This window comes from Vidua chalybeata, chromosome 7 (genome assembly GCF_026979565.1).
Source record: "Vidua chalybeata isolate OUT-0048 chromosome 7, bVidCha1 merged haplotype, whole genome shotgun sequence".
Lineage (NCBI taxonomy): Eukaryota > Metazoa > Chordata > Aves > Passeriformes > Viduidae > Vidua > Vidua chalybeata.
In genome coordinates this window covers 7998957-8262209 of record NC_071536.1, presented here as the reverse complement: position 1 = coordinate 8262209, position 263253 = coordinate 7998957, and the positions used below count along the sequence as shown (strand labels likewise).

The 263253-nt window shown below is 38.2% G+C and overlaps 2 protein-coding genes across 3 annotated transcripts; one reads left to right on the top strand and one right to left on the bottom strand.

Annotated features, from left to right (window-relative positions):
* Nucleotides 1-21979: 21979 nt before the first annotated feature.
* On the top strand, nt 21980-120451 carry COL5A2 (collagen type V alpha 2 chain). 2 transcript variants are annotated; one of them, XM_053947652.1, is made up of 54 exons: nt 21980-22205; nt 71506-71730; nt 73181-73194; nt 74499-74531; nt 75144-75176; nt 75759-75812; nt 79371-79481; nt 81161-81238; nt 83170-83214; nt 83726-83779; nt 84388-84441; nt 85890-85943; nt 86733-86786; nt 87498-87551; nt 88520-88564; nt 89514-89567; nt 90442-90486; nt 92806-92859; nt 94627-94725; nt 95179-95223; nt 95327-95425; nt 96129-96182; nt 96692-96799; nt 97303-97356; nt 98068-98166; nt 98831-98884; nt 99388-99486; nt 99584-99637; nt 99736-99789; nt 100281-100334; nt 100901-100954; nt 101291-101335; nt 101762-101860; nt 102629-102736; nt 102865-102918; nt 104392-104445; nt 104567-104620; nt 105646-105699; nt 106462-106569; nt 106677-106730; nt 106933-106986; nt 108066-108227; nt 108328-108435; nt 109326-109433; nt 109581-109634; nt 109961-110068; nt 110168-110221; nt 111491-111598; nt 112438-112491; nt 113203-113310; nt 115209-115500; nt 115661-115848; nt 117646-117870; nt 118729-120451. In XM_053947652.1, exons 1-54 carry the CDS (start codon nt 22106-22108, stop codon nt 118873-118875), a joined length of 4488 nt encoding a protein of 1495 aa, XP_053803627.1. In that variant the 5' UTR covers nt 21980-22105; the 3' UTR covers nt 118876-120451. The 2 variants fall into 2 exon arrangements, with proteins under 2 accessions (XP_053803627.1, XP_053803626.1); XM_053947651.1 differs by having other exon boundaries at nt 21980-22208.
* Nucleotides 120452-128111: 7660 nt separating this feature from the next.
* Nucleotides 128112-177824, bottom strand: COL3A1 (collagen type III alpha 1 chain). The gene is made up of 51 exons (XM_053947843.1): nt 177657-177824; nt 159825-160030; nt 158208-158246; nt 157521-157637; nt 155795-155866; nt 152569-152634; nt 151938-151991; nt 151602-151655; nt 150808-150861; nt 150597-150650; nt 150201-150254; nt 149685-149729; nt 149450-149503; nt 148460-148504; nt 147690-147743; nt 147292-147390; nt 147134-147178; nt 146914-147012; nt 146078-146131; nt 145838-145945; nt 144611-144664; nt 144402-144500; nt 142902-142955; nt 142453-142551; nt 142247-142300; nt 142081-142134; nt 141527-141580; nt 141211-141264; nt 140954-140998; nt 140766-140864; nt 140571-140678; nt 140018-140071; nt 139014-139067; nt 138858-138911; nt 138205-138258; nt 137883-137990; nt 137664-137717; nt 137065-137118; nt 136286-136447; nt 136058-136165; nt 135115-135222; nt 134710-134763; nt 134430-134537; nt 133740-133793; nt 133522-133629; nt 132336-132389; nt 131997-132104; nt 131050-131332; nt 130353-130540; nt 129935-130177; nt 128112-129294 (listed from the first exon to the last, which is right to left on the bottom strand). Exons 1-51 carry the CDS (start codon nt 177733-177735, stop codon nt 129148-129150), a joined length of 4383 nt encoding a protein of 1460 aa, XP_053803818.1. The 5' UTR covers nt 177736-177824; the 3' UTR covers nt 128112-129147.
* Between the last annotated feature and the right edge of the window lie 85429 nt (nt 177825-263253).

The following is a 263253-nucleotide window of genomic DNA, read 5'->3' as shown; positions in this document are numbered from 1 at the left end:
GTAGCGTGAGTGAATTTTGTGAATGGAAAATTCTATTTTGCCAGCATATTAGGCAAAATGATTGGGAATTAAAGAGATTCTCTCAGGACAGTAAGGCCTCAGTTTGTGGTGGTTTTTTTTTTTTAGTTTTTTTTTTTTTTTAATTTAACTGGAAATAATACTTGTGAAATATGTCATGTTGATAATACTAAAAAATAAAATTTATCTTTTATGAGAACAGATTCAGTTTGAACAGGTATAGATCAAGCTGTTAATTTATTTACCCTAATTCAGAGAGACAACTTTAAAGCATGTTTCAGCCTCCAGGGCATCTTTTGATTGATAGTTATGACAGTTTATGTACTAACAACACTTGTTCACTAGAAAATAATTTTGAAACCACAGATCGCCTATGTAGTCATCCCACAATTTAACTTTCAGTCATTGTTGGAGTCAACTACAATTGAATCACAAGCCTACCAGGTGATTGGTGAAAATATTTGTTTCTCTATGAACCCTCTGGATCCTCTTGTCTCACCAGAATTACTTTATTTAGGCACCTAAATAAGCTGGTATTTATTTTAACACAATTAGGGTAAATAATATCGGTAACTTAGGAAATTGTAATCTTGGGCAGGGTTATGAGAGATGAAAGGAAAAGCTGTGTGTACAAGGTGGGTGGCTTTTACAAAATAGAGCAAATTCATTTAATAGCATACCTTTAAAAATTCATGACCTTCATTCATTTTGCTGGTGTCTCCTTAGCAATGTAGGTAAATAGGCTGCCTTTGACAGCTGCAGATACTATGATAGCATACAGGCTTCGTATTACAAAAGATTGAATAAAGTCTGCAATTCTCTGACACTTCTGCTACTCTTAATGCTGTCATAAGTGCCTCTTCCCTCTTGGCGGCTACAATGTTAATTTTTTACATTGGAAAAACTTGGCTGATGGTGAATCATCAGACCAGCAACTACTGGCCTTGTCTGTAATGGTGTAAGTGGTAGTCAGATGCATGTGAAGACAGTCATTATCTGAAGCAATGCTGAAATTACAATATTCTAGACAAAAAAAAAAAAAAAAAAAAATCAGATGCCACAGTAAAAAGATTGCATTGTGAGCAGGATACTTAGGTTACTTAGGGTACTCTGAAAATTACTACAGAATGATGGGTCATTTCTTGTTTGAAGAAGACAGGGTTGTTCATATGTAAGTCTCCTAAGGAACTTCTGAGGAACTCTAGACATGATGTGTCATATTTGCCCTATATTTTTAATATCATGTACTATATTACTGTGTAGCTGACTTTTAAGTTGCAGTCTTAGATGTGTTCTTGATGTGTTAAGTTTAGAGTCATCTATATTTAGCAAGTGCAATGGTTTTCAGGATAGCATTGCTCAACCATTTTTTGGCATATTACTCTGTCAAAATGCAGGGCTTGAAAGAGGTTTGTGCAGAATTCAGTGCTTGGTGCATGTAAGTTCATTCTTAGCACACTAAAATGGCAGCAGGTCCATGAGGACTGAAGATTCACAGCCTATATATTTTTAAACAATGGAGAACACTTTAAATGGGCCACATTTAAACATTTTACTGTCAGAGAGATACTATTAATACTTTAATTAAGATTTGTCCTTAGTCTGCTCCTCAAATGCCTTTTAGACTCAAACTAGAAACACAAAGTGCTTCAATGCACTGTTAAATGACTTACGCTTTCTGTTGAGTCACATCCTGCCCCTGTCTTAAAGGAAATGAACATTGGAGACATTAGATTTTATGCCAGCAATGTTTAATGTGAAACACTTGGCCCCAGCAGACCTCATTTTCTTGCTCATGCTGATTTTGCAGATCAGTAACTGCACTTATTTCAGTGACACTAGTGAGATTTCTTCTTGGAGAGCAAAGCTGTGTTCACAAAGGGTAAAATACAATCTTCAAAATGCATTAACAATGGCTTTGGGAAAAGCAAGAGTTTTTAATTTTCTACCCTACATGAAGATATCCATAATTTCTGCACTAAGCTCGTTATGCTAGCTGGGAAAGGCAATATGAATTCATTGCTGCCTGGACAGAGAAGGTTGTTCTCAAAAGAGAGCTTGAAACAAATAATTGTAGTGTAATTTTATTTTATTGACATTGGTAATTAAGCACAACAGTTGCTGTGAAGTTCTGTAGGTGCATTAGAGACAGAAATAAAATTAAATTATATATTTTCTGTGTCTCTGCAAATTATTCTGCAGAGATCTGTTTTTTAATGAGACAGAGCTAACAATTTTTCTGTCATTGACCAGACCAAAATGTCACTTTGCAAGATGAATTTTAGTTAAACTTCTGAATGGTTTCATGACTGCCTTGAGATTTCGATTAACTTTTTCTTTACACGGAGTACAATATTATTAATATCCAAGAGAACATTGAGCTAACATTGTAGCACAAATGCCTTGCTCAAATGGAGAATTAAAAATGGGACATATTTATGCTGCAGTGGTCTGTGAAGTGAGTTGCTTATGGTTGATCTGTGCTGATAAAAGTAGTCATCAAAAAAAAAAAAAAAAAGATGGGAGGGAGAGGTGCAGTTTGAGGGAATTTTATGACAGCTGCCTTGAAGGTGGAGAGATGCTCCCTTATTTTGGAGAAATTGTTGTAAGCAGCCAGAAAAGTCTGCTCCAGAAGCAGCACAGGAGAAACAGTCAGCAGAGCATGTCCAGTTTGTGGCAGCTGACAGGCAGGAGGTGACTGTGCTTTGCTTCCTTCTTGCAGTAGGACAAGGCTCTCCAGCTCCTCCAGAAAAAAAGGCTGTGCCCAGAAGTTTGTTCCAAACTTTTTTTTCTGGTCATAGTGCAGTATTTCTCTTTGAGTTCAGTTTTCAAACTTTTGAATGAATTTTTTAAAAGTGTTGAGGCTTTGGACATGTAACTTAGAGTTTATACCACCTTGCTTTTTAAAGATGCATATGAGCTTTGACCTCTTGCCCATGTTTGCTCAGCAAAGGTATTTTATTAATTAAGCAATGAAATATGATTGCCACACCTAGTTTAAAATTTTGTAGGTATTTTTAAAGTCAGGAGGTGTGCAGAAAAAAACCTATTCCAATTTCTTTTTTTCACAGAATCATAGAATGGTTTGGGTTGGAAGGGATCTTAATGTTATCTTGTTCCAACTCCTCTGCCATAGGCAGACACACCTTCCACTAGACCAGGTTGCTCCAAGCTCCAGCCAACCTGGCCTTGAACTCTTTCAGGCATGGGGCATCCACAGCTTCTCTGGGCAACCTGTGCCAGGGCCTCACCATGCTCACAGTAAAGAATTTCCTCCTAATATCTAAGCTAAACCTCTGCCCTCTTTCAGTTTGGATCCATCTCCCACTGTCCTATAACTAAATGCCTTGGTTTTTTCCTATACAAATGTGTAAACCATATTTATAAATCTTAGAAATTTACATTTCTAGAACAGCAGATTTCAAAAGGTACCATCTGCACTGTTTCTTGAAAACATATTGAAAAGGTAAGACAAATGAACTGTTTTTTTATAGAAAAATGGATATTTTAGAATGTCTGGGGCTGCACATATTCAAAATAAGATGGTTCTTTCCTCATCTTTTTCATTTCTTTCACTTGAACATAGTTGTGGAGAAGCTTAACCACTCTGGAATACCAGACTACTTTGGTAGGAACATAAATGATGACGGATGCAGCTATTTTGGGGACTTAGAGCTGCTAATCCATGTAATTGTAAAAACACATGAAACTTCATAATGGCTTTTTGGTACACTGAAATGAAGATGTCCACTTGCACTTGTCTTTGAGCTTAATTTTAAGAACTCAAGGCAGTCAGACTTCCCAAGAAATGGGGGTACCTCAAAAATAGAGTCAAAATTTTGGCAAGCCATCTAGCAGTAAGTGGAATACGCAGTTTGTGCTTTCCCTGGAGTGAAAATCCAGCTGTGATCCCTGAGGATGTCAGTAGGCAGGTTTGCACTGGCCCCAAGCTAGGTCTTAAATCGTTTAAGATCCACTGCATCACTGCAGTCAGAGGATCACCTACTACTGTCTGCTCTGAAATGCCAATATTTGATGATTTAGAGTCTCCTGTTAGATGGCACACAGCTGTTTCCTTTTATTATGCATGGCTGCACATGTGAAAAGGCATCTCTTCTATAAGCATAGGTTGGAAAAAATTCCATCAGAGAATCAAACTTGTCCAACCTGTGTAACTTGGACAAAGCTTTCTTTGGAAGCATAGATTCTTGACATAATCTGTCAGTGTTGGGTACAAATCAAATTCATTTGAAGATCAGAACTGTAGAAAAGCCAGTTGGCTTCCAGGTTAAAAATAAGGTGGATTGAAGTGACAATCTATTTCAGAACAATTAATAAGATGATTTACTGAAAAATATCTATAAAAATACAAATAATATAAAGGTAAATCTAAGTACTATATATTAGACATCCATTACAAAGATTTTCAAGAAAGAGAAATTATATGTTTTTATAGAATTATTTCATGTAGCAAACAACAGGACACAAATTCAGTGAAATATCAGTGTAGAAAACAGCATTGCACAATTGCTACATTTTGTATTTACATGACAGGCAGATAGATTTCTCTGCCTGGAAATTCCTTTCATAATTGCTGTTCCTGTTTGTGCCACTCAGGTGACATCTAGCAAAGGGACAAACATAAAAAGGAAGTGTCCATAGGGAAATTCTGCGCAGAAGTTGGGCTGATGGAAGAGCAGCCCACATTATATCCTATTATATGGTGGTGGCAGGGCTGCATTGTTCATCACTAGTTTTAAAAGGTAAGAGTATAATTAAATTGCATTTCTCCTTTGACACTAGGACACAGTGTGGTAAAACTGATGGCTGCCTGTAAAAGTTTTTTTTTTTACAATCAATTAGACTTGCAATGACTGAAAATCATTGAAATAGCAGGCAACTGAGTGGAAAGACTTCCAATGTAAAAAGTCAGTTGCTTGTTTTATACAGTTTCTCAACCTGTGTGTTCCCTGTTCACTTGAGATCATACACACATGCTTGGCAATGCAGGAAATGATGCATAAATCATTACTGCAAGGTCAGTAAATTCACTACTGGAAGTTAAAAGTTACTTGTGTTCAGAGAGAAGCAGTAAAACCTTTCAAATAGAGGCTGTAGAATTGAAATAAAATTTGAACAAACAGAGAAATATTCTAATATGGTATGTTTCTACTTTGCTTTAATAATGACTAATTTAAATTTTTGCATTTAAGGGAAACTGTATCTTTGGTTCTTTGGTCTTTTCTGGAAATGAGAAGTATCGCCATTAATGTGGAAACCACTTTTTTATGTTTTATGGGAAGCTTTTACTCTCTATATTTCTACAGAGTGATACTTCAGGTAAAGCTGTGACATTCTGTGTCTGAAACTTGACTGCTCTTCTACTTTTCTGCCAGCAGCTCACATGCTCCTGGCACTGTAGCTGCTCTCTGATTCTTAACCCCTTTCTTTCTGGCTGGATCTGGTATGTAGGCTCTTGGAGCAGGAAAGGTGCAATAGCAGCACAGAGGTCTCAGTGTTTCTGTACCCCCTACTTACATCCCTGTCAGACAGCTATGGTTGCCCACTCCTGTGGGAGTTGCCATCAGGGATGTAGCATATTCCTGTCAGGCTGAATAGGTATTTCACCATCAGGTATTCCCAGTGCTTTGGTGAAATGCATTGAGGCCCAATAAGCTTATTCAAGGAGTTTCATTTAATTCAAGTGCCCTTATTATCCCTCAGTTACCTGTTCCCATCGTGATGTTCATTTCATTTCTGTACGGCAGAGCTGCTAGGACATGGGCACAATCTTGGGTAAGAGCTAAAACATTGGCTCAGAGAAGGAATTAAGAATTTGCTTTTTCTTCAGCTTTCTGTGTAGGACACCTACAAATTGCAGCCTGCAGAGCTGGCACATTACAGCACTGTTCCCCTGCACACTGATGCACTCTGAGATCAACAATCTGATCATTCCTTCCAGCTCTGGGAGTATGAATATTATATGGACATGTGGATGCTTTTAGGCACAAAACCAAATTTCATCCTTTTCTTGTCTCTCTTCCCTGTAGTTATTTTGTACCTTTCTGCTTATTCTTTTACTTAACATTTCTCTCAGGTATCTTCCTTAGTGCCTATGGCCTTCATCTTATTTACCAAGGAATGGGGTTTAGGTGCTGAATCTTCTGGCTCCAAGTCCTCTTCCATCCCTAGCTCAAATAAAAGTGAATTGCTTCTACAAAAGTAAATGCAATAGAAGCACTAAACAGTATTGAGGACAAGAATGGTATGTGGGCAGGGGTAGTTTTCATATTTCAAGACACATAATCAATAGTGCTAGTTATCCTGAAATACTGTTTTTACATTTTGATCTTGCTCATTCAGGCATGATAATGCACCAAATGTAATGAATGGTCTTAGCTCCAGTTTCTCCTACTGCTGGCCTGTTCTTTTAATTTTGTCTTGTTGGGTAATTTTTTAGTGTAATGGTCTGTATTCACTTCTGGACCATCAACTTCATTTATCAGGCTAATTCAGTATTTCAAGTTTTCCCCACAGGCAAACTGATGAAACTCTCATCTCATCTGTTGACATTGGCAAGCTTCAGTCAAGGCATTGCTGATATTGCTTCTAGATCTGCATTTTGTGATCTGTCATGACATCCTATAATGTGGATTTTCCACTGGTTTCCAACATACCATATGCAACTTATGTGCAGTTGTTATTGCTGTCTTTCCCTTTGCTAATTTGTTAATTTCAGATTTTTCAACTTTATGTTATGCTAGGAACTATCTCCACATGGTAGCTAAATAAATTTTAAAAACTTGAGGATTGTTATGGACACTGACTCCATCTAAGTCAAACTTCATAGTGGCTATTAATATATGGTTATTGCTATTTTCAGCTGTGGGCAGAAAAACAAAAATCCATGCCCATTTTACTAGCTATCTACTTACTGATTTATCTGTGTGTGTGTGTGAAGTTGAAATACTTTTAGCCTGAACCCAAGGCACAGGTACTGAAGCATGAGAATAAAGGATGAAAGCAGTTAGGGAATAAACACCATGGCATGGAAAAATACCGTTGCATAGTGTTATGAAGCAAGTTATGGAATTGCCCCAAGGATGCAAATATTTTCTAATCTTCTTTTGAGTAGGTAAAATATACCATGCCCCAAGTTTTATTTTTCCCATTACCTGCTCAGCCCTCCTGAATTTGAAGACAAATAGGACCTCTTATAGCATCTATTTTTAAAGGATGGCAACCTAGCACAAGGAGTGTGCACATAAAACACATTGTGTTTTCTTTCAACTTAGGCATAACCTAAGTTATGCACATAATTGTACATAACCTTGTATTTAAGCAATGTAATCTTTGTGCCAAGACACTTTGGTTTAATGCTTGAAGTGCCCATGAGAATCTCTCAGATCACTGACAGCCTCTGTGTCATAGTTTTTGAGGTGACATGATGCATCTCAGAGTGACATGTTCATCTGGGTGCAGTTGAAGAATTTTTAAGTGAGATATCATTTTCCTCTACAAAAGTAAAAGTACAAGGCAACAGGTTTGTGATTACTTCAGTTGCTTTCAAAAATAATTATTTTTCTCTTATCTTTTGCATGTCATCCAAAGATGAATAAGCTTTAAAATCTCATTTTTAGCCATTATTAACACCTTGCATTTTAAATCATGTTGCATTACTGTAGAACCATCTCTTCACTGGGTGTTAATAAAAAGCAATTGCAAAAATGGAAAGCAGGCTGTAGTTTTCTCTCTAACTTTTTTGCTAATTCTCAGGTTTTCATTCTGTTTCACACCTTTTCTTTTAATATAACAGATATCTACCAGGTTAATTAAAAATAAGGTTACCTTTTATAAGCAAGTAGTAGACCATGTGTTACTTTTGAGAAATATTTTGGTCATCCTTTCACAAGACTTATTTCTGCAAATTAAAAAGGTTACCATTATTTCTTCAGAGCTTTCTTGGAGTCAGGAATACCTTAGCCATTGAGTCAGAACCTCTTCATTTTGCCTTTTGATAATTTTCCAGTTGCAATGGTTGTCTGTGTTGCTTTTTCTAAACCCTACATGTGTAAAAAAAAAAATTCTAAGTGAAAACAGACTGAAATGTGACTCATCCTGCTTGTCAGGGATTGATTTGCAGATGTAATTTTGCTTTCTATAGTCAAAACCTGAGAATAGTTATAACTAGTCTAACATGATATTATGTTTCTGTTCAACTAAATTAAATCTCAGTACTTTTAAAAAAAGTTTCAGTAAGAATTATTTTTGTTCAGCCCTCCTATTATTAAGTAAATTCGAGCACTCCCCAAATGAGTCCTGCACTCTGGCATGTCTTACTAGAACTTAAAAATCCAGCAGGGAATTTTTGAATAAAAGAGCAGCTTTTATGTTTCAGTAAGAGGGATTCCTGGTGGATGACTGCACAGCTGTAGTAACCTCGTTTTTCAGGGAAAAGTGAGGTATTCCTTAGCATAATGCTGAATTTCCAATCTCCCTCTGTATTTTCTGGGGAACTTTGCTCTGAGCCAAAAAAAAAACCCACACTTTTAACATTGCATTGCTACAGAAATACACAGGAAGTTAATTTGTGATACATTATAAATTCTTTGGTTTCAAAATGCTTTAGCTCACAATCTCTTTGCTTGCTTTATTATTTTATTATCCTGGCTGGGAAAAAAGACTTTTAAGTTCTTATGTGGGAGGAGGAGGGAGGAGCAAATAGATAAACATCTGAGAGAGAATTACAAAGCTGGGAAATAAAAATAGCTTTTGAGAAAGCACTATGAAATGAGTCAGACTTTTGGTTAGGGACTCAGATGGAGTAGGGCTGGCTGTGTAAAGGAGAGAGCCAGCTGCTGGGGGATGGCCTGGTAGGAGGATGCTTGGCCAGTTGATGGAAAGGGGAAATCTCAGGCACGTCTGTTGCTTGAAGAAGATAGGATTTTAAAGTCAGATGATTTATTTCATGTTTCTCAGCTCTCTTAATCTAGCCAGAATAGTGTTTCTTGGAATTTGCAGACCTTTGAATGTCCTCAGTTGGGCACTTGCATGAAGCTTACACAGAACTCTCTTTGAAGCAGTTTATGGCTTTTGAGCTGGTTTGAAACAGTTTTGGTTCTCTGTTTGGCTCTGCTGTAGCCCTGACCTGCTTTTAAAGCCCTAGCAGCTTTCATAGCAACTTAAAGGGATGTATTTTGAACCCTAGTGAGAGGTGGAAATGGGTCCTGAGGAAACAGGACCCTGCCAAACAAGGGATCAATTGTGTCCTATCCCCTGAGCTGCTGCGTGAGCCCTTCTGGAATTTCATCACTGGGTACAGACATCAGCAGCTCTCCTCATGCCCAGGTCTCTTTCTGAGGAGTGGGAAAGCTCGGAGAACAAGAGGCTGAGTCACATGGATGAGCCCTCCTTTGAACTGGCATGCATTGGGCAGCCAGGCTGAGTCCCTCGCTGTCCCCTGGCAGTGTGGGGACAATGGGAGGAGCTGTACTGCTGTGAGCCACAGCTGTCAGCAGCTGCAGATCCAGCATGCAGAGCTAAGACTAAGCTAACACAAAGCCAAAAAAGTTGATTAGTCTGTTGAAACATAGTATGGCTTTTGCAATTTCAAATTATGATCTGGCCTACAGTCATAAAAAGCCATGAAAATGAGCAGTCATTCAAAAGATCTGCAGCTGTAGGAGACTGTTTTGCCCTCAACAAATGTATAAAATGTCAGTTAAGTTTAATGAGACTGACACAGGTGCATTGATGACCTTGGGATTTCAAAGTATTTCATTTTTTGTTTGAGTACTAGTGACTGAATTTTCCTGCCTGGCACACAGCTGGCTTTCTTACAGAAATACTTATCTCCAGTTAGCCATTTAAAGCCCCCATTTCCACAATGGGAACAGAGGATTGCACAGATGAAGGACTGTGCTGATTTCACCTGATTTCCCCAAACAAGTTCTGTAATTACTCATTGAGTATACATATAATTATAAAACTGAATGTGACATTACACCCTTAGGGGGGTCATTCCACAGAAATTCTGTATTCATCAGTTCAAATGTGAAAAAGTAATATTTACATGAATTGTTTGCTAGCTCTTTACTTTAGAAGTACATTTGCTTTTAAAGGGATACTTTGTCACTCCTAAAGGATATGGAAAGAGTATTCATAGGGAACATTTTCCTAGATTGTTAAATCACAAACTACTGAAGTGCCTTAGACATAAATTTTCTTTCAGAGATGGAGGAAATAGGTGAATTTGTAGAATTCCAGGACCAAGAGAGATAATTTGGAGAAGGACCAAGTTCAATAGGCCTGGTGTAGATCATGCATGTTTCCTAAAGAAGCAGATCAAACTTCAGTTATGTCTGTCCTCAATAATATGGATAGATTCACTTTTGAATAAAAACAGGAAAAAAACATTTAGAGCATACTTGTCAGGATAAGTATTAGACACATATATGTTTAGAGAGGAGTACTGTAGACACGCCAAGCTATAGGATTAAAGCCTTCCAGTAACCCCTGTGTAAATGTGAGTTAATAACAGACAGAACTGGTTTTGGTATATCCTTCTTATTGATAGTGGAGAAGAATTTCCATGAAGGCTGGTAAATATTCAGAGAGCTAAGATTCAATGGCACTTAGAATAATTGTTTCTGCAGTTTCTTTGACTAATTTCTCACCATCATTAGAAAAACAGTATTTGGCTTTGGGTTTTCTGACACTGGCTGACCTCTGTGTTCAGGGCATTTAAAGCTGATTTGAATCTGACTGTGTAAATGTGACACTAAATAAAGCTTGAAAATAAACAATTGCAAACAGCCTTTAGATGAATTGAAGGATTTACTGAAGCATCCACTGTTGTAGAAACTAATGGTTCTCTGGGTACAACACGCAGAGCTTTAAAACCTTACAAGAACACTGAAGGGGTATGCTGTTGAAAAGGATCCAGCTTCATGAAAATGAATCATTCTATGATTATTTAGCTGTTCTTTTCTTTCCTATATAACTTTGAGTAGTGACTTTTTTTTTGGAGTTTGAATACTTTAGTTCCTGCAAAAAGTGCATGGTTGGACCATGTTCTTGTTTATAGAGACCTGTTCTCTGCCAAAGAAAATATTTGTCTGTGTACCACTCTAACTAAGTACTTCCTCTAGTCTATGTGTGTGTTAGGTTCAGCTTGGCCTTCTGATGGTTTGCTGGAACCCATATATGAGATTGTAGGCTTTTAAAATTCCTTGTTATAGGTCTAGCAGCAAACATTCAAATAGCCACTGCAAGATTGTCATAACAACATTGTGTTGAGGTCTGATGTTCACAGAGAGTGTAAAAGGTTTCACCTGCCTTGTTTGTTTTTTTCTACCAGAATCTGTATTTTGTCATTTTGCTGGTGACAGGCAAGCTGCTTTCCTTTGCCATGGTGGAAATCCTATTCCAGGACCTGCTTTAGCAGGTCAGTGGGCTAAGTTTCTTCTAGTACTGATACTGAAGCTGTAGTGCAATGAGCTCTTTGTGATCTGTTTGTCCCCCCACTATTGGAAATGGCTTTATTCTACAATTTGAGTGATTTTTCAGGGGCCTAAAAATTCTCCTTCATGACTATAAATAGTATTTTTAAAGATTTGTGGCACTGAGAAAGGGTCAGGAGTAACTTTTCTTCCTTCCCTTCTCTTTCTATTTTCTACACTTTAGAAACCTCACAAGATTATTCAGAAGGGCTGGTGTACAAGCCTCAATCTAAGATTTCAAAAATACTAATATAAAGAAAAAGAGAAGATATATTAAATAAACTGGGTCCTGAAGACTGTCTAAGCTCTAGGGATATTTGACTAAATGCTGATGACTTTTTAAGAGTTTGCTATATCCTTGAGTTAACATCTGCGTGGAGCCCTGTGGCTTCAGTGGGGCTTGTGAGACTTTTGACAATTCCCAAGGGAGTCTTGCAGGTAAGACTGGGATCATTGTCAAGTTCCTGACAGGACTTTACCTCTGACATGTGTTTGCTTTCTCTTCAGAGGGACATTGTCAGAGGCTTCGTGAATGCAAATAAATTAGGTCAAGATTTTATATTAGAACTTTCCCTATATTAGAAGAGTAGGACTAGAATTTCACACAAGTCTCTTATTCTTAGGTGTAGTTCTAAAAAGAGTTCCAAGACACAGATAAAAAAATCTGAAAATTCTTCCAGCTTCATTAAAATTGTATATGAATTGACATTTTCTATTGCAACCTTTGTCAGTAAAAATAAAAAATATTATATGAATTGATAATAGCAGGTAGTTAAAACTTGCATTCTAGCTGCAAAGGATAAGGTTTTTTAACACTAAGCAAAACCACACATTTTATCCTGCTTGAAATTATCCTTCATGTAGTTTAAACTTTGCTCTTCATAGGAGAATTAGTGCATTGCTGAATGTTGGAAGTATACACAAGAAATTGAACAAGCATTTTCACCTATGTTTTCTACCCAGTGTATGAGATGTTTAAGGATAAAAATATCCAATTACAATCAAACATTTAATTCCTAGTATCCTAAAATCTGTGGAACATCAAGTAATTTCTATTCAGGCCTCTCTTCTTCCTAAAGATGTAATTGGGAGTGTATTTAAGAGACAATATAATGGTCACATTAAATAAACAAAGCCAAACAATCCTTCCGAAAGTACCCTGAATGATTGGTAGGAATATCATGATCAAAATGATAACACAATATGAGATATCAATAAACCAGCCTGATTACAAGAAATACAAGTTGCAATTAACTCATACTTGGTTTTGTGGATGTGTTTGTGCCTGGATTAAGTAAAAAAAAAACTTAGTTTTGGAATATTTGTGACAATTAGAAATATAAAATAGTGGTCATGGAATGAAGTGGGCAGAGAATATAAAAAATCTGTCTTCCTACTGCCCATGTGCAGAGCATCCTGCAGTGCCAGGGCTGTGGCTCTGAGCAGCGGGAGGCTCAGCGTGTGGGGGCTGCACTGCTTGGGCACTTTTCTGCGTGGGTAATTTTCCACAAGACTGGGCTTGGTTAGGGGACCCACACAGAAAGCACCTTTGCTGATGGAAATAAGCCTGGTGAGAGAGATCTCTGGGGTTTGCTCACATTTTGTGTGGGGCTTTTTCACACATGGCTCAGTTTGTGTGGGCTTTGCTCAGTGTAGCAGTGGTCAGACTTGATTTGGCTGCTGAGGTAATGTGGGTGTAATTTAATGTCCCAGCAGATTTGAGGGAGAGTGTATGTGACATGGTCTGGTACTTCTGAAGTACCTGAATATAAATAATCTATGCAGACCCTTGCTTTCTAACAAGAACCCTCAATCTTTCCCAGATAGCAAACAGCCATTAACTGAGGGGAAAACGAGCAGTCCTGTTACCTGCTGTGGCTGTTACTTATCTCTGGGTTACATTTCAAACCACCCCATTGCTGGATGCAGGCTTACAAGGTGAGGTTGTGTTCATGTGCTGCAGTGCCACCAGGTTTAAGTATTTCTGCTGCTGCCACAAATGACATAACAAGAGGTATAAGAAATTTTTGCACAGAAGTTTTTGCCTGCAATGAGGATCTTAGGGTAGGGGGATTTTTGAGAAGCAAATAAGTTATGCTATTGTGGAAATGTACAACCATCTTTAAGCTTTAATAACTATTTTCTAAAATGACTGAGGCTCATCTAAGCTATTAATCTTTAAAAGGGTAAGAGACTGATTTCCTGAACTACATCATGAAAGCAATCAGTTGAGGCAAAATAAAGCATATCAGTGAGCATGGAGAGTAGATATTCTCTTGCACAATTTGCTTCGGTCCATTAACCAGATGAAAATCCACTTGGTGATGGGTCATAACTTTGAAAATAAGCCTACCTCATAAAGAGTTCTGCATTGAAATAAAAATTGCAAAAAGTTTTCTAAAAGGGCTCAGTTTGCACATTTTTTCACAGCAAAAATTAAATGTAAACTTGATGAATTGTTTCTGAGTAAACTATGTTTTCAATTAGCACTTAATGTTTAAAGGCAGTCCAAAATGTGCTCCACACATGCATTCACAGAATCTTAGTGCAATAAGGCTCATAAAAGCTATAAAATATTGGAAAGAAGACAGCATGGAAAGGAAATGGAAAAGTAAAGCAGGCAGAATAAACCTCTTTTGTATTCTCTATTTGAAGCTAGACACAGCTGTACTGACATTTATTTAATGCTCTGCGCTTAGAGCTCTAGTAGTGACACCAACATCCCCAGTGCTAGAATTATAACTCTGTTATAGAAATTTGTCTTTGTTTTAGCTTTGTGTGAATGTGATGCATAAATTCAAGTCTTATATCCCCAACTTACACAAATTCTGATTCCTTTTTTCCTCCTTTTTCTCTATTACTTCCTTCCACTGTTGTTGCTATTCCCCTTTCTTTTATTAATTATCAATAATTTTGTCCATGTTGGCACAGTTTTTCCCTGACAGCTTAAAAGAAAGAAATAGGGAATGTCCATGTCAACATGGAAAATACTAAAAATACAACAAGTTCTTTTTTCATGATTTTTAAAATTTCTTTTAAATTAGGTTTTATGAATGCCCTAGTTTTCCATTTATCAGATCTTACCACCTGATAGTGGTAAATCCTATTTTATAGAAGAGGACTCACTTTTAAGAGAGAATATAGCCCTTATATAAATTAAATTTTCTTGCTAGAAGAAAAATGCTGCTCAAAAGAATCAAAAAGGATCATCTTGACTATTCCAGACCTTTAAAGCAGATTAAAGTTTATGTATTAACAGAGTGATGAAAAGATGGGTAAAAAAGGGGTGGAAGCTTCCATGGCAAGAGAATTCAGCAGCTGAAATATTTCTGCTAACTTCAACAGGGGCAATCTTTCACCCTGTGTCTGCTGCTTTGAGTTGGTGTCAAAAATGTGTGCCCCAAAATTATTAAATCTGTTTCTTCTTACTACTTAAAGGTATTGAATAATGTATTTTAAGAAGGTTAGCTTATAGAAAGCTGAGCAATTCCAGTAAGGTGCTGAGCAAGCTAAGCTCCTTTTGTCAATGGAGCTGAGGCCTTTCCCAATTTTAAATAGTAAGTAAGTGGAATCAAAGTCACTTCAACTATCCAGGACAAAACCCGATATGTTTAAAACTGGGCTTTTTCTGGAAAATGTAAATTTAATATAGGGAATTATATCATAGAATATGTTGAGTTGGAAGGGACCCATCATAATCATCGAGTCCAGCTCATGGCCAAGCACAGCACACCCCAAGAATCCCACCATGTGCCTTAGAATGTTGTCCAAATGTGTCTATAGATACTGAACATTCACTAAACATCTGCTAAGGTTTTTTTACATGGGAAACAATATCCTGTGTAAATTGATCCCTTCAGTCTTATTTTATAATGTGTGTAAAGTCACAGGCACTTTGTTTCATATGGATGTAGTAATAAATGTGGGATTTTAGGGGGGAAAATATATTCCTTATTTTAGTGGCCCTTTCCCTGTGAGGGAAGACACTCCTTGGAACTGTCTCCCCTTTTGGCTTGCACAGTGCCCCATCTGCTCAGGACACTCCCTTCTGCAGGCCACCCAGCGTGGTTCTCCCATAGCTCCCTGCAGGCAGCAGGCTCAGGCCCAGAGCAACTGCTGACAAAGTCTCATTTTGAACTCACACACATTCCAGTATTTGGTTACCTTGGGGTTTATCTTACTTGGAAACTTAGTCTGTAGAGTTTGACCAGTAACTAACTTTCCTTCGAGCATTACGTATGTATTTTTTCCTAAGATTAATTTTAACATACGTGTTTTGTGACTGGCTTGGTGATTCCAAAGTCCCTCCTGGACCTGCTTTAGGCATTCTCCTGTCACATCTGTAGGCCAGCTCTGTTAATTGGCATGCAATGTGTACAGGCTTTTCAGCATTTTAGTTTGCTAGGAAATCAGATGTAACTTGGGAGCAATGTGGTTTGTAGGACTGCATTCTGAACTTCTTGCTCATTTTATGGTTGGTAAGAATGTTGCTACAAACTTAAATGTTTTATTCCCCAGGTTTCAAGTAGATGACTCCATCAGCTTTGGATGTTCTACAAATTCAGTTCTAGGGCTGAAGATAAATGCTTTAAAAATAACAGTGTAATGATAGGGAAAACAATTGGCTGGGGTATTTTCTATACTTTGGTCACAGCCTAATAGTGGCCAATGGGGTGTTAGTCCATGAGACCAAAATGGAAACAATAGGCTCTTTTCTTACCCAAGTTGGAAAAATTATAAAGACAGGAGAGCTGAACACAAGCCCGGGCAGCATGATGTGCTAATATGACTATTTTGCTTCAGGTAGCTGAGGACACACACTCTTAGATCTACACCTTGCACATAAATACTGGTGACTATGGGGGTTCCATCTGCATGTGACTTTAGATAAGAGTATGGGCAATGAGTATAACTGAGCTCCACATCATCTTCCTGTTCTTTCAGTGGGGTCATTGATGCTTCTGACATTTGTGAGAATAAATTATGTAATATTTCTGAATATGTGAAACCTGCAGCAATTTAAATTTTAAATTAAAATTCACATCCATTGAAATAAACAGCAACAGATAAAAAACTTCAACAACCATGGATGAAATCAATATATAAGATTTTAATAATGTCCTCAGTTTGCACAATTTAAACTCTTAAAGACAGATACAGTGTTTTTTTTTCCTTGAAGACATATTATGTTATACTAGGACATGATAACAAGTTACCAAAGGCTCATTTTGTGCTTGGGGCTGCACTGAGCATATTAAAGCACAGTTCAGTGGTCTGAAATCTGTGTTAAGACAAAATAGAAGAATGAAAATGAAATAATACTATTTTAAAACTGTGGATAAAGTTTAGTGGTGGTGATTAAGTAATCCTGAGCCTCAACACATCTTATAACAAGCCTATGCCCACAAGAGAATAGGGTTAAAAATAAACTTTCAGCCAAATTCTTTCTGTACAGTCCCATTGGTTTTAGTGATTCCCTAGATCAGAAAATTATTTCAGTTATAAATATGCTTGTTGGATAGGTCTTTAACTCCTTTTTCAGGGACTTTCAGTCAGTGAAAAGGAACAAAATAAGCTATCTAAAGGTCTTAAGGTAAATTAATTAAATATTAGGGAAAAAAAAAACCATACAGTGAAGGCCATCAGTTGGGACCCATTTGAATTACAGATTAGCATTTGCCCTTGCCACTTAAGTGGGTAGCTTGCTGTGATCCCTTTATATTCTCACTTAATCAGTTTAAGTTCTAAAAGCCAGCTTGACAATGAATTTGTAATAAAGAATAAAATAATGATGCTGTTTTTCCTGTTCTAGGTAAAGAATAATTATAATTTTCAGAGGACTTCATACAAGATTTTCCCTAATTATTTCCCTAATTAATTCCTTGACTTTTTTTTTTTTTTGCTTAGACTAATGTTGAGTTTAATTTAATTGAGACATTCTAAAGGAAAGGCTGCCAGTGCCAATAACTTATTGAACTTACTGGGTTTGGAGTTCCTCATAGCAAAAGCCTATTTATGGTGACTGATATAATCCGAGACTCCCCAATAGCAGTTTTAAAGGAAAGTATCATCCTATGTCCCAAAATTAAAAATAAATGGAAACAACATTGCAAAAGTTGAATGCAACCAAGAAAGATATCTTTCCTCTATTAGGACTTAAATTCATTTATTAAACCTTCCTACACATAGGTTGATGGGAATATTCTCCTACAGCTAGGCAGTAGAGTTACTGCTGTAGCATTGTTTAAATCTCTAGCTGATAGTAGTTTTTTTGGTGGATTTCTCTGCAGCAAGATTATGATTTTGAGGCTGTACAATTTAGAATCTAGTCCATTTAAAATATGATTGAAAAGTAGTATAATATTCCTCTGTTTTCATTATTGCCCTTTTCTGTAGTTTCCTATTACATTTTCTCATTTTAAATAGCAGAATTTTCTCTCTTTTTACTATGTGAAAAACTTGTATAAAATAGGGAAACTGATTCCTTATGCAGTAATGGTCTTAAAAGTGCAAAGTGAACACACTTCAAAGGTAGAACTATTTTCCTCTCATATATTATTTCAGTCATGTTCTTTTTAATGGTTAATTCCAAGAAAGGGCAAGCATTTTATGTGGACTATATTTTTGCAAGTTAAATGTATGGTGTGGAAATTTGCTGCTTTTTTTTTTTTTTTTTTTTTTTTTTAAGCTAAGTGTGTGATCGAAGAAGTTATACAAGGTGGAAATTTCAAACAGCACTTAGAGTGGATTTAACTGCCTACATAAAACTTGATGGCAACTCTCACATTGGTGTGAGCTCCCTTTGGTGAAACCGCACTGCTTTTGAAAATCTTGCTTGTCTTTGAACAGATGCCCTTTAAATTCAGCTACAGTTTATTTCCAGTTTCCACTGATTACATATTGATCTAAAACACTGGTCCAGGTTCCCATATGTAGTAGATAGCTTGCTCATTTATATGAAGATACTTTTTATCAGCTTGTTACAGATTAATTTAGAACTGGAGCACTGTCACACTGTATGTAACAGTGAAAGGTGTGAGAGGCCCTTAAATTCCATTGGAGAGACCCTCATGGAGATTGGATTTTAATTGCTCATACGTATGCATGCTCAGATGCATCTGAAGCTGCTAATTGGGTTTTTCTAGCCTGACTTGGAGATTTTGAAAGGTTTAAGTATGTGAATTATATTTTAATATATTTCTGCATCCTCACAATTACCTAAGAGCATTCCCTAGCCTCATCTATCACTCACAATGTTCTTTGACTTTTAAGTAATTTTTAATTTTACATGTGACTTTTAGGTCAGTTAACTTACAGTACTGACTTATTGGCTAAAAGTAGGTAATATCAGCAAACAAGATATTAGGGAGTATTTAGTTACATCTTTTTTTTAGAGTATTGTATCTTGACATTTCTAGGAGTGTCTTAGATTTGGGGACAGCTCTCATTTCACCAAGACTTTTTTAGAGCTTATCATTGAGCACACACTGCTTTTGTGTGAAGACTTTGCTATTGTGTTATTATTTCCCTTCCTGTTGTATAAAGATTCTTAAAAGATGAAAGTTGTTCTAATGTGAAGCATGAAACACCTCTTCTGTTAGGATAGGCTGGAGGAGTTGGGGTTGTTCAACATGGAGCAGGCTCTGGGGAGACCTTACAGTATCCTACCAGTACCCAAAGATGTCAGAAAGATGGGGACACACATTTTGACAGGCCCTGTTGTGATTGGACAAGGGATAATAGCTTTAAACGAAAATAATGTAGATTCAGACTAGGTATAAAGAAGGATTTTATGATGAGAGTGATGAAATACTGGAAAAGGGATCCTGGAGAGGTGGTGGATACCCCATGTCTGGAAACCTTCAAGGTCAGGCTGGACAGAGCTCTGAGAAACCTGATCTATTGGAAGCCCCTTGTTGCAGGGGGCTTGGACTAGATGACCTATAAAGGTCCTTTACAACCTTAATTATTCTGTGATTCTATTAGAAAGTGATTTTTAAATCATTTTTCATCTCCTGTGAGTAATCAGCCACAAATTGGTAGCTGAGGCAATCCTGAATTCAAAGTGTCCCCTGCTGGTGGAAAGAGCCTGGGTTTGTTTCCTACTTTTTCACACTTATTTTTCTGCTGAGATGGACTAGACAAAGAGGATTTAGTCCTACCACTTCTGCAGTGTCTCTGTCTACTAAATTTGGTGTGGTTATTCCTCAAAATGGGGTCATGGGTGTTGCACTGGGGGTCAGTGCCTTGCAGCCCCTTTGGCCCATGGCTCCTCTCAGTATGTTTCTTCAAACACATTTGCTGCCCATACTGTTAGCTGAATGTGTAACAATGAAGGTGGACTGGAAAAGAATCTGCTCCAGGAGTTGGGGCCCAGGATTCTCCTCCCAAGGAATTTTCTTCTTGTGTAAGTTTTCCTTGGCACAGAAGAAAAATGAGCTCCAAAAAAGGTTTTACTAGTGAATCCATGACCTTGGGCTAATTTGTGAAATTCCACATTCCTCTGTTCTTACAGAATCCTAAAATCTATGGAAAAAAAGTGAAAAAAACATTGGAGAGAAGTTGCTGCATAAATATACAATATCATTCTATGCAATGTTGGTTTCTTCCCTGTTGAGAGGAAGAGGGGAGAAGTGACACTGAGCATACTTGGAATTATTTATCTGCCCACTCTTAATTGCTTGGTCTGACTCTATTCACAGTGGTGCTACCTGAAGATTTTCTGTCACTCGTATCCAATGGAATGCTATCAAATAGCTTAGACCTGGAAGTGAATTTGTTTAAATGAAAAATGATAGACTTAATGATTCCATATGATGCTTGTAATAAAACTGAAACCATCTCTAGGTGCAGAACCATGCTTCCATGATAAAAGGAAGCATCTATAAATGCTTCCATGATAAAAGGAAGCATTTATAAGGAGTCATAAGGGGAATGGATTAAATTAGTATCCTTTTCTATTCTATTGCTCATCTCTTTTAGTTATGTGTCATAATTTGTTGGTGAGACCAAAGCAGAATTAGATATGAAGGGCAACTTTTAGATATCACTGTAGGAATCTCTCCTGGGAGTGAAATGGTAGAAGTTATCTTTGAATACCTCAGGAAAAAAAAGTGTCAAGACAGCTTGGTGCAAGAGAGTAGGGAACTTTGATGTTCTCTTTCAGTGTATTTTTATGTTCATCTCTGGTTTTGTTATTCAAGTAGATTTGATGTAGCATTGCAGTGCTGTGCCATTTTCTGGGTTACCTTTCTTCTTCTGGGCATTCTGGACCTTTGAAGAATCAGAATAAAACTTCACAGGCTTTAGGATTCTGCATCACTGAGAGGTGCTAAATCATCCTGTGATTAGCCAGAGAGTTTCCACTCTCTATGAATCCAGGTGAAGATGTTTACTTCAAATGGGATTGTTCTCGAGCTGAAATGGCTGAACACAGAAAACCTTCCAGCAGATGAATCTACATTTCCCTGCAGCAGGTATAGATGACCCCATTCTTAGCTAATGAGGGGATTAGTGACTGAGCTTCCTTTCAGCAGACCATAAACACTGTGGGAAGAAAGAAATTTAACATTCTACTCCCAGTTGCAAGTGATCCACAAAAGAGAGATTTGCTTAGTGCTCACGCTAGAATGCTAATTAAGGCACATTGTTAAGGGCTAAATACTAGGTTGGGGCTTAGGTCGGTTTGTCAGGGAACAGGGGCAGAGAGCCCTGAAGAAAAGCAGGTAATTGGATAGTTTGAACGGGCATTCTGGTATTAAAAGTGTAGAGCATCTTCCGGTGATTTTCAACAGTCTTCCCAACTGGTAGGATAGTAAATATCGAGCACGTAGGCATCTGAGGAAAGATTATTCAACAAAAAAATTAATTTGAGAATTATTATTTCCCTTTGGGTGAAGGAGGCTTATTTCCAAATTCCTGAAGCAAGCTGCCTTATTTTAGCTCCGTGAGTCCCTCTCAAGGGACTGGAGTCCCACTTGATAACACAGCGAGGCAGGGGGCAGTTATCAGAGGAGAGGAGGAAATCCTCTGGAGCGCTGGAAGTGATCGAGTTCCTAATAAGGGAATCGGCTCCAAATGGGGCTATACCCTCCATTTCCAGGAAGCGTGTGCCGGGTGTGGTAAAAGCAGAGCTTTCTTTTCCCGACAGCTTCTTAAAACTCTGCTTTTGATTGCTTAATAAATGGTCCTGAAAAAGCACATGCACTGCACAGCAGCAGGAAAGTATCCTGCAAGTATGCTTGTAAAGAGAAAAGTTCAAGGAAGAGTGAAGCCAGCTCTGATTCGGTTATTTACCATCAATCAGACTGTTGCTTGGCAGGGAGTGGATGGTTAGGAGCCTGAACGAGCTGAAAAGGGGCAGGAAGAAAGTGGAGGCAGCATTCTTCCTATTTAAAGCTGCATCCCCTGAAAGGAGTGTTTGCAGACTGCACTGGAGCTGGTGCTGAAAAGAGGGCTCGTAGACTTTGTCCTGGAACTGATGCGGAAAGGCAGAACGACTCCTCAGCTGGCTTCATGGTGCTAAAATAACCTTACGATTCTGCACTTTTTGCTGCCCAGGGAGGATACATGTCTAATATCTAGGCATGATGGCAGTCTTGGTACAAACGAGAACTTTTTTCATCCTCGCTGCTTTATTAGGCCGATTTGTAACCATAAAAGCGCAAGAAGTGGAAGAGTATGAAGGTGGTGAGTTTCTCTCTACCTCTAAAACAATTACCATAATCCCCCCTCTTTGCATGCAGTGTGTTTATTGTGTGATTTGGCTAATAAGTGGAGTGGAAAACCTCTGGGATACGAGAGTAAGACTTTTGCTTTCACATATTGAGAAGGGGGCAGAGAGGGGTTTGCTCTTTGGGTTTTTGAGCGGAAGAGCGAGGTTTGCGGCGCTCGCTGCGGGCACAGAGCGGGAGGGCCGGTCAAAGGCCAAGTGCTGCCGCGGGGCGCTCGGGCTGAGCCCCCCGTCTCGGCGGGGCTGTGGCCGCTGGGAAGTTCCCAACAAAAGAAAGGGCTTGGGACGCGGCTGGAGGACAGCTGGGCAAGCGAGCTGGGAGAGTAAACACCGAAGCCTCGCAGGGTGGAGTCGTTTGCGCTGAACTACATCTGCTTTCTCACATTCTTTGTTTTAGAGAAATACAGAAACGTGGGTTCTCCCTTTTTTCACCCCTCCCCCCTCCTCTTCTTTCCATTTTCCCTTCTTTCCTTCTCCGGCTCGTTTTCCCCCGGGCTCTTGCGGAGGGGCTGCCTGACGCCGAGGATGGCACAGAGCCTCCCCTCCGCCCGGGGGCTGGCGGAGCGAGGCAGCGGCGGTTCGGGGCAAGCTCCGTGCGGGCAGGAGCGCTGGCGAGCTGCGAGCCTCACCCGCCCGACCTGCGCTGTCTGCGGCTGCTTGGTAGCCGTTCGTGTTTAGTATCATTTCAGTGTCTGCGAGAGAGATACTGATGGTCAGGAGAAGGCGTAGTGACTGTACTCTTTCATCAGTCGGGATGAATGTCGTGATCTGTGCTGATTTCCTGAAATGTGAGCAGGCTGGTTGTGGGACAGTCTGGAGCTATTGTACTCCTGAGCGTACTTCCTAGGCTTCTTATATGTAACACTGGCTTCTTTTCCAAATTCGAGCACATTGTAGGATGTACCCTACAATGCAGTTTGCACTTACTTTATCGTGTATTTTTAAGAGTCTAATTTTTCTTGTAATTAAACTTCTCTGGTAATACGCTGGATTGCATAAGTGAGGAGGAGTCAAAGCTTGATGAATAAACCAGTGCAATATTTCTGAAACTTTTGTTCTACAAAGCAAAATGAGACTGTCCTGCCCGTGCACAGCTGTGTAAGAAGTCCCATAGAGGGGGCACTTTATATATTGTGAGTGTAATTCGTATACTTGCCATAAAGGGAGGCGTGTATTATGCATTTTTCAATTACATGTAATACCAAACAAAACAATTGTGAAAATACTGACTTCATTTTCTGGTATCCATTTAATAAAAAATATGGTTTTTTGCCTGTTAAAAAAAAAAAAGGGCAAAATTTATATGAGTTTTCTGTGAGGTTATTACATGTCATTTACTAGATTTTTGGAATTATGGAAATTATGGGATAAACCAGTAAACACGTTCTGGGGTAAATTTCCCATGTGCTGATGACTGAGGCAACTGAGAGGTATGTGGTAAGACAGAGAGCAAAATTTGTTGTAATAAATTAGTGACATCTGTTTACACTTACATCACTTACTCATCTTCCTGTTTGAGAAGTAATAGCTTTTGTCTACTATACAGACCCTTTTCCAATGTTCATTATATTAAAAGAAAACCAAACTCAAACCTATTTTAATATGATGTGAGGGTTGGTGCAGTGAAGATAAAAGTAGGGTGCATTCTACACATTGGTCTGATTTAATTGCACAAGAAAGGGATTTTACCTTTAATTTAGTTCCTGATTGAAGCCTACAAATGCTGTAGAGTGGACAGGTTTTACCCTTAGTTTGTCTTGAGTTTGGTATTTGTGTAGAGGTCTAACATCAGTCAACATTGTATTTTACTGCAGGTGACTTTGTCTGTAGAGCTGCTTTATTCTCTATATATACATTCGCTTACATTCACTACTACCAGATAAATAAATATTAGAGGTATCTGGGAAAGCAAGAAGGGCATTTCAGGAAGCGTAGATTAGAAGAAACTATCCGACTTTCAGAAATGACTGGTACAACACTGGTTTACATCCTTTTTTATGACAATCCTAGAAAAAATAAGGATTGGATGCTGCTTGTCAACTTTAGACACAGTGGCAGAAAGAAATAGCTTTTGTGGTAGTGTGTTACAGAATTTATCATAAGGGGGATTGATATAATAGATGAGTTGAATATAATAAAGCAGATAATATGGTTAAAAAACCTTAATGAAAGAACTGTAATACTACTTCAAACCAAACATACTGCTTAACTTTTTGTCACTTACCATTCCTGTACCTTTATGTAATGCCAGTTTCTTTATTATTTTTTTTTCCTCTTGAAACCCTTGCAGATTGATCTGTTCTGCTCAAAAGCACTTGGCTGGTAGTGCTACTTGGTGCACGTGCTTAAAATGCATCTAAAAATGTGGAAACCAGACACTTCCAAACGTATTACAGCAAAATTGGTCATTTTGATTCTGACTGTTTAAATGTGCCTATTTAAAAGTTATTTATCAATGAGGTCAGTGGTGCAAAATCCTAGAAGGACTGGAAGATCCTGGTTTTAATTTCTTTGTAGAGACTTGGTCTAGTTCAGAAATGCAACAGGATCAGAAAGTGCCCAGGAGGGGACTGAAATTTTGTGTTGTTTAACCGCTGAATACCTGAAAGCTCTGAATCTTTGGTAACAGGGTTTTCCACACAACTCTACAATCCTTCCTCTTTCCCTAGGGCTTGCGATAGAAGGAACTACTAGCAGAAGCAGGATGTGCTTCTAGGATCCTTTCCCATCCCCTTGGGAGTGTAAAAGTTTTTTAAAAGTAAATTAGAAACATGCCTTAAGTGGAAAATCAGTACATTTGAGTCGGATTTGAAATTGTGGGAATCACCTTGTTCAAGAAGAATTGTCTGTGCAAATTGCTTGTGACAAGGCAGTGATGGTTTATTACCACCATTTCCCATATTTCTCTTCAATCCTATACTTGCCTTTGGCTCTCATCAGTTTTTGCAATGTACCTTTGTCTGAATTATATTTTCCTGTCCACCCCTTGTGGTGTCAACCCTCCTTCAGTGCTCACCTCTTTCAGTGTGAGCACTGGTATTGATTTTAAAATATGTAATTTGATTGACAGTATGAACAAAGAAAAAAAAAAGGTCATTGTTCTGTTTAGATTAATGATCCTCTCTGCCTTTTTTTGAATTCTCAAGGTCTTTCATTTTGTCTGGGAGACATGGGAGAAAGGGAGATTGGACTGACTTTGGAGACACAAACAGCTCAGCTGCTGGAATGAGGCTGTTAAACTGTGTCCATTATCTTCTCACTGATACTATCTTTAGGGAGATAAGACTTTGTTACATTGCACAGTCCCCATAATGGGGCAAGTGCTGGGAATAAGATGACAAGTGAAAGTCCTCTGTAGCTATAAGAAAGTTATTGAGTATTTGTGCCAAATGCTTCTTTAGATTTTATGGGTCTTTAATCTATGTATCTGTGTAAAGGGTCCAGCTCCTAAGGAGAATGATATTGTATGATTCTATATGAAAGAGGAAAAACACCCCTTTTTTTACAATTGTCACAATTTTAGTGAGGATCTGATAATACTTAGAATTACAGAAGTATTGTTTAGGTTGGAAAAGACCCTTAAGATCATTGAATCCAACTGTTTGCATAGCTTCAGCAGATTGATACTCCAGCTCAGCTTGGTGTTGGCTGTGAACTTGCTGTGATCCCCTCATTCAGATCATTGGCAAAGATATTGAACAGGACTGGGCCCCATACTGAGCCCTGGGGAACACCACTGGTGACCAGATGCCAACTGGATTTAACTCCATCCACCACCAATCTTAGGGCTTGGCCATCTAGGCAGTTTTTTTACCCAGTGGACAGTGCACCCATCCAAGCCATGAGCAGCCAATTTCTCCAGAAGAATGCCATGGAAAACAGTGACCAAAGCTTTACTAAGTTCCAGGTAGACAACATCCCAGTCTTTTCCTCATCCCATAAGTGGGTCACCTTGTCATAAAAGAAGATCAGGTTGGTCAAGCAAGACCTGCTTTTCATAAACCCATGCTGGCTGGACCTGGTTATGTATGTAAATGTAAATGATATGGTTATGCTGTATTGATTCTCTTTTTTTTCCCCAAAAGTTCCAGATCCTCAGATTATGTTTGTACCTCTGCTCTCTTATGTCTGCACCTCTGCTTTTTTAGTGAGAAAACCTGCATATATGTGTGCATGCAAGTATATGTGTTTGGGGGCTTAAGCATAGTAAATAATTCAAAAATAGAAATTAATATAACTCTAAACAAGTAGCAAATGGGAATATAGTATCTATTAGACAAAGTCATAATTCTGTGGGGACTAACTCATTGAATTAGAGAACTTTCCTGACCGTAAAAGTGTGGGAAGGATATTCTACACAGAAATTTCTACAAGAAGACTCCTTGAGAGGATTCCTTCTGTTCAGCCTGAGCAAATCTTTGCTCAAAATTATGGAATACATAAAACTGAGGGTCATGTTGAACCATCTACATTAACTTGTAGTTTTTTTGGAAAATACATTTTGATTGAAGAATAATTGCATGCCGTGTTTGCTAGTGCAGGCCTTTTCCCCCCCTGATGTTTACAAATATGGATTATTGCCATAGAAACTGAATGGTCATTTCATGACTCATGTTTTAACATGCTCAGTCTTCATTTCTTGGTGAGGTCTTTTCATCCTTGCAATTTGTTTCAGTGTGATAACATTCTATCAGCTTGATTTGTTCATGCAGAACATGCAGGATTGGTCCTGTTTTTAACAATACTTAAATATAAATTGGTTAATAATACTTATTTTTGAACTTACTAATGCTTTAGAAGTTTTCAGAAAAAAAGAAATATCTACCAAATCCCTTGACTGGTGATAAATGCTCCTAGGAAACCCTGCTTAGGAACAACTCCTGGTGTTGACGTTGTGTTTACTATCTGGGTAAACTATAAGTTACGATTTTTCTGTGGTTAGAATTAAAAATGGTCAAGTGGCCACATAACTTGGTTTTTGGTGTTTTTTCAGAAAAGAAACACAGATTCTTGTGTGTATGTGCAGGGAAGCAGGAACTGCAAAGACAGATCTTCATGCAGCAATATAATCCTTAAAAAAAAACCGAGCAGATGTTCGTGGCCTGTATACAACTATTTTTCTGTATATAGAGGAAGGCAACAAACTCAGTGCCAAGAAATAACAAAGTAATGAAAAATAGTCGAAATTCCAGCTGGAGGCATGTGATCTATCCTTATATGTGCACTGTTTCACTTACGTTTGTCATTGTGACCCTGCACATTTTTGTGTGTAAAGTCCTGATGATATAATTTTCTCAGAAATTATTCTTAGAAAGAATAAATCAAAGTGTTAATCCAGTGGATTCTCAGTTGGGTCAGGGAAGAGAGACTGGACTTGCACTTCAGTTTATTGTGTAGACAAACCCCCCATTCTTTATATAACCAACAAGGCAAACCCAAGTGTCCTTTAATGTAAAATGAATAAATTAATCAGATTAACTTGGAATTTCAGTTTTTGACAAAGGCTTCTTGGAGTTTGAACTTTCAGAGCACGAGGAAGGATTGTTGCACTGCCTGAAATCTCAAGCTGCAACAGACCTACCTTGTTCCACCGTCCTTGAATGGCCTGGTGAGGCTGTCATGTGCAGAAGGTCAGGGATAATTTGAGCTGGAAAATAGGATGCATTAATTCCAAGTTTAATAAAGAAAATGCATTTATTTCCATGGTATAAAATGAAAAACCAGGTACTTTCAAGCAGGAGAAAAATGGCTCTTAACTATGATAGTCACGTAACGCTTAGAGGAACAGAGGTATCCCAAGGGGTTGCATAATGTATTATTTATGTCTTTTATGTAATCAGTGCATTCTGTATATACAAATAATACTGTTTCTCTAGGTACTTTTTTTTGGTCATGGATTGTTCTGTGATTCTGTGCTTTTCCTAGCTTAAATTTAGAGAAATTTGAAGAGTTAGTGCTGTTCCTGAACTACAAGAAGCGATAAACCAGTGCTACTGACTATAGGAAGTAACACAATTATTTTAATATAAATGGTTATTTTATAATTTGATTTGTAATTATAAAACTGTAACGTGCTGGAAGCTTTGAATGATGATAAAGCCTTGATGCCATGGTAATTAAAATATCCAAACCGTTGCTTACAATTATCTCTTCTTAGTAAGCAACATACATTTTTCATAGCCTGCTGTGCTGCCTTTTATTCTTGCAGTGAGAAACAATTCCATTATTCCACTATCCCACCCGCAATTGCTGCAGAAAGGTCGTGTGTTATATAAGCATGAAGACTAAGAATGATTGTCAGAGGGCCAGTGGTGGGATGCTCCCTGTCCAGGGAGCTTCTATTCATGCAGACCCTCAGAATTCTGTTTGTATCTGCTGCTGAAGATAGGTCTTGTCTTTGGAGAGCTGTCCTAAGGATGTTCCTTGGCCATGCTGCTGCCAGTTGAAACTTGATTGGAGCTTTGGAGGATTTGCATTTTTCTGCAGCTCTGTGTGAGCAGTACAGCTGGGAAAGTGATATAATTAAGTTGTTTTCATACTGAAAAGCTTTCATGGTCGTTTGTGTCTTCACTACTTCTCATTTATAGCCTTTGGACTATGCAGCAGTAGCATGGGAGGACTAAAGAATTAATTTGAATCTTTGTGCCCTTGTTCTTTGGATAATGTGGCTGAATAGAAACACAAACAGCGACTCTGATACTGCTGGCAGGAATTCAGAGCTTTGGACATGAACTCATTTAGAGTGAGAACAGAAGAGTAAACTGTCTCCCTGAGGTCTGCTCCCTGCTGAGCAGTAGATGTCTGGCAGAGAAGGTCCATACAATGTCTTCTCCAAATATTCTTTGGTCATTAAGTGCTTGCCAGCATCCTTCAGCAAGCTGACCACCTGAAGTACAGGATTATGGGCATAATGGCAGTGTAGCGTAGGAAGAGATTGAGGGAGAAAAAAGAAGAGTCATCACAGAACAGTTCGGGTTGGAAGGGGCCTTGAAGCCCATCCTGTTTTTCCACCTGCCATGGGCAGGGACACTTTCCACTACACCAGGTTATTCCAAGCCCCATCCAACCTGGTCTTGGACACTTCCATGGATGGGGCAGCCAACAGCTTCTCTGAGCAACCTGTTCCAGTGCTTCATCCAACACACAGGAGAGAATTTCTTTCTAGTATCTAATTTAAACCTGCCTTCTGCCAATTTGTGAGTTTGTCCTGGCCCAGTTGCTCCAAGATTATTGCTTCACATTAAAATGATAGTGAAAATACAGCTAAAAGCCAGCAGGAAACTGTTCTCCATTTGAGGAGAGCTGTCTGGGGCCAGCTGTATTATCATAGGTAACCTCAGAGGTTATGCTGAGGGAGCATTTTGTTTAAAGCAGTTGTCTGTCTTTCAGGAAATCATAGACAAGCTTGATTGAGATTAAATGACTTTCTAGTCTGAAATCTCATGTCTCCTTTCAGTAGATCAAGAAAAAGTATTTAAGGAAAAAATTAAAGAAGAAGCAGCAAACACTCAGCTTTTCACAAATACTTTCTTTACAGGGTTCTATCAGATCTTCAGATCTGATAAAAATGTGTTGAATTGCCATAGTGATTGCTATCCTATGACAGTTATTTATGATTCATTTTCTGTCTACTTCAAAGTAGGAGTTTTTTCCTTCAGCTGGAGTGTCTCATTTTCCAAATACTGAGGATGATTTAGTCATCTTTAAGCCATTCTATGCTATTTCAGAAAAATCAAGTTACCCTGAATTTAGTTCATCCAAATTATGAATTATAATTATAGTTAACAAGTAATATAATCAATAAATGAATATTTTTTTTAACCAAGTATGATTTATTTTTGGCTTTCTTGCTTATATCAGTGATGAGCCTTTTGGTAGGAAAGATACTATTGAGTAGCTGGGTTATTTCACTTCTCAAAGGCTCCTGCAGGCTTCCTGAAAATTCTTCTGAATAATCCTCAGTGTGACCAAAGCTCTGAGAATAGAAGAGGAAGGGAAGCAAGAGGCAGGAACTTCCAGAGGGGGGTTGGGAGTGTGATGGGGCTTGGACCTCTCGAGGAGCCCTCAGCTCCATTCAACCGAGGGGTCATTGTCCTGTTGTGACTTTGGGCTGTGGAAATAGCCTGCATTTTCCACTCCTTCAGAGGCACAGGCAAAAAGTGGTATCTCTTTTCCTCTGTATTAATTTTCCATTGGAGTAACTTCTTTTACCCTTAAAATTCCCAAACCAGCACATAATGCATGCATTGAAAACCTGTTGGTTTCTAATACTAAAAAGATTTCATGTGTGAGGAGGAGAACACAATCCTAAGAGTACATATCTGTACTTTAGAACTCTCTGGAATCAGGAGTGTTGTGATCTGTAAAGATCCCCAGTATATATGCTTACATATTTAAAGAAAATAACATGTTTGTAACTTGCTGCAAGGTAAAGATTAAAGTGGATTAATATATAGTGTGTTAGATTTTTGTAGGGCATTTTACATATGTATGTGAATGTGGTGTCTTCCTACTCTATGGGAACTACAGTGCAAGGCAGATGCACCTCACTGGTGAAAGTAATGGAGGATGATTTCCAGATGTTTAATGCTTGCTTTGGCAAGAGGCAGAAAGGACTGGAACATGCATTGGCGGCAACAAAGGAAGGGAAGAACCTGATGTCAAAGGCACTGAGCCTGGTGACAAACCGAGCAGAACATGGAAAATGGAGCCATGTGCAGAAGGAAGAGCCAACATGACAGTATGACTGCTGTCACCACACTGAATCTTGGAATTATAGTGGTGACTGGCAGAGTGCTGGGAGCCTACTTCATACTTCAAAAATTAGGAATGAGGTTAGACAAGTTATCCTTTACTCTTTTTTTTTTTTTTCTTTTTTTTTTTTTTTCCCCTCTCCCTGTAATGATAGAAAATTCCATCTAAACCTGGACACTGAGCATGAATAACTTTGGCATGCTTTGATTTTATATTTCCACTGTAAAGTACAGGGCCTTCCTATGAATTTGTGTGCAGTGCAGAGCACAAAGCATCCTTGATATCAAATGAAGCCTAAGGGTACTACTGTAATATACATACTGAGTCATTGTGCTAATAATACATTTCTGGAATGGCGTGGATTTTCATGTTGAATAGCTGGCTGGTTTCAGAAGTGGAATTGGCTCCTCAGCAAAGAAATCTCTGGCTAGTGAATCACCTGCTTGCTGTAAGGTTTCAGTAGGCACCTCTCTGGGGCTGGCTATCCTTTTTAGCGTACACGCCAACACTCTGCGGCTCTACCACATTTTATCAAAAACACTCATGCTTCTTGGTTTGGTTTGTTGTTTTTTGGAGAGCAAGGTGAGATGATGGCGAGAGAAGAGCTAAATCTCAATCCCCTTAGGCTGTGCATGTTTGTCCCTATGAAGTGTGCCAGGGCCAAACGGTGTGAACTTTAATGTTAGTGATATCATTCTCATGGTTTTTAAAATTAGGATATGGAGCACTTAGTTATTGGGGTTGGCTTTTTTTTTCTCCAGCTGTTCTCTGTTTCTTTGAGCCTTTCCTGGCTTCCTAGGAAACCTCTGCAGTATAGAATGTATCTATTTCGCAGGCAGTTTATTTTTTTGTGTTTGAAACATGGAAAGTAAATATTTGGTAATGAAATCTCCCTTTCAGGAGAGTACTTTAGAACCTAACTTGAGGCACATGAATAGTCTTATTTATTGTAATAAGACAACTTATACCTTTATTTTATTTTCTCCTTAATGAATGAAAAAATTAATTATTTCAGTTTTTCTTTTAAAAGAGGGTAACAAGCTTCAAGATCTTTAAAGCTGAAGGTTTGATTAGGTGAAATGATGCACCAGTGAGTTATCTTAAATAGAATAGCTATCTTAAATAACTTGTATCAGTTATACTGAAATTTTTGCACAAATTCACATGATTTGGCTTCCTGTCATCAGTAAACATCAGTACAGAAACACAGCCCAGCTTCTGGTTTCACTGGAAACCAAGGGAATCTCAGTGGTTTTGGTTTGAGTTTGCTTTATGCTCAAATCTGACATTAAAGGTTCTTGCATCATCTCAGATACACATGTACAGAAGAACATGGAAATCAAGGCTTTTGGGGTTCTCAAGATGATCTGTGTGCCTAATAATGCTTAATATAATAGATGACCTCCTGGTAAATTTTGCATGAAGCTACAAGAGATTCAGTAAAGGCTTAAATTTGGGACAGACTTCAGCATACCTTAGTCTGGAGAGTGACTTGGCATTTGGTGCTTCTATCGTCCTGATCTCTAGCTCTGTCTGGAAGAATGCTTTGGGACCCCTAGGCTGGAGTGATGATATCAGAAGGGAATGTGACTGCCTGGAAAGGGGATGCTCCTATGGTCCTGGTTTCTAACAGGATACAGCTGTGGCTTAGTCTGAGTCCTATAAATGTGAGTGAGTGTTGACTCAATGCCATGAGAAGAAACTTTGTGGTGTGACAGTACCCTGCCTTTCTTCTACTGGGACTAGAATCACACCTGAGCAATTCCTGACATGCATGCAATTTCAAAATGCCAGGGGAGAAAGCACGACTCTGCTGCTGCTCTTCATGACTGCATCCACATCCCTGCATTCAAAGCCCAAGTTACATCATTGGTACTGCTTGCCAAGTAGAGTTCTCTTGAGAAAAGGAGTAAGGCATTCTGCCTATGCTGCTTTTTTTTTTTTTAAGTCTACTTACCCCACTGGTTAAATGTTTAAACTTCTGAAAAGGAGTCTGCAAATATAGCTGAAATACAGCACTGCTTTTGAGCTAAAGCTGGTCTGTGGGCTGAAATATGAGTTGGAGTAAAAGCGTGTACTTTTAAATAGTATTTGTTACCCAGACTTAGTATGCACCAGTAGTCAAATTAACTGGGATGGTCTTAGGATGCAGGAGTATAGTTCCTGGAAATGTGTAGCTTCATCAAATAATGCCCTCAGGCTTTGCTCTTGGACACAGCTGGAAGACACTGTGCAGAACTTACTGTAGGGTATTACAGTAGACAGGCTGTGCTGAGCCCACGTTTAAAGACCTTTACCCAGTTTGCCCTTTGGTTTCCACCCTCACACAAGGGTCTGGCTTTAATGGATGCCTGTTATCTCCCAGTATAATCATATAAATCTGAGTCTGGTTAGGATTAATGGTGTGGTTCATCTTCTGACTTTCAGTTTACTTTGAAAGCACAGATCTGGGGCTGCTTTAGCAAAAGGATATGCTTCTACTAAAGTTAGTTTTTAGTTTGTCACAACTGCCATTTTATGCTTCTGGTCACCAAAATCAAAAAATCAGAATTTTTTTTTTACCCCAAAGTGGATTTTATTTCTTCATGAGATGGCTAAATAAGTCTTATTCTTGTGTGCATAGACTTTCTCTCTCTCTCTCTTTCTTTTTTTTTTTTTTTCTCCCTTAAATCTCCTCCCTTCCGGAGGCTGAGAGACTGAAATTCCTCCTTCAAGTTTGCATGACTTAGAAAATTCTAAGTAACTTGTTTATACAATGGAATGCAGCTCACAATGAGATGTAAATACCAGCACACTGATCCTCTGGCTTTTGCTTTTGTCTTGAACTATAACTATTTATTGAAATGACAGAGTGAGCTTTAGGACATTTTGTCAGAACCAGGCAAGACAAATCACTAATTATTATGACCCCTTTTGATATTTAACAAACTGTGAAGTTTGAAGCTAGATCTTGCTTTGGCTTGGTTCTTTTTGTATTTGTCTCAGGAGGCAAGATTTTTTCACTGGGTGATATAAGTTTGTTAGATTTTTTGGGGGGAATGGGCGTAGTTTTTTTTTCCTCCTTCCTCCTGGAGTTATTTAGCATAAGGAAGAATATATATTATAAGAATATAAGGAAGAATATATATGACAAGGGACTTCAGAGCTAATGCAGAAGAAGCTTCTCTTTCCCTTTGTGTGTCCTGTTAAAACAATGCTTCTTGTACTGCTTGCCTTGCTCTGAGAAGACATCAACAAATGGTATAGGATAAGCCTGGTTAAGGCAAGTTTAATAAAAAAAAATTGCAGGTAGTTCTGGCTGGCAGTTGCCTCCGTCACACTGAAAAACTTATCTTCAGTTTGATTAGGAATAGAATGACAATGTTTCAGGAATACAGATAGGAAAAAGAAAAAACGTCTGCTGTGTAACTTGTAGGTTATTACAGAGGCAGTTACAGCAATTATATTTTTGTGCAATGCAGCACAATATCTTCAGGCATCTAAAATGTTTCTTTCAAGTCTTAATGAACTAAACATAACACCTGACCCTGAGGTTGATGTAGGTGTGTGCCATTCTCTACTGTACGTTTTTTGTAGCCCAGTAGGAGATTTGAGGTTGCAAGAAATTGTAGATCTAAATATTATACCTAATGATAGATGTCCTAATAAAGAACACAAAGTATTTCCTCAGAATGCCTTTTTTGCTGTTCTAGCTTACACTACTTTTCTTGTTGGTTGTTTTTTTTTTCCCCCATCCTGTGAGAAACTTGTAGGAGGCTGCAACCAGACCGATCTGGTTTTGGAAATGAGATTGTCTTCATGCAAAGTGCCTGAAGGGTAATGTTCTTCTTTTAGTCCAACTAAATGCATAATGAGTTTTCCAGTACCTGTGTTAGCACTCTCCCAGTTCTACAAGGAAGAGTCTGACATGCTTGCAAAATGCAGCTTTTTGTAGCCTGTAAAATTTCTGGCATGTCATGTGTGACTAAAGCTCATGGCATGTGTTGCACCAGGGCTTTAGACTGCAGACTGTGTTTACTCAGAGAAACTTTCTGCAGAAAGAATGTGAATAGTATGGACTCTAATGTGGACTGTTTGGTCAGGGCATGAATATTCCTTTTCTAATAAAAAGGAAAAAATTGATGATGCCTTGAATAGGCTGGTCTGTATGTTATGCAGTCTGCATAAGAATATAAAAACAGAACAGAGAGCAGAAAAAAACTTAAAAATATTGCAGCTCTTTTTGATCCAGAACGAACTTTGCATTTCTGATTAAGGAATATTCTAAGTCATTGAGCATTTGAATTCTCCATTTTTGTAACATGTAAATAGTTCTGCAGTTACCTGAAATCAATCAGCTGCTGTGTAGGAAAGTTTCCCACTCAGCTTAAGGTGTTACCTACGTTCATAAGAAGTTAATATTAGGGAAGATGGTACCAGGACATCAGGTGCTTTTGAGGCCTGATTGAAAGGGAGTACGTTTGTAAGGCCAGTTCTGGAGCGTGTGTGAAGCATAGACTGGCTCCTGTGTGGTGCACTTCTGAGGCAGTATTATAAGCTCTCCTGGTCTCTCAGGCTTGACACTAAAATGGCAGGAATATTCAGTTGTGTAGCTCAATTGCAGGAGGATGTTTTGCAAAAGACTGTTGGACATTTTTGTGTGCTGTCCTGTTTGAAAGAAGATGCTTCTATAATCAGGTGGATGATTGACATCTATGCTATTCTATGCTTTCAGTGTTTATTTCCAGGTGTGCATCTGGGATTTGATTTATTGCCCTTGAGAGATTCTCAAAGGTAATTATGTTCTCAATAAAGCAGTCGCAGGTTTCGTACCTTACCAGTTGCCTCTTCTGTCTCTGTGCCTTTATCACTGGGCTCCTCAGAGTGGATTGTTTTCAGAGACAGCTTGCCTGTGATCAGTGAGGCCTTTTTCCATATTGACCTCAACCTGTTCTTAACTACATAAATCCAGGCAGCCACAGCGATGAAGTGCACACAGAAATTTTACTTCATGGAGGAATTTTATAGAGCTTACAGTGCAGTTAAGTTGAAATTACATAGCAGTTATGGGAAATGCATGGTTAGTTATGCCTTCCCTCATGCCGTGCCTTCCCTCAATTCTGTGCCATGAAAGAAACACATATCATTTACTCCAAATTTGTTTTAGTTGTAGATGAATTACTTTGAAGGTAAAAAGGGAGAGCTAGTTTCTTTAATATGTATCTATTCCCATTAGTGAAACAAACAGAAAATCAGTGCTTGACTGCTGATACTAATTATGATTCTGAGTTGATTCCTACATTGGAAAAACAGAATAAACATGTACACTTTCATTGTTTGCCTTTATAGATCAGCATGAAAGTAAGAAAAGTGATTAATTTCAAGTTAATGTTCTGAACAGTGAAGTTTTATTTTCACAACCAAGGTGATTGTGAAGTGGATATTTGATTCTGATATGCTTGGCACTGAACTACCAACCTCAGATATTTTACATGTAGTGAAAATACTATTCACTAAAATAGTTTGAAGGGGAGCTACCTGTGTAGATTTTCTGTATAACTGAGATGATAAACGCTTTATTTGAATGTGATATTTACAGGTTTATTTGTACAAAAAAAAATTTTGCCTGAGAAAATGATGAGTGAAACTTTTTTTTTTTTTAACCGTGCAGCTCCCAGATTTTATTTGTTCACATGTTTTTTATTGTTTCACATGTTTTATTTGTTTTTCCTCTGGTCTGCAGTATGTAGTGTAAATTCAGGGCTTGGTAAACAGTGCTCTTTGGAAAATTGCTTGGAAATTTCTCCCTTTCACCAGAAGAGGTTGGGCTTGATGTCAGTGCTGAGACCCAGGAGCAGTTACTGATCCTGAGGTGACATCCAGGCTGCCACTGTGTGTGATGAGCCTGCTCCCTTCTTGTAGGCTGGTACCTTTAAATGCCAAGCTAATTTTTATACTTCCCAAATTTGACACAGAACCAGTGAAATAAGGGCAAGCCACCATTTATTTACTTCAGTTTTCATGAAGGAGGCCTATCCCAGGCTCTAGGCAACCTGCCATCAATTATCCATACAATTCATAACAAAAAAGGCAAAAAAGCAGTAAACCATAGCCATGTTTGCCAACTGCCTTAGCTTAGGGGTAATGAAATCATCCAGCCCCTCACATTCCCTTAACCCTCTAACTCTGCTCCTACCAAACATTTGTTTCAGAGACAAGCTATGTCTCTGTTGGAGTTAAAAATGTACATTTTAATATATTCCAACAGATCATGCAATTTCCTAGTTTAGCAAGCTGGCTGTGCCAAGCTTTTCTGCTATAGACTATAATTTCCTTTCTGAAGAGAGAAGGAGCATCTGGACCTACTCAGTTGCCAGCACAGAGCTTGTCCACGTCAGCAAACTGGAGCTCCAGTGTGGCTGCCCAGGGTCAGCTGTGGGCTGCCTGGAATCTCCTTATTAAACAAGCCCAGAGTTTTGGATCTGCACCAAGCCCCTAGAACTGAACATGCTGGGACATTTGCAAAGTCCTGTTTCAATACCAGAACTCAGTTGCAAAGGGTCATTGATGCATGCTGCAGACATTTCCCTGTGTGCTCCAAGTCTCAGATTTCGAGTGCAAAATCTTATCCGAGCAGAACTATGCTTAAAAACCCAGTTAATGGTAGGGTCTGCTTTCATTCATTTCTCCAGTGGACTAGGAAATAGACTGTGTTTAACTTTCATGATCTTAAACTGTCAGTTTAAGATTGTCTTGGTTTCTTTAGAAAAATTTGTTTAGAACTTATATTCTTAGCCACTGACACTTGATAGAAATTTTCCAGCCATTAAACTTCTGTCAAAGGCCATACTTGAATTGTGGTAATGTAATATTATAATTTGGCATTAATGGTAGATTATTAATTGTGGGGAGGTGCTGGTGTGATATGTAATTTCGGTCCTGGTTCTGTCTCTATGGTTCTTTCTAGATGATTGTTCTGACTTCTCTAAGAGAAGATACACTAACATTATTTTTGGCACTAAACCCAAGGATTGTTGGCTACTGCCATGCTTGGGTAGATGGAGATATACAAATGGGATCCTCAGTACACATTAGTCAGGGAGATTGGAACAAGATGCTTCCATGGGACAGCAGTTGTCTCTTGACCTGATTGCCTTAAAAAACCCCAACCTCAAACCCCATGCTAAAAACCCAACACCCTTATCCCCCAAAGAAAATTCATTCACTGGGTTTTCTGGCTTTCAGGGTGCTGTGTTTGCAGCCAAGTCCCACTCAGGATGTCTCTGAAAGGTTTGGTTGAGGTGTGCTGAACCAAGGTCACATCTGCAGTGAATTCTCTGGGGTTGGTTTTCAACACCAAATCATTTTGCAGTATATTTTTCCTTTGATTGCAATTTCATACTTAGGTTACTAATGCATGAAAAAAATGTACTGTCAAGTCAGATCATTTGACTTACTCTCCTGACATTTCTGTTTGGAAGAGGCAGATCTTGGAGCAGGTCTTCTTCATCTGGTGTAAATTACAGTGCTACCATTATGTCAGTGGAATAATTTACATAAGCTAAAGGTCTGCAAGATAATCCAGAGACCAGGTGTGCCCCATGTTCTGTGTTTTACCCCATTGTCTGTAAAATTATAATGTAGTAATGACTGATGAGTTCCTACTGTGGTGTTTGTTGTGGTGTGTATAGCGAATGCTGATCATAGTTAGCAGTCATGCAATTAAATTCTTACCCTTACTTGCATGTAAAGGACATGCATAAATTTGGAAATATTTCCTAACCACCAGGCTGTAATTTGGGGTTAGGAGAAACTCCCACAAGGCACACACACTTCTAAACTGGAAAAACCGAAAATGTAACAAGCTGTTACTGGCTACTTTTTGGGTTCTCATCCAACACAGCCCTGAAAAAGTGGAATTAAGGTTTGGGTTAGGGCCTCATTTGGTTTGTTATGATGTTGTTACTGAGATTCACACTTCTTTTTCCTAATTGGAGAACATGAAAATAGCTTTTCTTCCCTCCTGGGTGAGAAGCTGGGTGCTGGTATGGCCCTGTATTAAGTGATCAGTGGATGCCATTTCAGGTATCATGTGATATTGCACAGGATGAGAGCTGAATTTCGATCCCTATGAAGTTTACATTAGCAAGGAGGAGTATGAGGAAGGAAACACAGGTTTCAGTGTGTTAATTCCTGCTCAGAAGTAGATTACTTAGTATTTTCACGGATACCATTGTAAATGTCTTAAAAGAGGAGCAGTTCTTTTTGCCTGGTCCCTCAGGAGATGGGCAAGTCCTTGTTAAGACTGCAAGTGTTGACTTAGATTCTGTGATTTTAGTAAAACTATTAGTAGTACTACCTAAAGCGTAACCGTAGGAGGCTTGTTTGTCTCCTCCTGACTGAAATGTTTTGTTATTTAAATAAAGCATTGGGATATCATCAAGCTTGTGGTCCACTGAGATGAATAAAATTAGGCAAATTATGTCCATATTGTTCTTTTCTCTATGTTAACTCAGGAAGAAAAACACCTGATAAGATTAATATCCAGATTAGTGAACATTCGAAGTTCTTGAGATCATGTAATCTCCTGGAAATATAGAAATGTCCTGGTTGCTACAGAGCTCTTTTTAATAGACTGGGGCAAATGCTGAAGCATGTGTAAACAAATCTATGTATGCATGTGTGGGGCAAAAGTAAGAAAAACATTGACTATGTTGATGAATGAATATCAGAGTGTATCACTTAAAAAAAAAAAGCAAAGCTTTGTGAATGTTGGCATAGTGAGATATTATTTTTTTTTCCCCCAATTTTTATGGAGATGTTTAGGAATAACTTATGTTTTAAAATTTCTTTCTCTTCTGGTCAAACTGTATTTCCAAAAAAGAGGCAGAAAATAGTATAAAACAAATTTAACTTGTTCTGAAAAATTAAGCTTTTTTAAGTCAGCAAATTGAATTACTAGACAAAAATGTACTCAGAAGTCAGGCTTTTTACCACAGGAGAATTTCTTAACTGGTGTCCCTGTACAAGTAGTCCTCAATACAGTGAGATAAGCACCCCCCCCATCTCTTCTGCAACATCTGTAACTGCTGTCCCTAGAGCCAGGAAGATCTCTTTCCTTGCTAGGGCACTACCATGGATGCTTCCAGTATGCTGACTTAATTCAAAAATTATGTAAACAAGAAAAATGGACATGGAGCCAAAGAATTCGCAAGCTGTGAAACTCAGGTGGGTGAAGAGTTGAGCCCCAGGTTGAGAGGAGACATTTGTTGTTTCACTGGTTCCTTTCTTTGCAGCATCACACGGCAGCACTGGATTGTTGGGGAGAACTGGGAGGAAACAAAGGGGGAAAAGGAAAGTATACCTCTTTCAGCCTTGTGCTAAGTCAGCACAGATTTCAATTAAAACTTAGGGATTTTCTGGTTTTCTAAGATCTTCAGTTTCTGTGCTACTTAGTGTTCTCTGGAATTGTCCCAGAGCTTAGTAAGCAATATGGTTGAATGTAAATCATTGTTTCATATTGTGTATTGGTTAATAATATACCTTGTGTTCCGGAATGAAAATAATCAAGAAAACATACATAAAAAAATTAATGGCTTGACATGCTTTTGTATTTAATGAGTAATTATAATGGGATGAGATATGTTTCTTTGTTTCTCTAAAAACTCTCTTCCCTCCTTTTTCCCCCCAGTTGATAAGCATAGTTTGGGAAAAGGGAAGTATGAAATATGACACTGACATCAGTGTCAGTCAATAAAATTCCATTCTGACAAACATTTTCTATACTTCCATTAGATAATGACAGAAGTGCAATCAAAATATTTTGTAGCCAGTGCAGAAAGGCAGGAAATACTGTTAATCTTTGTGGGCTGGGGTGTTTATTTTTATAGCTATGCATTAAAGCTCTCTTCTATAGTTGGCAGGAGAACTTTTTTGATAATGCTTAGTAACTTGGCATCACACTGGTTTCCATAATTGCCTTTCCATGTATTACACTTCAGCTGCTTCTTTTCCAGTGATCCACGTATTGCACTCTGAGGTACCTGAGATGAAACCCTTGCAATGTGTTAACAAGTATCACTCCTGTGGGTGTAATGGTGGCAAGGCCCTTTAAAAAATGACTTTCTGTATGTTTATAAATAAGGTAAAAGTGTAGCTCTTCATTTGGAAACATTTCTGACTGTAAGTATGTTTGTCACTCCAGTGGATGGAAAAAACACTGCAGGTTCTGGCTTGTATTTCTGGAGGGTCAACATAAATGCTTAATTAAAACAACAACAAAAGTTGTGTTATCCCATTTTAAGGGCTCTTTGGTTATGATGAAAGTAGTGTAAGTAACTGTGTGTAGCAGTTGATCCTCTTTTTGTGTGACAAATGTTTAATGTGGAGAAATCATATTTCTCTTAGTTATGGAGGGGACTAATGATAAAGTTTATAGAATAGGAAAAAAAACTAGAAGTTACTATGTAGTGTTTGAGAGTAAAATCTGTTCAAAAAATGCACCAAGAAAGTTTAAAAACTCACCTGGGGAGTGTCTGTGCATGAAAAGGGGGGTTTCCACCTAGAGTGAAATTCAGCACCCTTGTGGCAGCCAGAAGCCATTTTTTTCAATTAAAATAACCATGCCAGAGGATGGGATGTCCTTGCAAAAGTATTCCTGTGAGGAAAGATACCAAAACCATGGGAACTGGACAGCTTTATTTGTGTTTGATAATTGCTCATGATATGAAATCAGACTGAAGCAGTACCTTTGTTTGGCTGTTGTCTTCTGTCAGGGTCAAAATGTAGTCTGTTCAGGGTGACAAAATAGGACATGCAGTGTATTACAGAGACTTTTGGCTGTGAAGAGCAGGGGTTAATCACTTTCTAGTAAAACTGAAAAAAAACCCCAGATACTTGTGGAGCATCTCAGAAAAAAACAATTTTTCTTTTTCCAGTGGATGAAAGGTCTATGATTGCATGTGTCCTTTCAAAACCAGTGTTGTTAATGTTGCATGTGATGTAGCTGTATTTCTAAGAAAGAGATACCTCATTTAAAAAAGAAAATCTCTAAAATACTTAAAAAGAATTAGCAAAATATATTCAGCAAATTTAACTTCTTGTCCTTCAAAATCAGGTGAAATTAAGTGCAGTTCTCTTGACTACTTTTAAGACATGACCAGAGGCGCAGATAAAATACAATATTGCTCCTGTAAAATTCTGGGAACAAATTTCGTTCCAGGAAACAGAACTACATGACTTCTCACAGTGTGTGATTAGGCAAGCAATGGTGAAATGATTACAGAATCATAGAATATCTTGTGTTAGACAGGACCTGCCAGGACTGTGGAGTCCAACTCCCATCATAACATTAACAAAATTATTATTATTATTATTATTATTATTATTATTATTATTATTATTATTAAGAAGCAAGTAAACTGAGCAAAGCAATAGTTTTCAGTCTGATATAGAAAATGCTTTCAAATCTTATAAAAGCTATTAATTTGGACAAATCAGATGTTAAATAGACTCTAACTAAAAAGAAATTGAATTTATCTTTCCAGCTTAGTGCAGACTAAGGTCAAATTTCTGCAAAGTGACCTCTAGTTGGCCTGCCAAAAAAAAAAAAAAAAGGAGGAAGGAATGTACTTGATGAGTAGCTGTCCTCACAGTATCTCAGGGTGAATGGGCCTACTATTTTGGAGAGGTAAAGATTTCAGTGTTCTAAATTGGGAGACATGTAGGCCTGAATTTTTGAAAGAAGCAATTTATTTGCCCTTTTTACTTCAGGTCAAGTGGTGGTTATGCATCATTTCATTAGAAAACAACAATAAAAGAAGTCTTTCCAGCTGAACAACCACAAACAAGGGACAAATACTTTCAAATACTACACATTCCTCAACTATAATATAGGAACAAAGTAATATTATATAACCTAAGAGGGTTTTTTTTTTTAAACTTCCAAGTATTTAATATCCTTTTATGGAAATAATTATGTTTCAAAATATTTTATGTAAATTAAATGTCATCTTCAAATTGCTGTTTCATGGTACAATGGAAAAAGATACCCTTACATTATAAATTTATTAAATAATTTTCTTTAATATTAATAATAACTAAAAAGGTAGCATGCTCCAATCACATCTGTACATTTGAAATACTTTAGAATGTATACATAATAGATGCATGGTACAGAATTTTTTCAATACAAGTATAGGATCCTGATCTTAGGAGGAGATTGTACAGGATACTTCACAAAGTCTGTCTTTTCTGAATTCATTCAATGGACAGAAAAAGAAATCATCAGGAAAAAATAAATTTCAAAAGAGTTATCTGAAAATAATTAGCATTAGTCGTTTTTAGGCAGGGTGTGTGCAAATTGTGTCCCTGATTCCATTATTTGTCATGCTGCATCAAATGTTTTAAGAACTTCAGAATTAGCCCGAGATACTCTACCTTTTCTCTGGAAGGCACAACATACCAGCAAAATATTTCCAACTTCATTAAAATTTACAGCAAATGGTTCATGTTAATTATGCAAAATAAGTATCTGGTAAATGATCTTCATGTTCATAATACAAGTAAAAGCAAATTATGGTTTAAGGCTCTAAATAATTTTGCTACTGGAAGATTACTTAATGATTGTATTTGAATTCAAGCATCAGGTTTTTGCAAAGCCAGACATGTGCAAGCTGAAACTGGAGTTGAGTCAACCCAAAACATAGGTTATTCTACAAATACTAAAAACCTCCCAGCCCAGTGTGTAGGTTATTCAAAAGTAGCATGAAGCTTGCAAACCAGTGCCAGCTACAATCCTGAACATCCCAGCATGACCCAACCTGCTGGTGAAGCCTGCTGAATGCACACACAATTTTGCACACCTCAGAAAAGTAATATTTGTTATCTAGTCGGCCTACTTAGAGGTTGTCCACACCTTGGTATCCAAAATATCACTAGAGGACCCATATTTAAGCAACTGAATCAAGCCAAATACATTGATGAATGTGTGCTTGTGGAAGTTTTTCTTCTGCAGTGTTTAAATATTCAGACATTATTTTTGTCTAGTGCAAACCTTCAGTTGTTTTTTGGAGGGTAATTCATAGCCACATTTAAATTACTTATTCATGTAATGTAATATTTTAATCTATGAAATGCCAAGATTTTTTTTGAGTGAAACATATTTTACCTGTACTTTTGATCTGAGTGTAAAATTGGATAACTGATAACGATGATGTGACTGCAGAATAAAACCAGCACACACATTAATAGTCACCTGTGCAAAGTCTGTATCGAGGGGGTAACAGTGAACCAATTGAAAGGTGCAAAGCAGGTCATGAGAAATGCAGCCCACAGCAAGGTTCTCAGTGACAGACAGACATTGGGGGAAGTCAAGGATCAGGACAACTAAGTAAGGGAATCCAGAGCAGGAGCAGGAATGAGGGCTCAGGAATCCTGAGCTCAGCTGTAGGAGGATGTATGTCAAGCAGAAAGTAAACCAAATAACTTTCCCTTATATAAATAGCATAAATAAATATCTGATATGTCAGGATTTCAGTTTGAGGAAGATTGATTGTGAGCAGTGCAGACCTGCCAGAACCTGACACTAAACATGCGACCGGCAGCAGGCCAGGATTCATCATTAAACTTTTTCTGTTCTCATGACCTGGAAAGGATTTTACAGCAAAATACCTGAGCTCCATTTTATTTATAATTGAGTTGTTTTCTACAAGATGGGAAGGTAAACTAAGTTCAAAATGCAGAAAACCAGTGTCCCCTTCAGTGTTTTTGGATCAATGCATATGATGAATGCCTGATGCTCTGATGCTGACTAAATGGGGATTTATTAGCTGTGGGTTGCTTTACATTGTTTTGCGTGACTCTGCAGATGGTTTGTGGGAGGAGGACATAGGAGCAAAGGTAGGAGCTGGAAAACGATTAGATGCATCTGATATGTATATTGCTGATGTTAGGCTTTTCTTGAAAACTGGGGAAATGCATGTGCAATTAATTAAGACTTGGTTGCTAATAAAGCATTTTGAAATGGAAAGCTAGAACTAAATAAAAAGAAGGAACATTCCAATGCTGATAATAGTAGATGAGGTTAATGTTATGAAACTAAAATACAGATAATGCTGTGTCACTCATTAAGACCTTTAATTCTATGAAAAGTTAGCTGCTAAAAGTCTAAACCATGTCTGAACAGTACATTTGGTGCCAGAGATGACATTATTAAACTTGTATTTTTTTGTGTAAAAGACTGCAGCCTCTCAGAAACAATAGATTAAATGCAGCCAAAATGGGAGGATGTTTTCTGTTTATGTGCTAGGGAGATGAGCAGACAGATGTGTGTAGTTCTTGCACTGACTGCTGTGTATGAAATCTGTGTTTGAGTGTGACAGCAGCAGAGCAGGCCGGTGTGTCTGGTGTTCCCTGGGCCTTGTTCACACGTGCAGTCAGGTAACTGCAGTGTTCTGTGCAAGGGATGGGCACTGGGTGTCTCTTACCACCATGATCAGGTATGGAAGGGATTGGTTACTGTGGGCTTCATGCATTTTTTCATGCACAAAATGTGTCAGTGGGTTGGACTGCAGCTGTGGGAGCATAGCAAAGGTCTTTTTTTAGAAAGTTGAGACAAATAAACCAAAGAAGAGCCTTCCTGAGTGTTAAGAATTACAGAGTTAAGGGTACAGTTTTGACAAGGGACAACTTATAATTCAGAAACATCTTAATGTCATCTTAGCAGGACCTGTCTGTAATTTTGCCTGACATTTGTGAGATTGAAGTGACCTTTTTCTGGAATTCAGCTTTGGGTGGGACCCCACCGGATTTAAGGCAAAAGATGCAAGCGTATGCTTATCTGGGAAGAATTCCACTTCTATTTTTCCTTAATTTATTGATTTGTAGATTGATATTCTTCTCTGATTCTATGTGTCTAAAACAGAAAAATCAAAAATAAACCTGTGTGGTAGTGAGGCTGATTTTATAAATGTCTTCTGCCCATTTAGCTTCAGCTGCCTAAAACTGCAGTGCTTTAATGGTTAGCAGGTATATTGATAATTAAATAATTTAACATCATGTATATTGATAATCAACACCAAAGGTGCTTCTGGATTCATATCAGCCACCAAAATGAGAGTTTGTGCATTCTAAATGAATCTGTGAACTGTTTCAGTACTATCAGATGGAATACATTTGAAAACTGATTTAGTGCCAAAGTGAACAAAATGATAGCTTTGTCCTCAGTGCCAAGAAGATGTGTTTTCACCACTAGATAATTAATGTGCATTTACTCATGCCAGTGTGGAAAACCAGCCTGGATTTTGCTGTAAAGTAACTGTGTGAGATAGAGTTACTCCAGTGATGGTTGACCTTGTCTCCATTGGGATTTTACAGTGCACTTTCTAATGCTAGTTCTTCCACAGTGAAAAAAAAGTCCAACAAAAACAGCTATTTGACTCTCATTCTAAGAAAAAATTGTATTTATAAAGATTTTTTTTTTCATAATAATAGTTATCTTAAGCTATATTTATTCTTTTCCAACCAACTGCAGTCATACTAGGTAAGGAACATGAATGGGGCAGGACTGGTTTGAGACCTGGAAGCCCAGATAGAGAGGGAGAGAGTGCCAGATGTTTCTTTCCTTTCTGGAATGACAATAGAGAACTTTAGAGGATGGTGAAGGAATATTTTAGGGAATGAATGGAACTGAAATTTAAGGGACAGAACGTGCTGTGATTTGGTAAGAAAGGGGATGCAGTCCTGACTACACACTTCTAAAGGAATTGCTGGAACAGAAATGTGTCAGTATTTCCAATGCAAACCCTTATGAAATCATGAGTCATGTTAAAAAAAAATTAAAGTAGGATTAGCTTTTAGTTGTCTTCACCACTGTTTTAGGTTTTTAGTTGTCCCTCCATGCTTTTTTCCTTTTTTGAGTTACTTTGTGTTTTAAAGATTTCCTTTGCATGCTTGGGGCTAAAATTCTCTTTCTTTTCATGAAAGAATAAATCCTCATAAATAATATGACCCAGAACCTAGAGTTTTAAGAAAAGCACTGTGTATCTTCAATCTTATTATCAAATCAAGAGAGGAGATACAGTCATGCATCCACTGTACCTTACTCCTTGGTACTGACAGATGTGATTATGATTGGATGATATGTAAGGTGGAAATGGGTAGAATTCACATTAAAATGCAATTTAATAATGTAATAGTAACTATGCTTATAATAATCTTTATTTTACCATTGTGATAAATATGTTCTATTCATGGCCAGCACAGAAATAGATGCCTTCCTGTGTCATGGTGAAAACCATGTATGTTAGACTAGTCAGTGTACATAATTTATTGTCTCTCTGTAAATTAAATTTTATTTAAAATGAAGATTTAAAAACTTTTGCCTTTTATTTTTAATTTACAGACTTTTTTTTTTTTTGTCGTTTTGAATTATGCAGAGATAGATATTTACTCAAAAGAGAAAGGAATTAGAACATATAATGCAAGTATTTGATATACCTGGAAATATCTAAACAAACTAAAACTTGGTATTACACCATAAACATGGTGTAAAGTTTCTAAATGCTTTTTTGTACCATTGCTCTTAGAAATTTCCAAAGCTGTTCATTATCTATAAGAAAAGATGATACTGATCTGACTTTAGAGGTAAATGGCAGCTAGGAAATAAGGCTCAAGAGTTTAAAAACAACCAGTTGGAAAGACTCTCTGAAAAAGCTGTTTTGGGCTGCACTGTACCTTAATTTTTGTGTATGTGAGAAAGAAAGAGATGATCTAATGCATTTTTGTCTAACTAAACTCTAGGAAATTATTCTCAGGTGTGAGGCTCCTGTAAGTAAGCATTGGAACCATGATTTCTGAGAGTAATTGATAAAACCTGCCATCCTTTATGTAACAATTAAATCCACAGGTAAGTAGGGGTTTGATACCGATTTGCCTCAAAGTGCTTGGATGTTTTCAACTCAAGGGTTGAATGCTGTGGTTGGTGGTGTTTGTCTTCTTCAATGCTCTTCTGGGTCTGGTTATGTGAAATAATGTGTCATCAGAGGAGAAACTGTGTAGTGGTCTCTGAACCAGTATGAAGAGACACAGTTATTACATCCATCCCCTTTTATGTATCCAGCTCCTTTTGTTATCATTGCTATCAATATATTGATTTGTGCCTTAGTGCAAGCTATGTATAAATTCTACATTGGTTTTTAATATACATACATACATATATATACATAAGTCTTCTTGTTGTAAGCTGAAAAAATGGGAAGGAGCTGATGTGATCTTCAGTTGTGCTATTTCATCATCTCTGGAGGAAGAATTACTTGTATAGGAAAATGCTCTTCATAAAGACCTAGTGTGTTTGCAAGGGACCTTTTGTGGGAATTTTGCCATCATGGACCCATTGTTGTAAGTAAGCTCTGTGGCTAGTAACATGTATGATTCTGTGTCAGTGAGTGCCACATGTCAAAAAAGGTAGGCATTTTACATATGAGGAAATTTTTAGAAATGAAAACCTGAAGCAGTTGAAATTTAACAGACAGGAAACGGGGGCTTTGTTTTATTGAAAGGAAAAAGCTCCACAGGTGCCTGCTTTTCATTTCCCAGACACACTGTGTGGTGAACATGCAGTCACCACACTGAGCAAACACTGAGTGTACTTCATTAAAGGCTTGTTGGAGCTGCTGAGGTGTTCATACTCTAGCATTCCTACAGCTCTCTGGAATTCTTGTGCATTTACTACGGTGTTCTATTTGCTTTATAAAGTAGATATTGGTTAATGCCTTGCCATGAAAATGGTGTCCTCTCACCACCCAATTGATACTGCCTGCTGGCCATGAACTACATTCCCCATAAACTCCCCTTTGGTGATGTGTTTGAGACTAAAAAAAATCATTGCCAAGCAAGCAGCTGACTTAGGGCTCAGCCCAGTGGTGCATCTCTGCTGGATTATGCTTTTCTCTTGCCATGAATGGCACCATTTCAGGTGCTGTTGGCTAGACGAAGCTTTTCCTTTATTTTGAGTAAGCCAGGGTGATAGCCTGAAATAGAGAGGAAAAAATGCACAAGCAGTGATTTGTTGAGTGTAAATGGGAAGGGAAATAAACTCCGGCCAAGGGCTGAAAATGAATCTCATCAAGCTAACCTGGGCCTTCAGACTGATTTGTATTCCACATTTTCTGGATTTAATCTGCCTTGGGATTTAAGAGATATTTTTAAAAAATTGAATAGTTTTCTGAACTCTGGAAGACTGAAGCTATTTCCGTTTGAAATGGCCTTCCTGGCTATATCTCAGTTTCCCATATGTACTAAAATACTGGAAAATGTGCTTTAGTTCTTTTGTAGTATGGTGGGATGTAATCAGTCATAAAGACAGATGAAATGTCGATTTTTTTTTTTTTCCCATGCTTGGGTTAGTAATTATCACTGTCAGGAATTTTCCCTTATCACTCTTTCATATTTATCTAGTTCTCCAAGTACAAAATATGTGGGAACTGCAGGGGGCAGGGGTGCAGTGACTACAGGAAAGGAAACCCACAGATATTTGCTAAGAGCAGCTGATCCCTGGGATAATGGCTTTTCAGCAGTTTTTAATATGTGGGCCCTGAAAAATATTGGGAGTGCAGTATACTGCAGAGTGTTTTAAATCTGCAAAGAGCACATTGCCTTTTCCTCTGGCATTCTTTAAAGCAGGGGGCTAAGGTGCAACTCCTGAATCTAATATATATTCTTACTGTTTTATATGTAATTGAATGTGTATATTTAATATGCTCTGAGTTTGATAAACAAACAGTTGTATTTGCTTGTAGCTCACAGAGCTATATGAATGATTTTGTGAATTTAAGTTTGGTAGACACATTTACAAGACTGTAAAAGTTGCAATGGAAAAGTGATTGGAAAGAGATTTGCTTGATCATATTAAGAAATGTATTTGGATTGAATATTGTTAGAAATTGGTGGCCATGAGCAACACCATCCAAACCAGGAAAAAATAAGTTTTTTCTAGGAATCCCCCCCAATCTACTTTTATTGTCTTTCCTGTCGGAAAGTTTTCTGTCTTTGATGCCTCTTTGTATTGCTACACTTGGATAAATAGAAAATAGATAGGATAAAATAATTATTTATGATAATATAATACATTCCTAATACAAATATATTGATGTCTTCTCTCAAATTAGTTTGATTTTTTAAAAAAAATACAGCCCTACCATCCTGATTTGGTCCTGGCGTCCTATATTATTATGCTGACTCTTTTTTTTAACTGGTCAGAATATAACTAAATGTTAAATACAGTAAGCTGAATCTGGTACATTTTCAGACTGGCCTATTTGAAAGACAGAAGGAAATGTCATGCACATAAATCCATAAAAAATTCAGAATGAATGAAATCTCAAAGTGATCATGTCTGTTTTCCATTTATTGTATCTGCTATCCTGCACAGAGCAGGATATTATAAAATAATGTAATGCATAAGTCATGAACAAAAATTTTGTGAGGGATTTTAATTCATGTAAAGAAAAAGGAAAACTCTGGCTCACATTCCTCGAAGTCACAAACTCCTGAACAGAATCTTCACCTGAGGATTGCAATGTATATTGTAACCTTATTGTAAGGTGCTCCTTCAAGTGAACAAGTTTGTAGAAGAGATTCTGCACCATTTTTGTACCCTGCCATATATGTATATTTTGGTAAACAGTTAAATAATCCACTGTATCTGTAATTTATATTTTGTCTTGCCAACAGAAATTATTATTTTGGGTTTTTAAAAAATTCTGGTTTAGGCTCAAATCCGTAGTTTAAGAATTTTTTTGTAAATGTAAGATAATTCTTGCTTTAGTTTAAAATAGGAAGAGAAGAAGAAATCTAGTGTTATTTTATGCTGTTTACCATTATTGACAGATGTCTGAAAGTACTTTTTAAGAGCAGTTGAGGCCATTTCCTGACAAATAAAATAGATCCTGAGCAATATGCTTGTTAAGTGCAGGGGTGTATCTGATTCAGCTGCTTCAGGTTTCCAGACCATCCGGCAATGGAAAGGGATGCAATAGGGTCAAATCTCCTGTTCCCTGAAGTAGGATTGACTGAGTCCTAGGGATGAAATACCAGAATCACAGCCTGGCTGTGATTAGCAGCCAGTGCCAGAAGATAAGTAAATAGCAGCAGGACGTATTTCTCCTCACCATATGAGACAGAACACTTAAAAGGCAGAGCTGCTAGTAAGCACTGAATAGAAGAGTCTGGAAAATAAGTTCCTGCAGCATCGTTTTGATTTTCACTACATGTCTCAGAGCTTTGAAGTTGTTCTGGCAAGTGATGATTGGTTTGTTGTTGTTGGATATCTCAGCATGTATTCATTATGCTTACAACAGACATGAAGACAAATAAATTGAGTAAACCATTTAAAATATGCTATGTGCTGTAGACAGAGGAAATTTGAGGAATGTGTTTAAATTTTAAGCCCTCATCACTTGTTTGCAGTACGAAAAAAAGCTGATAGGTGCTGCCTCCTTTTTGACCCTCAGTTATGAGTAACTTCTGTGGAGCGATTCCTGTAATATAAAAGTTGCTTATGTCATGGGGTAAGTGTTTTTCAAAGTAAAAAGGTATTTCAAGCTCCTTCAAACACACACAGACACACACACAAAAAAAACAACCAAACAAACAAACAAACAAAACCACTAGTTGTTTGCTGTAGTCAACTTCTTAAATTTTACTCTAAATAATTTGTTAATAGTAGTAGAATTTTTCTAGATGTATTTATTACACTTAATGATGGGGCAACTGAAGCAATCTAAACTTACAGAGAGAGCAAGGAAAATGGACTAAAAATTGAAAGAGAGAAACTGAGCATCAGTAATGGTCTGCAGAGGGCAACTTGTGTTTTAAGGTGAAGAGCTGATGCAGAAAAGCGATGTGTACTGGAACTTCAGGTTGCAAAACTTTGATCAATTTTTTTTTTTTTAGATAAAGTTCTTTGATCTGTGTTAAACCAGAATTCCTTCTCTGGGTATTTTTGAAGTGTTCACCATAAGAAGCTACAATATGAGTGGGTGGATCTGGCAGGAAACTACCACTTTCAGCCTAGAAAAATGACCTCCTGTGGCATAAAAATAGATATAAAATGTGGCACAGAAGCTCTTTTGTCTCTTGAGTTTGGCAAGCTTTCTGTGAGGATGGAAACTTATGTGAAAGTGTTTATTGAAGGTATTGATAAGTGGTTTACCAGTCATCCACTGAAGGAAAATGAAAGAATTGCTGTACAGGTGGCTTTTGAACCACTTGGGATTTGAGAGCCAAGAAATGCAAATACAATAATTGAATAGAAGTCTAAAGGTGTTAATTGAGTTAATCTTACCTTAAACAAACACAATGATGGTAGTTTAAACTAGTTTAAGTCTAGTTACTTTTCAGAAATGCTTTATTAGAAGAATCAGTTTGAAAGCTTTTAGACCAGATCTTCATGAAGAATGAGAATCATTGAAGGATAATTAAGGCAGGTTTTAGGGTTTGATTTAGAAAGGGACTTGTCTGTTATTGCAGCACAGGCAATGGTGCATCAATTTCAAAGGACAATGTGCTTTGCTTGGTATTGAAGAAGTCATTAGTTACCTCTCATTCTTGTCAAGTTGCTTTTGGACTGTTTTGTGAGATCTGACATTCCCAGTGGGTCTTCATAGCCACAGGTCAATGTTTTGGTTTCTGCATTTTATGAAAGTAGATGTCAGTATTTCAGTTTTATTGACTCACGCTGTTGAGATGAAGGCATCCTGCAGAGCACATGTTGACAATCTAAAAAATGTCAGTTTTGTTGAAAATACCCAGTTTACATGTATGAAAGCTTTCACATGCCAAAGTGGCAATAAGCATCTCTAGCAGGGAAATCAGTCTGATTTAGTGGTTAGAGACTAGTTATTTCATAAAGCTTAGTATGCTGACTCTCCAAACTCTTCCATTGGCCTGGGCATCCAGGCAATTCCTGAGGAGCTGTTGGCTTGCTGCAGTCTGGGGCTCAGCATCCTGCTGGCTCTGTGCCATTCCAGTCTTGTTCTGCATCCGTGCTGGAACAGCCCCAGGCTTGAGCTCACCCTACAAGCAGAGTGCAGGTGTGTTTGGAGATGTCCATGGAGAAACTGCATCTGCCTGGGCATGCAGAATCTCCTCCAGAGATCTTAAATACCCCCCTGCTGCTCTCTAATTGACTCAGCAGGAGATGGAATTTATCACTTAGGGCTGCTTTGCTAGGCACTGCAAATTAGGCTCAGGTTGGGTATCCCATGCTGCCCTGTGTGCTAAGAAATTTGTAGAAATCACTGGTTATGAAAATGCTCAGGAATTACTCTTTTCAACATCCCTACACCTTACCTGGATTTCAAATCCTGGACCATTTATTTTCACAGGCCATTGTGATTAAGTGAGGAAGTTGTGCTTCCCTCTTTTATTATCTGAGGTGGCATCTTTGGCATTCAGCTAAAATAATTTCCTATTTGTGGAGATGGGAAAGTTTCCACCTGTTGAAAGGAGCATTATAACACAGATGTGTTAAGGCTGAGCCTCGTACTGTTTGAATAACTGCTTAGTGATTGTGCTATGTATTGTGACTTCAGGAAGGAACTGGAGTTTCAAAAGGCAAACATGGAAAAAACAGTTCTCAGTTCTAGAGATGGTAATATAGATAAAAAAATATGTATACATGCTCAGTGAATACAAAAGGTTGGGGATCCTTGTGTATTTACTACTTTTAAACATAAATGGGCAGTCAGTGCTGAAGAGGGAATTTCACCACTGTGAAGAAGGCAGTATGATGTTCATCTATAAGCCATGGGTTTCATCTCAAAACTTTTCTCCAGTATTTAAAGAAATATTCTTCCTAAGTACTTGAGTGAACTACTTATTCCATAGCACCAATAAAGGATCCTATAAAATTATATAGTTTGGAGTAAAAAGAAAGAAATCATGTTGTCCAAATATAAATATGGGTATGTATAAACCAGAAATTTCTGTAGTACTTTGTTAAATTTCCAAAAGATTATTCACTGGGTTCTTGCATTTGGAGGTGAAAGTGACTATTAGACCATCCATTATCTGAACCTTTTATCTCATACTTCATTTGCTTTCACCACTTTACCCTCGAGCTCATTATTCTTTGTTTTTATTATATTGAAAAGTGTAGTCTGCTTTTGAAAAATGCAGTGTGCTTCATTATCCTAGTTCTTCCAGAATTGTTAAAGGTTCCTTTTAGTTTTTTGGTGGCTCCTCACCTATTTAGCTGGAGAATGTGATCTCTCAAGGAGGTTCTTGTGGATACTTGGTACCCATCTGTGTTTCTGGATCGTGTCAGTGGGGTCTAGTATGTCTGGTGTGGTCTAATGTCACGTCTGTTTGCATGCTGGAAGTCTTGGGGTCTCAGAGATGCAGACTGAAGGGTCTTGTCTGGTATCCACACTCTCATTTCCCAACAGGACAGAATCTTTATTGTTCTTTAGTGCCTCAACACTAAAGCTCAGCAGTGATTTCTGTTACCTAGAGTTTGAAATTTTTACATTATAGCAATATTCACATCGACTAGAAATCTTGTCCTGTGATTGTTTGGGGTTTTTTGAAGGCTGACTACATTGTGGTTATGCCCTAATAGGGGCCAGGGATCACGGATCCCATTATAACTTGGGAGGTTGTGCTGCCTCTTACAGTGAGATTTAGTGGTTGAGCTTCAGTGATATTTACCTGGATCTGTGGAAAGGCCCCAGAGATCAGCTCTAGTACAAATAACTTCCTTTCCAGTTGTAAGAGTCCTGGAACTGCTGCTAAACCAAGCGTGATGAGACATGAGTCTCAAGTAAATTACGTTATGGATAATAAGAAAACACGCTAAGAAATTATACAGAATTTAAATTATTTTTGAGAGAAATGATTTATTATGTTCAGGATCCAGTTGGTATGCCAAGCTCTAATTGCATAACTAATATTTCTTTAAAAATGAGCAGCGACTGGCCTACTAACATAATAGTTAAGAAAAGATACAATTAGCAGCATAAATTGAAATATTGTTTGAATCAGATCTTGAAATGTAATTACCAAGTGCTATATAGTCATTATGGAGAATGTGGTTTCTGCAGATGTACCTGAGAGCATACAGAGGTGATCAATACCAAACCAAAGCTTTCAATTAATTTGACAGATTATATAATAGAATCAATAAATGGAGGTGTCTAAGAATTTTTTATGGTGAAATAATTTCAATTTGATCATTTGCAAGAATTATTATAAAATGATATTTTGTTTTATATTTAGAGGTTGTGTATTTTCTGATGATTTAATAGAAATTAACAAGTGCAGATATTTCTGGGTTTTATATTCAAATATAAAGAATACTAATACTTCTAGCCTGTTTCAATGGCCAGACAGCAGCTAGCCAAGGTTATTTCTTAGAATGGACATTTCTTATTTATGATTAGTCCTTTATTAATGCCACAACTGTATGTCACTCAGCAGTCACCTTTCTAATTCGTTGGCAAGATTCTATGAAGTACAACAAGCAGCCTGTGAGCTACATGCTTTTGTAAATTGTTATATTTGATTTATAGACTGTATGGAGTGTAAACTGCACTGCTCTGCTTAATATCAAGAGTATAAGGGGCCCTGAAACAACAAGGCTGTTTATATTCTTCAAGTGTTCATATCCAAGGAATGCCTCAGAGTGAAGTTTGCTTCGAACACAATGTATTTGTAACTTTGTTTGTTAAAATGCCACAGCCAAACATGTGGAACTTGGGATTATGTAACTTGTGTTGTTCTTCTAGTACGGTGAAAGGATATTTTGCATCCCAGAACCTTTTTGATGCAGCTCTGTCAAGTCACTATCTTGTAAAATATGACTGGATAATTCACAAAAATGAAGGAATAATTTGTAGTACCAAAAGAAGTCTATGTTTTGACATGACATATTACAAGAACTAAGTCAGACTGACATCTGGTATTTGCTCAAGATAGGGAAAAAAATCAGAAAAACAACAAATTACAGTGTTCTGGTTTTAAATTACTAGATTTCTAGATTGGTGAGTATTGTATTAAAACCAAATCAGAGTGATTTCTATGTAATATAACAGTTTATCAAGTGTGCACAGTGGGGTGTTTCTGATCTTGAAAGTAAGCTTCTCCCTGTTTGTCCTACAGTACCTCCACAGGGAAGATTCTCCATGCACCCTGAACCAAACACAAATTTATATCAATTTCTTGTGTTTGCATTTATGGATTCAGAGTTGCAGAGGAGGCTACATCCCTGCTGAAATGTCACAGAGCTCAGTACTCAGCTAAATTGGTCATTCATTCAAATTTTTTTCAAAAAAAACCCCAGCCAAACCCAGAAAAACAACACTCTTCAATTTTCTGAGAATTGCATTTTAGGGGAATTTCTCTATTAAAAACCCAGTGTATGCAACTTACATTATATATAATTTTATATATATGTATATAAAGCTATTACCTAGCTTTAGGTGGGTGCAGCCTTTGTTGCACTTTGTACATTTTCATGGTTTACATATGAGAGTAACTGCAATAGCTCATGGCATCTGATACAAATTTAATCTGTCATGTTGACAGTGTTTATTATTCATTTTCAGTGCCTTCTGCAACAGTAAGAAAACCAAATCAGCCCACCAACCGCAAATAAACCCCGTCAAAAATTCCCCTGTCAAGCAGTGAGCAAATTCCTTGTCAAGAAAGGGTTTGTGATCCAAATATAGGAGGAAATTCAAATACTCCAAAGTTTCTAGCAGAAGAACAGAGAGCTAGTCAATGTGAATTGTAAATGTACAGAGAGGAGCCTGATCCAAATTTATTGAAGCTAAAAAATGTTTTTGTAATTGTTAAATGAAGGGAGTGTAAACTATAACATTAAATTCTGGGTAGGATCTAGAATACAGTAGGAGGTACATTATTATATTTGTTTTTTACATATGTTTTAAAATCATTGATATAATAGATAAATAGATCATAGATAAAGTTAGTGAAAATACATTAAATTATCCCAGGTAATCATCAGTTCTAGATCAAAAGCAGTCAATGCTTTTGGACAAAGCTGAACTAACATTTTCCAAAACATATCTGAGTGTGACTTTTTAACTTGGGTTTTGTTTCAGCAGTAATGAAATCTGTGCTGGCTCATCCATTAGACAGAGATTTTTACTGGGATTTTTTTTAGGACTAACCCAAATGGCTGTCTTATCTGCATTATTTTAGGTTTGTAACAGGTTTTATCCTTGGTTGAGGACTGTTCTTAAAAATGTATATTGTATCTGCGTGTGTGGGCATAGATGGCACAGTGTTTGTGCTTCTTGGACAGGGCAGGGATGCCGTGGGTTGGGGCTCTGTGTCAGTCAGGTTAATGCAGCGGTGCCTGAACAGCCGCAGGAGCTGGCTGAGGTAGGATTGTGCACAGCCAGCCCTTTCTGTCAGCAGTACCATCACACCCTCTCCCAGGCTGCCCCCCAAAACACCTCCCCTCTCTCTTTTCCAATGCTAGCTCAAGGATTACTCTTCCCCTGTTTTTTCCAGGTTACTCCCGTGATTTTATCTTGCTCGTTAAGGTAGAAATGTTGCCTGCCAGCTGGAAACTGCTGGAAACAGGGAGGCCTTTTATGGAAATGCTGACACAACTTTATCTATAGCATAGCAGTGCAAACCATCTGTTTCCAATAAGGTGCTTATTATCTTTTCTTGTCAAACTTATCACTACAAAAATATTTTGCTCCATTCAATATAAAGGGGTGCAGTTATGGACATGATAAGGAGGAACTTTATGAAGGATGGTTTTCCCTTTTGATACTGATTTATGCCTGTTTATTTCATGGCCAGAGGCAAAAAGCCATATTCCTTTTATATTCTCCCAGTTCATCTGTTTTGGTAGTTCTTCAGGGATACAACACAGAGGACCACACTTAGACATGTGTCTTATTCTGTGGCTTTTAAAATTGCTGGAATTTATTGTTTAAAAACTGGTGCACAGGTGACTGTGCTGAAGAGCAGTGGTAAACAGTGGGAGAGTCTGTCAGCAAGAATGTTGATCCATTAACCTCAGTGCAACTCTAGCTCTTCACACAAATTCTGTGTATTTAGTCTGCGACAATTTGTCTGGTCCTCTGTTTTACTCACTTAATGCAGTCCTGTCTGTTGTTTTATCATGTCTAAAAGTAAGATTCATGACAACAGGTAGAGGTTAGGAGAGCACAGGCTTTGAAGGATTTTACTTTAAACATTGAATAAGGCCCTGGTGAATAGAAGTAGAGAAGAATTAATTCCTATGATGATACCAAGTCAGTGCTGAAGGCCTGCTGCTTGTGGGTGGTCTACGGGTATCAATTTGTTTTATTACATGCATCTAGTGTATGTTGCAACATTACTGAAAGCCTGAACTCTCACATGAAGTTTTGAAAGGAGCCAGGCAGAAAGCCCAGTCCCAAGGAGATGTTCATGGGTGTGTCAGCACATTTCCACCACTGCTCTCCTTAAGGTGGAAGTTACCTTGTACCACAAGGCTGGTGAAAAGCTGTTTTGGAGTACTGGCTTCACTGAGTATTTGGGAGGTCTGGGTGCAGCACTCAGGTGAGGCAGCTTTGCCTGGGATGAGATACAGAGCTTAGTCTCATTGCATGTACGATACAATCTGGCTCCTCGCTCATATCTTGCCTCGGTGTTCATGCAGATGAGTTGTGTCTCTCTCATGTGTTGTAGCTCCACTGTGGGACACTCCTCTCTCAGAGTGCTCTGTCTTGGGCACTGTTGTGCATCTTTAGTGGGCTGAAATTGTCACTTCTTAAACCCTGCAGAGCATTTTATTTGAGAAAATTTGTTTGATTATAACAACCCTTTAATGAATTTGATTCCAAGCCTACCAACCTGGTAGGATTAGTGATAATATAAAATAATATAGTGATGTCATGTTTAGCCTTATTTGCAGAAAAGATTGTTGGCAGTGGCTGCATGAACCTGTGTCAGGCTAGAGCACCAGTGGAGAAGGAGTTAGTGAGGCAGGGCATTGACAATATTGCATTTCTTCACTAGTGTAAATAAATCTAGCAATAGGACAATGCTTTCTGGAAATTGTCACAAACCTCTAGTGCACTTTGTGGATAGATGCCAGCTATTTCTAATCCTTTGGGAGTTGTCCAATAGGTAAGTATCTATGTGAGAAACAGCTCCTGATCAAGGGAGTGAAAGTCAAAATCTTTAGCTGGTGTTAACTGGAGCAGCCACAGATTTCTTAGAGCTGGCTCTTCAAATTAACTGTGAATGCATCATAATATTTCCAGCCTCTTTTTTTTTCAAGAAAAATGAGTAGTTCTGGTGGTGCCCTTGGTGATTCTAAAGTTCTGAAGGAGATAAAAGAGCAGATTTGTTTCAAATGCTCTGTTAAGTCTGAAGTATAACATCCCTGACTGACTAATTAATTGCAGTACCAGGTAGAAGAAAGCACATTAATTTGCAGAGATGTTCCAGTTTTGCTTTACAATAAAATGCAAGTAGTGACCCAGGCAATAAAGCCACCGCTTAAAGGACTTGAACATAAATATCTTATAGGCTTTGAAGAACCAAGATAATGGTCTCACTTCTGTCCTTTGATGATAACAAGCATTGGTTGTTACTGTTACCTAGAGTGTATTCCAACATGTTCAGTACTTTGCTGAACTGGATTCATATTTCTAAATTCCCAGTGCAATGCAATCAAATAATTGTCTATTTAAGGTGTTGTGGTTTACTTGCTTCAGAATTATCAATACCTAAAAAGTCTTGTCAAGCAGCTCTTGAATGGGGAATTGTAATGTTAAAGTGTCTTGGTGTAACACTCAGATGTGTAAGGTGGTGAGGTAAGGCAAATATATGGGTTTTCCTTAGGGAAAAGGTTTCAAAGAAAGAATATGGGGTTTGAATGGAAAAGTTGAAGTGGTTCAGAAAATGAAAATATGTAGGAACCTAAAAAGATAGGAAATTAGGGTACTTTTTGAGGAAAAATAAGACCTCTGAAGACTCTGATGAACTTGTGATAAGCTGGAGTTTATCTGAACCAAGCAAAATATTATTTGAACTTCCCCAGGGAGTGATTAAAAATATTGCAGAGATTTGGTGAAGAAACTTGCCTTACATTTGTATGCCAAACTGCTCTTTCAGTCACAGTATATTGTTTTAATGCAAAGCCAGCATAAATTCCCTGTGCAAACAGAGCCCACAGGGCCCTAAAGTGGGCTTTTATGTCCTTATGAAAGTCCTGAACTGTAAGGTTCAAACAAGTGATTGGGCTATTGTTATTTGTTGTTTGTATTGCAGTCTTAAATGCTGTGTGAAAGATGCAATTTGAGATGCATTTCTTGTGCCACAGATAATCACTTCTAAAGATCCCCTGCATTAGAGAAAATTAAGAAAAAAAAAACAAGCTATGCTGAAAGGTGTTTATAAGGAGTTGATGTGATGCATCATGAAATTTCAGTGCCTCTAAATGTAACACAATAATGCTTTACAGGGGGTTAAAACCCACTGACATTAATGTGTCTTTTGATACCATAGGCTCAGTCCCCAGAGGTTTATCATTTAATGGCAGTGAAGACTTAAGTAAAAAAACCCTGGTTTTCAGCTGGGTTTGTGCCAAAATCTTTCTTGAAACCTTTTCTCTAAGAAAAAAGCATATATTTGTTTTACTTATTATCATGTAAGTTTGGAGATGTCAAAACTAAGATACTTTTACTATTAAACTGTGTCAAATGTGTTGTGCAGGATTCCTGGCTTCCAGCTGGTGATTTCCACTTCAGAGCCCAATGTTTGGTCATGTTAGAGCCCAGCTTTATATCAGGATTCCCTGTACAGATTACACAGGTTACTGAGTGCAGTGAAGGCCAAGTTTTGATACCAGCAATGGGACACAGTCACAGTAGAGTGCCCACCTACCCTGGTTTGTTCCCTAGAAGTGATCTCGAGCCTAATGCTTGAGTTGCATCCCTTAAACATGGATGCTTCTCTCACCAACACACAGGTTTCCATCCTTTTATAGAAATGCTTTATTTTCTCTTTTGTATTTTATGAATTTACATGAACCTAATTTCAGGTCCTAGCTCTGCTTTTGGAGATAAGTGGTGCAACAAGATGTCAGTATTCAGAGTGCTTTGCTTTGGAAAAAAACTGTTGTTGTAACTTGGATGCTGCCTCCTTGGGCTTTTAAAGACGCATATCAAAGAAACAATAGTAGGGTAAAATTAAAAAGATCTGAAAAATGATGAAGTAGTTTTGAAAGGAGGAAGTAAGGGAAATACTAAATAGATTATGTTCAAAGCAAAGAGTAGCTGGAGGTGATGACGGCTGGTTTGTTTTAAACTAGTCATCCCTACTTGAATTTTAATTCATTCCAAACTTTTTAGTATGGATTATTTGCCTGACAAACTTCATAATGCTTCCTCCCTGATGAATGGAATGATATCCAATGATTAGGACCAGGGGAGCCTGCAGAAAAGTCTTTCATTTCCTCTGTCCCAGAAACCATAATCCTGCAGCAGAGCTAAGTAATAGCTGGTATGTATCCATTTATCACTGCTATGCATCTAAATGACAGGGTGGATAGTATGTCTTCTTTGCTGACCTTTTTCTTTTCTTTGTTTTTGCTTTTTTTAAACATTTGTATGGACCAAGGATTGGGACAGTACCAAAGAGAAGTTAAAAACTAAATGGAAATAAAAATATGTAGTTTTTATCCAGTGAATCATATTGTAACACATAGTCTCCAGGTGGCAAAGATGCCTGCAGTTCTTTCAAGGGATTTTTCTTACAAAGTTAACGTTGCCGTTTTCCACTGTTACATCAAGGAAAGATAAGAAAGTGATTTTTGCTTAAAATTCCTTCTTAAATGTAATGAAGTTATGCAGCATTCTGAAAATGGAATGAGGACGTTCTTCACCTCACCTAGCTGTGTTCGTCTTCCAGTGGGATTTAAAGTACATTGGTCTGCAAATATGAGTCTACCTGAAGTCATCTTTGTTGCATTGAACAACCACCAGCCTGTGCTAGAGGGGAAGCTGCTCTTAAGTAACTGAGTTTTCCCTTGCCAGCCTGGATGAGTTGGGACAACCTTGAAAAGGTCTTATGACTCAGAAATGATGAAAAAGATGGAATTGGGTCAGGTCAATGAAAACATTTTTCTGCAGCTTGACTTGGATTTTTTTACAAGACTTTTATTGGTGTGACGTTCCCTCTAGCAAATCCCAGTGGTTTTTTTTTGACTGAAATAGGTGATTTCAAACACCCTGAGAATGAAAGAAAAGGTTTTCAAGTTATGTAGCTAATAAAAGGACTGTCCTTGATATTTCAGTAATGAAATGCTTTCCAACAAAAAATACCTCAAAAAACCCACAACCCACATTGCAGAAAAAATCCTGAGCAATGCTAATTGTCTTAAGGAGTTTTTTTATCCCAAACTTTTCTTGAAATGAGCTGAGCCCTACTCACTTGTTACTTACTAACATTGTTCCTTTTAGACATTGAAAGGAGGAAACTGCTTATTGCTCCTATATCTGTAAGTAATAAATAAGTTTAACTCTCTCTTGGGCATGAGACACATCCAAATGCCTGTCTCTTCCTCATGTACATGTGTGTGATTACCTTCAGGATTACACTTGAAAGCTAGGCTGCTCCTTTAGAGCCTTCCTCCCTGATGCTGTGCAGAAAGCAGCCATGGTGCCCTGAGGGCTGCCAAGGTCTGTTCCATGTCAACTTGGAACCAGAAGTTGCTGACTGAGCTGTCTGAGCTGTGGTAAAGGTAATGGTGGCAGAAAAGAAACAAGAGGCTTTGTTCCTGAAATTTTTGCAGATTTTTTGCTTACCATTCTTCTTTTTTACTTTCTTAGAGGCCCAGAATTTCAGCAAATGAATGGCTTTGCTGTACAAACAGCATATTATGAGTACAGCTTTCCAGCAATACCTTCTTACTCCACCCAAACACTGGGTAGTTTTCACTTCAGTTTGAAATGCTGAGCCTGTTGGAATGCAAGGATTTTTAATTATGGAACTGAGTTTTCTTGCTAATTACAAATCTCTATTTTTAGTTGAAAAAGAGGGTGATATTAGCCAGCAAGGATGCATTTAGGGGATTACAGGAGTCCATTTTGCAAACCACAATGTAGAATAGCTTTGTGGAAAAGGCAGTGTGTAATGATAGGTTGCTATTGAACTTTGATGTGTATGGCTTCAAAGAATGAGGGTGTTTGGGCAGCAGCAAGTGTTTCTCTTAGATATAATAAAAAAGACATCCATAGGCATTTTGTGTGACTTCAAAAGAGCTAAATCCTGCAAAACAAGGAAGGCAAACCAGTTATTTTGCAATGCATTGCTCTTTTACCAGTTAGACTCTGAGTGTTAGAGCATATGTGAAACTGGAACAGTGGAACTTGCAAGATTTGGAATAGATGGGTACAGAGAAGAGCAGACAGAGTTAGGGGCTATTAATTTAATGCATTTCCCCCTTTCCATTGAATTGATTAAATCTCATTGCCTTCTATGAGATGATTGGCTTGGTGCACAAGTGGAGCTGCTGTTTACTTTTGGTTCAGCAACACTTCTGACACCATCTCCCTTAGCTCCCATAGAGAAATTGTGGAAGAACTCAGTATGGTATTGAACGGGTGGATAACAAGGAGAATGATGACCTGGTGGGACTGTTGAGTTCACACAGTAATGGCTGGCAATTCTGAGTCCAGCTGATGGCTAGATCATGGTGACATTCCTTAGGGATCAGTGCTGGGAACACCAAGAGATGGTTATTTTGGAACCTGGCTGACACAGTGCAACCTTACCCTGCATGGCTTGTTCCTTGTGCCATAGGTTTCTGGCTGACTGGACAGCCAGGGTTATTTCTTGTGAATTGTCCCTAGATCCCTACAGGATTCCAAATGGGCTGTGAATGAAAATTGTGTCTCACTGATAATGGCACAGGAAGTAGCTGGGAGAATTTTCTTCACAGCCAAAATGCATTATTTTTACTAAATCACAGCAGTCCAAGTCTGGCTTTTGGAAAGACCAAAATCAAACATTTATGGATTCCAGAAAGGGAGCCAAAATAGACCGTAGAATAATATTACATTTTTACTGTAATCTTGCTATTTTAGACTTAAGTTTAGAAATATAATGCGCAGTTCATTATGTCCTGATCACATTTGCTTAAATTTCCAGTAGCAGCAAGTTGGGTAGGATTTCCACTTTTGGGGTGTGTTTGCTTTCAGAAGGTTTCAACCTCTTACATTTTGGGAAATGTGCTAATTGCAGGTTTAGTTTTGTTGTAGTTTAAAGACAATGCCTGCATTGCTGAACTTGTGTGTGTTCAGCAGTGCCAAGCCCAGACCCTGCCTCCACTGCCTGAAATGTGTTTGCTGTGTGTTCTCTTTGTGAACTCCCCACCAAAAGAATCTGATATTTCTCTGGGACCAGCCTGTCTTCATGCAAATGAAGTGATTCCTCTTAAAAATGTCATCCCATAGTCAAGAATGTGCTCCAACATTTTGCTTATAAAATGGAATGATCTCTGTTGCCTCAAGCTTCTTTTGAGATAATAAAACATAATAATTGCCCATGATAAGCACTTTGTTTAGGCTTTTTCCACACTGAGTCAGCAATAGCTGAACTGACTTTAACTACCTTGCATGACAAAGTCCAAGCAGGGCATTTGTGGCCACGTGGGCTCCAGCAGAGACCAGGGACCCTGCTGCCAGCTTTGCCTTTTGACTGATCTGCTCCAACTGCTGAAATCTGCAGTAGTGTTTTCTCAGGCATGCCCTGAATGCCTCCCCGTGACAGTTTCTGTGCAGCCTTGGACATTTGGAAGTAATTTTATTTCCCACTGTATGCTGGAGGATTCAATGTGGTCATCTGAGTGTATTTGTATATGCACTGCTGGCATATCAGGCTCCTCAGCTCCCTCCTTCACCCTGTTCTCCTGCAGGCACGCAGCAATGTGTCCAGCCAGCCTACTTGTGAAGTAACAACAAAGAAGAAGAAAGTTAAACACATTTACATCTAACCTTGTTCAGGAGATAACTCTAATGAGTTAGTTTAACTGAGTGCTTTTGAAACAGACACGTCCAAGACTGGGATAACCAAAAGGAAAGGACCAATCTGACTAAACTTTGAGCAAGGTTGCTTCTGCACAGTTTCCTGCCTTGTCTGGAGTGTTGACTGAATAAGGGTTGAGTCTTGTTCAGCAGCTAAGGACCAGTGAGGTTAAGATGCAGATACAACACCATGATTTGCTTTTAGGGAATTGAATAGTACAATAAAAAAATGGATAGTGCTGTGGGACCAACGAGAGAAAGCCTTTTCACTGGAAGGGATCCCAGTATTTTCTGCCTTTGTATTCAGCATGTGTTGGATCTTGTAATAAAAACATTGGTTTTGATTGTTCTATGTTGGAAATGAAACTTATCCATAAAAAGGCAAGCAAAACTTCTCTTTGCCCTGATAGAGACATAAATTCATGAACCTGTGAGAAAAAGGGGAAATAGGGGGCACCCAACCAATTGTAGAGTAGTATTGATTCCATCAGAGTAAGTGTAGAAGCAGTTGCATGCTTCAGATATTGATTTACAACTAATTTGGAGGTTTTTAACTGTATCCTAAGCATAGTTTTTCCTATTCAGTTCCCCCCTTTCAGTCAAAATTGAAATCACAATTCTGAGTGGAAAACAGATTTATTTACTTATTTAGGCACAATTTTCTAGAAGAAACAAACCCCAGCTGCCAGGTCACACTAAGAGAACCCTTTACCTGAGACATTATTTTTTCTCCCAAGTATATTGTTTTGCTGTTGCTTTCTGCTTCTGGACTGCTGTTTAGAGCTTGGAGGCTTGGTTTTCTTGGTTGATGAATCTCAGCTGGTGAACTCCCTCCCAGCTAGAAGCAGCTGGCCAGATGAAGTGTATGGCTTTAGGAAGGCTTCATTGATGGTCACAGTAATTTCAACAATTAATTAAGTCTCTTCTTGGGAGCTTGCACCCTGATGCTTCACAGTATTTATTCATACGTAATGGTATTTATGGCCTCCGCAGGAAAATCAGTTGAGCTTCTAATTTTCCAGCTGAAAATACATGTTTTAAAATTATCTACATTCTTTAAGAGAATACCCTGGAACTTTTCTACTTCTGAAAGCTTGCAGCTCCTTGTCTAGAGAGCTGACCTCCTCAATCACATTGAAACTCACTTGGACTTTAAAGCATTCAACACCTTTTATTCTGTGGAATGCTGTTAAAAAGGCTTATTAATTGTCAACTTTGCAAATTATCCCCGAGGATTTTTTTTTTAAGCAGGAACTTTGGAGGATAGATTAACCCTCCCCCACCTTTTTCCTAAGAAAAAGTTCTGATGAAATCTGGTTTCCTACAGATTTGTGTTTTAAACTTTGTGCCTGTGTATATTCCCATAAGTATAATGCAAGGGATTTGTTCTTAACCACTTTTTTATAAGGAAGGTGGGGCAGTAACTTGGAACTCCCTTTTCTTCCTAAATGCTTATATGCACAAAATTGGCAAAATTGTGCATCAATCCAGTCCTTTATTAGTAAAGTATTCCAGGTTCATCCTTGTGGTATTCACATATACCACACATCATTATGGATGTAACTGTAAAGCTCTTTCATGAATTCTCTCTGTTAATCATTTTTAACAAGAATTGTTTCTGTGCAACAAATGCAAAATAGATTTTGTATTTGTCAGCACTCCTGAAAACTACCTGATTTTCAGCATAATTGGTGTTTAAATTATAATTTGCAAATCACAGTAATTATATATATTATATATATTAGTATTATAAAAGATAATACTTTATTACTACTCAGAAAAAAAAATTACAAAAATATGAACAAAACAGGCAGTCTGATTCTTATTGACGTGAATGAGAGGATTTTTCCAATTGATTTAATGGGATCTGGATCATGCCCTACATTACTGTTGCAGCAGGCTGACAGTCAAACTTTATCAAGCCCAAGCTCCCCCTGTCCCTGTCCTGGCAATCTGTACGCAGGCACAGCAGTACATCTGCAGAATGGCTGTTAGCACGTATCATCTTTCATGTTGATCTGCTTCTGCACCTCTGCTTTGTGAGTCAGCAGGATTACCTTCTGTAAGTCATATCTCGAAACTCAGCTTTTCATTTTCTAGCTTTTTAAACCTCAAAACCACTGTATCTGTGTAATCTTATATTTCCCTATACTTTTCACAAACTAGCATGAGGATGACAAAGAGAGGATCAGAAGACCCCTGTGCAAGCAGTTTTATTTCCAACTTTTTTTCATTAAATAACTGTGCCCCTTCTGTTCCAGTCTTTTTATGTTAAACAATGCAAAAGAATTGGGCTTTGGTTGCACTATGCACCAAGAAGCCCCTCCTGGCAGAAGAAAGCCTAAAACTGGCAGACTGCTTTCAGTACCAGTCATCATCTTTTTTGCTTTTGTTAGACTGTGTTCTCTACCACTGTAGGTCTGTCAGCCTCTAGACTCCCTTTAATTAGCACATTTGGTAGGACCAATAAAAATGCGATGAAATGGAGCTGCTTTGATGCCAAATCCTTTTCTTTTCCTTGTCATTTCATCTATGACTCAACGCTGTTCATGTCTGCAGAAAACACTCATATATGCAGGTTTTGCTTGGGCCATTTACTTTCTTCAAGTAGGTAATTGAAAGATGTATTCCTGTCCTTCATATACCTGTCATCACCTCAGCTGAAGTAGTGGTGGTTCACTGCTTCTACTTTTTATGGCGCACATTTTTGTGGCATCATTTTCCCTCTTTCTTTCTTTCTATTTGTTCTGCTTGGTTCCATATCCAGACCTTACTTTCTTTTTTCCATGTGTAAGATGGGAACAGGAATCAGTGAAAGAAATATGGGCACAATAATGGGAAGTAACTAACTTTCATCAATGAAGCAGTATTAAATTTTCAGGTGTTGCTTTCAAAATGATGTGGTGAAAAATTGAAATTATTTCATATGCTGTCTTTTAAAACCCTTATCCTGCTGTTGACTTGAGAATTAATCTTGAGAGAGATGTACCTGAAATGAAAATAAGCTCTGCACAAGCAGCCCAAAGCAGAGGACGCCTTACACACCTGATCTGTGCATGACCTTTGACACCTGCTCGTGATGACTGATGGACATTGACAGCCATCTAGTGGCTGGGATGGCACGTTGGGTCCCCTGTCCCCTTCCTCCCCTCCCACTAATTAGCACAGCTTCAGTGGTGACACCAAACTGGGTATGTCAGTGCCTGGTGTGATTTTACTTCCAAGCTGCTGATGCTAGTCTGTGTGTCTGAGGACCTGGTAAATTAGTTGTAGCAGATGGTTTGGCTGCTGATAAATTAATTCTTTAAAGTAAAACCATACTCCAACACATCAATATATGGCAGAAAAAAAAATGCATTTTACCTACGGTGCTTTGCATTGAAATCTTCTTTCTGAAGGTTGGTTGTTGTGTAAGCTCATGGATGAATGAGTCCTTAAATGTATCACTGGGTATCTCTCCTATCTTGCCTTTTATATTTGCAGACTGCTTTGAGACTTGGTGGGGTTGAATCCTGTCAGTTCTTTAGTCAGGTCCAATACCAACTAGAGTTGTACTTTTTTGTTGGTAAGAAAGGAATTGGTTAATGACCTAGCAGATCCTTTTGCCTCATTAAAAATTTCCAAAGCTGCTTCTCAAGCCACTCAGAACCTTATGTTACAGCTCTAGAGGTAGAAAGAACATGTGATATATAAGGAGTTTGTAACTTGGTCTCTGTGATTAAAACCTGCAAATTTCCAAGCCAGAGAGGAAATGGTAGAATGATTTCCTTTGCTGCCTTTGCTGCTCTGGGTGTAGCTGGATAACGTGCCTACAGTTCAGGCCTGGGAATAGAATGTCAAAATGTTCTTGTTAAATGAGCTGGCTTTGAAACAGCTGCCCTTTCCAGGTTACTCTTTTAGTGTAATGCAGTCAAAGCAGAAAACAACCCCTAGGAGCACTGAATTTAATCAAAAGATATATCATTGTGTTTTCTGACAATATTACAAGGTTTTTCTTTTGGTTTTGGCTTTGTTTGGGTTTTATTTTTCATTGTGGTTTGTTTTTTTTTTTTTTTTTTTTTTTTTTTTTTTGTTTTTTTTTTTTTAATTGCCATCATATCTGGAATCTGATAGGGAAGCAGACTTCTTAGTAGCTTTCAGAAGTTGGTATGTGCTTTTCCCCTGCCTTTGTCTGCCTCTTTCTCAGCTGCTGAGCAGGGCCCAGGCAGAAGCTAGTCACCATCTGGCTCAGCTCGGATTTGCCAAAGCAGTTGCTATGTGGTTTATTTGAAGTTATGACAGAATGCTGACTTTGGGCTCAATAACTTAGAAATTTCATTTATGCAAACTGTTGCTCTTTTGAACAGCACAATGAGTTCTGTGGGTGATATGTTAAAGAAGACATAGACCATATGCCAGACATCTGGGGGGAAAAGGCTAAATATGTCAGACAGTGCATTATGTCATGCTCACAAGGGAGAAATGAGAAGAGTGGTTTCCAAAATATGATCTGCAGTTTGGAAAATGATTCTCACAGTGTCATAAATGGACTGTACAGCACACTTGGTTGATGTCTTTACTTCACACTGAAAACATTTCCTCCTGAGCTTCTCCTTCAAAGCTAAATGACTAAATGACTTCGAGTCATTTAACTTTTGGTGTGATAAAGCAATTGAAGAGGAGCTGACCTGGTGAAAATTTCAATTTGAGTTTGTGTTAAAAAGCTGTTAGTGATGGCAGGCAACAGTTAATGACACATCTGCTCCCTTTCTTCAAGCTTTGACTTTGATGGAGTAACTGGGCTTGAGATGAGGCATGAAGCTGAAATTCCAAATCTGCTCATATTTATTACTTTGTAATTTTCTGTTGACATCTGGTTTAAATTAGGACAGAATTGTATAGAACAGTGAAATTGTCTTTGTGCTTAGAGCTGTTAATTTTTACATTAGTAACAGGTTTGCTTAAACAAACAATGGTTATGCTCTTTGATTAGGCAGATGTGTCCTATGTATATAGTTGACTCTACTCCCAGTCTTGTATCAGTTAGAAATTAGACCTGTTTGGGAACTTTCGGTAGTGGTTTTAACTGGATGGTCCAATTTCAAAGATATTTTGGATAGGAGGGATTTCTGTGGTCAGATGGAACTCCCACCCATGTAAGATCAATCTTCTCTGCAGCATCTCAGCAGTCAGGAGAAAAATTTTTGGACTGTGAGTGACAGCTTTGCCATGTGTGACTCAGACACTGTCTTGGCACTGGGATTCTTGGTTTGCAAGTTGTGACACATGGTCTATGGATAGCCTGGGGACAGTTCTTTGGTTTTGCAGCTGCTTGTTCCTTTAGGGGATGAAATATTCATTAGGACAAAATGAAAAAATCCTTTCTTGCTGCTTTCATATTCTGTGAAATCTTGGCTACACAAGCAAAACTTTCTACTTTACTTGTTTTTTGAACTCTTTCTTAGACATATTTTAATTTTAGAAGATACTGAGATATGCTCACCTCATGATAAAAAAATAAATCCAAACATATCCAGTGTGTTTGGCTACAAAGTAGGAAGAAAACAAAGGCAGACTTATATATGGTAAAACAGTGCAAATGTAAATGTGATTGTGTGAATAAGTAAATAGAGAGGATGTATGCATATAATCAGTCCATACTGGTCCTGTATAAATAGTGAAAAAGGATGGTCTTTTATATATAGTTAAAATATCTAAGGGGTATTCTGTATGTAGTTAAGATAAATCCATGGCAGTACTGTGTGTGTGCTGGGTTAATCATGTGGGGCTATGGCCAGCTGGATTATAAAAACTGAACATAAATCATGTGAGGAGCCTCTTGTTACTCAGCTGGATTCCCTGCTGCAAGTACCACTGCAGTGGGTGCTGCTGTAGCCTCTGGACAGGGGCTGGCTGTCCTGTTTGGAAGATTTGATTCTCAGTGCTGGTATTCCTCCACACCAGTAAATAAACCTCACCCAATAAATGGGGTGGTCTTTTTTCTTTCCCCAGCTGCTGCTGTGTCTGTTGAGCCCATCTGTCCCATCTGGCTGTGTAGGCCAGCAGGGAGCAGGCAGCATGTGCTCTTCCAGACAGAAGTCACAGGTTCTTGTCCCCAGTCAGACCTCTCCAATGTGCTGTGCTCAGCACTTACATAGAGCAGGGAATTGGCAGGAGTTCCTCAGGGCAGAGGTGACACCCCACTGAGCAGAGTGACAACCAAAGACTCCTGAGGCAAAGTTCCTTTGATAGCATGGGGAAATTGAGGACTCTACTTCTTTCTGATCAAGAAATAAGGTGGTAAAAGAAGAAAGACACATCTTTTAAAAGTCCTTAACATCAGCTTTAGCTATGCTGGTGCATTGTTTTCTCTGTGTACGTAATACTGCTTCTCATCTCCAGGTGTGCTCCTTCCTTGTCAGTCCCATTCCTTTGATTTCATGGTTGGAAAATGTGTTGTATATTCTCTCCTCTGTCCCAGGAGAAGATGGTGAAGAAATAGCCTGCACTCAGAATGGACAGATGTACCTGAACAGGGATATTTGGAAGCCCTCACCGTGCCAAATCTGCGTCTGTGACAATGGAGCTATTCTTTGCGATGAAATCCAGTGTCAAGATCTGCTGGAGTGTGAGAACCCCCAGGTGCCCCCGGGAGAGTGCTGTCCTGTGTGTCCCCATACACCACGGGATTTTGACCCCACCATTGGTAAGAGCCTTTTCTAGTTTGAGACGAGAGGCAGCCCAAAGAACTAGGAACCTTGTGATATTGAAAGTCCTAAAGCTATTTTTATGGTGAAAATTTAAGTCTGAAAATAGATACTTGGCAGTTATCATCCCTCTTGGGCTGCCCCATAGCCGATTCAAAATAGTTTGATTTAGACTCTGAGTCTCATATAAGCCCAAATGGCTTTACAGCTGAAAGTTTGATCTGAAATCTGTGTTGATATTTTGAGGAGGTTGAATTCTGGCTTCTTTTTGTGGTTCATCTGAAACTGAAAGATAAGTATATATGATAAACATACTAATATATATATATATTGAATACATAACTGTATAAAATAAGTGCATTCTTTAAAATGCTCAATTCAGGGACCCTCTAATAAATGTAAACTGAGTAAATGTAAAATGTTTTCCCAAAGTGAAACATAGATCCTTTTATGAGACATAAAAGAAGCATGAAGTATTATTGACAAATAAAAGTATTATTTGCATCTTTTCTGCTATGTACCTTAAAGATTATGTCTTTTCTTCCTGGAGAGACTTGGATAAAGGAACCCCCCCTCAGTTTTCCTATAAGAAAATTTTTTACCTTGCAATTAAATTTACATAATACTGTGTATTGAATTATTAGAGTTGCATTCAATGTATAATAATTAATTTCTTCAGGAGATATAATTGCTGTTGATCAGCTTTATATTGAACAAAGCAGCAATAAAGACAAAAGCAAGGACTTGTGTAATTGAGCAGTGGAGCAAGATGTGGTGAGCATTAATAAATAGATGGTGCATCCTGCTCTGTTTTGGGAGGTATTGGGCCAACACCAGCAGGGTACACTCAGCAAATATGGATACATTGCCAAATTCCTTACTGTTATTAGAGGCATTTAAAAAATATTCTTCTGAAGTACTTTTGTGGGCATGAGGGTGGCTATATGGCTCTGAATGCACCCATGGTCATGCAGGTGCTTTCTAAAAAATAAAAGGTCAGAAATCCCTCTGTGAGGTCCATTTTCTGAAGAATGCCATGTAATATGTTGTGGATCCATCAACAGTTATTGTTGGAATCAGTAACAGATCGTCCTCTGATTTCCTCTGACTTCCTGTCAGTCATTAGGCCAGCATCTCACAATCCCCCACTCTGCTTTCCCAAAGATACTCTGCTTTCCCAAAGTGTTTTTTGTTACTCTGTGCAATGAGGAAAAAGGCTGAGAATTACAGCACATTTTTGCACAGTGTTGTGATTCCTCACATCTGAACCAGTGAGTATGTGTGTCCCTGAGAACTCTCCCAGCTCCCTGTGGGCAATGCACCACCCCCTCTGCATCCAGGATCAGGGATGGCTCTAGCTGCAACACCTTCACTCAACTCTAACTGTATTCTGTCTCTCAGAGTAAAATCACTAATTTCTTTCATTTCTTCTTTTGTCCTTTCTCATAGGTAGAGGAAGAAAGGTAAGATTTCCTTTACTTTTTTTGTAATGTATTACTACCATTAAAAGAATCCCATGTATCTCATTGAAGCATATCACAAAAGATACACATAATCTTTGTTAAAAACATGTAGTTCTTTCTCTTGGCCTTCCTTGGTGGCTAGGGAGATTGCAGTCCACATGAAAAAAACATTGGGATGCAGGCAGAAATCCTGATCTTAATATAGAGAATCCCCTGGCTGAAAATCCCTGCTGTCTGCATCAAAGGAATTCCAGTTGGAGAAGTTTGGTTGTGTCACCTCTAGTAGTGCCACAGGCTGAGGGAAGTGACCATTCTGTCAGTAGATGCTGAACTGTTAAAGCTTGCAGCTGGTTTTTGTGCTGAGGCTGAGTAGCCCATTGGGCAGGATGTGGCACTGGAATCCTGTGTCCTTGCCCAGAGCCACGGTTCTACGGGCAGTTTCTCTCGTTGTCTGCAATTAAACAAAGGGAAGACCTGCTCTTAACAGAAGAAATTAAAAGGCATTCCCATAATTAGGCTTCTAAGATAGTAAGCAACTGCAAGAAATAATTGAAATAAATTTTAGATAATCAAGTACATGCACTCACCAAAACTGAGTATTCTATGCAGTGGTAGTTTATGGAAATAAATGGACTGTACCCACCTTATTATTTATTACTTGATAAGCAAGGCAGGACACTTTTTATCTTTGCAAAGTCCTCTTTTTTTCCTTAAAAAACCAGTTACCACCAGTAGGTCTAAACCCAGTGATTTGATGTAATCATTATTAACACATTCAGCACAAAAAAAGGTCATTTGTCAATTGCTGCTGTCCTTCAGTCTGAAGCTATGCAGTATCATTGTATCATAACCTGTCCCTAGGCTGCAGATGGATTTCTATATCCATGGATTTGATTATATGTATTTTAATTTAGTACCTTGAAGAAATAGAATCTAAATGCTGCTCTAGGCTCTGTATTACACATGAATCAAATCATCCAACAACAGAGCTCCAATGTATTTTCTAGCACTTTCTAGCAGTTCTAACAGAAACGTTTCATATTTTTTAGTTTAATTCTTCTTTCAGACAGTACGTTATGCAGCTAGAGGATAATGGTAATTTATGGCCTTCATTTAATCAGTGACCTTAGTAATTAAAATAATATGGATTATTTGTCACAGGTACTTTAATTTAGTCTTGTTGTATTTTTAAGGAAGCCTTACTTTTGTCACAGTCACAGGGATGGTATTGCTGAAACTGGTACTGGTAATTGTACTTGCACTTCTTTTCTGGCATCTGATGTTTTGATATCTTTTTCCTACAGGGACAAAAAGGAGAACCTGGAATAGTGCCACCTGTAAGTCAATATTTTCTTCATCCATGAGCACATCCTAGAAGTGCATATATTAGTGCTTTAAAGCAGAATTGCAGTAATGAAGTAAATAAAACAAAACCATACAGCCTAGGAATGAAAGGAGTGGAATAGTTTGCTGTTTCACATATGTAACATTAGAAATTCCTGCTAGTTGTTAGTTCTTCTGCCATAATCTTTATTTTTATAGTTAGAGTTTTGTAGAGGTGTAATTGGTAAATTAGCATCTAGAAAGGGATGAAATAAAATTTTATTACCTATTTATTCCTTTCTAGTGTGAAGGAAAACAGATTTAAATAATAAGTTGAGCCTAAATAGTTGTAATTCACTTATTTATTTAATCTTTTTTAGAGGAGCAGTGATACTTCTAAGATTTTGCTCACATTGCTAATAAAAAGACTCCAAACTGGAAAAAGATAACCAATGCAAATTATATTTACTACTTTTTTCCCCCTTTCCCTAAAAAGCCTTTTAACTTTCTTGGTACTTTAATGTCCTGCCTTGCTATTTGCTTTTCAGTAACTGATTTTCTGTAGGGCAGTCATGACAAATGCAGCCATGATGTGTGGTGACTTTAATTTATATTCCCTGCTCTAGGTTTCAGGCATACGAGGCCGCCCAGGACCAGCTGTGAGTACTTTTTCATCTTCTGCTTCTCTGATGAGGCATCTGCCACTTCCTGTCATGCCTGGTTTGTGTTGTGAGGGTGATGTGAAGGAGGGTTCTTCTACCCCTCAGTAGGTGCTACCTGCAGAGCCACTGGCTCTGGGAGATGAGAAGATGATGGGATGTGTTCCCCAGTGTCAGGTCAGCCCATGCCTGGAGTGAATGGATTGTAGCACATGGAGATCTGAGGCCCTTAGTGCTGGGTGGGTGCTGGGGAATGCCCCTCCAGCAGGGTCCAAGCAGGAGCAGAAGGAGCTGCAGGATGCTCCGTGCTGTGGCTGAGCACAGAGCAGTCCTGGATTAGCAGGGAGGGTGTCTCAAACCCAGCATTCAGAAAACCTTTGCTGGATTAACCTATGCAGCACATGAGAGATGAAACCATTTTGTAGATCTCTGCATCAAGGTTCAACTCCTTTCAGACAAATTTTTTTCAGAAAAAAATCCCACAAATTAATTTTCAAATAAGCATTGGATTTCATATTTGCAGAGCTTTATTAATCATTAGGTAGTTTAAAAGAGACTTCATATTTCTGGTCTTTCTTTTAGGGACCTCCAGGCTCACAAGGTCCACGAGGAGAACGAGGACCAAAGGGAAGACCTGTAAGTTATTAAATATCTCAGAAATAAAGTATCTGAAGCAACCTCAAAAGATTAAATGGCTTTAAACTGTCTCTGTGTCTTCTAGAGTTACCAAAACTGTCCAAAACTGTAATTTCCAGGAATCAGGTAACAAAGAGGAAAACATTTCTATTTCATCATTGCTGGGGTAGATTGAAACCTGAATATTTTGAGAAATGGACAGAGGTTTAGCAGTAGCTCCACCAAAGCTATACTTTCTCTACAAACATTCTCAGACAGAAATTGATTAGAACTCGATGGCTGTTTGCTGGTGACTGCTGTGTGGCTCGGAGCACTGCAGAAAAGACAAAGCTCAGAAGTTAGCAGGAGTTAATATGTGACTACATTTGTTGGTATGCTGGTGAATAATGTAACCAGGATTGCTCAGTGGAAATAAAGACTTCATAAGGCAATTTCGGTGTCTGCATGTGGAGAACCACAGAAAGGCCAAAAAGGAGTGCTTGAAAATGCCCCAGATGACATGTTCCTTTTCAAAAAGCTAGCTTGAAGAGCAGAAGCTGCTAAAAGCAGATTTGAGAGTTGAATAATTATAATTTCAATGTGGATATTTTCCTACCCCTCAGGAGAGAGTAAGCCAATCCTGAGGTTAGGCATAGGCCTAAACCAGACTCCCTTGCCCTGTTTCCAGTGTGTGCCTGTTGTCTGTAGATGGTAATGACATTGTTAAAGCAGTGCAGGAAGTATGTAGCCTCTTTGAGATGCTTGCCAAGCCACTGCTGCTCTTCAGATCTCCAGAAGACATTTGTCAGAAGAACGAGTTTCAAAATGCTTAATAGAACTCTGGGAGTCGTTGTGCAGTCTTGGGGTGCACAGAGCAGTCTTGACTTGTGTTTTCTGAATGAGGCTGTGTCCGAAGTGCTTTCCTAATGTGCAATATTGTCAACGAGATGCTAAATAAATCCTGACTCCCTGCCATGCATCCCATGTACCTCTACAGAGTGATGGCCACAAGCACCTAAAATCCCAAAAGATTGTAAATGGCTTTGAGTCCTTTTGACACAGGTTATTATTCTGCTTTCAAGGAACAACACAGGATTGAGAAGCAGTGAGCTCCTTTGCAAATGTTCCATCAGAGGTTCTGATGAGCTGTGTGTATGCCAGAGTGTGGGTCTGAGACCAAGAGCACTGCTCTCAGAGACACAGTGACTGCTAGTGCAGGGGGTTTATTTTTACTTATGGAAAAGAAATGTTAGCTCACACCTGCAGTTTATATTATGAAAAAACCCTCATGGAGCAGATAATCTTGTACAGACTTCCCTTATAAAATTATCTGGCTAAATACATTACTGACTGAAGACATTACTAATGCACTAACCACATTTCCAAGCTGTTTATTTATTTCGTCAGATTGTTTTTGTTGTTCTTCAAAGTCAGGCTCTTGCTGACTAGTGAACAGAAAGAACTCAACCTTGCTGTGGATCTCCATATTTTACAAAAGCAGGACCCTTGGATGTAAAATGAATTCAGGAATATCAGCATATTTTTTACACCAGATTCTTTGTTAATGTAATGCTGAGAGACAGCTAGGGGATAGTATGGCTGCATTTTCAGAATGCATCTAGGGAGGAGGAGTTTTGGAGCATGATGACATTTTAGTTGTTAACAAATGGTCTTTTGAAGACAGAAAATAAACTTGGACATCCTCAGAACTATTCATATGATTTTCTTTCCATGTGGACTTACACTCCATTTTACTTGCAGTAGCAGTTTAAGTAAATAGAAATTTGGGAGTGTCCTACCGTGAGCTGCTTTATCCTTTTTTTTCATTATAAGCAAAACCTTTAATTGTTTCCTGACCAGCAGCAGCAGTGTACCAGAATGAGAAAATTGTGTGTTTAAATGGTGCCACCTCGTGGCATTTGTGAGAATGTTTTTTCCTTTTTCCTCTACTTTTTTTTTTTTTTTCTTTTTTTTTTCTTTTTTTTTTTTTTAAACCTTACTGACCTTGAACTGGTGAAAGAAAGCGAAAGGGCTTTTTTTCTATACAAATAAACGTATAAATGCTGTAAAATAAATAAATTATCATCAATATTTTATTAAAAACCCACCAGATTGGTTATATACCACTAGCTACCTACAAATACAAACATGCATTTTGATGACTTTTTGGTATTGAGGTATGCAGTTGCATTTTTACTCTTGAAGCAGCTTGAATTTTGCTGACTAAAAAGTAGATTGTTTTCTAAAAAAAATTTTAAAAGGCCTTTTTCTCTGTTAGATTTTGTTAAGGTGTCTTGTGTGGGTATTGGAAATTGGCAAAGACATAGACTTGCCAAATTCTTTATAGCCAACTGTGGTTTTGTGGTTTTTTTTTACTCTAATGCTTAGCTTTGTTTTTTTTTGTTTTGAGAACAAACAAATAAGGTATCTCATTCCTTTCCTCCTTGGGGCAGCAAACACTTTTACGTTTGGCAGTGTGTACTTGTATTTATAATGGATAAATTTAAGAATTAAGTTTTGTGCTAAAACCTTCTTCTTCCATCCAACATGCACAGACCTTCTCATTTGTTCAGAATACCATCTATTCACAGCTCCTTCTGTGAACCATACTAGTTCAAACCATACCGCTTCAGACATAAATTCCACTGAAATACGGTGCAGACAGAGTCCTCACCTCATGGAAATCCTGGCAATCTGTCTGATGGTTAATTGTGTTTGAAAAGATGACTCAGTGAGCTAGGCTTCTGCAATTCTATGTTTAAGGATCCTTAAAATGGAAGAGCTCAATACATTGTCTAAAACTTTTCCTTGCCTTGATGAAGCATTTTATTCTAATGAAGAAAAGTAGTAACAAGTGCTTTAAAGTCTGTATTTATGACTGAAGCATGTTGGTCCAATTACTACTCATTTTGTTCAACTAATGTTTTATTAGCTGCCTCCATATTTAATTTTAGTTCTTATATGAAGTGAGTGCAGTTTAGGAATTAAAAGTGGGAGCCACATTAAAATGAGAGCCACAGCATGGGCTCTAACCTATTCTGTAAATACTAGCTAGAGGTGACTTCAACACCAGGTAACTTTCCCTGCATTTCTGGCATTATAACTATGGCATTATAACTATATTGAGAATTCAACAGTGCTATGAACTGGCTAAACCATTCCTGATGTCAAGTAGGCTGTGAAAATCCAGCATTACTCTGTAGTTTCCTAAGCCTCTGTGTATATTTACACTTATCTGAGCTGTACTCATTTTAGAAGTGAATTAACTTGATTCTATATGGTGTGCAAAGCCAAAGAGTTTTTCAGGAATAGTATACTCTAGTATGGGATGATTGGAAGCCTCAGTTTCTAAAAAAGCCTGTGATAGAAATTACTGCAGTTTACTTAAGTGTTGGATTCATGATTAATTTCAGTCAGTGCTTCTGATCTGAAGGTGGGAACAGAGCTTTAGGGATGTTGTTTGTTTGAAGATCTTTCTGTAGAAATACAGATTTATCCCAAAGGGGCAGGTGTCTTCTAGTTACAATTATTTCAGTGAATACCTTTGCACACTGCTGGCATTTCTGATTTTCTTTGTAGGGTCCTCGTGGTCCTCAAGGGATTGATGGGGAACCTGGTATCCCTGGCCAGCCTGGTGACCCTGGTCCTCCAGGGCATCCCACTCACCCAGGACCAGATGGAATAAGCAGGGTAAGTTTTACATTTGCTCTAGCTCAAAGTGGAGTGTTGGACCAGATCCACATGATTTAAATGGTGACTTGCCTTTGGTTCCGTGACCATGGAATGCTGTGCCCACACTTCCTGTCTCCCAGTCACAAGGGGCAGCAGCTAGTGGCACTGCAAATTCTGCCAAAAATTGGGACAAGTTGAATGTGAGAAACCTGGGAAAGGATGCGCCTTTCACAGCAGATTTTAGCATCTAGCAAAGCCAAACAGCCCTAATCTAGAACCACCACAAGGGTTCTTTTACTTCCACCAGTCAAGGGGTCTGAGCAATAGTACAGAGAAAATAAGTGCACCAAATTAGGAATATAGAAAAATGAAAATTAAGATAAATTAATTATAAATAACTAATGAGAGAAACTAAAATGTGGTTGATAATACTTCTTGCTGGAATTATTCAGACAAACACTGAGAAGATTAAGAAATTGTTTGTTAAAGCAGTGCTGCTAACCAGCTTTATAGATAAAGACAAGGTATTCTGCAAAACTATTTTTTCCTCCCCCTTCTATTGGATACTAATTGTGGTCAATAAATAAATACATATTTGAATTTGTCAAGTGTATTCAGTTACACATTTATTGCTGTTTTGACACCTGTTTTGATTTCTCATTCCATTGTTCCTGAGATGTTCCTGAAAACAATAGCTATAGTGGCAAAAATCTGCAATATTCATGTTAAGCCAATAGCTTGCAACTCTGGGCAGCATTTCATATTTTAACCACATTTCCCAACAGTTCTGAATCCAGCAGACTCAGCCCAAGTAAATATCTTCAGCACACAGGAATCTCTTACAATCACAGAAGCACCATAATGGGTGCTAGGCTGTTATCTTACATAGAATATATGGAAGAAAGGTGTGGCTGGAAATCTAAGACATTTTTTTGTTTGTATTCCTGTCTCTGACCTCAAGCAATCTCCAGCCTTTAGAAGATGTGTTTGGGGACCAATCTAATGAGGAACTAACTGTAAATGTTGGGAGATTTGAATCTATGTTTGAGCTGTTGCTTGTTGTCAGCCACTGTAAGCTCTGGCCTGCTGTGAATGAGGCTCCGGCTCTGAATGAAGCAAAATAAAACTCTTGATTTCAACTATTTGCTTCCATAAGAAGGAGGGCACTGAAGTTTCTCCCTTCTCTAGCTCATTGGTCTCTGTTAATTGATAGGAAGAGCAGTGAATTTCAGCTTTGCTGGATAAGGGCAAGCTACTTAAAAATTCTGATTTGTCATCATGAAATCAGTTAGATTTCCATTTATCTTAAGATATTTCTGAACTTGAAGCATGATAAGTGAAAAAAAGGAAGCCTTAGAAGACATGAAGGAATATGGCAGTTTTGGTCTAGATTTGTAAGTCATGAAAAAAAATGTAATTAATTTAGTGAGAGGCTTTCCTCTTTTTTGGTCATTTTATACTCGTTTAGTATTAAAGTGGAAATAGAAAATAAGCATATAATGTGTTCACGTGGTCTTTGAAGCTTTAAACACCTCAAATTTACAGGAGAGACAAATTTTGGTTTAGTGTTTAAACCAAGGATTGAGCTGTTATCACTGCAAAAGCCAGGTAAATGATGAAGATGTGATTGCATGGATTTTTGCATTACAAACCATCACAATGACTTACAGCTAAAATCACCCATCCTATTTTTCCAGCCCTTTTCAGCTCAGATGGCAGGACTGGATGAGAAGTCTGGACTTGGCAGTCAAATGGGACTGATGCCTGGTGCAGTGGTAAGACTACATTAGCCCTGTACTCTAAGAGGGGCTGGAAGTGGAATGCATGTCCAAAAACTTAAAAGGGAATTCATCCTCTACAGCTTCCTGTACCTCTTGAACCTGGATGTAAAGTATATTCTAGTAGAGTTTTGCACAGTACCTGGGGAAAAAAGTGTTTTTCTGTTAAATGACAGCTTCTCCTTCCACTTCTATCCCTCTCTCCTTCTGAAATATAACAGCTACTAACAGTAATGTCCAGGAGGAAAAAGCATCCCCTCTTGAGTCACTGCAGAGTGGCTGAAAGTTGTCAGGTATAACACAAAGCAGAATAAACACATATGTAACTTCTTTTCACATATGACATCAAATCAGGTTGTTTTTTTTTGTTTAATAATTAAAAAAAAAATACTTTCAAAACCAGCTCTTAACTCAAATCTATGCTTTGCTGTTTCAAGACAGACTTCCTGTTTCTCCAGTGGGCCCAGTTTTTGCACTGGCATCCCTCACTATTTAGATATGCTCTTTACTTTGAGTGTACTGGAGACTTAATGGTAACACTGAAATTTTCTGCTGTCTGTGAGAGCTGTTTCACCACCCTCAGTTATCTCTTCTGAAACTCTTGGGGTTGTTTCTTAATAATACTTCTCTTCACATTTTATATCTTGGAAATATTGTTACCCTCTTTGCTGATATTTTTAACATCCATTCTGAAAGCAACCATCCTTTAGTGATTGTATTGCCCATGAGTTTGTCCACCTGAATCTTATCCAAGTCCCTACTAGTAGCCTTCATAATCAGTTCCAATGCCATATGAAAGGTTCTAAAGATAACTTGATACTTTGCCTTAGTATTAACTTTTTCAGTGGTTTCTTCAAAGAACTTTTTGATGAATGTCTCTCTACAGTAAATTTGCTTTCTGAACATAAAATAATTTGTTCCACAAGTTTGTCCCACTTTGTTGCTTTCATTGTTTTGCTTAATCTTTTCACTCAGTTTTTCTCAAGTTGTTGCATCTCTTGTACCATCTCTTATCATTCTCAAATATGATTAAATTTAATGTTAATATATCTATGGCCTTACACAAGGTCTGCTAAAGTCAGTTGGCACTCACTCTTTCTCATGTTATGTGACATTCTTTTTTCCTCTCTTGTTAACTGGGTAACTGACAGCTGAAAGAATGTTTTGTTTCTAATGTTCATTAGCTTTTTTTTAAATGGCCCATTGCTAACTCTTCTACATTTGCTTTTTAAAAATTAGTAAAAAATTACTGAATTTTAAAAGACATAAGTCTCAAATTTCTGTCAAAATGAATGGTTGTCTGTTATAGATATTTTTTGTATTCCTAGAGCCAAGATAATTACTTTCAAATAAGGTAATATTTCATGTTAAAAGTTATAATTAGGTTTGAGATTGTTCCTAAAAGTCCCATGGCACTTTCTAAGGGACAATCTGAGTTTTTTGTAACTAACCACAATGATTTGGAAAGCTCTTTTGGTGGTTTGTATGATACATTTAAACACGTCCTTTCATTACTGCTTTTCAGCTTGACTGAGAACAAGAAGATTAATTTATTTTGTCATTGATTTCATTATGAGATTCATTTGAGTAATGACATTTCCTTCAAGTGAAGACTGTTCCCCTCAACTCTTATTTTGTTACTACATTTTTTTCATGGAGCTAGACAGACAGTTTGGTTATTGTGATTCCAGAGACTGTGAGGTTGAAAGAAGCAGCCAAGTCCATATTTTCAGCTGCTAATGAAATTACACTTCTGTGGCTTTTGGACTTTGAAGATTTCATTCAACATCTGTGTTTCGTAACACCAGTTTTCTGAGTGGAAACCTTTCAGACTGTAGAAATGCTATCAGGCCATTTTGCCCTTGGTAGGGTGAATCTTACTTGGGAAAGGTTGTTTTCCAGTGTGTAACAAGTTGTGTATTCAACAGGGTCCAGTGGGTCCAAGAGGTCCTCAGGGTCTCCAAGGAAAACAAGTGAGTGCTTCACCTGAGGGGATTAAATTGGCCAGAGATGAAGGCAGAGCTCGTGGTGAAAGGGGTTTGTGCACCTCTGGGGCAGTGTCCATCCTCAGTGACTTGTGGCTGAGTGCACTTTCATCCAGAAGGGAATTTAAACAAGGGCTCTGCTCCAGATGGACTCTATACACAGGAATTGGCTCCAAAAGCACAGTTTATTAAATCTTTAACAGGGTTTTAACCCAACATGTTTCTTAAAGAGTGAGCAGCAATGAAAATGGAGACTGTTCTTGTTTTGGTATTGGCATGGTGTTAAGTTTCCAGTGGGGCTTGTGTATGGCACAGGATTTATCTACAGCTTGAGGGGTTTTAGTATCCAACTTTCACTCCTATGGAAATGTGAACTGGTTCTAAATTGGAATCCAGACTCTCAGCCATAGGCTGTGATTTTCCTGGTCATGAATTTTAAATTATGTCCTTATAATTGCTTTTGGAATTTGTAACTGTATTAATATTTGGTTAATTTTAGGGTGGTGCTGGTCCCACAGGCCCACCTGGTGAACCTGGAGATCCAGGACCTATGGTAAGACCAATAAATGTAAACATTTCTACAACACAATTGCAAATATGCTATACTTTTTAATTTCAGAACAGAATTTTTGTCATGTTGTTTCAGGTGAAACTATTAAGTAACTTCAGCGAAGAGTTGTGGTGTTCAAAGCATATTGTCATGAATCAGTGAATTTGAGTTGTTTTAAATGTGAATAGCAATGATTATATTAGAAACAATCATTCTTACTTTTCCAGCACAGGCCTGAAAATGGTTAGACACTGGTAAAACCATACCTGATAGTGTAACTTGCACAAAGGATGATGAGAATACTTTTTTTGAGGCAACAAAATGATTCAAAAGTAAAAGCAAGAGCCAGAGATTTGAAGCAAACAGCAACTGTGATTTTTAATGTTTTGGGTTTTTTTTCCTACATAATCCATCCTGTATTTTCTTATAGTACAATGGTTTTCTAGGGTCAGGATGGTTAGAAAGAGCACCTCAAAACTGAGCAAATGTGCTTAGGCATAAAATCTTCCTTTTTCTACATCTGCTTTTATAAAACCAGACTTTGAAATAGAGTAAATAGATATTTAAGTGATGGCTAAACTGACTTCTCAACAAATATATTAATTTCTTAGGGGCCAGTTGGTTCTCGTGGACCAGAGGGACCTCCAGGCAAACCTGGTGAAGATGTAAGTTTGTTATTCTTTGTATCTTGTTTTATTTTTAATAAAAGAAACATTGGCATCTGTGAAGCAGTGACTAACCAGCAGATGTGCCTGTTGTAACTACTATTGTCTGCTTTCCTTTGTAATTGTACTCATTAAATCCAGCATCACAACTGTGAATCTTGGCAACCATTTCTCAACCCCTCCTTTCTTTTCCTTATGTGTCATCATCATATCTAAAGTCTAGCACCATCGCTATTTCTTGCCTCAGTAAGTTCTTAACTGAGATAATCTTCCTTGAAATCAAACATAAAAATAAATCACAGGGAGTTACTTGGAGGCATCTCCTCTCTTTTTGGTTTGCATATTGGGTTAGAAGAGCTGTAATGGCAGCATACACGTGTCTGGATAAGATTTTAGTATTTAATTTTTTAAAAAATGATAATTGATTGTGTTCCTAACTGATTTTTTCTTTGTCCATGTATGCATACATATATATGTAAAATGTATGTTTTATATATATTATGTGGGTGTACATGTACTGCTGAACAGTAGCCCAAGACCTTACTGGTGCATGTATATTGTTTGCAAATCACACTAAATCCATCTGAACTGTAATTTTTAACTTGGAAATTAGTTACAAAACTGCAGATGCCATTTTAGTATAGAAATTAATTGTGTAACAGCTACCTTCCCATTAAACTGTACAAGGATTTTTAAGAATCCTTGGCAACAGTTAACTCTCAGTGCAGGGAAGTCAAATCTTGACACTGCTCTAAGAACTTCCCCATTTCCTTTGTTTGGGTGTCTTTAATTGCATTTGTGAAGCACTTTGCTTTCTCTCTGACCTGAAATTATTTTTCTGAAGCCTTTCATATTCCTGCATTCTGGTGTCCTGAGTGTATTTGAACTGACTGATGCATGTAAAGGAATATTTGGCTGTGACTCTGAAGGGCTTTGATTCATCTTCAAAATATACTTATTTGGTTTCACCATATTGTTTTTCCTATTACAATACAAAGAAAATAGTCACTGTCCTAGAATTAAATTATACATGTATTAAAACATTTAAACAGAAGGAGAGTCACAAGCTACAATGCACATAGTTTTTAATTGCTGTTCCAGTGGGAAATAACAGCAATTTGATGCTCTGAGTGAAGATGACAGAAGGTTGACTCATGAATTCCCAGGAAAACCATGTGGCAGGACCATCTCCTGATGACTGGGGTACATTGTGTGCCCAGCCATCAGTTTTCCCAGTTCTTGATTAAAAACCAAGTGAGTTAATGTGTCTAATGCACATTTGCTAGGCACATATGCAGTTGATTTATGTCACTGACAGTGTTACAGCAAAGAGAGGTTGCATAATACTGATGTGAATGTCCTCATTTGTTTGAGTGGAAGAATGATACAAAAAATCTATTTTCAAATCTCCTGTTTTATTGTGTTCCTTTTTTTCCCTCTTCCCTTAGGGTGAACCTGGTAGACCAGGACAATCCGGTGAGCCTGGATTTCCAGGATCTCCAGTAAGAGCATGATTATTTAAATTCTAGCAAAATAATTGTATGTCATCATATGATACTGGTTTCTTATTTCTTCATCCTGATGTAACTCATCAGTATTGCTTTTAATTATGAGTGCAAAGTTCTGCCATTCAGTATCTGAAGTCCTTGTCTTAGTTCACTCCTAGGCTCCAGGTCAGTGCTTTGTTGTTGAGAGGATAACTGTTGTTATCTGAGATTTCATTTCTAATTCATATTGCCAGTATTCTGATACAAGGCACTTATCTCCCTTCTGTTAGCCTTTCCAGAGAAACTTGGTAGGAAGCTAAGTGCAAGAGAGCTTTGGTTTAATTGCTAAATGTGTTTTGGTAGCAGTTGTTTATCATGTTTCTGGACTGACATATTCTGAAAAAAAGAGGTACAGTTTGCAGGTCTGAGTTTCTAGTTCATTTTAAGTGTTAGCTCTGAATTTTGATCTCAGCTTAATTAATGTTTGTCCATATTAACCCTCAAAACTTGACCTGCCACTCATCTTATTTCATTACTTTTGCTGAAATTTGAACTTTGATCACACAACAATTCAAATGATAAAGCTTTTAATGTCAGTGAAAATGTGACTAATGCTGAGAATAAAACTTCAAGGCTGTATCATCTATGAGCTGCTCAAATGCTGTTCCTCACTATGATGAAGGTGAAGGAGTGTTACCAATATTAGTATTGCTACTGCCCTTATCCCTGTTAGTACCATGATTGCTGGGTTTATCTGCAGAATTAGGATTATATTTGGTTTTTTTTTTTCCTTTTCCTACCTAGGGCCCTCGAGGCTTTCCTGGTGCTCCTGGTCTCCCAGGTCTCAAGGGTCACCGGGTAAGAGACAAGGTTTTCCCTCTGATATAGATGATCTTTCCTGGCAGTTTCAGAATTAAGATTTTTCTTTGTATCTGTGCAGAATTTGCCTACACTACAGACGATGCAGCTGTAGCAGAAATACTGGCATTTGAGAGAAAGAGGGCCTTGCAGAAAATCAGTGCTATTCTCCATTAAGCTGACCTTTGTATTACATGCTCCAGTGCTTTTTTACTCTATTCAAATGTTCTGGGAATCTGGAAGGAGCTTGCATGAGCCCTGCCAAGCTTCAGGAGGTGCAAACCTGACTGTTCTCTCACTTTGTTGGCAAATCATGCATTAGGGTGGGGAACTTGAGAGGTGGATATGTTTGCAACATGAATTGATTGCAAATTACCAAGTTTTCAGGCCAAATTTTACTTCAGGGAGGAATAAATTGGTTCCCTATGGCTCAGAGCCTCCTCCTTGTTGTTTTAGGATTTTTTAAAGAAACTTTTTTGTTTTAAAAAGAAACCAACTCCAGGGAAATGTACCTTGTACAAATGGTTTCCATTTAGGAAATGTTTGAAAACTTTATTCCATCTGTTTTTTTTTCTCCTTTATTTTTTTCTTTTCTTACTCTTACCACCTCAGATCCATTCTTAATACTTTAATATCACGTTGCTTTAACAATAATAGTAGAAGTGCTCTCTGTCTGTACATATATAAATACAATTTCTTTATAACTTACAGGGATTGAAAGGACTTGATGGTCCAAAAGGTGAAATTGGAGCAGCTGGAGCAAAGGTATTTTTATGGCCAAAACAAATAAATGATGAAGCATGTTTTGTGTTATACCAAAATCCTGAAAGGTGTGAGATCTTTTGAACACAGCTTTGTACCTTCTCTGACCTTTATATGGGGGAGAGAATTCAAAAGTGCCAGTCCCAGCTGCAGCTGGGGCTGCTTTAGGCCTGTAAGGGAACACTGGGTGAGCTGAGTGCTCCATTTGTGACCTGTATGTAATACTGAAGACAGCAGTCTGTTAACAAAGGGCCCATGCACATCTTGCAGTTCTCCACTTGGACAGCTCATGGTTCTTGTTGGCTCTATGGGACCAAGTTGAACATTTTGTAATGTAATCAAATAAAGCAATGCATAACTAAAACCTGACTCTCCTCTTTCAAATTGTGATAGATTGGCTTAAAAGAAACAGGCATTGGAGAGGGGATGTATTGTAATCAAACTGACTATTTTATTAGTTTATTCTCAGAATTTTTGATCTCCATTGGCACTGTAGCACTCTTACAACTTCAGATCAAAGCAGTAGTAACACAGGATAGCGAGCTGGAGTCAGTCCTTTCAAGATAAGGTAAAAGAAGTTTTAAAGAGTATAGAACACTTTTTTCAGGCTTTTCCACTTTAATCAGTGCTGATGCTGAAGCATTTTTGGCCTGGCATAGGTGATAATTGAATGTGGGAGAGAACTATTCCTTTAGATTAAAAACATAGTAAATGAAGTGAATCTTCCAAGATCTAAATTTAAGATTGCCTACCACTTTCTGTGGCAGCAACAACAGCAGCAGTTTTGGCAGAGAACACATAAACATGACATTTTCATCAGCGTGGGGAGCAGTGTCCTTGCCATGTGTGATGCACACAGGTACCTCTGCAAATCTGCCCCTGAGGTCCAAAATAAGCACAGAGGACAGGTGTGAGATGTGACTCAATTTTCCTTTCACGCATTTCTCTAATAATTTCATTTCCTTTTCTAGGGAGAGTCCGGACCGACCGGAGCCATGGGTCCAACAGGTCCTCTAGTGAGTGTCACATGCATTGGGCATTGCAGAAGTGATTGCAAGTACTACTGCCAGTGGGAATTTCAGGGGTTTGATATCTGCATTTGAGCTCATGGAGCTGAACTTTCTCTTCATGAAGGCTTGTTTTCTGTTAGTCTGACAGTGAATTTGGCCCACTACAAGCTGCTCCTCCCCTCCATTCACACACATAGGTAATAATGATAAATCAGAAGGCTCAGCAGAGACTTGGCTGTAGCTATGGTGATGGTTACCCAACTCACGTAAGTGTAGGATGATGGTGTTTTCTTTTTTACATGTTGATGCCTCATATGGAGTGATTTCAACATGAGAAAAACTGGCTTGGCTTGCTCTGAGGTAGAACTGGAGTAATTTAGATCAGGAATGAACTGGCTAAGAAAACCATGGTTTTGGAGGTTACGGTGAGGATAAGTATGCATGACCTGGAAGTGAAATGGAGAAACTTTTTTTTAGAATAATTTTCATTCACATGTGGTTTTGGACAACTGAATATGCATGAGTAGTGTTACATGACGAAAATTGACTCTCAGCAGAGCTCCTGGAAGTAAAGCCTCTTTCTGATATCAGATAATGGCATCTCTCTGTGAAGCCCTATGTTGTGTGTAGAATGTAATATCCCTGAAGTGGAATCTAATTTGTGAATGAGATTTAGTGAAAGAAGTTGCATTATTGTCACACGTAAGTATATAAAAACATTTATTCTAACTTGTTTAAAACTGGAAATATTGTTGGAATGGAAAAACAGAAATTAGAGTTTATTAAATTTCCACTGGGCAAGCCTGTGAAGCTGTAAGGATTTTTATGAGCTTCTACTTCTTTTCTGCTATAGGACAAGATAAGTTACTCCTGCAGGAGTGGAAAAAAAACAGCCCTTTTTTTTATTCTGGCATGATGACCTCCTGAATAATGCACTTTTTGTTCTTTCTTCAAGGGACCTAGGGGAATGCCAGGAGAAAGAGGACGGATTGGACCACAGGGTGCCCCTGTAAGTAGAATCTTCCTTCTCTCTTGTAGTTCTTCTCTTGTTAACTTAAATTTAAATCCCTGAGCCTGAAAGTGTTAGTCCATGTGACTTGCTAGTCACTTCTGTTGTGAGTTTTGCTATAGCTTAAGAAAGTTAGGGCTGAGCAGTTCTGTGGGTTGATGTCTGCACTATAAATTTTAAAAGTTAAAAACAGTTGTAAAGTGAGAGTGGTAACTGTATGTTAACTTCTCATAGCAGAGCTGCCCATGAATCCAAACACCCTCACAGCATGATTTTCTGGGATATAAAAATGTCTTCTATGTTTCTGTTGGATTTCTTGTGAGAGATTCTTTTCAGCAAAAATTACTGAACAGGAAATAATGTTTCAATTTTGTCTGGAAAAAGGTTTAAAATGAAGGTTAAGATTAAATCTTTCAATTCAGATTTCAATTTAGATGAAATCTAAAAATTTAATTTCAGATAATAAGGCTATCTTCCTAAAAATATTTTGATTTTCAGCAAAAAGAGGGATTATCCTTGACATGAGATCATATTTGAATTAGAACTTTCATTCTGCTGCTTTTACATCCAGTGTCAAGCATTGTTTTTCTGGCATTTCTTCCCATGATTTTTCTATGATCCACTTGTGTCATGTGCCCCATACAATGACACTCTCAAAATATTGTCCTTTCTGAAAATAGAGAAATCCATTAACTCAAATGGGAGCATAATTTCTTCCAGAAGGTTTCCATGACAGTATTTGGAGGAAAGTGTAATCCAGCATTTCTTCAATCACTTTAGTATATACAGTTTTATCACAAATGCTGACAATAAATAATTAAAAAAATAGGTAAAGTTCTTACAAATACTCTGTGTTTTCTATTTTTCTGTGTAGGGTGGACGTGGCCAGCATGGTATGCCTGGGAAGCCAGGCCCAATGGTGAGTGATTGGTTCTCAATCAACCACTTTTTCACTCTATATTTCCACTTGCCTTTTGACACTACCAAAAAAAAAATAAAAAAGGTTGGCAATTGCTGGTATCAGTTAAGTGTATCTGGAATTAATTATCTGAGAATGATTCCTAGTTCTACTCATTTTAGTTTTAGTGCTGCCCTCTGCAAAATTTTCCTCTGTAGTTTACTTTGTCTAAAGGTTTTAATTTGCAGAGGAGTCGGCCATAGCCTCTCCTGGGGAGGTGATGCTTTGCTGCTCGTATGGAGTCCATATGGCAGGGGGCAAAGTGCCACAAGTGCATGCACTGCCATCTAAAGCAGTTCATAATTGCATGTTATCTTCCTTCACATACAAAGCTGGCAAATGAGGCTGGTGTCAGGAAGAAGAAAGGCACTCACTGATAGCACTACTTGCTCCCTGCAGTTATTCTATTACCAAATGTGTAAAAGAGCCTTTTAATTAAGGACAGTCACTTTTTGAACTGAAGGACAGAGGCTTGTGTCTGAATGTCTGCCAAGCTGAGAAAGCCTGGCTTGCAGGGCTGTTAAGTTCTCCCACCATGGCAGCAGGGCTGCAGAGAAAGACATGACTGTTTACACCCAGAGTGTCAGTGTAGCAAAGGATGTTGGTTTTGATCCTACAGTCCAATCTCACACTGCATTTGCAAAATACATTTGTGTGAATTCACATGAGTCAGGGATTATTCCTGCACATACAGTTAATTTCGTGTTGCTTTTGCATGTGAAAACTGGTGATGTTTTTGTACTATTTGTGCAAGGCCAACTTCCACTTTAAAAATGTGGTATTTATGTTTGCTTTTTTTTGAAAACATCACTGGTAGGATATGGATAACGGCTTCTACCCATTGATGTAGTCAGCCTTTACCATTTTATGATGTTCAGCTTAGAAAAAACCAAAAACCAAACACAAAAGCCAACAACCAAACCAAACATCCCAAAAGTACTGCACCAAAAATACCCCTAAAATCCTAAACCACACCTGCTTGCAGTTAGAATTTAATTTTGTGCATGATCTTTATTTACTTGTGACAAAGTTCTGAGAAAAAATAATTTACCTGTGTCATCTTAATGAACAGACTGTTCTAATAAACACTTCATTAAGATACAATTAACTGTAATAGAAGCTCAGAAGAGGAGTGTGAGTGCCTAAAAGCTACAGAACTCAATTATTTAGTGTATTATGAAGGAAAGGTAAGTTGTTAGAAGAAACTTTCAAACAAAGAAAATATTTTTTTCTGTATTTAAAACATACTATAAAGTTAAAAGGAGCTGAGTGGCAAGCTGTGAGGTTTTACATGAAGCTTGTGATTTTTCTTTGGGATAAAATGTGAGCTCAGCTTCACTGGACATGATAAGTGGTTGGCTAATATTTCTGGAAAATCCCATGAAGTGTCACAAGGGAGATACTTGTCCTTAATGCACGTGTTTCTCACTGGACAGAGGATTAATGAAATGTGCTGTTATTTGGGTCAGTGCAGTGGTACAGCATAATCCTGGAATTCTTCCTGCAACAAGAGAGAGATTTGGCAGACATTATTTGTGATCCAATAAACTGGGACATAGGTTTTCAAAAATATACTTGGTGAGCTGTTGCATGAGTTCTGTAGAAATCCAGTGCAAGGTCACGGCAGAAATGTTGTCTGTAATTAATGCTGAGTGGGACAGACTGTTCTGATTAAGTTTGTCAGGAGAGCTTTATTACATAGAACATTTTTTCTCAACATGAATCATATTTTACAAAAAGACAGAAAATCAGGAAAAGATAAAGAGGAATTATCTGGTAACAGTGTTGCAGTGAGTATTAATAACCACTGTGTGCCGCCATCCCAAGCCTTTGGAATAGAAAGTTCTCTTGAATGTCTTGTACAGCATAAAAGACATTATGGAAATGGAAACATCTTTGTCTCTCTAGTCCTGAAATTTTGATACAAGATCTGTGTTTTACAGCTTGCAAATTAATTTGCCTGTGAGTTTAGGAATCTTAATTCCCATAATTATTCACTGTGAATTGTGTACATTGCAATTCAGGCATTAATAGCTGAATCAAGAGCTGTAGCTTTGCTGAAGTTAGAAAACACATTATTAAAGAACTGCACCACAATTCCATAAAATGTATATGTATCACTTAAAAACCTGGTATTTATAGTTATTTTGGTTTTGTTATAAGCAAATGTTTTATGACTAAAAAATACAGGTAATTCTAGACCCACATTTACCCAGTGATGAGATACTAATCTGCGTGATCTAGACCACTAAATTACAGTTTTGTGTCTGTCTTTTATAGGGCCCACTTGGTATAACTGGATCTCCAGGTTTTCCTGGTATTCCTGGCATAAAGGTAAAAAAAAAAAAATGAAAGTGTCTTTTTAAAATGTCTAACAACACACAACTAAAAATGTATACTACACTACACAGAGCCCAGGCTGACGTGTGTACAGATCCCCAGGAGCTGCTGTGAAATCGCTCTTAGTCAAGACCTTCAGAAAGAAGATAAAACCCAAAGCCAAATGGAGCAATTGCAATTCATCACTGTTAAGATACTTTGCTTTCCCTTTTGCTCATGTCAGGGGGTGATTATAAGATCACTGCCATGCTGTGCTTCAGGAATTTTGTCCAGAATATTCAAAGAGTAGCAGATACATTGCTAGAAGTATGGTTGTGAGGGCAAGTCAAAGACAACATGGAGGGAGGACCTTCCAGTGCTGAAACTTCTAGTTTTGGCCAAGAAAACTTTTTGGGATGAACTAGACTGGTAAGGGGGAAATGCCTGAACCCCAACAGAGATGTGTGGTTCATCACAAGAGAGAAACTTACAGTTACTACCTTTTGTGGCTTGGAGTGATTGGGCTGTGAAATGGAAAGATTTCCTTTGCTGTAGCACTGTCTTTGTGGCACTTCCCTCTCTTGCTTTGCAAGAAAGTGCTCTTTTTTTTTTTTTTTTTTTTTTTTTTTTTTTAGCTTCTTAGCCTTGAGCCAATGTCTTTAGAGATAGGAGATAAAAAAGACAACTCATACAGCTTCCTTACAGTTCTTATACATGCCCTGCATCCAGTTGCTCCTTTTCATCCCTTTACACTCCTAAATCATTATAAGAAAATGTTATACAAGAAGAAACCCTCAATTGGTCAGGTAACCAAGATCAGCAGATGTTTTTGTGTTGTTGTGAAGCTGGCAAGATTCATGACACTGTTTGGAAACAAGTCTTAATAACAGTATCAACTTAATCATAGAGTCATAGAATAGCAGGTTACAAAGGGACCTCTAGGATCATCTGCTCCAACTTTTCTTGGAAAAAGCAGTCTAGACAAGAGGAGTGTACAGTTAAATGATAGCCCTTGTAGTGCATGTCACAAAATGTTTTAGTATGGCTCATCATGATTTTACCTAAGGAAATATCACATGATGAATCAGAGCTTTTGAAAAGGAGAAGCTACCTTCCAGTTTGATCATCAGATGATGTAAAATTGGAAGAGTTGAACTCATAAAAGCTCAGCAGATTATACAATGAAGATGTGGACTTGTTTTATGAAGATGTGATATTAACAGGCATCAATTCCAAAAGGCGTATTTCCTATATAAAATTAAAATTCAAAGAAGATGCTGGGAGGATTTTTTATCATCCAGTCTAATGTTACAGGGATTTGATATTGTTCTGTAACAGTGAGTTCATGTGTGTTGTGCAAAAAAAAAACCCAAGAAAACAAAACAAATCAACCAATCCCAGATGTGTTACCACATCTAAATCTTAACAGCCTCGCTGTTAATGAAGGTAAACAAAACTTGTAAAATTACAGACACATAGTGGGATTTTAGAGAAACAGGTCTGTTCTTGATCTTATTTGGACACTTGGACAATGCTGCTTTTCTGCAGTTTCCTTGTCTTGTATACATTGAGAAAAAATCCTGTCTATACTTTTAATGTTCGCATTCACCTAGAAGTAATAGAAGCAAAATTTGGTAAACAAAATTTCATTTTAAGTATAATAAACTATTTCAAACACGAATTGTCTTTTTGTTATAAGCTCAGTATTCCTCCTGAGTTACTTTATAGCGCTGCATTTCAGACCAAAATAATCTGAAGTTGATTTCTCATGTGGAATCCTAGGGTGAAGCAGGTCCAACAGGTCCTCGAGGTCCTGAAGGTCCTCAAGGACAAAGAGGTGAAACAGGTCCTCAGGGCCCAGCTGGGTCACAAGGTCTTCCTGTAAGTACATTGAATTGAGTTCCTCAGTGCTCAGCTTGTGCATGTTCACCTGTTTATGGGGGTTTTTAGTGTGCCACCTGACAACAGTTTTACTCAAATTACCTTTTTTCCCAAGGAAAAGAGGTCTCATTCCTTTGTTTTGTGCTAATTGTATTAAAAATAACTATTTGTCATTTTATTACAAGTTGGAAAACTGAAAGCTACACAGTCTCATTAAAGTCTCAATCCTCAAAGTACTTTAAAACTTAAGCTTAAACATAAGATCTTCAACATTAAAAACCACATTAACTTGCATTATTTATTGCTCTTTTTAGCATTTGCATATGTTGCTATATTTATTTAATAGCCTTTATTTTCTGGTCTTGTAAAGTGGATAAAATAACTGTCCTCTGCTTTTGTGATTGATGCTCATCTCATTAAAATGACTTTTAATGATTGGTACCTTATCTTTAGGGTGCTGAAGGGACAGATGGTTCCCCTGGTGCAAAGGGCCCTACTGTAAGTAATCATATTTCCTGTTGAAGAAATTGTGCAAGTTAATTTCTTTTATTTCCTTGTTTTGGTTGTGTTTCCTTACTGTGCTTCCTGTTTGTATTTGTAGGGATCTCCAGGCACTGGAGGACCCCCTGGATTATCAGGCCCCCCTGGTTCCCCAGGACCACAGGGCAGCACCGGCCCCCCCGGGATTCGAGGCCAGCCGGTAATGGGGTCTTTGTCCCTTTGGGAATTGCAGTGCCTGGCACATGTGTCACTCCATGGCACTGAACTTTGGGAATTGCAGTGCCTGGCACATGTGTCACTCCATGGCACTGAACTTTGGGAATTGCAGTGCCTGGCACACGTGTCACTCCATGGAACTGAACTTTGGGAATTGCAGTGCCTGGCACATGTGTCACTCCATGGCACTGAACTTTGGGAATTGCAGTGCCTGGCACACGTGTCACTCCATGGAACTGAACTTTGGGAATTGCAGTGCCTGGCACATGTGTCACTCCATGGCACTGAACTTTGGGAATTGCAGTGCCTGGCACATGTGTCACTCCATGGAACTGAAGCAGGGATTAGCAGTGGGATATCTTTAAATACAGCAGTAGCATGCCAGGGAGACTGCTAAGACTCAGATCCTGTGAATATACTGTGTATCCAAAATACCACTACTTCTTTGAAAAAGAAGTGTATCTTTATAGACCTGGGAAAAGAGATTTATTTAAGTTTTTGTCTTGATAACATAATAATAAAAAAGCATAATAAGGGTAAAGACAAACCATTATAAGCATCATATTACACTGCCTACAATTAGTGACTAAACTAGGAAATGTTTGTTTCATGGCATAATACAAAATGATGAAGTGGTTTATGCAGATTTTTAACTTTACCAATGCTATTCATGTGTTTGTTTTCAGGGAGACCCTGGTGTCCCAGGTTTCAAGGGAGAAGCAGGACCCAAAGGTGAACCTGTAAGTCTCCATATGCTTTTTAAGATGAAGAGGAAACATAGAGGCTTATAACCATGTAACTTTTTGGGAGAAAACCAACTCTGAAGAGTTTGAGTTGGTTTATCAACCAATCTTCAGCTTTTCTTTCTCACTAGTTAAATAATCATGTATTAACTGACAAAAATATAGAGGTGAAGTAATAGTTTACCACTGTCTTCTCCTTTGAAAATTTCTATTAGAGTCTCACTGAATTTTGCCTCTTTTGCAGCTTGACAAAGTACAAATTATTGTGGGTGATTATAAGAAGCAGTGTCCAGCCCAACTTCAGAATTACAGTTTATTAGCTTATAAACATTTTAAAAGAGAAAAGCAGATGCTGAAAAGCTGTTATTTTTATCTGATCCAAGACCTATTTTCTTCTCCTTTATTTGAAAAAATGTTTATAATGTCCAGAAGGCAGTCTGTTTCAATATGCCTGAGAAATGGTGAGCTTAACAATGTTTTTCAAAATAACATTTTCTTCTCACTAGGGCCCACAAGGTCCCCAGGGTCCCATTGGCCCCATAGGTGAAGAAGGGAAAAGAGGTCCTCGAGGTGATCCAGGGTCAGTAGGTCCACCTGGTCCTGTTGGAGAGAGGGTAAGAAATCTAGAGGAATAATATGTCTTAAGAGATGCACTGCTAAGCTGAAAAACTTTTTGACCTACCCATGGATGTTCTTACAGCTGGATTGTGGGTGTAGTCAAACCTTATTTTCCTAGCAGTAGTTAGTACTGTGTGTTATTTTTTTTACACTGGATACTTTTATGTGGAGATTCAGTACCCAGGATAGTATGGTAGGGAAAAGGATGGAGCTAGGACAAACTCATCTACAGACTTTTTCCTAGGCCTGCACAACTGCTCATCTTTGCTTTCAATGAGGCTGTTCACACAGAAGGAGCTGTCCAGCATGCATGAATGAGACACTGAAGTTTTTACCATTCTTAAGTCATAATCCCACCCCCTGCTCCCCAAGTTAAAGTATTGAAGTAAAAAAGTTCTAAGGAAATGAACTGAGTCTTCAGTCCATAAATCTGGTCCTTTATTTGTAATAAGCTATGTAAAAATTAAGATAATTGTATCATATCTACTGCTTTTCCTAGGGTGCTCCTGGTAATCGTGGTTTTCCAGGTTCTGATGGCTTGCCTGGACCAAAGGTAAATTATATTAAAGTGTCCATCTTTTATTGTGCATTTTGTTAAATCTTCATACATCCAGATATGTAAAAAGAAAGTGTTCATTAAAAATGTTCATTTCATTAAAAATGTCTGCTTCTGGGCAGAAAGGCAGATGCAATTTACTGATGCTAAAAAGGGGTCTGAATGTTTTGAGACATAAATTTTTTGTGAAAAGTCACTTTCAGTTCTCATGATGTTCAGCTTTGTTTGCTTGTCCCTGGCTCAATGCTCCCTTGTTTTGACATGTGCAGAGTAAAGGATTGACCTGTTCTACTCCTATATTGCTTTATGTATTGCTGCGTAGGAGGGGGCTCTTTGAAAAATTGCTTATTCTTTGTGTGTGGTGTGATTTTCTAGACTTGTCCCTTAAAAAAAAGATGGGTTTATCTGGCTTTCCTAACTGCTCTAACACTTCCAGGGAAGTGACTCACATAGGCATTTGTCTAGTACTTCTGTAAATTTCTACCTTCTTGGTAAAAATACAGGGATTCTAAAATGCTTATATAAACTTGCTTTAAGGAAGAGAAACTTTTAAGTAATAATTTTGGGGAGAAAATAATAGTAAAAGTATTAATGATTTGTAACTTAGTTTGCAAAAATAGATCCTTAATAGAAGATACTGTTTTATTTCACCTGCTCCTGCTGTCACTGTTCTAGCTGTTAACTAGTAGCTCACTGGTGTCTTTCTAGGGAGCCCAAGGAGAGCGTGGTCCTGCAGGATCTTCTGGACCTAAAGGAGGTCAGGGAGATCCTGGACGTCCTGGTGAACCTGGCCTTCCAGGTGCAAGGGTAAGGGACTGGTGGCAGTACCCTATAAACTGTGGTACCTTGCATTTTCCAAGGGCAGCAGTGAATGTTGGGAAATTCAGAATCTGTTATGCAAGACTGGTTTCAGTGGGGCTAAAGGCCAAAAGACCTGTCTTTATTTCCTGTTCCTGGTGGGAAGCACAGGTTTTGGCTTAGAAAAAGGAGAAATAGCCCTGATTGAGAGCAGCTGATGCAAATGAAGGATGTGTGTTTGTAAAGCACAGTTGCCACAGGTAACATGATTGAAGGCCAACCTTCATTAAATTGGTGATTGGTAACATAGAAGATTGAGTGGTACATATCACCTAGAGACTTTTTTTTTCAGGAAAATTATTGGAGGACAATTCAAAATATCAGAAAAAAAGGATAAAGGGAACAGTATAATGTGATATAGATCATGGCAGAAATAAAGACGAGCCTATGAGAAGCTCAAGAGGTGGAAAGCAAGAAAAGAGAGATTAGGAAGAAGGAAAATCAAAGACAGTGAGGGATGAAGCTATAAAGTGAACACAAAGATGAAGATCTTTAACATAGAGAAGTTCGTGCCACAGCAGTAACTGAGCATTTCTTTGGGATTTTTTTATGTTTCTTGATTGTTATAGAATTATAGACCTAACCCTAACACCAATACTATTCCTGCTTTTAGGGTTTGACAGGAAATCCAGGTGTTCAAGGCCCTGAAGGAAAACTTGGCCCCTTGGTAAGTGACAAAAACTAGTCTTTTCAGTTAATATCACAGTAATTCAAGGGTCCCATCTCACTGAAATTTCTTTTATTAACATGAGTTTTCTTTATTTATTAAGGCTTATCTTCTCTTTTGATAGTTCACTTTACCTTCCTAACTTCAAATTAATTGAAACAAATAATGTTTGTTTAGTTTTGTCTGTGTAGCAGTGTCTCTTGCTTACCAGCTGCTGCATCATTGTCAAATGTTTGAACTAAATATTTTTCTAGTTATTTGTAATAACTAGATATTATAAATCATTTGTACATGATTCAGTTCTAATAATTGCATAGCATTTGGTTAAATCCAGCAGTATGGCTATTGTTATATGTGCTGTAAAGACATTTTGACTGATAAGTGAAGCCCCAAGCCTGGTTAATGTTATTTTCCTTATATATACAAGCATTTTCTTGGGATTAATAAATTCATATGAATAAATATATTTAGAATTTAATGTGTAAAATGCTTTATGTCTGCAGGGTGCTCCTGGGGAAGATGGACGTCCAGGTCCAGCAGGTTCCATAGGAATTAGAGGTCAGCCAGGTAGCATGGGCCTTCCTGGGCCAAAGGGTAGTAGTGTGAGTATGGCAATCCCTTTTTGACTTTAACCATTTTTGTATATTTTAATGGGTGAAAAAATATCTAAACCTGGTCATTTTTATTTCTGCAATTTAGGGCGATCCTGGAAAACCCGGAGAAGCAGGCAATGCAGGAGTCCCAGGACAGAGAGTGAGTGTGGCTGTTATTTGCAGTGATCATGGAAAATGGTGCTTTTCTTTTATGTGTCTTCACTATACAAGATTTCTTCCCCTGTTATTTTAACGTAGGGAGCCCCTGGTAAAGATGGTGAAGTTGGCCCTTCCGGTCCTGTTGGCCCACCAGTAAGTCAGTTTTTACCTCTCTGCCTGCCTGCCTGGCACTCCTCTTTTGTCTTTGTCTTTTATTCTTATCAACCTTCATGCCAGTTGTTGATTCCAAGCAAAAAAAAATCCAAGAACATTTAAAGAAAAAATTGTCCTGGAAAAATTGCCAGCTTTGTATTAAAATATATATTAGCAGTCTAATTCCTTTTACTGACTATTATGAAAAAAATATGCAAGGAGTAAAAAATTATTGTAGTTAATTTTCCCAACTGTCTTGGTTTTAATGGAACCGAGTGTCTTCCTGTTACCAGAGAACCTTTAGGGGAAGGATTTTAAAGACATTATATGCATTTTATTACATCTTTTAGATAGGCCATCTTGTCCTGGGATAAGTAAAAATGTATAGCAAATAAATACCTAATTGAAAATATGCATATTCAGAGAAAAGAAAAAATTGTGGAGCTTGCCTATATTCCTCTTATGTTTACTTATTACTTCCTTTTGCGTAGGGACTGGCAGGAGAAAGAGGAGAACAAGGCCCTCCAGGTCCTACAGGGTTTCAGGTATGTGCATTCCTTTTTTTTTTTTTTTTTTTTTTAATTAAAAAATAAACAGCCATATCTTTATCAACTTAAATTGGAGAAATTGAATCAAGTCATGCATAATATAACTTCAGAACGAAGGCAAGGATGTTCAGAATAATTAATGATCCATAACTTTCATATCAGCTATGCACTAAACCAAACTGGCAAAGGCTTAAATACCAGCTCTGTATCCCTTGAGAGGACCTTTGATGTTAATCAGTTTTAATTTGAAGATTTCCAAAAAAGTTCCAAATATGTAGCAAAATAATTGTCTTGATAATGAAGTATTAATTAAATCAATATCTGTTTATAGAGAACTTTACTCTTAGGGCTGAGATGTCCTGCAAATGTTAAGGAAGGGCTGCCATCTCATTTAGAGAGAGGGAAACACTTTGGTGCAATATTCATATAACTCCCTTGGGGATCTCTGAGAGTGTGCTCTTATACTGAGTGTACTGTAACATTCATGACCTTGATGTCCTAGTTAAGTCTGGATTTATATAACTTCATATCATGTTAGTGACCATTTCATTTACTTTTTACAGGGCTTGCCTGGGCCACCAGGTCCTCCAGGTGAGGGAGGAAAGCCAGGTGATCAGGTATGTGTATGTGTAACATAACATTAAAAATTATACAATTTATAAAGTAATTTTACATTTTCTTTTCTCTCTAATTGAATTTCCCACTCTGTTTCAAAATGCTTACTGATTGATGTAGTCTGCAAGCTGTTTAAGAACTGCTTTGGCAAAAAATAATTATGAGAATCTGTGTTCTTGGACTGAGCTGCACTATCACCTCTTCGCATTGACAGACAGGATTTAGAACTGGCCATCTACATTCACAGTACTTTGGAAATAAAAATGTTTGTCTCTAATTTCCATAACTATAAAGTTATGAATAATGATTTCATTCTAATGGTGAATTTATGTTCTTAGGGTGTGCCTGGAGATCCTGGAGCTGTTGGTCCATTGGGCCCCAGGGTAAGTGTTTTCTTTCAGAGTTTAAATGTTTATAACAGTTCTCTGAGGTTGGAAGCTGATGCATAACATGGACTTTAACAGCTAAAGTCCTTTGATCTTTTTCCCCACCAACAAAATATTTGTAAATATGGATATGTTTTAAGATAGTTGCTGTAAAATCTACCACCTTTAATGATTTTTGTAGCTCCTGAAGTGGTGTTGGGTACTAGCTGCTAAATGATTTGGTTTATGCTGTGAACTGGGACTTTTTGGTTTGCTGAGCAACATATTTCCCCCACCTCCAACAGTAAAAACATAAAACTAGTTTATTTAATCAGTTCTCCTAAATATGTTCACAGGCTCTGCTGCACTTATGGTGCATTTAGGATTTTGTCTACCAGAATTCTATCCTGCCTTTTAAATAAATGATGATCTTCCATTTTGTAGGGAGAACGTGGCAATCCAGGGGAAAGAGGAGAACCAGGTGGCTCAGGTCTCCAGGGTGAAAAGGGTATGGCTGGAGGCCACGGTCCCGATGGCCCAAAGGTAAACTGAGTAGAGATTTACATTGCTGTGGTTAGAGATTTACATTGCTGTGGTGATGTGATATATAATTCTGCTCATTTGCATGAATATGAGAGATATTTTTTATTATAAATATGAAATACATCTCCCTTGTATAAGGAAGGACACAAGATTCCAATTATAACAATATTAAAAATTTGCAACATAAATGTTGAGAATTCACAGTAGTACTGGGCAAAGCCATTTGTGAACTGCAGAAAACCTTCTAGCAATGTTGTAGGAGCCATGCCAGTTTACACAAAGACACTTGGTAGGGCTAAGCTGTTAAAAGAAAATGATGAAAGCTTCATGCCTGCATGCATGCACCTGCTGTGGATGTGATTAGGCCAGCAAAGTCAGGGAGTGCCTCTAATTCTGTGAAACCTGTAATAGACATGAGCATCTCTGCACCTGGAAACTTCTACTGGTACCTAGCTTCTGTACTAAACCTATGTGATGTCAAGGTCAAGGAAGAAAGATTCTCAAGATTCTTTTTTTGTCTGTTTTCATCTCCAGTATGCACTGATTAAATATTAATGTATTTGGAAGAACTATGGTATTACAGTTGAACTTCCTGAGTAACACAATGGGAAAAGAAAAGTATTTGGATGTGAATAAAGTCCAAATTTCAGATAAAATTATTACTTTAAATTGTACCTCAGAGATTTCAACACAGGCACAACATGTTATGCAGCCTGGAGACAAAGATGCTTCTCAGATGAATAGGCAACAACTTGTTTTTTGTTCCAGGGAAGCCCAGGCCCTAGTGGGACACCTGGAGATCCAGGACCACCAGGCCTTCAGGGCATGCCTGGAGAGAGAGGGATTGCTGGAACACCTGGCCCTAAGGGTGATAGAGTAAGTGTGTTTATTGCTGTCCTCTTGAGTAGCATGACCTGTCTGTCCCTTAACACTGCAGTTATTCCAGGGTATGACCTACTCAGCCTTCAGTGCCATAACTGGGATTTTCTGGGTGTTTTCCATAGGGCGGCGTAGGTGAGAAAGGTGCTGAAGGTACAGCTGGCAACGATGGGGCAAGAGTAAGTAAATCTGTCCCTCTCTTTAGACCTGCTCTTCACACACAGTTTGTTTACTGTGCTAGGGGACTCACCTTGTGGAGTTAAACACTCCGCAGTGTTATCATGGTATGTCATGTGTTTACAGTCATTACCTCACCCTCCAAGTCTTTAAGTTTTTCAAGACTGCTGTGCACAACATTATGGGGAGTTTATGTTCCAAGCCCCTATTTGGTATCATCAATAATGCGGGTTAAGAGCTCAATGGAAAGGATTCACAGTTGATTTGGGATTCGACTAAGTTGACTATAGTAAAAAATATGAAAAAATGAACAGGCAGAGATGAACAGGCAAAAAGCAAACCTTCCAGCTCTCAGTTTTGGACTAAGGCAGATGCCTCCTTATTGTCTGCATTGAGTTGCCCACAAACTGTCCTGAATTTCACAGGTGAAAATTCCTGTCAATGTACTAAGCTTCACATAAGCAGTAAGTTGCTGGCACTTCTGGAAAGTTTTGAATCTCCATTGCATTAATAATAACTCTAGTCTGCTCAAGATGTGTTCAAGACACATTGCACACACACTGCTGCACAGACCAACTGTCCAATAATCGCAATTGCACTGGGTTTTCTTTGTATGCACTGACCATTTTTCCTTCCCAGATGTTATTTGAGTTACTTTTTACATGAATTGAGAATATATCTGAGATTCTTGGGTTGTGCAAACCAGCTGAAGTACTAGCCACTAAGCATTTGGAAGTCTGAGGTACAGTCAAAATACACGGACTACATTTAATTGCCAAAGAGGAAAAATTTTTTGAGAAACCCTATACAGAAGCTCTAATAAAGTTATCATCTGTGAGCTGGAATTGGTTGTATAAATCAAACATTATCCAAAGACACAGAGCAGTTCTTAGTCATTATAAGGGATGTTTAGAGCTTATGGTAGTTAATGAACAGGTGAAGTAATGATCAGCTGAAGTAATGGTGGAATTGGTGGATTTGGAAGGAGAGTTTGCAACGTATTTGCCTGCCTTATAAAGAGATAAAGGACATTTTTGAGTAGTTTGTAAGATCAAAATGAATCTTCAGAAAAAATGATGGATACATTACAATTAATTTAAAAAGTTAACTACTAGCATAAAAGAAACAGCACTGTGCAGGTGGGGAAAAAGACTTGATTCCTTTTTGAGAGAGTAAAATAAAGCTGGGGCTTTTTTTTTTTAATATCATTAGCCTTATTCATGAATACTGCATAAAGCAGATGATGAACTTAGAGAAGAAAGAGAGAATGAAGGAAAGCAGATCTTTTGTGGGGAGTTTGGTCGTTGGGAGAGGAATTGAAAGTCAATTTTAGATAAAGAAGACAAAAGAAGTTTCCAAAGATAAAGTAGAATTCAAAGGAATGAAAAAGGGAATGGTAATATATGATAAGTTTTAAACTGTCTTTTTTGGAGCATCACTTTTCTAACTTCCTATCATCTTAATTTGTTCAAAAGGGTCTCCCTGGTCCAATAGGCCCAATGGGTCCAGCAGGTCCCACTGGTGAAAAGGTAAACTGATTTTTATTCCTTTCCCTACTGAAGTTTCTTAATATTTTCAGACTTCATTAGCATTTTAATGACCAAACAAGTTAGTTACTTGGGAAATAAAATTCTTTCATTTTATTTTAAGGGTGAACCAGGTCCTCGAGGTCTAGTTGGTCCTCCTGGTTCTCGTGGAAACCCTGTGAGTAAACATGCTTTTTATTTTGTCTGGTATAAGTTAACAATACCTAACACTGATCCAAACTCCAGGCATTTTTCTTATTTGCTGATATATTTTCCCCTTTTTTCCTTCCCTTTCTCTGTAGCCAAGTGTGAAGTTCTAACTTGTTGCTGTGCACTTGCAAAAGTATTACCAAATTTTCTTCCTGTGACCTATATTTGTTTTAGGGCAAACTTTATAGAATCACCCTCACTTACCTCACTTCTGAAACTATGCCACCACTTGTAATTGTGTCAATGTTTTCAAAAGCATGCCCCTAGCAGATACCGCTGCACATAAACAAATATTTAATGGGCAAAGCGCAGAGGTAATCCTTAGTTCATCCAGTTATGTAACTCTTGTCATCTTCCATCTATTAGTGATTTGAAGTATTTTAAGGGTTGACTTCAATTAGGGAATTAGAGGCTCAGCCCTTCTACATCCTTCATACTGCTTGAAATTGATTATGTCCATGTCATAAATCAGAACACTCTTATTTCCAGTATAACTTGGAGCAGCTTCCACCCTTTAAGGGAGTGCTGGAGTTGGCAGCCTTCAGCTACTTCTTTTCCAAGCAAATGTTGAGTGGAAATCTCAGTTGAAGCCTGTTGTGACCTTATAGAAGAGTCCATCTTTGAACTACTGTTTTTTTTCCCCAGTGTGATTGGAGTGGTAGGTTGAATGAAGTGTGTGCTCTTTGGCCATCCCTGGAAGGGGTGGGTTGTGACCAGAATTTCTCCTAATGCTGTTTTAATATTCACCTGTGTCTTCCATCTCTGAATTCTGAAAGCTCAATATAGTCTTGAACACATGGCAGCTTTTAACATCATAGCTAACATCCTTTATTTTATGATTAAAAGATCATGTGAGTCTGATTAATAGAGCAAAAGTATAATGACACTTATGACAGTAAATAGTTAACATCCTTTCTGATATATTGAACTGTAACTGATACTATCTGCAGAAAGATGGTTGTTAAATACAGTTATTTGAATTTTTCTGACCAGGGTTCCCGAGGAGAAAATGGCCCAACTGGCGCTGTTGGTTTTGCTGGCCCCCCGGTATGTGTTTTGGAACACTAATGAGTTTCTTTTCCTCACGCTTTTGACACACTTCATTTTCTTCATTATGAATAATATTGTGGAGTTCTGGATCAGGAGTTACATTCTTGCTGCAAAAAGAGCTGTTTCTTTCTCCCATCAGTATATCAAGGGCAGGAAAGGGCCAACAAGCGCCCTAGACATTTGAAAAGTGGTTTTCTTGTTAAGATTATGTAATTGCTTACCAGATTTCATATTTTCATTAGTATGTTATGTTGCTCCTTTGAGATTAAAATGAGGGAAGTTAAAAAGTGTCTACTGAAGGTAGCAAAGATTTGCACCATGAGTAGTGAAGGCTGGAACGAGGTGATGGACCAGATGGACTGGAATACCCTCAGCTTTCCCACAGCCTAAATATCCTGTTTCAGGATCCCTTTCACAGTCTTGCACCTGTTTCCCTTGATGGGAAAAAAAGCCTAGAAAAGACAATGTTTGTTTTGTAGCCACTGAGGAAAACAGAATATCTAAAGAGAAGAAAAATGTGAGCTAGATAAGTAAAATATTTTAAATGAAAATACTGCCTTCACAGAATGTTTAGAAAATGTCATGTGTGATCTTCTAAAGACCATGCTGAATCATTAAACAAATGCAGTGTTTTCTGGACTGATTTTTACCCTTGGTAGTTTTATTTTTACCCTTTTAAAATTATCTACAGAATTATTTTCTTAGGAATGATTTGGTGTTGCCTGCCCTGATGTTTCTTCTAAATAATTTTTCTTATAGGGCCCTGATGGTCAGCCTGGTGTGAAAGGTGAACCTGGAGAACCTGGACAGAAAGGAGATGCTGGATCTCCAGGACCACAGGGTCTTGCTGGGTCTCATGGTCCTCCAGTAAGTACGAATAAAATCATTACAGAACCAGTGACATAGGCTGGTCTTGTTCATTTAAAAAGTTCTGGGTGTTCACTATCATCCCTCTCTTTCTCCTTTCCTTTTAGGGCCCTCCAGGTGTTCCTGGTCTGAAAGGTGGTAGAGGAACTCAGGGTCCACCTGTAAGTAGATATAATGTGTTGAGACCTGGCTGCAGATAATCTAATACAGAAATTTTATGTAATGTGTATTATGTAATATAATATTATTCCTTATCTCAGCTTGTTTTTTCAGTATGTAAATATAATTTGCTCACTAATTCAGCCAAGAACATTTGAGGTGTTTCTTTTGATAAAGATGGCATTAAAAAGGAGCTTTTTTTAGGGTGCTACTGGATTCCCAGGATCTGCTGGAAGAGTGGGGCCTCCAGGACCTACTGTAAGTTAATTATGATTTTCCTAGTAGGTATGTTTTATAAAGTGGTCACCAAGAATTTGAAGGTTAAATAAAGGAAGAATGGTGAGCCAGTGTTTATGGCCTGATGCTATTGAGGAGAACAGTTTGTCAGCACTGACTTCTGTGACTGATTGTTTGCATCATTAAATAAAACTCATTAGTCTTCAACTTGGTTCAATGCCTGATATTGGTCCAAAGCTTTCCTTTGGGTTAAATAGGCTTTCAAATTGCTGCTCACATTGCTTCAATGACTTGATTACTTGGAGGAATAAAAAAACCCAACTTATATTTTCCTCTATATTTTACTTTTTCTCCTTTTAGTGGTGACTGAAATTACAATTGTTTTTGGAAAAGAAAGAATCTCTGCTGAGCTCTCTCATTGGTGGAGTTTCTCATAAGTTCCATTAAAATAAACTCAAACCCTCAAACACAAAATCTCCTCTGTTCAAACATTTTCAGAAAAACTATAAAAAATACTAGCTGTGGATCAAGTTGAGGGTTGACCTCCACACAGAGAACTGTCATGCTTCATATGCCTTTTAACGTTATGATGAAAAAAAGACATCCAGTCATTGTAAGGTTATCAAAAGTGAAGTTTATGGAAAACTTTATAGACACGTGAAGTCTTTTAAAAGTATTTGAGAAATGAACAAAGGTCTGTTGAAGCACTATTTTGTACCATGGAAATGAAAAGTTTGGATGTGGACTTTAGTTTGATGATATTAGAAAGAATGGGCAAAGGTGAGTTTTCTAGCAGTGGTTATATACTTGAGGTGAAAGAAAAAAACAAAAAAGAGAGAGACAAAATGAAGTGTCTTTTAAATGAGTGAGTTTGGAATTGAAAATTGGTGGGGGGACATGGGTGGAACTTGGACATAATTTGATATTTATTTCATTTCATTTCATTTATTTGATCATAAAAGAGATGATAATAGCTTTAGCTCATTCACATATGTTAGCCTCAGAGCATGCATTTATATTTAATTGAAACACAGTCCTTAGAATTTTATTGTCCTCATCAGAAAAGGGTCCAATGTAATGATGTATTTTCATTTTTTTAGGGAGCCCCAGGGCCTGCTGGGCCTATTGGTGAACCAGGAAAAGAAGGTCCCCCAGGTCTTCGTGGTGATCCTGGTTCTCATGGCCGTGTGGGAGACCGAGGGCCAACCGGGCCTCCTGGTGGCCCTGGGGACAAGGGTGACCCGGGGGATGACGGGCAGCCGGTACGTCCTTTGACTGTCCCTCCACCAGCTCCGGGCTTGCTCTCTTTGTTTGTTGCTGCTGACATGACAGTGACATTGCTTCCTCCTGTGTGGATTTCAGGGCCCAGATGGCCCCCCCGGTCCAGCAGGAACTACTGGTCAAAGGGGAATTGTTGGAATGCCAGGACAGCGAGGCGAGAGAGGCATGCCTGGGCTGCCAGGGCCTGCAGTAAGTGACCACCAGGCCATGTGCCACCAGCTGGGGAATTTCTGTGTGGGATTTGCAGTGTAGTGCTCCTTAGCATGAGGAGAAAGCTGGAAAACTCCAGTTGCAGGAGTGAATAGAGAGAGAATAACAAAGAACTTAATCTCATGCAGATGCATGAGGTGGAAGGTTTACTTCCTTTTTGTTTCTGCCATAATGGAAAGTCAGAACCTGAATTAAGAGTGAGTAATAGCATTAAGGCTTTTGTCTAAAATGTTCCTATTTGACTTAAAACTTGATCCCTGAAAAAGACAACCTCGCACTCTCATTAGGTACCCAACTGTGAGTAAATACTCTGCAAGCACTGTTTATTAAATTGTGAACTACAGCCTTCCAAATTGCCACTTTCAGCTCTCTTTGCATTCATGTAGCATTTATAGATATTTGTTGGATAGCCTAATGATCCAGTAAATCAAGCAAATAAATAGACAATTAGTAAAAGGATTGATATGGAGGATCTGTCATTACCACTGGATCCATGAAGTCACTTTATAGCTAAAGTTGGCCAGAAATTTTTCCAGGCTCACAAGGTTTGTTGGTGTTGAGACAGAAAAATCATGTTAGTTATTTCAAACTGCATTATATTTTTCTGAAATCTAAATCACCATACCTATTGCAGATAATGACATCAGACTTACTGATTTTTCAGTAACTTCTTAAAAATACAAAGTATATTAAATACATATTCAAATTCTGTAAGAACCTTTTCTTGAAATATCAGGAGTTTTTTTCATTTACAAATTTAGATGGTATTTCATTCTAGATTAATGAGTAGTTTGTCAGGCAGCAGGTTTTTAGTGCTTGCTTTGTTTTGTGATTAAAATTTTAATATTATATTTGTCATCTTTTTTTAGGGTACTCCAGGAAAGCAAGGTCCCACAGGGCCACCTGGTGACAAAGGTCCCCCAGGACCTATTGGCCAGTCAGGTGCCACTGGGCCTGTAGGTGAAGCTGGTCCAGAAGTAAGTATTACAGCATTGTTGCATGCAAGAAAGACGTGGTCATTCTCCTTGACTTGAAGTTAGAGGTGGAGAACAACTTTCGAATTCTTCTAGAAATGCAGGATTACAGAGTGAATCAATAGCTCTATTTTTATTCCATAACTCCAGGGACCTGCTGGTAATGATGGTACTCCTGGACGAGATGGAGCTGTTGGAGAACGTGTAAGAATATATTCTTTTCTTAATTTTCTTCTGCAAATCCCCATTTTATTCTTGACTTATTGTAGATTTTCTTTTCATTCAGTTAACCTGATGGAGAGCTTGTTCTGAAAGTGTATCCCAGCTTTGAATATAGTACCTCTCAAAGCTGAGGATGCCTGGCTAAGAGGCTAAGAACATCTGCTTCCACAAACTCAGACTTGAGTTCTTGCAGCAGGAATATCTTTGTAGGTTGCAATTGCTCAAAAATAGACTGGCAGTGCTACAGTTTTGTTGCATTGGTCTGGAACAGTCCTCTTTAGATAAACAGTTGAAATTCTGCTTTGCAGGGTGATCGTGGTGAACCTGGCCCTGCAGGCTTACCAGGTTCTCCAGGAGGCCCAGGAACTCCGGGTCCTGTTGGCCCTCCAGGAGATGCAGGTCAAAGAGGTGAAACTGTAAGTGAGGCTTTTTTAAAAAATACCTTGTTTATCAAAAATTATTGTGTGTGGTTTTCATGCATTGCCTCACATTCTTTCTGTATGCAATCTTTGTAGGGTTCTCGAGGTCCAATGGGTCCCCCAGGCCGTGCAGGAAAAAGAGGTTTGCCTGTAAGTTGCCCATGGTCACTGTGGCTTTGTCTGAGATACCACTGAGGAAAGTGTGTGAGGAATTCAGCCCAAATTAGAATGCCAAGCACGGCTTCACCTTGTGTTCTGGCTGCAAGTGGGTGCAGGTAGTTCTGAGCTGCAAAACTGCACAGATATGGGTATTTGTATTTGGATACTCCAGTAGTGCTTTGGAAGCCTCTTTATTTGGAGCATGTTGCTGTCTGGATAATGGCAGGACCTGAGTTAGCAAATGGCTGGAGTCTGAACTAAATAAAGAGTAAGGAAATGAACACTTAACAAAAAGGGATGTTTTTAGATAAAAATGGCAGAAATACAACAAAATCACCTGTTCCTATTAAAAGGCCTTAATTCAACTCATGAACTTCCAACTTCAGTCTGGAAAGGAAAATAAACAAAACTCCTCTTTTTTTATGTTACATAAGTCTTTTACAATCCAAGCCTGGAACAGAAAGTTAATTGCAAACTTGAGAAATTCAAAACAATGTTGTCCTGTCCCTAAGCAGATGTCATTTGAGAGACAGTAAAGTTTATTGAGTAGTTAGTGATAATGATGCCATAGATAAACTATTTGGAATCTGGCATTGAGAAATTTAGCATGTAATTTGAGCTGAGAAATATAGAATTGAAAACAGCAGCCACGTTTTGCAATGATTCTTGAGTTAGTGTAAGGAGTTTGCAATTATCAAAACTAACAATGAAATTGTGACAGTAATAGGAACAAGGTATTTGTGCTGCCTGGATGTTGTTGTCTGTAGTTAGGGAATGTAACTTCAGTTGTACTTTAATCATAATGAAGGTGAGAGAAGCTGTGAGAAGTGAAGATGCAGCCTGGATGATTTCATACTGAAAATATCATAATGAGTCTGTGAGAGATCTTTAATATTTCAATCTCCTTAACAAAAATCATCTGCCATATACAGTAAAGCAAAGAAATACATTGATATAAAAAATTGGTTTTCTAAATTATTTATTATCATTAGTACAGTTCTGTGGCTTTTTTACTGTGTTATATAGAAGAATAGAGTAAATTTGCTACAACTGTATTTAAACACAGCACAGTTTTCTGTAATTATTTACTTATTTTTTGGTAAAAAATTAAGATTCTTGGATCTGCCTCAACATCAGCATCTTTCCAGCTTTAAAAGGGAAGGAGGTCTGATTGCAGTGTCTAAAATCAAATGAGGGAGTTTTGAGGTTGGAGTTTTTTTCCCATTTCATAATTTTACATTTCATCACTGATATTTACAGGGTCCCCAAGGACCTCGTGGTGACAAAGGTGACAATGGAGATCGAGGTGATAGGGGCCAGAAGGGACACAGGGGTTTCACTGGACTTCAAGGCCTTCCTGGTCCTCCTGTAAGTTGTTCTGCTTTTACTATAATTTTATTTGCTTGGTACTTAAAGAGTGTATCAGGAACATAGTTATTTAAAGTGGGAAAAAAAAAGCAAACTAGTTATTTTTTCCCCACAAGATGTTTGAGTGGCCTGGTGTCTGTACTTGCTAATATTTTTAATGCAATTTTAAAATGCTGTTGCATGATGATGTAAACCTGTTGTTGCAAGATGTGTGTTCTATTCTTGTTCCCTTTGTAAAGCCAATCCCTTACAGTTAATGACCTGTCAGCACAAGATGGTCACAACAGCTGGTAGTTTGAGATAAGCAATTTAGAGTGTGAAATGCTTTTTGGCAGTGTTTGAATTCATTAGAGTCAAGGAATCCAGTGCAAAATCCCAAAAGGACTCTTGCTAATATTTTCAAGAACTTTAGGATTTCATTGTCAATTGAATGGAAATATCACAGGAAAGCTTGCCTTTTTTTTTAACATTTATTCACTGGTGCTGTGAAAATGTTGGAAGTCTCATTGCACAGGAACAGCAGCAACAAAAAGCCTGACAGCCAAATTACCTTTTCACTTGGTGTTAGAGCTGTCAGTTACTCTCTTGTAAATATAAAAAAGTAAAGCCACTCTGAATATAAATACCTTGAAACCAGGGCTTTTCTAGACAAACAGCTTTACAACCAAGCACCAGTAAATTTTATTAAGTAACTAAGGGATTAAGATAAAGGTACCACCCATTGTTTATGTACCTTTTAATCCTATCCATACCAAATTGTGTGTATCTCACACTAATGCCTTAAAACTAAAGTACTATGCTATAAATGGCACAATGATATTATGATTTCTTCTTTTTAGGGTCCAATTGGTGAACAGGGCAGTCCTGGCATTCCAGGCCCATTTGGTCCTCGGGTGAGTATAAATTCTAAGGTTTTTCTTGCTTGGGGTTTGTTTTTTTTTTCTTGCTCAGATGTCTATTTCTGCATCACTTGTATTTCAACGACTTTTATCGACTTTGATATCATATGCTCATTGACCTAATATCTTTTGCTGAGACATCACCTTGTTTAATATAAACAAGTAAAGCTTTGTCATGAGTGTAGTTTTTTGTAGATAAAAATGTTGGCTCAGAATGACTACAGGGCTGCAGTCTCTTTTTACAGACACTTTTGCTGCAGCTGATATAAAGCCATGCACGTGGCAGCTTTGCCACTCATTCCCCATATATGTCATTCACTCAAAAATAAAGGAGAAACACTGTCCCTTGGTAACATCCAAGGGAGGCATCTACATCTACCTCTGAGCCTGTATCTGAGGGTGTACAAAAGCTACTCCAGTCTGTACAGCAGCTGGAATCTGGAACTGATCCCACTTAAATGATTAAGGAGAAAGATATACATCTGAGCCAAGTTACATTATCTGAGGTGATTCACTTGAGAAGAGCATCTTTTAAACCACCTTGTTACTTTTACAGAAGAAGAAAAGAGGTGATTTTAAAAAGTTTGGTAATAGGCACAAGTAATCAGATTGCTTCCTGACAAGATATTGCTTATAATGGGCTGTTTTGTAAAATTTTGTTATTAAATGATAAAATACATTCCATCTGTCTCCTGTATTTTCTAGGGTCCTCCAGGTCCAGTTGGTCCTTCTGGAAAAGATGGAAGTCCTGGTCCACTCGGGCCAATTGGGCCTCCTGGTGTTAGAGGGACTGTGGGAGAAGCTGGACCTGAGGTAAATTGATGGGAATATGGGGAGAAATGTTATCTTCAAATAATCAGATTCTTTTTTATAGTCCATCACATTATTTTCTTGAACATCTATGAGCTCAAGATAAATGATAAAATGCGGTAGATTCTCCAACAAACATCCAGGGTAACTGTATTGAAAGGGTTCATTTCTTACTCATTTTCATCTTCTGAACCTGGGATGATCCCAGTCTCATCCATCTGTGCTCTCCTTAGGCTGAGCTGGATGTAGTTCTGCAGGTGGCTTACTGGATCCTGCTGGATCTGTGGTCCAACACGGCTCTTTGGCCAGCTGGGTCCTAAGCACAGGCCAGCAGTAGCTCAAAGCTGGCAGTCCCACAGAGTGAGCACAGCCACCTGCCTGCCTGCCAGCACCCTCCTCCACTGTGCCATGTGTTAGGGAGATCCTTCACTCCAAATAAACAGCCCAAACTCTAACACTGAGCCCAGCTGACCTTCATGCTGGGCTGAGGTTTACAGACACCTAACCATGACCTGATTCACTACTGATGAAAACTGGTTTGACCATTTTGTAAAGAGTCCTAAACCTTGCTGAATGCCCCAGGCATGTTCCACATGCATCAATTCAAAATACTAAAAAAAGGGTAGTTAAACTATTTGCAAGGAGATAAATTAAAAAAAATAATAGAGAAATTTGAGAAAAGAGTGATCTGGGTGGTCATGTGGAGAATTAAAAAGTTGATATTGCTTATTTTGTGGAAGAGGTAGAACAAAATAATGGGCAAGAATAGGAAGACAGTTTTTGCTGACTTTCTGTCTGGTAAGACATGGTGTTTCCTGTGTTTATCATGTGCTAATATTCTGCCTATTTCATTTGAATTTCTGCTAATTATCAGTATCTCCACTTCTGTCTGGACACCAAGACCTGTTTGAAAAGTCTATGGCAGAGCATGAGAATGTAATAAGTCTCTATCAGCTATGTAATGAAACCACACAAGAAATGCCACATTCCAATATTTTTAGTTTTGCTTTCCATGGGGGCTTGCATGCAGCTGTAAGCTGGAACCAAAAAACAGGAAATAAAAGTTGAGATTTCACTTTTCAGACACAGTGTGTGTTAGTTTGGATGTGTGCTCTGTATGTGCATTTGGAGCACTAGTTGTGAGTTCTGAAGTAATGACTCTCAAAGGAAAGGCCAGTTCTGATCCACCACCTGGTGCAGCAGAGCATCAAAATTCAGCTGGAGATACATGACAGACTTTGTGTTGCCACAGAAGGGCTGGCAGGGTGAGATATGTCTATTAACACATATCTTCTCACGTGTCCTGGTTCATGGTGACAGAAGGACCTCACAACCCACCATTTGGAAAAATTTGCTTAGTCAGGAAAACACCTGCTCTTCCATGTAAGGATGATGTAGATTCTGTCCCACAGAAGGACCAGAGTTCTGTGGCCAGAGAGCTCAGCACTGTGCTGGATAAATATATAGATGTTTCTAGCGCCACATTTTCCATCCAGGAAAAGAATCCTGAGGGAACTTATGGAAAGCAGGAATTATAAGAAATAAAGTTGTTAGGCAGGGATCTGAACAAGCAGGGACACGTTTAACAACAAAGGAAGTGAGGGCATTCCTTGGAGACTTTTTCCAGCTATTAATTTTAAAATCAGGAGTAAGAAAAAGTTGAGCAAGGAATTAAGGCAATCAGAGAAGACATGAAGCAGAGTGAATACATACCTCATATGCAGTTCTAATATCTTGTCCCTGATATTTGAAAGGTGAATTCTTTATATCTGAATTATTCCCTGTGCTTTAGAGTGACTGGCCCCGAAGTTTTGAGGGGGTTTTTGGTGGCAGGCTTTGCTGTCATTTGGCATAGTATTTATTCTACTGGACCTGTGTTGCCTTTTTGTTTTGAACCTTAGGGCCCACCAGGTGAGCCTGGTCCTCCTGGTCCTCCAGGGCCTCCAGGCCACCTCACTGCTGCCATCGGTGACATCATGGGACACTATGACGATGCCATGGCGGATCCACTACCAGAGTTTACTGAAGATGAAGCAGCCCCTGATGACCACAATAAAACAGACCCAGGAGTCCACGCCACGCTGAAGTCCCTGAGCAGCCAGATCGAGACCATGCGCAGCCCCGATGGCTCCAAGAAGCACCCAGCGCGGACCTGTGACGACCTGAAGCTGTGCCACCCCTCCAAGAGGAGCGGTGCGTGTTCACACCTCTGCTCTCTGCCCTCTGAGGCTGCCTCGAGTCCAGCATGGCCTTGGTCACTGCTTTGCACTGCTGCAACATATTTCTGCTTATGTCTTCCCAGTTGTTTCGAAAATCTTTGTAATATAACAGTCACGTTTTACATTCTTTGTAGGTGAATATTGGATTGATCCTAACCAAGGATGTGTTGAAGATGCTATAAAAGTGTACTGCAACATGGAAACTGGGGAGACCTGCATTTCTGCCAACCCATCCACTGTGCCCCGCAAAACATGGTGGGCCAGCAAGTCCTCTGACATAAAGCCTGTTTGGTATGGCCTTGATATGAACAGGGGATCACAGGTAAATAAATCTAATTACTGTTAAGAATTGGCTTCTGAGAAGCTTGTTGCCTTGTGGTTTGCATCTTCATTTGCTCTGAGCAGGTTCTGCTACAGTCACAACGTTATACCTGTTGATTGACTGGCTTATAGCCAATTGATTGTCAGTATCATATAATAAAGATAGGAAATAGCTGGGAAAAAAATGCAAGTGCATCTAATGCAGGATTGGCTAAAGCTTCTGGACAAAAACATCAGCTTCTCTATCAGTCTTTTACTAAATGTCTATCTTGTCCTTAAACAACTGTACCCTGATACATAATCCAGATCCCTGCTGTTTTAGTTGAATTCTAATCTTCCTTTAAGAAAACTCTATACTGCTAAAAATTAGAAAACTTACTTTATAAATTTGTTTTTGAATGAAAGTATGATTGCTATCATATGATCAGGTTGATCCATAATTAATCCATCAGTCTCTAGGCAGATAAAGTTTCACTCAACTTTCTGCTGGGATTTCTCTCTATGGTAGCTTCTAAAATTAGGCTTAATGATCCTGACAAATAATAGAAGTTTACTCTATGTAAAGTGTATAATTTATTAACTAGTTTTTGCCATTTTTATTCCTAGTTTATCAAAAGCACAGAGAAAATCTTCAAATGTTATTTCAAAGAGCATTACTATCTTTAAATTCAGTATTTGGTCTGTGAAAAATAATGCTGTTATCAACTGGATTACTGAAAACAGTTCAGAACTATAACAACTGAGAACAGATGTGATATTGATTGCTTTTTTGAGATGCTTTCACTTATTACTAAATTCAGGAAGTCCTGCCATGACCCAACACATTCCAGTTGATATTTAGCTGCTTGCAGAGTTACACAGAGGGATTTGTAAGGCAGTTGCTCTTTGGAGGAACAAATTATCTTCAGAAATACTAAAAAAAGAATATTTCAGTATTTTTGAAACACTGTCAGATTTGGTAACTAGTAGTATGAGGCATGTAATAGTCAAGTGCACTCCTTATAGATTCTAAATAATAAATGTGTCCAAGACTACCACACTTTATAAATTATGACAGTACCAGTGAATAAGATTTTCTCTTCACCAATTTCAGTGAAATTTATAAACTTTTAGTAATTCTTGACTGTTGTTTCTTATGTTGCAATCATTCGTAAAACATGAGTAAAATGGAACCTGCATGAACAGGGGAAAAAAACCTCAGGAATTTTAGAATTTGTCCTCCTGGTAGAAAAATTGCTTCTTTTTTTATAGAAACACCAACACTTTGTGAAACATTTGTCAAACTTGTGTGGCAGTTGATTAGTTTATAAGACCCATATGCAAACTTTGTTTGTTTATAAGGCCCATATACTCAAACTTTGTTTATTCTGCTTCTAAATACAATACAAACCCTACAGAAAACAAGTTAATAAATTGGCAATATATCAGGTGCATTGTAAAAGAGTTTTCTGTGCTTGATTTTTCTTACCTGCTTCAAAGTTTCTCTAATGCACTATTTCATGTGTAAGAATCCCTTTCAGAAATAAGGCAGAATTCATTTCAGAGCTTGGCATATCTGTGGAGGCCCAACCTCTGAGTTGTTCAGTTGCAGAGAATTATGATCAAAAGTCTCCAAAATTTTCCCTGTTACAGAACATCTAAATTTCTTTGTCCTCAACTGGCAGCAAATTACAAAAGAAACCGCCCTTAGATTTTATCTAATACGGCTCCTACTAGTCATGTCTGAAAGATGACAATAATGGCAGATGTTTCTAAATTCACCAGTGTCCTGTAAGCTGACCCATTTCTTTATCTCCAGTTTGTGTACGGGGATACAGCTGTCACTCAGATGACATTCCTGCGCCTCCTGTCCAAGGAAGCTTCCCAGAACATCACCTACCTTTGCAAAAACAGTGTTGGGTACATGGATGACCAGACAAAGAACCTGAAAAAAGCTGTGATTCTGAAAGGGGCCAATGACCTGGAGATCAAGGCAGAGGGAAACAGCCGCTTCAGATACACTGTTCTGCATGACAGCTGTTCTGTAAGTTTGGGGGTTTTGCCCAAAAGGACTTTTGTACATTTTCACTTCTCTCTTGAATTAGAGAAAACACCCACGCAAGGAAGTAATTAAAATTCTGCAGGATTTTGTAATGAATTGTAGACATAACTGAGCAAATAGGGATTTTGCTATAATTCTAGCTTTACACAATAAAAGTCTGCACTATTTACTGGCTATTTGTAAATTCCTTCTTAGTGAGCATACTGAGATACATATCTTGGCATTTGACATTTCCCAGTACTTGTTTAGCTGTGAGTGGGATCACACAAACTGGTGAGATAACCATAAACTTTTTTTCTGCCAGATGGGCAAGATTATTGCAGCAGTACTGAGGAGGAAACTTACTGGTACTATGCCTGAGCTGGAAAGGAAAACTCTCCCTAAAATTTCATGGTGGGCACAGAAACCATCAAGTAGTAGATTTTTCATGTTCAAAAGCAGATTCAGCCAAGACCAAGATTCCTAAATTTAGACCTGCACCTGAAAAAAGTGCTCTGTGTTTTAAAGTAAACCCACAATTATGGGTGAAGGCACATATTATTAACTGTAGATATAAGGTAGTTTTTTTAATTTTTGTGAGACAAATTAACATGTAGAGAAGAATTTCATAGCATAAGAGAAAAATCAGCCCTGATGTGTCACTCTGATAGATCTGCTTATCAGAGACATTTCAAAATAACCCAAGTGCAGAGCAGACAGCATTGCTCAGAGTGTTACTCAGCAAAGGTGCAGTGACACCCTGCTGAACAATCAGACAACTGACTCACCAGCTGCACTTCAGGCTGGTTTTGACATGAGCCTGGCCTAATTTTTAATTTTTTCCCCTTCTTTTCCCTCTAGAAACGTAATGGGAATGTGGGCAAGACTGTTTTTGAGTACAGAACGCAGAACGTGGCACGCTTACCGATCATCGATATTGCACCGGTGGACATTGGCAGTACCGACCAGGAATTTGGAATTGAAATTGGGCCAGTTTGCTTTGTGTAAGAGCAAGGGGGGAATATAACACATTACCCAGCAACAGCAGCAATTCAACATGAACTTAGACTGATTGAAGTTAATCCTGAGACTCTTGAAGTAATGGCTGATATTGGATCAGCATTGTATATACAGCTCTTTCTAAATGCCCAGCCTCCTTTTGAATATTTATTTTACTTACAAACCTTCTGTTTTCAATGATTGAAACCAACTGTTTAGTACAATTTTAAGAGGATTGATGACAACCTTCTAAAAGTAATATGAATTCTTTTCCTCAGTTTTGTTTCAAATTATTTTGACATTTCCAGGTATTCAAAATAGATAGATCTAATGTGGAACTATGTAAAAGCTCTAATGATTATTTCCTTTGCTTTGATTTGTACTGAATAACAGAAAAGTAGAGCACTTTTGTGAACTGTTGGCTGTATTTCAATCATACCTGCTCCCTCTACCCCAGGTTGTGTTCCTGTGGTTGCCATTCACAGAAATCAGTGTCTTTTGTAGAAGAAAATCTCTTCAGACAAGACCATCTTAATTTGACATTGTTTTTCTTTTACTTTTCTATGTAAGGCTGTTCAGAAGAGTGATCCATAGCCATGGTTAATTTATGAAGTAAAAACATTACTGGGGTAAATATGAGTTTTCAGTAGGGGTGTCCCATATATTAACTTTTAAGGCTAGATTTCACTTCTCACAATGTATCTGTGCCATTCTATTAAATTATCCTTAATCTTCAAAATACATCTTAAACCCAATACTTGTTGATTTTCCAATATTTGCCCATCTAAGAAGCCATTGCATATCAAATTATACAGATGTCTTATATATGGTGCCAATTTCTGTGTGTTGCAGACCATTCACATGTATACCAGACCAATTGCTAATAAAGAAAGTTTAGAAATTCCTTGGTTTTAGCTGACATCCAGATATGCATCACCAGTAATTTGACTTACTGGCCTTGAGTTGTCAAGGCAGGAAAGTTCCATCATTTCTTAGCATGAGCTACCTCATCTCTGGAAGTTGGGATGCAATTAATATTCCTGGTTTTCTTTTAGGTATTAAAAGGTGCTATGCTTCTGTTGTTATTTCAAGATAGGAGATAGGCAGGGCAAAAAAAAAAAAAAAGCAACAAAGTGATGGTGCTAAATGACTCTCTAGAAGGCTGATGAAATAAAGATGCCTGCTGTCAATGTCACGTTCAGAGCTTAGCTGTTAGGCTTACAGTGTTTGAGAGAACAATGTTAGAGTGCATTTATTTGTCGGTCATTCAGTATATAGAACGTTTTGTATCTCCAACATGCTTTATTTTGTAAAGTATGTGGGTACAAACTTACTTAGGTTTTTTGTTTCTTTACTGCAACTGTGCTCTCCACGTTTTTTTGTTTGTTCCTTAAAAAAAAATAAACAGCTGGGGCTCTCCCTAAAGAAAGTCATGCACATAGCTTTATTCATGTATCTTTGCAAAGCATTTAATTAAATACATGCTTCTCGCTATGTAACTGGTTTCCTTTTTGTAAAACTCCTTCCAGTGTGTTCATTCCGTATCAGTTTTAATTTCCCAGGAAATTAAAAATAGAAGTACTTATTGTTGTTTGGTTGCTGTTTGCATAAATAATTTGGAAGGCATTGTGAACTATTTTAAAGACAGGAGTATTTGTAAAGTACCTTCTGTATCAGTTTTTACCTTCTGTGTCAGTTGTATGAAAGAAATCATCAGGCTAGAAAAGATGCCTAAATAATATTGTTTGAGACTCCAGAGAGAATTTTTATTCAAAAGTGAAATGTGATTTGGCCAATTCCTAGTGGCAATGGGAGTTAACACTGAGAGGAGACAGTTTCTGGACAAGACATAACGTTACATTTGTAGTGAAGCAGGTAAGAACTTTCCTTTCCCCCTTTTGAAGGGGCAGGGGCTTGGCAGGTTTCTAGGTTGTCCAAATGCGTGTCTCTGCAGGGGAGGTAAGGGCTGGGAAGTTGATAGGTTCATGCTGATGTTATCTGTTTGCTTCTACTCACCATGCAGGAACTTTACAATTTCTTTCTTACTTGCATGAAATAATTTCTATAAATATGTGACTCAGGGGTTAACTTACCATGCTGGCTCCTATACTGGCTCCTAGAGAACTTTTAGATGATGTTAATTTCAAGCTGCTGTATAAAGGCTTGCTGCAGTATGTTCAAGCAACCATATCTCTACAGCACATTTATCCAGATGCACAAAATGAATAACATTTGGAGGATAGGTTTATGGTTTTAATTAGTTTTAATCTCTAATTTTAATCAAGTATTATAATCCATGTTTGGTATAAGTAGTTTGTAAGGTTGTTGAAGGAGAAGAGTACTTGATTATGAAAAATACCTTTTCTCTTCTTTTCTTTTCAAGTCTCTCTTTGCATCTCTAGCTCTGTATCAAGTGTGCAGTATTTCCTCAGCCAGGTGCTTTGAGAACTGAAAAAGAGCTGTAACTAGAGAACCATCTGAGGTATATTCTGTAAAAACCAAGGCTGGAGAATCATTAAAGGAAAGTCTGCTCTGAAGTGCAAGCTCTCAGGTAGTTAACTGAGGAGTCTGTAATACAAGTGGTTGGACATGCTTTTCTCTTGACTCTGTTTAGAGCACACATAGATATTGCACCTCTTTCCCTGTTTCTGCATTCTTCAAAGTATTGTAGAATCATATTAGGAAGGAAAAGCCAAAAAAGTGTGTGTGGGGCATTTTCTTATCCAGGCAACATGGCATAGCCTCATTCAAATACAGCTTTAATTTCGTGAACCTAGAATGAATGAGCTAATAAATTGTAGTTTATGAAGTAGCATTAGGCAAATGTCAGCTATAACATTTAGTGAAGTTCTTAGTGATAAATAGCTTCAAAAATGATAGAAAAAAGGCACTTCAGAGTGATTAAAATAATATAGTGATTAAAATAATACAGTATCAGACACTGCATTCAAATTAAATTTGAGTTACAAGAGTTGGTTCTGTTTTCCTTAACTAACCTGTCCTCAGGGAGAAACAAATCCCAGGACTGCCAGCATTGTCAGAAGCCTTCTCTTGGTTTCTCAAAAGCAGTAGTGCAATATTTGTTTGGCAAACATTCATTAAAAGCTCATTTAAAACTTAAATTCCCAAACTGCTTCCCTGCCTTCTGCTAGCTTCCCTGTGGCTATGATAAATAACCAGCTTGAAGTTTTCAGCACTAAAAAGGTTCTGTAGAGCACCAGCAGTACTACATGCAGTAGAAGAATGTACCAAGCATCACAGAAATCTGACAAAGAAAATGTCATGGTGTTACAGCTAGACGGTGCCATCACTGTAATTCAGGAGCCTCTGCCCTCCGAGGAACAAGCTGTGTGACTCCACACAAAAATCAGAGGAAGTCTGAGCATTTCCTTCTCCCACACTGCTGAGGTTTAACCCAGCCCCTAAACACCAACCAGACACTTGCCTTTTCCTCACCCCCTCAGTGGGGCAGGGAGGACAATTGGGGGGTTAAAGAAAATACAAGATTAATTGGATGACAGAAAAGGAAGAGAAAATAATGATAATAACAAAATAATTCAAATATACAAAACAATTGCATAGCATGCAGTTGCTCACCCCCCAGTGACCTATAGCCAGCCAGTTCCTGAGCAGAAGGCTCCCGTGGCCTTCCACCACAGATTTATGTGTGAGGATGACTCCATATGGTCTGGAATGTCCCTGTGATCAGTTGAGATCAGGGTCCTGGCTGTCACCTCCCAGCTCCCTGTGCTCCCCCAGCCTTCTGGCTGGCAGGGCAATGTAAGAAGCTGACAAGGCCTCAACTGCTCAGCAGCAGCAGCAGCAGGCTGTTTGCAGCAAGATTTTCATCCCAAATCCCAAGACAATACTAGGAAGAAAATTAACTTTGCTGCAGCTGACATATATCAAGTCAGCCATTTCCTGCTAGGAATTTTGATCCCTGCTTTATAGATGCACCCAAACTGAGGAGTGAAGACTTTTCCAGGTACCTTGGAGATATTATAACAAATCCAGTGAAGCTGAAATGCAAGTTACAATAGGAATATTCACAAAATCCCACAGAAAGCACATCTCCAGTGCTTCCAGGAGTGACCTTTCAATGACTGCCTTCTCAGTGGATGTGGACTCAACAACAAAATTTAAACTTTAATCCAGAGATGTCCATGGCTAAGTGATATACTGAAAGGAGAGAAAGTTTGGATAAGTATAGCTTTGCCAGATACAACTTCAGGATTAAAAATTAAAAAATAAAAAAAGAGGATTAGTGGCTTTCTCAGAAGGAGTCAGCTCAAGCCAAGAGGGGCTGCTGTGATGGGAAGCAGCAGTGTGGGTTACAGTCAGTCTTTCTAGACAACACTCTGGGGTGAAGCTATTGCAGGATGAAGAGCATTTGGGAAGACAAGACCCACCAGGATTTTGTTCTGGCAAACTTCTTCAGCAGACCCTCAGTGTAATGTGAGCTACTTTTTGCTTCCTCCCAGTAAACAGGTAGGCAAAAACATGGAAAATATCTCTTCATCTCCCAAATCCTAAAACCTGCAAAATATCTTCCTCTTCTAGTACTTTAAACAGAAGTGACTACAGATTTCTTTAAGATCATAACAAGATATAGTTGAGAACATCTGATTACAAACACATGTTGAATTAAAATGTTAGATCATGATAAAAAAATTCATATGCTATTGTAGCTTAAGATTTTTGCAATATTATGTATCTGTATTTCCAGAAGAGAGGCACTTGGTTTAAATATGGAGTTTGCCAAACCCAGCTTCTTTTCTGGTGCAAAGAACTGGATATTTCATTGAACCATCAGGTTTTTGGTCTTAGTTGAAATGAAATCTGTATTAAAAAACATATTCTACTTTAATGACTACAGTAATGCTGTCTTATTGCCATAAATAATAACCAGTCCTCCAAAATAACACCTTTTCCAGTCTGTATGAATAACATGCACCTGACAAGGAATACTGGACCTTAGCTTTTCCTAGTGAAGCTGTCAGGGCAGCCATAGCATGGCAAAGTGTTGGGAAGAACTTTCTCCTTTACTACAATATTTTTGTAGACAGCTCTTTCTCCAGATTACTGCCTGCAAATGGAGGCTTAATATTATTTAGCTGGAACCACAACAAAAGAAGGGTTGAAAATTGCACCCAATGCTGATTTAAAAGTTGGTTTCTTTTGTTTTAGGAGGGGAAGTTATTGACAATTTGCTAGCTTCCAGAAGAAATTCCTAGCAGCTGCTCAAATCCAGAAACCATCATGAGCCCACTGTAAAAGCTGCTTTACCCTGGCTGGGCTTTAGGTGACAAATTACTGCTGGGAGAGGTGACTTGTGGGGGGGGTGGTTTAAAGCAGCTGCCAGCCATGGTGATCATGGAGAAGCCTTGCCTGTCTCTCAGAGGAAGCTGAGGGTGTAGCCAACTGAGTTACAGGTGTTTACAATTTGTAATTAGGACCTAATCAGGGAGCAGTTTTTCACTTAGACAAGGGCTGGCTGGATTGTTGTCATGTTCTAGGGGGCTTTACACATAATTTTTGTAAAAAACAAAGGAAATGGGACGTTGCAGTGTGCCACAGACAATAGGATATCCATGTTCACTGGAAGAAAAACTCTGGTGTCCTACAAAAGAGCTCCACCCTGAGATGACCACTTGCAGTTAACAGGAAAGGCAAAGTTCCAAGGTAATATTAAAGGCTAAATTGGTGTAATTTTAAAGTCATTGATATGTCCTGAAAAACTCCTTGAAGAAAGGGCTTTTCCTCTTGTTTCTTTTCTTCTCTCAGAGAGCCATGGGAATATGGTGCTGTGAAGTAAATGAGATCAGCTGGTATAACAGAATGAGATCAGAATTAGACATTTCTTGTATCAGCCTTATTATTGCGTGGGCAACTTCTTTCCTTGTTTTTTCCTGCCTCTCATTCAGCTTTGTGCCTCTCTTTCAACTGTGTGGACTACAATATTTTCTTCTTTTCTGCAAGACAGCTTGAAATTTAAATGCTTGAAAGCAGGTGTTGGTGTTTTCATCTAGACCAGTTTATACTGAGCAGTTCTAGAGGCTTAAGATGTAACGAAGGCAAACAGGGAATTCATGGCTTCAGCCCTCTCTGGGTGAGAGGCTTTGTTTAACCCACAGTTTTGGATTTATGCACCTCAGTTTTAAACTAACTGTGTAGAAAAGTTTATATTTTTATGGGTTTGTCCCTCTATGGAGGCAAGTAAAGAGTCTAAAGATGGATTAAGAGCAAAAAACTATGATTTTTTTTTTCCTACTGTAGGGGGAGGGCCCCTAGGTTTCTTTGCTCCCATGTAGCTGCCTGAGACTGAGCATAGTTGTTATTCGACTCATAATCTATGGTTATTTTAATTATTTTTTTCAGGAACTTGAGGCTATACTGGAGGCTTAACATTCACAAGGCAGTTGGTCTTGCTGAGAGAGGGTTGTAGGAAGACAGAGAGTAAAACAGTTGCAAAAGAAAAAGTTAAACTAAATGAAAATGTAGAAATGCTAATGAAGGAAAAAAGATTCCCTCCATGTATGCAAATATCATAGAAAAAACGATGTAGAAATGATAGTTAGACAATGTTGGTACTATAGTTTAAAAATCATGACAAAGGGTAACAATCAGCAATTCAGTGGCTGAAATAGAAAATGCCAGAGAAACTGGGAATCCATAGATGTTGTTGTCCAAACAGTGTGATTATGCTAGAAAGAAATATATAATCTTGGATTATTTGTGTCCAGTGCATCACAGTTTGCTTGCTGGGAGTTTAAAGATTTTGTTGAAGGATGTGATTTCAGTCAGGTGCTGCAGAGTTCAGAATATCCACAAGGTGCCTGTTTGGGCAGAGCTGATATATGAGTACTGGAAAATCTAGATTGTTTTTAGCCTGCCTATTTGACTTGCTGTCATGCTATTCAGACATCCAGCCTATGTTAAAATCAGAGGTAATGCTTCTTAATGTATGAAATGAATAGGAAAGAAACATGAAGGCTGTGATGAATTACAGCTGAGAACCACCTGTGTTAAACCCTGCCCCAAGGGAAAGTTTCTGTGCACAAAGGGAATACCTCAAACAACAGACCAGCTTTCTTGTGAAGCTGTTGTCAATCCTGTGAGGAATTGGATAATATCTTTAGGAACAGCAAAAGAAATCTGCTTTTTCCACAAGCCAATAAAGAGGACTCTGGGTGAAGGAATGAGTCACAGGTGTTTATAATTTGTTTACAAGTAGGGTCTAATTAGATAGTAAAGCCCTGCTGTTGGAGAAGGGTTTGCTGGTTTTCTGCTGTGTTTTGGAGTATTTTAAACATATTCTCAATTTAAAAAGTTCAGAAAGGAGATGTTGAAATTGTCCCCATGCCACAGACTCCAATAGAAGGGAAAGCTCTGGTGTTCTGCAAATGACCTGCACTTTCAGGTGCTGACCTGTAAGTAATTGGAAAGGTGAAGTTTCAAGGCAATATTGAAACCTAAATCAGTGATACTTTGTGCTCTCGGTATGATTCACAAAACTTTTTGTGGTAGGGTTTAGTTTGTTTGCATGTTTGGGGAGGTTTTGGTAGGTTGGATTTTTTGGGGATTTTTTTTGAGTGGGGTTGTTTTTGGTTTTGCTGGGGTTTTGGTTTTGTATATTTGTGGTTGCTATTGTTGATTTTTTCTTGTTTTGCCCAAATAGTAATGTGGTGATATAAAAGTACAGATATATGACAGCCATGGTAGCCTAATTAGTGGCTCTGAAAAAAAATGAAGGCTTTTATATCAAGTATATATTTTGTGGTGGTCTTGGTTATTTCTTTGTGTTTTCTCCAAATGTTCCAGAAAATCAACTTTCATTAGTAGACATTATTAATGAAAGACTTGATGAGTGTGTGTGCTTCAGGAAGTAGCCCCCAAAGCTTGAGTTTTAAGGTTGAGTCATTGTTCCCAGCCATCCACCCAGCCCCAGGTATCACTGGGGATTGCAAAGGCTATTTTCTTCTGCCATGGGCTATAAGAACAGGTGTTTCCAATGCATTTCCCCACCAGCCAGCATTCTTACCAGCTGCTTTTATAAAACTCCAATCAAAGGGTTACTACCGTGTAATTTATGTCAGATTAATATTATTTTGTACATGTAACTTGCATTTTCCACGAACAGTAGTTTATTTTCACCATCAAATGAGGAGGTTTCCTGCAAGAGCCAGTATTTTTTATGAATTGTTGGCACTGTTGTTATGTATTGCATTAAGTACAGTCATGCCTGTGGTGATGCTGCATTTGTGCTGTTTGGGTCTCCCCAGAGCCTCACTGTTTTCCTTCTGTGTGAGCATGACCAAATTTGCAGTACCAAAGCAGGGCAGTATCTTGGCTCAGTCCCAAATCTGGTGAGATTTCTTAAAAAACAGCATTCTTTGTTCATTTTTCCTGCTTGGGCTAATCAGAAAGTATTCTCTGAGGAGGCATAATCCATGTTGTCAATGAGAAATTTTAAGAATTTGATTTTTTTTAATCCCTACTCTTTGTTATCTGATCTTGTAGAGTATCTTTAATGGTCCTGGGCTGTGTAATAATGATGTAGGGACAGGCTCTGGACCTTGCTCCATGTGAAAGGCTGAGTGGCATCTTTCAGCATTTAACTGAGGGACAGCTTTCCTGGCCTGGGCTCTGTGGTGCTCTTTAGTTCCTTTTTTTGGCCTCAAGCTGCCAAACTACTGTTGATCCTTTAATGTTACTGTGGTCACTGTTGCTCCTTAAATTTTTGCTAAGATCTGGGGATGACTGAGTTGTACAGCTCCATTGGCCATAAAAAACTTTGTCAAACTGCTGGTGCTTCTGGCCTGCCCTGTGGAAACCTTAAGCCCTTTATTTAAGCTGCCCCCTGAGAGGCTGGTAGCCTGTGACTGCCTGATCATTCGCACTGAGGCAGGTTTCTTGGATTAGGGAAGGTTAAGATCTGTTTCCTCCAACCTGACCTGCCTTGGTGTATGGGCCCTGCTTTGGGTGTTGCTGTCACATTTGAATCCCTGCTGACAGAGAAGCTCCCTGTGCTTGCAAATGTGACCCACTAGGTGGAGAGGAGTAGAAAAGCAAGAAAGAGAAAATGTCATACTAGTGCACCATAAACTGCATCCCTTAGGATTACCAGGGCTTCCTACAAACAGAGGTACTGCTCTTTGAAAAATCATAGTGGTACCACAGTTGTGTCCTGCCTTGCTCATTTGTTTGAAAGAAGGCACAAATGGTAAAATTAAAAAAGAAGTCAGTTTTATGAAACAACAAGAAATTTTATTAAGATATTTTATTATGTGTCTCTGTAAGGAATAGACCAACAACCATATAAAAGCTTACAAAGATGGTTAACCTTCAACACTATAAATGTGTTAACGTGACAGAAGAAATTCACAATTTTGCATCTTTATTGACTTTTACAGAGTGAAGGGAGAAAATTTTCAGCTATGATTGCCAATGACGATCTTTAGCAGGAGACATTTACAATTGCTTTAAATCCTTTAACTTTTTGGTTTTTCGAGCAAGTCAATAACCCTGACTTGCAGAGTTAGGAGTGAAAAATACATTAGCACCATCATATTAGTCTTTTACACTTCCCTAATTTTAGTGGTCTTGACCAGCAATGACAGGAAAGTAGAGAAGCACCTTTGACAACAGAATACAATCCAACAATAAAATTATGGTGACTACTGACATTAAGGTATGAAACTCTTAAGATAAACTGTACCTTTCACAGCTAATCAGTACAGAAATAAACACTTTTGTACCAAATGAATCCCTGGAAATGACCACTGGGTCCAATGCATTTTGATTGATTTGATTGATTTTTGGTTTGACTCATTAGACACATCCCAGTTTCTGTCCATGTTGAGGTAGTTGAAACAGGGAGGTCTTTCTAGCTTTATGGACTGCATCTTGAAAAAAGGGTAAACTTTGGTACTGGGAGCAATCAGTGCTTTGTAAATTGGCTAACATTCAACTAATAGAACACAGTGTTGTTTTATTAAGTGTTGAAGTTTTATTATAGCACCACGGAGACATGTTTCAAAGATGGAATTCGGTAAAAAAAATAGAGCAAAAAAAAAAAAAAAAAGCATTTTTACTGTATTTTGTGTAATAGCAAAAAAAAACCAACCCTTGATATCAAATTGATTTTTCCCCCAGAAATTTTGTTAATAAATAACTGGGATACAGATGGTCACCTGTACTAGCTGACAAGGCTGAAACAAAGGAGCACAGTTGGAGTGTGAATCTGTTTGCTGGGGTTTCAGAAAAAGCAGGATCTTTGATTTACAAGAAGCAGACTGGGCCAATGTCCACGCCAAATTCCTGATCAGGACCACCGATATCTAATGGTGCAATATCAACCACCGGCAACCTCATTGTCTTGCGCGTCCTGTATTCGAAAACTGTTTTACCCCACTCACCAGTGTGTTTCTGTGGAGTTGAAGAGAAAAGAAAAAATTGTTAGAGACAAGAGTGCTGGCCTACGTGGCAGTCATCCCACAGGTTATCAGATTTCAGATTTCCTATTTCTGTAATAACAAATCCTCTCAGCCTGTTGAAGACTGGTTGCCCTCTCTGTGGAAATGACTCCAGGAGGGAGAACTTGTGGACAGCATTATTGTTGTCCATTTGTTACTGAAAAGGCTGCAGGTTCTGTCACACCAGCATGCTCAGGGATGTTCCTGCTCCCCTCCAGTACTTTCTGATGCAGGGAAGCAATGCTGGATCTGCAAAATTACTGTGTTTGCCCCTTCCCATTACCACAGCCCATGGCTTCAACCAGTTAGCCTCGGTTTGGTATGACTAGCTTTAGAGTTGACAGGGGATGGATGAAAACTTGGTGACTGTGACTTCCCTGACATCGACTCTAAAGCACAGATTTAGATGGAAGTGCACCTCACTTCCTACAGTTGCTACAGGAATGGCACTTTGAATCTAGGTTCTCCCTACCAGCTGTAGCTGTGTCCTTTCCTTACCCAGGCCATGCAAATCTCTCTCTTCCTTTATTATGAGTCTAATCCTCTAGAGGGAATTATTTATTAACTACAGCACTAAATTCCTGTTTACTTACAGTGCAGCCATCTTCCAGAACAGCATATGTGAATTTGCTGTTTCCTTCAGCCTTGATCTCACTTTCTGTAGAACTCATGAGTTTCAGGGCTTTTTTAACATTCCCATTGTCGTGGTCCATGTAGGCAATGCTGTTCTTGCAGTGGTAGGTGATGTTCTGGGAGGCACGGCTGGAGAGGATGCGCAGGAAGGCCAGCTGAACTTCGGAGACATCCTCTGGAAGCTCAGGATCTCCATAGCTGAACTGCAGAGTGCCAACATGGACAAGAGTGTTTGTTCAATCATGTCTAGGGTCAGCCCACGTCAGGATTTTTTTCACATACTAATTGTCTCATTCAGTTTAATTTCAGAATTATTTTAAAGCATGTTGTGTATGTTTTAGTAGGCACAATCTGGGCTGTTAACTGCTCATTTCTCACCTGGAAGCCTCCATTCATAGACTCTCCAAACCAAACGTGTTTCTTTCCACTGTTTGCACTGGTCCACCAGTTTTTCCTTGGCACAGTCCTGGGGTTGGCATTGAGGCAGGTCTCACCAGTTTCCATATTGCAGTAGACTTTAATAGCATCCATCTTGCAGCCTTGGTTAGGATCAACCCAGTACTCTCCTAGAGGTAAGAAAATATGTTAAGGGGCATAATATTTTTGGAGAAGAATCTGTCTGCATGATGGTAAACTTTATTTCTATGACAGATTTCTGAGCCAAATCAGGAAATGTATTAATTTTGACAGAAGAGATGCCACAGAAAATAAGATGATATAAAAAGATACTGAGTTCATGTGAATTCTGTAAGGGGAATGAAATTTGGAATAAATTTAGAACTTGGATTGGTTTTTTTTTTCCCCTAAAATTGTTTAAACATATGTTCACTTCTAAGGACACAATGAGTGGAATTGAAGTCAAATATATATTCTATATATATAGAATAGTAAATTAATAGTCAATTAATGTTTAAAATTGGTTTTACATTTGTCATCTTTTTCATGACATTTGTTTGAAAAAAAGTAAAATTTTTATGGAACATATCTGCATTTAAATTCTCAAGTTAGAAAAACCAAAAAACCAAAACAATGCCCAAGACCTGCTACCACTGGTGAAAAGAAAATCTATACATACCACTCTTGAGCTCGGGATGGCAGAATTTCAGGTCTCGGCAGTTACGAGCTGGATTCTTCCGGGACCCATCAGGACTAATGATGTTTTCAATCTGGTTGTTAATTGATTTCATTGAAGATATGATGTCACCCAGATTGATATCGTTTTCCTTGGGCTCATCTCGATATTCATACCCGTAGGAAACTGGACCTTTCTCACCAGCACCCAGGGCAGCTACACCACCACCACAACAGGGGCCAGGAGGTCCAGCAGGACCAGGAAGACCAGGCTGCCCTGGTGGACCCTAAAAAAATAGTGAACAGGTTAAAACTACAAGTCTGTGTGGGCCCTAGTCTTAAAAAAATGAGAATTCTTACACAAATATTTAGTTTACTTATTCATTAATTAAACAGATGTGTAAACATCTGTTAGATTTCCCAGGCCTTTATTTTCTTAAAATTGTATTTTTTTCCCCTCATTTTGTCAAGTCCAACCATCTTTATGTCTGGGCTTTGAGAAAGAACCCTTTCCACTAAAATCCAGAGAATGACTGTTTCTTGGCTTTAGCAGGTGGCTGTGATAGAGACACCTTTGGCAGGTGGCCAAAGAGATAGAGATAGAGACACCTTTGCAGCTCTGGCCTCTCTAGAGCAGTCTAGGAACCTCATTCCATGGCTTTCCAGACCCAAAGAGAGCCTGTGCTCAGCAGTGAGGAGGAGATCCCATTGTACGCAGACAAGTCAGTGATCAGCCAAGACCAACACAGCACCCGGTGCCTCAATAGTCACACCAAACTGCAAACGAGCTGCATGGTTTTGGATTTAGCCTTGGTCACTAGATAATCTCCTGCCACAAATCTTGCCCACGAAACAGAGAGTTTCTGAGGGAGATATTTAAAGAGTTGAGCATCCTATGTTTTATGAATAATCCCAAAGATTTGCTTGTGTGAGTTTGCACCACTGACTTACAGCAGGGCCGCTTTCGCCTCTGGTACCGCGGGGGCCAGGAGGACCAATTGGACCTGGGTAGCCACTGGTACCATCTTTTCCAGGTGGCCCAGCTGGTCCTGGGGGACCCTAGAACAACAAAGAACACAAACAATATGGTCAAAATAGTTTATCAGATAATTCAGAAATACTTTATGAGGTATTTCAAATATTTCTGTATGATTTATCAGGTGTTTTTTTCTTTCTTCAGCTGCTGTCTGTTAAGATGGGTAATTAAAATTTATGTCTGTATTGATGTATATATTAACTAAACACCCTGAATTTTCCTTGCACTTAGGCTGAGTAAGGAGTTTTTCTTACCCTTGCACCTGAAGCACCTGGACCTCCAATTGCACCTTGTGGACCCAGAGGACCCTAAGAAAACAGGAAAAGTCAGTCATACACCTCCTGGTAATATCTTGCAAGTAGCTGGATGTGCCTTAAATAAAGATACTGAAAATGTCTTCAAAATTATACAAAACACATCCTTATAAAAAGCTATGTAAGACATGAGAGAATAGTGGCCATACTTTAATCAGAAAAAAATATTGAATGTTCTCTAATATATTTTCATATAGAGATGTGTTATCCAAAATGCAAGAAAGCCAACTGACACCAGTGAGTTTTGGATTAACTCTAACATTCATAAAAATACGTAGCTATATCAAAATTTAATAATATTACCAGTAAAGCTATTTATATAATTTGACAAGCACTGATGATTTCAAATACATCTACAAATTTGTTCTGTGTGTGCACTGCGAAGAACTAAGCCATTTGCTTAAAAGTTATCATCAAATGAGAGTTTATCATTTTTTCCCTCATGTTATATGTTAGACTCCAGGTTCTATTGTCTTGTTGAGTAGGTTGGTACTGGTGCCATCTTTGGCACGTTGAGTGAGCTTTGGTTTCTTGATTCTCACTTGTATCATGAAGGGTATTTGTAGATTTTTTTAGAATAAATCCCTTCTTAAACCTTTACTGGTCACAAATATCTATGGCATGCCAGTCTATTCATGCCCTTCAATTCTCTTAGCTATGGTCAAATGGTAATGCATGTTCATGTACAATTCAGTAGTTTACAATTTCCTGCCCATTTTGCCCCAATATTTCTTTCCATAAAAGATCCATGGCAGAAGAGAGGTATTTGGACTCTGAGTGGCTTTAGTTGTCTGTCTAGGATAGATTCCTAACAGACATAGGCATTCCAACCCCTACTTCTCTCGTTCCTAATTAAATCAGGAATAGCCTGATTATATTATAAATGAATATAAAAGAAGTTTTTATTGACAGGGTTGTAGTAAACCCATCTTTACGTCCTAACAGCTTCTTCCAGTTCTTTAATTATGCTTATGTCAGGTTGATTCAGGGAATCTCGATTTTGAAACATCTGACAATCAAATTTACATAGATTCCCATCAAATTAGCTAAGGTTAATTAGGTACCTGGGGCCTAAACACAGAAACTAAGACCAGCTGTAATTCCCAATCCATTGCAAAATACTCACAGGAGGACCAGGGAGACCGGGGGTACCAGGAAACCCTCTGTGACCCTTTATGCCATTGCTGCCTCGCTCACCAGGTTCACCTTTATCACCACGAGGACCTTGAGGACCCTGTAAGGGTAGATTTGCAATAAAAGGAAGATAGAAGGAGATAAGAGCATTGCCCATATAACAGGAAATGGTGAGTGCATGACATCACAAATACTTTAGATATGACTTACGGCAGGACCACGAGCACCAGCAGGACCAGTAGAGCCAGGAGGGCCAGGTGGACCCTGTGATATGGTAAGAATGAGAAGGTATGGATCACTTGGAACTGCCTAGCCCACCTCTTTATTTCCAGATAAGCTGTATGTTCACAGCCAGCAGCTATTGGGAAACAAGGGGAAGCTCCACACACAGTAGAATCAGCAATAATCCTGGCCAGGCCATTTTTGTACCAATGTCAGCCTTTCTGAACTGCCTGTAGGCACTGATCTGTGCAAAGGCGCTACAGCTCTTCTCCCCTCTCTCAGTGAGGTGCTCAGTGCTCACTGTGCTGGTGTCAGCACTCCTGAGAAATAACTTGAGGGCTTTCAAAGTTACTCCCTTAGTTTAAATAAATAACACATTGCTTGTGCTGCATGAGCACCAGATGGGATGGAAATTGGGACAGGGCCTGGTGGGATGATGTGCTTTTTGGCATCCTATGGAGAACATGAATTTTGAGCTTAATTTCTAAATATTGTCTGGACATAAACTCTGACATGTCTTTCCCCTGGATATTCTTATAGAACCAGTCCTTGATGTTGAGAAACTCTGACAGTAACAAATGTATGACTCTTCAAAACTTCCTCTCTATTCCTGCATGAAATGGACTTTGCATAGGAAGGGTATGTAAGTAAGCAGTAAGCCATTTACTTTGGTCTTACCTGAAATCCTCTTTCACCAGATTTTCCAGGTGCACCAGCGTTACCTGCAGGTCCAGGGTGGCCAGGGGGCCCTGGAGGGCCAGGAGAGCCACTTTCACCACGGTCACCCTGCAGATAGTAAGGGGTAATAAATACCATGTTTTCTAGAACTCAACATTAGGAGTATATTCAGTGGAGCACAGGAGGTTCAAGGAACAAATTAACATAGCATATAGATTACATATATTGCCATCTAGTTCATGTCTCATTGGGGAGTCTAAGGATACTGGTGATTTCTTACTTTGCCTCCTGGGGATCCGTCACGTCCAGGCAAGCCATCAGAGCCAGGGTTACCCTGAAAAAAGGAGTGGCACAGTTTGTTCACAAACTGCATGACCAGTAGACAGCTTGTTTTCCAGTAAGCTTGAACAATGCTCATCAAAGAAAGAGTTTTCAAGAGGGAAGAGTTCCTGGAGGTGGAAAGACCTAAAAGACCTTTAAGACTGCATTCTTTTGTAGGCAGCGCAGTTCCAAGTGAGACAGACGATGTCTGCAGGCAGAGAAGGGGGTGGCAGGGACAGGAGGCTACACCTTACAGGAGGGCAGAATCTGCCCAGACTCCTGCCTTGTGAACCTTAAAGCATATCTGCCCCCAGAATCTCCCATTTATAACTCACAAGCTAGCAGGGAAACCCCATCCACTCACATCTCTGCCAGGCTCTCCAGGTAAGCCTCTTTGTCCAATAGGACCTTGGGGACCAGGAGCACCGCGTTCTCCTGGGATACCGTTGGTGCCTGGTTTACCATCTTCACCCTGAACAAAAAGAGAAAGGATTCCATTGCAGATAATGTTTTTAGGAGATACCAGTGTATTTTCCATCTTATTAACTCTGCAGGGATTTTGAAGGAAACCTAATGAAGTGGTGGGCCAATGTGGCTTTCCTGGTTGTGAATACACAAAACAAGAGATAAAAACTCGGGCAAACTGGTTTCTTTTCATTGCTGGTAATATTAATGCAAGGCCATTGAATGTTCCTCATTAACTGACAACTAAGAAATAATAAACAGGTATGTCTCTTCTTCTGTACCCCAAAAAAACAACTGTTAACTAAAAAATGCCAGTCTATCACTTTATTAGTGATAAAATATAAACCAAGCCTCACCCTACCTTTTCTGAAGGGAGGTGAAGGGTACTTTTCTGTTTGGGTCATAGCATTTAAGCAAAAAACATATTAAGAATTAAGCAAGGGTAAACAACTAGTGGTAGGTGAGACTATGACTTGGGTCTTGTACCCAGGAGAGGTTACAGCTTCCTCCTCCTTTTGACCCTCCCAAAGTGTGTGAAGTGGGCAATATACTCCTAGATATATAATATATATAATATAATCTGAAAGACAACCTTGCATCCCATAGCAGGTGGTATCCACCAGACATTTTCAAGCCTGATCTTATGCATGTAAACACAAATAACTGTAAATTCTCTCATCACTGGACTAGAGAGCATTAAATCCCCCAACACCCCCAATACATTCATTGCTTTTTGTGTCTCTAAGCTATTTTTAGCACTTTTTGCATCTCTAGGCTAATTTAAGCAGCTGGGTTAGGGTTGTGTGAGGGTTGAGGCTGTAGCTGCAGTGAAGGGCTCTCACCTTGGCCCCTGCCATGCCGGGTGGGCCACTGGGGCCACGCAGGCCTGGCAGACCCGTGTTCCCGCGGCCGCCAACGATGCCTTGAGGACCTGGCTCACCTGGTGCCCCCTGTTTGAGAAAAGGTCACTGCAGTCAGTGGGAGCATCTTTAACATTCTTGGCTGCTTGTTCTGGATAGACATAATCCCGGTCTCCTGGCGGAACAGTCCCTGGCTGAAGGGACACTTACCCTTTCTCCTCGGGCTCCTGGGGGCCCTTTTTCTCCTGGTGCGCCGGGCTCACCTCTGATTCCAGCAGGTCCTGGACCTCCTGGAGCACCAGAACTACCGGGGGGTCCGGGAGGCCCATCCTTGCCTGCAGGGCCTGCGTTACCAGGGGGACCTGGACTACCCTGAAAAGAGTTTTAAGAAGGGAAGTGTGAGCTGCACACATGTACTGGCATTGGTCTCATGAAAGCCAGCCAGACCTGAGTCATTGCCTGAAGGCAGATTTAGGGTCCAGCCCAATGCACCCAAATCTGATCTGGTGTTGTAAGAGAATTCTTTCATGTATCACTTTCACAGCTGGTATTTTTTATGCCTGCTGTCTGGACATGCACCTGCACATTTTGGATGCCCAGTGCCTGTAAGGCATCTAACACAGGGTACACATTCCTTACTCATGGCTCTACCACAGAAACTGGAAATAGGCCTCAGGGCCTTCTGCTTTCTTGAATCACTCCTGCCATATGCCTTTAATATGGTGTCTTGGACATGTGCGGATGGAAATGTCTTTCATTACAGTCTTAGCTGAGCCAATGAATGGAAAGAATTGCATTGACTCTAATGGTACCTTAATTAAGATCCTACCTTCTATTCCTTACCATAAGGAGGGTAAACTCCTTTTTGCAGATTTTTTTTCCTGAAGTACAACCACCATATTCAAAATATTTTTGCATAATATATTAATATATGTCTAAATGTATCTACAAAGTAAGACTAAAAGAAAGGGGGGGATAAACCAACTTACATTGTTACCAGGGGGACCAGGCAGACCACGAGCACCTGGGAAACCAGCAGCACCCTAGGGGAGATCAATACTTTTAGTTGTTATTTTCTGAAGACTGGAAAAACAGGAACCAATTGATTCTTACACACCTGCTGAGTTTAAATTATAGTCATGTTTTGTTTGAAACCTGAATTAAATGTCCTGAAATGGAACGAAAAGTCGTTTTTGGTTTTTTTTTTTTTTTGTTTGTTTTTTTTTGTTTTTTTTTTTTTTTTTTTTTTTTTTTTTTTGCAAGAGGAGGTCACAGATTCGCCTAAAACTTGAGTTAATGGGTTTTGAGATAGTTGGCAAAGATGGCAAGTAAAGTTAGTAACTGTTGAAATAAGCCATTGTAGAGCTTTGGGTCATTGTGTCAAAAGCTATTTTGACACCTTACTTATAATAAAATCAATGTAATCCAGATCACTAAAGACTTCTACTTTAATTACTCCTTCTAGAACACTTTAAATATTCTTGAACTGCCAATGCTATAGTCATTGAAGTTCTTATTTTTCATTTACATCACATTTGTTGTAATAAAAAGAGGCATTTAGCAGTGACTAAGTTGAAGAGATACTCACAGGCCCACCAGGAGATCCACGGTCTCCTTTTATTCCTTGAGGACCAGGTGGACCCTACATGGAAAGAAGTAGATAAAGCAAAGGATTTGATAAAGATTAAAATTATAGGAAGTGTCAATAAGTTTCATGCAGTTCTCTTTGCACTTGGGCCCAGCACCCTGAGGCTGAGGGAGGGCTGAAGAAACCTCTCTGTAGCAACAAGGAACAGCAAACACTTACTGGGGCACCAGGGCCGCCCTGTGGACCAGCTGCTCCAGGGGGTCCAGCCTCTCCTCTTAGACCAGGGGGGCCTCTTTCTCCTTTCCCACCAGGTTCCCCATTTTGGCCCTGCAGAAAAATTATATTGTTATATTACCACGCAAAAAATGAGATGATACTGTGACAAGAAATGCTATCCAGGTACTTGTCTGAAGGGAATTTAAATATGAAATTAAGTGTGAATGCAGTCAAACTCTGCTGCCCTACCAGTGCAGGAGGGGAAGGACAAAGCCACGTTGCCCTGTGTGTGACTGAGTACAGGAAGAGTAGTGCAGACACTTACTGGGGCTCCAGGGAAGCCAGCAGGCCCAGGAAGACCTTGCTCTCCTCGTTCACCCTGTGGAAAACCACACGTTAGCAATGGAAGATGTTAGAAGCATAAACTTCACTTTAAAAGTTAGAGACTACTGCTATTAAGGCTGCTGAAGTTTCTTTGTCTTACCAGGCTTTGGAGGAAAAACCCAAAACATCTGATCCAATACAACTTTTGCTCCAAAGTACTAAACACAGCTGTTCAGGAATTAACTGATAATTGTCTAAAATATGGTAAACTTAACTCAGCTACACCTGTATGAGTCCTGAGAACAATCCATGGTGTTCAATATCCAGAGTGTTAAATATATTAAAAAAAAAAAATACAAAAAAAGAGTGTTTTTAAGTTTACTTAACTTTAAATCAAGATGGACATGACTGTTGCTCACACTCCTGCCTTGCCCTGTCACTACAGCCCTCTGACCCCTTTGCATGTTAAAAGCCCTCATTTTCTGAAGCCTTTAGAACTTATGAACCCCAAGAGTCAAGAGGAGCTGAATGTGCTTGGTTTATTTATAACCCAAGCCACATATATAGCTGATAGGTTTGGTGCAGCACTGATGTCTACACCAGGCCAGAGGAGCCATGGTGAGGTTATACAGGAAGAAAAGTTCCGTCACTTACAGGACCTCCACGGGAACCCATCGGGCCAGGGGCACCTGCTGGGCCAGTCTCTCCCTGCAGGGAACAAGGATGGTCACGGGGTGTTTGCCTTCTTCCCCTGAGACAGCCACCCCTGGGACTCTTTACAGTACAAACCCCATTGTGAGGATGCTTTACCTTATCTCCAGGTGGGCCGGCAGGACCAGGAGGACCGATGGGACCTACATTGCCCTAAACAATTGGAAAATGAGAAAATCATGTATTCTGTATCAAAATATGACAATGTTAACTCGTCTGTTTTGATCAATAGTATTTATGTTTCAGTGTAAACAAATTGCCAAAGCTACTTAAATGAAGTGAGTGTACAGTGCCAAAATGCATTTGCACACCACATTTTGGAGTGATGCTCTGAAATCACACCATTTTGCAGTGTGAAAGATCTCCAACTGAGTGATTCCCTTTTTTTTCCCCATCATCCAAACCTAATCCAAAACCACCTGAAATGAATAGGTCTCTTTCACTGCTGTACAATAAAAGTGACCTGTTGCCCTGATTTTCAGTTAGAGAGTTGATCCACATTTCTTCAGCATATATTCAGCATCTCCTGACTAGCTCTCTGACTTATTTTTTCTTTGAAAATTTAATGTACCATATGGTCAGAAATAAATTTTTTATATTTCCTCCAACCCAACCAAGAAGCATTTGTATATTTGTCATCCCTCATTACTTTCATATATATACTGCCTGCAGGTAGTGATTTGATAAATGTATATATTTCAAGTGTCTATTTTATGTGTATTTGCTATATAGATGTATAAATATATCATATTTAGTAACCTGTAGGAGTATTCTGTATGAGAATATTTACTCTCAATGTCTTTTTGTGATTCATTATAACATCAGTTGGATAGATTTTCATATGATTTCTTTCCCTCTAAAAAAATTGTCCCAGTCAACTACAATCTTTCTCAAAAAAATTCCATTACATTTACCCAAGGAGTGGTAATCACAAAAACCAGTATTAGGGCTAATTTAGTTTACAAACCCAGTTTTGCACTGCTGGAATGAAACACGGTGAGATTACCACTTCAGCTAGATGGTATTATTCACTATGAGGTTACTCATGTTCTAAGAGCTGGATGTGTAAAGCTGATGGATAAACTGGATGTTTAAATACTCACTCTCTCTCCTCTTGCACCAGGAAGGCCGTCAGCACCTTTACCACCAGGTTCTCCCTAGGAAGTTTAAGGCATAAAAACCATGAGCAAAAAGGAAGCATGAGATGAGCCTAAATGGGGGGAAGGATCTCATACTGAGGTTCTCTCAGTAGCCAGATTTTAATTAAACTGGGGAAGATATTTTGCCCAGTATTCAGCATCAGATACTACATTCTTTGATGAGGAAAAAACCCCAACTTGATTCAAAATGAAGTCCAGGCCAAATTGTCTTCCCATGGTATGAACTATTTTCATCATTAATTAGATTCATTAGAACTGTTTTGATGTTCCCATCTCCCAGGAGATCCAGTGCAGCAAAATATCTAGCATGTATTAAACTGAGGGTAAAACCTCATATTTTTCAAAATCTAGGACCCACATCCCCCTGCTAAATCAACAGTACAGCTACATCATCTGCACCTCTGAAATCAGGCCAAAGTGAAGATGTGGACAAACTCAGTGCCTTGTGGGATGCTAACATCAAATCCACATAAAATCAAAAGTGTGTGTGTGTTACCCTCTCCCCTTTTGGTCCAGGGCTTCCAGAAGCTCCTCTTTCTCCTGGCATTCCCTGTAAGCCGGGCAGTCCTGTGCCTCCAGGGGGACCAGGTGGGCCAGGAGGACCCTAAGGAGTAGCAAAAATTAATTAGAATAAACAAAATTAACTCAAATGGTAGCAGAATAGCAGAAAAGGAAGACATTCTGTGGGTACCTTGGCACCTTCTGTGCCAGCAGGACCTGGTCCACCTCTTGTTCCAGGAGGTCCTGGAGGACCTTGTGCACCACGTTCTCCTGGAATACCATTTTCACCCTGTGATAAAAAATGTGGTATTCTTTCTTTTCAGGCTCATATATTGTCAATTCATTTACGTCATTACAAATTTTTTTTTTATTGCTTACCTTAGGGCCTGGGAATCCAGGTCCTCCAATATCACCTTTTGGCCCCTGGTTATGAGAAAATAAATGTAAGTTAGCCAAGAACTTTGCTTATTACATCTGCATTGTGATTAGCATCCTGTTTCAATCCCCTTTTATTTCCCCAAATCAGACATTGCTGCTCTGAGGAGAGCTGAGAGCTGTCTGAATTTGGAAATATAATTTAGGAAGAACTTCTCATTAATTTTTTGTTACTTAAAAAGAAAGAAATTACTACTTACTGGTTCTCCAGGCTTTCCATTCTCTCCAGCTGGTCCTGGTCCACCAGGCAATCCCTATATGAAGGAACAGTATTATCCATATTACACAGATAAGTTATGCATTTTCCATCTTCAGATTTTTGATTTTGACTCAAAGAAGTGTGGCCAACTCATTCAATGTAACTTTGTCAAGAGGTTGACCTGTTATAATCTGTTATATTCAAAATATAATATCTGGCACTCTAATATTAATATTCAGATGACTATATATTTTTTTTTAAATATTTGTGTGTGTTAGTCTATTAAAAATAATCAGAAAACAATAAACACACAGCACCTGGAGGCCAGGTGGGCCTGCTGGTCCTGGTTCTCCTCTCTCCCCAGAAGCACCCTAGAATCAAACAAATGAGGAAGAAAATCCATGAACTTGCCTGAGAACACTTCAACTTATAAACACCTCCTCTAATCTGCACTTTCTTATTGTGACCTGATGACGACATTGCACAAGCTCAAAAACCAATGTATGTTGGTGTTGTGGTATTTGCTCTTTTCACTCCAACTCCTAGATGTGATTCAGCAGACACATTTTAACTGGACAGGAGCTTGAAATGCCATAAACATTAAAGGGAGCAACAATACACTTCTGCTTGAAAAGACCAAGAGCTCTAAATTGACTTTTCATTTCAATCTACACCAGGTATACCTGACTCAAGTTTCTCCCACCAGTTTTGAATATTTGTTCATTAAAATAATGGCAAAGAGCACTTTTATTTGTCTTCATAAAAGGAGATTCCTTTATATCATTAAAAATGTTTTCCTTCTGCTAAATTCCCAGTGTCTATCTGTAGCCAGGCCCCCGATCATTGCCTCGGATGTGCCCACCACACTTACAGTAGGTCCTGGAGGACCTGGAAGTCCAACATCACCATTCTTCCCAGCAAGACCCTATTCAAAGACAAAATTAAGCTATGGTTAGAGAGTGATACCACTTTTGTAAGACCCATCAAGTTATTATTAATATTGTGTCATTATTAAACAAAATATTAGCAAAACTTACAGGTGGTCCAGGTGGTCCACCAGGGCCTCTTTCTCCATTCTTGCCTGGTGCACCCTTACAAAAAAGAAAGACCACTTTGAAATACTTGTTTCTGGTTAGTGGATGATTGTCTAAAGTAGCAGCATAAGATAGCCCCACTGTGAAGCAATTTAGTTTAACATTTGACTCATCAAGCATCAGCACAGAAGAGGAGAAATCCCACTCACCTCATTGCCCTTAGGACCAGGGAAACCCATCACACCTGGCTGGCCACGTGGGCCTGGAGGGCCAGGTGGGCCAGAGCGTCCAGATTCACCCTGATTGCCCTGGGATAAGCAAAAAGGAAAGAAAGTTGTGGCATCTGCGAGGTGAAATAAAGCAATTCCTAGGACTCATTAAATACTGAGTGTGGGGGAGACACTGCTCAAAACTCATGATGTGTTTTGTACTGCAACTCGTGGCCCATCTACTCTGTATTTTACACAGTACCAAATGACAGAGTTTTCAGGCTGCTCTTACAATGATGCAGCATAAAAAGTGCTCTGGTAGTTGAAGCAAACAGAGAGGAGAGAATGAATCTGGCTGTGATAACAACCTGTTATGTGGATACTGTGGGATGAGGGAAGGGTTGGGTCAGCAAGAGGACTGGAATAAAATATTTGCACAATGTACGTACAGGAGGGCCAGGTTTCCCATCGCTTCCAGGGCTTCCTGGAATTCCGGGCAAGCCCTGCAAATTGAAGGAAAAAAAAAAAAAAAGAGTGTTATACTTCAGTTTAAAATGTACATAATGAAGTTTCAATTCATTAATATAAATATATAAAAACTATTGCTTGTTATCATCCTCTTTAATAAAGATTAAAACTCTTCCCATTTCGCTCAGCCCATGAAGGGTGAAAATTGGAGAAAGCAAACCAGTTCTGTCATCATGAGTTTACTGTTTTTCCTGAGAGTTGCATATAAGCAAGACACCAGACATTCATTAACTAGCACAAAAATTTCCTTTCATTATGTCGGAAGCAAACTATATTTAGATGGAAAAAAAATGAATTAAACAATTCTGACTACACACCTCTACCTGAAAGCAACACAATGTGCAACACTTTTTCATGAACTTATTTAAATTTCCAAATATTATTTTTGTTGTATTTTAAATAGTTCACTTTTCTTGCTAGTAAAATCTTGTTTATCTTGTAGAGACCTGCAGTTGGGCTTTTGAATGTCAATATATTTGTTGTTAGGAGTCGTTAATTCTTAGTACGGCTCCCAGAATGTTGTTCCATGTACACTTAGATGTTGTCTACACAATAGGCCATCTCTGAAATCTTACTGATATGTACTGTAAAAAACTGACCAACAGCTTATTTGCTCTAATTGTAATAAAAAATATAATACTCATGTATATTGAAATAATTTAATTTCTAATTTAATTATTTAAGTCTACTTTTTAACTATTACTATTTTACTTATTTACTATTTAAGTCTATTTACATAATAACTGAAATATAAACATATTTAAATAAAACTCCTGTCAGACTACAACACAAAATAACTCATGCAAGCACACTAAGATTGAAAAAGCAAAAGGAAGTTAAAGGAGGAGACTTTATTTCTGACCTCGCAAGATATAGAATTCCAAAAGTGGCAGTGGATTGGAGGATGAAATTGCTGCCTCTCCAACCACACTGGTCAAACCAACAGTCCATCAATTCTCTCCTCCCACAAAGAAGAATGCAAAACATTCTTTACATGACATTGCATGAGAAACTCCAGTAGAAATATGTAAACATCAGAAGGCATAGAAAACTTTTAAAAGAACTTTAAAACTTTTAAAAGAACAGGGTGACAAACCCCTAAATACCCAATGTCAAAATCTGCAGAAATGTAAAGAGCTAATGGAAACAATCACCCATTGCTGATTCACATTAAAGGCATTTCTCATGGCAGGGCCTGGTGTGCTCTGGGAGGCTCCCCAAAGCCTCCTGACTCCGTTGTGGCAGTGTCCTGGGAATGTCCTGTGACTCTGCTCAGTTACCTATCCCACCGTGAATGGATGCTACTACTGCCTAAAGGAACTCATAGAAAGGATTTCTAGTTGGACTCCTCTATCACATCAGCTCAGATGAGTCATCTCTAACAGAGTTTATCCCATTTTCTCAGAGATATCTTGTCTTACTCTCATTCCAGGAAGACCTGGGCCTCCGTCTTGTCCACGCTCTCCTGCAGGTCCACTGGGGCCAGGGGGACCTGGGCTGCCACGCTCACCTGCAGGACCCTGGCAAGAGATGTGGAGATTCACAGCAAGGGAATCAGCATCATATTGAATCTGAAATTGTCCATCTACATTCACATGGAGTCTCCAAAAGTTTGGGGGAAGATTTATACCTTTTCACCGGGAAGTCCATTGCTACCGGGTAAGCCACGGAAGCCAGGGGAGCCCTGCCAGATAAAAAACAAAGCTATGGATCATAGGCAGTATGACACAGGCAATAGCAACTGGGCTTTCTTCTAAACTATTTACCATTACACTTATCATTATGAAAATTATTGGGGAAAAAAGAAAAGATCAAAGTGGCATTTCGCTGCAGTAAGAAGGACTGCAGTCTATTTTGTCTTTGATGGTAGCATTCCTGTTGAAATTATAGCCTGTCCTCCTTTATTTTTACCTGGCCCTGCATAATTATTTATGAGTTTTCTAAAGTACTATAAAAAACAAAATCACATTCGGTATTGACAATTATTTTCCTCTAACTCAATACTGAGAAGAGCTCTGTTGAATTGTTTTAATATTTATATTTGCTACTATCTTTATAAAAGAAATTTGAATTATAAATTTCATTTTGCAGCACCTTTTATATGTTTATTATGATTAATTAGCTCATTATGCATCTTTGGTTTCCTCATAGCTTCAGCAAATATTGCAATCAATTATTAAGTTAGGACTTACAAATAGATCAGCACAATTTCCTTTGTTTCTGATGGGAACAGAAATCTAAAATTTGTAATGGTGTTGTTATTTATTTTGTTGAATAAAACAATCAGTGAATTTCTCTGTGAATTATTAAATTTTTGGAAAATTATTTAATATAGTAGCCAATAAACCTGTTTGCAGTTGAAATATTATAATGTAGATGACATCCTGACAATATTGTTGATATTGAAGATGTATTAACAATAGATGTGTTGACATAAAGACATATCTTGAATGTAGAAGAATTCATATTAATTTCACTTTCCAGAGCAGAAATTCTTTTGATTGTTTATTTTTGTTATCTGAGAAGTAATTTTGAAATTTTGATTATTTGTTCACCTTGTAGTTCTCATAGTTTATGATTGCTTCTCAGCAAAAATCTTTTGGTGAAACTTCCAGATATATAAGATCACTGCTTCTTCTATATTAAAAACTGAAATTAATTTTTTTCCAACTGAGATAGATCCAAGAGCTGCAATTCAGAGGAGAAACTAGATAAGAATTCTCCCCAGTTTTGTGACCCAGTTTCACATCTGGAATTTGCTGAGAAGGTATATGGAGCCAAATTTCTCCTGGAAGTGTTTTGAACTTCAGACTTTTCTGTTTCTGTCTTGGCTCAAAGGTCATGTACCACAGCTCACCCTTTCTCCAGGGGTACCAGGTACTCCGTTCTGCCCAGGTTCTCCATTTGCACCTCTTTTCCCTTCCTCACCAGGAGGCCCAGGAGCACCTGGGGTGCCGTTTTCACCCTGGCAACAACAGAAGCCAAGCCCATCAGTGAATTAGAAGTCTCCAAAAAACCAAACAGGTTTGGTATGGGGAATGATTCAGGTTTAGAGTTCCTTGAAAGAAGTCTCTGGACACATTTTGAAATAACTTACACGCTCGCCTTTTGGTCCTGGATCTCCTTTTGCACCATCCTTACCAGGGTCTCCCTAAAAAGTAGAAAATCCCATTAAAATTATGGGTTGCAGCTGGGCATCATTTTGGAGCTACTAGACGTACTGAAATACTAGGAAGTAGACATGATATTTCAAATTATTGACTCCTTTTTTTAATTTAACATTCTGCAAAGAAATCAGCATGCGCTGGCTGAACATGTAATTGGAAGCCATGGAACTCCTTAAAAATGCAGTAAAGGAAAGAAGTGGCACAATCTTAAAGACCATTGAGTAAAATTTGATATCTGTTCCTGAGCTATTTCAGACATCATTGAGTCTTTTGTTGAAAGTTCCTGAATATTTTCTCTGACAAAGAGCTACATGTGGTGTAAGGCTGTAAGAAAGGGTCTGCTGGGGTAAATGACAGTGAAAGACCAGGTACAACTCATGGGGTTTAGTGGACTGTGAACTCAGCCCTTGGGAATTAAAACTGGTGAAAATAAGATTGTAAAACAACAGATTTTGTCTGATGTAGCTAATTTTCACAAGCAGTATGTTTGTTGTATCTGAATTTGTAGATAATTTAGGAAAGCAATTAGGTATTATCACCATATTTATGTATAATCTTTATATATAGCAATACCTATATGTATGAAACAAAATATGTTATATACTTATAAAAATAATTGCCTATTTTCATTATAAAATAATTTATTAAACCATTTCAAGTGACTATGAGAAGATCAGTGGGGTTTTTTTAATGGTATCAGGCTTACTTCCACCATATTTGTTGGTACAACAATACAACAATGGTGTAAACACCATTAGTAACTCACCGGACTGCCTTTTGCCCCGGGGTTTCCACTTGCACCTGGAGGACCTGGAAGACCACGGCCTCCTGGCAGACCAGGAGCACCAGGAATACCAGAAGGTCCCTGCAGAGAGAGAACAATGGACAGAGATGAGGAGAGAGTGGCATTGATGGACTCTACCCAGTCCAAACAGTGACCCTCTCCAACAGAGTACAGAAATGGCAGAAATGTGGAAAGGACCTACCATTTCACCCTTGTTGCCAGGGCTTCCAGCTCTTCCAGGAGGGCCCTGGAAAAATAAATATCTGAGTAACCAATGCTGCTAACCCAGGACCAGAACAAAGGGCTCTGTGAAGAGCAGGTGACACAGCACCTCTCAGGTCCCAAGTGTTATTGATGTACCTGAGGCCCAGGTGGCCCAGCATTACCCTGAGGACCAGGTTCTCCCCTCTCTCCAGGACTACCACTAACACCAGCAGGACCAGGAGGACCAGCTTCCCCCTATGGAAAAAAAAAAAACAGTACAATGAGAAAATGAAGGCATTTTAGGCATCTCCAGGGCAGTCACCATTAAATTAATGGTTTCTACCACTTAGTGGTGTTTTGTTGTGGGCATTCATGAAGGTGATGAGGATTGGGTTTGTCTAATGCCGCATACAGCACATCTGTTCAAGGCTTGCAAGCAGTGTAATAGCAGCCAGGAAAAGGAGAGCTCATAAAATAATGATGTAGAGTGACATCAGCTGTGTAACTAGAGAAAGGACCAAATCCCATGTAGTTATGTGTCTTTAGTTGAATACCTTAAAACCTGGAGAGCCTGGAAATCCTGCAGTTCCAGGGGGACCCGGGGGACCCTTAAAAGTGAAAGAAATACTATTAATGCAAAAGGTAAAAGCCATATGGAATTAACCTTAAGTTTAAAAAGGGAGCCTGATTATGGGATTTTTCTCTGAGTAAGGAAACACCTGGAAAATAGCAAATATAAATCATGCTGTAAAAGATGAGATTGGCTAGTCCTAAAATATCACACCTATATCTTAGTTACCCTGACTTTTACATGTTCAGTTGAATTTCTGTGTTTCAAATTTAAAAACATGAAATCCATCATTAAGGAGATTAAGTTATAAAACCTTTCAAAATTTGTTCTAATTATAAAAAAAGAAGGAGAAAAGAAAGCCAATACAGCTGTTACACACACAAGTGGATGTGCTCAGGTTTCTAGGCAGATGGGAAAGAAAAATGTTTGCCAACTCAATAATTTATTTGATAAGATCATTCAAATTTTGATCTTCATGAAGTGTAGCAATTCCATCCATCTACATGTTCTCTGAGAACAATCTGGGTTTAGACTTCTACATTTCCTGATTTACGGTGTTAAAGCTCTCCTATCACACTGTATCCTTTAAGTATATTAACCAACACAGTGGAATATACACAATTGAAACACAATTAAATATAATGCTCATTCTTGAATTGGCACCCCAGTTTTGGGTTTGCTGGCACTGCAGAACATCTGCTAGAAGTAATTAGATTAAAGCAACACAAATACTGAAAGTCAAAGTTGCCTTACAGGTGGGCCTGCTGCTCCTGGAGATCCGTCTTTGCCGTGGGCACCCTACAGAAAGAAGAGTGGTATTAGGTACAGAGCACTACCCTGGACACAGAACCCACATCCTTTCATGTCCATGACTCAGGGACCATGTTTATGTGTCTGTTCTTTCCCACTTTGTTGACTAAGACCCAAGGATTCCTTAAATGAGAAATTCCGAAGTAATAATTAACTAAATATTTTGTGAAGGAATATCCAGCACTTTACGTGACTTGCACTGTGACAGGAAGATGTAAAAATACATTCCTATTAAATTTCTTAAGGAAGTAACAGCTACATTCACATTGTCTGTGTGAATAAGTAAGATTACAATAGATGTGTATTTCAAAGTACAGTTCCTTCTGATTCACATAAAAGGCTAAATTTCACTCCAAAAACCTGATGAACACTGATGACTTAAACCCTGTTGCCTGTTTTGCAGTCATATTAGACCAGACCCTCTGCTCAGGTTATGCAGTGTCTGAACAAACAAGGTGCTGGCTGTAAACTGCTTTGTTGATTGTGTCGAATGCTATTGAACTAAGAATTCCTTCAGAGTGAGGACATACTCTCAAACCCATCAAAGGGGAATTTTATCATTTCCCACAAGTTACTTCTGAGATTGCATTTTTTCCCCCTCTCTACTGTCCCCTGCCACTCTTTGCTTCCATTCCTCCTCCCTGCTTCTCTTTGCCAAACCTGAGCTTATGCTGAAACAGTGACCTCTTCCTCAATGTGTAATCTATTCATTTTAAAAAGTGAAACAGGAAATAAGATGGTGAACGTGCTGTGGATTAGAAGTGGTACATCTTTAACTGGGGACTGAAAAGTTTTCATGTGAGATTTCTACAGATGCTATATAGTTTTTTACTCCTTTGCATTACAACTGCTTTATGGAAGTAGGGAATTCTCAACATATTGAGTCCAAATATGTGCTGCCTCTGGATAAGAACAATGTCTGCAATTACTTACAGGGCCACCAGGATTCCCAGGCCTTCCTCTTTCTCCAGCTGGACCTCTTGGTCCCTAGAAAACATGTTAAAATGAATCTGTTAAATGGCTTCTAAAATCAGATGGCTGAGCAAAGAGACATTGCTCTTATTTGTGTAACTCACTATTGTCCACTGCAGGTGGCAGAGTAATTAAAGTTAAAAGGATGAGGAACAACTCAGCTAACATTTAAACACTTCAGGATGCACATATTTACCGGTTGGCCTGGTGCTCCATTTACGCCAGGAAGACCAGTTTCACCCTGTTAAAGAGAGAAAAGAAAATGAACTTTGGTAAGAACATTTTTTGGTTTATTCAAGGGGAAGAGAAGCAGAAAAAAGCCCAGTTTGTTATCCCTTTCTATGGAGTGCTGGGTGTTCTCAGCATTAACTGAGTTCTGAGAAGTGTAAACAAGGGTCAAATCAAAAATTAAACAGGAAATAAAAATCAGAAAGACTCAGCTTTCAAAATACTATGCAAGAAAGCCAGATGACCAAGACTTGTCCCTTCATTTTGGTATCTCATGTTTATTATGGCTGGAAAATTGGGACATGATGTGGTTCTGAATGCTTAGCTCCTTTGGAATGATTAACATTCTTTTCATGGAGGTATTAAATGGGCTTCTTTAATGCTTATTGTATTTTTATAATTGTTTAAGATGTAATGCACAGCTATACAACAAATAATGGGGTCATTCCTTTACCTACTTAGAAAGACGACACTAGAATTTTACCTTTGGACCAGGAGCACCACTGTCACCTTTGGCACCATCTTTTCCATCAAAACCCTGTGGGAGAGTAAAACCATATCTGTGAATTGTATTCCTCTTACATTCTGGAAAACTTGATTCCTCTTGGCAAAATATTAAGCCCCCAAAAGGGGCATATTTTCAATAATGAGTGCTATCAGCTGTTGGAACCCTTCTTGGTATTAGGGATGGAGCTCTACAACTGAGGTAACCAGAAAAAATTTGAATCTTTGTTATGGAAGTCGAGATGACATTGTGCAGAAATTAACTTTAATTCTATGATTCAGTCTTGGAAATGATGACTGAAAGATCACAACTGCACAACACCATAATTCAAGGAAAGTAACAGACTCAGCTATAATCAATATACTCAGTACTTACTCGTTGGCCTTTCATCCCAGGCATCCCAGGCATTCCAGGATGTCCTTTGTGACCCTAAACACATAAATATAGAAAGATTAATAAATCATGTACTTATTGTATGGAGGGCACAAGCCAATGTTCACTGTGTGTCATTTGCACTTGACTAACTTGATGTGGGAAAACAAAACCTATGATTACAAGACCATTGTTATTGGGAGATTTTCCATACCGGTAATCCAGGGATTCCACGATCTCCATTCCTGCCTGGTCTTCCTGGTTCTCCCTGTTGAAAGAAGATAATTTTTTTAGTGTTTTGTTATTACTTGACTCACTGGCAAAGCACCAGTTGTGGTAGAACAAGGTGAGTTGGAGTAGGCAGGTGAAACTTCCACCAAAGACAGTGGTGGTCTTGCAAATCCTCTCAGGGTGACAGTTCACTCTGTCACTGCCTTCTGGATAACAACTGCCAGAATTTATAAACTCAGCTTTTAACAAGATTCTAGTTAATTTCTAAGTTACTTCAAGACAACCTTTAGCAAGAGATGATCCCATTAAACTTATTTTTCTTAGTAAAACACTCAAAACGGACACAGACTGTATGTTTGCACCTTGCCTGGCACTCCCCCTATTCAGGGCTCCCAGCTGTGACACACACAATTGGTGTCAATGGCTGTAAGCCCCAGAGTAAGATTTTAAGGGGGCAGAAAGCTACCACTATTGTTTGATTTTCTTTAAAATTGCTAATTTATTTTGCACCAAATAAATAGCATGTCTCATACTTACATGTTGGGTTTTTTTTCTAATCAATCAAATTGCCTGCTAAAATTGAACCTTTTATGGAATGGACAATTAGACCTTATGTAAGCCAAGTTTACTTTCTTGAAGACATGTTGTCAAATGGAGACATAGGGAGATGTTAAAAATTCTCAAATGCAATAATATCAATGTCCTCTATTGTCTTGCAACTTAATGAACTTTTTTCTTCCTATTTATTAATAATGGGATGAATAATAGTGAACTTACATCTTTTCCTGGTGGACCAACTGGGCCTATCATTCCAACAGGGCCTGGTGGTCCCTGTAGAAAAGCATTATAAATATATTATTATATACATAATATAATTATATATGTATTATACATAAATTATATTATATATTAACTACAATAATAGCAAATATTAAGTATTTTTCAAGCTAAAAATGCATTAGGCATCCATCATAAATACTTGTACATTTGACATGCATCATAATAAACAACTAGGATAAACTGCAACATTTCCATCCACTGCAGAGGTGACACAGACTCATGCTTTTGAGGTCATGCCTTTAACATGCACAGTGATACTGAATGGGTACATACAGGAGGGCCGGGTTGTCCTGGTTCTCCAGGGGAGCCCTGGTATCCAGCAGAACCCTGGAATGCAGCAAAAAACTCAGTTAAGATGTGAACAACTACATGCACCATCCCCTGGTGCACTTATATTTTATAATCCCATAACTGTAAGGAAAACTGTAGTCAGATTAGTCAACAAATGGCCAAAGGTGAAATTACCAGAAACAGGTAGAACATGCCTCCATGAAAAGGGAATTAATCTGCTCCTCTAAAAGGAGACAGATGTTGAAAAACTCAGACCCTTGGTGTGTTCACTGAATGTGCATCCCACTTTCCTTTACCTCCTGTTAATATTTTGTATGGATAGACATTTGGGAATGTCAACAGGATGTCAGGCAGTGGCATGTCTTCAAATAATGTTAACTGACACCCCACGGGCTTGCAGAGATCTCAAGGGGTACACAAGGATTTAAGCCAGCACAGTATATTGATCTCAGCTCTTGAGTCTTGGTGATGGTACAGCCCAAGATGACATTTATGCATAAAATTCTTCAGCATAGTATCTAGTTTTGAAAAGTGCTTGATATTTATGACAGAGAAAAGGAGGAGCTCATATAAAAGAATACAAGATGATTATGAGAATATTAATGTTACTTACAGGGGGACCTGCATGACCAGGTGGGCCAGGGGGACCACTGGGGCCAGGGGGTCCTGGAAAGCCACTCTACAGTGTAGATTAAAAAATAGTAGTTACATTAATGTAATATAGCTATAAAGCTTAATATAGTCACAATAGTCATCAATAACTGTGAAATAAACTTTTACATAATTAGTTCAGAGAAAAGTCCTCGGTGACCTGCACTTGGTGCAGTAAAAAGGAAGCAGCAGTATATTCACACAGTGCTGAAGAAATACATTGTCTAATTGTCCCTTCAGAAGAGGCTTCACTGGGTTGCTCCTTGCAGGCTTGGCTAACATACTCCCAAGGTATTTTCAGAGCTGCAGCTTTTCATTTTTGAGTCACTACTGCCCTTCTCTAGACCCCAGAGGGATGCTCAGAACTCTGCCTTTCAGCTGCCTGAAGGGGAAGAATAGAAAGTAGAACCAAATGTGTTAGACAGAAAAAATGAGTGTCAGCTTCTCTTCCGTGTAACTGAGATTAATTAGCCCAACACCAGAGATTCCTCATGACCTAGGGATACACTGAATTAAGGTCATACTTTTGTTGTAGTCAGCAAGACAAACATGTTCAGCAGTGAAATATTTTCTGAGGTCTAGACTAATCAAAACCTCAGTATTTCTACTTTGTGTAGCAACAACCACAAAAAGTATTTGATACTGCAAAACAGAAAGCATTTAAAAATTAGCACAGTGGTCTACTGCAGATATAGTTTTTTTTTTTTTTAAAAAAGCTTTTGTTAAATTAAACTCTTCACATGTTTCCTACAGCCAAAAGAATCACATATATGGATGATATGAGGATCACTGTGTGCTGCAGTACTGGCAGAATATTCCATAGTTAATATTGCATGGAATGTGTTTCATGGAATATTGTCACAGTGTGTCAGAAAAGGTCACATATTACAATTTTATGAACCTAATTTTCATAATACAAGATTATCAGTATTGCTGTACTATACTAGCATATGTAGGACAGTACAATACTATACTACAAAAATAAATAATATTAGTTCACAGTTGTCTTCTGTCTAAAAAAGTGAGCCATTTTAATATTTGCTGTTTTCTAGGAGAGAAATACAACAAGAGGCAGAGCTCTGAGGGTTTGGGAAATGGGGCTGCCTTGAGCAGTCCCTGTTAATTGTTAGAACTCATTTGGTATAAAGTAACTATAGATCCAGCCAGAATTAAAGCCATCAACTCATCAACAGCAATCAATCAATCAGACATACAGCTATAAACAAATGAGATACAATTTTTTTCAAGTTACACACTGCGGAGATAAACTGATAGTTAGGGGTGTGCTTGCTGCTAGAATCTCCAGACTTTGAACGTCCTCCAGTTAGTGATTGTGCACTGGTGGAAAGAGACAAAGACAATATGTGGAGGTTACATGGGCAAGTGAAGAGAAACTGTGATGTAAAGCACAAAATCAGTCTATAAATGGTGTAAAGCCATGGGAATGCAGCAATGGAGAGATGTGTGATTGAGGAAGTACCAGGCATGGTAACCACACACAGCCAATGCTGGTACTATATTTTATTGTTTTGCTAATATTCCAAATTATTTCAGTTTGGAAATTTATTCATTAGGAGTATTTAAATTAAATTTGATATATTTATAAAATAATAAAGAAATTGGTCTATGTAATGAAAATTATAAATGTTATTTAGCTCTAGTGATTTCAGCCACATCTGCCTGTAACTGCTGGTACTTACTTTGAGGTCACATATGCTATGATGCAATATAAAAGCCCTTATGACCTGAAAATATACAGACAACCCTGAAGATGTTCTAGGGTGCTCAATAAAATAGTTTGGTGGGGTTTTTTAACCCAAGTCCAAGAGTCAGAGCACAAGAAATCACTAATCACTTCCAGGGAAAAAAGCCAAAATAGAGAGGAGTTAACCACAGTTAACTGAAGGTGCCTCTGTTATCTGCCTGATTCAGCACTTCCCATATTAAGACACCATGTAGCAGAATGTAGATGGTATGGCAGCTGTGGGTGAAAACTGTGAAGAGTGAATAGGAATAAATGAATAAAGAAGGACAAAAATGGATGGTTGAAGAAAAATGCATGGATTATCATATTAGCAAATGAAGAAGGTAGGAATAGATTAAAATGAAGGTGAGAAAATAATGACTATATTTCAGGAAAAAGAGCTGTTATAATTAGTAGACCTTATTTCACAAGATGATCAAATGGAATTCCTTCCTTCCTTCCTGCCTCCCTCCCTCTCCTTTCTTCCTCTCCCTTCCTTCATTTTCTCGGAACTGCCTTACTATGCTACAACATGTGATACCCAAACCATGTTATGCAGAATTGGGCTGTAAATAGTGATAATGTTTAATGAAGCACAACCAATTTCCAGTAGCAAGAGGTAGAGCTTGCTACTTGCAATTCACCACACAGGCAGGTTGCCTGAATCAAGAAACTTCACGTTGAATATCTCTAAATCCCAGTGCCTAAAAGGAGAATAATGAGTTGCAACATTCAGATTTATATTACACATGAAGCATAGCTCAGGTACAACTCTTTGAGGCAATCCATGCTTTTTCTCACTTAAAACCTGAAAATCTTGGACCAGGTCTAGCAGGCAGATACAGTCTTAGTACACAGTCTGAGTAGCTGTGGGTAAAAAATGGTAATTGTAAAAGAAAAAAGTGAAAATATTTTGAGTTTTGGAATGAATAAAGTTTATAAGAAGGGTTTACTCTCTTGTTATCAGGCAAGTTAGAATCATAGAAAAGTTAGCAAGTATGGAATATTGTACTCAGTAAAGACAAATTATACTGAGTGGGTGAAGGAAGATTAAAGGCAGTGGAAGAGGTAAAAATTGTTGGAAGGAAGGGAAGAAATTAGTGGAAGAATATCAAGCAGATAAACGAGGAATGTATATGAGACAGAAAGGGAAAAATGTTTAGGTAGTGTAAGAAGGTGAATCACAGACAGAGATGAAGAAAAGGAAGGTAAGAAACTGAAGAAAGAAAGTTAAAAATAAAAAATCCAGATCATCTATAGCTACTTTCTAGAACAGTGTTGCTGAACAAACTGATGCCTTACATCACATTCAACTTGCAGGCAATAATTAAATGAAAACTTATATTGTTGGATTAAAATCAGGGTACATTCACATCCAAGGTATGAGCAGAAAATATGTTCTTTAAAAAGAAGAAAGGACAGAAAAAAAGCTTTATCATCTTACAATGGGTTGTGGGTACCCGATACCAGCTCCACCAGCCTTCACATCATAGGAGTCATACTGTGGAGAAAAACTCTGTAAAAGAAATAGAGAAAAAAGGAAGAGAAAAAAAACAAACAAACAAACAAAAAAAACAAAAAAAAAAAAAAAAAAAAAAAAAAAAGAAAAAAAGTGATTGTTATAAACCAAATAAGTGTTTTTTCCTACAGTGATATGGCAAATGCATGAAAATAACTCATTTGTATCTGCTGAATAGTACTAGCTTGATCTATAGCTGCCATATATTTACAAAAGAGAAGCCCAGCCAGTGTCTTCTTTCTGAGGTCATGGTGACATTAAACTCCCTAGACTGGGCACATCCATTTTTCTTTTTGACAGCTAGGCCTCAGCTGAACCACAATATTACCTTTCTCTCTCCTTTTACTCTGGTTTGACTCCTCCTTAGCTTCTTTCCCCATTTTCTCTGTCTGTCTCTTTTCTGTCGGACTTAGTTGTCACTCAAGGAAGTTGATGAAATATTTTATGTTGCTCTAAAGAGAACAGCTGTTTATTATTATTATTATTTTCATTTTCCTGATTTCTTTTACCTGTGCCTAATGAATGACTCATTTCACATGAGCAGACAGTCAGGTGATGTGGCATTAGTGCAGTGATGCATTATTGGCCCACAGGTGGTTGAGCAGGAAGGGTTGAACACGTGCAGTGTTCTGCCTGTTCCCCCAAACCACTGTGGATCCAGCTCCTGCACTCAGCAGGTGCAGGAGTCCTGTGCTCCTGATACCAACCCTCCTGTCAGGATCCAACAGCACATCTTTGATACAGGGTTGGAATGGGAGGCTAATTCAGCCTCTTTTCCTCTCCTGTGTTTGCCTCTCCAAACCCCAAACCAGTGTCACTGGTGCCCATTGGGACTGGTAAACTGATCCAGAGCTCAGTCCTGCAGAGGCAATCCCTTTCAGGATTAAATAAAAGCAAGACATCTTTCCTCAGTTTCTGGCTTACCCAAGAATGGGAAGCATGTATGGAAGTTATAATCTGTATTCAAAAGTAGCAATAGTTTTAACATAAAATTTTTATCAGCTTTGTGCTAAAGAAGTCCCATCTTGTAAACCTGGGCTTGGTGGCCTGCATGGATGACAATGTCAGCCTGTAACAAAGCATGGCCTAGAGCTCAGTGCTAATAAACTTCAGTTACAATCAGCTCTCCTGCTCAGCGTGCCCAGCTCTTCTGAAAGGACTTCAGCATCCAGTGAGCCAGAAATAGAGAGACACCATGATAAATACTACTTGCATGGCACTTCCCTGCCAGCAGAGGAGCAGTGCTTCAGTCTAGTCCTGTTGGAATGTTCTATTATTATACATGAATTGATGAAATACAGGAAAGTAGGAGACTTCCCTAACTATTAAGCTTATGGGGAAATCCTCCATCACACTCTTTCTGATCAGATTATTTCTGAGTTACCAAAGTCCTTCAGTAGATCTGGCCCCAAAAGTTTTAAAAAATAAGGTAAGACAGAGATTTGATTGCACTCCAGAGAAATGTTATGGACAAACTCCCAAAATAACAGCAAAACCCCACCTACCACCCATCTCTGTTTTCCAAAGACACAAATGGGATGGATGTCGCTGAAAGCAAAGCACCTGGGAAGGTGCAAGGGACAGGTGCTTACAGCATTGCTTTGCATGGCTATGAGCACAGAGGTAGAAGCTGAACATAACAATGACTTACACCTCCACTTATACTGGGACACGACTGGCAGATTCCAGGGGGCCCAGGAGCTCCAGGGCTCCCCGGCTGTCCTGGTGGGCCAGGGGGACCATTTCTGCCTGGAACTCCAGGAGAACCCTGCAAAGGCACAAACAGAGCAGATACAGATATTGTCACTTGCCTCCAACTGCAAGGACATTGAGGCACAAACCTTTCCATTTGTAACAAAGTCTGTGTGTCTGTGGTGGAAAACCTCTCCTAAACAAGGCCACAACCAAACATTCAGAGAACACAGACAAAATTCACACATGGAAACACTTGGTTAATGGAACCTTATTAAAAATTATATATTACTACACACATGAGAAATATTTAGCAGTTCAGTTCCTGAATCTGAAATTATTACTGCTAGTAGAGTCTTAAAGATTTTTTTTTCCTCCTTCTGTAAAGAAATGTAACAAAACATAACAAATGTGATACAGTTTGGACTGTAAGAAACTCTGTGTTCTTTCAGTTTAAATTTTTGAGAATGTTGTTGAAGATAAAGTTCTACTTCAAAATAACTATATGGTGCAGTCCTGCTGCAGACAGTTCAGACATCAATGAAAGCAGGATATCTCAGCAGCTTGAATGGGATATATAGCACTAGAGGAATGGGATCTTGATTTTGTTCCTTTCCTTAGGGAAAAAAATAAAAGCTGCACTTACAGGGTCTCCCTTGGGGCCTCGGCTGACTACTCCAGGAGTCTACAAAAAAAAGAAAGGTAATTAAATCAAAAAACAGGATCAAAATAAAACAAAAAATTGCACACATAAACAAGAGCAAAACGCTTAAGCATTTGATATAGTTTTCTCACATGAATTCCATTAATGCTTATTCAGTATATTTAAAAGCTGTAGGGTTTTTGGTCAGTCAATCTACTATTGCTTGGATAATTCATAGAATTACGCCTCCCCTAGAGGCAAAAACATGGCACTAATGAAGTCAGTAGAGCTTTGCTATTGAGTGCAATGGAGACAGAATTCCACTGTGGAATGCTGTGATAGTTTCCTTGTGTCCTTCTCACTCCAGCATGTGAAGTGTGATGAGCTTATTTTAAATTCTCAGATCTACTGCTGCAATTTATTTATTTTTCAATTAATAATTCAGTTGCATGTTACTACCTGGATTTTCAATTTTTGTGTTCAGCTGAAATGACCTTGGATCTTTCAAGATGGCATTTCCCTATACACCACCCAAGGTCATCAGGACAGCTTCCAATGGCCTGACCAAACTCCTACATCAAAGAGAGAGGCTGGAGGAATAGTTCACATGTTCTTCATTATCAAGAACTCCATAACTGAAGAGTCTCTAAACAAAGAGAAGGAGGTGTACTTAAATCTCCAGCATGCTTGTCTACACCACTCATTTCCACCTCTCAACATGTTCAGTGAAGTAGCTCAGGGGATCCTGGGAGCAGTGGAGTACTGCTAGTGAGGTGCAAATAAGACTAGGTGACATATCTGTTAGTGACATATTTGTGTGTGACATTCCATGTGTAAACAGATGTGCTGTAGAGCTGCAGAAATGCATCTTCTCTCTCTTCCTCACATCTCTATCACTCTCTTATTTTCTAGATAAGGATTTTTAATGTGTCTGTGGCAACCTAGATACTGTAACAGAACCTCACGGATTTTTAACACTGGTGAAATGTTCAGATAAGCTGAAAGCTCAGTATAGCTGGCTCACTCATTCAAAGACTTAGGCAGGGGGCTTGGCATATATTAACATTCTTGATTTTCCTGAGGCTAAGTTGCTGCAACTGGTTTCTATAGTGTTGGTGACTATAAAAAGATGGTGATAAATTAGGTATGTATAATCACCTTTCCTTTACAGGGCATTAAGTCAGCAATAAGCCTGCAAAAGGAAATTCATTCTGTGATGGTGTAGAATTGAGTTGATAAGAAATGCAGACTCAGAGATGCTATGAAAGTTCTCTAATTTTCTTTGACTCTCTGTTGGCATTATTTTAATGGATATGGATTGAGTGTGAAGTAAAAAATAAGGTGTTTGCATTATTCCTATGCTTTTCCATAAAATGAAAAATGTAATGCCTAGTTGCTGCCCTCTGTCCCTTTCTACTATTTTGGTGCCTGTATCTACATAAAACTGAGTTGGAAGACTTAATATCATCAGCTGCATTTTCCATCCTAAGTATTTGTCTAAATTCAGAAAGTGGCATTGAAAACAAAAGCATTTAAGAATGTCTAAGGCAAAATGAATTGAGGTTGACATGCATCAAGAAGGCAGCAACACCAAAGAAACCACAGTAAGAATAAACTTACTCTTGGAGGTGGTGTTGTTGTTTGTGGACATACTGGACAGCACTCTCCAAAAGGAATCTCTGGGTTGGGGCAGTCCAGCTCCTGATCATCACAGATGATGTCATCGCAGAGAACAGATCCCGAGTCGCACACGCAGATTTGGCATGGCTCTGGTTTCCAAACATCCCTGTCAGCATAAGCCTGCCCAAGATGGGTACATCCTGTGACTGGAAAGAGAGACAAAATTGTGTTGGATATTATTTCAAATGTGTTTTCCAAATTACAAATGAGTAACATGAAAACTGTTGGATGGTTTGTTTAGTTTCCTGGTTCATGCGCGTGAAGTAAAAGGCTAAATGCTGCTCTTCAGGCACTGGGGGGATCTGTTACATTAATTGCAGAGTCTGCTCTGAGTTTATAAACAGACATCAGTGGAAACCTCCTGGAGCTGAGCCAAAGCCCAATTAAATCTCTGATAATCTGTCTTGAGTAATTTTAGTGTCAGACAGAATTGCTGTCTAATTAGCAATCTAATTCTCTGCTGCAGCTAAAGAGTAAATGTGCCTAAGCTCTCCAGCAAGAGTGCCACTGGCCCCATGTGCCCACAGGAGCACTTGCACATGGATGTGGAATAGGCCATCTGTCCAGCTCCAACCCCTGTCTACAGCATCTTACATTAACAGCTGCCACCAAGGGGTTTCAAAGAGTTTTTTGAAAGCCAGTGTATGTGACAGATCTGGAAGAACATTCACATTAATTGCCCAAATGGTTTGCAATTATTGTATCAGCTGGCCTGATCAAAAGTTACAAGTGTCTTTTTTCAGAAAAAAAGCTTATTCATCTGTAATATTCATGGCTTTGTGAATACCTTCCAACAGCTGTTTTACTGATCAAACTTGTGATAGACTATGAATATGACAAGGCTGACAAAAACTACCTTGACACATTAAATTTTGGATTGGTATTTTCTTAGAAAAACATGATCCAGAAAGGCAGGCCATTTAAGAACCCAATATAAAATAACACTAATAGCATCTAATTTGAGTTTTACAAGCTCATTTTAAGTTTTGTAGATGTTATTAGAAGTCTTAGATTGCAAACATAAGTATCACTGAATGTCATGAATAATTTAATAAGACTTTTTTTCATGGATAATTAAAAATAATTCAATTTATAAAAAGAACATTCAGGGGAAAGAGCTATTTTTATGCCTACATCATTCTTAAAACTTTAATACAAGGATAATTTACCTACTATACACCACCCTTCAAAAAGAAAAACAAAATGACAAAAGATGTAATTCAAATCTCCTTTCCTTAGGAAAAAAATTGCCACTGGCAATTGACACATTGACATTAAAATTGCCACTGGCTCCAGGCAGAAATTTCTGAATATCATCAAATTGTAATGGCCACAATTATCTAGTATGAGCCTGAGCTGAAATTTATTGCAGTTCTTTCCTATGGGTTATGCAGTCCCCTTTTTTTTTTTTTCCTCTCTGCATCTTTAATCTCTGTTTTTAATCTTTCCACCACTGCATTAGCACCCTGGTCTCTTTTTTACCTTTTTCTCCCTCTCTGTATTTATGGGTGTGAATTCCCATTCCACACCAATGTTCTTTGGCAATGTGCATACTTAGATGTGTTTCCTCTCTTTTCATGCTTCCTCTGCATTTCACCTTTCCCATAACATGTAACTTCCCTTTTCATCTTCTGAGAATCCTTTTATTTTGTACCTTTATTGCAGTTCCCCTTTATTGCCATGTGCTCAACTGAGCTTAGTTTGCCCTGCTCCCTTCCCACTTTCTCAGCTGCTTTTCCTTGGTCATTTTGACCTGGTATTTTCCTCTATTTCACCCATGAAATTCATTACCTCCTACGAGTTCTGGAAGGGCAATGGGGAAAACAATCATGGCTTCCTTAAGGGAGAGCAAGAGTGCAGGTCTTGGGGCAGAGCACTCCACGGGACAGGAGGGTTTCTTTTCCCAGTTTCAATCCTACTACAGGCTGTCCATGTCCATGCACACCATCTTGTGTTATTTTTGCACTTTAATTATAAAAGAAGCAAACAGGAAAATGTTGACTTGTTAAGGCTGCCACTCCTTATGGTTAAGAGTTGATTTTGACCACTATCTTGATTAGAACAACAAAGCTTCAAAAACCCATTCCAGACATTTTCAAGCCAATATATATATATATTTTTTTTTGCTTGATATCAAGCTGGGATTCAGTATTTTACCTTCCTTTGACAACACAAAAAATCTTAAAATGAAAAACCTTCCAATGACATATGAAAACTCACTCCCCTCAGACATTCTCTATCACTTAGAAACTCAAATTTTCCTTTTCCACCCCTTTTGGGCCTCTCTAGAAACTTCATATTCTGCACAAGAGAGATGGAGAAGAACTGCTCATTTCCATGACAGTCTCTTCCCCACACCCACATGTCAGAGGATGCTGCTTCAAAGGACACCACCTAACAATCTGCCTAACTTGTGCCAAACAATCCTTCCTTGATCTGCCAAGCTAGAGCTAGTTTCTAAAACGTTGCTTGGCTTCCCAGTCCTCACCCCACAGAATGATATCAGTGGATCCCAGGTAAATAAGCTGATTCTCTGCTTAGGTGCTGACTGTTTCTGCAAGAAACATTTTCCTCCTTTTTACAAACCAGGATCATGCTGTGGACACTTAGGGAAAAACCAGGCTGCCCAGTCTTGACAAGGCTAATGACAAATGTTTCCTGACAAACAGGAAGGCTGAAACATAGAAGGGAAGCATTATGAATGAAACCTTTGTAGCCTCTGAAGTGACTCAAGAGAAAAACCAAATCATAGGGTGGCTCATTGCACATGTGAAACCCTCGAAAGCTGTGTGCTGTGGGAGGCAGAACCTCAGCAGAGCTGCTGGGGAGGTAAGAGCTGGTAAGCCATGCTGAAAGAGTGGTTGGGTGCACCCTGGAGAGCATGGATGGGCACAGATCTACATCATCCAGAGCAGTGGACTACTCAGCTGTCACTCTGCTTGAGCACCTACCAGCTCCACAGGTCAAAATGCTCTTTTCATTTGTAAACATAATAAGGAAGGGGAGAAATTCCTCTTTTCTAGGGCAAGTCATAATTGTTAAATAAAAACACCATTGCATGGAGTTAAAAAAAACTTGATATTGTTACTATTTGCAGTTGTAATATACAGTTCAATGAATTGCATACACATATAAAGGGATGCATAGCATACACGCTTTTCTGTACCCAAAAGATGTGTTTGATTAATTGTAATATTCTGATTTTCAACTCCCAATATCACTTTCTTAGTCTTTCAAAACCACATTTTTTTTTAACTATGTGTTTAAAACAAGAAGGTCCTTATTTACCAGGAAATTCATATCCAAGGATATAAACATTCCTATGTCAATTTTTTCATAATTCTTCTTTTTAATTGATTCGTTTTGTTGTTGTTATTTTCAGATATGTGATCTTGCTACCTAACAGCAAAGAGGACAGCTCCAGTGAGGAGCAGAAAAAGGCCATCTTTCCCCTGTTTTTGCACTGCTGGTTTATAAAGATTCTGTTTCCAAGACAGAAGCAGAGTCTCTTCAGTGCCCAATTTTTCACACTGCGAATACTCACCTGCCGTATATTATTCAACAGTATCAATAAAAAACGTGGACATTTAAAATATGTCACAACGACTGATAATTTTACATTAATAAGGAAATAAAGGAGATTTCTCTGCATTTCTACAAGCTTGTCATTCAGTTATGCTACAGTAGATGGCATCATTTAACAGGAAGACGACAAACATTTGAAGACATATGGATATAATGATATTCATATTTGCTTCTAACTTTCTGGACATTGTTAAATGAATTAAGAAATAAGCTAGGAGAGCTGCAATGAAAACTGCTGTGGCCCTTTGGCAGAATGAAAGTATTAAATAGATTTCCAAAGGAAACTTACATCTGGGAAGACTTAGGGTGTTAAAGACACCCCCTCTGTGCTCAGATGTAGATCTGTGTGTCAGCATGTTATGACATAATGCATTTTGCATTACTCATAAAGATTAACTGTTAGCTCCAAAATCCTTTGGAAAGCTGATTTGTGCTAAAGCACTGGCGAGTAACATATAGAAATAATGAGGTTATAAAAAAGCTGACTTGTCTGCTTCTAGACTTGTGGTATAACAGCCACATACTTGCCTTAGCCAGCTTTTCTTATTGATTCCTAAACAAACCCATTAGCCTGAGATTTAAGAAACATTAGAACTCAACAGTATTTGTCTATGGCAATGCACAATCTTATTCTTCCTCCCAAAGCCCTAAATATGATGGCTATACAGTACTTCACTTTTGTGGCACTTACTGCAATGCTTTGTTGGAAGCCCTGTGTCAATCTCTAGTGCACTGTTATAAAAGTTTAATATTTGAAAGCCTGAATTAATTTGAAATTAGGCTTTTTACCGAGCACTCATGTTGTTATAGGTTTTGCTGTGTGTAGCACTTCCCTGGGCCAGCCTAAATAGTGAATAAAATAAAAAAAAAAAAAAGGCAAGACAATAATTTTATGTTGGTTTTGAATTATTTCCTGTTCTAGGAAGACTGGCAACTGTCCATAAGCAGACCAATAGTGAAAGCTGAAAGGAAAATCACAATTTAGTTCCGAAGGACCTATAAGTGGGGTACATAGAAGAGCCCAAATGTGTGCAAGGGAAAACACAGATGGCCATTGTCATATGGCCTGAAAGATGACAGATGTCATCCGGGACATAATCCCAGTCCCAGTGAGGTGAAGGGGAGTTATCACATGAGAATCTGACCTACTCTGTAGTTGGTTTTGGCTTTGCATTTGTGCAAGCACTATGATCATGACTTAACCACAATTTTATGGCAAAAGGAAAATATTTCCTAATAGTATCCTCTAAAACCACAGGCTTTTCCACTTTGGACAAAGGCAATGTCCAGCTATTGCATTAGTAGCAGATTCACATATCCCATTTAGAGATGTGACTAAAGGGTTAGAAATTAAAAAAACATCTTGAACTAGTCTGGTTCTGCCTCAGAGAGGGCAATAGTCCACACAGGGGGTGACTCATGATCCTCCAGCAGCTGCCTGATGGTGGCCTGGGAAGCAAAACTGAGGAGCTTTGGTCTGTGAGAACCTGATCACAAACACAATGAGTCAAACAAACAGCTTCTGCTGTATCTAAAGTGAATCTGGTAAAGGCTAAAGCACCAAGATGAAGAAGGCCTTGCCTCTAACTTTGACAGAATCCAAAGCCTGATGAAGTTAAGAAGAGCATTTGTATTACTCTTTTAACTGTACAAAACCTGTGCTTCCTCACCCTGACCTAGTTTTGGTCATTTCCTTTACAGGATGAGTACTTCAAAAATTGTTTTACGTTTCTTCTGTAGTAAATACATCTGTTAATTGCATACCCAGCACAGTCTGATACATTGTTTAAGCAAAGCATAAAGTAGAAGGAAGATAATGTTGTCTACTTTCAATAGAAACACTATCAGTCTCCTACTGGAGTAGGTGGAGGAATCCACCCCAGCATGTGCAGCAATACCGCTTTCCATTTCCTGAGCAGAAAAGAATGCCACAGCATCTACCTCGAGGCAAATGGTTTGGGCTCCCTGTCTGGTATGAGGATGATGTTTATAAGAAACCCAAACACACTCGTTCCATCCCATCATTAGTAATGGAAACAAGCAGACTCTCATAATGAATGAATTGGCTGGAGGAGCTGGGATGGCCTGGTTTGTTGGCATGTCCGGTCAGTGCTGAGTACTCGAAAGGGCTCAAACCCTGTCTGGGTCTCAGGATTCAGAAAAGAGGTAGGAAAAAAGGAAAATAAATGGTTTAACCATTTGGGTTGTTTTTTTGTTTTTTTTTTTTTTCAACTGCAAGGCCTTCAAACATTCTCTCAGCTGGAATTGTCTTAAACAGCTAATTAATTGAATCCATTTCACATTTCACATAGTGCATAAGGGCCAATTTAGGTATCCATACCTATTAGGATATTTTCAGGTTTAATAGTACTGATGAAATATTTTGTAAGGCTTGTCCACATGTGATTGGAGGTAATGAAACCTCCATTTATTAAACACCTAAATAGAGACCCAAACACCTTAAACACCTAAATGCTGACCTATATGGAGTGGGTCAACCATAAAAATCCATTGGTGCTCTGAGAGCTGTAGAAGGACGAGCTGCTATCAGGTGGAATGGAAAAGGAGCATGAATGAATAGTTCACAGACTTCCCACGTTTCACACCAAAAAGGGCAATTACATCCTGTGCTTTCAGAATGAAACTGAAGCTTTCTTACTTCTAGGGATGCTTGTCTGCCAAGAAAGCTGGCGTTGGAAGAATTCTGCTGCTGTGCTAGTCCCAGTTTTGCCCTTTTCTCAGATGCAGAAGAAAGAGAAAGCTGCTTAAAAGAATGCTGACTAAGCATAATACCGCACTTGTCTGTCAGAGGTGTTGCAGGATGGAATCATGTGCTGTTTCACTGGCAATGTACAGAAGAGTCTGGATCCTCAGGTAAAGGATCTTTGTGTCACACAGCCAAACTGCCCTTGCTTCAAGACCCACCCAGTCTGTATATCAGATTACAAAATAAATAAGAAAAAAGCAGGCCTGCATTGGTACAAACAAGTGCTTGCATTTTAAACAGCTCGTTGTTCCCTTCATTTGTGTTTATATGCTACAAATGCCACAACCTTTCTGCAGCCTTTAAAAATTTTTAGAAATATCAGGATTAGAATAGATCCTAAGCATATTTGTTACCAAGTAAAACACAAAATGTCTCTATTTCCCCTGCAGATTGTTGGCTTTTTTCTAATATTTCAAAGTGTGATTTAAAAACTAATTTTTCTTCTTTATCTTCAGAGATCCACTGTTCTTCCCAAAAGGTAGTGTGGTTTAAAGCACCTGATTCGAAATAGTGGCCAGAGATATCCCACCAGAGATGTTGTTACACAACAGCCTCACTGCTTCAGCTGGTGTCTGGCATGAGAAACCATGGCAAAAGACCTGGCTTGTTTCAAAACTGGCAATAAGCAAACAAAGTTCAGGGGGGTTTCTTTGCTGGTTTAGTTGGAGAGGGTTGTTTTTTGGCAGAACTGTCATTTCAAGCTGAAATGGAAAGGGAAAAGGGTAGAGCAGACTGCTCAATACCTATCACCTTGCTTCTTTCTTGGGGCTGCCCAGAGAAACGTTGACTGTCTGTTCCTGAATTCATAAAAATCATTTTGAGGATAAACTTCTGCTGGATTCAAGAGACAGTTATACCCCTTTTGTTCTTAGCTATTCCTTGACAACATCATGGGTAAACTGCTTTTTGCATGGGAGGAAGATATCCCTGAATAACCATCTGTATTGAGACATTACTCTGGGATTTCCTCTCCAGTGTCCCCTCTCAACAGGCTGACTCTGTGACTAAATTATATTTATGCTTCTGTCTTTTTAGTAGACATCAACCTCTTTTTGCCATAAGCTGCAGAATTCAGATAATTCCTCCCTGATTAAGGGTAACCACTGCATCATCAGGAGCTCCCATGATTTTACTGAGCTCTGAATCAGACCTAAAAGATGTTAGCTTCTAATCATTATGGTGGTAAATGAAGCTCTTCAGTGCCTGACATATCAAATCTTTTACTAAGGGTAACATTAGCATTAGAGCAGGACACAAAGTAAGAATACATTTCATCATAATTTAGTGCACTCAAACCCTTTTAGAAGGACCATTGCATCATACTTCAGCTACTCTTCAATTACTGGTAAAATGCCTATGAGATTTTTCCATCCCCTCTGTTCTTACATTACAATATTTTTTGGCACATCACCTTTTGTGCCATGCGATGTCATGCTAAAAATAAGCAACAGGCTGCAAGAACTTCATTTGTGGCCATTTAGTTGTAGTGCTGACATAAATTCTACTACTACTCTGCAGTAATATGATTTTAACATGCTTCTTATCGTTAGAGTGAATGATACCAAATTCTTGCATAAGGACTTGTGTCTTAAACTAAGCAAAAATGGACATAAATTCAAGGTCCAATATGATTTCTGATGATTTAATGGATTTATTAGTTTCTTTAAACATGCATCCTGCTCATGCCTTGGGCAGTCAATGAAGACTTCTAGGGTCAGAATCCAAGTGTCAAGGTAATGTTAGCTTTGAACACTTGACCACTTTCAAGTGTATTCCATAAGAAGCTGGCCTAACATATTTCTAAAGAAAAGTAATAGTTCAAGCTCAACATTACTAGGATCAATCACGGGGAAAAATTACTAAAATACAGCACAAGATTTTGCCAAACTTTAAAAAAAAAAAAAAAATCACCCCCAAGGTGTAGCTCAAAGACATACTTCTGCATTCCTGATTTCAGCAAGGACCAGGAAGAGTTTATAACATTGGAGGGTTCATTGAGACATTGAGAGTTTATAACATTGGAGGGTTCATTTTTTTTGCAATAGGTCTGTTGTGGGAAGAATAAAGAAAAAACTGGAAAAGTCATTGTGCACCGGTTTCCCAGACTCTACAACCACTCTGACAGATCCAAAACATTGGGAAAGAGAGGTTCATCTTTTGATCTGATAAGAGAAAGGGAATGCATGGGAATTGATAATTGTTAAAGCTTGGTCCACATAGAACCTCATTTAAAACACTGAACTATAACTACTTATTTAATGATGTTTTAAGCTTCTGGCTTGGTGAAACCTAAACATGGTGGGGGGGAAAATGTATGACTTTCATTTTGCATTGACTAAATTTGTAATTAAAATAATTTTTGGTAGGTAATTAAAATTTCAAGTGGGACATGATCCTCTCTTTCCCCTCAGCTCTGTGAGTGAGCTAACAGATTTATGCAATGCTGTTTCTGTGGTTTGCCTTGGAAGAGATCAGCCTGATTCAATGCTTCTCTCCTGAGGCTGAAGCAGATGGGAAATGTTACAATGGCAGTATAATACATGTGGTAATATCATTTATATTTTCAGATACCTTGGACAAAGTCACCCCAATATAACTCCACAGCCATAATGGATTTACATCTGAGATGAGTAAAGCAGCAGGGGGGCAAATTCTATGCTGGCCTAAGTCCCTGCACAATTTTATTGGTTTCCCTGTAATTTCAGAAGTTGGAAGTAAATGAAGGATTTGGTTCTTGCATTTCATATTCCAATGAAGGATTAAAGTGCTCTGGCATACTGTCTAAAGAAAAGAATCATATCTTTGGCTGCCAATAAATTAAGGGTATTTGTAATTCAGAAGGTTGTGGTGGGGTTCAAAATGCATAGAGCATCATTAACCTAGTTTCATCTGCAAAACAGTTTGTATTCATTCACTCCTTATTCCAGTTTGTACTAATTCACCCCACATCCATTTTGGACAGTTTGTTGGATATGAATGGCAGTATTTGAAATTCTTCTTAATCTGCCTCATAGAGGATATTAAATGGCTATTTGTACACTGGATACAACGCTCTTATTGTCAACCTCCTAGGGCTACTAAAGTAAGTATTGTGAGAGTTTTCTCAGGGTACCAAAGACAACTTAATTTTGGAGACACTTTTAAATATCAAGTTCTATGCCTGGCCATTTTTCAAGCACAAAGACCTATGGATCTTCCCTAATTAATCTAATTCCCTTGTGAGGTGAAAATTCTCACTTTTGGTGCAGCGAAGAGCCTGCAAGCAGAAGGCTGGCTTTTTATTAATATCAGAGGTCAGCAGCCTTGCTACTGAAGTGGCTGCCTGAGGCCTGGCACATATTTAGCTCTTCCTGCTCTGTGCAGCAACAACCCCAGCTGGCACAGGGTGAGAATAAACAGCACCACATAGCCCAGGAGGGCTAGAACATCTGCAGCAGACACAACCCGATCCAGCACAGTTTATCTGCTGCAGCCCTTAAAAGGTATGGGTGGAAGAGCTGGAGCCAGAGAACACCTGATAAATGAATAGGTTCTGTACAATTCACTTTTTTTGATTCTTCACTGAAAGATATTTACAGCAATCTTTCTCTCTTCAGCTGCTCAGAAATAATCAGTTGAAATAGAAACCCTCTCTTCTTTCTTCCCCTCACTCCTCCATATTAATCCTATTCTGTTCATACAAAAAAGAGGGAGCTACAAAGAGGACCACCCTGCCAACAGCTAAGCCACCAACAGCCTCAGAATATTGTGCAAAGAATCTTCAAAATGTCTGAGTAGATTTCAATTACTCTTTTCAAAGATTTGCAATTCCCACTACACAGCCCATTGTTTGCTTTCACTAGGACATTCTTCTCTTAAACAGCTGGCACGGAATGACTACTGCTCTGTAGGGAAACAAGCAAACACCATACAGTAGATTAAAAGACAAAACCAGGGAAACTGTAGGTTTTTTTTTTTTTTTTAAGAGGCTCTCATGAACATAAAAGTGTTTTCCAAGAAAATATGAATCCTATTTTTGCTGCTTATAGCTGAAGGAAAGCATGGGGGATGTAGTTTATTCTCCTTTGATGCTCAGCATGGCTATTACAGTGAACATCAAAGGAACAATGAGCGATGCTTCCCATATTTCCCATTAACTCTGTTTGGATGAGCAATTGTTTCTGTCTCATCTGTTTGGAAAAAAAGATGCAATTTTGTTCTTGCTTATTTTCCTAAAAGAAAATGGAAAGAAGGAAAAGAGAAGAAGCAGCACAAAGGGAAAGAAGAGAAAAAAAAAGATGTTTGCTGCAGACAGCCTTCTAAAGCACTGACTGGTCACTGGGCGTGAACTGCAGGGAGCTTCAGTGGGAACTGATTATGTCCAGGAGTTTTCCAAGAACTGCCAGAGCTGAATTGCTGTGGGAAGTATTTTCCAGACACAGATCATCCTTTCATATCTACTGCTGCAAAACGTGCCTGGGTTGTTCCTGTGATTCTGCTGCCCTTTGCAGTGCTGGAGTTGGGAATAAAGGAGTGCCTGAAGCTGCCCAAGAAAGGTTTGCACTCAGGAGGAAAGGTTTCACCTGATGGGAGAGCAGAGGTGCTTGTGAACTCTCCAGGGTGGGATGCACAGCGACTTGAAAGAGAAATCCAGCAGCAGAAAGGGATGTGTCTCCAGTGGCTGTGGATAACTTTGCATTTTGCTGAAGGCCAAACTCTGCTAAAGTCTTAAATCTACAAGTCACATTCCTCATTTCTTGGCAGTCATTTGGGTGTCCCTTTAGCTGTAGGAGAAAGCCTAGGCTTTCAAAACAAAAGACCACATTCAGCCTTGAAATACATATATTTTCATTACCCTGTTCAAAGTCCTGTGCATGCTTTCTCCTTCCTGGCAGACATCTCTTCATGGAGTACTTGTGTGAATCAAAGCAAGACAAAAATGTGCAGACATTGTTAAAGGAGGTACTATTTTCATTCTCATTCTGATAGTTCATGTTTAAATGAAGGGTTTGACATAAATGGGGGAAAATGGAAGTAGTCTCTGAGCTAATCTGAAAGGAATCTCCTCTGCTAAACTAAACAAAGCCAGAAGTCCCAGAGCTGAAGTTTATCCAAACTAAAGCCAACAAATGGTTGTTGTTGGAGGGGGTTATATCATGTTTTCCATTGTCATGTTGACATGAAACAGGCAGAGGCTTCCACTTTGCAAACTCAGAGACAAGATTGGCTCTGAAGTGAAAATAAATAAAGAGAAGCAGTGGTTGGAAGTAGGTTAAGTTTCCTCAAATCAAAATTCAAAGAACCTTTCCTATAAAATAGAAGATGAGAAAAAAATAACGACTGCTTGAAAATATAAATGAAAAAAAACAATGTACTATACCTCTGTGTGAAAGATGAGCTACTCTACAGCCAATCGTGGATCTCATTCCTCCTTGCAGACTTCCAGCATTTAAGATAGGGTTAGCAGACCTCCCCCTGTCTCTCTTGTACTTACAGAAGAGACTTTCTGATTCCAGTAATTTGTAATTTTTTACTTGGAGGTTCTCTCTTGATTAACCATAGTCAGAAGCAATGCAAGGGTTAATATTTGAATTTTTCTTTTTTAATACAGTCTCAAAGCCATGTGAGAAATATTAATAGCATGGCCACCACATAAAAATATGTAAATCTTATTTCCCTGAAACAAAGACTGACTGTGTTGAATGGAGAAAAATCTGGGAATTCTGTGGGAATTCCTTACAGATTTTTCCAGTGACAAAACGTCTCTTGTCAGGGAAGCCACAGAGAGGACAGAAAGGAAAGCTTCATGAACCCTGTGCATCAAAAGATTCAGTAGAAGAAAACCCCTAGAGAAATAACTGTCCTGCAGCAGTCACCAAGGCTGTGGGAAGCTGCCAGTAGTGAGCCACCATATAGCACCTCTGTCACAGGGACACCACTGCTGTGACGAGCAAGGCCCCAGAGAGCCAGCCCTCCAGGAGGAATCTACAGCAGCCCCTGGGGTGCAGATGGGCAGCACACTGAGGGCCAGGGCTGCAGCATTTGCTGCACCCAACCATGCTGCCCTCAGCAGCCTGACCTGAAGTTACAGAGGTAAAATAACTCTTCCTCTACCCCTCCTGGAGCAGGAATCACATCTGTGCCCAGTTCTCCTTCTGGACAAGGTGTATCACCATGGATATGTAGAAGCAGGGATAGGCTGGTAAAGTATTGCAGCAGGTAAATGATGACACTGAAATTTTTGTTCTATTTAGGGTTGAACGTTATTCATCATCTGCCAAAAACCAGAATCAGAAAGTCTCAAAATTATAGACAATTGGCGGTAGATATTGAACTCCAAACAATGTTAAAGTCATGTAATCTACAATTACCAGGCTACAATATGGAGAATGAACTTACAGTAGCAATGCTGAATCAGAAGAGATTTTATTAGTCCTTTCTCAACACTGTTTTGTTTTTTTGGGTGCTGCCAATAATGAACTGTGCTCCATCATATCAAACTGCAATGGTGTAGGACTCTAATCCAGTTACTTTAAGACTATAAAACCCCCTATTTGTTAACAACATATCTTTGCCATTGCCAACAATTTCTCTTTCCTTAACTGAGATCTTTTGCCCAGTTTCTTAAACAAGCACGACTAAAGTACAGCTTCATCTGGAGTATTAATGGTATGACCATTGCACTAATATCTAATTCTGTGAGCTTTAACAAGTTATTACTCCAAACCAACAAATTAAATCTTGCAACTCTTACAGCAGCTGTGGCTTGTGCTCTTCAGCAGACTAGGAACCTACCACAGAAACATCAAGAGCGATACAGTGCTCCAGGTGCCCTCTAGCCTGGGAAAGTGCACTTTGTTATTGCTTGCCCTTCCTGCTAGGCTGAACCTTTCAACTCTGAAGAGGTTGCTCTTAAGCCCAAATGCTAAATGCTGCTCTGCATAGCTGCCTTTGCCGACCCGCAGTACACTGTCCCAATTACAAGGGCAGGTATGTCCCATTTTCTGCAGATTTCTGCTTAAAGCAAGGTGTGAACAACACCAGCACATAACTGGGACAATGACTAATGGAATAGTGTCAGTCTGGTTTCCCAGCCAGCCTATGGAACAAAAAAAGTGATGGTAATTTCTTTTCTTTTTTGAGTAGCATTAATTACAACTCTCCCCCAGCTGTTTTATAAGGCTGGCATCAGCAGAGTTTGCAAGTGACACCTGGCTGCTTATTTCAAACCTCAACACTTTGGCAGAAGCTGGAAGAGGAAATAGGATCTGCTTGTAATCTGCAGCACTAAGAGGAGAGCAAACATAATGACTCTGACCGAGGCATCAACAGTGAGGTTTGTGCCAGCAACAACACCCTTCTACCTCTTTCTCTTCCCTGTGTAATAAAGCAGTGGATGTTTCCAACTCCACCTCCTCTTTCAGAAAAATCAGTCTGTGTAGATTTGGTGATTTGGTCTCAAGTCAAAAACAAATCTGGAAAATAATGAAAGGGTTATATAATTGTCTCATTTTCCTAAGGCTAATGTGTTCCAGGGGTGTGTGATATAAAATGTGTTTATGAAATTTGTCTTATTTCCAAGAACATATATATAATGTTTGGAGGGGGTGGATTCCCCAGGCTTTCATTTAGCATTATTTTTCCAGACCAGAAAGGAATGTTTCAATTTTCCTAAGCATAACCTTGTCTGCTGTGTGCTTGGTAAAAAATAGCTAGGAAAAATGGAAGAAGAGGAGTAGACCTCAGATATTTTATTACTTTGCGTTATTTTGTCCAGGTTACTTATGATGGTTAATTATCTCTTGGCACACTGATGTGCATCATCTGGTTTTACTGTCAAAATTCTGGAGGGAAACCTTTCTGAGTTATCAAAACCTTTGAGGAGAGATAGTTCTGTTGTTAGCATTACCCTTAAACTGGAAATTTATCAACAAAGAGCACATGTGTGCAGTGTTCCATACAGCTAACTGCTAAACATGACAGTCTGGCAGTCTCACAAATAAACTACATCTGTACAGTACCCATCCACTTCACATGCTATCCAATCCTTCCCAGTTAATAAAAAAAGAAAGCAAAATGGCCAAATCAGCTGTTTACAAGTTTTCCTAAAATATCATTCTTTTCTCTGGGATCAGAAATGAGTGCTCAGCAGGAAAATTCATTTGCATGCTGCCTCCTGAAACCTACATGTAATGGTTATATATCATTTTAAAACTGCAATTTGCAACTGAAAGTAATATGAAAGGTCAATAAGTCTTGTCGGAGAGATTTTAGCATTCAGCCATTACCTCAGAAATGAGTTTCCTGACCAAACATCCAAGATAATACTTGCATTACAAGGAAAACACTAAATTACTTTAGAGCAAAAAATTACTTGGAATAATATTGAAGGGTTTCTGGCATTGCTGCCTCACTGCTTTCAGAGCAGTAGAGTTTTCCTAATGACCTCAGTGAAGTTCCTCAAGGACTGGGGTGTACCTACGAGAAGTGTCCTGTTCTGGCTGACTGAGGTGTCCTTTAAGCATCACAGATGCAGCTGAGACAGGCCCAAATCCATCTGACTTCCCTTTTGGCACTGATGTGAGGGCACTGTGGATGTGCTTCCTTTGTAGGCAGTGGAAACTGCCAAATACCTCCAGTCTGGCTAGCTAAAATTTATTCTGTCTTCTGGAAGTAGCTGTCATGATTGCCTCTACAAACTCAAGATAAATGGGATGAATGCAGGCTGCAAGGCTTAGCAAATGCTTTCACAACTTGGGTGGAGAATGGATTTCTTTCCTAAAGAAGCATTCTAATATCTTGCACTTTTGAGTAGTTTAATATGCCGGATGTGAAGGTGCCTTCAAGGGGTGGAACCCAATACACATTGCTGGACTCTGAGTCATCTGTCCTGTCCAAAATGCTGGCTTCATGTCCTGTCAGCCATCAGGGGGCATCTTATCTTGAACATGGGCAGGGCTGGAAAGCCCTGACACACATCAGAAAACCTGGATTGTGTCAAGGTGATTTCAGCTCCAGGCTAAAAACATCCCGATGGGTAACAAGGACACAGCTTTTGAGTTCACAGAAAATTCCTTGTTGCACAGTACTTGGATCCCAGGCTCTAGAAGAGGTTTAGCCTGAGGCTGTACTCAAATCTCCATTCCAAGCTATTACAGCAAGACAAAGAAACACATAGCCCAGGGGTACATCTGACTACCCTAAACTCAGTGTATACTGAGCAGTTTCCTTAATATCTTGCCAAGTCTTGTCTCCTGGCAGGCTTTCCTAAGGAAAATTTTATATTGACTTACATTTGATACTAACCATATAAACATTTTTCTTGACAAGGGAGAGCATTTCAACATGTCTGGAAATTCTCTTTTCAGTTGTGGAAAAATTTGTTTCCCAGTCCATTCCCTGCCCTGCACATGAATTAGTGATATGAATAATCAATTCCTTCAATTATTATTTTCTGTGAGAAAAGGATACTCAAATGTGTGGAAAGAAACATTCTAAAGTGAGGAGGGAATCCAATTTTTTAAGGGATAACCAGTGATTTTTCATTCTCTCTGTGTAACCTCATCCCTGTAAATAGTATGGAAGTTAGCCCAGTAAGGAAATGTTACAACACCATGAAACAGGAATGTGGCAGAGAAATGAGAATACTCATTCACACTTCATTTATGTATTGTTCTTCTACCCAAAATTTACCAGTTATTGAGTCAAATACATGTTGCACCTCAGAAATGTCCAGGGATACGACTAGAATGAGGGAAGGAGACCTGGCACTCAGGAGGGGTTTGTTTATGTAGAGAAATAAAATTGATGTTCCTTCTCTTTATACTGGATTGTCTCTTAGTGCTTATCCCTCTGATGATAGACACAGGTATATAATAGAGCTCTTACTGCATGTTAAATATAAACAATATACATACTGTCTGCTGCTGTAAGCAGAGAAAACTCATAGCACACATTTTATAATCACTGCATTTTATAATGCTTGCTGAAGATTATTGGAGAAAGAGTTTGTATACAGCAAAGCAGTAACAGATAAGGATCAGTTCACAGTAAACTCTGGTTACTCTCTACAGAATATATGCATTGTTTTTTTTTTTTTTTTTTTTTTTTTTTTTTTTTTTTATAGACACTTAGGCTGAGCCTGTGCCTGTGCTAGGTGAGGGAGGCTGGTGCTGCAGAGGCTGTTGTCTGATTTGCTCATGAACAGATACTCCTGAGCTCCAAGTGCTCCAGTGCCAACAGGCTGCTCCTGGTGGACTCACTCACCCCTCGACAGAGGTCCCTGTCCAGGTATGGTGAGACAGATGGGTTTGCCATGAACTGGCTCAAGTAATCGTTTTCATGATGTGTGTCATACAGAGTAGCATAGGGTGTGATTTTAAAGGCATTTGGCTTTCCTTCACAGCACTACAATTTCTTTGGCTGCTGCTTATCGAGTTAATTGTAAGGTTATTCCTTGCCTCTCTGTAAGAATAAATAAATTGCTGATCTTTCATATTTACAGGAGAGAAAAGTGTTTTATCTTAAGGAAGGTCTGGTTTACAATATCTGGCAAGCAGGAACTGAGCACATCCAAAAAAGGTCAGCTGTACTTGTGGAATGTCATCTGTTTAACTTAAATACTCATAACACACTTATCTTTACTCTAGGTTAAATTCTTGTATACAAAGTACTTCTCTCCCCTCTGAATTCCATGTTCAGTTGGTTTTTGGGGTTCTTGCTCTCTGTAAACATACACACACACACTTGCATGGACTTCCACATATCATCAACTGCTAATCAGTCTCGTGAAGGGCTGAAACAGCCTGCAGATGCCTGATTCAAACTATTGCAGCTAAGGGAATTAATTTACCCTCCTGTTCTATGCCAAAGTAAAAATTCTGTAAGCTGACATATTTTCATATATCACTCTTAAAAACTCCTTCAACAAAACCATTCAGAATTTTATGGCTTTTTTTTTTTTCTGCATGCAAGTTGTTGAAAGAAACCCCCGCGCTGCCAGTGTAAGACAAACAAGTACAAAGGAGAACTCCAAATAAAATAGCTGGAAGCAAAGACTTATTCCTTGTGAAAAAAAGCTTCCAGGCAGCACGGAGCTAACAGTTAAAATGTTATTCCAAGAGTTAAAAGAAATAGCATAGAATCTCCTTGGTGTCTGTAGCAGGAAAACAAGTAAGAACAAGAACAAATGCAGCCAAGGCAGACAGCACTGTACAGTCCTTCTAACTTTAAAGAAAGCAAAGCAAAGATAAACCTTTGGGATGATACTGCAAATCCCTGCAGATTTCAGCTTCACCATTAAATATCTGACTGCTGAATTAGTGAAGGAAAAGTGTTCTGGTGAGATTCGTGCATACACACTTCTGACAAGCTATTAAAATTATTGGTAAAAATAAAAATAAAATAAAAACATGAAACCATAAGAAGCTTGAATTACTCACCGACTTGTTGTGCCAAAATAACTGAGGGTTGAAACACGGCAAGAATGAGCAAAGTTACTTTTTGCACAGAGCTCATCATGTCTAAATATTAGACATGAGACTCTCTGTGCAAAAATAAAAATGGGGGGGGAAGAAAAAAATCTGTTCAAAATAGCAACATCGGTTGTTCCCTGCCCTTCCAGCACCGGGCCATGTACAGAACTCAGCCACAAGCATTCCCCAGCTTTGGCCTTAAATAGGAAAAAAATTGGCTTACTTTTCTTTTCCACCCCCTTTACTGAAACATGAGAAGAAGACCCATCCCCTAACAGTAAATGAATGATTAATATTTCTCTTGGCCTTACAGAAGACTAAAGTCAACTAAACAAGATACACAGCACATCTGGAACTTTTGTGTGCATACAAAATGCATGCTGACGCTGTATATGAACAATTAGTGTGCACTCTATGTGACATATATGCACGTGAAAAAAAAGCCCCATGCCAAAGCACCTGGGGTAAAGCATTTCTTCATGTCAATTAGGAGTCAATTGGTAAAGCCCAAAGAGGATTTTTAACTCTTAGTGCTCCCTAACAAAGATAAAAGGTAAGTAAAGATGTATCTGCACAGACTGAAAGAATCCCAGAAGTGGAGGAGCAAACCTGGGTATTTCAGCTCATGAGAAATCAGAGTCAGTGAAAGGAAGGACTGAAAATCACACTTCTTTTCCAGGGCTTTAATCACCATTTCCACTTCACAACGTGATTTTGTCTTACCTAGGGGAAAGGAAACATAAAAAAAAGTTATGAAGAGAATAAGATTGCAAATCACAGGCATCAATCTCTCAAACAAATTCTTTTCAAGTAATTCAGTTTGATGCTGTCATTACAACATTTGAAAGGAATGCAGAACATTTTTTTTGCCTGTTTGCTCCTCAAACAAGAAGGTAGAGAGGACAAAAAAAAAAAAAAAGAAAAGAAATCTTGACACTACTAATGCTTTTTAAACCTAGTTATTTCTTAATTCCACACAATTCACTGAGAATAAGATCAGAACACACAAACTTGTTTTCCAAATCAGATGGTTTGAGCAAGTTTTGTTATGAATCTAGTTTTGCTGGGAATGTAGCCTTGTGTCACAGTGGACATCTCTGCTAAAACAATGATCAACCAATTGCTGCTGTCAGTCAATCAATCTGATCCATGTCATTTCCTGCAGAAATGCTCATTCATTTGTTCTCAAGTGTTGCTGAAATTACAGTGACCCAGGGAACCATCCCTCCTTTCAATAATTTGTGAGTGCCATGAACTGTCATCCAAAAAAGGGATGAGATCTCTGTATGCATCACAAAATAAGAACAGCCTGAAGTTTAATCTAGTAGGTATTGGATCTCATTTCAAAACCTATTTGTCTGAAATAAATTTGCACTTAAACTGAAACACCCTCTGCTGCTGGGGTCACCTGAGGTGGAGTAGGTTGAAGCCAGTATGAAGAGGGCTTAAGTAATTTTATGTCACTTTTAACATATCCTGAGCATTTCTTCTGTGTCTTAAATGCCTTGATACATGCCAAAGGAATTACACACCACTTTTTTTCCCCTGAATCTCCCAATACTCCATGCTATCTCTGTTGCATTGGCAGAGCTATTTCCTGCAGGTTTGGGTTTTCATATCCAGGATCATATCACTTAACAGGTTAGGTTATTTGGTTTATAGCATTCAAGTAGCTACAATCAGCAAACAGATAACCAGCTCCTGTTGAGCCACCCTAGAGCATAAGACAACAGGCTTCAAATATTTATGCAAGGGTTTATAAGGTTTTCTTCTCTTCTGGACTTATGCTCAGAACATAAGATAGAACAAGAAATAAATCCAAGAACCTGGATTTGTTTGTCTCTCTTCAATAGAAATGTACAAACAGATCAAACCCTGGATAAAAACCATTCTCAGCTATAGAAAGAGAATGAAACTGAATTAAAACTTATCAAGATCGCATACAGGTCAATTTTCTGTAACAATGTTTATGTGTTTGTCACAGTAATTGTTTAATTTTCATGAAGCCTAATGACTGTTACTTGGTAAGTGCTCATATTGTTGAAAAAAATAATCCATTCAAGGTATTTGACTTAAAGACACTTTCACATTGAGTTCTGCAAATTTTTTAGCCTGTTTGACCACAATAAACATTTCTTTAAATTTCTTAAATCTAACCTTTCAAAAAATTAATGTCCTTGGTGACTCCCTTATTTTCACTAATGCTTGCCTTCAGTTTTTACACTACAACACTTGTCTGAGTAAAATTTAAATTCTAACTTTTCTGGATTGTCCACCTTAGATATTATGCTATTCTATAACTAGATTATGAATCCAAATTTATCTATAACACCTACTATTTCCCATAGGCATGGGAGTATCAGCATGTGTGCTTGAATTTGTACAGAAATGAATCCTGGGGTTTTTGTATAGAAGCATAAGCCATATCTCTTGATGATAACAGCCCATAAAAACAATAACCCTTCCTTGGGTTCTGCAGTGCATTTGCTGTGGTTCAAGGAACAATGCACAGCGATGCTCAGCTACATAAAAATTCCTCATCAGTGCTACCTTCACATAATAGTGGTTGTAGAATTGATTTCATAACTCTAGTGCAAAACTCTCTGGCAATTGCCACTTATTGTCACAAGTCAATTCCTTTTGAGTGGCATTCGCTGTTTTACTTACACGGCCTGAGGAGGCTGTGGCACAGCAACATTCCTTGAACATCCTCTGCACACTTTGTGTTCAAAGTCTTCCTTTTCACATCCTCTGCACAGAAACAGCCCCCCTAAAAAACAGGTTCTGGAGTCTTGCAGGCAATTTTGGATTATTTAGTAGGTAGCTCTTGTTTAGAACTCATCTTCCTAGGGATGCAATGGCTAGGCATCTAGACTAAACTGGAAAAGATACTCATCAAAATTGGTATACCTTTGATGGAGGAACCTGAAACAATTTCTTTTAAAAGTTATCAAATGTATTTGTGCTCTATGGTAGATACCATAAAAGATGTGTAGATCAAAACTGTTGACTACCTCTCCAGCAGATGCTGGAATATTCATGCAATGTGGGATTCCTTGTGCCTGTTGAGCATTGTGGTTAGTGACATTCTGCCTAAGAAAGACAAATGAGAAATTTGCTTTTACATATTTATCATGTGACCTCTTGTCCACCCCATCAAAATGTCAGTCCTTAAGTAAGTAAATTATGTAAGTGTTGCTTTAAAAGTTCCTGAATTCTGGCCTGTAGAATCAGTTGGTAAATATTCCTTGTTTCTGAGAGCTTAATCTGAACTCAGAATCTTCAAATTTTGCCATTGCAGTTACTCCTATGCCAGCAACAAGATAGTTTTTTTTTTTGTTATTGTTGTTCTGTGTGGATTTTAATGATAGTAAAGAATCTCCAAATTTTCAAAGGAGTGTACAGTTCCACATAAATAAAGCACTGTGAATAGTGCAAATAGTGACAGAAAGCACAGTGGGGGAAAGAACCTACAAGAAAAACTGAGTCTAGAGCCACTAAACAAAGAAAACCCCAAAACACAGCCACATACTTCTCAAACACTCCTGTTTGTGAGCTAAAAGCAATGCAAACTGTGACTGATGTCCTAACAGACAATTACAGGAATGAAGGCATCCAAAGCAATGAAATGGTTTCATTCTTCTCCCATTTTTCCATTTTCACTGAAATTTTATCCTAAGACAATGGGAAATCAAGTTTTGAGACCCAGCCTCTTGTTCTCATGTCCTCTTTTTTCAGCTTTGCACATTCTCAAGGTTTCCACAAACTAAAATTCTCTTTTTTTTTTTTTTCCAAAGTCCTGTGCAGATTAAATAAAATCCTTCATCTGAGTCATGTTGGGAACTAAGTGTGTTACAGCACAGCTGTGAAGGCTCTTAAGGCAGAGCCAACATTATGACTGCATACGGGTGAAGCAGAGACAGCACCCACAGCATTTTCTCTTCCCAGCAGGAGGGACAGAAGCCAAACCAGTTTAATGACCTCTGGGTGTACCGAGTGCTGGGGAATTTGACATCCATGGCCAGGGCGGGGTTTCTCCGTACTGAACACGCACCTTCTCCTGTCGCCAGGGACGGAATCCGTTAATGCAGAACTTTGGCTCCATGCCTTTGTGAGGATGCTCCTCCTTTTCACCGAGGTGTCAAAATCATTTTGAAAGGAATCCTTTCTTCTTGTCTCTAATCCAGATTTCCACTTGGCAACTGAAAAAAACCACAGCTCTGCACTTAAAGAAATAGCACGGTCCTATACACCTAAGGAAATATTTAATGAAACAGCTACAAGATTTTCTGTCAGGACAGTGTCTCGTAAAGGCTTTTGTGCTCTGCAGCTTGTGGTTGTTGGACATCAAAATAATATAAGATGGCAGAAAATATTTATAAATTTAAGAATAAACTTGGTTCTGAATTTGTGTATATGCTTAATTTTATACAATCACACAAGAAATAGTATTTTGATATATCTCTAAGTAACAAAAAATGTGTTAAAATTAATCAGAAGAACAGCCCAAGAATGAATTATCATAAAAAGCAGGATATCCTTTTGACCTTGGGGCTGCTGTAGAAAGTGGAGGTACATCATACAAATCACTCCCTCTTGTTGGCTCTGCTCAAATCACCATTGCTCCAGACAGCACAAGTGTGTCCCAGAAGTGCCCAGGTTTATTATACTTCAGCTATTGGTTCCTATGTAACCTCACCATCTAAAGGTTCCAGGCTTCAGGCTTCAGAATAGCAATCCAGCTGACTTTAGGAGCACTTTTTTTTTGTCATCTCTTTTAAATTAAAAAAAAAAACCCAAAAAATAAAAAAAAACCAATAACTGTATGATATGGCAAAAATCTTTTTAAAATCATTGTTTCACATTTTCTCTTTGCTGATTTATTGTTTTTCTAATGAGGGAATAAATAATCTTGTTTGAATTTACTAAAGAATAACAAAAGGCCATCCGTACTATGACTCATCCATTAGAAAAAACAGAAAAGCGAAGAACACAGGATTAAGTATTTTAACTCTTGATCTGTTCAATTTTAATGGGATGGGAAGCAAAAGAAATTACCAAGGCTAAAAAAGGGAAATTTTGAAAAAAACACGACCTTTTCTAAATGAAGGCCACTGGAGATGTACATGAACGTCAGAGACCATTGCAATACAAGAGTCTCCCACTAAAAATGAAATCCCAGTTTGAAAAAAGAAAAGAAATAGCAGTCTTCAGGAATAGAGTCAGTTTTGGTGGTATGAAGCAGGTATGATATTCTGTGCTGGACTGTAAGTATTCCACATGTCCCAAAGTGCACACTCATTTCCTAGAAAGGAGAAACAACATTCAGCTGCTTTTCTTGAAAGAGGGGAAGTGTACCACACTGCGGCCAGCCCTGCTGCTGCTCACACTGGTGGGTGGACAGCCCAGAAGGCTGATTGCAAGGATTCTCTCGCGTGTATTTTCTGGGATTTTTGCTGATCTGTGATATTCTCACATTCTTTGCTCTGCTGTTAACTCCAGTATCATGTCAAGGAGCCCACTATACCTCTGCTGTCAGAAAGTGGTGTCACTTATGAATTCATGTCATGCATGGAACAACAACTTGGGACCCTAATTTAGATATATGGGTTGATCTGTTCTTCCCTTCAAAGGCAGATTTTAAAACACCTTTCCTTTTAAGATGAATCCTGTCCTAAGAACATTACATCACCACCTGGTATTTGAGAGTCTCAAAGTCTATACCAGCATCAATTATAATGGCAGATAAAGAAGATATTAAAGAAATATAAATAGGTATGTAGCTATGCTATTGATTTGAACTGATTTTATGGTTAAGCTTTATATGAGCTTGCAGGTTTTATCTTAATGTTACAGAATATAAAACCCCACTTAAAAAAAATCAACTGTATGTCAGTGGAACTGTCTGGGCTATGATAGGAAAGGGTGGGGAAGTTTTCTTAGATATACTGAGTGAAAAAATACCACAACCCCACCCACCCCTACCCCCAAAGTAGTTACAACCAAGTTGTTGTAGGCTCTGGTGACCAAGTTCAATAGTTAGGAAAAATCATCTGGAGAACCAAATGAAAATACCACATATTCATTCATTTTAATTCCTGCAGACTTTGTGCCATGAAGAGTGGTAATAACATAATTATTTTTAAATGTTTACTTGAAACCCTTATTGAAATTGGATTCAAACTTTTCTGTGAATCAGAAAATTGCTATGCCTCATTCAAGATCCACTTGCTCTTTGTTTCTTAAAGACAAGGGATGCTTTCTATCTCCTTTCCTAAAAATTGTGTCTCATGGAAAATAGAAATAAATATAATAGGAGAAACATGTTTTTTTAATTGGAACAATATAACTTTTTTTCCAATAAATAGCTTTGAGGTGTGAAATCTTCTTACTCCTTAATATATGAATGTATTCTTTTCAGCACATCATTTTCTACACACATGGAAAATTCAGAAAAGTGCATCCTCCAATTAATGAAATCCTTATTTGAATGGTATTAAATGTCTTTTTTTTTTTTAATGGCAGAACAGTGAATAAGCTGCAATGATTACAGTGAAAAATAACACTATTAGGCCAGCATTGTGATTACAGAAAAAAAACACAGCCATGATTTTGATAACAAAGAATTGAGAGTATGCCTTAAATGAAGACACATCCCATCCCACCTTCCCAGCCCAGCTGACCCCCTGCCTTCAAAGGGATACTCCACCAAACTCTTCCTAGAGATCAGTCAAGCTCCAGGACCCACACCAGTGAAGAAATCTTGCATGCAGAAAATAAAAAGAAGGATCAGTAGAAAGAATCTCTTGGTGAATGCCACTCTGCTGGATTGTATTTATTCCAAGGTCAGAGATCTGGTGTGGGTGACGCTTTCCTGACGTTTACAGCAGTGGCAGCATTCAGCCAGTTCAGCTGGCATTACAGGAGAGAAGCAGAGTCTTGATTGCAAAGAGATCCCCTGGTGGGAAGAGAGGACTACACAAATCCCCCTTCTACAGGGCAACTCTGCATCCCACCAGCATGGAAAGAGTGCCAGTCCCCTGCCACCCACCCTGCATCTCCTCCCTGGCTTCTGCTCATTCCCATGGCCACCAGAACACACAGCTCTTGGGAATGCACGAAACAAGCGGACACGTACACAGGACTGAAAGCCTGTTTCCATTCCCAGAACTTCTGGCGCTGGTTTTGATTTAGGAATTGCACTTCCTAATTTCTAGAGGCCAGGAGGTCAGGGTTGTTATTGTACTATGTTTCCCATAAGCTGCCTTCCTGTGCATCTCCATGTTTTGCCACTTTGGACTAAACCACTGCATACCATGAATTTTCTAGCTCCCAAGGTATCACCCGTGACCATTTTAACTACTCAGAAAAGAAAGATTTTCCTTTGGAAGAGCAGTTAAATTTCAAATAAGTAACTACTTCACATATTTACCATTTATAGAGGTCTGAGAACTTTATCAAGCGCCATCCTTATATTAATCAAGCAGGAAGCTATAACATAAGGACAAGAGAATATTTTCTAAAAATACAAAATAAATGCATGATCAGAATAAGCATGATCACTGGTCCTGATCCAGTACCATATTTAGTGAATTACAGTTTATGGAGATTGTCAGGTACTTCAAACTTGATCCTCACCAGCCAGATGACACTCACCTTTATTCCTCAGATATACAACTGACATTTCCAACAAACTCTGGGTGCATTTGGAAACAGAATTGTGCCACCAGGGAATGAAACAGTACAACATTCTGCAGTATTACACTTCAAATTGTTTAGTCCTCTGCCACTGTTCAGGTAGTGTAGATCCCCAGATTCAGCTCTTCTATACTTTTGGCTGAACTTCTGAAGGAAAAAAAAAGGCATTTCTTAAATATAGACGCAGCATAGAACAAATTTCTGAGGACGTATTTAATCAATATTCTTATAATGGTTAACATTTCTAAAATCTTGCATGTGCACAAGTTACAGAGAGCTGCACTGCTGTTGAGGTTCATGTTCCAAGTTAAGTTGGGCATTGCAGTACAAAATATATCAATGAACTTACCAATTTTACTAACTGATACAAAAAATATCAATACAAATTATAAATGACTTTCTGCCTCATGCCTGTTCTTCTCAGTAAATGCAATTCCTTCCGTTTTTGTGATTTGCAAAGACTGTTCTAGGGAAACAACAAAAGAAGACAGAACATGCATGATGCTTTCCATCAGTGTCTGTTCTAATGCTTTTTAGCCTGGGGCAATAAAGCAGGATAAAGTTTTACAGTAGCCTTCTGCAGGTGCGCGTGTGCACGTTAGCCTGGGTGTGACACAAACCAGGAGCCTGTAGGTTATTAAGTATGAAAAACATGCCAACAAGAGTATGACTTGGTTCCCCATTGCAAAAGAGTATAAAAGATCCTTTCCTTTTGAACAGTCCTGCAGCTCCCTCTTACACATCCTTTGCAGGCAGAGGTGTGCAGTACCCGGCTCTGGGGGCTCAGTGTCAGTGAAGGAATGCGCAGCAGCACCTTGAAACTTTAGAGGGAAAAGGAGTAGCAAATTTGCCACATGTTGCAACAGGTTGTCACATGATATAGTTTGCAATATTTAATAGTCACCTCCTGTTGTAAAATGGTGAAAAGCCTGTGTGTGGTATGCCACTGTTAAAATTAAGGACAAGGGAAGATCATGGAAAGGTTTATGAACTTCTAGTGGGATAGATCCTCACTATCCTCAAAGCCAGAGCTTCTTTCTGTGTAAGCAGCTGCTGTTGAAGCAGATACCCCCTCCTGCCACACCTTGCTGCCACAGGTGTCATGGTCTTCAACAAAACCAAGGGCAAGGGTATACATCCTCAAGAAACATCAAGAGAACGAAAGCTGCACAATACATTTGGTGACAATTTGTAACAATTATGGTGTGTGAACTAAAACCTGGTGCCATGTGATGTTATCACCAAAAAGGTTTTGAGTGTCAGGACCTCCATTTAAAATAAAGTCTCACAAATTATGTCACAGGAAAGCCTGAGTTTCTCTACCCCTCAGTACAGATGATATTGTGATACAAAGAAAACACTAGTACAAGGTGTGTGTATTCAGGGCAAATTTATGGCACCATAATCTTAGTGTAGTTGCAAATTTTACCTTAAACTTCGAATAAAGATATATGAGCATAGAGCACGCAAAACTTTAGCAGTGGATTTTAGTCATATTATATTTTCATTAACCTGACAATAAAATGTCATGTAGGTGAAAAAAGAACATATATAAAATCAAATATTTCCTATATGCTAACATGGGACGGGGGGAAGAATGGGTTTTTTTAAATTAATTTTTTAAAAAACCTTTTCAAAGTTGCAATAAGGTGTCTTTTCAGAGTTCATCTTTAAACCCTTATTGAAACACTGTTTTCAAAGAAATGACCTTCAGGAAAATTTACCTCATCGGTATCTTTGAAAAGCTACAAAACTGTCAGCAGCAATACTTAAATATTCATAAGATGCTTTTAATGTGGTACCTGTGAAAGTGCACCAGAAGGGTGGACTGCAATTTCTGCTAAGCAAAGAGTAAAAAATAATTCAAACCATAAGAATTCAGAGAATTTGACCTTGAATAACTTACAGTTATCAATCTAACAATGTGCACAACTTTTTCTTTGGATCCAGTGCTTTGCTGTTTTGGAATACAATGAGCAAAGAATCTTTAATCTGTTCATGCAGAGCTAATGACCCCTCCAAAGAGAAAAAAAACTATTAATCCTTCCCAGAAATTTCTGCATCTGGCTCTTTCTGGAACCGATATTGAAGTATGGCATTCTGATATGCTTCAGGCAGAAAGGAAACTTTAAAGATTCTGTTTAAAATAGATCAGAATTCCAAAACACATAGATGCTCATTATGCAAGTGTTAAAATAGATATGAAACATATTTATAGACAAACCAAGGTCTTTTTAACGAACTGAGTAGTGGAAAGAAAGCATAAACAAGCAAGAATTTTTCTCTAGTTTCTGTTTCTGTGAAAGTATCAGGCAAAAATGGCACATGAAAGAAATTCTTTCACTGTAGAGTTATTTCTACCACTTCAGCAATGGGTGTGGGAAAAATGTTAGTTATTAACATGTAAGTCAGACACTTGAATATGTTAAACACCGTACGAACATCACAACTTTATCATGACAATACAAAGACACTTCCCACACTCCTTATCATTGAAGTACTTTAGATTTCTCAAGTATTATGCTAAACATATCTAGGCTGGCTTGATCTCCTTGGGAATCCAGGTTCAAATGCATCTGAACTGTGCCTTGATGAGCACAAAAGAAAAGATTTTTAAAAAATTACTATCAATTTGTCTGGACAGAGCAGCTACTATGAGGTAGAAATAGGACCCCAACACATATTGCCTTATTTACAAGAGGAATCTGTGAGCACCTACAGATCTCAAGGCTCCTGGATTGTGTATCTACCTGCCATTTTTACCTGCTGCATTCTCATTTTTTAGAGCTTCTGATCTAGTTCTCATTCCACTTACACGTCATTTGGTTAACTAAGAGCACTGGGACCATCTGGAGTCCAGTTGGACAAAAGGAAAAAACCCAACAATGAGACTGAAGAGGAGCTATTCAGACCTGTGGCAGCTGAAGAGCCTGCTCTCCAAAATCCTCACCCCTGTCCCCAGAGAGCCACAAAGTAGCCCCACAGCCAGCCAGCAAGGCACAAGCAGGACACTCTGCTTCCACTACTTGGCTGACCCTGCAGGCTCTCAGTTATCTTCAGGGAATCAAGAGCTAGAAGCTGCTTGCTCTTTTAACATTTCTGAGTTTCACAGTCATCACACTAATGGTTTTGTTGTAAACTACTTAACACAATAAAAATTTAAGGACAGCTAAATTGGTGCTTCTTTCTGTGCTGCTATTTCACTGCAAGTATGTTTGTGGCATGAACAGAAAACTTTGCCCCAGAGAATTTACAGTATTTCTCTTTGTGTTTTGCTTTGACAGTTACGTCAAATTTAAATCAACTACTCAAGTTTCATGCTTTTAGCATTCATTTCAGATGTAAGAAATGCTTGTGTTTTTACAGACCCCTCAATTTTTAAGCCAGATGTAAAATGGTCTGCAAACATGTGATATTGTAAAATAAGCCTTGTAAATTGTTCCTTTGCACATTATTATAAATATTTTGGATATTTTCACCAGTGATCCTTATCTTTAGCCAGTTCTATTTCTATGAAAGCATGTTTGTCTGCCATGGGTTACCATCTAACCCCTGTTAACTGGGCAGTTCTGCATTTTTGGTCTCCCTTCAAACAGAACTAATGTTAAACCACCACAACAATCACCTGTCTAGACCGGTAACTAAAAATTACAGAGTGTCAGCTGTTCAAGGGGGGAACTCTCAAGGTGTGTAGGATGGGTGCTGTTGGAGTGACGAGGAAAAGGGATGCCAGGATTCTGAGAGACTTGGGTTTTAGGAGGAACCAGACCAAGCCTTTTGCAGGCAAGAGGCTGACATTTGAGCCATGGACTCTGTGAATGGAGAAAACTGGAACATCAGATCACATGAGGACAGAGCAGAAATGCAGAAAGGCTGACACGTCAGCCCTGCCAGCCCTCCCGGAGCTTTCTGCTCCATCAGTGCCTCTGTGGGAGCGTGCTGGAGGAGCTCTGCTCCTGTCTGCTGCCTCCAAACTCATGAGGCAAAGCCAGCAACAACAGAACAGCATATTTTCTTTACACATGACAACCTCCACCCATTGAACTGAACTGGAGTCAAGACATTTTGGCACATTAATAAATAAAATTTATTCTGTCTGAAATAAGTTAATATAAGGACTGATCCATCTGTGCTCCAGAATGGACTCTGGAATGAGATAACCCTAGAACAAAAACCCTTCATGCACTTCACCTTTACCCTTTGCCACTTAGTGCAAACAGAAGCTTTGGGATTTGTGAATTTTGAGTTTTAGAAAATTATCTTAAAAAAGGACCTTGCAAATCATAAGTAGTTTTTAATTACATTGATTTTTAGAATGATAAAATGACATATTTGAGTTTCAGATGAATATTATTTTCTTAATTCTCAGGGCAATAGCAGTTATACTTTCCTGCAGATCATGTGAGCCTTCTAATATAATTTTATGGTTTTAGCATATTCTCTTGGACCAGAATTTTTTAAAAATTTTAATCTGCATCTACCTAAACCTATAATATGAACCTGAACCTATATCTGAAAACAAAATCTCACTCTTTTTTTAATGACACAAACCATCCTTTTTTAAAAAGTGCAAATTCTTTAAGGTGTAACTTGATTTTCTGCCCTTAAGAGTATTTTTATACTTAATACGCTTGAAATAAATATGGTTTTATATAATTTATTTTATTATAAACTGCCCTTGATTTCCCAAGATTTGGCCTGTTTCATGAGATAACTGCCTTGGAAAGCATATTTGGATGTCCAAGTTATTTTCACAGTTGCTAGCTATCCTTTCCCCAATCTCTGTGTACTTTGGGAAGGACAGGGCCTGGACAGAGTCACAGCTATCCAGCTGAGAATTTGAAAAGCAAAAGAACCACCCACAAAATGAGCAGCCACTTTAGATGTTGCTGCAGCAGAAGGAGAAAGGTATCGATCTGTCTGCCTACCTTTCACCAATCCAGCCTTGTAAGCAAATTTCTGGCATGTCTGCCATGTGATCTTCTTGAAGGACACATGTTTATTTAAAAGCTGCTTTGATTTTTTTTTAATTTATGGCAAATAAATTGACTACATACTGCCCAGAGATTCCTGTTCTAGGGTGTGCATTTTTTTCAACATTTGTTAATAAATTTATCAGGAGCAGAAGTCATGTGTATAAACTCAGGGATTATTCTAACTCACCTGGGTAAAGTGGTATTTTTGGTGCTGCAGACATAGGCATATGCAATAACATGGAGAAACATTTATGTTCTACAATAAATGGGCACCAGTTTCTTTGAAAACCTAAAATTAATATGTTGATTAATTAGTCACTGAGCACTAATATCATGGTGAAAGCAGGTTAGGAATTTGCATTGGGTGGAAATATTTTTGTTTCCTCAGCTTTGAAAATCTGTCTGATGATTGGAATACACAAAAGTAAAGCCTAATTGTGTTGAGGAGTGATTGCAAAAGATGTTACTCATTTCTGTGGAATGTTTGGATTGCAGATCCTTGGTCCTGGCCACATCTGTCGTTACCATTTTGGACTGAGTTTTACACCTCTGCCCTCTTTATTATCCTGCACTTTTATTTCCATCTTCAACAGTCCTATTTTGTATTTTTTATTCAGATAACTCAATAAGAAATGCAACAGATTAAAAAAAAATCTTACCAATCCATCATTTCTGGCAGCCTTTTCAATAAAAATATCCCTGGTATTTTCTAATTAGAAAATTTCAGACTATTGCTGGCTGAACTTTCTGAGTGAATTCAACAATGCAGGTAACGATCCCTAGATTGCATCTGCAAAATTAGTTTCTGCCTCTGCTGACAAATAGGAAATTATTCTTCTGTTTACTATGCTTAAAAATTTATTTTCCCCCCTGAAACAACCAAAGTAGTATCTGGACATAAAACTGGTCTTAACTCAGTGCTTGGTTTCACACTTCATCACTTTGGTCTTCACTAATACTATAATCATCAACTGGCCAAACATCTCTTTTCTTATAAAACTTTCCACTGTCTTCCTCTTCAGATTATTTATCAAATGCTCTTTTAGTACCTTCACCTAGCTCATTAAAAACCACTTTACAGGCCTTTTTTTTTTTGTCCCCCAGCTTCTGTAAAATGAAGCAAAGAAGCAATGTTGAGACACAACTTTTTCTGCATGTCTACAAAAATTCCCACTAATGCTGCTCTCTTTTGTGGAAGTCTAAAGGCAGAGAAGCACAAAAATTTTACAATTATCATATGAAAGCTCTCACAGAAGTTAAGACGTTGGTCTTAAAGCATTTTTATTCTTTTTCTGGGAAAAGTGAAAAATATTTTCTTCCTGACCTCTGTACTAAATAATAAATATTTTGTAATTGTACACAGCACCTCCTTTACTTTCCAAATTCCCATACAGAAAGTATGATCAGAGCCTCTGTATGGTCAGGAAAACTGTAGACTTCATCAAAGAAAACGATGTAAAGTTTATAAAGTCCCATGAAAATTGATACATATGGAAAGTTTGCTGTAAATTAAGTTGGGAAGACTTTATGTAGAGAAAAATTTGAATCTTCAGTGTTCTGTTTATCTGATACTGAGGCTTTAGTGTTTACTTTCCATCAGTCTGTGTTTACAGTGGGTTTGTGGACATTAGATTAGATAGCAATGAGATGTGTAAAAGCCTGGGAAAAAATGAACAGTTGACTTCTGAGTTCCAGAAAACATATAAACTGTCAGTAACTTTTGATATCATAATGACCAATAAGTACATGTTATTAAGTAAGCTTCCTATGTTTCAGCTTCAGAGTGAATCACTTTGGAGTTTTTTTGTGGTTGGGTTTTGTGGTTTCTTTTCAGTTATAGGGTATTCTTTTAAAGACAATCAAATCCAGAAGAGCTTTTGGCCTTTTCCCCACAGCCAATAAAAAAAGGACTAGAATTTTCAATTTGGTGTTCTAAATAAGACATTTTTATCATTATAACCAATATATTAGCAGAGCAAAGTTCAAAATTACTTGATTCAGTGGAATGATTGGAATTAGGTCTCCTGATTTCTGGGTACATCTTTCAAGGTAAACACGGTATTTTGAAATTAATACCTCTTGGTTCCTGTTGCCAAATCCATTTCCCTTGCTGTCATGAAGACCTAACAATCAAGGCAAGCTGGAACTTAATGTTAGGAGAGGTTGTAAACAACTAAATTGACAATGTAACAGTTTGTGGAAATTCTGTGTTTATGTATGTTATAAACAATTACTTTCTTGTATAAGGTATAAGTCAGCATAAATATCTTAAGACATTTAAAGTGTATTCTAACCATGTGTAGAAAATATGTTCACTTCAGTAGATTTATACAATATTTCATTTATGCTGGTTTGTGTTTGTTTTTTTTGTTATTGTTGTTGTTGTTGTTTTTCAAGACTTTTTCAATAGTTAAAGAGACCTGAAATAAAAGATAAAATGTTATTAGGACACAATATGTGGCCTCGTGTTAGGAAATAGATTTGGTGGATAAACAGCAAAACTTAGAGAAGTGCAGTTTCTCAGTCTTGAAACGAGAAAAAGAATCTCCAAAGAGAGCCCAAACAGTTATTTGGAGAACTAACAGAATTGTCTACATTTTGAAACAGAACAGTGGCAGTTTGTTTGCAAGTGCCCTAAAATAAGGAAAGAAGAAAGAACAGGCCCTGGAAGTCTATGCAGATGTTAATATACAAAGCATTTGTGCTTCCTCCACAATTTTGTGAGCACAGCAGCAGAAATTTTGGACCTACTATGTACATCCAACCATGAAGAGACATTTATCTTTGGTTATCCAGAAACCTTGTGCCCAAAAGGACTTTAAGTAGCAGACTCTCACTTTTATGGTAGCTCTGATAGATCTTCTGAGGATGCTTAACTACCTTGTAACTTGCTACATTGATGAAAAGTGTTTTGGAACCTAGTTTTGAGGACTGAATCTCTGGAAGATTCTACTGACAGGAAGAAAGTAATTGTAAATCAGTTAGAAACATCAGGCCTTGTGCAGAGAAAGAGCTGAATCAGGAGTGAGGTAGCATGGGAGATGGCCTACAGAGCCTCATCATAACAATGTTTGACTTCTGGAAGACAAGAAAAGATTTCGTCTGGGGATGTTGTCAATAAAAGCAGAGCTCTGCTTAGAAAAAGAGAAAAAAAGAAAGAACAGAAGAGAGACAAAAGTTTGTGTGTCTGGACAATTCAAATTATCAATTTTACCCTGTACTCTGTTCACATACCTAGAACTATGCAAGTTCTGATGTAAATGAATCTGATAAACAATTGAAGAATGAGCTTAAGAAGTTGCTTTTTTTTTTTCAGTTCTAATGTAATTTTAAGCCAAAATTGCTGGTTGTAGTCTTAGTCTGAAAGGAGAATATGCAAAATCTCCAAGTCTTTATGGTAACTGAGATGAACAAGACACGCCGAATCTGCAAATGAGAGCCTTTCTCCACTGAATTTTTTGACTGAACTGATAAATCTTGCTTCCATTTGTACATGGCACAAAAAGGCAGTAGGCAGAGAATTATATTTAATTAAAAATTAAATTTAAAAAATTAAAGAGAGAAATTAAAGCTGCAGTGCGCAATCATGCACTGGCAGATGTGTAAACTGGGTGATCTAAAAACTCTTTCCACTTCTAGTGTCCAAGACTTTGTGAGTTTTGTGAAAGAGTATTTTTTTTTATTAAAAAAAGCCAGCTGAGAATGAGTTTGTTTGGAAAATGAACTATTTTTGTAAAAGAGAGGAATAATTCTCCATGCAGGCTTGTGAGCTGTTGACACAGCATTTGACAGCATCCAGGGCAGTAGGCAGCTTCTCTACAGGGAGGCCAGAGCAGAGGACTGCTTTGACAACAGCTTTTAGCAAACCCAGTAAGTATTTCACCCCATATGTTAAAATGGCATCCTTAAAGTCTGCTTCCACTTTCTACTGCTTATGTAGCACTTGACATATGAACTGAATATAGAGGTACAGCACTCAGAAGTCTGATCAGCCCTCAAAGAAAAGAGCTACAACTACTAGGTCATGCTAGAGTTCATTCTGTACATAATTTCACTGAAAGGGAGTGAATACATTAACTAGGCATAATCATTTACAGTTCCTAGGTGATACCTTTTTTTTCCCTCAATACTGTAAAGCTAAAGTCTACATACTGCTGGCAAGGACAGCAATCTTCACCAGAGACAACAAATGGTTTCCTTTATTGTTTTTTTTTTTTTTAATGCCTGTGTAAAGCCAGCATTGTCAGATGGGGCTGTTGTGCAGCTGTGAGCAGCTACAGAAGATGTCAGTGCACAGTGTGCAGGTGCTCTCTCTACAGACTGAGAGTGGGACTTCCACAGCCTACACCATGAAGAAAGTTGCTGCTGTTTGGCAAGAAACAAAACAACTTGAAAGACTTCTAAAAAATATTAATTGAGAAATCAAGATTCAGAGCTTCAAAGTAATAGGATTACATTACAAACTCATGTATCCAATAAATAGAAACAGTTAAATTAAGGCTGCTCTTGATGAATTTAGGGCAACATGATGAGGTCTTAAAGGACTGTAGGTCCTAGACCACATGTTTTCTTAGGGGATATGGGATGCTACCTAAGGGAAAACTTATTTCCTGACAGCGTGGGTAGCATTAGATTTTATACTGAACCTTTTGTAAAGTTCTGTGTTGGAGAAGCCAGGAAAAAAATTATAACTCAACTTTGCTAGATAACTCCTTGAATTGTGTTAATTTCTTTGAATAGTTCTTCACAAGGATTGTTAAGGAATTCTAGTAGGACTTTGGAAATATAGATTTTAGTAAATGTATGTTTTATACCAGAAACAATCTCAGCATGTATTTATGATGACTTAGGGAGTAAGAGTTATTTATAAAATCACACAGATACTCACACTTTATAGTCCAGGAATCAGGAATTAAAAGTAAATACACATTGCTACAAATTATTACACGTGCTTTCATTTTTCCAAGTCTCTATGATGGGATAAAAAGACATGAACTAATCCAATGGGTGATATTGTAAAGCATTAAACAGAGTATCAGATGTAACAGAAAATGAAAGATACCTTGTCTCACTTCTGGTGCTTGACTGCATGCAGGATTACAGTACATGTGGGTATTAAGCAACACTAAACCAGAGGTGAAGTTGAAAGATAACTAGACAATGGGAGAAAAAAATATCTAACCCAAAGGGAACATCACACTTTGCAAAAACCAATGCCTTAAAAAACAGCTGTTGGCCCAATTTGGTACTAAATAGCCATAAGGTTTATCAAAAGAAATTAAAATGCAGACATGATTTAAATAACAAAAATAGCCAGTATGGGGTCTTCTCCTCAGGCAGATTAGAAAAAAGTTTTAAAACAAAATGTAGTTGATTACAAAATCAGTTAATTAGTTAAAAAGTAGAACAGGATTCTTAACTAACTCAGAAAACAAAGGGCACAAGACCTATGAGCAGCTTACTACCAGCTCAACTACTTTTTAGAGCATGGTCACACTACTGTGAAAATTGCAGCTCTCCATATTCTCAATGGCACACCATTTAACCAAAGAGTTTGTTAGAAACAAAGAAAGTAAGTAAGGCAAACCATCATTAGCTCTTTGATCTTTTCTAGAAAGAAAAAGGGTATGAAATGGGTCTATTTGGTAAATTGAAAGAACAGGATTAAAATCTTTTCTGAATTACAGACTTTGGAATGAATAAAAATAACATACTGTGCATATTTATGCAGTCTGTGTCCCGCTCTCTCTCTGTTTCCTTTACAGATTTCATCTGCTCTTGGCTTCTCTGCAGGCAATCTACTTCATGATCTGCACTGAAGACACATTTATCATTAAAAACTACTGTCCTCTTTTCTCTAAGAGAGAGCACTTCAATTTTATTCTGTTTTTCACATATTTTGATTTCTGCAAATTCCTATAATTGTAAAAAAAACCACACTATATGCTATTCCTATCTAAGTGCACAGGTAACAGCAATATTTTAAATACTCTGACCTTGCCCTTGTCACCATTAACATGATGGACATAAACCCCTACAAAACCTATGAACTCAGTGCATGCTTTATTCCTGCAATCATAGGTACAGGCTGACTACATTATATAGTTACATATGCTATGCAGCATATAAATAATTTCCTTTATTCCCTCCATATTTCCCTCCCAGTATTCCCTGAAATAATCTGCTGCCATAAGGCTTTGATTTGAGTTGTAAGAACTCAATAATAGGAGGGACTGTTTTACTGTGCTTCAGACAGACATCCAGAATATTGACTGCTTTATGTTATAATAACTATTCATTATTTATTTGTATTTTCATGTAGTCCTAGAGCTGCCCAGTGAGATTATGAACACCTGTAAATTTAAATAAGCCATCAAAACTAGATGCCTGGATATTAATAAGGAAAAACACCTGATTCATAAATATTTATAGCTATTTAGAGCTATCACATGGACCACCATTCTCAGTGTGGCCTTATTTGATGAGGAAGCAAGGGAATCTAAGTCACAGATAAGAAAACTGTCCATCTCCTATGCAAAACATCTTTGTATATTTGGGGTGTGCTATGTCCAGCTCATAATGTCCAGAAACATAATTACATTATGTTAAGAGATGGTTCTACAGAAATATCAGGCAGTTGCTATTTAGCATTGCATTTATAGTCTGGCAGCTGGGTCACTACTCTTTACCCCACCTTTTTCCTTCACTGAAAGTGTTACATGGTCAGAAACATAATTTACTTCACGTAACACTGTCCTTTTACTGATGAACCACTGTGCATCAGGGAGTTTGCTGCAAAATGTGATATGCATCACTTAGAACAAGAACTTTTTTTTTCCCTATACTGGATCAAACTAAAGGCCCTTCTAGACTCAAATTCTAGTTTGACCAGTGACCAACAGCAGACTCCTCAGGAGGAGTCTTAGAGCAGGACAATTAGAAACTGATACTCTCCCAGAGTAGAATTGCTTTTAGCAATTTACAGCTAAGGGATTTCCTAAGCAACAAGCAGCATTTCTGTTTTAATGTCTTCCAAATGTGATTTTGCTTTTTTTTTTGGTTTATTTTCCTTGCAAGTTCTCTGGGAAAATTCGGAACCTATACAAACAGAATTCAGAGCATCCCATGGCAAGGCCCAGGGCCTTGGCAATTTGAATTTCATTGTATTGTGTGAAGAAATAATCCTTTTGTGTAGTTTGTTATTGACATTTATTAGTTTCATTCAATGCCCTGTAACTCAAGGCAGCACAGAATCATTCCTTATTTATCTCTTTCATTCTTATTATTTCATAAAAAACTCAAAGTCTTTCTCCAGGATTTGCTTTTAAGGCTGGGTAGCATTGCTCAAATTGTTGTTCTCTAACAAATTGTGATCTCAAAACGTCCTCTGCCAGCAGAGAGACACAGGAATGGAATTGCTCTGAGCTCAGACACATGGACCTGGAGAGAAACAGAATGTGTCCCTTCCCATCTTTCCCACAAAAGAGTTCAGCTTGTCACATGTATGGTCACTGTTTTGTCGACAGAAGCTTGATCATCGTGCCAGGAACATGAATTACCCTCTGACTTTTAAGATAAACTTCGAACTTACTGAAAGTAACAGAGGCGGCTGGGCAAGAAATAAGCAGAGAAGTACCAGAATATTTCATGCAGAGTATACCTGAACTTGTTCATTTCACAATCATAGAATTTTTTTCAGTGGTTCTTTGTGACTTGTTTTTTGAGCATTGGTTTTTTATTAATCTTTAACAATTATAATACAAGACTGTATGGCTTTAAAGATCACATGACTGCTTGAATATGTTGCATAAACAGAATGAGTTTGAAAAACATCACTAGAATGTCCAGAATATTTTATTTTACAAAATTTACTCTTTTGGTTTTGGTTTTTGGGAATAACTGGGCTGAAAAATAATCAGCTGCCACATTCAACAGACTATACCAAAACACCAACAATAAATTTCTGAGAAGAAAATCTAACAAGAAACAAAGCTATTGCAGGCTGCGTATTTCAACATCATATAACCATTTCTCTCACTCTGTTCTTTCAAAATACTTCCTCACTTTTCATTTCTTGCTCAAAATTTAAATTGCAGTGTAGTCATAAGCTGAAGCTTCAGCAAACTTCATTCATACTGGACAAAGCTGGCATATCATCCCTTCTGTCTGTGCACTGCCTCAGCTGTAATACATCCTTTAAAAAAGTGTTTTCATAAATGGATATGGACATTTCAGATCCAAACCTTATTTGTTTCAACTCAGTTCTCCCTTTCAGGCTTAGCAGGATAAGGTGGCTGTTTTCTGAGAGGTTTCAACATCAAAATGATACTTAATGCAAAAAAATATTAGGCAATTTTAAGTAAATAGAGAATCAAACCAGGCTCTAAAAGATGATTTATCACAAACAAGTCAGCCATCACCACCTTACCTGCATTTCTCTATATTTGGCCAATTAGAAATTAGTATATATAGAAAGAACAAGAATTTCAAAATGTTGAATGAATAATGAGGCTCAGATATCTGTCAGCACATGGATTTGCTTAATTGCAACTTAAACACTAAGAGGTGTGTAACTGCAGAATTGCTTTTTCTTCCAAGGTTGTCAAAAGGGCTAATTCGTTTAATTCGTTTATATAAACTAATGTTCCTTCATTTTTCATTGAGATTACCTACAGTAAATGCTTATTTTCCTCAAAACTGGAAAATTAGATAGGATTTTTTTTTTATGGCTGAAATTAGGAAAAAGTGTTATGGGAGTCTAATGGATTACAGAAGATGTGATCCTTGCCTTCTGAAATTGTAAATAAAAGATAATGTTACTACAAAAAAGTTGCAGGAAAGAAAATACACAGGTGTCCCATGTAGGAAAGGTGTCATAACAGCAACCTTATAGTTTCAAGTGTCTTAAACAGGAAGCTTGTTTGCAAAAGGAAAACTTCAAAATTATCATCTATTATATGAAAATTAAGAGCCCATTTCCACAGGATATAGTGGCAGCCTTAACTGTAATGTCAAAATCATTAAAAAAATTAAACTGTATCTTTAGTCTATATGAGCTACAGGAATATAATGTTGCCAAGAAAGAAAAAATGTTTTTGTCTTAATTATATTCAAAAATCTTCTGTGCAATCTTTCAAGAGAATAATTTCTACTCACACTGACCTTGAATTCAGTTCCTCGGATCTTGCATCTGATTTTTTTTCTCCTATCTTCAGATCAGCATACCAGGGAAGCTGCACATACCTTGAGTTTGTCTTGTTTAGCTTTCCTATATTTCCCCCTCATGCTGTAAAAGCAAGAATAATATTATGTTTACACAAGGTCCTAGCTCAGCAAAGCTTTTGCACTTAATATTAAATACCTGAATAATCCCAGTTAAGTCAGGACAATATTTCATAGAAGTGTAACATATGGTCTAAAGCTGTGCCTTCTGGATTTTCATGCAGTGTGTTTTGGCTAAATTTAACATAACCTATTAGGTTAAGAGTAATGTTCTCTAAATTAAATACTCTAAACTGAATGTTTATTAGGATATGAACATCTCCATGCAAAGAAAAAAAATGTGTGCTGAAAGAATGGGACTCATAGTCATATCATGATGTGGTTTCACTAAATATTTTGTTAGATGTATCAGTTACAAAACCTGCAGGAAGAATCAGTCTACAGGAATACTCTGCTTTTTGGGTGCAGAGAGCAGCAATGCTTCTCTACAACACAGATTATCAAGACACCTTTGAGCTCCTGCAGATATTTGTTCTCTGGGTATGACACAATCAGCAGCAAAATACCAGCACACAATCTAACCAGTAAAAGGTGTCCTTTCCTATTATTATTCTTCAGTGTGTATCCTAATGACATTAAAAGGCTAAGGAAAGGGCTGCAAGAACTATCACAGAATCATGGAATATCTCGAGTTGGAAGAGATCCACAAGGATCACTGAAGTCCAACTCCTGTCCCTGCACAGGACTCCCAAGAATCTATCCATATTGTAATTGATAAATTCATAACTGTCTGTATTGTTATTTATAAATATGCACAACAAATAACATGGTCTAAGAGTCTTGAGGATTTTTCCTGGTGTTCCAGTCTGAAAGAGACTGGCGTTCCAATTTGAAAGAGAAAAAAAGTTGTGGCAAAAATGAAGCAAAACACTATGGATTTCTGAAAGGCAAATTCAGAAGGAAATTTATCTGGAGGGAAAAGTTTGTATAGAGTAGACAAAATGTTTTTCCTCTCCATTTAGTCCAAGGTTTTTGGGAAATATGTTTTGTGAAGGCAAAAATGCAGAGACCAGAAAGACTGAACAAAAAGGTCAGTAATGAGCAGCAGCAAGAGTTTCTTCCGAGAGCCTCCTGTTTTGGAGGACTCATTACTTTGCTCTCTCCCACTACTACACTCTTTTAAATCAAACTGTGTCAGCTGCATGGCTGCCATCCATACATTCTGGCTTTGTAGGAACAAGGACTGCTGACTTGCCAGAGACATGAGCTGAAGTGTGGGAAGGTTTGTGTCTTATAAAATAGTTCAGCTGTGCCAGAGAAAAGTAATAGCCAAAAATCAGAGGAGTCAGTATTTCTTAAAATGAGTAAAGCAGGGAAATACCTGCTGGAGAGGCCAAGAGCTCCTGATAGCCTCATTCATGCAGAACTGCAAGGCTGTGATGTGAGCAGCTCTAGCCACAGCACTAGTGCCCCAGGAAAGCTATTATCCTCATTTTCTGTCGGGTGCTTCTGACTATTATGCAATCCAGATAAATCTTAAATTAATGAACTCAAAAGTATAATTTAATAATGATTTGGAAAGTTGGCAGCATCACTAGCCTTCTATGTTTTCTTAGAGGCCAAAGCGGAAAGTCTGGAATTGCCATCATGATCTTACACCAACTTTCAGTGTACCTTCACTGTAGTATCTCAAAGCAGATACATTGATAATTCTTACTGTAGTATCTCAAAGCAAATAAATTGATGATTCTTCTAAACATCTGTGTTAGAACTAGAAGAATGGAAGAACCAGTTTTAAATGGGATACCTGTTTTAACCAAAATATCAGGCAAAACAATAGACATAGATGCTACAGCTTCCTCTCAGTTGTATGCTTTGTTCCTAGCAAACTCTAAATTGAAAATCATAAAACTAATTAGGATGTTGTCCATGGAACTCATAAAATACTAATGAAACAAGTCAAATTTAAGGCAATCTTTTGTTTCATTTGGTCGATCAAAAGTTAGTCTAAACTATCTTAGATTTCTGAGAGAAAAAACTTTCAAAACAGTATTCTGAACATAGGGAGTAAAAGATGACTTTAAGGAAAAAAGGGGTTTAAAGAAAGAAAACAGAAGCAAAGATAGAATGAAAGAAAAGATACCATTTGAACCATTCAGAAGATTTTTTTTTTTTTTTTCCACTGAAGACTTTAGCAAGTCAGTCTTTTACATTTGTAATGGATGGCACATCTGTTACTTTTTGGCCAAGCATATATGACATCAGGACAGGAGAAAGTAGAGACAATTAGAGGAAACAGAACTAAAAATACTTACAAAATATGTATCTAAGTTTGGAATAGACACACTGTGGAATAAATAAATAAAACATATGTTTCTGTATTTTGTTAAGTGATGACTGGATCATAGAGAAGTATGTGTAGAGGATGTCTTTAATATTTATAAACTGGCATAAAGAATTTAGTTGTGAATGAAATTTTGTCGTGAAAGTACAAAAATTACAGCATCATGGTTTTGATTCAGTTATAAAATAGCCAACTGCCTCATGAAACTCTGTTAGAAGTCCAATTTAACCTTTTTTATGTGAAAATTTCACTTTTTTTTTCATACATGACCAAACCCTGGGCAAAACTCAATAAGCTTTGTTGTGTGGCAAGAAAAAGGAGATAACAACAGAGTGAAAAAAAATCTTATTTCCACTCACGGCCTTATCCAAGATATGGAGCTAACTTCCAGTGATGAAGGATGAATGCAGCATCCAGCCAGCAATTCTTAGTGGCTTGAACTGAATCATGGTCTACTGTAAAAGTATGGAATGGCTGCAAGAATCTGTCTCACTTTACAGAGAAATGGAATACCTGAACAGCTTCCCTAACCTGAGCAGAGCCAAACGTCTGCCCACAAATCCTTAGCCCTGCATGGATTTCCACTGACATCACTGGGCTGTGGAGGTAATTGTCTGTGCAACCAGATTTATCTGCAGGTTAAGGGCCAGAGTTCGTGTCTACTGGGCTGTCTGGTTTGCTGTATTCATCTGGGAGACCTTTCAGTTTTGGAATTAAACCTCACTGCTCAGCCCCTAGAAATTTTCCCTTCTCCTTCTTCTCCAACGGAATTTTTGGATGGAAAATTTCAGAGAACAAGATTTTCTCAAAGTCATACTTCGTGAGGCAAGACTTTGGTCTTATCTGATGCCTGCTGAAATGTTGCTATGTATATAAAAAGACATGAATAAAAAGAACTAAATTCAGATTTAAACTTTAAAGAAAATATTGAAGAGAGATGATAAATTCTACAAATACTCATTCAATACCTAGGCCTCACCACTTTTGTTAAAAAGTGGTGAAAAAAATTCTAGTCCTATTGTTCCTTCCTGTGTTTCCAGCAAAGCAGTAAATCAGGATGTGCTACTTGAAAAGTTAGTTAGAGAAGTCCAAGATATTTGATAGTATTTGCAGAGATTTGGCTCATGCTTAAATTATATACTGTATTTAAGTATTTAAGAAAGAGAGATCCGTGCCATGATACACAATAATTTTAAGTAGTATATGGAGAGAGAAGGTATTTTAAGAAAATCATTAATTATGATTGTCATAAATTTGGAAAACAGTTTCCTAAATGACAAAATAATGCTTCAAGAAACCTTGTCTTTCATTTCTGCTTAAAAACCCCACAATCAAAAAAACCTATTAAAAGCCACTCTTCAGGGTGGCTTAGCTATATTACTTACAGACAGAGTGTGCTAATGAGAGAAAAGAGAATAGAAACATTTGCCTTTGAAGATCTGAGCAGTTTTACATTCCTGAGCATCTTGCCTATGATTTTAGAGGGTAGAAGACTTCCAAAGGATTTTCTTAGAGCACTTCATTTCTCCTGTAGTGGAATAACACCAAGGAGTGTTTCTTTTTTCTCATTACGAGTCTGATAATTTTTAGTAAGTAAGAAGTGAGCAATAAAAATTATGGCTACATTTTTAGGCAGACAAGGAAAAAATGCCAAGAGATAGAATCCTGTACTGTCCATGACCCCTGTAGCACAGATCCCTTTAAAAAATACCTTGGTCAATCCAAATACTTGCCTGAATGCTACAAAAATCCTAGCATTCATGGATACCCTGACTGACTCGTCACTGTCTCTCAGGAATTGTGCTGTGCAGACCACTTGGAAGCAGGAAGGGCTACTGTGCAAGACATGAAGCTTGCCTCTTGTTGATTGAGCAAACAGTACTTACATTTCTTCTGGCTCTGGACCATATCCAGAGCACTCTGGGTGTGTAACTTTGAAGGTTCATGCCCTAGGAGTTCTCTCCTTCTGGCACAGGCCTGGGTGACTGCTAATCTGCAAGTTCTGCTCTTCCTGTCTCACTCCCATCTGGCCAACAAGTCACAGAGACTCAGATTGCCAGATTACAGCTGTGTGCTGTGAAAGTGTGGTTTTTACATTTAGGTTGCTTGGCCCAATGTTTCTGTCATTCTCCAGTCACAATAATCATGAAAGGTTGAAAAAAACAGAGACTAGAAGTGATGGTTATCCTTGGCTGATGTAAGAGCTTTCCTGCACTTCTGCAATGGTCACTTTTAATGGCAAAAAAGGTAATAAAAGTTGCAGTGACTGGGAAATCACATGTAGAGGTACACACAAGCCATAGGATTCACACTTATGTTAAATTTCACTTCCTTACCATACAAATTTGGGAATGCTTAACTCTGTGACTCAGCTCATAGTGAAACAGAGGAGAACCATGACTTTCAGTTCATAACACAGAAGTCCATGTGAAAGTGAAAACAAGGGGCCAATCTCTTTTCCTTTGCAGTAAAGGGACTTAATGAAAATTACAGTGGTGCTCAGTAGGAAGGCATTGTGAAGGCTGAAATCTCTGTCTTCTGCTCTCTTTCCACTCACATGGAAGAGCAAAACTGCCTCACAACATCAGATCTGACATAACTATGTTGTCATGAGGAAGCACATCAAAGCAGCAGCTGGAGCTTAAGCCTGGTTTTCCCTCATGCTTGCTTCTGATGTACACTGGGGGGTTGTGGGGGTGACTGAATGCAGAAAAATATGAAATGAATATGCAGAAAAATATGAAATGCTAAGAGAAATGTATGATATTTATTTAGGATATCCTAAGTGATGGAACCCCAGACTATTCTTTTTTTTTTTTTTTGCCACAGATGCCTATTTTCACTCAAATATTTTAAAATTACTTGCTTTGTCTTTGTCATCTGGCATCTTGCTTCAGAGGAATTTCATAGGGCCTGCCTAGACCCAACATAAATCAAAGAGCCTCATTTCAAAGTGTCACTGCAATACCAAGCAAGGCTGACTACTGAAAGAAAGTACAGTTGTTAGCGTATATTATAAAAAAATCCCAACCAAATATGATAGATTCTCTGAGATAATTTTAAATTGGGTTTGAATGGATATAAGCTCAGAGTACTCAGGATGTTATTCAATCAAATTTGGCCACCCAAGGAAGAGTGAAATACTGAAAGGACGTGAAACAAAGTCCTTTTATTCCTTTCTCAACTAATTATCAAGGAAAGATAGACTAATACAGAACAGATGTATGCATCTGTTCAAGTGCTAGAAGTAATGGTTTGTATGGCATTGAGAAACTTGAGCTCAGTGTCCAAATACATAAACTATACATGCCAAAAATCCAAAATGTTGAACAAAATGACTGAGACAAAATTTAATTCTAAACATCATATTGTGTAAATAGACAAGAGAAAGAGAAGAAATGAAGAAAACTGCAGAGGATGGAAGGAAACCAAGATACTTAGAAACTCAGAAACACCAAGAAATGGCCTAAATTAAATGGTAGTTTTTCTTGTTTTACATCTGACATTATAAACTCTTATGTAATATTGAATCATGCTTAAACTACTAAAATTGACTTTTGTTCCAAGTAGAAAGTTATGGAATACTTAAATGTAAACAAATTTCTGATTTATTAGAAGAATGGCTCTTAGTATCCCACATGGCAGCTTTGAAACATGTACTTTCCACAGAGAGACCTCATTTCAAGGGGAATAAATAATGGACCAACCTAAACAGAATTAAATCAGTATTAGTTCCAGAAACAGAGACAAGAATTTTTTTTTTGTGTCCCTGAAGAGCTCTTTTGCTCTTTTCCATGCTAATGTATAAAAATAAGTGTTTAGTTTTGTTTTTTTTTTTTCTTTTCTCACAACTTGACTTACCTAACAGACAATAGAATGAAAAAATATTCAGGTAAAAACTGAAAACCAAAAAAACCTCAACAACAAAACCACCCCAAACCAACAAAACCCCTCTAGAAATTGAAAATGCACTGCTTGAGGGAAATGAATTGATGCCTGGAACTCAGGTGAAGTAACATAAGCTACAAAAGAGCCAAGAAGTCACTTCTCTCACTCTGGGTAAGAAAAACTCCCTGTGAATTTGTTTGTATCTTGAAGTAAAAAATCATATCCTAGAAATTTTGAATCTTTTTTTAACATAAATTTTGCTTCAAACACTCATTAAACATCTCACTGGATTTTATTAGTGTCCATTGAAAGTATGAGGCCAATACTGGACTAACAGCACAGTGTAAAAACAAAATTTGTCTAAGAACTTCACAGCTGCAGCAAAGAAAGCATAACTGAGTTTGGATGGCAGTATCACTTCAAAAAGAATTGTTTTCCAATATATATGGATTACATCAATATTTATTTTAAAGCAAACAAATTTTCAGAAACCCAAATATTTTTGTAAAGCTCTATCTTTTATTAAGACTGATTTGGGCTATTGCCATTTTAAATGCCTGACAGGTGGATCTTAACAATTTTAATGCTTTTATCTTAAATAATGCTTTTTATAACTTAAGGTAACATTGCAGTTGACTTAATGTTTTCTATAAATGTTTGATATACACATTACTTTTTCATATCCAATATGCAAAGAGGACTACAAATAATAAAAAAAAAATATTCAAATGAAAGTTATTCTCTCAGCAAAAGTGTCTTCCTACTTGCACAAATGGCAAAACTGTGGAGGCTCCAGCAGGACTAAACCAAGAGGCTTTGGTATATGGAAAAAAGCACTGAAGAGGCCCAAGGCAGCCAATGGTGAAATTGTCTCTCTGGGGAAACAAAGGCATGAGTCCTTTCAGGCTGATATAGAAATGGAAAGCTCATCTGCAACACTCTAACACAGCAGAGCCTTCCCTAGAGCTTTTAAAAATAAACCTGCATAAACAAAAGTCAAAAGAGCTCCCCAGCATAATGTACGTGTAGTCCTGCGCACGTGTTCCATATAGTGGCAGGCAATTCTTCTGCTCTTGTTTAAACTACCACAACTATTACAGCTTTAAAGATCTCAGCTTCCCAAGAACGTGGTATATGTGCTCCTAGACCACGCACTGTACTGGGGCTGCCTTGTGTTTAGTTGTTCAGCTGTCTAGTTCTTGGAGCAAAATCAAGTCTGGGTAGAAAACATGCTCTGAGCTATCCAGATAAAGGCAGTTCTGGACATGCAAGGAAGCAATGCATAAGGTACATAAGGAACTGTAATATCAAACAGGAGGATTCCTAGGTGAAAACTGGCAGCACCTTCTACTCTGTCTTTTTTTCCTTTTTTTTTTTTTTTAATAGCGTTTTTGCCTCAGAAGGCTACCTTTACCCAGACCTTTCTTCTCACTAGTTTTTGTGTTAAGATGATTCTAAAATTCTGAGGCATATGACCCTGAGCCATCCACAGTCATTAGAGCAACACTTGAGGAAAGTCTAGAGAAGGAGGAAGTTTGAATCCCAGGCACTATTTCTGTTTTGCTTATATGGCAAAGGTTTGGTCTCCTGTGGTCCTGCCATTCAGCAGAATTCAGTAGGCCAAAGTCTTCCAGCCTCCTCCTGACAGCAGCAGGCTAGGTACTGAGCAGCTCTTCCTAATGAATAAGTATTTCCTTTCTATTTCAAACAAAACTCTTATCTTTTAACCTGAGCACTGGAAAATTAATTGAATCCCCATCTGTTACAGAGTCACAAAGGTTTACAACATTTTTGCATGCTTCTAAAAAAAAGTCTTCTAAACAGTGCCTGCAATTTCAAAACTAGTTTTGATATACGGGCGTATGTAATACACAGCCAAAAGGGGTAGAGCAGCTTACATTTATGAGATGACATTTTAGAAATTTTGGTGTGCTATTATCATATTACTCTGAAAGAAATCTTGTGCATACTCAAATAGCTTTATGAAACTGGACCAAATGAACAGCCTAAAGTCCATTGTCATGCTTAAAGTTTGTACTCAGAGCTGACCTTACAGTGAAATTCAAAATCAGAAAGATTTAGAGATCTTTGAACAGCCCTCATATAAATCATACAAGCCTCTCAAACTCTGTAACAAGCATTGCTTGTTCAGGAAGCTAAAGTGTTTACTTAAAGCTGCAAGTACATACATGAAAAATTCAGACCATATTAAATAACTTATTTCATATCCTGCTTTGCTAATCAGTTATCTATCTTAGATAAAAATAACTGTGGATTTACTTGTTGAACTTTGCTTAAGACATTCCAGACTGAAGCTAATACCACAAGTAGTACAAAATATGAAAGACAAAATAAGCAGACTTGGAAAAAAAAATGCTCAAGACTTTGCATTTGCTTCTCAAAATTAGTCACGCAGAAAGTGGTCCGATTCTTGAACCATGTTTTTCCTGCTCCTAGCCAAATCAACAATTTGCATTATTCCTAGTGTTCAGCATGTGAAGCAGAGCACACAGATGTATGCCTGTCAGCTTTTCCAGTGCAACACACAAATATTTTCCTTCCACAGAACAAGGTCCTTGACTCAGTGTCTTAGCAAGCAGACGTTATTCATTATAACACAACACAGATGTAATTCAGATTTCATTTACATTACTTTCATTCAATGAGTCAAGCTGCACATTCAGATGAGCAGAATTCCGTGCCCATAATATGTTTTACGGAAAAGAATGGAAAATTACTGAGGGTTTTAAGGGTTACAGAGATGGCTTTTGCAGCATGCCTAACCTAACTGCACCTCATTTAAAGACCCTAATCATGCTACTTATATGTATTTCTAACAGTACTGTGACATATAGGTCATAATGTTGGAGATAAAATGTGTTACCCCACGCAACCTTTGCTATCATTATGCAAACAACAAGGTTATTTCCTTTCCCTTGCCTCAAGACCATTGAATAGTCAGGGTGGGAAAATATTTTGGTTTTGCTTCTTTTGCCAAAGGCTTATAATAATGATGGATAAAATAAAAACAAGAGCAGAATTAGTAGTGAAATTATAGAGGATAAAATCTAAATCAATTTTTGTTTTGCTAGGTAAAATTCCTTACATCGTGCAGAAGACTGGGTTTAGCAATGTTTGTATTACCCCTTGTAACTTCTACAGCATAACCATCATATAGTGGGGTATTTCCAGCCATGGCTTTGAATAAAACTGGAACTTCATCTCTATTAAAGTCAAAGTAAACACCACCCCTACCCTCTGCTATTATTTGGGTTTGATTCAATCTGCCTTTAATCAAGGTCTCCTTGAGCTAAAGGATCTTAAGCAAAGTTGGAAATTTTGAATTAATTCATGAGGATTTGTGCCTAACATGTAACATAAAATAATTCACTTTCAGTGAATTTTATAACATTTCCACTTGCAAGTGTGAGAGTCAACATTCCTATAATGAAAGATATAAGAGGAATAGGGTTTGAAAATGACACTCCAAAACAGTTCTGAGAAGACAGACTACAGAACCCAGCATTAAGATGTGCACAACTGGGAGCAGTGTGAGGCACAGCTGTTCCAGAGGGCACAGGAGGACTCATCACTTCTTTGGACATCAGCTAAAACTCCCTGAGCCTCGAGGCTGAAGGTATTACATATCATCTGTAAAACAGCAACCACCACACATGGTTAAGATTATCTGAGAGTCTCTGTGGTATCAAAGACTCTTCCTACTTCCAGCAAGGAGTTTGGAGGCATGTGCTGCATCTTCAGCTGTGCTGCATCTCCCAAAAGCAGCTGCTTGCTCTCAACCTCCTGCCTCTACTGAAGGTGACAGGTCTGACTCTGAGCTGTCCCCAAAGTGTATTCCCACCCTGCAGCACATCAGGGCTCCCACAGAGCTCCCAGTGAGATAGGTACAGCTTCATGGCAAACTTCCCTGTGATTTAAGACATTTTCATTCTATTTCATGCAATACAGATTCATGGCATTTCAAGAGAGGATGCAGGCCCAGAATAATTCCATAAACACCACAGCACTAAATTTTACTGGTCTGAAGCACAAAATAGGGATTTTTTTCTGGGTGAGGACCAGGCAGTGTCAAGTGTTCTCCAGTACACCAGGCATCTCTCAGACTCAGTACCTATAGTGCAGCTGCCAACTATTGTGTAGTAATTATTGTGTAGCTGTGACCCTGAGGTCAAGTATTTCCACCTAAGTATCAAAGTTACTTCATTTAAACCAAGAAGAATGATTTTCAATCTCCTTATGCCAAGGACAATAGCCGAAAGTTAAAAATTTGAGTGGTTGTTCAAAATTGTTCTGAAGAGTGAAAACCTGCCACAGGTTATCACCTTCCACCACGAACAAATGCAAGCAATGTGTACAATGTGCCAGATGTTCCCCTTTGGGTGTTCCAGGAACACCTGACAGGATTTAACCAAGTGTTCTTTATACCTGGAGGCTGTAGATGCTGTGAATCATCTCAAGCATAGCATGTGCCACAAATGGGAAGGATCAGTATCATTCCCAGGAGAGATTTGGGTGGCTCATCCTATCAGCAAGGATGTGGAAAGTGCGTAAGAAAATCGTAATACCACACTATTTAGGAGAGGTAGTAACTCAGATGTGGGGAAGCACCTGAGTTACAAATCCACATTTCATCATAACTACAGGCCAGTGAACAACATATGAAACTTCCTACTGAAACCCAGCTCATAAATGTAAGTGGATGGATAAAATAACCAAACCCACAACTAAAATTCCCCAAGCTTCACAATAAAATAGGCCAATTAGTAATGTATTACTACTATTAAAAAAAAAAAATCTTTAAAGAGATCTTATACCACTTTTCATTTAGAGGCACTCTATTCTACCTTCTTTGTCTATTTTAACAGTGTTAATATTAAAAGTTCTGATTATCTAAATAGAAAGAGTCATCCATAAGATGCTAAAACTGACTTCATGAAGTCCTTACATTTTGTCTTAATTAAGCAAAAGGAAATTAACTCTTTGAGACATGGGATTTTTGCGTTAAATTTCCGTATTTGAATAACGCTCAATAGCATGACTGTCCAAGCTACAGACAGTGTAATGCGTACAATTTGGTCACATATAGCTAGTTTAGTGTATGAAAAACAAATCCTGCACAGCAAACCCCTGTGCTAATGCCCCTCAGGAGCTCAAATAGACTATCAATCCTATCTCCACTGCTATCTTAAAATTCATTTAAATACTCAAAAACTGAGAAGTTAACAAAGAAGTTCCATAACTGGTAAGACCTGCCTAGATCAGCCCTGAGTCTTTGCACAAAATTTATTACCTTTGGAATAATTAGAAAAGAAAACTTAAATAGCTATATTTTCACAGACTAAGGTGTAACCTCTCAACACGCAAGGTTATTTTCAGAGGAAAGATTTAATGTAACATTATTCTTCAGTCTTCCTTGGCAGGTATTTTATAATGTAAGCCTATAATCCAGCCTTAAGGATTGGCAAGCAAATGTTAAATATGCTGTTACCTTTTGAGGTGTAACTTATAAGGCCCAGTAGAAAGAATTTTTTCTTCCTTCAGGACTGTTTATCTTTCATCAGACATCTTCTGCAAACATGAAAAAGTGATGGCAGAAGTTCCAAACCTAGACTGTGTTTACTTCTCCTTCTGCAACTAATCAGTCTATGGATTAGTCATAAACTGTAGGGGATCTTCTGTCGCTCCAGAAATCTGCATATTCTGGAATGTCTTTGGAAATTTTTAATTATAAGAATTAACCAAGTTTAACATTTCTGAATTTGTACTTACTGAACTATTGTGGGTTAAGTGGTAGTCATCTGCCTTTTTGTGGAAGGTTGCCTTTTAATTTCATTCATGAAGATACCTCACCTTCCTGTGGTACTTTTGCAGAAACTGTATATTTGGCCAGTGGGCAGCTAAACACTATATTCAAGATACAAAAAACCCCCAGGGAAAAATAGGCTTCCATCATACAATAAAATTTCTGTATCAGATCATAACTCCAACTATTCTGACTTCCATCTCCCATACTTGCTGGTGTCACTTGCTTCCAAGAAAAGCATAGAGAATTCTTGCAGAGCAGCTACAGAATAACAGACCACCAAATTAATCTCTCCTCTTAATTGGACATTGCCAAAGCTTTGTATATATACAACTTTATATAATTCCTTCCAAACCTTGTTTCTTGTTGTGCTGTATTGTAAATGTTTTGATAGCTGTAATTTACTTCCAAGACTATAAATTAAAGTATGTGAAAAGTTTATCGTCCTTCAGTATGTTGTTTTCCTGAAATTTTAAGAAGAATATTTTGGGAAGCAAATAAAGTATAAATTTCAGCATATTGAAAACTGTCTATGACAAAATGTCATTAATAGCTCTTCCTGCATGCCATGCATATATAGCTGAACAGAATAGAAGTGGGTACTCAACTTCCATTTTGAACACTGCCTGTTACTACATTTAACAGAGTAATTCATTCACTAAGAGCCTACTTTCATTAATTTATTTATAATCAATCTTTACATATGTTTCTAGAATGCTTAGAGCATTAACAGTTTAACAATATATACAGGGGAAAAATATGAATATTTTTATTTTTGTGAATATATCAGATGAGTCTCTGTAATAACATAATATTAAACTACCCACTAAAAGTCATAGGTGTCCTTCTTTCAACTACTTCTTTTCTATTGCAACAAGCAGAGCAAACATGTTGGTTTGAATCCCCTATTGTCATCCACCTCAGTTTTACTTCAGTGAGCACTCTAAAGAGGGCTCTGTCCTCCCACTTACATGAAAGATGTTGGGCTCCATGATGTCATTTTTTAACCTAGTTATATGTAAAAATTCTTATTTTCTCAGTTGCAATATTCTTTTACATTGACTTTGTGGAAAAGAGTAAGTAAATTTGGTGTACGGGCATGCCAAACACCATGAAATATGATGAAAGAGAAATCAATTATTTCAAATTCCCTTGCATTAAATACAGAATGATATTTCTGTACCAAATGAAGGGATAAAAAAAATAATTAGTTGCAGAGTACAGGAGTGTATATCTACATTTCCATGTAAAAGTGAAGCACAGACTGACTCAGCTAATGTGCTTTTTGGAGCATCATCCAAAGAAATTGATTAAAGCTATCAGAATTACACACCTGCATCTTCCAAACAGACTCCTTATCTAAAAGTTGTACCATTAATTTTGTCAGAGAAACGTTTGAGCCAAGGACATACACAGCAGGCAGATTATTTGATATTTGAGAGAAAGGAAAGGGTGTAATATTCACAGCAGAATATCCTCTCACAGAACTGCAGACCTCAAAGGGAAAGCATCTTGAGCTCCTGATACTCATCTTGAGTCTAATCTGAATGAGCCTCACTGCTTAAAATTGTTAGAAGCTGCAAGACACTGTACACTGAGAACTTGACATTTTTGCAGGCTGTATTGCAAACCTTTACTGTTTTAAGATAAAAACGAATTAAATTTCTGATGGGCTTTCCTTCATTCAGAAAGAAATCTGAAGAATCTGAAGTAGTTAGAGGTAGGTATGAAGTGAAGAGGGTGACTCATTGCGATGGCATAATGGTTAGCAAATATCATTTTGGAGCTCTGAAGATCCTAGTGATAGGAAACTGAGTGCTACTTGGCTTTTCTTTCAACATAAACAAATGGGATACAATGCAACATGCTTGGATTTACTCTTGCTAAATCACAGTTTCTCTCTTTAGAAACCTTTTTCCATTGGATGACAGTCTTCTTTCTGTTCACATGCTTTGGCCTTTCTTTTCTTAGGTTGGTTCATTGAATTTTTTTAAATTAGGTTATTTTCCATCAAATTCCACTTTTTTTCCCCCATTAATACTAAAATACTTTAAACAATCTCCTTATCTTCTAACACACTCTCTACATATTCCAACTTTTTTTTTTTTTTTTTTTTTGCCATGCTCCTTAGGTTAAAATGAAGTTTTAAGGAAAGAGTTTAGAAAAGCAAGGAATATACAAAGGAGCCCACCAGAGAGTCCCACTTTAATCATAGTACCCACAGAAACCAAGAGTATGCAACAGTAGAGACTGGAGAGGAGCAAGCTCGATTCCTTTTTCTCCCCTGGTGATTCTTAGAGGTTCTACATTTGAGATGTCCCTTCTCTTATTTTCTAAAGTTTAACATTGACACCCTCTACTCAATCTCTCAATACACTCTTATTTCACATAAAACTATTGTGCACTCCTCATTTAAAACTTATGCCAAAGCTTTTATCTGTATGTTGTGGTTTTGCCCTTGTTTCCCTGTACTTCAGAATAAAATACCTCCTTTCCGCAAGTGTGAACAGAACTAAAGTGGTCTGCCAGAAAAATTCTAAGTAAAGTAGGTTTGTATCCACTAGTAAAAAGGAAAAACCACTCATAATACCTTGGTGATTGCTTTCTTTTTTCTTTAGTGACTTTGTTCTCCTTCAAATCCAACGAATACTTACATAACTACATAATTTTCTGTAAGCTATGATTGCTGCCACAGTAGGTCATGAGAACTTTCATCTCTGTAAGGAAAGCAGATGAATTCTGAACAGTGTTTCTGCTTTGCTATGTGACACAGAAATTGTTTTTCTCAAGAATTCTAAGATATTGCTTTAATGATCAAACAAAAAACCCTGCCTTTAAAAAAAAAATATATTTTATTAAGCATTCTTGATAGTCTCCAAATTTACCTAAAAAAAACCCCTGGGGTCCCTGATAGAATTTTTTTTAAACAAATTTTATCCAATGGTTACATAAAATGACTGAAAATAAAACTCAGACATGAGGATGGAATCCATTGTCCACACTGGCCAATGGATCAGTTCCATTGACCTCAGAGGGGTATGATATGGTCAAAAAATTGGCTTTTTAGGAAAAAAGAATTTAGTTTATAAGAAGATTAATTAGATTTTAAAATAAAATAAATGGACAGAAGCAATAACTTCCTCTTCTAAAAAGGCAGATATTCTCCTTTACATGTGAATGCTTCTTGGTGGAAATGTTTAAATACATTTCTATTAATAAATTATGGCCCCAGTGAAGCAGTAGACTAGATGTAAAAGAAAGAAAAACTGAGTCCTTATGGACTGATAAATGTAAATATTGCACAAGAGCTGCATGTCTGGTACAGTAGTATTTCCTTATCAGGTTGAGATATTGCTAAATTGATGCTTCATTTTGGGGTTTTTTATCCCCTCCCATGTCCCCTCCTGCTTGGCTTTGTCTTTTACAAACTGTACGTACATTTCCCATTTTAAGATCATGTTAAGTAACCTAAAATTGACAGGACTTAAGCATAACTATTTTATATAACTACACCCTCAAAAGAATTCCAAATATTTCTAGTTTTACATTTTTAAAATAGTGCCATTGCTCATAGCATTAATGTTTTGCAGAAGAACCTTTCAAGTGAAGTAGATTTTTACAATTAACATGTATTAATAGGAACAATTATGCCTCCTAAACTCTTTTGTGGAAGACCCACTAGTGGAAAATAAGAATTAGAATACATGACTGTATTAAAGAAGTATTCCCATTTAGCCTTGTTTTGCTCCACCTATTTTAGGACTTATCTGTTTAAAAATAAGCATGGCTTGTTTACTATAACAGAGAAAAATAGGGCAGCCAATAGAATAAAACAAAGATAATAAAAAGGCTGGACAGTTTGTATTTAAAAGAGTAACTGTGGCATGCCAACATCTGTAGAGTTTGGTTTTCTTTTTCAAATTCCAACTGGCTGTGCTGGAGAAGTATATCAGTGTAGCATCTTGCTGAGGGTTACTCAGAGCCATGGAAATCACACCAGGAAGGACAGAACCAACCAACCATCCATTAGATCTTTGCACTCAGGAGATCTACTCATGTTATTTACTTATGTGTCAGCTTATGCTGATACATACTTATTGCTTCTTATACTTGCAGAGATTTTTGAGATTCAGACTGCCCAGTAGACAGGTGGGATTTAATTTTTCTTTTCATTCACTTAATTTCTAAGCATCACTGGCTGCATTCTCATAAGTGTTTGTGATTAGAGGGACCAAAATTGGTCTCTGGTTTTGCCAAAGTGCTCAGATTTCTTTTACACATATATTGCTTTTTGGCCCCCTCTTTCCATTCCATTGTTAAAGACCACTTAGACTCTAAAATGTTATACTGTAGTGTCCTGATGAAAAATTTAATGCTCTGTGATTATTAATGTAATTTCATTTTACTAGTTATGCAATTTTTTTTTTTTTGGTAGTAATTTTCAACTGTGAGTATGAGAAGATTTCTGCATATCCAAATATCTACAGAAAACAAGAGGATAATCTGGGAGGAGGAATTCCAAAGACGAGTACCACAACAAATAAAATGGATACAGGGGTCGTAAACATCTCATTTTCCCTGGTTCATGCCTACACAGCACTTACATATAGTGCTAATATGAACCATGCTAATGCATATGTGTTTGTTAGACCAGCCCCTTGGAAAAATGCAACATTCCTAATGGTCTATTATCCGAAATGAGCTCACCACAAAAATACTTCAGCTGCTTTTAGCTTAGGGAGGAATGGCCAGAGTATGGCTTTGATAAGATAGTTCTGAAAAGATGACTGATCATCACCAGCGCCAATCTTTATTCTCAGTTGCTACCTGCTTCCATCCCTTCCTCGGTTCAAGAACTCTTTTTTCACTTAAGTCTGGGACTTTCCAGAGTTATCAGAGATCCATTACATTTGCATTATTTTTCTTTTCTTGCATGCCAAATAAATGGAAATTTGGACTCATTCTTATACAATACATTCCCCAGCTGTCATTTATGAATCTTTTTAAGAAGATCTGTGTATGTTTGGCTTTGAAATCATTATTTTCTCCTAAACTCCCATTAGACTTTCTCTCAGGTCAACATATAATTTTCATTTTTGTCAAAGCTATGCCAGTTAAAAAATCCTTTAAAAAAATTCATGTTGCTGTAAATTCTTTGACCACTTTTACAAACTTAGATAGTGATAAATTTTGAAAACCTAACCCATTCCACCACTTTTGTACTCTGTCATTTGATGAACTTTCATAAGACATTAATACAGATTGTATTTACCAATGTTTACTAAATGTTCTCATTTAGTCTAAAAATTGTCATTCTAGTATTATTTACTTATTTTTACATCTGCTTTCCTGCACTCTGTGTATCCTCTCAGCACTGTCTGTATTCTACAGTATTATACATTATTGCAGAAAGTTTGTGAGGCCTGCCAAAGTCTGTACGAGAAGGCAATGACATTCATTAGCCTTCTACATTTACGGTTCTTTGGGAAAGTTGAAAATTTCTATTTATTTTAATCACAGCTGATTAATTCTGAAAAAGGACCAAAGAGCTAAATTGAGTGACACAGACACATAGAGAAGACATGAATCTGCAGGCACCTGTATCCATCTGACTGGCTGTCCTGATCGTGGTTGCATGGTCATGCTGCCTCTCAGCTCTCTGGATCCTTGCTGACAAGGCGTGAGTCTTTCTTGACTTAGTTCAACATGCAACCAGCTTGTGAGAAATCTCAGAGGAGGGATTTCTTGGAAATCGGGATGAGAGTAGAAGCACAGCAGCCAAGAGTCAGACTGACCTAGCTTTAAAAACCTTGCATTTTACATGTGAAGAGGCTGTGTGAGGGCAGCCCTGTGCTTTCTGTCAGCTGGAAGTAAAGCATCATCAATCCACAAAGTGAACAGATCTCATGGGTTCTCCATGTTTAGCTCTATATAAAACCAAAATTACTCTGTTTAAGTCACTCATAGTTTTAAATTTTTTATTTCAGAACCTAATATGTTCTGCATCCCATAAACAGCATTCCTGCCATTTATAATGTGTTGCAACAGAACTCTGCAGAAAGAATTTTAAGCAAGAGAAGAGTTTGCTGCTTGTGGTATTTCGCAATCTCCACTAACTTTAATGACATTGTGTTGTTTCTTAGCAGCATATGTGTTATGTAAAGAATGCATTTCTGCATCTTTTGTTTCCTTTTTGGAAGCTCTTACAAGCAGCCAGTAGATGCAAAAGGCACTGTCTTGACCAGAAAAATAATTGTTATTGATGGACTACTGGAGGAAGCCAAATTCAGGGCTGGATTATTCTCAGCAGTAGTTGAACCAATTTTTTTTTCTTTCATTCTTTAAATATCTCAAATTACAAACCTTCCATCACTTTCTGTTGATTATTCCACCATCACTAAAAGAACCCAAACTAGTGCTCTAAAAGGCTACAAAAATCAGAAGTTTTTGATTTCATCCTGAGATCAAATAATTGATTATGGATGATCACAACACTTATATAGGACCCATTTTATCCTTTGAGTCACCACAAAAAAAAAAATTAAAATTTTGGGGTTTGGCTGACCTTGTGAAGTTTAAAAGTTGAGCCCATTTCTCCTATTGCCATCCTTTTGACAAAAGAAGTGTAGTAATGGTGTGATAACTCCAAGGAAGCAAATTTTCCCAAACAAGCACAAACCAAACTAATCTGAAAACGAAGTTAATTTAAATTAAAGAAATTTTTCTTCCATGCAGCTGTGTTATCGTAGAGGGTCACTTTTTTTTGTAAAAAACCTCCTTGTGCATAAATACCAGCTTTGTCAAGCATCTTCAATCTACAAACATCAACACCATAGAAATGCAAAATGAACTCAATGAACATCAGACATTTATATTTAATTTTCTTGACAGTTTTTCAAATTCTTTCTCCCTCCAGATCTTCTCACAGAACAAGCAAGTTTTTAAAAACAAAAGCCTCTTTTGACTCTGAGATTTCATCTTTTATCAAGTTAAAACAAAACAACAAAAAACTCCCCATGTCCTCAGCTAAAGTCAGATCTAAAGGCCAGTTCAAAACACATTTCCCTCTGTGGTGCTCCTCACACTGATGCTTCAGTTTCTAAGGGCTGGCTGGAGATATTTTCTCCTGTTTCAGACTATGTCTGTGTGGCATTTGCTTTGCATTTTGACAAGAGGCCTGACTAAAGCCAAAGAAAAATCTATGAGAACTGTTTCAGCAATGCACAGCAGTACTGTGCTGCTCTTTGCCAAACTGAAGCCAGCTGTGCTGACCACTGGAGAACATTTGTAGGCTGATCTCTGTTCTGGGGAAGTAACCACACTCCTCCCACCTGTGCCATGACAAATGCAGGAGTGAGCAAGGGGCTCGCTGCAAACCCTCATCCAGTGTCACCCAGGTCACAGCTCTGCCTGCTGCCCTTGCAGAGCAGAAGAGGGGGCAACTCCCACAGGGAGTGCTGAGGAAAACCTCTCCACAACATGATGTGAATGCAAAGATTTATGGAGCTTCCTTGGCAAAGGTCAGGCAGCTGTGCTCACATCTACTCCTTCCCTTAATTAGGGCTTATTTTTATTTTTCCTGATGAGCTATACGAGTGACTTATAATATCAGTTTTCAGCTTACAGTCAAAGTGGGATAATTCAAAGAGCAGCTGCCAGCAGTTTTACTTCATACTGGCCCACACCTAATCACTTTGTCATACCAATCTGCAAGAAATGTTTCAGCCAAGAACTTCAGGCCCAAACCTGTTGGCTTAACCTACTTCAAAGGTGATTTACACTTGTTTTTACATAATGGTTTCTGCAAAAAACTGTGCTTCCTAACATGATTGCTCTTTGAAAATATATTCCAGCCTGCATCACCTTTGCACTGAGTTTCAATGGATTGATTAATAGGTGGTAAGTGATGCCTGGCCACAACAGCCAATGGCTATTCAGAGCTGTGAGTTAAACTTGAAGGGTCTTGTTTAACAGAGTTTTAATCATCAGCTAACACTCTCAGAAGCTCTAATTTACATGAATTAGAATTATCCATATAGCACTGCTTGAACACTCTTAACTCCTTATATCAAGGATATTTTCCTGACGAGGTAGCAGTGGAAAACACAATGCATTTATGATGCTGATGCAGAAGTACAGGTACTGCCCTGCACATGGGCTCACCTCAGACCATACTGGTAACATCATCTTGATCACATTTGAACCAGGTGTGTCACCACACAGTTCCACTTTTGGAAGTTTGTACAGTTCTAGCTATTTAAGCAAAAATCATTCAAAACCAAACTCTCTCTCTCACACTAGTATGGAAGCATAATAAGGAACAGTCTTGGAAAAAACACTTTTTTCACTCCTGAAAACGAAGCAAAGGAGAGGAATAATGCTTATTCTTTGAAAGCCTTTCATGTCATCAAACTAAGGAACAAAGTGTGGGAATTTGACAGGACAATTTGACAGGAATTTGAACTAATATATTTCACTTTTCTTGTGAAAACCCACCAAAGCTTGCTGAACACAGAAACATTTAAAAATTAAACCTGCACATGCTTATTAGGGTTTGCTTCATTGTCATTACTCCAGAGACTCCATCTGCCCTGGAATCTGGCCAAGGATCCAATAAGGATCCTCTGGCAACCGGAGCTGATGTGGTCTCTGCAAAGTCATGGCACTGAAATGAAGTTATTTCAATCCTGTATTTTCAGTTATTCATACTAGTCATTGAAGTGCTATTCCAAATAATTGTTATAATCCTTATTAAACTATTATCAACACCTCTGCAAGCAACATGGCACCCAGCATGGCCTGATTGATCTTAATCTGCGCAAAGCCTGATGAAGAGGGCTCCCATGTGCTTGAAAGTTCCTGTTGCACCAAGAAAACGTGAACTACTGAAAACATAAGCACGGCCCTTGATGGTTCTGTGCTCTCTTCAGGAAAGTATGGGAAGATTCACAGGGACCATCTGGACCTAGTTTTGTTCTTATCAAGCAACAGAGGCTTGTGGGCTTTTTGGGCTTTTTTTTTTCTTTCTTTCTTTCCAGTTCTCTCTGAGTGACTCATCCACTAATGTTGTTTAGCCACAGCTTTTTGTCCTTGCCAGAATGTGTTTCTATTGAGCACTGCATGAATTGGGGGAGTGGGGGGGAGGAGGGGGGAGTGGGATGGAAGAAATCTTAATTGCATCTCCAGCTTTGTATGTTTTCTGCAACAAACCTCAATGTTTTAATAATAGTTATATCAAAACACCTTCATTTAGCTTTTCTAAATAATATTTGGCTAGGTTTCAAAAGCCATGGAAATCATTCAGGAAATACAGAAATGGGTCAGGACAGAACTGGGTCAAGCAAAGTTACTTAAGTAAAAGGGACTCCACCTTACTGAGAATTTTTTGGGGGAGAATTCATTAGCAAAAAGGAGTGGATAAATTATGAAATTCCAATGCCTTGATGAGGTCACACTTGATGAGAGTTACAGGAAGAAAGCTTTGGATGAAAATGTACATGAAGGGAAGAGGAATTAAATAAAAACAAGCTAAAGTTAGAAGACATTCACTCAGTAGAAAATACTAAATATTGTATTAATGGAAAAAGTTCCCCATCCTCACACATAGGAAGTCAAAACAGCTCATCATCTATGGATCTTCAGATTTCAGTCAATTCTCAAAGATGAAGCATTTCTATAGTTAATAGAAATATCTTTTGCAAAAATAACACTAAAGACCTAGAAGATGGAAAAAAAATATTAAGGCAATTTATACTGTATCTCAACCTACAACAACCTACATCAAAGGCTAGAAACATACTCTAACATACTCTAAATAGTTACTAAATTATAAATAACAGTTACTGATAACAACCACCACTACGCAGAACATTGCAAAGGAAGGAAAGTTTGAAGCGCTTAAGAATTTTCTTAGTGAGAGATAAATAAATCATTAATTCCTACAATGTATCAGTTTGGTTTGTCCTGAAAATGGCACTATTCATATGTAGAGACAGGGTGGACAGGGTGTAGCATCCTCAGCAGAGGTTTACACAAGGTAAATCCCTTAGCTACCCTCCCAGTATGCAGTTAGAGTCACAGATGGGTATGGATGCAATGTTTAACTATATAGATAGAGCACTGTAATTCCACACAGCTGAACAGTTGATCCAAAACCTCTATTATTTGCATTTAAAAAATAATTTTTAAAAAGCCCATAGGACATAGTACACTATTTTTCTCATCAAGCTTGACAGCAAACACAAGTCAATGCTACCTTGCCAAGATATTCCAAACTACCTGATAGTTTCAGTTGCCGAAGCTGACATGAATAAAAGACATGATTTATGGAAGCTGCTGCTTACCAACATCCTTAAGATCAAATTGCATAAGACATGAGCTTAATTTTCCTTTTTTCCTGTATTTTCACACATGCACAACACACCACAAAAAATCCAAACCAACCAATCAACCAACCAAAAGAAAACAACCAAAAACCCCAACAAAAAACATGCCTGGATGCTTTGCAGCCATCATGGAACTGTTTTAGAGAAAACTGGAATTAAGTCAGCCATTTGATTCAGAAGTCTGAAAATTAACACCTTTCTGAACCATTCCCACTGCTGTTACATTTATGTTGTGATACAAGACTGGTATGTTACCACACTCTGCAGGGTAAAGTAGAATTCTTTTAAGCCAGATATCCCTGTAGTTGGTTCTTTTGTGCTTCTAAAGGGAGCTCCCAACTAACAGATGGCAATAATTTAATAACAGGCATGTGACTGGGCAGATAAAAGGAATTGGCTGTATCTGCAGTTGAGAAAGGATCCTGTGAAACTACAACTTCTGTGCCTGGGCAGGGCTCTGCCCTGCACCCGACATGCTTGCCTGACTGTCCCTGCTACCAATCACTTTGTGCCATCACCAGGACCTCATTTAGTTTGGCATGTACTGGGGACATGCATTGGAAACTCTTGGAGAGCTGACTGTTCCTCTTGGGAAAATTCATGCTACCACTAGCACTGAAATGTGAAACACACTGTATAAACTATATACGCATGCAAGATTGGTGAGACTAAACTGATCACTGCTGGGAGTAGGTCTGAGTGACAGTTTTGGAGACAAGAGCTTTACTGGTGACCAAACCTCTGGGAACTGCAAAGCAGTCTGCACAGTAAAGTGCTATTCAAGAGAAGGATTGCATTTTTTGAGATAATAAGGTCTCTTCAAATTAATTAGGACCTAACGGGGCTCGCTGACACTGGAAGGGTTAGAGCCCTCGCTTGGTGTAGCAGCTGCTCCTAGGAATGACTTGTTATTCTGTATCAGCTGCGTGATGACTCTGCCCGGGTCACAGCACACGTTTTTTTAATCCAAGGACTCTGGCCTAGTACACTGCAGCTGGCTTGAGAACACTTCATCTTCTACTGCAATCACAGAGAAGGAAAATTGTCCTCACTTTGGCTGATGCCTGTAAAACATTGGTTCCAGATCACTTCCCTTGCTTGGATAAAAAATTGTGCTTCGCTTTTACAAAATTTGTTTAGAAATGTACAAAATTTGTCAGGCAAAACCACAATGTCCTGCAGGTCTGTTTGTGCACAACATCAAATTGAGGCCTCCCTCATTTTGGTACATGGATATCATGCAGGAATGGACAGGCTGCATGAGGATCCATAGGTACACAGAATTCACCTTAGGCATTGTCAGGAGATAAAACTTCAGCTACTGCCATGGTGAAAAAGCGCAAATAGGTAGTATTGCTCAGCCACTGTGGTGGCCAAATGTACAGAGATAGTTGAATTATTTTAGTTTCTCCCTGTTTCCATAATTCATCTTTTCTACTTCTGACTTCTCCCTCCATATTTTTCTGGACTTTTTTTTTTAGTTATTATATATATTATTGTTCTGTAGAAGATTATTATTCGATTTGTTATTGTTACAATCTCCTATATTTAAGTATAATTTTAAATGACCCATACTAACATAGCCTTTTTAAAATTGTACAAGTAATATGCAAACTTTTTTAAAACTTTGTTTCCCTGCCTTTGGCTGCTTTGTAAGGAATATTTGTCAGTATTTTTGACATGAAGTGTTACACTGAGGCAATTTTTTCCTTTTAGAAAATGTTATTTTCAGACAGGTTTTGCTCATATTCTACAGATGAGGTTTATATAACTACATTATTCATTTTAGAAGTAGATAAACAAGAAAATTGAAGCTGACTTTGTCTACCCAAGCCAGATATAGAAGTAAAATGTTTTATATGTACATACAAGCGACACGTTTTTGACAGAATGGTTCCTCAAAGAAGGAGAATTTGCTTTGGCCTTTGAGTAAGAGCTACATTAAGGGGTTTCCGAGATTTTCTTTGCACCGATTGACTCATTAGAAAACCACCACTCCATCTGACTGACCAGCCAGTATAAGCTGGCAGGAAGCTGTATTATTTTTTAATCTAACATAACCTTTTCCATAAAACCATACTAAATAATTTAAATCTCAATAAATAAGGATACTTTAGGTGCCTCTTGCTATATGTTCCTAATGAGAACCACTGCAAAGTCTGTTGCATCTGAAACACAAAATCCATCTGCTTTCATTGCTGCTGCTGACTCACTGTGAAATGGCTCCCAAGAGGAACAGCTGTAATACAGGGAATCAGGAGTGGGCAGGGCAATCAGGAAAGATCAGTCTTTGGGATGGGATTGCTGTACTCCATGTACTCTCACATTAAAAGGAAGACAATGTTTTACTAGCTGCAAGCACCTTGCCAACAGATCCTTTGTAACATTTTGTGGCATTGTTTAGGAACTGCTCGACTACAAAACTTAATCCCACAGGCATAAATCCTAAGGCCTCAGGCAAGTATTTGCTGGTTTTGGCAAATTTTATAGTGGTTTGAAACAAGAGGTTCACAAAACAGTCTTCTGAGATTCAGAACATGTTTAAAAATGCAACCAGCTGATTAGTTGGCGAGTGTCCTCTCTGCACAGGCTGTTCTTATGGATGAAAGTCAGCCACTGTGCCAAATCCCACCCAAGGCATGTCCTGCAAAGATGTCCCATCCTCCCAGTGTGTTCTCAGGCATCACTTGACCATCATCATTTGGTGTCTGTACAAAAGAGAAAGGCTGCAGTTGTATCAGTCTTCAGTGACTTCTCCATTATACAAGAATATTGGAGAAAAAAAGGTTAAATTCTCCTGTTTTTAAATGTATTTGTAATGGTTATCAGCACATGCTTAATTCTGCTCATTGTAGTCGAACATAAGAAATCACACATAAGAAATCTCTTTGTCAATTATTTATGCTTTTCATTCCCACAGTGATGAAATTCTGCAGGCCTTCAGTTATTGGGCTAGATCCAATTTAGGCAAATCATAACCAGCAGACTGTTATCACCAGAGATGGACACAATGACCTCTTCATGTTATTACTCCCTGTGGAGGGTGGAGCATCAGGTTCACTCTGGTGGATAAAAAGACCTTCTACTGTGGTCAAATGCCCAGCCCAGTGAAGAAACAGACATAAAATCTATTTGTGCATTTTATGCAGGGGTGCAGATTTCGTGGCTTAGGAGGAACAAAGGTTTTTTAGAGGTAAAGTGGCTTAAAATTTATATTTAATCCCTCAAGATTTTAAATATTCAGGAAAACCTACCACTTAGTTCCAAAACTGGATGTTTGAAAATCAGAATAAAAATTAATTACATCCTCATTTAAAAATGAAATTTAGAAATATACACATTTTCCTCTCTTTGTCCATATTTAGGACTTCAGGTCATTAGATTAGTTAGGACCACATTATTGTGGCTCGAAAATGTACAAATCCAGGTCTTAGAAGAAAAAGAGGGTGACAACATAGGAGACTGGATAATACTATACCATATTCTGAGACCTTTAAAGAAATAAAAATTTAAATGCAGAACCCTACATGAGTAAAAGTTGCTGTTGGCACAGACAGAACACAAGTGAAATAACCATACCATCCTGAAGATCTTACAGCATGGATTCATACAACTGAGAATTCCAGTGTAAGTGAATAATATCAGTTTAGAAAAAATACTGCGCAAATCTCAGACACAGAAACAATCAAATCTCCCCAAATATTTAAATTATATTTTTTTTCCTCTATGATCCTTTTGTTTTGTTTCTTGGAGAATGCATCCTGTACAGTAACTGCACAATTAGAAGGTGTTTTCAAGAATATTTGGAAAACTGTTTTCATTAAAAAAAAAAAAAAAAAAAAAAAAAAAAAAAAGAAATACAATGCAGTTACCACATTGCAGACAACCTATTACATCAAAAGGGAAAGTCTGAAGCAAGAAGCTGAATTCCCTAAAGAGTTACTGGAAAACACAAGCCAGCCATATACCCATTTGGGATGTGAAAGGGTTTGCAGTCCTTTCCACTGCCAGAAAGGGAGTATCTGACAGAACGAATGAGGTGTTCCCTAGCAAAGACAACCACAGTTAATCACGAAAATATTTTCCTGACTATGAAATAATAATAATGTGGTTTTAAAATATCCAACTGATAATGGCAATAACAGCTTTCTATTTGGAATATGCATTTTTTTTTCATGGGAGCAAGCAGAATAATTCTGCATAGATCTTTAATTTTATAGCATAGATATGTATACCTATCTCTATCTATCTATCTATCTATCTATCTATCTATATATATATATCAGCTTCACAGAAATACATCAACATTACTTGAAACTTTTTGGAAAAATGATCTGTATTTAAGATCCTGTAAGCTCACTGAAGATGTTAAAAGATATCTTTACTGGGCAAAAATCTTTCTACAGCATGGTTTGAGCAAATAGAACGTGCTGCCTTCAGGCACAGAAGGCATAAGCTGCTAATAGCAATTTAGCCTTTTACACACTCGATACCATCCCAGTATCTTGGTATTCCTTGCATTGTCATCCTTGCCATTTGTCTGCTGTTCCATTCCTTTTCTGTCCCCAAAGTCTGACCTGGCCCTAATGGTCTGACCTGGCCTAATTTGCCATGAATTTAGTAACCACCTGTTTTTTCTCTTTTGAATCTTTAGTAATTTTCACAACACCTTTTAGTACTACTGTTTCTAATAACTTTTACTGCTCATCATGCATTTCCCATTCCCAGGATCATAATTCTGGTGAAATCAAGGAATCTTCTCCCTTTCTCTTTCCCTGTATACTGTACATATATTTCAGTCTTCATGCATTTCTTACTGTCTTTACTCTGTCAGTCAGCCCATTTCTAGCCACCTTTCTCTCTGATTATAGATAATTTTTCTCTGTCTCACTGAAAGGCTTTGCAGAATGTCCAAGATGCAACTATTAACTTGTTTGTCTGTCTCAACATTGTTGACATTTGTCTTTGCCTACATCCATCTCCCTAATGTGCTTTAGATTCAGAGTTAAGCTCCTTCAGCTTGTTTACAGAGCAGGTGGGACATGCCACTTTTTCATCACAGCATTTACAAAATCCTTACATTAATCTAGCAGTTTACAGTTCCAGGTTGTTTACATTTCATACTAACCACCTTATTTCACTTTTTTTTTTTTTTAGAAGTCTTTAATGTTTTTGCTTAATCTGGTCTTTATTTTGGCAGCTCTTCTATAAAAACTCATTGCAAGGTACTGTGAGATTCTGTTTGGCTTTGACTGTGTCTCTACAGTTCAGCATCCCATTGGGTGCATTCATAGGAATTATTACAGCATTACTTATGAGCTTTATTCTTTTAAACATAACCCCCTTTACTGAGGTAACATGCTGTTCTTTTACCAAGTCTTATTATGCACCCCTTAATCTTTATTTCTGACTGCTGAAAATTACCTGTCTGTTAAATACTGGAAGTATACAATAAAAAAGATAACATGCAAGTCTTCTTGCTTCTTTCCCCTATTTTTATTCTCATATTCAATCCATTGAGGAATACTGGGGTTTCTTTCTATTTATGTTGTCACCTTCTGGGAACAAGGGGCAGTTATATTTGCTATTTTTAAAAGTCAATATATTTAAGAAACTGCAGTATTAAATCTTCTATCCATTTAGCCCATTGTGGTTTCAGCTCTCCAGGAAGCCCACAGGAATAGCTGGTCTATTTTCCCAGTAAAACCCTGGGCTTTGAAGTCTTGAACTTGGCTTTTATTTTAGGGCTGCAGAATATAATTTCACATTTATTCAAACAAATTCAAAATGTTTACCATCTTGGCAGCTATTTCTTCAGAATGGCTATTGCCAGAATGGGTGACTTAAATTTAGGTGCATTAAAAAATAAAAATTAAAAAAAAACTAAAGGTGAAGTTGCTCTTTTCCCAATGCTTGATTAAATTGTAGCTGCTTTATTTCTTGACCAAAACCATAGTTTGCTGGATGTAAAAGACAACACTTCTACAGAAGATTAAATTGGATATTTTCAACAAAATTGGAGCTATGCAAATGACCCTTGACTCTTCCTAAGAAACACAGCAAGAGGAAGAGCCACATACTCAGTACTTCCAGCATGCAGCTGACTAACAAGACAAATTTCAACTTATTAAACCATTTCAAGCAAAAATTTGGTGCAAATCATTGGTGATGGAATATATAGAAGTCCCTGCATCCTACAATCATAAAGAAAAGACTGTGCCACTAAGTCATTGACAAAAGAGATAGAGAACCTTAATTAACAAATTATTTAATTAACAAATATTAGGAAAATACCTAAGTCTTGTAACAGCTTGATTTACATCACAGCCTTGATATTTACATAACAGCCTTGGTATTATCTGGTCTCATGCTGGAAAAATTCCTTATCAAAAAATTCCTTAAATTGTGATCATGTTATCCCCATTTCCCAGCATGCTGGGAGCGTTTGCAGAGCCAGTATGGTAAGGGAATATCAAAGAAAAAATCATATTAACTTTAGTAAGCACTGTCAGCAACAAGCTCCAATGCAAAAGCCTTATAACTGCATCAACAAAAACACTGTATCTGACTGAAGACCACCTGGCAGCAACACCACTTGGCAGCAGACAGCTTCTGGCCAAAGCTGCTGGCCGAAGCCAGGCTCTGAAAGCCGCTTTGAGCAAGGGAAAAGGGTTCATGTCTGTATTTGCTTATGTTGCCATCCCTGTGCCTGCCATAGCAAGCTTTATAGATGTGTTTTAAATCTGTGTACTACTCCGTTCTCATTTCTCTGTGCAGAGCTTGAGAAAAGGCTCAGAATAAGCAAAAAGGTATTTGACTGGGTATCTAAGCCCATGCTGAGTTGCATCTCAGTAAGGAGACCTGCAGTATTCTGCAACCAACATGTCAGTGTTGATTTCAGGGTATGTCTGCCTTCTTCTATTTGACTCGTTTTGTCTCTATCTTTGACCTCTGATGTATGACTGACATTTAGAATCAGTAAGCAGCAAGTTTAGGACCAACTGTCCTTTCAATAATACTACCAAAATCACCTTTTCTCCCCCAAAAACATATGCCAAAGCTTATATACAATTCATAATACTCAGTTATGCATTGATACTTGATCGATATTGCAAAGCAACAGGGAAAAAAGGATAAAATGAGATATTAAGAACCAAGGTTTCACAAATGTATAGAGAGTGACACAAGCTGTTTGTTATTGGCAGAGCAGTTATTTGAAATAACCTCATTTTGCCCTCATCATTAAGACTGGTTAATATGGGCATTGAATGACTGCAGCATAATAGTGTCAAACACGTCAAGGACTATAAAGAATTTCTCAGGGTCTTCTAAAAGAAATTTTCTCATGATCTTTTGAAAGAACATCTGGACTTGCTGATGCAGATATGTTCAGGAAAGACTCAATTAGCTGTGTGAAGCTAATGAGCACAAATTAAAGCATATTCAAAATCCAAATAGGATCATCTGCAAGGGGATTTAAGATGCTACAGCTCATGACCACTAATCTTCCACCAATCCCTGAGTCATCTGTAGCTGTCCTAAATATTTCCACACAAAGCAGCTACACTAAGAACTCTGTATTCCTCCTCTGGATTCTACTGATTTCGACAAAACAAGAGCTAAATTTTCATTAATTGCACTATTCAAACCACAGAATTTCACTTTTTACACTGGAAAGAATTACTCTTCCCCCTCATTGTGCATGAAAGATGACTCACCAAAAGTCTGCATAACACTACCCAAAAGTGGCAAGACCATGTTTATTGTTGCACTAATACAGATGGTCCTGATCCACATCAGAGCCATTTCACATATTCTCCAGCAAAGCTAAACTTCCAAAACAGGGGATAGAGCAACATTTACTTATATGAAACAACTGTTAAACAAAACAAAAATACACATCCAAACCCCCCCCAGACACCATCCTTTTTGGCCTGCATTTTATGGCTTTAAGAACATTTTTTTCATGCTTTTCTCAGCACAACAATCCCAACAAGCAGGGCTCAACAGGCTCCACTGAAATATAATATAACTTTCAATGATTTATTTTGGAAAAAAATTCTTTTGTGTTACAGATATAAGCATGTTCCACAAAATGTGGACTAAATGCTAGTACTAAAGAATAAAATGCTTCTCACAGGTGATAGACTTCTGTGTTCAGGAAAAAAAAAAAACAAACATGATGGCTTCAAGAACTCACTATCCACAAAAAGTAAATGAAGAGAATTCTGACTGAGTTGTCAGTTTGCTTATGTATTTTCTATTGTAGTCTCAGTTAGTCAACGTACCTTTTATTACTGCATTTAATATATCCCTTGTTTGCATTATTTGTATCAAAACTCGTGTAAAAACCAGTGCTTTATACAACAATGCTAAAATTTGAGAAAAGAAAGACAAATAAATCACTGAGGTTTACCTTTCTAAATTGCATGAGATTTTGGAAATGGCCGCTTATGTCTCCTCACAGGAGAAATGCACATTCTGTGAGCAACAGTTTGACTAACCAGATATAGAAAAATTTAAAGCATCAACAGGCAGCATTATGTCTCCATATGGAATGATATGGGGAGTACCAACAGACTGAATATTTGACATGAAAAATGACAAAAGTAATAAAAACCCCCACTTTTTTTTCCAGAGCTGCCATATGGTTTTTCCCAGCATGATGGCAATGCCACAAAAGATGGCTTTTTTTTTTTCAAAACAGCATGACTAAAGGGCTTCAGAGTTTCATACTAGACACAAACCAAAAATAAATTTCCAAACCTAGACTATTACTCTTGCATATTGACATGGAAAAGCAATTGCTCCAACAGACACCTACAGTCTGACCTCAGCAGTATGTGAGATTCAGGACTCATTTGAGAGAATATTTTAAAACACTTACTGGAAAATGTGGTAGAATGAAACAAAGACCTCACAACGATATATTGCACCTAATGAAGTGGGTATCTTTGATAAGACAGATGGTACTCAAAGTCAAAGGAAATTAAATAAATGCACTCTTTCTAGATTCTGCTTAAGTATTCAATTTTGTGTCACCCAGTATATTGCTTGTTGTCCTGGATTTCAGATATAAACGAGTTCTGAGAAGGGAAGTTTGGCTAAATGGGGTGTAACTGCTGTTGCTGTTGAAGGGAAAAACAGGACTCCCTAAATGGTTAGTTATGAGGCACATTTTTATAATGTTTACACCAAGCAGACTATGGAGCTCAATGAGTTAAAGTGGGGAGTATTTTCAGCAAAAATGCAGGAAAGTGACCTATCAAATTTGATATCTCAACAACAGATACAATAGAAATGGGACCAAGCTAAGTATAAGAAAACGTAGACCTGTGCACCTCACGAATAATCAGTATAATCTAATTAGTTAAAATCATAAAAGGATTAAAACCTGGATGCAATAGGAATCACAGTAGGAAGATGAATTATCAATACCAGTTGATAGTGTTGGAAACTGCCCCTAATATTGAGCAGGTAGAGTGTGGATTGTTTTTGTTTAAGAAAAGTAAGAACATATTGAAAGATTTTTAGAATTACAGAAAAACTATCTTACACAGTGAAACAAAATGTTACCTGTTCAACCTGATAAAATAAAGACTAGAACAGGTGTGATTGCCATCTAGAAGTTTATCAAATGCATTAAATGGCATTAAAAAAGAGTAAAACAACAGCTCTTTAAAGCAGAGTTTATAGCTATAACAAGAGAAAATAGGTATAAATTATAATGAACAACTGAAGAGTAAGAATGCATGAAGATTTATAATGACTGAGGGGGTAGGGTGGTGGAAGTTTGATCCATTTAGGAATTATTTAATCCACTTATTCATAGTAGCTGAATGAAAACATCAGGCTGCAATTGCTGACTGAGACCTTCTCCAGTTCTGTTCTACATGTAAACAGCTACATGTAGGAGTGCACCATTTTAAGGCAAAGACATGAATTTTCAAACTGGGAAGATGTCCCAGATACAGGAAAAAGAAAGATACAAACCTGAAAGTTTATCTGCCAGATCAGGACAAATCCTTCTGTTATTATTCCAGTGCTGGCAGATGCTGAAGGCTTGTGACTCTCATGTTCCGGATTACTTTGCTAAAACATTTTGGCTACCTCTACAAGCTGAATTTCCAAATAAAAAGGCTGAACACATATCAGAGCTCATGATGATGGTCAGAATTAAGCCCTGAAAAATATCTTAGTGCTTACAAATTTTCATACAACGAATGTCTTCTAGGTTTGGATTGGCAAAATGCCAAAACTGCATTGGTTTTTGTTTGTAGTTACAAGAAGGTGAGCTTCTTAGTTTCTATAAATGTTTATTCTTACTGTTTTCAGCTGAAAAAAAATGTGCTTCTATGACTAGTTGAATAACAAAAAGATATTATTGCTGGTTCACAAAATGACAAATAATTAACTTAGGGCAAGGTATATTGAAAAGTAAGTGTTTGATTTTATATTTGGGAGTCTGAAGAAATTTTAGGTCATTATGCTGATTATTGTTTGCCAGATTCTATGCGATCACATATTACCCTTGTTATGATAAAATCAATAAACTCTTCTTTGCTTTCACTAACCAAAGAGCTAATCATCACACTATAATAAAAGAAAGATTAATAAATAAAATTATAGAACATCAAGCTGCTTTTTCAGAGTAAGCAATTAATATTTACTCTGCTCCTGACTCAGAAATCTCTCCCCACTTTCTTTCTCATGGTCTTAATTGCCTATCCTCTTTATTTTTAGCCTTTTATTATTTTCATCTATGTCTACATGGAAAATCTTAAGATTTGGTGTCTTGGATGATGAGTGAAAACCAAACACAAATTTCATTATGAGGCAGATTCCCGCAATGCCATAAATGGAAATCAAAATGGCTAAACATATCCATTAACAAAACAGCAATTCCCCAAACACTTAGTGTTGACTTAATTATTTCCCTTCTGAAATATCTGGAGAACAATGACGTCTCCAAAACCACGAGCAGCCCATAGGAAGTGCTTCTATTATAAAACTTTACACTGAAAGACAACACACAGGTTTATCCTTGTTTGAACTAAATCTGAGTTCAAACAGCCAGAGGAGTTTTGTGTAACAATTAAAGAAGAGCCAGCCAAGAAGTGGCAGTGATAACCCAAGATAACAAAGATTTCCAGCATACTTTTCTTAAGGTTAATTCACTCAGTTCATGCCTTAAAAACTCTCCTGATTTGGGAACTTCATGTAAATTTTGTGCAAGTCTCAGAACTGCATTGATGAGTAAAAACACTAGCTAGGAGTGGAAGAAGAAGAGCATTTGTCATGACTGTCAATTGAAGGGGCAAAACTGACAACCAGAAATTGATGCCTTGATTTATGGTGGCAGTCTTGCAGAGAATACAAGAAGGAACTTTAGACAGACCAGCCTTTGCTGGCCTCTTTGCTTCCCTCAACACCAGTAGTTTTGGTTCCTTAGAATCATGATACCCCAGAGTCCAAGTTTTGGTGCACACAAGCTAACTCTACTAAAGTGTAAAACATACCAGAGGAAGTGACTATAGAGGTTTTATGACAGCTGGAGTCTAGACTATGGTTTGTTCCAAAATTAGGGTTACAAGACTTGAAATAAACCAAATGTTTAATGTGGTGGAATGCAGTAAACTCAAAGTGATTGCACCATTCCTTATTTCTTTGCTCTCTCTAAACTAATAATATGCAATTAGTTAATTCTATAAACAATCATTCAGAAGGTACTTCATGTGAGGACAGCATTCATATATAATTTATGTATTTTTAAGCCATTAATGGAAATGACAGCATTACTACTCTCGTGCAGCTGTTGGTGGATGCCACATCAACAAATACACGACTGAAGGTTCAGAGCATTAGAATGTGTTTGCTTCAGAACAGGGAGAGGGGTAAGGCTGGATAGCTCATTGCCATTAGGTAAAAGACAGCTGTACACTGCTGGGTTCCTGGAGCAGCTATGTATGAGCTCAAGCATCGTTTTCTGAGAGAAAAACTTGGGCTACTGATCCACAACCTTATTTTCATACAATACCTTATCTACAAGAGTAAGTTCCTTTATCATTTAGGCTATTGTACATGTTCCAGAATATTTTGGGGCTTCCTGTGGGTCTACCAATAAGCATTTCTTGAACCTTGCCAATAGGGTAGAGAAGGATACTATTATGCAATTCAGAACATAAACGGTAGACTGGTGTATTAAGAAGGGTAAACTAAAGCCTAAACAGCATTCACAGCGTTTATAAATGTTTTGTATTTTTGGTAGTACTACCCATGTGATCATGGATAGCCATTAATCAGGGTGCTGAGTCCTCACTGACACATGTTACTTCTTCAGAAGCAAGTTGCCTGTGTTGTTAACATCTGAAATTAAAAATCTGGCACTAAAATTAAATCATGAAATGCTAATACTTCTTAAACCAAGACTTCTTCTTGAGGTCTATTTACTATTTTCACCATAAAAGACATTCTCCATTGTCTGCAAGGGACAAAGAATACCTTGCCAATAACAATGTCAAAGACAAAGCAAATCCATCCTGCAATAAGACCCAAAGTAGCCCAGTGTACCAGAGTGGAATCCTTACGCCACAGAGAATTACTTTTGGACATTATTAGAAAACTTTTTGATCAACTTCAGCACTGCAGCCCTTTGAAAATTAAATGTAATTTATAATGTCTTTTAAAAGTAAGTGTTCTATTGACTGCCAGAGCAGTAGTATTAACAGCTGTCATGAAATAGAAAATTTCTTCTAATCTCTATTTTTAAGCAAGCTGAGTTAAAAAAATACAGTATTTTCCAAGAACATCACTTCTTATAACTCTGTTCTCTTTAGATCTTCTGTATTCTTCTGTATTTTTACAGCATCACTTCTCTTTATACAAAACATACTGAGAAGTTACCTCCCTGGATACAATATCTTGCCTTATATCCACTCCCATCAGCTTCTGGGCTTGCACAAATTCGTGAATCCCATTCTTTGCACTAGAATTTTCTCAGCAGTTAAAACATGAAATTTCTATGCTGTGAGTTACTGTTGTGGAAGAATTCAGATTTTCACAGGTAGGTCACCTAAGTAATTTCAGAGAAATGTACACATAAGGGGAGCTTACATCACATTACATGTTCTAGCATGATAATACCTGGTCATGTATTCCTTATCACTCACATGTGGACATTGATAGATGCTGAATAAGATGGATTAATGCTGGTTGTGCTCTTATAGTGTGTGCCTAGAATGAAGCCATCAAAATAAATTAGTTCCTTTTGTGATTTTCTAGGTTGACTTGATGTAGTAATACCTTGAAATTCCTAGTATTTAATATTTTTAAAGTCTATAGTCTACCTGTTCCACATAAATGGTGCCAGCACAGAAGTGATAAAATACAATTCACGTATCTGAACTACCAGAAAATTCCAAAATGCAAGGTTTTTCACAGCTTAAATTCAGTCTTGCTCGAGAAAAAAAAAAAAAAAAAGTTAACTGGGATGGTTCTTTTTCCCAGTGTGAATACACTGTGAAACTAGGTACTGTAAAAAAATGAGGGTTTTCCTCTATGATTTTTGAGGCCAGTTTTGCTATTAAGATTATTTTGTCAACTGTGAAGTGTTAAAGCCAAACAGCAAAACTCACAAGAACTGTGCTGAAGAAAGCTTGAGTCAGTTTTGTAAACAAATCCTTTGAACTAAGGAATTATTTATAACATGCTAATAACAATTAACTCACCAGTATTAAAACCCTTGGAAGAGAAAAGCTGAATTTTGAACTGATGTGGCTGATACCTTCCTTCCCATCTGACCTGTGGAAGGGGGAAGGGCATCTCAGTGATGGGGCAGTGCAAATCAGAGCTGAAGACAATAGCAGAAGGTGCACAGAGCTGGCATTGAATATGATGGGAGATTGGCACTTGGCAGCATAATGACCCAGAGTGTATGACTACTTATAATTTGGAGTTATTGAAGAGTTTCCAAATGTAAGAGAAATGCATCAGATCTTTTTCAGGACATGCTCATTTTTTAGTTCTGTGGGCCCAGCTCAGATGGATTTATTCTGGATAAATAGCACTTGATGGCCCAAAGAATCTTTCCAAGAAATATTTGTAACAGGGCTTTGTACTATTCATCATTAATAGGGTGACCCTTCTACAAAAAAAAAAAAAAAAAAAAAAAAGAACGAGGAAGAAGAAAAAAAAGTGACCTTGTGGAAGGTCTTTAATTCTCTGAGGTAAACATAACCACATGAATTTTTAGAATGGAAAAAACAATATTTACTCATGGCTGGTAGCTTTCTGAACAGACTTAATAGTTTCTCTGGCAGTTTTGAAGGCCATCTTGTGGCCATGGCATTTTGTTGTTGGGCCTCAAAACTGTTTTTACAGAGGGACAAATTCTTATTTCTCAGTTTTACCAGTTAATACTAATGCCATGGAAGACATCAGCATGACCACATTAAAGTGAGGTAAAGAATCAAACTTTATACCCCCACTCAAGAGGCACAGTCATCCTGCTAATGTTAAAATTTAAAAAAAATAGATTTACTTTTAATAGGGTTTTGATTATGCATAAGTGGAAGTGCTCCTTCAAAGCAGGAGGGATTAATGAGGAGGGATTCTCCCAACTGCTGCCTGCTTTGCAAAGGTAGGTGCCAATTCCAGCACTCATAAAATTAGTCCAGCACCGCTGGTTAATTGGGCATCAAGGTGCCAAGTGAGGCAGTGCTCAGTAAATACAGTGAAATATCTAAGAAGCTGCCTTGTCACTTGGAGTGCCTCAAGAAAGGACTTGAAGGACTTTATTCAAATCCTCATCTTTTCCTGGGTTGCATACAGAGCCCTGCAGAAGCCAACAGGAATTTGCTAAGGGAGGTGGTGGCAGTGAGGGGTGGGACAGGCATTAAAAAACTGAGGCAGCAAGGAGAAAGTACTGAAAGGAGTGACATGTGCACCAGAACATTCCTAAAACAACAACAGAGTGCCACCATCCTTATCCAGACTTCATACAAAAGATTTTGAAGGATTTTAGACATACACTGAGATTAACCTTCATCAGAGAACCATCAAGATGTTTTTATTACTGCAAGCACACAAATCCTCATTTTTAATCTAAGTACAATAATGTTTTTTTACATACTGTCACAGACCTATTGTTTCCTCTCTAGATTCTTAGAACTCTCTTGTTCTTAGTTAACATCAAAATATTAATTTAATCTACTTAACGTATTTTAAACATTTTTTACATACTAAATGAAACAATACATTGTTGAAGGTCCACATTAAATCACCTGTAATGTCTCATTTTGTTTTATAAAAGCTGATCTTGACAAGAGAGAAATTTCAACTTATTCAATGTAGCTTATTTACTTTTTGGAAACAACAGGTGTTCTAACTTGTTTCTGATTATGAGCCTTCTAGTCATGAAATACTTTTCTGGTCACTAAAGAAAATGATACTATGAATCTTAAAAACCCTAAAAAATTCTAAAAGAATAATGCATTACCATATACTATCAGTCTTTAGTGTTACAGAATCTAGTACAACAGGACTAAGGGGTCCCTGGTATTGCAATAGGACTAATATTGATACACTATTGGCTGACTCTTTCAAAGTCAACTTTGAAACAAAACTTTAGAAAACAATACATTTTTATTGTTTGAACAATCTAACATAGAAATAACATGCCTTTAATTTTGGGATTGCTGAAAGAAGTGAGGTTAATATTAAAGTCTGTCTTCCTTAGAGCTTAATGAAGGATGTATTAACTGGGGACCTTATTTTGCAGCGACAACACATGGACATGAAAAAGACACTTGCTACAAGCCCAGACTAAGTCACTGGACAAAACACCTCTTCTTGGAAAGCTGGGTCTCACAGAAACCTGGCAAATCTACTATGCATGTACCCTCTTAGTGCCTCTCCCCTCTTGCCAGAAGACACTGGCTGTGTTTTGTCTGCATCCACAGCAGCTCTGAGCCTGGCTCCTGCCACATCCTAAGACAGATTCTATTTGTGTCCTCAACAGTGAACCACAAACTTTGGGAAGTAGCAGCATCTCCGCAGTGGAACATATGAGAGGCACCTCTGTTGAAATCACATTGCAATACATTTATAAATTCACCGAGATTGATTGAAAATGGATGTTGGGTAGCAGAAAAAAGGGAGAAAAAAGTTAATCGTCACCTGGAAGTGATTTACAAGACTGAGCTGCACTTGGTAACTAAATCAAGATTTCCCAAACATGTAAACATCTCTCTGGGAGCTGCTGAAGTCATAGGTTCCATTTTTCCATTTTTTTTTGGGCAGTCAGGAAAAAGAAAGCTGGTCATTGTTGAATCACCACAGAATAGAAAGCACTTTGTCTTGGCCACTGACCAGCTGTGCAGGTAACCTACAAACTGCTTTGAGCAGGAACTATCCAGGATGTACAATTCTTCACTACACAGGCAATTTCCCATTATTGCAAAGCAGATTATTCTCCGTTTGAGGTACAGTTTTTAGCACACCTGTATTTTAAGAAGTAAGAAATGCCCAAGCAAGATGGAAGATGCCAAAAGCATTATGTTGCTTGTTTATACCAACAAGAAATGTATTTCAGCATCAGAAGTAAAGGCAGAAGCTGCATAATTCTGAGCCATCAGCAATATTTTTAGATTTTCCTCAGACTAACCCATCCCATACACTGTGTGGAAGCAATTTCATTGAAATTGCACTAAGAAATCACTTTTATGATTTTCAGCTGTTGTAATAGTGAAAGAGATATTTTAACAGCTAGTTTACAGTTGGTCCTTAATATAGAGAATAATGTTAAATAGAAGAGGGCAGCTTTTTAGAAGCTGAAGGTGCTGTGATCATGGCCACTGGAACATTGGTGTCTCTGACTTCTCCCTAAACCCCAGTGTGAGAAACCACGCCTTTGTTATTTCCAATTTTGCTTGAAGTTTCAATTTGTTTTAACTTTTTTTTCTTTCACAATTTTTAGTTGTAAGACTGTAAGAAAGTATCTATACTCTGGTTAAGATTGTTGAAGCTCACAAAAAAGAAAAAGAAATTTATTAGTGAGTGCAAATGCCTTTGGGGAATACTCATGAGGAAATAGTTCTGCAACACTTAATAATGAAAAGCTGAAATTGCAGTGGAATTGATTGCTACAGTGTTCAAACCAGGATACAAAGGACCATGGTTTGCAGCAATGTAGTTCTGGCAATCAGAGGGAAGCATTAATTGTGAGACTATGTGGAAATTGTCCCTTTTCTTTCTCTAAAAGCAACAATAAAAAGCCTATCCTGGTTGCTCAGTCTTTCATCCTTACTGAAGAACTGGAGCCCTAAGTACCCAGGTTTACCTACCAGGTGTTAAACCTAAAAACCAAGTTTCCTCACAGCACAGACATTTTTGCTGTCTTGCTGTACTGGGTGTGATTGGGAGGGAGTTAATTTTCTTCAGGACAATATGTAGGGTGCTGGGTTTGACTTTTCTGACCAAACCAGTGTTGTTGACAGCACATCAGTGTTTCAATAATAGCTGAAGAGCTCTTGCACAGCTTTGCTGCGCCAGTGAGTGAGGCGTGAGGGTGAGCAACACATCTGTGCTCAGTATCCTGCTTCATTACCTGTTTCCTTTTGTGACTTCAACTACATCACATAAGCAAAGTTTTATTCACTTAAATGTAACAGGGACATGGGAAAAAAAACCTAAACCTATAATTAATGTAGCTAGACTGGCAAGGCACTTGAACACACAGTAATTTCCATTTTCATATAATTACTTGTCATGAAGGAAACCCAAATCTTTTATCATCATAAACAAAACACTTTTTCAACATTGATGGTGTCTTATTTTTCCTGGCTAAATGCATCCTGTCCTGCTATGATTGCTATATCAACACCCCCATGGAAGGCATTCTAACAGCCTTCATTCTGGTTATCCCCTCCAGCCTTACAGCATCCCCCCAAAACTTTACAGAACTCAAATCACACCTAACTCTACTTGGATAAAATACTTTGTCTCCTTTGAACTGCTGTCCATGACTGCTTGACAAGAAAGGGCATGGGGGAAAAAAGGGGACCTGCAGTGATCTGTGAGTGGACAGCACACCATACAGGTCCACCTCTGCATGTGGCTGGGCACAGGAGTCAGCAGCCACAACTCAAATTTACTGCTCTTAAGCAGAAAATGCCTTGGAAAGAGAGATTCCACTTCATGGCTTGCCCTCCTTTGTAGCAGACAGGCTAAGAAGATTTTCTTTGGAAAGGTTTTGGCTAAGAGCACTAATATGAGCCTGTTTTGATAATATTTTTATAGGCACTCTAGCAGATAGATTATACAGCTGAGAAAATCCCAATCAGTTTCACACAAACTCTGAACTTGAACAGAAGAGCACACGGTCTACTTAGCTATTCCAAATTACTTCCTAAATCAAGATTAAGGGCTAAGGATTATGACAATAGATAAGCTACCCTCATAGAAAAGTCCCCCTGAAAAATGAAATCTATTCAGGCCTTCTATTAGGACCTGCAGGCCTTATTTAAGGTAGAGCTTTCAGGTAAGCTGGCTTTGGAAAAGGTCTTACAGAGATTTAGCCTGGCCTGTTATTAATGTGTATCTGTTCTAAAAACTACTGATCATGGCTTTACTCAGTTTTATGCCATTTGAGCTGAAATAACCTGAGGCAGGAGAGAGAGGCACCCCCAGGTTCTTTTCAACCTCAGATCCACTTTGTGTTCTAGCTGCACTTCCCCTCAACAACTTTGTACTGAGTCCACTGCTAATAAACCCCCCCAAAATGTTAAAGAACCATGCTGTCTATTCTATTGACAGATTACAATTTGGTATGGACTTAGTGCTATTCAGTGCATTCCAGGATTCACTTTGCCTTAAATTTCCACACTATAATTTAAAAGAAAAAAACCCAGCATAATCCGTGTAACTGTCCATCAAATCACATGAAAATGTTTTCAGTTCATACCTGAAGTCTTGTCACTGAAATCACGAGATCTGTTTGTCAGGTTACCTAAACACATAGCACCTGGATTAGAATAACATCCAGTCCTTAAGGGATGACATATTTACTGCTTTTTGTGCAGTATTTTTCATTTTCTTAACATTGAGTGACTTTAAAGAGAAATCAGTGAACAAATATATGTAGCAAATATGACAGGAGAAAAGCCGAAAACACAAAAAGGACTTAGTCCTTTCCAAGAATAGTTAAAATGATTCTGTTACCAGAGCATTTGGTATCCCAGCAAGCAAGAAATCGGAAGTGGGAGGTAATCCTTAGGAAGCTGAGTCTGTGAGTTCCTAGGCACTAAAAACATTCATTTTTTGTTGAGCTCAACTATTTTTACTCGGGGTGCTAAATTTTACAGCCCAAAGTAGGAGCTTCTAAATGCACTCCGAGTTTTTCAGTTATTTTAGCATTGCAAGCTACTTTTTGATAGCTTCGAGAGAAAGAATGAAGACAGAATGGCAAGGAGCCTTTATTAAAACTATATTTTTGTCCTCTTTATGTACTTTTTCTTTTCACCTATACAAGTACTCATGTAACATTTATGAGAACATTCATATTTTTTCCTTTGTCACAGCTGGAAGTTTTTTTGAATCTTTTTATCGCTTTTTAAATCAAAATCAGAGACTATATAAAAATTTGGTTGCAAAGAACTTTATGAAGGATATTACCAAGTCAAAGAATTTTCACTGTGGGATATTGCAGACTTCTAATGTAAAAGAAGTGTAGGCAATATCTTGAATTATCTGGAAACACAGGCCATGGTACAATGAATTTTCAATCAGATGCAGCACTACAAGTCAAAGCTAAACCTAGGGAACAGCAGTGAGGGCCCACAACAGACATACAAGTGCAGGTGAGGCCAATGTCTTTATTTGCCATCTAAGTGATTTAATCAGGACTGCAAGGTAATAAATCATTCTCTTCCAGCATAGTTGTATTCTGCCTTCTCATAAAATACTGGTCATTCTTCTGGATGGTTCTAAGACACACACAAGTGCAAGAATACACAGAAAAAAAAAACCCACAAAAATTTGAGAATATCACAGGAAAGAGGCAAGCACAGGTGTGAAAAATATTACTAGTCAGCTTTTAAGCAGAAGTAAATGGATGTGTTTTCCCAACTGAATCACTTAAATGTCTCTAACATGAAGTAATTCTTCCCAAAATTTTTGAATAGGAAAGGGACCTGTAAATTGTAGGTTGACTGAAAATTCCTGGAAGAACTTAGCACTAATTTTATCCTGAAGTTACATGCTATCTTTTCCTGGAAATTGCCACCTATAATTAAATCACATAGATCATCTTGAAAATTTGAGCACATGTCAGTTGGTTTTTACTTTGTTGATATTCAGAAGTTAAGCTGCTTTATCCTCAGAGAATTCCCTTTCAGAGGATGAGATAAGGAGAGAAAGGTAAATGACAGGCAGTAAAGAACTTGATAAGAACCTCAACTGCTCAGAGTGTTTGCTCAGAGTTTATGGCTATTCTATAGTAATCTGGGAAGTCTTGCTAGAAGCATAAAATTGAGTGGTTTTTTACTTCAATTTTGGCAGAAGATGCAGAAGTTCCCCTTTGAATTCAGTATACTGGACTATTCGCAGTCAGAGGTGGGTAGAGTGTATGTTTTTTACATAAAATACACCTGTGTGTATTTTTTGAATATATTATCTTTTGAGTGGTTTCTCACTTCTGTGAATGAAAATAAAGGCAGGTGCCAGCTCAGGTCACACCACTCAATGCTCACTTGTCTGCTAGTTCTCGAAGCACATATGGCTTAACTTGCTCTAGAGGTCATTAAGTTTTGAGTGAGGGTTTAGTTGAATATTCTCCCACTCTGATGGGTTGCTTGTCTTGCAAGAATGCATTCTGCTGGCATTGTTGGGCTTATTAATTTCCACATTTAAAATGTGTCATTTGAAAATTAGGAAGAATTTCCTGTAGAAAAACAGCGATCTCTCTTTATTTCCAGTTCATTTAGAATGTACTGGCATGTGCCATTTGGCAGTGAAAGCAGGCAACATGGGACAAGAGGGGAAAATAATTCATTTTTAGTAAAACTGCTGATTTTGACAGATTTTAATTTCTCCTTTCTTGGTCAGGAATATTTAATGAAAGCAAGAAAAATGGCACTGAGGCATTTGCTATCTAGAAATAATATTTTTTGTTCTACCCTATCATCTTTGCTTACATTGGATTGCTATTTTTCTCACTGATTTGATTCTGTAAACAAGAAAATTCCATGAACAAGATAAAAGATGAGAGAATAACACAACTCCTCCTTCCTTCTGAAACTTTTATTAAATTGTTCTCTCTCACATCTAGTTCGCTATGATGGGAAATCTTTTTTATTTTTGAGGGGTGGATGCAGGGCAAAACTCATTATTTGGGTTGATAACACAGCCTTTCACACCTAAAGGATTTTGTGTTGTCATAAGGCCAAAGAAATGACCATCCAGCTGTTGGAAGATATTCAGCTTGAAATTGTGTGGGATGATCAGAGATTAAGCCCCCAAACTTTGGGACAAAGGAATGGGGAAAGGAGCAGTGTTCCACTGATCACACCTTTCTTTGTTCTAGACTACAGCTCTTTTTCTATTAATGCATCACTGCAGCAACTAAGGTGAACAGACAACATTAGAAACAGAAACCAATGGAGAAGACTCTGGCACCTAGAAATTACTACTACTGCAAATAGAAAAATTGAAATAAGACCTAACTGCTCATGAAAGTTTTTGTAGAACACCTGCAACTGTGTTGCAAGGTAAGGGCAGTGCAGCCACAGAAATACAGATCTTTTGCTATCTATTCATTCATTCATTCATTCCCATTAACTTATTTCCATTTATTAATTGGCCATGAATAGCAGAATCTGCTGAAACATGAAGCTCAAAAAAATATTTGGTGTTGGTTTTCCCTTGCCCTGGAGAAATGCCATCTTCTTATCCAGCAAAGCAGACCAAAGTGTGAAAACTGTACTTTTTCCATACCTAAATGAACTTGGATATTTTTTTTGCTGTGAAATATCATCAGAAGAGCAATACAATATTTCATATCCTGCAAATATTCAATATTAAAGAGGATATGAAATGGATTTCTGGATTTGTATGAAGGAGGAGGCGTAACTGTGGAACATACCACAGCATCAGTCAGAAAGATTTCTGTCTTCAGGGGATAACAAACTCACTGAAGTAGTGAAATAATCAAGTACTGGTTAAGTGGGAAATTAATGCACATAGACTTCCTTCCCCCATCATTGTCTTTAGTGAAACCATGAGACAGTTTAGCTGAAATACATAGAAAATTAACTTCTGGTGGTGCAGTGAAGCACATCCACACCATGCTTATCCTAATACCCAAATATACCTAACAAGATTATGTACAGTTCAATACCTATTAGTAAGCCAAATAAAAATTGATTTCTATGAGCTTGCTAAGAGTACAATGATACTGGCTTCTCCTATAATGTTTCTTCTCTCTCTTATATACTCTAGAGAGCATTCACACTGCTTCCTTAAGTTGCTGTCTATTTTATCTATCTTCTATCTTGTACTATAGGTTTATTATTGCATTTTGGTCAGAACATACCCATGGCAACCCTGCTCTTCTGACCATTCCATAAATTTGTTCAGAAATGGTCAAAGCTTTGTCAGGGCAAGAATTTGGTTTTCAGAAAAAGTTCAGTACTAAGCCAGTACTGAACTTGTTAAAATGTACTTATTTCTTGTTAAAAAGAAATAAGATTTGAAAAAGAAAAAAATTGGCTTCAGAAAGATGCACAAAGACTAAGTTTCCTGAGCTGCTGATTCATCTTGGTGGAGCTCCACGCATGTGTTTTGAGCTCCAAAAACATCTTCCCTGTGTATACAAGCCCTGGCCAAAGGCATTACAGAATCCAAATTTCAGCTGACAGCATCCAGAAATGTTTTGCAAGCTTGAAACCCTGCACTGAAGAAACAGCATTTCAAACTTGACACAGACTGTGTGCTGTGTCCACAATGCAAAGAGCAGTCTATGCTGTGAAAACATAAGAAGGACTTTGTCTCACACAGTTTCATGCCACTTTGAGGCATCAAGACCATCTGCTCTAACAAGATTTTCCTGAAGCTCCCTCTGGAAAATTCTTGCAATATATCAGTGCTATGCCACAACCCCAGGGGCAAAGAAAGGCTTAGTATAGTGTGTTCAGACTGTCTGAAACGACCAGATGGTTTTTGGAGAATGTTCCCTGTTATACATGCTAGAGCCAACCCAAAGTTATATCAATGTATGTGAAAGTAAAAGCAGAGCTTGGCTAGGCCCAGCTCTAGGAACTGGCAGTGGCTCCTCAAAGTTTCCTCTCCAATTTTCTCTGGAATAACCAGGTATTTACTGCTGCCAAGATCTCAGCCCTAGTACCTCTTTTTCAACAGCTTTTCAGTTCTGTAGATTGAGGAGCAACCTCACTTCAATATTTAATGAATGAAACCTGGAGCACAGGAAACCAAAAATCCCCTGCAACACTGACAATAAAGAGCATTTACAAAGAAAACTGGAATTTTTTCACTTAGAGACGTTGCACAGCTTCACCTTACACTGCCTAATGCTACAGTAAGGAAAAAAATGACATTTGTGTAATTGTGCCTTGGTGATGGTACGAGCAACTTTAGAAATGTCATGTATAGGAAACTACCCATAGCACACCCAATTATGTATTTGAGTGACAGGTTAGGTCAGTGCAGTATTTAATGCTGTAAAAATCTCAAATTAACCCCACATTTTAATTACAACATTAAGATGCAGTAAAGTAGTTTGGCTGTGATTAAAATGAACACTTCTAAATAGCATAGGCCATTATCTATAGGCCTTTTATAAAATGTCACAGTTTTCAGTGACTTTTTACTTGGTCAATAGATCTTTTGACTGCAAAAAAGGTTTGCAACTGGAAAACCAGTGTGTTGCATTCTTAGACGCAAAAAATCACTTATTCCATTATCTAGACTACAGGCTGGGGCCAGACCCAGAAGATGTTTGCATTTGAATGGCTGTACACATAAAAAAAGAGTTCCTGACAAGTCAGTCTACCCAGCTCTCTTCCACAGCTAAGCCATGCATTGAGAACAGAGTTTTATAAGGGAAAAGTAGGTACCAGAACTAAAAAGCAGCACAGCAAAATAATGAAATAAGGACCTTTTATTCCATTGCTTCCTTAATCATCCCAGCACCACGCTGTGGATTTGGCATAGAGATGACTAAAGAGATGGAATATAAGAGGGCAAGGGAGGCTGGCTTTAAGAAAATATTCTTAATAGTCATAAGGAGTCAAGAGATAGCTACTAAATATTTATATTCATGTCTGACTCAATTGGAATCTTAGCATTTAATTATTTGATTAATATTTAAAATGATCATTCTCTCTTCACATTCTGTTAACCATAATTTTATTCTTCAGAATGGTTCTGTGAAATTACTCCCTGTTTCCACGACATCAAACCACATTCATGTGGAGTACAGAACATTTTCATCTTAAAATCGAAGTGCCATAGGCTAGCAGTCTGTCAGTTGAACCAAGAGCGGGGAAAGTTACGTGAGGACAACTGCAGAGTGGGGATATGCTCTACTTTTTCCAATATAAAAAGGTGATTCAAAATAAACCCCCAAGCAACCAACTCCCCATCCCTCAACCCCCCCAAACAATGACAAAAAAAGCAATGTGTATTAAAGTTGTATTTTGTCCCAGTTCTTACATTTTACAAAAAGACCTCAAAGTAGTAAAATCCATACTCCACACAACACATGGCAAATTTACTGTACAGAGTTTACAGATTTACTGTAAAGAGTTCAGTAGTCTCCTGCTTGTTTTCCTTCAATTTTTACCAATCTCTTCCCAAGATGTCACACCAGATACACAAACTATTTTCCTTATATTCTAATGATCTGATATTTCAGGAATAGGATGGTACAATAGAACCTTCTTTAGCTTCTAGAACAATCCTGACTTCTGTTTGGATAGAATTTGATTCTTTGCATATTCTGTAACTCTTATTCTCTTACTACTTCCTCCTGAAATAAGATATGGCATTCCTGTTCATTGTTACCTTGCATGCATGATTTGCTCTAAATAATTTCTTAGTCTAAAACAACACAGAAAGTCAGAGTATAAAGAAAAAAAATTGCAATTTTAGTATGCCTTCCAGTTTTATCAGCAAGCAAAAATCAATCTTTTCCACTCTAAATGCCACCCTTTTAGCAATTGAACTAAAGGGCTAACTATATATAAGTAATTTTTGAATCTCACCTTTCAACGATATCAAACTTTTTTGCCACAGATTAGCTTAAGTTTGTAAATCACTTTAGGGATATTAAAACAAAATTGGCATTTTTTTAGTCTAGTTTTTCCAAGTGATGTATGCAATCTATGACTTAGTTTTGGCATTTTCATTTAATGCAACTAACTCAGCCAGAATGTTACGTGAACATAGCATTTTAAATGTAATTTCTCCCAGCTAAAGAAACTGCATCTTTCTTTTTTGTGCAAGTTCTTTTTTCTTTTTTTTTTTTTTTGGCTGCATTATTCTCACTATACCTAAGAATACTTAATTACTTGGATTGCTGAAATATAACCTTCTGTCCCTTGGCTATTTTCCTTGTTAGGAAATACCTTGCAAAGACATCTGTGCTCATGGCACTTGCTTTAGACATCTGATCCATTAGAATAAATTCAGATTTTGCAACTTAGTGGATGATGGTAACAGTCTTATCTTTTTTTCTTTTTTGCAGTGGACAAAATTATTATTCATTTAGTGTTGCAATCAACAGACAGAAAAAATGCAGCTCCTGAAAGATGTGAATTTAGAGTTGATTTAAATGGAAAATAAGTCAACTTTTCACTCCTCTGCATTTTCCGTTGCTGTATTTCTTCTGTGTGGACACTGGAAATCTTTCTTTGTAAAGCAGAACAGAGTAACACTCATTAAATTTACTATGCCAGCAAGACAGTTCTCAGTGTGATGTTAAACTCATGCCTAAACATCAACAGACAAAACCAGTTTTTGCAAGAGTTTACCATGAGCTGGATGCAACCTATACCCTAAAGTGAGTTTTTCCCCTGCTGAAGAAACACAGGCAGGGTATTGCTACACAGAGCAATTTCTTTAGCTAAAAGAAAATTTATTTTCCTAAAAAAAACCCCAAACCACATTGTGTCCCACTCCCATGCTTTAATTTTTTTTTTAATGTTGCAGGGAAAGAATGGAAATGCATAGTGCATGGTTTTAATTAATAGTGTTGTAGTGCCTGTTTTTCAAGTGATAGAAGGGTTTCACTGAAAGGTGAACAGCAAATGACAGTGCATCTAGGTGTTGTTATGAAATATGACGTAAGGAATTATGTAAAACAGATTTGGCATGATACAGAAGAAAAAGATGTGTATTTATATATCTCTGCTTATTGTATGCAATAAAGAAGAGGGAGATTTTAATTAAAAATAGACATTACTGCTGTCAAACAATTAATAGAAAATTTAAGTCTTATTAATCTGGTACTTTGCTAAAAAAACATTGCAGGAAAATATGTTGAAAACAAATATCCCAAACTCCTAGAGTATTTAATGCAAGATAATTCATGCGGCTGGACCAGTTAATATATTAATCTTATCTCATTTGGCCTAGAAATGGAATTACCTCACTTCTTGGAGATCCACAGCATACTGGAGGTCAATGACAGACAGGGTTTTTGACCTGGCTTGTTGCAAGGTTATGTAAGAGATTGACATTAGGTTTAGACTCCATTAAAAAAGTATGTTTACCAACAAAGTCTTAAATAAAGGAAGAAACCCTGAAATACAAAACTGCCCACAGCAATGATCTTCAGAACTGAAGATCTTCAGAAACTGAAGAGGATCACCTGAACACTGCCTTAAGAGCACACTAAAATTTTCCCTTCAAAATACTGTTCCTTAAAATATTGGATGTTAATTTGATTTAACATACTCTAACAGTGTTGGGAGCCAGCCTCACACTGGTTCATAACTGTTCTGGGAAACAAATACAAGACACCTAAACCCACAAACACAGCAGCACCACTTGCCCCCTGACTTAATCAACTGTTTTAGTTACAGGTAACAGTCATATTTCCTGCAGCTTTATGTCACTGTTAGTGAAGGAGGTTGGACATGGGGAAGAATTTTTTCACAGAAGGAGTGACTAGATATAGGAATGGGTTGCCCAGGGAGGTGGTGGAGTCACTGCCCCTGGAGGTGTTTAAGGAAAGCTTGGATGTGGCACTGAGAGCCCTGGTCACGTTGACAAGGTTATGACTGGTAAGAGGTTGGAGTCAATGATCTCAAAGGTATTATCCAGCCTGGTTGGTTCTGTGATGCAGTGAGAAAAGTGAAATTTCCTAGGAATTAACTATGTGTGACTTGGCTGATTTGCAGAAAATGTCAGGCCAGAGGATTTGCCTGTGAAACTGTATTTGTATTTTGAACTCCACATAAAATTCCAGAAAAGCACCTTTGAAAAGATGCTTCCATAGGCCTCTATTTTTCGTATTAGGTTGGTTTTCTCTGGTATGCATTATATTTAAAATCCAAACAAATAAAAGCTCTGCTGTGTGCTTGGGAGGGAGCTGCTGCAGCGAAGTGGTTTGTAGCTAAGAGAGCAATAAATACCACTGTGTGGCCAAACACTGCTGTAACAAGGACACAAACAAACCCCTGGATTCAAAGGCTTCTATAAGTGCATGCAATCTGCAGCATGTCCAGAGTGTGAACAAGTCAGCACTACAGCAGATCTGAGTGGGAACATATTCCTCTGACATGGATCTTGGTGGACACTCCCGTGAAAGGCAGGCTGGCAGTCATCTGGTTTTATACAGTCCTCCTTGGAATCTGAGACCAGAGGGCCCTGTGCAAAGAGCAAACTGTGTAACAAAGAAATTGGTGACTCAGATAGGCCAGAACTAAATCATTTACGGTTGACAGGTGAAAAATAAATTGAATTCCTCTTTGCAAATACAGCAGACCATAGCACTCTACTCCCCCAAAGGACATATGCCCAAATGACTTCTGTAAATGACTCTCATCAAAGATGCAAATGGAATTATTTCCAGCACACCACGTGATGCCAATGGCTGACGTGAGGAAACAGAAATTCACTAGATAGGAATTTCTAGGAACATCCCATCTGTATCTTCTCTGATTTATGGGATAATTCTTTTCTAACCCTCTGCTATGCCAGTTTATCCTCTCCAGGGGTTTCCAAAGTAAATAACGCATTTGTCTGAATCTGTGCTTCAAAGCATACTGATCGGTTGCCTCAATTTTTAAGTCAGTGTGAACAGACCAGAAGTAGGTAAGCTCTGGAAAAATACAGAAAAGCTTAAAGAAATATTCACAAACTCTTGAGGCATAAGTGCTAACACAAATAAAGATGACATAGACAGCATTCCCATGAAAACACAGTTCTAGCAAAGCTCTTCCAGTTTAGGCTCACAGATTAAAAGCAGGGTGTGAACCACTTCATCTTCCTGAACCTCCAAAATCCCTCCCTGCCCTCCCCACATAAGCCTTCCAAATTTATCTGGAAGGCAGATATTTTTCAACAGTTAGTGTCCCATGAAAAAAAAGGACTCTGAGGCTGGAGTAAATACATACACTGTAAAGAGATTTTGGCAATCTTTCTACTGTCTGGGTCTTGTTAAACTCCTACTGACAGTCATACTTGCATTGTACAAAGCAACAGAAAAGGTCAGGTGCATTCTTAAACAAAAGCAATGCCAAGGTTTCTTTTAGATAAATTTATGGTCAACAGTTTACGCATATAATTCATTTGCTGAGCTTTTTCTCAGAATTGTTGAAATTAAATGTCAGTTATATAAATTATGCAAAAACATTGTTTGTGTGTGTACAGCAGAAGATTCAGACAAATAACGCTCAGTGCCACAAAGGCATTCCTCAGACTCAATGCACTGAAGATTTTAAAGGACAAGACTGTCTATATTCTCAACTCTGCTTTTTTAACAGGAGGCTCCTATAAAATGCAGGGGGGTTTCTAGTGTAAAAATTACCAGGTTTTATTCTTAAACTTCTAGTATTTTTACTAGAAGGATGCTCCAAAGAGCTTTTAAAGATTTCTTCTATTTTCCAGACTAAAAGAACTTTGGTCATACAATCAGAGAATCATTTAGGTTAGAAAAGACCTCCAGAATCATCGACTCCAAGTGATAACCCAGTACTGCCAAATCCACCACTAAAACATGTTCCCTTAACACACCCGCGTGTCTTAAATACCTCCAGGGACCGTGACTCCACCACTGCCCTGAGCAGCCTGTTACAACGTTTGACAACCCTTTTGATGAAGGAGCTTCACTTAATATCCAGTCTAAACCCACCCTGGCAAAACCTGAGGCCATTTACTCTGGCCTGTCACTTGTTACACGGGAGGAGAGACCAATCCTCATCTGCCTACTCCCTGTTTTCCACAGGTTCTTGTGCCATCTTCGCCAAAGGAAAACTGTCCTCTAACAAACAGCTGGTAATTGCAGAGAACTCACAGAATCATAGAATGCTTTGGGTTGGAAAGGAGCTTAAAGACCCAAATCCCTGCCATAGGCACAGATACCTTATACTAAAAGAGGTGGCTCAGATCCCTGTCCAGTCCTTGAACAGTTATGGAGATGGAGAATCCACAGCTTCCCGGGTCAACCTGTGTGTGACCCTCACGGGGAAGAATGTGTTGCGTTCCCCATCTTCGCCTCAGTAGCTGAAACAAACCAAGGATTTCTAGCCTCTCCCTTCCCCGCTGAACATCCTGACACACTTCCCTGCATTAGCTGCGTCTTTGTTTTATCTTTAATGTTTTTAAACAGTACTGGGGCACCAGGGTTCTAGGTCATTTTCAAAAGCACTTTGTGCGGCACCACTTGCGCTGCTCTGCCGAGCCCGGGCAGCCACCGCCTCCCTCACGGCGGGGCTGCGGGAGCCGTGCCTGACGCGCCGCGGGGGATGCTGCCGCTGCCGGGGGGAAGCGCAGCCTCCTCCTTCATTCCTTGCTTTTCCCCGGCTTCCCTTAGCTCCCCACGCTCATCCGGGACAACGACCGCCCTCTGCCTCGCCGCGGGGTCCCGCACCGGGGCAGTCCCGGGGGCGCAGGGCCCGGGCAGTGCCTGAGGGGGGCCCGGCGGCGCAGGCAGCGCGAGCGGCCGCGGCCGGGAAATCGAGATGTCGGAAGACTTTTCCGACCGAATTAATGGTGTGAAAAAAGCGGCTCCTGAGGCAGGAGCTGCGACGGGAGCTGGGGACCCCAGCACGGCTGCTGGGTATGCCCAGGGAGAGGGATGCCTCCAGTCCAGGCTGAAGGTTACCCAGAAAGGAGAGAGAGAGAGAATATTGGAACTGCACCTGCCTTCCCTGGGATGGGTGTGTCAGGCAGATTGAGACAGGGGGATGATCAATCCACACACATAAATCCATGGGAATTCATCCCAGGCTAGAGAAAGCTGGCTGGCATCATTGTGGACCCCTTTGCATTATTTTCAAAAGTCTTGGGGTTCTGAAGAAGTCCCAGCTGACTGGAAGCTGGCTAATGTTATCCTGGTTTTCAATAAGGATGAAAAGGATGTCCCTGTAACTACAGGCCTGCCAGTCTCACTTCAGTGCCTGGTAAAATTATGGAGAAGGTTATTTTGGGAGTTATTGAAAAACACTTGAACGTCATTGATCATAGCATAAGTTCATGAGTGAAAAGTCCTGTTTAACCAACTTAACTTCTATGACAAGTTCAACCATTTAGTTGGCTGAGGAAAACCAGCAGATGTGGTGGTTTCCCTCATGTGGTTTGGGATTTTAGCAAAGCTTTTGTTACTGTCTCACAACACCCTCTGGTTAACCTTTGCAGCTCACAGCTAGAGATGTCCATGGTGGATTTGCTGAGCAGCTGGCTGACACGGAGGTAGAAAGGGGTCACGTAATTAATGGGGTTATGTCAGGCTGCTCACCAGTGGGGCTCCATCCCATGGCCAGTGCTTTTTCATGCTTTTTAAGTGATCTAAATGCAGGTATCAAATGTGCATCAAGTACATTTGCTGATGCTGCCAAACCAGGAGGAGCTGTGAGTGTCCATATAGGTGGAGAGGCCTTACAGAGGGACAGGCTAGAGAGCTGGGCAGGCAGTGACCATGGGAAATTTAACAAGAGCAAGTGCCAGGTTCTCCACCTGGGACAGGTAATGCTGGTTATACCTACACATTGAGAACAAGATGTTGGAGAACAGTCCTGTGGAAAGAGATCCAGGGGTTTGTGTTGGTAAAAAATGAGCTCTGAATCATGGCACTGAGGCCTGTACATATTGTCCCAGCAGTTTAGTAACAACAGAATATATGTGTGAAATCTTTTTTTCACTTCAGTTTAGTGGAAGTTTCATTGCTGATTTCAATGAATCCAGAGACCACGCCTTTAAGCATATATTCCATCTCACAGTCTATGTTGGATCACAAATTCCATGAAAACATTTGAAATGGTGGGCACTCGTTACCACAAACACAGCATACTCTGGGTATTCCAAATCACCAGTGCCTGGCCTTGTACAATCAGCTCTTGTCTAAATAGGAGCACTTACAAATTTCAGGCGAACAGATAAGTGCTCAAATTTAAACAAGTGTGGCTTAAATCTATGCAGCTCCACTGTGGAGGCAGTTCTGAAGTTATGCAGCCTCTAGTTTCTGTTAGCTAAAGAATCATGAGTTAGAGCAAATTTAAGTCAGCGTGTACTTTTGGTCACGGCCCCACATGTTTAGAAGCAAAGAAAGGCAAAAGTAAGTACTTATTAAAAAAAAAAAAAACAACCAAAAAAACAATCTCTTGGGATATCTGCTTAGCCCTAATTCAGAACAGACTCTTGATTTAACAGATTATCCTGAACAATCTAGCAAGACATTTGTTTCTCAAAAATAAAAATATGCCAAATCTGTTTCTGTAAAGAACCATATTTGGCTTTTTTTTTAATCTTACCACAACAGAAGTAGTTTGAATCAACTGCCTTTAAAAAGTGATATGTGAGCAGAAGAAAAAAAGGGGTTCTGGAGGAATTGATAGCTCTCCTTTTGCTATAACTGAAACCACAATAAAATGCTAACTGGGATGGATAACTAAAATTCAAAATTTAGTAATCTTAGCTTTTTGGTGGGACATTTCTGAACTTCTTTACAAATTACATCTAACATGATTGTAAACCAAAAATTCTCCTTTATTCTTAAGGTTTTCCTCCATTTGGAAAAACTGTTTTAGGTAGAATTTTGTTGATGTTCTGACTGTAAGGCCTAAATCAGAATTAAGCAGGATTAAAATATTTTTTGCTTGCCAAACTAATACAAAAGTCAAAAAACCCTCACAAATTTGAGTCTGTTCTTTCTCTGCAAATTGATGCCTCCAATTTCAAGTCTTATACAGAACAGGATGTCACAGGGGTGTTTTGGACATCTCCCTGGTGGAAAGCCAAGGCCAGTCCTCAAAGGTTTTGAGGACTTAAGTTGCAGCAGAAGGATTTCATGTGAGCAAAAAAATCTGACAGTCACATCTTGCATCCTATGTAATTGTTTCCAGGAGGTGTTTAACAACATTCCCTGTTTGCATGCTTCACTTCTCCAAAGGAGGGAAGCTCACTACAGAGCCTGATGTAATGCTGCTTTGTAGGATATTCGTGTCTCCGATTCTTAATTTCAAGTACAGAGTTTATTCAGAGAAGAGGGGATGAGTGAAAAGGCAGTCTTTTAATGTGCTACAAGACCAGGTACAGTTGTCCAAACATACAGAAATTCAAGGGAATCAGACCTGAAATTTGGAGAGCAACTGTTTTAAGTGTTCTCAGAACATTTTGGTGACAACATTTTGGAGAACATTAATGGCTGGCATCTTGGGAGATAATAGTCACGAGTTGCAAAGTTCAAAAAGCAAAGAGAAAAGCAACAAAATAAATATCTTACACTCTAAGAGGCCAGCTTCTGTAGGGCCAGAGAACCGACATGCAAGCACTCAGAGAGAGCAAATGCAAACACAGAAAGAAGGAAAATTGGCAGCAATTGCTGGCTAGGCATATAAAAAAAGTTGAATTTGAGAAAATGAGAAGGCAAATAAACTGATAAAACACATCAGGAGTCAGTTACAGGCAGAACATATAAGTCTAGCCCAATGTTTTAACTCAACCTTCCATAAAAGGAAGAGCATCCTGGTAGCTAGAAATGAGTCCTGGTGGTATGAAGGTCCTATTTTGAGCTAAGCAGGAAATTAACAGTTTAAACTTAGTACTTAGTACTTAGTTGCAACAGGTATTTTTAAAATTGAACTCTCACATAAGTAGAAAATTGGTCCTTGTTATCTCAAAGCCATTAGCAATTCTCTTTGAGAACAGGTAGAAATTAGAGAAGACTGGAAAATGGCAAATGTAGTGCTAAACATTTAATATGATACATGTGAGAACTCAGTTCCAGGAAAAACAGGGGAGACTCTTAAGTCTATAAGAACAAAAGGATTTGGGTAATATCTAGGCTGTATTTATCGAGAACAAGTGGGGTATAACCACTGCAATATTTTGGGGGGACAGTGTTGTAAGCATTGTGGATAATGGAGAAATCTTGATTTTAATAAGGCCTGTCTTTATTTCACATGACAGTCTGAAAACTGGGGAAAAAAAAAAAAAAAACCTTGTCAAAACTAGTAAAAGCTATGTGAAAAACTCTGAGTTTTTATTATTGACCATCCATCACAATGAAAGCAGGTCAGGTTCTTCTGTCTGCTCTGGAGCCAGGGCTCCTCTGTATTCCAGTTAATGACTTAGATGAAAGAACTGAGACCAGATATTCAGGAGCTCTCTTGTAGGACAAGATAAGAATTAAAAAGCACTTTGAAAAATTGGAGATAGGGACTGGAAAAGTAGAATTCCATTAAACAGGAAGAAGAGCATGTACTGCATCTAGGAAGTCACACTTATTGCAGACAGTCACATGTGAGCTCTGTTTTTTGAAGAGGGCTATTTGGGTGTTATTTTGCATCCCAATCAGAATATGAGTCACTGGTGTCATACTGCTAAGAAAAGACAAGCATTAAACTTGTAGAAAAACAAAAGGCTAGGTTATAAATAACAGTGGAAGAATTATTTCACCTAAGCCAAAGAGCATTTGAATTCTCAGAACCGTATTGCAAGAGATTTGTGGATTATTTGGAAGAAGTCAAAAGGGAAACAGCATAAATTATATGAAATAAATTTTTAATCAATGACTTAAGAGAACAGGACAGGAATTTAATTTCCCACTTTACTCCATAATTTAGAAAATTAAACTGAAGGAAATGAAGAGCTTTAAAGGAGAGATTGATTTAAAGGGAAGAACATATAGGAATGGTTTTCAAATACATGAAGATAAGTAGAATATATTCTTGATTCTCTATGGATAGAGCAAGAAATGGCAGGCCTGAAGAGGGAAAAGGTGAGGGGGACTAGATAATAGTTCCTAAAAATAAAGGTAGCAAAGTCATGAAACAGATGGTCTTGAAAGATGGTGCAGTGTTCAACAGCAGAAATCTTCTCAAAGAGACTAAGGAGAACAAAACTGAAACCCAGTTCTGTGCACTATTACATAGATGTGCTTTGGCTCAACTAACTTAGGGGCCTTTCATTTCTTTTTCTGGGACTCTGAGATAGGTGTGCTAGGAACTACCTAATTGCACTTTACAAATTAGTTAAGCTGGATGAGAAAGTAAACTTGTAACTTAAAAATAAGTACTTCAGAATAAAATTTAAATTTTCCTATTGGATTTATCTAGCTACTAAGACAGAGCCAACCAAAATATCACAACGATGACCAAACTTCAGTGTACTAAAAGCATATACATGCCAACAAACCTGCAAAGGTTTTCTTTTTCCCCTTTAGATGTACTAAAATATATATATAGTGCTAACGAACTAAGAAGATTCTGAAAGCATAACAGTAGATAAGGTACAATAAATTGTATTCACTCAACACACAGATAGAATTCTACTCTAACTACTTAGAACTAGAGTCTTCCAACCATAAATGGATCAGTCCTGCAGGGAATCAAGAGCTAAATATTTCCTGTAGTCTCTTCAACTCTGTTTGGAACTAGCCCTGTTCTGGAGAAAGGCACTGGAAAAAAATCTGGTTTAGTGAGGACCAGGGAACCTCCTTCCTACTCTTGGCTCTTCTAGCCAGTTTTCCTAAATTGTGCTGAAAGCTAAAAATACCACACTGACAACATTGAATGGCAAAATGAAATGAGGTGGTGAGATTTGGCTGCACTGAGAAAGAGAATTACCTATCACCAAAGGAGTTTAAGTGGATTCCAGAAGAGCAGAGAAGTCTCATAGCACTCCAGCAGACAGGCATTTTTTTAAAGTGTTGTGCAGAAAAAATATTTCTCTGGGATTAGCAAAGGCTACAGGCAATTCCATGTGTTTTTAAGAAAGAAATCTAGAATAAAATTCAGGCAGAATTTTTAATTTTGAAGTTGTTAGGCCTTTTGAAAATCATTAAATTATTGTTTCTAAACCAGCTATGGAGACTACTTAGCAATGGCCATTTTCTTTGATATCAGATGAAGGGTTTTTTGGTCTATTTTTAATCTCACTAATATTTATCAGGCTCAGTTCTATTATAAATATGGCAAGATGTAATTTTATTATTAATGCCAATGATAAGGAGATAGGATTGCAAAAAACCTGTGTCCAATAACCAGCAGGTCTAACCTCAGTTTGGAGGTACACATCAGAGAATTGCTAAACTTGGAAAGGAACTCCAAAGTCATTGAGTGCAATTGTTAACTAACACTTCCATGTTCACCACTACATTGTGTCCCCAAAGGCCACATCTACATGTTTTTTGAACACTTCCAGGCATGGTGACTGGTGACTCCACTACTTCCCTGTGCAGGCTGTCCTAAGGCCTGACCACCCTTCCAGTGAAGGAATTTTTCGTGATATCCAATTTAAATGCCCCCTAGTACAAACTGGGGCCATTCCCTCTTGTCCTGTTGCTTGTAACCTGGAAGAAGAGACCAACCCCCACCTTGTTACAACTTTGAACAACATCATATGAGTATCAGACATTATGCTGAACAGAGATGCTCTTTGCTCCGCTTCCAGAAGAAAGTTGCAAAAAAATCCATCCCCCACACAATTGGAAAAGTGAAAAACATTTTGACCTAAAAATGTGGATTTTTTTTAATATAAGCAGTGCAAAGTGTGTAGAAATATTTCTTGAAAGCCCATGTCTGACAAAACTAGTTATCTGTATTTCCCTTCCTTCTATTACAGCCTAGCAATTATTTTTATCCTGATGACAATGTTGAGAAAGAACCACTAGATTTTGCAACACAAGTTGCACAAACATCCCAGTGCAGGTGCAATCAAATGGGAGAGAGGTAAGGAAAGTCAATACCGCAAGACTGCAACTAATTTAAACCTCTGATGACTCAAATAGCATTCTGGTGTTTTATCTCCTTGTAGCAGAAAGTACTTTAACCTGTAATGTTAACCTCCCAGTGCTGCAACTGGCCCAAGTTAAGTGGAGAATCAAATCCTTAACCTGACATCACAGAAAAACAAAACATATCAGGTTATTTTATTGTCAGCATTATGCAATGCTATTCTTTCATTAACTAGAAGAGCAAAATAGTTGATTTTATATGCACTTCTAACTCCACTACTTGTGCTTTGGCTGCAGGAATAAACAAACTAAGAAACACTCAAATTTTTGTTGTCAGAAGTTTCAGAAGAAATAACTTATCTAACAGCAGATTGCCACATCACAACTGTGAAAGTGAAAGAAAATGCTACATTACTCTTGTAGTTGACATATCATGACAAAAATTAAATATTTCCCCCCCCCCCCCATTTATTTTTCTACTGCTGAATTTTTATGTAGACTTCATCTATATCCATGTCCCCCTTGGAATCTAGTAAAGAATTTCCATCTTGGTTCAAATGAAGGAATATTTTCTTTTAATCATACGACTGCACAAATGAAGTGTGATTTTCCCCTTAGGTACAAAGGCTGACTTCATATAGGAATGTCCCAGATATGTAACAAGATATATTCCAAATCTGATTAGTCCTGCCCTCATATTTTGGTGTCTGATCCTCTATTGATAAGGAAATGTTAATTCACAGTTGACTCTGAGTAAATCCTAATTCACACCAGGATGAGGTGGTGCCAGCTGCACAATTTGAAGATGTATTCTCGCACTTGATAGTTGCTACAAAGTCAACTTCAACATCATCTACAATTTTCATATATTGTCAAATATTTGTGATAAATAAGTCTCTGACTTTAGACAAAGCATTAACACCTTCCTTACTGATTAATAAAAAATTTCCTTGCTGCCACCCATCCCCATCAGGTCTCGAAACAAGCTGTGTTTGCAGTGTGGACTCAGCCCTCTCTTTCCTGTCACTGGCATCAATGTGAGTGAGTCTGTCAATCAGACACTACTGAGTGTGCAGTGACAATGGGCTGGGATAAAACCAGAATATTTCTTTCATTGACATATGAAGTCATTAGCTTTTAATTGACTGAGAAATCCAATAATTTTTAAAGCCCTTTTAAATTTTGTATGCAAGGGTCCTATTCATTATTTTTTTTCTCATTGCATGAAGGGATCAAAGCTGTTAACAAGCAATACAATAAGCATTGTGTTCACTGTTGCTGGCTTAAGGACTTATCTGACAATATCGGGGAAAAAAAAAGAATAAACCCACAAAGCTGCTATAGTAAGATAATTCAGAAAACTATTAGAAAATTAATAATCCAAGGGAAAGAGCCATACATGATTGATGGCAGTGTATTCTTCTGAAGAAACAGAAAGCTTGTTACTTTCCAGAGCTCACGGCCCTAAGTGCAAAGTTCATCAGTTTCTTTTGACTTCATTCCCTCCACACTGATTCTCACTCATGACTGTCCCAGTGTTATGCTCAACAGATGAATAGTCATCCCTGTGCCAAAATATTCCACTGAGATTACTCTCATGCACACACACTCCCAGAATGTCTCCATCTCACATGCAGTGCTCTGGTTCAAACCACATCCTTCTGAGCATCAACGCAAAACAAAAACCTACAGAGACCACAGAGGTTTTACAGGATTGCTGTATGTAGGCCATAAGTAGGAAGAATAAATACAATTTAACAGCTACAGTTATACTTCTTCTACATAGGAAGGCACTGCGTAATCTAGTGCAAAGGTTTGTTCATGGGGAAAACTTCCTAATGCAGTTTTTGATGGAAGACTGAGAAAGTTACAGCGTCCAGGCTACAGCTACAGAAACAGGCTACAGCGTCAGAAACATCATGCTAAGGATCTGTACATACAATTTTTATGTTAAAAACGTTTTAGGGATGAATCTGATTTCCACCTCTATCAAGCAGCAACGCAACAGAAGCCTAAAGGGAGAAGTGCTGGAGGAAGAAATGGTTTGTGCCTTTTAACTTCTGTGAAAGCTGTGATGCAGAATAGTGTCAGTCAAAGGTGAAGATAAGGTCTCATTTTATCTAACCTGAACATATCCTGCTCTCCAAGGGAAAACCTCTTAATCCAGAATACATGAACAGCATTTACACTGCAATGCATGAACAAATAGATTCTTTTTCACATGAATATATTAAAAATAAAGGAAAATTATGAAAAATTAAATATTCAGTTACAAAAATACAACTCTTCCAAGAAGACTATAAATTCCACATTATAATTAACCTGGTAGAACAAAACTCTTTGCAGCTACATTGGCATGGATATTTATACTAGTGTCAAGATAATTATACCTCCATTTCATTGAACAAAATTACTTCATTTTTTCCCCCTCAAGTTATCCAAAACAAAACTATTCAATAAAAAAAAGGTAGGAATAATGCAGAGTCTGGAGATAAAGCAAAAGCAAAAAAAAAAAAAAAAAAAAAATGGAGGAAATAGGTAGCTTTGAATTACTTGTAAGTGGAATAAATTACATAACAAAGAACTTATTTTATTGATTTTAATTCAGTTATCTTAGTTAAAAAGTACACTTGTACTAGCAACTATTCAAGTGTTTAAGCAAAGATAAAAGGAATATTAAAATTACAAGATGTTTGGAGGTGTTTCTTCAAAAGTAAACTTGCCTCTTGACAAGGTAAAATCCAACAATTTAAGAAATACAGGGTTGAGGTTATCATGCTGTCAAGGTAGATGCCTTCACTAAAATCACAGCAGAGCTGGATCTTTTGCCCTATAGCACAACTTCTTACTTTTTAGGAGTGAGTTCCCACACCTTGAACTCTGATGAGTTTCATAAAGCAAATAAACTGTTTGTTTCAACTGTTCATTAGAGCTATTACTCAGACCTCATTCAGCACCTTCAGCTTCTTGCAGCTGTGAAAGGACCAAGATGAACAATAACACCAAGGAGCCAGAGCCCTACCCACATACAGAAAGTCCCATACCCTGCTTTCTGGAGATTTGCCTAACTAAAATCCATCAAGTGCCATACACTGAACCCAAAATGACACCACTAGAGGTGGTTCATGCTGGTGTGTCTCACCCATTTTATAGCTTGCCATAACAAATCCCAACAAGACTACCCTGAATCAGACTGAAAAACAAAGATAACAAAACCCAAACCAAGAATTTCTAACAAAGCTAAGTTGTTTGCTCGGCTACAAGGGCAGAAAACCACCACTTTTTAGGAGCTTAATGACAGAAGGGTTTTAAACCTATAGAATCCAAAGGAAAGCATTAGCATTTAGGTGCTTATCTTCACCAAGGTTAAACTGGTGACGTTTCAAACATCTTGCAGTCCAGACAGACATCCTTAAGCCCCAAATTTCAGCTCACATTGGCTAGCCTCTCACTGACGTAGACCAGCACTCAGCCTAGCGCAAGCCTGCACATCATGTAACCTCATCCTGCACTTTGCTTTGCATCACAGCTTCTCTTAACAATTATCATCTCTACTGTTGCACAGGTAAACTTGAATCAAGACCACAGCAAAAGCACATAGCAAGTTATAAAATTAATGACAAGAGAAACATTACCTCTAAGGGTGAGGAGCCTACTCAAAACCAGGGCCAAAAGCAACAGATTCAGCCTTACTTCATTCTTCCTGACCCCCAGCCCCCTCTTCCTGGGATCAAAGCCCCAGATCTTTCTCTTCCCTTGGCAGTGGGCCCTGATTGCTTGATAGATCCCAGCTGCTTTGATCTCGCCTCTTAACTCCCTCCTCCCCAGTACTCCAGCACTAATGACACAGCTGGGGATGGTTGTTACTCACACATGTGATAAACCTGGCCCCAAGTATCTTTTCAATAAACAGGGGATAAATAATGGTCATTGCAAAAGAATACAGGAAAACTTTCAGAACATTTTTGTGTAATTGGACCCCTCTAAGGTCTGAGATGACAACATCTCTGAGAAGCAGCATTTTACATAAATGTGGATAGAGGGAGCACATATTGGCTTAATCCACCAGCCAGAAGTTTCTAGAGCAGCTATTTTCCCCAGCCCTTGGTGTTATTATTAATAGCAGAGAAGGCTTGTCTAGCCCTCTATTTACTTCACTGTCCTTCCTCTGGCAGTTGTGGGAGAGACACAGAGAGAGGCAAGAGGCAGGGGGAGGATTTTCTTGTTTCTGTTATCATGGCTTAATGGGTAGTTTGAGATTCATAGCAACATAAACAGGCAAAAAAAACAAGAACAAATTGCACATGCAGACTAACTTAGGCTCCAGAATTGAGAGTTGCTCAGTACGTGGCATGTGGAGAGGCAGAACACAGTGCAAGTTACCTTCCAGCTGACTGGCAGACACCAGTGGATCATCATTAGGGATGAATAAGTCTAGATCACAATTCCAATTTACTGCAGAACTATATGCTATACTCTGCTACTGACTAGACAGTGATTTGGGCACAAATATGGTACTAATTACACCATCTTTTGGTCCTGCCCAAGAAGAATGATTTCCACAAGCCTCACTATTATATAAATCACTGAGTAGGTGCTTGGGGCTGGACAATCCATGCAGAAGTACATGCTGGCTTTTCATCTCTCCAGTTTTTCCTCTATGATACTTTTTTCCTTTAAAATTTGGAAGAATGGAAACTATTTTTGCAAATTCCTTTCCAAGTTAAAAGATTCAAGCATTCCATCATTTAATTTTTTACCATGAAATTTAATTTTCTTCTTAAAACCTGGATTAAAAGTGACAAGTATACTGAA

What these genes read in the sequence shown, in the direction of transcription:
- COL5A2 (XM_053947651.1), top strand. Translation starts at nt 22,106, where the DNA reads ATGATGGCAGTCTTGGTACAAACGAGAACTTTTTTCATCCTCGCTGCT. An exon ending in CAGGTCCTACAGGGTTTCAG is followed by an intron (nt 100,335 to 100,900) that starts GTATGTGCATTC and finishes TACTTTTTACAG; the next exon opens with GGCTTGCCTGGGCCACCAGG. An exon ending in CCACCCCTCCAAGAGGAGCG is followed by an intron (nt 115,501 to 115,660) that starts GTGCGTGTTCAC and finishes CATTCTTTGTAG; the next exon opens with GTGAATATTGGATTGATCCT.
- COL3A1 (XM_053947843.1), bottom strand. Translation starts at nt 177,735, where the DNA reads ATGATGAGCTCTGTGCAAAAAGTAACTTTGCTCATTCTTGCCGTGTTT. An exon ending in CAACAACACCACCTCCAAGA is followed by an intron (nt 158,247 to 159,824) that starts GTAAGTTTATTC and finishes TTTTTTTTGTAG; the next exon opens with ACTCCTGGAGTAGTCAGCCG. An exon ending in CTGGGCCACCTGGGCCTCAG is followed by an intron (nt 147,179 to 147,291) that starts GTACATCAATAA and finishes TTATTTTTCCAG; the next exon opens with GGCCCTCCTGGAAGAGCTGG.